At 37.3% G+C, this 288,358-nt stretch overlaps 1 protein-coding gene and 1 non-coding gene across 3 annotated transcripts; one reads left to right on the forward strand and one right to left on the reverse strand.

Annotated features, from left to right (window-relative positions):
* The first annotated feature begins 467 nt into the window (after window positions 1-467).
* On the forward strand, window positions 468-126,466 carry GRB14 (growth factor receptor bound protein 14). 2 transcript variants are annotated; one of them, XM_030852583.3, is made up of 14 exons: window positions 468-807; window positions 2,062-2,194; window positions 75,955-76,111; window positions 98,468-98,589; window positions 100,463-100,537; window positions 104,456-104,593; window positions 109,584-109,694; window positions 109,886-109,981; window positions 115,977-116,057; window positions 121,170-121,286; window positions 121,378-121,450; window positions 121,598-121,685; window positions 123,879-123,972; window positions 125,275-126,466. In XM_030852583.3, the coding sequence occupies exons 1-14, from the start codon at window positions 617-619 to the stop codon at window positions 125,419-125,421; spliced, it is 1,623 nt and encodes a 540-aa protein (XP_030708443.1). In that variant the 5' UTR covers window positions 468-616; the 3' UTR covers window positions 125,422-126,466. The 2 variants fall into 2 exon arrangements, with proteins under 2 accessions (XP_030708443.1, XP_030708453.1); XM_030852593.3 differs by lacking the exons at window positions 468-807; window positions 2,062-2,194 and adding an exon at window positions 56,669-56,810.
* Window positions 126,467-174,539: 48,073 nt separating this feature from the next.
* On the reverse strand, window positions 174,540-174,668 carry LOC115851132 (small nucleolar RNA SNORA25). The gene has a single exon (XR_004038630.1). It is a non-coding gene; the product is annotated as a small nucleolar RNA SNORA25 (small nucleolar RNA).
* Between the last annotated feature and the right edge of the window lie 113,690 nt (window positions 174,669-288,358).

Here is a 288,358-nt window from a genome sequence, read left to right on the forward strand (position 1 = left end):
GGTGGGGCCTGTCATGGCGGCCCAGCGACAGCTTAGGTGATCTCACACAGCAGAGCAGGAAGAATGAAAGAGTCTGGGGGTCAGGGCTGCCCAGACCCCTGCCCCGCCCGCGGTCGGCCAGGCCGGCCCTGCGCGAGCGCCGGCTCACACGGGTCCCACCTCCCGCGGCGCGGGCCCGCCCCGACCTCGGGCTCAGCCTCGCGCTCGGGCACCCACCTGGGGAGGCGGCGGCCCGGACCTCGGGCGCCGGTAGCCAGGGCCCCGCGCGGGTGGCGCGGGCTCCGAGCCAGCGCCCCCCAGCGCCCCAGACCCCGAGCGGGGCCCGCCCGGCGCCCTCCCCGCCCCCACTGCGCCTCGCCCCGCCGCCCGCGGCCCCCACCCACCGGCCGCTCCTCCCCTCTCCCCACCCTCCTCCTCCGCCCCCTCCCCTCCCCCGCCGCCTCGCCTACCGCCCGGCCGAGCGTCTGAGCCGCCCCGGCCCGGAGCGCAGGCGGCGAGGCCACCGCACCTGCAGCGTGCTCGGGCTGCCGAGCCGGCACCTCGCCTCCCGCCGCCCGACCTCCTTCTCCCCACGCGCCGGGTCTCCCATGACGCCCGAGCTTCCCGGCCGGCGACAATGACCACTTCCCTGCAAGATGGGCAGAGCGCCGCGGGTCGGGCGGCTGCCCGGGACTCGCCGCTGGCCGCCCAGGTGTGCGGCGCTGCCCAGGGGAGGGGCGACGCCCGCGACCTGGTGCCGGCACCCTGGCTGCACGCGCGGGCGCTCCTGCCCCCTCCGGACGGGACCCGCGGCTGTGCTGCAGACAGGTAGGCAGCCCTCGGAGGGCGCGGGGGAGTGTCCTGGGTTGGCAGCCGGCGAAGGGGTGAGGAGGCGGTCCTAGGGGGCGAGCCATGTGCCCAGAGCGGGGCCAAGTTTGTGAAACTCTCTGAAGACAATTGCCTTTGAGCTGGCTCCTACCGGATCAGCAGGACATTGCGATCTCTCGGCGCCTTATAAATAGCATCACCGTTTCATTGAGAGCTTCGGATCTCTCTCGCCTCTGCCCGTCGGTGTGAACTAGGAGGCCGAGCCCCAGGCTGGCCAGCCCCCTTCCTTCTTGCTTCGTGGTCCTGCATTAAAAAAAAAATCCTTTTCTTTCATATATTTAAAAAATCATAGAATAAATGAGTTCACCTCCCACATAGAGTCTTACAGCGACCCTGGAGAGGCAAAGCACGGATTGACATTTGAGCAGTCTCGCTGTTCAGCAGGAAAGAATAGAGGCTTTAAAAGGTTTCCCAGTCTCCATAGCATTCAGCACTAAGTGCCTGTAGAGTTCACAATTTCGCACATACTTCAGGAAAGAAAAAGGATGCAACAATACAAAAATCTGTAGTCCTTTATATTCATACATTTAAGTGGTGCTTTTTTTTTTCTTCTTCAGATTTTCAAAGTGCTTCAACTTCACTGAAGTTAAAATTACTCCGCAGTGGACTAGAGTACATTAACACTAGCAAGTTCTATTCACTTAACCTTCACAAAAACACTGCCTTGCAGTTTAGTATCTATAAGCACTTGAAAAATCAACAGACTGTGTGTGGGCAACATTGTGAATGAAATTTGAAGTGCAATGAACCACCGCTATAATTAATAAACCATAACTTCCAAAAGTGATTAGTAAAATAGCATAGGGATGAATTCAGTAAATGTTTATAGACTTTGTCAATTTAGTGGATGCAAAACAATGTCTAGCTCCTCAGGATGATTTTTGCATCAATCATTCTGTAGTCTGTATTTCAGCTTCAGGAAAATTATCAGAAGTGCTGGAAATGGGGTTTCCAGGCCTGGTGATTTTTTTTTAAAGGCCCCCAAAAAAGGAATACAAAAGAAGATTGATTTATATCAATTAACTAACTTATTTTGACCCATAGAAAGTACACCACAAACCTTTGCCATATACTTTATATAATACTAGTGTTGTCACAGAGTGGTGCATGCTGGCCTTAACTTTTTAATCCTGACAGCAATTATATTTTACATTCTGTTTTATGTAAATTACATTCTATGTTCTCTTGGTGTAGGAGAAAAAAGAAAGATCTTGATGTTCTGGAAATGCCATCTATTCCAAACCCTTTTCCTGAGCTATGCTGCTCTCCATTTACATCTGTGTTGTCAGCAGGCCTGTTTCCCAAAGCAAATTCAAGGAAAAAACAGGTATGCATTTAAAAGTGTTCTAATTCAAAAATCTTAGGAATTCTACATCCATTTAGTCTTTAAGATACTCTTACACTATTAACAAAGTATTAGCATTGCCTATTTTAAATAACTATTGACTGATATAGTTCGTAGCCATTAGTTTCCTTCAGGGTCTCAGTTTTCACATCTGTATAATGGGAACTTTAAAACTTACATGTCAGGCTTTTGGGATGCGTTAAATGAAAGAATATATGTAAAGTACAGAGCCTGGGAGCTATTATTATTCACATTGTAGGTGGGAGAGTTATATATGATAACAGCTGAACGATTTTAAGTCAGAAATTGGAAGGGCTGGCAGTGGTGTTGGGGTGAGAGGGGATTGACTGGTTCTTTTAATACCTTCTTTAATCTTTCACCTTTTCAACCCAAGCCAATGTTATTTACTAAAGGAAAGTGATAATGGTGAACTGTGGTGAAAGGTAATAGGAGTTTTGGACTCCGCAGGTTTTCTTTCATTTCAGCGAATTCCTCAGTTTGGAGGCTACTGGCTGCAGAAGGCAGATGACTTATAAGTGATGATTAGCTTATGAACTTAATTTTTATGATTTTCTTTCTTTTCAAGTTTCTATTTTGGGACTGGCTTGAGCAAATTAAACATCAAGGACCAAGCAACTATGGGGAGATCCAAAACAATTATACATTTTTTGAAAAAAAAATTAGTGTATCCTAGGATAATCCCATCTCTTTTGAATATGCTTTCTCCCAATTTTCAATCAACAAAACAAAGAGAAGCTTCACTGTGTAAAATGTACCTTGTTCTTGCAAGGGTAGAAACAATAAATTTAAATAGTCAGATGCTTGCAACAAGGAGAGGGATAATGAACAGAGAGGAGAAGACAGTCCATTATTTTCCCCCATCTGTTGTTCTCTTTTGTTTTTTCAGCACTTTTACTACCTGTGGTGGGTTCAATAATGTGTGTTTATAGTTTTAGGAATGAAGGAAATGCCCCAGGAAATAGATGAATTCTGATAACATACAGTAATAATAGAGACAGTAGAGAAGCATTCCATGGGATGTTGTATTTTGATGGATGTCTGGTATAATAAGGCTTATATACTTGTTTTTTTGGGGGGAGGGAGGGGGTTGCAGTTTAATTGGTACATGTGCTTTTTGGATAAGGATTGGAGAAAGTGGGAGTAAATATTCCCGGAGCAGAGGTATGTTCTGAATTAGAGTCTTTGATGGGGGAGGCAAGTCCTTCAGTATGTGGGACTGAGACTTTTGATGGGGAGATGATCAAGGAGGAGACTCTTTCAAGAGCTGTAAAGACAGAGCCCAAGGAAAAAACAGCCCTGCTGAAATGTCTGGGCCTTTTAAGAGCTTGGCTTTGGGGTTAAGATATAAGATGGGAATGTAGATGATAGATTTGTCTGTGCGTCATGGTGGTGGAAAAGATCGATTCTGGACTGTCCCTATGATCCAGAATGGGAAAAGGAAATATCTGATGATGGCGTAATAGGCATTTGGGGAATTTAATACATTGTTTCCCTATTTATGGAGGGCCTGCTATGTTCCTTGCACCATCCTAGGCACTGAGGCACTGAGCTGGGCAAAAATGCCATTCGAAGGGTGTTTATCAAGGTGTGACTTTGATTCGGGGTTGGGTTAAGACTTAGGAGTTGAACAGAGGAAGGAGAGAGGACGGGGTCTACTCTGACTTTAATTTTGTGAATGAGCACTGGGAGAATGCCTCATCTACCAGATGTGTCCAAGGGGCAGCGTTTGTTTTGAATAGGGAGAGAATGTTTTATGCTTAAGTTAATAGAGGGAGAAAGACGAGAAAGAGAGTGGGTGTGAGTGTCAGGGTCAAGTAAAGGTTGTGGCCTAAGTATGGGTAGTCATCAGCCTAGAGTAAGCCGTCTGATCTTGGGGAATAACATTTCTTCAGATCAGGTTTAGCAAATCGGCAACATGGGAAAAGGGTGCTATGCTACCCTTGACTCTGACCAGTTTCCTGCTTCGGCCTTGTGTCCTGTTTCCACGGTGACCTTTTCAGAGAGCACTGCGCCCACACAGACAGCTGTGCTGTTGCAGGAGCAGAGTTCTGGCCTGACTCCTGGAGACCAGTCCCAAAGGGGTGTTTCCACCTGAGAAGTGCCTTTCCTGCTCCCTCTGTCTTCCTTGGCCCAAAGGTTGGGGGTCCCCATGAAGAGAAGTTTATCCCAGAGTTGGGGAAGAAGAAGGTTCCTTTTTGCATTCTTTTATGTTCCCTTTTCCCCACCTGGACTTTGCATTTAGAACTGATCCTTTATTTTTATTCCTTTGTATATGCTCAGTTCTTTGGAATGAGGGAGGTTTTGGGAACAGATGACTCTGTCAGTAATTCTCCCAAGCTCAGTGTCTTTGTGACACAGATTACCCTTTTACAAGATGATATTTCAGGCCCAATTATCTCTGACCTTTGGTTGAGATGAGGTAAATGAGTATATGTGCTAGGTTTCTATTGACTATTATTTATGACTGAAACATTATAGGAGATGATGTCTCTTTTCTTTATAGTCTCTCTTTCATTTGTTTTGTTTAACCATTCCAGTCATTTTAGCAATTCTTTTCTCCCCATAGAAAAAGTGAAGAATTGCACTTGTTACTTATAAATAAATGACCAGAAAGTTTGAAAGAATCCAGACTGGAAACGTTAAATTTCATGTGGCCTTTCAAAACCACAGTCAAAAATCATTTTACAGGCCATAAATATTTTTTTTTTTTTTACAATTTGAGATGTCTCCATAATGCATGAGTGGTAAAATGCATTGAGGCTGCAAATAGGATATGCTTTATCTCTTTTTGCAAATAAAATGTCTCAAAGTATACAATACTGTATGCTTGCAGTATTTTTATTTTAAAATAAGAACTAGATTGAGCTAAAATCTGGATTCTTTATTCCCTCTCCCCACTTTTTTTTAATAGTACTGGCCAGATATATTTTTAAAGCATATTTCTTTGTGTTTATCAATGAAGCAGATTTAAAGTGTATGCTCCATATACATGGTTCAGAAAAGTTACCTGCAATTTAAACTTTATATGAAAAGTGACTTAACCTATGAATTTAGGTGTCTTACTTTTTTTTCTATTTCTGATTGAAATTTACCAGGAAATCATGCTTTAGCACTTATTATTTGAAGAAGGGGAAAGAATAAGATATATTTACCCCTTGCAAAAGAATTAGTTCTTTTCTCGAGTTTGTCTCCCCCCAGGTTATTTTTGTGCTTGGACTCAGTTTGTGTAGTAGCTCTGCTTAATTGCTTTCCAGGATTTATGTAGGATAACTAATTCAAAATAAAGCTACTGAAGATTTTAAAGATAAAAAATCACCTGTGAAAAACTGTGTCATGGAATGTTCAAGCTGGAAGGGATCTTTGAGATGATCTAGGTGAAGCACTCTTCTTTTACAGATGAGTAAGTTGAGGCTAAGAAATGCTATGTGGCTGATGGTGTCACAGCTAGGACCTGAAAATCAGATTTCTTTTTTTTTTTAATTTTTAAAATTTCTATTAAAATTATTTTTAAATTGAGATATATAAAGTGAGATATAACATTATATTAATTTCAGGTGTACAAGATAATGATTTGATATTTGTATATATTCTGAAATGATCACAGTAAGTCTAGTTAACATCTATCCATACATAGTTACAAATTTTTTTTTCTGGTGATGAGAACTTTTAAGATCTACTCTTTTAGCAACTTTCAAATATACAATATAGTATTATTAACTATAGTCACCATGCTGTTCATTACATCCCCATGACTTATTTTTAACATCTTTACTGGAGTATAATTGCTTTACAATGTTGTGTTAGTTTCTGCTGTATAACAAAGTGAATCAGCTATATGTATACATATATTCCCATATCTCCTCCCTCTTGCGTCTCCCTCCTACCCTCCCTATCCCACCCCTCTAGGTGGTCACAAAGCCCCGAGCTGATCTCCCTATGCTATGCGGCTGCTTCCCACTAGCTATCTGTTTTACATTTGTTAGTGTATATATGTCCATGCCACTCTCTCACTTTGTCCCAGCTTACCCTTCCCCCTCCCCATGTCCTCAAGTCCATTCTCTACATCTGTGTCTTTATTCCTGTCCTGCCCCTAGTTTCTTCAGAACCATTTTTTTTTTTTTTAGATTACATATATATGTGTTAGCATACGGTATTTGTTTTTCTCTTTCTAACTTACTTCACTCTGTATGACAGACTCTAGGTCCATCCACCTCACTACAAATAACTCAGTTTCGTTTCTTTTTATGGCTGAGTAATATTCCATTATATATATATGCCACATCTTCTTTATCCATTCATCTGTCGATGGACACTTAGGTTGCTTCCATGTCCTGGCTATTGTAAATAGAGCTGCAATGAACATTGTGGTACTTGACTCTTTTTGAATTATGGTTTTCTTAGGGTATATGCCCAGTAGTGGGATTGCTGGGTTGTATGGTATTTCTATTATTAGCTTGTTAAGGAACCTCCATACTGTTCTCCATAGTGGCTGTATCAATTTACATTCCCACCAACAGTGCAACAGGGTTCCCTTTTCTCCACACCCTCTCCAGCATTTATTGTTTGTAGATTTTTCGATGATGGCCATTCTGACTAGTGTGAGGTGGTACCTCATTGTAGTTTTTTTTTTTTTTTTTTTTTTTTCGCTGTACGCGGGCCTCTCACTGCTGTGGCCTCTCCCACTGCGGAGCACAGGGTCCGGACGCGCAGGCTTAGTGGCCATGGCTCACGGGCCCAGCTGCTCCGCGGCATGTGGGATCCTCCCGGACTGGGGCACGAACCCGTGTCCCCTGCATCGGCAGGCAGACTCTCAACCACTGAGCCACCAGGGAAGCCCCCTCATTGTAGTTTTGATTTGCATTTCTCTAATGATTAGTAATGTTGAGCATCCTTTCATGTGTTTGTTGGCAATCTGTGTATCTTCTTTGGAGAAATGTCTCTTTAGGTCTTCTGCCCATTTTTGGATTGGGTTGTTTGTTGTTTTGATTACAAGCTGCATGAGCTGCTTGTACATTTTGGAGATTAATCCTTTGTCAGTTGCTTCATTTGCAAATATTTTCTCCCATTCTGAGGGTTGTCTTTTCATATTGTTTATGGTTTCCTTTGCTGTGCAAAAGCTTTTAAGTTTCATTACGTCCCATTTGTTTATTTTTGTTTTATTTCCATTTCTCTAGGAGGTGGGTCAAAAAGGATCTTGCTGTGACTTATGTCTTATGCCTATGTTTTCCTCTCAGAGTTTGATAGTGTCTGGTCTTACATTTAGGTCTTTAATCCATTTTGAGTTTATTTTTGTGTATGGTGTTAGGGAGTGTTCTAATTTCATTCTTTTACATGTAGCTGTCCAGTTTTCCCAGCACCACTTATTGAAAAGGCTGTCTTTTCTCCATTGTGTAATCTTGCCTCCTTTATCGAAAATAAGGTGACCATATCTGTGTGGGTTTATCTCTGGGCTTTCTATCCTGTTCCATTGATCAATATTTCTGTTTTTGGGCCAGTACCATACTGTCTTGAATACTGTAGCTTTGTAGTATAGTCTGAAGTCCAGGAGCCTGATTCCTGCAGCGCTATTTTTCTTACTCAAGATTTCTTTGGCTATTCGGGGTCTTTTGTGTTTCCATACAAATTGTGAAATTTTTTGCTCTAGTTCTGTGAAAAATGCCATTGGTAGTTTGATAGGGATTGCATTGAATCTGTAGATTGCTTTGGGTAGTATAGTTACTTTCACAATGTTGATTCTTCCAATCCAAGAACATGGTGTATCTCTCCATCTGTTTGTATCATCTTTAATTTCTTTCATCAGTGTCTTATAGTTTTCTGCATATAGGTCTTTTGTCTCCTTAGGTAGGTTTATTCCTAGGTATTTATTCTTTTTGTTGCAGTGGTAAATGGTAGTGTTTCCTTAATTTCTCTTTCAGTGTTTTCATCATTAGTGTATAGGAATGCAAGAGATATCTGTGCGTTAATTTTGTATCCTGCTACTTTACCAAATTCATAGATTAGCTCTAGTAGTTTTCTGGTAGCATCTTTAGGATTCTCTATGTATAGTATCATGTCATCTGCAAACAGTGACAGCTTTACTTCTTTTCCAATTTGGATTCCTTTTATTTCTTTTTCTTCTTTGATTGCTGGGGCTAAAACTTCTAAAACTATGTTGAATAATAGTGGTGAGAGCGCACAGCCTTGTCATGTTCCTGATCTTAGAGGAAATGGTTTCAGTTTTTCACCATTGAGAATGATGTTGGTTGTGGGTTTGTCATATATGGCCTTTATTTTGTTGAGGTATGAAAATCGGATTTCTTGAGGCTTTGATGGCCCTTTCTTAGGAAGGTACAATTTCCACAGAAATTGAGAACCATAAGAGTAGCACAGTAATAAACCTATATCAATTGTTGTTAGTTACAACTCTGCCCATAATACAAAAGCAGAGGCAACAAATGCCGTTTGATAATTTCCACCTAAGGACCTGGATTCCTGTTTTTTTTTTTTCCTTCCTCAAATATAACTGTCTCTTTGTGTTTTTTTCCTCTAGCTTTCTTCCTTCTTCTCCCTAAAATTGATATGGAAAATCTATCAAATAATTGATCTATCAACAAGTAAGGTTTATTAGTTTTATTAATAACCAGATTTTGTGTGTAGTTTACAGTCCACAGTCACACTAAAGCCAGGAAGTGGGTCTGTCATCCACATTTTAAGATTTTTTTTTTTAAGTACATAAACAGGAAGTGATTTGCCCATGCTTCCACAGTTTAGACAAAGGAAGATAAAAAAGAATGTCATTTCCGAATGTGTTTGCCCCTCACCACACTGGTTTTGGTTTATTCCGTATTGAGTTAAACCTTTTTGTATATCTCAGGAAAGTAAAAACTATCTTCCAAATAATTAAGAAATTATTTTCCACATGCTCTGCCTTTGATTTCATTTTCATCTCACATGTCAGGTACTATCAAAAAATAAGTTCATCTCTGTCCCCAAATTAAACGGCCTCTGATGTCATTCCTTCATGATGTCAGTAACGATCTTAATTTGTACCGTGCGAAACTTGTATGTGTGGTTCTTGTGTGGCTGCTGCATTATCCAAACTCAAATACTCATTTCTCCAATATACACAGAAGTAGAAAGCAATGAACTATGCCCTCATATTCTCATTTTCCAGATTCAGCATTTATCAAGATTTTGTCTCATTTACTTCATCTATTCCTTTTTGAAATTTTTATTGTATTTGTTGAAGTACAATAAATAAATTACTTAAAAAAAAGTAAAACCTGGACATCCTGTCACTGAATCCCTACCTAGTTTTGTATGCATTGCTGAAAAGTACATTTTTTCATTTAACCAACATGCCATTATTCCCTAACAAAAATAAAAATTCCTTGGTATCATTTAAAATCATTCATAATCAAATTGTCTTAGTTGGAATGATACGTGAAATCCTCAAATTACAAGCTGGTTATGTTTCAAAATCTTTTTAAATTAGGTCTTTGGCAATTTAAATTTATGTAAACAGCATATCAATTGTATTTAGGTCCCCTTGGCCATTTTACAAAATCCTATATAATGTAAAATGAAACGTAAATTTCATATATTTGCAGAAAATATAAGACACTTTCTCCACTGTCTCTCTTTTGTTTTCCCATAAAAACAGCACATAGTCTCTGCTTCTTTCTCTAAATCCATTTCATCCTCTGACATTTCTCTACAGTCTTGCTTGTCTTGATTGCATATCACTGCCTGTGGCCCCCAGTGGCCACCCCGATTGGAATAAATATCTCCTCCTATTACTGGTTTAGCATGTGGTAACTGACTGGAATCTGTCTTTGGAGAGAGCTGTTAGCCCCGTGTGTTCCGCTCTTATTCAGTCAGCTTTGGCCAAGGGGACACAGGGACCTGGACCGATGCTCACTCAGCAAGCGTTATGGAACAAATTCTGTGAGTAGGAAGTGCGAGTTCAGTAGGTATGATGTATGGAGGTGGGGAGGAAACAATGGACAACTAGTAGCCTAGGGAAAAAAAGCTGAAGCAAAAAACAGTTGACATATAAACAAATTCTTATAATATATGAATGATACATGGTAACCCACTGATTAATTTGGCTGACTTAGCCTCCACAGTTCACAGTATCCAACTCCTTTGCCTCAAAGCATTTAATTCACGTGAAGGGCATTTATTTGACAGTGGTTTCAGTTGATGCCACCCTACAGTGATGGTCATCTTCCTTGGTCCTTGTCCTGAGCCTGCATCTTATTGAGGTCCCTTAGCCTCTGATGACAGGAGCTATCAACTCAGGATCCTCCCTACTTCATGCTAGTTACCTTTGTCTGTAACAGAGACAGCTGTCTCTTCCTATTTTAAAACTTAAATCGCCTAGCAGATCTTCTGCTCATCAAGGTTTTACTTCCAGTTTGAAGGTTGCCTCTAATTTTTAGTTAATTTGCAGGATACACTTGCAGTCCAACCTTTATCTGCAACATAACTTATTTTCTACTTCTTTGAAAGCTCAGCTTCTGGTTGGTTTTTCCCTAGGGGCATATATTATGTTCTATCAGGAGAAGGAAAATTGGAGTCATTCATGGTTCAATATAAATGTGGATCTTAATATAAAAAAGCTTTCTGCAGTTTTATGGTTGTTGCTTTGAATCATGTCAGCTTATATGGCACAGTAATAAACTCCATTGTATAAGTATACACTGATTTGAGTAAGGATAAGCAGACTTGGGAATTGTCCTTTTGGTACTCTAGGTAAGGGATGGCTCAATGGAGAACCTAGGAAATGGCCACAAGTCTTTGCCAATGAAAGGGAGCGGAAGGGAGGCTTCCAGAATCAGTTTAGAAGACAAATGGGTGAGCTGACATAGGGAGAGCATCTTTTACTTCTTGTCCTCCCCTTTGCTTCCACTCATTGAGTAGTTTTCAAAGCCACAGAGAAAATAAACACAAACGGGAGGATTAACATTCTTAACTAGTTTACAAACGCTTCTGTCTATTCCAAAAGATCCTTTTTAAGTTGGTTGTTGACTCACATGTATTTTTCCATAGATGTAATGTTAGATGTGGTGGTTAGGTTGTTAGGGCAGGCAGTAAAAGTTTTTTTTAACCCACGATAGCTCCCCCAGATGGTAGATTTACAACATCCTGTGTGCTAGTTTTTTAATACAGTTTCTATGGAAAGATGTGGGGCCATATGATGTAATTGAAAGATATTGGACTAGGAATCCACAAACTTAGTTTTTAATTTGGTCCTGCCGCTGCTGAGTGATGTGATATGAGCCTATTAACCACACTTTCTGGGCCTGAGAGTGCTACAATTTTATTCTATTCCTAAAGCAAGTGATTCTAATGACTCTTGAAGTACTAATGATTCCGTAGTAGACGGGAGGCTTTTTTGGTCCCATTGGCCCCAGCAGTTCCCTCTCAGTCTTTGTTCAGATCTTCTCACGTGGTTACCACACCTCCATTGATGAAGAGAACATTTGGGTGCCATGGGGCAAGGTGCACAGGAGCCACCTTTATGGAGATGATGTGGGCAGGAAGGGGCTAGTTAAACTCGAAATTGTGCATCGAAGTCTAGGTCCAAATAATAGAGAGTCAGAAAAAGTATTGTATCTGGGAGGGGCCAGGTTGGGTGGTGAAACTGTATTTAAACTTAGAAATAAGGGTATGAGATTAGATATGAACATCGGAGGCTGGCATAGGTTCAGTATGCACCTGGTTGTGCTTGGCTTACAGGGTTTGAGGTAGTTATAGCTTCTAAGTCCTTCTCTAAAAAACTCTTGCTCAAGTCATCCATTTGATGGCTCAAGTCACCCACTTGATCACTCAAGCCAAAAACCAAGGAGTCCTCTTTCTGGCCTTCTGTCAAGTACTGCTACATCTTTCATCACAATATACTTGAATCCATAAACTTCTCTCTGTCTCCACTGCTACCATCCCAACTTGAGCTACTGTCTTCTGACATTTAGGCACCTTATAAATGGCCTCCTTGCTTCTATTGACACTTTAGCTTATTTTGGTTCATTTTCCATACACTTGCTAGAAATGCACTTTTAGAAATGTTGATCACATTATCTCACTCCCTAGTTGAAAACTTTTTGATAGCTTAGGATAAAATTCAAAATTCTACCTTGGCCTACAGGATTCTATGTGGTTTGGCTTCTGTCTGTGTGTTAAACTGTACTTGCATTCTACTCTTTATTCGTTATACTCCAGCCACAGTAGAGGGACAGTCCTACCTGAATGTGAACTTGGCAAGCTTTTTTCTACCTCAGAGCCTTGAGCTTGGCTGTTTCCTCCATCTGGAACCTTTTTTCCTGGTTCTTTACAAAGCTGACTCTTCTTTATTCTTTAGATATCAGCATAAGATCATCTCATCAAGGAGGCCTTTTTTGACTAAAGTATCCCTCTACACAGTTTTTTTTTTTTTTCCATCCTATCACATTTCCTAGTATATTTCCTTGGTTGTACTTACCATAATCTGAATTGTCTCATTTATTTATTTGCTCTAATTACTGTTTTTCTTTCCAAATAAAATACTTTGGTTTTGTTGTTCTTGGGTTCTTTCCTTAAAAGAATTAATGAGTAAATGGATTAATGAAGATAAGTAGTTAAAACCAGTTTAACAAATTATACTTTGACATATTTATTCTAATCATGATTAATCATCTTCCTCCTCTTCATCAAATTTTAAAACATATTTCTAATTTTGTGAAAAGATTCTATTAACAAAAACAAAGTTATATACTAGGCTCCTGGACCAGTGAGATTTTAGCAGTATATGTCTTTTGCTTCCGTTACACGCATAGGAAATTTTGATCATGTGCAATGACATTAACGGATATATTTCTGATTTTAATCATTATTCTTATCTAATGGAATTGTAAGTGAAAAGAGCATGGTGAATTGTTATACTTCCAGCGTATAGTGTTAAAAATCCACACAGTTAGAAAAAATTAAGTGGAATATCAATTGTGTTTATAATACGGGGTCTCTTAGAGCAAGGAGTAGATGTTAGCAAATGTTTTAATTGTTACCTGTTAATGTCATTGGTAAATGATTTAGGCCAGTGCTCATGCTGTAGAAATGGGGAGACATATACACCATGGATATACATGAAGCTTTCCAAGAGATTTACAAACTCAAAGATTTAAGATAACCAGTTTTCAGATCCTCATCTTCCTTTTGTACTTTGTCCTAAAACCCACCTGTGTTCATAGTAACCTTCTCACTTGGTGCGTTACCCCGGGGCATGTAAACCTCTAGGGCATCACACACAGGGAAGGCTTCCTTTAATGATTAATCAAAGTACCATGAATCAGAAGGGGTTCCTGTCTTTTTATGCCTTATATTTCTGTTAAGGGAAGACGTAGTTAGAAATAAGGATTTTGGCTAGTGCTGAAACATTCTGAATTCAGATATATGATGATGTGATGGGAGTAATGACAATTTTCATTTTTCATTTTTCAATTTTCATTTACTGACTTCAGTTCTTCCCTCTACTGACTGTTGTCAAACATATGTAGCCTTTGAGGGAGAGTTTCCTAAGAACAAAGCAAGTAGCGCACCAGTGGGAAACACTGAATGCTGAAAATGGCCTTTTGTGATGTATTTTCCACTCTTCTCACCACTTGAGACACATCCACAGCTGAAAAAAAAGTGCGCCTACAAACATCTGATGTTATATATAGGTTAGTGCTGTGGGTGAGGGAAGTTCTCTGGGAAGCTGACTTGGAGCCTAGGTTTGCCTGCAGGAAGTTTACTGGGGCTCAGAGCCCTTGCAAACAATGCCTACGGGATGGACACAGGGACAAGTTGGGCTGCAGTGCAGCCACAAGAGCCATCAGCTGATCCCCTAGGAGCTCAAGCTGGGATGGCCTTACAGAATTGTTCAGAATTAGGGCACAGAGGCTGGGCTGCCCTGCAAGGACCTGATCTTGGGCATGGTGGCTCTCTTCAGCTGAGAGCAATGGCAGGCAGGGAGGACTTAGCTGGGTCTTAGTGACTGACACACTAAAAGCTGGGAGAATTAGTGCTTCACTCCTGAAGGGGGCAGGCTTGGACGGTGTGCTGCAGCATCTACAATAGTAGTTTGGATTATTTTAAATGTAACAGAAATCCTGTTTGAGACTACCAAATTTTTGAAGATAAATTGGATAAAACTCAAGGATATAATTTGTACATAGTTTCTTTCAGATCTTGTGTCTTAATATTGTCCTGTTTTATCAAATCATATAATGAAATATGAATTCCAGTCAGTTCCCATCCTATTTTATCATAAAATATATTAATATTTTCCACTTTCTATTAATAAAATATACTAGCTGCTAGACTAATTTTTAAAAGTATATACCATTTGCTTTCATTAAAACCATAAGAAAATTTTATCATGATGAATACTACAATTAATGAAGCTGTTTCTAATTTTATACTTAATTGTTAAAAATTATATCCAAAAGCTGAAAATCAAGGTAGAAATGTACACTTACACAATTGCCAAAGGAACTCTATGGCCTTCCTAGCACTTTGTCATACTCCTCAGAACTCTTAATTCTGTATTATTTTAATTTTGAGAGCTTTCAGCTCTTTCTTTTAAAAGATATATTCCATAATGAATTTTTAGTGGTCTTCAAAATATTTTTTCTCAGAATGCTTATTGATAACTCTGTTTGAATTGAAAAGTAAAGTTGGACTCTATTTGATAGAACATTAATCTGATTTGGCTGATTGATTTGAGAGTGAGGACTAACTTTTCCAATTATATGGTTGACATTTTTCTTAAACTGAATGAACTAAATTTACAGTCCTAAACTTTTTTTTTAATGTTTAACTTAGAAGGATTACAAAAATATTTTTATTGAAGTATAGTTGATTTACAATGTTGTGTTAGTTTCTGGTGTACAGCAAAGTGATTCAGTTTTATATATATGTATATATTTTTTCATATCCTTTTCCACTATGGCTTATTACAGGTTACTGAGTATATAGTAGTTTGTACCTGCTAATCCCAAACTCCTAATTTATCCCTCCCCTATTCCCTTTTCCCTTTGGTAACTATAAGTTTGTTTCTATGTCTGTGAGTCTGTTTCTGTTTTGTGGATAAGTTCATTTGTATCGTATTTTAGATTCCACATATAAGTGATATCATATGATATTTGTCTTTCTGTATCTGGCGTACTTCACTTAGTATGATAATCTCTAGGTCCGCCCATGTTGCTGCAAATGGCATTATTTCATTCTTTTTATGGCTGAGTAATATTCCATTTCTATATACATATCACATCTTCTTTATCCATTCATCTGTTGGTTGCTTCCATGTCTTGGGTACTGTAGATAGTATACATCCCTAAACTTTTGATGAAAATGCATTTAAAGCACATTATAAGACAAAAGCATTTTATTAAGAAAATTGGAAATAATGCAAAACCCTCATCAGTATGTTGGTTTAGCCAAAGTGTGTTAAAATTAACACTTTTCCCTCATATTTTTCTGAGTGTTTTACTTTGAACAAAGTATATTTAAGTGAAAGAGTACCATATTGTTAATGGTAAAGCCTTGTTGATAAATTATCCAGAAATTGAGAAAATGAATGAATACGATTGGGTAACAAATCTTTTCCAAGTCAGGTGGTTTACATTCATTGTTTTCAGTTACATTGTAAGAAACCTTAGTTGATTTACTGGTTGATGGGTCATTAGAAACTATTTTTAGCTCAGATGGAGTTCAAAGATTGTCATTGCCTTCTGCTACCTCTGCACTCTTTTCTCCCTGACTCAGCTTAGTTTTTCTCTCTAGCACTTACTGTAATCTGGCCTATTACATGTTCACACATGTATCTGTTTATTCTTCCATTGCCTTTTCCCACGAGAACATGAGCCCTGTGAGGGCAGGGACTTTGTTTTATATACTACTCAGTCTCCAGCAGATAGAGCAACCTGGCATTTAATAGGCCCTCAGTAAATTATACTGAATGAAAGAATAAATGAATGAATTAATGCATGGGGAAGGAGCAGAGGAAGTAGTTATTATTAAGGGAAGGAATGAGGGAATATTTGAGAATGTACTGATAGTTTAATATAAATGATAAAGAGTTGGAAGGAAACTTGGGAATGTGAATTTAGTTTAGTTACTGGGAGAAGTCTGACATTGCTAGATGTTAAAAGAGATCCTCATCAGGATAAACATTTGAGTATTGATTTACCACTATTAGCACATTCTGAATTTGGATAACCCCTGCTTAGAATAAATACTGTTCTTTGCCTCTTTGGTCTCCTTATAAGCGTTTTCAGTCTTACCAGCCCAGGAGTGCCAGTTAAAAAGCATGTATGCTTTATGGAACTAAGCCCAGTAAAAGCTTTTCAATAAACCCACATTCACAGTGGAAGATTACTTTCATTCTTGGGAAGGATGACACATGCGTGTGAAGCCAGTATTCAGATGAAAGGGGTACTTTCATATTATTTAACTGTGTATTGGCAAGACTCGGGCCAGTATCTAGTTTCTCTTTAGAGACATTTTGCATTATATTACAGTACTCTTACTGTGCTGTGCCAGGGAAATTAAGATCAGCTGGAACACTCTGTAGGTCATTGGCTTAGACTCTTAGGGCACTGGGAACTTGATGTTTTGTTTTCATGACCTCATTTAGGCTGAACCTGTCTTTGTCTCAAAGGCATAAGGGCCCCTTTACCAAACCATGTCTGTACCTTGGGAAATGTATGGGAAAGGTTTAGAGAAAAGTGATTTGAAAGTATTGGGTCAACCTCCATGTAAAGAGTACTTGATAAATTAGGACTTTTTAGTCAAGAAAGATGAGGAGGTGGTATAATTAAAGTCCCCTCAACATGGATGTAGCCATCCAGTTCCATGAAATGTGAAAGATACTTTGAAGGTTAAAGAAGATAGTTTTAAGAAAAATGAAAGGAAGAAATGTTTACAGGTCATGTTGCAGTTCACGGGCCTTATGCTCTGGCAGATGCTTTCTGCAGAGATTTCCAGAGGACGTCACTCTTGTGGAATGAAGCACCTCCTCCATGTTTCTCAAAGTGGGAGTATATGGCGTGTATATGCATATGGGGTGTGTGAGGATTGTGGGAGGGCCATATGGGAAGTTGCACAATAAACACGGAACACTTTTCTAGAACAATCATTTTAATTGAAAATAGGAGAAAACAGTTTTATATTAAAATAAGCATTCCTGTTTTTATGAATAGAATGCATAATTTACATGGATTTTTAAGGACAAATTATATACCTTAGAGTTATTGCCTACCCTGAGATGGCAAGGGCTGTGTAATGACTTTCTTTTGCATTTTTGGTAGATGGAAAAATTTGAGAAACACTAGTGTGGTTTTCAGGTCTGTGGGAAGTGGCTTTTTGTAATCCTCAGGAGGATAGGTTATCATCTCTCATTTCTGTCTCAGTTCTTCTTTCTTGCTAAAGCTTCTCTGATTTTATTGGTACCTATATCATTAATATCGAGGATATTGGGTTATTAAACAGTTGAAGAGTTTTTCCTACTCGGCTTTCCTGCAGCTTGGCTGGAAATTGCTCTCACTAAAATCTCTAAAGACCACCATATTCCTGAAGACCTACTTCAGTGCTTGATATCTCAGCAGTTTGGGGCATTTTTAACTACTCTTTCCTTCTTGAAACATTCCCTTGGCTTCTACTTCTTATAGGTCTCTGTTGGAGGATCTTAGTGTTGGTGTTCCTTAGGGTTTTATGCTACAGCTTTTTGTTTTCATTTTATTTTCATTTTACTGCCAGAATGATCTCATCTAATCCCATGGCCTCAATTACAGTCTACATATAAGTCTAGACTAGGTTATCCTGGGCTGCTTGCAAAATATCTTCATTTGTACAGTCCATAGACATCGCACGCTCAGCATATTCCAAACCGAATTAATACTTTTCCTCTAAAACTTACTTCGTCTCCTGTGTTGCCCTTCATTGGGAACGGCATGCTCTCTAATTACACTAGAAAATCAGAAACCTTGGTTCTCTTTTGGCTGCTCTCTATTCCTCTGTCTCCTCATTCAATTGGTTACAAAGTCCTCTTGGAAAAACAACTGTTGAATGTATCCATTTTTTACAACCTCTCTGCCATTGTCAGAGTTCAGACTGAATCATCTCATAATTACTTTGAGAGTCTCCTCACTGATTACTCTGTTTTTAGTCTTGTTCTACTCCTAGAAGTGTAACATGCTTAAAACAATTTTTTTTTAATTGAGGAGCTAACATTCATGTAACATAAAATTAATCATTTTAAAGCATACAATTCAGTGGCATTTAGTACTTTTACAGTTACTTTTACAGTGTTGTGCAACAGTTACCTTTATTTAATTCCATCACCCCAAATAGAAAGCCTGTATCCATTAGTCACTCCCTACCCCTGCCTTCCCCCAGCCCCTGGCAACCATTAATTTGCTTCCTGTCTCTATGCATTTAGCTAATTCTAGATATTTCATAGAAATGGAATCATATAATACATAACCTTTTGTGTCTGGTTTCTTTCACTTAGCATGTTTTCGAAGTTCACCCATGTTGTAGCATGTAATAATATGCTTTCAACCGTGGAATAATTCCAAACATGTAGAGAATTTCATATTTTTTCTTTTGAAGAAACAGGAGGTTGCTCATACATGGTAGCGCCCCTCTTTGTTCCTTTGTTCTCAAGCTTGTTTTGTCTCTCCTTTCCCCCTGCTATGAGGGAACCACTGTTCTGAGGTTGGTGAGTATCCTTTCCTTCCATGTTTTTATACTTTTGCAATATATAGCACCGTACTGTGTTTTAGTGATTTATGTAAAAATGTATATTGAATGTATATCTCTGCAACTTGCTGTTTCATTCAACAATTTTGATTAATCCATGTCAGTAAACGTAGATCTAGTTTATTTTATTTCATTGTAAGTATATATTACAATTTATTTATCCTTTCCCCATGGAAGAAAATCGAGAATCTTATTAATTTCTATCATTAAAAAACACACCAAAGTGTAAGGGCTTCTCTACTGTGTGTATTTATAAGTGGGATTATTTGCCTTTAGAGCAGGTACACGACCAGTTTTACTAGATATTGCCAAATTGTTCTCCAAGTGGTTGTACCCACCAGCACTACATGTGTCTCCATTTCCACACTTTCTCATCAACAGCACTTTCAGATTTTAAAGTTTTTGCCAATGTGATGAGTGTAATGAAATTTAATTATGGCATTAATTTGCTTTAGCTTGACTACTCGTAAGGTTGAGCATCTTTTCGCTTGCTTCTGGCCATTCATATTTCTTCTTTGTGAATTATCTATATTTTTCTATTGTGTTTGGCTTTCTTATTAATTTGTAAGAGTCCTTTACATAGTATGGATACTAATCTTTTTGTAATTAGAAACATTACAGTAATCTTTTCTCAGTAATTGTGGCTTGTCTTAACTTTGTTTACACTGTCTTGTGAAATAAAATATTTTTGTCTTAATTTAGTTAAATCTAGTTTTGTACTTGTGTCCATCTTACTTAATAAATTTTTCCTCCTTCTGTGTCATGAACATATTTTCATCTAGTCATTTTAACATTTTACTTCTCATACTTGAGTCTTTAATACAGCATGACTTGTTTTTATGAATGATAGGATTCTAATTTTTTTCCAAATGGGTATCTACTCAAACAAATACCATTTATTAACCACCTCTGACTTCCCAAAGCATTTTAGCATTTCTTTGATCATGTATCAAGTTCTCTTTTTTATAGTGAAGTGATGGTTTTAAAGGGCAAATCAGATAATTTCATTCTTCTCTTAAACCATTCCTCAGATCTCCATCATTCTTCGCATACTGATTTTAATAGGGCTCTTGGGGTACTACATAGCTGGACCACCTTTCTAATCCTGTCACCAGCCCTTTCCTCCTTATACTCTGTGCTTTAGCCACAGTGAACTCCTTTTAGTTTTCTAGTATATCATTCTTTTGCGTATCTGACCCAGTGAGGATCAGGTCTTTATGTAAGATGTTCGATCTTCCTGCATCCCTTTTCTCCTTAATCTTTAAAAAGCTAACTTCCAATACCTCTCTTCGAACACTTAGCTGAGTGGGTCTTCTCTTCCTCTCCCAGATCTGTGGTAGGTGCCCTGCTACTAGGTCAGTTATGTTGCATCATCCGTCTGTTGACATAAGGGTGTTCCACTATCCGGGAAGCTCTCTGGGGACAGCAGGAACCAAGTTTGCCTTAGACATCAATGCATTTCCAGACCCTAGCATTGTGCCTGGCACATTGTAGGCCCTCTATAAACACTTACTGAATTGAACAGATGGTGCAGATAACATTTTTTACCTAAAGTAGCATTTGTCTTTGAAATATCTGATAGATGATCTATATAGTCTCCTTAAACATTTTCAGTGATGAACTTAATTTTCTTGTGACCAGTAGAACCCTAATAAAAATGCTTTCTTATGAACTGCATGTAAACCAAGATTGTGTATAATTTTTAGAAAATAATTTAATTACAATGTTTTGTAGGATTTTACCTTTCCCTATTTAAATTTGAATTTTGATCTATTCTTCCAGGATATTATTGAGTTGCATTCTTTCTTTACAGTAATTGGCCCTCTCAGTTTTGCTTCATATGCATATAGGTATAGATGACATTAATGTCTTCATTCAAGAGTGAAAAACAGGGCTTCCCTGGTGGCGCAGTGGTTGAGAGTCTGCCTGCCGATGCAGGGGGCAGGGGTTCGTGCCCCGGTCCGGGAAGATCCCACATGCCGTGGAGCAGCTGGGCCCGTGAGCCATGGCTGCTGAGCCTGCGCGTCCGGAGCCTGTGCTCTGCAACGGGAGAGGCCACAACAGTGAGAGGCCTGCATACCGCAAAAAAAAAAAAAAAAAAAAAAAGAGTGAAAAACAAAGCTTGCTACTCTAGCCTGCTTCAAAGGTGATGCTAATGGAGTAGCCAACACTATTTTTCTCAACATGTTGCTAATCCATTCAACCAATATTTATTGTGTCTGCTTTGTACTGGTCATTGTGTTTGGTATATGTATAATTGTGTCATCATTCTGGTCTTATTCCTGTTTGGTCTATCAGGAGTGTCATGAGATATTCCTCAATTATTCTTTAGAAATTAAGATATTTTAGTCCTGGATAGTTCTTTGACCTATCAGTCTAGAGGCTTATTTAAAGATAATAACTTAGCAGTTATTACTGTTATCAGTAATATTTATTCAGTCCTTACAATGCACCAGGTGTTGTGCTAAGAAGATAAGTTTTATAACATCTACTTTTCCCAATACCTCAGTGAAGTAGATGCTGTCATCATATCCATCGTATAGGAAAGGATGTTTAAAAAAGATTGTATTGTTTGATCACAATTTTACACAGACGGGAAGCGACAGGGGCAGGATCTGAACTCAGACTCCCCTGTATTAGTGACATTTGCAGACTCCTGATGACCCTTCCTTTCTTCCTCCCTTCCTCCATTCTTTTTTTTTTCCCCTTAAAATTTTTTTAAAAACAAAAAGGAATGTTTTAAATAGACCAGCCCCCTACTATGAATAGTTTTGCAAGGTAGAATTCTAGAGGTGGGCGTTGCTGAGACATCTCTCATACATGGTGTAACCAGTGTGCCCGATGGAACAGAGCCAGTTTTAGATTTACCCAGAGGTTCCTTTCACTCAACATTAGCTTGAACTTGATTAGTTTATCTCTAGATATATGAAATTTAGTAATTGTACAGAGTTTAAATATTAAAATGCTTTTTGCTTCTTTGAGAAGAATGACTTTTCAAAACTATTAAGATTGACTCCTAGATTGTGGAGGTCCAAGCAGTTTAGAGCAGCGTGACTTCTCTTCTGCTGGTTCCTAAGGGTACATAGAGCCTCCTGCTTCTGTGTTAGTGACAATACAGTTTCCAAGGTACTTTCAAATATGTTATCATTTTTATCCTTTTAACATCTGAATGTTGTCAGTAGGAGAGTTAGTGTTATCTCAGTTTTACAGATGGAAAGAAGCAGGGTCAAAGATCAAGGGTTAAATCCTATAATATTGCATAGCAAGGACTTGAACCCATATTTTCAGATTTCAATGCCAGCCCCGAGTGCCTAACACAAAATTGATAGGTGGCATTCTACTTAAAAACTACATATAAACTTCCTCCTTTGTGCTTTCAATATCACCAGTGTTTATGTAGTAGGACACAGATTGTGACAGTCATAAAGAGTTGTCCTTTAAATTTCACGTGAAACCCAACCTTACTATATTCTGATCTCCTTCTACCTCCAGTGCTTTTAATTTTTATGGTATTGGTATATTGCTTTCAGTAAATATTAAAAAAATCCTTTTTATTGTGGTTTCAGGAAGTGTTAGAAGTCCTTATTATTTTTTAAAGTAGGATTTTGGATGACTTTTTGGAAACTACCAGGGACATTGGGTCATTCTCAAATCAGGATGTATTCTGACTGAGAGAGCTTAGCTGTGCTCTGGGGTGTTAAATTAATTTTTCATTGACAACCTTTGCCTGGGATTTAACTGAGGTTTAAGTTAGTAAAAATCCTGCCCTGTGACCTAGAGAACAATTGGATGAAGTAGATGAAGTGGAGAACAGTGTACTTTCTCACTCTTTTTGTTGCATTGGACAGAACCCAGGTCATCTGCAGAGATAGTAGAGATTTGGTACGGACCTGTCCTGCCACTACATCGTCACCTTTAGCAAGTCAAATACCCATTATTAGACTAAATGTAGGGCTGTAAATATCAGTGCAGAGAATACTGGTCTTTAAAGCATGGGATCAAAAATGATATGAGTGTTCAGAGAGCGAATTAAATTCCATTAAAAAGAGAAGTTAGGGCTTCCCTGGTGGCGCAGTGGTTGAGAGTCCGCCTGCCGATGCAGGGGACGCGGGTTCGTGCCCCGGTCTGGGAAGATCCCACGTGCCGCGGAGCCTGGGTCCGTGAGCCATGGCCGCTGAGCCTGCGCGTCCGGAGCCTGTGCTCCGCAACGGGAGAGGCCACAGCAGTGAGAGGCCCACGTACCGCAAAAAAAAAAAAAAGAGAAGTTAGTATCCTTCATTTATTAATATGATTACCCTCCAATCCCAGAAAAGTTGTTTTATATGTGTAATGCATTAGGGTGGCTATTCTCAAAGCTCATCAGGCATGTCACATACCTAGAGTGTTTGATATAAGTGAAGATTCCTGGGTCATATCCCTGGGGAGTCTATTTCCATAGGTCTGGAGTGGGGCTGAGGTATTAGAACTTCTTTTTTTTTTTTTTTTGTGGTACGTGGGCCTCTGACTGTTGTGGCCTCTCCCGTTGCGGAGCACAGGCTCTGGACGCGCAGGCTCAGCGGCCATGGCTCACGGGCCCAGCCGCTCCGCGGCATGTGGGATCTTCCGGGACGGGGGCACGAACCCGCGTCCCCTGCATCGGCAGGCGGACTCTCAACCACTGTGCCACCAGGGAAGCCCTGTAGACCACTTTTGAGGAAACCTTGGGATCATCTGATTGAATCAAGTGTTGAAAGAATGGCGTTTTCCTTACAGAGGAGGAATTAGGCAATCCGCCATTAGTATGGAAGTGTTACTCCATGTGTACATCCACATGCTTTAGATGCATTTGTGGTTCTGTAATATAATTTCTAGAGGATGACACTTGTCTAAATATTTTTACTTCCTCTCCAAGCTGATTTGAAATCACATTACCTTTAAAAGTAAGGTGTATTTGTGGTTTAATAAAGAACTTCTATGGCCATGGGAATTGGCACAGCTCTGTGACTGGTGAAGAGGTTGCTGAAATAGATCACACAGGAGGGTGCTGTTGAGATATGGTTTTGTCTGTAATTAGTTCCGAAAACAGACAGCAGAGGGGGCATGCTTTAAATGACCCAGAGAACCTGTGACTGGATTATCTTAATATGAATTATTCTAGATTGCATCATTAATTCATTTCATTTCGACCATTAGAAAAGTATCATTTTTGAAACAAATGGTCTATTTAAAGAAAGACCATGTGATCAGACATTTTTATCAGTTACTTATTTGAGGAAATATATTTTATATGTATATTTAAGTAATTCTGGTTTCTTTTCACTTATGTTGTGAACAATGGTTCTTGCTAGCATCTCTTACAGCTAGGGTTTTTTTTTTTTTTTTAGTTGTAAGAATTAAGAGTCTGATAAGTGGCTAGTTGATTATAAAATTAGAATTGACAGATACCTCCTACAGATTATTTGTTGAATAAAGTTTTGTAGGGTTTGCCTAGGAATTGAAGATACATATCCTTCAGACTATATAATATCATTAAAAAATTGGAAATGAATCCCATATCCTAAAACCTTTTTCTTTCCTTCCAGACTTAGTGCATATGTAGACTCTTTGTTCATAACTTGGTGTTTTTTTTTTTTAATGTGGCATTTTCCAATACATGCTTTTATCAGTTATTAATTAATGTTCTATTATTAACAATAGAATAAATCAACTTGAGTTAGGTTACTAAGCAGAAAAGGAATGCTTCCTTTGCCATTCTTTTTGTCATATTGTGACCTTTTCGAACCCAGGGACTGTTTGTTCCTTTTTATCTTTTTAGTTTCTACTATGAAACATTGGACAGAGTAATGAGTGTCACTGTTGGTGTTAATTCCTAGATACAGGCTATGCTGGATTAAAAATGCCTATCGATTCTTTGCTACAGCCCCCATTGAGAGGTGGTATCTGTATCTTGTCCTCTAGAATCTTTGAGGGATCTGATTATTTGGCCAGTGTAATACAGTGGAAGTGATACTGTGACAGTTTTGGGTCCAAGGCTCTGAGAAACTGGTAGCTTCCATTTACTGTTTCTTGGAATACTCTCTTTGGGAGCCCCCAGCATTCTTATCTGAGACCAGTCTGACTATATTGAGATCACCATGTTGGAGAGGCTCCAACATGCTTCTCTGATTGATAGTCTCAGCTAAGGCCAGCTTTTCAGGCATCCCTGCCAAGGTGCTAGACACGAGAGTGAAGCAATCTTGAATGCTCCTGACCCACCCATCCTCCAGCTGATTACCTGTGACCTCTATTGACATCATATAGAACTGAAGAATTGCTTAGCCAAGTCCTGTCCTGATCCACAAAATCATGAGATATGATAAAAGCATTCTTGTTTTAAGTCACTGTGTCTTGGGACAGCTTGTTATGCAGCAAGAGGATGACCAGAACACAAGCAAAGTTCCTGAGAGAGGAATAGATGGTGGTAAGTGGAAGGAACTTTGGAGAACATCTTATCTAACCATTCCCTTTTGTAGGGAAAAACTGCATTCCAGAGACATGAAGTGACACGTTCCTTTCAAGTCATGCAGACAGTCATGGTCACGGTCAAACTCTCATCTGACTTTGTTTCATTTGCTGCTGGAAGACCCTAGATCATTAATTTTGCACTTTAAAACTGGTAAGCGAAGACACATGGATATAGCCTAGAGACACCTAAAAAAATAGTAACATGAGAGAAAGAACTTTTGCAACCTTGAAAAGGATCCCCAAACAGTCTCTGTTCCAGGAATACCCAGGCCAGCCATTTTGTATGACTTAACTACTATTAAAAAAAGTTACATTCCAGTGTAAATGGATGTTTCACTTACTATTCAAAGATAGTAAGTAGGGCTTCCCTGGTGGTGCAGTGGTTGAGAGTCCGCCTGCCGATGCAGGGGACACGGGTTCGTGCCCCGGTCCGGGAAGATCCCACATGCCGCGGAGCAACTAAGCCCGTGAGCCATGGCCGCTGGGCCTGCGCGTCCGGAGCTTGTGCTCCGCAACGGGAGAGGCCGCAACAGTGAGAGGCCCGCATACCGCAAAAAAAAAAAAAAAAAATAGTAAGTAATGTTAGAAAAATAAGCATGCACACAAATAATGGCTGCTGATTTCCTATATAAGCAATCTCAACATTTATGCAATTTGTATTCCAGAAACTCCTTGGTAAATTTGGAAACTTTGAATGCATTTTTCCATGGAAACAATGATAATCAAATTTCAATTTAACATATAATATGCCTAATGTATAGTACTTTAAATAATCACCGTATTTATTAATTTTCTATGGGAAGATGCTTTTCAAATTCCAGCTTGGTATCTGTGAACCCGTAAGTCCAACCTCCCCTTTATTTGACTTTGACAGAGGAACTGGGCTCCACTCTTCCCATTAGCAGTGGGAGTGAGCACCTTACCTTGCTCTTAGCATCAGCGGGTGGCAGATGTCTTCTTATGCTTAAGGAGGAAGAGTTCTGGGGGCTCTATGCAGGTGGGGAGTGTGCTCTACTTGGTGATAAGGAGAAGAACGGGAGCAACAGCATAGCTCAGGACTTCTTGCTGTTTAAATTTCTTAGTTCAGATCAGCTCCTAGTGCTTTTCCTCCCCTCTTTCTTCTAAGAATCCTAGAGACTGATTTACTTGCTTTCTATTCCATCATTCCCGATAGCTTCCAGTGCTGGAGAGGGTGTGGAGAAAAGGGAACCCTCCTACGCTATTGGTCGGAATGTAAATTGGTACAGCTACTATCGAGAACAGTATGGAAGTTCCTTAAAAAACTAAAAAGGATATGATCCAGCTGTCCCACTCCGGGTCATGTATCTGGAGAAAACCATAATTTGAAATGATGCATGCACCCCAATGTTCATTGTAACACTGCTTACAATAGCCAGGACATGGAAGCAACCTAAATGTCCGTCAACAGAGGAATGGATACAGAAGATGTGGTACATACTACACACAATAGAATATTACTCAGCCATAAAAAGAAACAAAATAATGCCATTTGCAAGCAACATGGATGGACCTAGAGATTGTCATACAGAGTGAAGTAAGTCAGAAAGAGAAAGACAAATATAGTATAATATCATTTATATGTGGAATCTAGAAAAATGGTACAGATAAACTTATTTGCAAAGCAGAAATAGAGTCACAGATGTAGAAAACAAACTTTTGGTTACCAAGGGGGGGTGGGACGAATTGGGAGATTGGGATTGACATATATATACTACTGATACTATGTATAAAATAGATAACTGATGAGAACCTATTGTATAGCACAGGGAACTCTACTCAGTGCTCTGTGGTGACCTAAATGGGAAGGGAATCTAAAAAAGAGTGGATATATGTATATGTATAACCGATTCACTTTGCTGTACAGCAGAAACTAACACAACATTGTAAAGCAACTATACTGCAATAAAAATTAATTTAAAAAAACAAGGTATCAATTCTTAAACTCACTAGAGACGGGATGAAGTCTTTCCATTTTTCTATACTTTTCTATTTCTAAAGGTAGGACAGTGATTTTTCTATTCTTCCCTTCCTTTCCCTTCCCTTCCCTTCTCCTTTCCCCTCCCCTTCCCCCCCTCTTCTCTTCTCTCTCCTCTCTCTCTTCTTTCCCTCCACTCCCTCCTGCCTCCCTCCCTTCCTTCCTTCCTTCCTTCCTCTCCACTTATTGTCTTATTTCTCTTAAAATCAACCTAATTTCTTCTATGCCCTGGGAATTGTTATCTGATATAGTTAATTAAATACTTCAGTTTATTTTTAGATTTAGGGAAGGTGAGTGGCACCTTTACTGCTTATATAACTAAGACAAATTATAGGTGCTTCTACTAAGTTATAAGCCCTTGATAGGAGGGACTACATCTGATTTTTCTCAGTAATCCCTTTTCACACAATATTGAAATACTCATCAATATTTACTATGTAAATGAATAAAGATTAAAGATCACAGTTCTGACCTCTCTATGGTTATATATCTGTGCAGTCAAAGAGGGTGAAATGCCCTGAAACTTATTTTAAAAATCCCATGAATGCTTGTATATTGCCCACATTCCTAGCCTGCGTATTTAATGCAAGTGTATGTGAAGATTTAAAGTCAAATTTTGCCTTTGGTTTTCTCTTTTACCTTTATTACTGCTTGACTTTCTTGTTACGATATCATCAAACAGTGGAACCATGTAAAGCCATAAGTGAGGTGTGGTTAATTTAGTAATAATAAGGGCAATATCTGACATTAAATCCTTCTATTCCTTAGAGTAAGATTAAATAAATGAAGGTTTTATACATTAGTTCAAGGATTATAGACTACAACTAGGAATCATGTATATTTTTTTCAGCTGGTTTTTTGACAGGTGAACTATAGTTCTTTACTCAGAACAGAATAATTTGCACTATGTCAGTTCTAGCTTTCCTCAAGGATAAGACAGAAATTGTGCAGAAAAGTTCAAGGTAATTTTTTTGTTTTATGTTTCCTTGAGCCTGGTTTGAAGTGTAAAAATAAGATGCCAGGAAGCCCCAAATTGAAGAACATATTATTCTACAAAATGTTATCTTCAGGTATTTATCAGTTTTTGGCCCTAGCCATTCTAAACTATTTGCTATTTTTTTATCTTCTTAGACCAAATGTCCTTTAAATAATTCTTCACGTTATCGAAAACACAACTGTGAGAGAATCCTAAATAGTAATTTTGAGAGAAAGTTAGAATAATATGTAAGGAAACATTTTATTAAAGATGTTGGTTAATTCTTAGTCCTTTTTCTTTTTTTTTAAAGAAAGCTGGCATTTTAATGACTTGAATGGTATTAATTATCTACTTCTTATGTTACAGTTCAGGATTCTTTAAACATCCATTAGGGCACAAATTATTTAGACACTCAGTATTTCAAAAGAGGAACTTAGCACTATTTGCTTTATTAAAACTCGACTCATTTTTGTCATAGATTTTATAAAAATTCTTGTGTCCCTTCTATCACTGTTGAATCAGTTATGTTTGGGAAAAATTTATTTGTAATTGTGCTTGGAGTGGAATACCTATAGTACAGGTTCCCAGGTACTAATTCCCAAATACTAGTGCCCAAGTTGGAAGTTTATATGTAGGTACCAAATATAGAATGCAGCTTTTGCCTGCCTTTTCCCTGAGCATATTTTAATTAGACTCGTGACCTTATTCTGCACTATGGCAATAGTCCCTAAATGCCATCTAGTAGTCTCCCAGACCATACCTTTCTCTCTTTTGTTGCTAATGCTAGAGTACTCTTTCTAAGAACCTAAATCTGAACGTGACATTCTTCTACGTTTATCCTTGAATGAATCTCCATTGGTGGAGATTGTTATTGAGAGTTCCAGTTCATTCAAAATTTCAGTCCTTTGTGACCTGTTTGTTCCTCTTGGGAGGCCTTTAGGATAGTCTCTTTATCACAGATGTTCTAGAATTTCATGATGAAGTGTCATGATGTGGGATTTATTAAAAGAAAATCATTGCGTAGGGCACTTTGTAATCTGGAGATTCGTCCTTCTGTTCTCCATTTTTTTTCTGTAATATTACTGTGTTATATTCCTACTCCCTGTTTTCTCTATTTTAGAATTAAACAAGTCTTGAGTTTGTTCACTTTATTTTGTTCATGTATATTTTCTATTTTCTGAAATAATATATATTTTCCCTTTAAAAGTGGGAATGCATTTAGAAATATCATCTCTCAAGTAAAAAAAAAAAAAAATTCTACCAACATATTATTTTTGTGTATCTGTATCTTAAATGTCCCATAAAATGACTTCATATTCTAAAACAAAAAGCCTATTTAAGTGATCTAATTTTTAAATCATTTCTTCCCTCTCATCCTTCTTTTGGTCTTTTTTGTTCTACTTTCTGGGTGATTTTCTCAATTTATGTTTCCATTTTGAAATAACCATTTTTTTAGTAATTATATCTTTAATGTCTAAGAATCCTTTTCTAAGTATTCCTTTTTAATTTTTGTAGTATCTTGATGCAATTTCTGCCATCTCTGGATATTATTCTTAGCTTCTTTGAAGTTATCGTCTGTCTCAGTCATTGTGTCTGATTTTTTTCTTTGTTTACTTGTTGTGCTCCTTTCTTCTGTGCTGGAGATACTTATCAAATGTCTGTTGACTTTTGGCTGCCCATTCATATTTAAAAATGAGGTTATAAAATGATTATTGAAAACTCTGTTTGTTGGCTAGTAGTTTTCATGGTAGAGCAGTATTAATCAAACTTACTGGGAAATACACATGACTGTGTACGTCTTATATCTGAGGCCATTTAGTTCATCCAGACAGGGATTCTCCAATATTTTTGCTTGGGGATATAAGCGTGGCAGGCAGTGTAGGAGATAGGTGAGGATAGAGTGCTTGGAGAGTGGATGTCCTACTATTTGGGATATAGATTTTCACCCCCAGCCTTCTCTGACCCTGGAGCCAATTCCATTTCTCTTAAGACTATATCTCCCTTGGGGCTTGGTAGAAGTAGTGGCCTGACTCTGCAGCGTGCAGAGGGAGGATGTAGGAGTGTAAAGGTGCTTTATACAAAATTTCAGGCCATGACCTTTTTTTAAATGTCTAATAACAGCACCTCTTCTGTACATGCCTTATATATTTAGTTTCTGAACATATCAGGGGTTTGCAGGACATAATAGATTGCTTTTCGTTGCTTCTGCTCTCAGGTTTGACCTCCCTCCGTTCTCCTAAGTCATGTACTATTCTTTCAGCCATTTTGTGTTTTCATATTTTAAAGTTTGTAGTTAAATCTTATCCTTGATCTCTTTGTAGCCAGAGTATGTTTGTTTATTGTGCTTGTTTGGGGGAATTTGCAAAGGAGGAGAAAATGCATTACACTACAGTCTTGAAACTTTAAATCCATTGAAAATGCATTCATGCATTTATTCATTTAGTTTTTAATTTTATTCTCTTGAGTAGCTTTAACATACATATAATTCACGATATAAAAATATATTAAAATTATTCATCGAGAAGTCTTGCTCTCGTTCTTGAATCCATTGGTTTAGGACATCTCCCCCAAGCCCTACAGGGATTCACTTTTATTAATATCTTTTATATATCCCCTGTATTTATTTATGTAAATATTAATAACTATAAATATATATTTATTTGTAGGCATACCCTATTTACTTTGCCTTTTGGCTTAACAGTTTCTCTGGATATCTTTACCTGAAAACACTTTAAAAGGTACAAACCACTATATATCATAAAGTGATTTGTATTAATTTAGAGTTTAGAATTAGTTCTTAAACACTTGCAATCACATTTTTATGAAATTCAAGGATTATCCTAGGGATTGTGCAGAAGATTGGGGAATAAAAGATCAAAGAGGCAGGGGCATGGAGGCAGAGTTGAGATGCCACGAGAGAAGCAGCACAGTGTTGAAATGAGGAAAATAGAGGTGGGTATTTAGGCCGACTTTCATAAACTGAGGAGTATTTCCACACATGGAAAAATTAGTCTAGGTAGTATAGTGTTCACGAAACACATACAAAGTAAGCAAAGTAAGTATATGCTGAGTTTTACCATATGCTTCCCGAAATATCTAGTAAATAGCAAAGTTTGCAGCAGAAAGTCTTAGCACTTCTAAAAGAGAACACACATCTGTACACGTCTTGAAAAGTTTTGATAGCCTCAAGACCATTAAAGGATTTCTGTGGCTTTTATGTAATACATGTATATTCAGCAATAAATATTCATTCAGTGATTCAAAATGAGGATGATGCCTTCAAGGAATTTATTTTCTGAACATCTATATCAACATTATACAAAAACAATTACTCAAAGACTTTGCTGGTTGTAATTCAGTTAGTAATGCTGAGTAAATAGTTCCATCATGCTTCATGTATGTGTAAATGAGAAAGCTCTACTAAAACAGCTTCCTGGTCTACACAACAGAAAAAACAACGCAAAAAATATTTGGTGATTTGGAAAAATCCTGCCTGACTGATCTTAAACATCAGTCTTTAGTTGGGAAGTAATATAACTTTATTTTATATTTTAAAGTGAAAAGAAGTATTTAAATTTAAGTAATTTATTTAAATTATTAAATATTGTGGAAGACTATAATCTCTATACAAACAAAAGATAAAATTAAAACCACTGAACAAAAATAAAAGTACAATCCCATTGCTTAGAAATAACTCGTGCTAAAATCTTGGGTACCTTATCTCTTTCTACCTCATTAATGCATCTAAACATACTTTAAAGTTTTTCAGTCAAATACTGTATATTGATCTAGAGTCATAAGCTTTTAGCAGGAGGGGTCCCATTAATAATTTTTTTTCTTATTTTACAAATGTACCGACTGAGACCCAAGTGAATTAAATTACTCTCCAGGACTGGGCTCTGATCCTTTATCAAGTGAAGTGGAGGCAAGAGGAGACCTCAGGTTTTCTGATGATCTTTCTGCAGTGTCACTAAACTGCGAGTCACACTATTCCTTTAATTTTTCAGATTGTTAGCAGGTTGCCATGCACACGAATGCCAGACAGTGAAGAGTCAGGCTGCTTGAACACAGTGTGCCGATGCCAGCCACCTGCCTCCCAGCCTGGTGGTGCCAAAAGGCAGGGCCTCCAGGTCAGAGCTGGCCTGTTCAGGGTTGGGTCCCAAAGGCCTCACTGAGATCAGTAGCCTACGAAGGCTATGAAGTGGCCTATGAGGAGCAGAGGCCCTGAGCCAAGCTTTTACCAAGCGTGTCCGCTCAGCCGCCCAGAACAATGGATAGTGCTTTGGAGAAGGCAGTGGGATCAGGAAATAGTTTCTGAGGATTAGTGGGGAATGATAGGGAGTAACCTGCCCTAAGGCCTTTGGAAACCTCTGGTTTCCAGACCAACAGCCCAGAGGGCTGGAGGAAACCAGGCCTTCCTGTGTCTGTCCTCTAATTCTCTGAAAATTAGCAAAATAACAGCATGGTATTTCAGGACTCATTTGGACTTGGGCAGAATAGCCTTTTCTTTTTCCCTTTTTTATTGAAGAATGTAAGTACAATGAAGGCACTCAGGACCTAAGCCTCTACTGAAGGTATTAGCGATGTGGGGTGGGGGGGTGGGTAGGTGGGGAAAGGAAAAGGAAGGGAAGGAGGAAAAGGTGGTGGTTGTTTCTTTTTAAACTTTTGAAACATTCTAAGACTTTTGCCACTCAGTAGACACTTTCAATGCAATGTTTTGGTCAAAACTGCTTACTTTATGGTCTGGGGTGGAAGGCACCTTAGTGAGATACTGACAATAGAAGTGAATGCTAGTATAATCTTCCCCTGTACTCTTTTTCCATCTCTAGTCTTGGAAAGTCTACGTTCTACACAGAAGACTGATGTGGAAGAGTATTTTTAAGTGCCAGTTTATCCCAGCAACTGCTGGGTTTTAGAGGAACTCTCAATTAAATACATAGAAATTTCTATGTATTATTTCTCATCAGCTTAATATTAGAACTGAAAGCAATTTTCTAGGGCTGATAGAAATTCATTAGGCCAAATAATTGTACTGCGTTAACAAACTGCATAATTGATATAGGATTATAGCCAAGTATTGTCGTGTTATTACATACGTGTTGTAGCTGTTTACAGAATAAATCAAGTGGCAGTTTTACAAATATGGATTAGAATAGAACCAGTGCAGTTGTACATTTAGAGCACTTGTAATGCCAAAATAATGGATTGGATATTTTCTTTTCATATATTGCAGAATATGATTATGTCTTGTTTGTTTAAAAAAAGTGAAACGACTTCTACAAAGCACTATAAAAGTAGTTTCAGCCATAGGTTCAGATGAAATAATACTCTAGAAAAGACATGTATAGTCTTGTAGGATTCATCCAATGCCTGGGTGCTAGGTACTACATATAGAGCATAAATTAAGTGTCAATTTGCATTAGATTATAATCTAAATAATAGATTTGTTGTTTTGTCCCCCTCCAAACTATTGGATTTATCTCCAATTGAGTGTGGCTTAAGGTCATGCAATTTATTTATTTTATTCTGGAATTGATACATCCGAATGAGTGTAGTCTCATTCAAGATAAACACTGACGTGTCTTGAATGAGATGACATTGATTCTCGTGATGGTGTTACTGCTCAAAAGTTTGTAACAACTGACTTGCTTTTAGAGCTTTATAACAATCTTTTAACCATTCCCACTGGTGACTGATCTTAATTCCTCTAGACTGTTTGATTTTGAGAACTAGCAAAAAGCTGTTTTGAATCAATTCTGGAGAATGATGTGACCACTCAAACTAGGAAATACATAAAGAAGTTAATGAGGCTCTGAGTTTCTTGCTTGACCTGAACACCTTGGTATTTCTTAGGAAGAATGTAAAAATTGCTTGTGAAAAAAAACATTGTTAGAATAAGGGTATAGGATGTCTAAAACTTCTTCTGTGACATTTTCTTTGGAATTGCAAAGTAGAATATTTTAACTAGGATAGCATTTTTTTTCCAAGGGCAGGGTATTATTATAGTTGTAATTTGAACTAAATACATCCTAGTAGGACAGTATTGTGAAAGTAAAAACACAATAACCATAAATCACTATAAATAGCAGTGGAATACAGTGACTATAAAATGTACACACTGAATCCAGCAAAGACCCTCTATGTGCTGTGATGTATACATTCAACCTACCCAAAGGGCAATTCTACCTCATCAATTTTGTCATGCAACTAATATGTACCATTAAATGAATGCTATTCAGAGAAAATTTTTGGAATGATTTATCTGAATTGGGAATTTTAATAAACATGTCTGGGAGGTTTAAACAGAAACCATCTTCTTCTCAAAATAGCTTTCCCAGCAGCAAACTGAACATTCAAAACTACCGCATTGACTTTAGAACCATGTTACTTAAAATAGCTTACAACTCCTCCCCATTTATGCCAGAAAATAATGGTCCCTTCTCAATAAACTGTTTCGTGGATAAAGGCGGCTGAAAATAAAAATATAGGTTTATTTTAGACAATTTAGAATGAAACTCCACGTGATGAGATCTACCTGAATAACTTGTGAGGATTTCACTCATTTGCCGCATCTATATGTTCTGGTGTATTTGTTAAATCAGGATCATTATCACATAGTCACACCTCATAAATATTTGAACTTGCAGTCAAGAGAATGCATATTCTCTCACAATTATTTAAAAGTTAAGAATCCTTTTCTCTCTCCACCTACATACAACTCTATAATGATGTCCACATTTGCTTTCTCAAAGTTTCTGCTGTGACCACTGGCAGAAACAGCATAGCAGACCAGATGGTCTGTTGATTTGAGTCGAGAAATTCTTTGGCCCTTATTTAATTCAGTAGTTCTACTCAATCTGCTCAGGAGAGTTGACTGAGAGAACATAAGGATGCTGCTGTTAAGATGAGGTACGTTGGCAACGTTTCTGCATTTCTTTCCTACCCTTGGCTGGGCATTGTCGTTAGTTCTCTTATCTTTGTAAACCGTTAAATGAATCATTTAAATAATAAAATCGTTTCTCCATGTGGCATAATATTTTAAAAGATGGCTCTATGATTAAATCCTGTTACCTACAGAAAGTTTGTGAAGATCGGAAACAGATTTATCTGTTAACAACTGATGAGAAGTTGACCATTTCATTTGGCTTCTGAAATATTTAGGTGACCCCTGTGGATCTAATGTGGAAGGGTTGGAATCAGTAGGAGCAAAGTCCTAAACAAATGCACGGACTGTCTTTGGAACTGGATGTTGATATCAGAAGTTGCCGTGACAAACACCATCTCTGAAGAGCTCCTTCGTGAGCTCACCTCCTTCTGGTGTTGCCTGCAGCAATTCCATGGTACCCCCATTTTGTATGAGAAAACTTTTATATCAGGTACAGTTTTCTTCACAGTCAGTCCTGATATCTAGAATGAAACTTGGAAGATAATCCTAAATAGAGTTTCTCTTCGGTAAGGTTAGCAGACTCTGAATTGGAGAAAATAAAAATGAGTAAAGATATTTGCCTTGAATTATTTGTTGGAATTTCAACTTACTGACTCCCTGGGTCTCCTTCCTTTTCTTTATTGTCATTAGTTATTTGTTATTTGTCTGTCTGTGGTATGAGAGTTGGTACATATAAACAATATTACATTATTGTGTCAATCCCGGTATTAAAAAATACCTCATTTATAGAAATATTGGAGTTAAGCCTGTTTGGAGAATGCGGTGTTCTAATAAACTGAAATTTTTTATTTACTGTAAGAAAACTCTTTAATGTAGAAAAACTGTCTTGGACAGAGTAGTTCACCTGAAATAATGAATGCCTGGCGCCACACCTGAAACAGAAAGGGTATTCATCTATAATTAATAGCGAAAGGGGCCTTATTTTTAAGGATGTCTTCATTTGATCCTCACTCTTGTTTAACAATTTGGCTAGGTATAGAATTCTAAGTTCAAAATAATTTTACTCTCAGAACTTTGAATATATTAATCTATTGTGGTAGAGTAGTGGTATATTCAAAGCATGGACTATTTCTCTTATTGTTGGGGTTATGATATTTCACTAAAATATGTTTAAAAATTGTCTTAAAAACCCCACTATTCCTGCTCTGTACTTGGTAGGTTCGTTTAATCTCAAGTTCACCGTGTTTTCTTCAGCTAAGAGAACATTACATGTTTCATTATTTTCTCTCTTCTGTTTTTCCCTTCTGGGCCCAAATTTTGCCAAGCATTATGTCAGCCTTGTGGTTTTGGGCTAGTTAACCTCTAACATCTTTGATCATCAATTGCATTATTATAAAGTGGAAATTATAATCCCCAGGAGGCTAGTACCCAAAATGGTAATTATTTTTTCTCCTGCAGATACCTTGTTCCTCTGAGCTTATCGTTTTGATCAAGGCACTTGAATCTAAATATAGACTTCTGGCTCTTAAAGTGATGTCTGGGCTGTTTTTAGCATGAAGGTTATTGGACATGACTCTGGTCTTCCTCAAGGTAGCACTGGCTCATTTCTGAAGGCTTCTTTGGATACCGTAGCTGTGTTATAAGGCAAATACAGAGAAAAGAGTCAAAGTATATGTTGAAATGGGAGATAGAATGTTAAATAACAAGGCGACCCCATTTGTTATAAGGTAGAAGTCTATACAAGAAAGCTGTGGGATCTATAGTATTTCTGTATGGATTCAGCTGATGAATGCCTGCCAGATTAATCTTCCCAGAAGAAGAGCTCTGGTCATGTCACCGCTTCTTAAAAATCTTCATTGGATCCCCATTGCCTACAAAGTTAACATCGAGTTCTTAAACTTAATTTTCAAGTTGTCCAAAACACTGGCTCCAGTGAAACTTTCCAATCTTATATCCTACTATTCTCTACATACTCATTCTAATTAAAATACATTATTCTGTTTCCCAAATCTATCCCATGCTGTTCCCTTTGCCTAGAATTCTCCCTGCCTCCTATTTATTCTAGTGAAATCCTTCTCCTTTACGGTCCAACTCCAGAGCTTCTTCCTTTGCAAAGCCTCTGGCAATCTCTGCACAGAATTTGAACATCTCTTATAGCACCTAACATACTGCAGTGAAGAGACTTTAGGTAGAAACTACGTCATATTCATCTGTGATTTACTAAGGTCTAACGATGCCTCTTTTGTAACCTGTGTTTGGTAAATATGGTTGAATGATTAAAAGAATGGATGCATTATAGTAATGCTGTGTTGTAATGTTTTACATGGAGGAAAATAGATTTGGAGATTGTTTTGTTTTGTTTTGTTTTTTGATGGAGCTGACTGGTGACCAAAATTGTGCCTTGTTGACTATTTTGATTAGAGATTTTTAAAAAAATCGTTTATATGATCACTTCTTGATTTTTATAAATAGCTATATGCACTTGCTAATGAGACAGGAATACGGTCAGATATTGGGGAAATATTTACTCAGCTTTTAATCCTTCTCCTTTTAAGAGTCTTTATGAAGAAAAATGAAAATCAGATATAATACTGCTTGTGACTGAAAATATTTTGCATTTTAATGAAATTTCTTATACCATCTAACTTGTTTTGCCTGTGGACATAGTTTGGAACGAAACTGACTTGTTGCTTGGGATTGACCATAATAAATCTGCTGAGAGTTGAGTTCTATTTCAAAATGCATCCTCTCTTCTAACTTCTTTTCCACTGATGAAATTGAAGATATGAAATATCTTATTCTTTAAGTTGTAGCATTCCCTGTAACTAAGTATGTAACTTTTATAAATGCACTAGCAGTTTCTTGATGGCCGTGAAGAAGCGGAGTAGAGCAAGACATTACATGGTAATTTGTTATGTGTGACTTATAATATTTGGGGAAAGAGCAGCTATAATTTTGTGTCTTCGGTCAGCAGGGTGGCCTTGATTTGTGGCAAGTCAACATATTCCTCTGAATTTTTGCGATGATGACAGTATTTAAGAGGAAAACACTTAAGTCTTCTGGAAAGAACTTTTAAATTGTAGGGACTTACATCTAATCACCCCTCTGATATCATACAAATATTTTTGTTTCTTTCAGGAAATGAGTGTGTTTTCAAGTTTATGTTAGTTTTTTCCCCCTTGTAAATGGAAAAATACTTAAAGACCATTTTGTACAACTACCTCACTTTGCAGAGAAGGATAGATGCTCTGAGAGTTGGTAGAGGACCTGGGACCAAAACTCAAGTCTTCCAACTTAATGATAACAGTATTAACAACAACACATAATAGCAGCTAATATGTATAATATTTTCATATGCTCTTATTATAAGGAAACTGAGGCACCGAGAAATAGCTTGCTCGAGATCACACCATCAGGGCTTCCCTGGTGGCGCAGTGGTTGAGAATCTGCCTGCCAATGCAGGGGACACGGGTTCGAGCCTTGGTCGGAAGATCCCACGTGCTGCGGAGCAACTAAGCCCGAGCGCCACAACTACTGAACCTGCGTTTTAGAGCCGCGAGCCACAACTACTGAAGCCCACGCACCTAGAGACGGTGCTCCACAGCAAGAGAAGCCACCGCAATGAGAAGCCCGTGCACCACAACAAAGAGTAGCCCCTGTTCACTGCGACTAGAGAAAACCTGCGCACAGCAACGAAGACCCAACGCAGCCAAAAATAAATAAATAAATAAATTTACTAAAAAAAAAAAAAAAAAATGATAACCTGTGACTTGAAGAAAAAACAAAAGGTCACTATCAAGTGGTAGAGTTGGGGTTCAAAAATAGGTTGTCTTCCTTTGAGTCTCTCAGTATAACCCAGAGATGTGGTAATATGTGGTTTCACTTTTTAAAGGAAGCTTTTGAGTGCATTTAAGTGCCCTAAGAAAATTAGGATTAACTTTAAACCTAATATCACAACATGAGTATTAGTAATAGTTTTGTAAATGTCAGTTCATCTCATTGCAGAGCATACCTAAGTTACAATTCATAGATAGAAAAAAATTCTATTATTGGGCTGAATAAAAATTTCTTATTTAAAATAAAAATATGATGGAAATTGAAATTGGGTTAAACCTTTAATAGTTTATAAATTGAATTCAATGTAATTCATTTCAAACTCTGGGTACTAATATAGAATTGATTATAATGCATAAGTACATATGAGGTCACCTAATCATGTATATTCACAGGGAGGCAAAACAAGTATGATTTTCAGCACCAGTAAAGAAGGAAACTCCCTCAAATAAGAAAAGCTCCACTTTATTGAATTTATCTAGAATGTTTACAGTCAGAAAATCTATTAAGAAATTGTCAATTTTAATGTTTTTTAATTTACATTTTACTATTTGTCCCACCTATTTTATGTTCCTTATTTTTTGGTTTCCTGCCTTCTTTTGGACTAATGAAGTATTTTTAAATTATTTAACTATTTCACTCTATTAGCTTGTAGGTTTACACTATTTTACTATTCCTTTTGTGATTATCCTAGACTTTGTAACATGCATCCTTGACTCCTTGAAGTGGTACTGTTATCACTACTCAGACCAGTTGACTCTATTATTGCCCTTCCATCCTTTGTGTTAATGTTGTCATATATTTTAATTCTACACATATTTTAAACTTCATAAGGCATTAATATGTTTATTCAAAATTCATTTTGAATTACCAGTATATTTACCTTTTTCATTGCTCTTCCTTGCATTTAAAAAAAAATCTGGAATCAATTTTCTTTTGCCTGAAGAATTCCCTCTTGTATTTATTTTAAAGCTGTTCTGCTAGTGAGAGATTATCTCTGGTTTTCTTTCTGTGTCTCTGTTTTGAAGGGTATTTTCACTGCGTGTAACATGCTAGGTTGGCTTTACTTTCTATTAACATTTTACAGTTGTCTTTTCATTGTATTCTGACTTCTATCATTTCTGTTAAACCATTATCTGTCAATCTTATTACTGATTTTTCAAAGATAGTTTGCTCTCTCAGGCTGCTTCTAAGATTTTCCTTTGTCTTTAGGTGAGCCTAGTTATTATTTTAAAATATTTATCTGCTTGGCATGCGTAGTGCTTCTTAATTCTTTGACTTAATGGCGTTCCTCAGTTTTGGAGTATCTTGACCATATGAAGAAAGGTATTTAAATATTGTTTTTTCCCAGTTCTTTCTCTGCTGACCTCATGATCTTTTTTCTTTGCCTCATATATACCTTTTGCTCTTTTTTCCTCTCTTTGCTCTTCTTATATCAATCTGAATGTTTTTACTGTGATATTCCAGTTCACTAATCTTCTCTTTGGCTATATCCAACCTGCTATTAAAGCCATATTTTGAGGTTTTTGTTTTATTATTGTACTTTTCACTTCTAGAATATCTATTTTATTTATTTTTATAGATCTGAGTTCTTTTGTGAATTCTCCATTTTGTCATTTATTTTCTTGAACACATTAGTTACAATTATTTTGAAGTCCATATCTGATCCAATATCTAGATCTTTTTGTATGGTCTTTCCTCCCCTCTCCCTCTGCCCTGTTTTTTTTTTTTGTATGCCAGTTGATTTTTTAAATCAAATGTTGGACATTGCGTACAAAAATTGAAGAAGTTTTAAAGAAGTCACCTTCTTCCTGAGGCTGTTCACTCTAGTCTCTGATTGGATGGATAACCTCAATCCATTCATGAGAGTATCTGAGATGACCAAAGACAACTGCCACAAGGAGGAATAATGGGTGGTATAGTTTAATGGTAGAAGATTTAAAGCTAGGAAAATTTAGAAAAGAGGAAGGAAGATATATCTAAAAATAGCAATGAGGGTCAAGAAGAACCTCTGCCCACCTCTGGGCCATGAGAAGTGTGGAACAGTGATCTTCAGTGATAGTGAGAGTTCAGTTAGAATGAAGGCAAAGTTGAGAGAAGAGATTAAATTTTGTGGGATTTTGTTCATGATTAATTGTGAGATCCAGAGGCATAGTAAAATGATTTCAGCAGTTGGGAAAGTGTGGGGTGACAAGGAGGTGATGTACTGATCCAGAGAATATGGGGCCTGAGGATGGATGACCTGGGAGTTCTGGGCTTGGAGTAGCTGACCTAAACAGGGAAAAGTGCATAAAGAGATTATTTTGAGGGACTCTCAGACAGATACTCATGGTGAAACTGTAAGGAGGGAGAATCTTTCTACCAGGACACAAATTTCTGTATTCTCCTATTAGCTATTCTGATAACAGTGTGGAAGAGGTGTGTGAAGATCTGAAGCTTCCGCTTAATTCCTAGAATGAACTATAAGAGAAGAAAATAAGTGGATTGATTTTGGAGATATTTGCGAAGTAAAATTAGCAAGACTTGGTGATAGAATGGATATGAGGTGTGAACAATGAGGCATGTCCAAAATTATGCCCAAATTTCTGGCTGTTGCAGCTGAATAGATGGATGGTAGTGCCATTCACTGAGCTAGAAACACTAGAAGAAGACCAGATTTTGGTGTCAGATGGTGACATTGTGAGTTTGATTTGGACTTTTTGAGTTTAAGGTGCATTTGAGTCATCCAAATGGGGATATCAATATCCAATTAAATACATGTGTCTGTTGCTTCACAGAGATATCTGACCAGGAGATGTGAGTTTGTCAGCATCTGCTTATACGGTGGTAATTGAAGTTTTTGGACAGAGTGAGCTGGCCAAATGAGAGTCAACAGAGAGAAGCTAGCCAAGAATGTTCACATATGCTGAAGGGCAAATAGAAGGGAGGATGAAAATGTTCATTTTACTTAGCTTCAAGGAGATCTTTGGTAAGAGGGTTGGATTAAGTCCTTCAGAGTAGAAGCCTTAGATTATAGTTGGAGAAGTTTGTTGTTAAAAGAAAAAATGATATTTTAGCTGGAGAGAAATTTTAGTATCTTTTATTTTTAAATCTAGGGGCTTCAGTATGTTTAAAAGCCAGTGAGAGAAATCTGGTTGAAGAAAGATTAAATATACAGAAGAAAGAAAAGAGCTCCTAGGAAACTGAAGAGAAAGGGGGATGTATTAGTTTCCTATTGTTGCTGTAACAAACTACAACAAAAATTAGTAGATCAAAACAAGACACATTTATTAACTTACAGTTTTGGAAATCTGAAACCAGGTCATTGGGCTAAAATCAAGGTGTCAGCCTTTTTCCTTCTGGAGACTCCATCTACTTGCCTTTTCTAGCATCTGGCTCTTGGTCCCACATCACTGACCCCTGCTTCTGTTTTTACATCTCTTTATTTCTGTTTCCGTTGGCACATCACTTTTTCTGATGCTGACCCTCCCTGCCTTCGCCTTGTAAGAACCCTTGTGAATATCTTGAGACCACCTGTGTAATTCAGGATAATCTTCGGTTATCAAGATCTTTAACTTAATCACATCTGCAAAGCCCTTTTTATCATGTAAGCTAATATATACAGAGCCACAGATTCCGGGGATTAGGATGTGGACTTTTTTTTTTTTTCATGGAGGGTAGCATTATTCAGCCTGCCAAGGATAGAAAGGAGCATTTTCTAATTTAATTGGAAACGAGGAAGGTAGAACATGTGCAAGACATGGGTATGTCTGTAAAAATATATTTTGGGGCTCATATTACATATTTTCTCTTTAAAATGGAGTTGTTGCACTTGCTTGAGGGGAGAGGCAGACAGGAAATTCAGGGAAGAAAGTTCTAACTTAACAACTAGAGCACTCCTTCATTTAGCCAGTAGTTAACAAGAACCTGCTGGGAACCTGATGGGTACAGGGGTACAAAGTCATAAACACACAGCAGTTATTATCTTTCTATACACAGTTAGAGGTTTTCAAGGTGTGCTAAATGACCATTTGACCAGAGGCGTTTAAAAAGGATTCCTGGGTACTAAATTACAGATGACCTCACAGATAATTCTAATATTTACTGATTGTTATCAGTAATGTGTACTTCCTAAATACAATATATTTTAAAGAAATGGGTAACATATCATAGAATGCATTAAATGCTAATACCAGAGATAATTGCTCAGAAGTAAGGAGTGTAGTAAGTATTAAGGAGTCCTTGTCAATATTTGAGCAGTCAGAGCTCATGACACTCTACTTTTGCTAAGTACTTGAACTTTAACTTGAATAATCTTATAGTTCTTTGCATTTTAAGTTTTACATGAATAGTACATGAACTATAAATATTATAAAAAAATAAATACATTAAAAATAACCACTTCGTGATCACAGGTCTCCTCAATCTCACTTTCTTCCCTAAAGATCAAGATTGTTAAAAATTTGGCATGGATTCTTTTAGGGTTTTTTTTTTCTTATGGGTTTACTGACACACGTGTATATATGAAACTATAGGTATTTTCTTTGATTTTTACACAAATGGGGTCATACTAAATTATTGCTCTATAGTTAAAAAAATTCAACATTATGTTTTTGCAATCTTTTTTTGTTAATCTGTATGTTAGTTCTGTCAGTTGCTACCTACTAGTCCATAGACTGAATGCATTATATTTTATTAATATGTAAGCATTTTCAATACATCAATTGTTTCCAAATTTTTCTCTTGTAAGCAATGATACAGTGAACATTCTTCCAGATGCCTTTCTAATGTTTATGCTAGTTAGTCTAGAGAATCAGGAAAGGAGTAGTTATATCAAAAGGCATGGCTTCTCAAGGTTTTTATAGATGCTGCCAGATTTCATTCCTTAAAGTCTGTTCCCATTTATTCTACTTTCTTTTATGTCTGACAGTACCACTTTCTTCCTAACACTTGTGCCAGCATTTGACATTATCAATATTTAAAAGTTTTTCCAGTAGTGAAAGTGCCTTATTTTAATGTATGTTTCTTTTGTTACTAGTGAGACTGAATATTTTTTTCAAGTTTTTATATTCAGTGGTGTAATATGTTTGTTCATATGTATGTGAATTGTGTGTTCATATCTGCCTTTTGGTTCATTTTTATTTTGAGAGGTATTTATTTTTTCTGTTAATTTTTAGGAACTCTTTATATATTCTGAGTATTAGTCCTCTCTTAAATATGTTGTACACATATTCTCTCAATCTGTGCCTGGTGTTCGAATTTTATGTATGGGATCTATCATACTATAAACATTAAAATATTTATAAGTTTAATTTGTTGAATTTTTTTATGGCTTCTAGGTCTAGATTATTAAAATTCTTTGGTTATTTTTTCTAACGTATGTAAATTAGTTAAATTAGTTAAATTTTGGGAATTTCTTTTTAGTTTTCTAATTTTGGAGTCCATTTTAGTATCAGGTTAAAGAATATCCTTTGTGTACTCAAACGAGTAGAGTCAGTCTTTTTTGAGTATCTCATCCTTTCTCCCTTGATTTTCGGTACCAACTGTTGCATATACACATGGATCTGTAGGTAACTTTTTAAAAATTGGATGACTGCCTTTTTATATTATGTTAGGTATGTCAGGTATAGAAAGACACTCCTCATTGATCTTGTTCTTCTAACTTTCTTGGCTATAATTACACATTTTCTTTACTCTGAAACAGTTTGAAAAGCAGAGACATCATCTGTTCCTTAAAGAGTATGTAGAATTTCTCTGTAAAACAAACTATCTGTACTGGCCCACCTTTTTGGGGAATAGCTCTTTGACAACTTGCTCTCTTTTTCTATCGTAATTAATGTCTTTGAATTTTCTGTTTGCTGGATTCAATATGGATAACTTATATTGTCCTACAGAATTATCAATTTCATCCAGATTTTATTTACATAAAATTGTGGGAAGTATTTTCTTAATATTCTTTTAATTGTTTCTTCATTTCTCTAGTATTATTTCTTATATTATATATTGTTACTTTCCCTTTTTTCGCCCTTGATTTGTTTCACAATTTATCTATTTTATTTTTTTCCCCCAAACATCAGATCTTGGATTTATTTATTAGTTCTACATTTTGCTTTTTTTCCAAGTTTTAATTTCTACTTTTATTTTTACTAAATTTCTTCTTTATGCTTTCCTCAGATTTTACTTAATGATATTTTCTAAATTTTGGATACTAATGAATTTATTTTCATTCTTGTTTATTAATAGATATGTGTTTAAGGCTATGAATTATAGCGTGAGAACTGTTAGCTGTAAAAGATGTGATGTGTAGTGTTTTCATTAAATTCATTATTCTTATTTGTAGTAGTATTATTATGTAGATATTCTGCAATTTCAACTTTTATTTTTTTCTTTGGAGAGTTATATAAAGAGTCTTAAATTTTTTCCTAACCCCAGATTTTATTAGTAAGTTTTCATTTTATTGTACTGTGATCAGAAACTGTTGTCTGCATTCTTTCCACTATTAGAATTTATTGGGATTTTATCTGTGACTTAAAATGTGACCAAGTTTTTTTTTTAACCTTTTAATTAAAAAAAAAATTATTTATTTTATTTTTGGCTGCATCGGGTCTTCGTTGCTGCTCATGGACTTTTCTCTAGTTGCAGCGAGCAGGAGCTACTTTTCATTGTGTTGTGCGGGCTTCTCATTGCAGTGACTTCTCTTGTGCGGAGCACAGGCTCTAGGCACGTGGGCTTCAGTAGTTTGTAGCACACGGGCTCAGTAGCTGTGGCTCGCGGGCTCTAGAGCGCAGGCTCAGTAGTTGTGGTGCACGGGCTTAGTTGCTCCGCGGCATGTGGGATCTTCCCAGACCAGGGCTCGAATCCGTGTCCGCTGCATTGGCAGGCAGATTCTTAACCACTGCGCCACCAGGGAAGCCCTAAGCATTTTCTTAAAGAGAAGTTATATTCTCTGACTTAACATTAGAATTCGAAATGTAACAGTTAAATCTATTTTGTTGTTTATATTAGCCTATTTATATTTTTCATATTTATATCTACTTTTTAATACACCTGTTCATCATGGTTTGAGAGGGTTGGATAGTAGTCTATTAATAGTGTGTCTATATCCGATTTTCCTTATATTTCCTATACCTATGTGTATTGTATGACACCTAGACATTCATAACCAATATATTTTTTATTGTGAATCACATCTTTTAGCATTAAAGTTTTCTTCATTGCTTGTTTAGTGCTTTTCTGTCCTGAGTTCAGTCTTGCATGATATTGACCACTGTATTCTTTCCTTCCCTCCTTCCCTCTGTTCTTTCTCCGTCCCTCCTTCCCTCCTTTCTTTTTTTTCTTTCTCGCCCACCCCCGCCCCCGCCTTGCCCCCACCACATTCTTTGTTTTCAAACTTTCTCAGTCACTGGGTTATAGGAGTCTCTTTCCCACCGAATAGAGTGGAATCTGCTTTATGATTCATACGGAAAGTTTGTTTTCTTTCAGTAGGTAAGTTTGGCTCTCTAACATTTATTGAGATGACATAAAAGTTTGGTGTTAATATTGTTATACTATTTTATATTATGTTTTAAAATTTATAGGTTTTGAAGAAAATTTACAAGGTGTTCTGCCTTCTTAGCATTGTGTTCTTTTAATTAGAAAGGTTTATATTTCTGTTACCATTATGGCTATAACTACATGGAAACCCTTAAACCTCTTATTTCTTTAAACATTATCTGTTAATCCTCTCTAAGGAGCAATAATAAAATTAATATTTTTCTTCTTCCTCCTCCATTTTCTACCAGCTGATTTTAGCATTACAAAATAATTTAAATTCTCCTGTGATTTATCAGTTTTAAAATAATATCTTTTGATCTCAGTAACATTCCATGTTTTTCCTCCTTCAGCTTTTATCTTCCCATGTTTCTTTTATCATTTCTGCATGTTAAGGCTTATATTACTTATATTTTATTATAGCAGCATAATTACATAGGGATTTAGTCCCATAATTAGTTTTGGTATTTATTATAGTCCTTTTACTTTGAATTTTCCAGCTGGCTCTCGGATGATTGCAATTTATCTCCTAGTAAATTCCTCAAGAAGGTTCCATGGGAACAAGATTTTATGTGCTTTCATATGTTCAAAACTTTTGAATATTGTCTGTTACCTTTACAGTCAATGAGTTTTGCTAGATTTAAATATCTCATTTCTATTTTCTTTCCCCAAGGATTTCATGAGCATTACTCCATCCAGTGGAGTAACTAAAAGACAGTGGGGTCCACTGAAACTTGTTGAATGTTATTGTGGAGAAATACTGCAACAGATTGATTTCTCCCTTATGAGCTACTGGGGATTTTTTGCCTTGATGTCCAACGCATTCTGTAAATTTCAAGTCCAGTGAAGTTGGGCATTTTACTGTTGACTATTAAAATGAGTTTCTCTGGGGACGTGTGCCCTTCAATATGTATTTTATTTTATTTTTTAAGCATTAAAATAGTGTTTCAGATTTATTAGTAGTAAATTTGGAATAGGGAAATCAATATAGACCATAAGGAAAACTTGAACTTTCTATTCGTTTCCCAGCTACCCACTCACTTTTCATACAAAACAGACCTTGACTCCCACATCTGAGTGAAATGGGTCTGCAGAATCTTTCGGGGAATGATAGGGTACCAGTGGCCAGCCTCAAACCTTGTCAGGTCTGAAAATAAGATTACAAGAAGGAAATAACATTTCAGTCTTGTCTTGAGAGACATAACCTAGGTTCAGTTACGACTACGTTTGCCATGTGAGGGTAAAGAGCTCAATGTCCATTTATTGGTCAGTGTGGCAAAAAAGATATGCAAGATGGAGCCAATTGTTTGAGCTAAATTAATACAGTTTTTTTTTTAACTCATTGTTACCTATTTTGTAACTTACTCATTCTTCTGTAGGGGAAAGAAAGACTATAGAAGAGTATGAAGAGATTAACTGAGTATAGTAAAATATGGATCCCTCAATAGAAATATAAGGAATGGAATGATAATTGTCACCTTTTTCCTAAAATCTTGTTTGAAATTTCCCTACTGTTACACTACAACTGAAGCTTTCACACCACTCTATACGGACTTCTACATTCTGTATTTTATAGCTAGAAATACACTAATAAATTTTTACAAAATATCACATATGCTTACTATTGTTCCTAGTGTATTGCTAAATACGTATTAAGCTATGGACAAATTATCAATGAACATTACACAAGTTAGCTTAATTCTCCATGTTGGGATTATAGACCAACCCACTGCACAACTCTATTCTTATTTTCAGACAGTGGAACTCTTATATTTCTTTTCCCTAAAGTATACGGACGTGTTTTATCTTAGTCGTAATCATATCTACACAGAAAGTATGAAGATGTCCTTCTCAACAGAGTATGAAACACGCCTTTAGTGGAATGTTGAACCCTCATTTCAGAGCAAAATAATATATGGCTATCAGAGCCTATTAAGAGGAAAATACTTAAATTCTTTTAGAAGTAAACTTTGTATGGAATGAGTTTCTGATGTGCCCCTCTAATCTTTTTTTTTTTTTTTAATTGAGGTATAGTTGATTCACAATGTTGTGTAAGTTTCAGGTGTACAGCAAAGTGATTTCAGTTATACATATATATCTATTTCAGATTTCAGTAGGTATTTTATTATAAAAAGTTTTCTTATATTTTATTTTTATATATTTATTCCTTTCCATTATTTTGATTTTCTTCTGGGGAGATTCCAGTTACACATGTATAGATCTCCTTTACTTGTCTTTAGTTCTCTGTTTCTAATACTTCTTAAATTTGAAACAGTTTTCTTCTCTCTTTGGTTGCCTTTTTTGTATCTGTCATCTATTACCTCGACTTTGATAGATTTCAATACATAGCATTTAAATCTCTGGAGCTCTGCTAGCTAATGTTTCATCTCCTCTTACTGTCTTGGTGTTTCTTCTCTATCCTTTTAATTGTCTGCTTTGTGTGTGAACAGATACGATTTTGCTTCATTAATTATTTTTTGTTCTTGGTTTAATGTATGGTCTTAAATTTTATCTGTTCTTTGGCATTACTTTTCTTGCAAGTAGTCCTCATCTGCCATTTGTTTTTCCTGTGTCTTTTCTCCTTTCTTCCCATTCATAGTATGTTTGTACAGATTTCGATGATGGTTCTGTTTTGTTATTCATCTTCAAAGCAGTGGGTTTTTCTTGGAACATATTTATGGGAGATTCATGAGGAAGACAGTCACAGTTTAAGTACTAAGTTAAAAAGACTTTTCCTTTTTTGTGTTTGAATTTTGTTTTCAGCCTTTAATTCTTCTAAGCTAAGGGATATGGGAAGGTGTGAAATTTTTCTTAATATAATGACTTCCCACTGCTACAGAGGTATGGTGTTCCTGCAAAAATGGATTTCTGACCTCCTTTTGTTTCCGTTATTTTTAAAGGATTTTTGTACCTATGTTCATGGGGGATATTGAGAAACTGGATAATATTTTGTTGCCAGTCTGATTCTCATACCTTGCAGGTAAACGATAATTCCTCTCTCAGGAAGTGTTAGGAATTTTATCTTTTCTCTTTGAATTTGTCACATTTCCCACTATTTGTCTAACGTGACTACTTTTTTGTTCAAATTAGCCATTGGGGGGCACTTTTAGTTTAAAATTTGTAACTTTATTCAGCTCAGGGAACTTCTGTCTTTTCTTTCTTTTTCCTTGTGCTTTCTTTTTTTTAGTCTTTCTGTAACTCATATTCTATGTGTGTTGATCTTTTTAGATTGTTCCTCCATGGTTTCTTTTTCATTTCATTTCTTTGACTTTTCCCTTCACATTGTGAGAGACATTTTCTCAGCTTTATCTTCTATACTGTTTATTAGTTGTTAGCTTTGTTTATTACAGTAATGTTTGGAAGTTCTGGGTTGCCTCATCCTCTACATTCCTTTTCTCTTAAGTATTTATATAGTATTTAAGATGACCTTATATTTTCTCTAAATATACTCTAAACCTAAGTTCTCTGGATCTGTCTTCACCATCTTTTCTCTTATACACAAATTCTGGCTATAATTTCTTGTGCTCTTATCAGTCTAATGCCAGTGATTTCTAGCTTCTAGAAATTCTTTTAATTTATGGTATACTGAAGGTACCTTTCTTATATCCCAGCATGGCAAAAAAAAAAAAATTATTTCTTCTTTCTTAGCAAGGAAATTATCTCTTTATTTTCTTTCTCTTCCTCCTTCTTCTCCTTCTTGTCATTTAAAGGTTTGGGGGGCATGAAGAAAGTTAGGTGCTTGTTTTTTGTCTGCTTTCTTGATCTATTTTTCTTAAGAGAACCTTAAAGTATATGAAATTTGAAGAGTGTAGATAAGACATTTATCTTTTTATAGCCTATACTTTTGTTAATTATAATTTATGTTGGAAGCTCAAATACAGGGAAAAGTTATAATTTTATTTATATTTGTTAATGTATTTGACCACTTGAACCTGTGTTTCTACTTCCTTGTCATCTTTGAAATCTTGACTTCCTTCTAATTTGGTAATTTCCATTTCTCTCTAAGACTCATTTCTCTGTTTCTGTTTTCCTTCCTTCTAGTCACTATTCCATAGTTTGTCTTTCACACTGAGGTAAAATTCACATCTTATCAAATATCACTACCCTTGAGGATGAGAGTCAAATTTCTGAGTATGACATAGAAGGACCATTCTTGTCTGGAAGCTCCTTCCATGTTTTTCATCTTTGTATATATTTCCATTACTTGGAATTACCTTCATTCTTGGATCTTTTGTCCACTTAGGGAACTTGTCTGCTATTTCATGGTGAAATTAAGCTCTTTCTTTTTTATGGTTCCAGAACTTTATTTATACTCAGTTAAAGAACTTAACATATAGTTGTAGTTATTTTTAAGTGTCCATCTGCCCTCCTGTAGACAGTACAATACATTATGCCTCCTTGATAGGCAGCCATAATGCTCCTAGAAAACTATGTCAGGTGAAGAATACACCTTTTAAAATACTTGACTGAACTGTAGATTGGTTATATTTATCATGACTAAGGCTTATAAGTCATTCAGTAATTTCTTTAAAAGAAGAAACTTTCTATCAGAGTTTAAATCAGTAAGAAATCCTAGGGGACTTCCCTGGTGGCACAGTGGTTAAGACTCCACACTCCCAATGCAGAGGGCCCGGGTTCAATCCCTGGTCAGGGAACTAGATCCCACATGCATGCCCCAACTAAAAGTTTGCATGCCGCAACTAAGGAGCCCTCGAGCCACAGCTAAGGAGCTCACCTGCCGCAACTAAGACCTAGTGCAACCAAATAAATAAATAAAATAAATAAATATGAAAAAAAAGAAATCCTAGACATTTTTGATGGAAGGAAGGAACTGTCAGAGTAGAGGGGGAGAAATAGGATAGAGGAAGGTCAGATCAGGCCCATCAAGTGTAAAGAATGATGCCCTGTCGTATACCTAGAGAAGCAAAAGGTCTTTGAGTAATATGAGCTGATAGAACTAGAGGTACTGAGTTTGTGTCTAAAGATCTAGACTGTTTATTGCTATTAAATGCTATAACCAAATATTTTAAGATTTTTCTAAAACGGGTGTTCTTAGGACAACAGTTAAATTTAGTGTCGACACTACTGACCACTAACAGAACTATGTCAGATGGCAAAAGAATATCCAAATGATCCTGTGAAGAAGACTGTGTGCTTTTGTTCAGAATAAATCATAAGGCTAGCAACTGTTAAGACAAGAAAGGGGGCTTGTCCACCATGTAACCGGAGTGACTAGTCTTTCCACATTGATTGTGAGTGAACGTGATGCCTACTGTGTACAGAGAGCATCCTGCTAGGTATTCTGGGAGCAGCACAGGAGATGAAATCCTGGGTCCCACACTTAAGGATTATAGTCTCCTTAGACAAACAACTGGGGCCTATGAAAGGATTTATTAGTTATCAAAGCAGTGTATTAGTGTGTGCAGAGAAAGGTATGAGGAATGGAAAAGTTTAAGTCCTAAAAAAAAAGTACAAAACAAGGAATGATATAATTTAGATGGAGGAATGACTTCTTGGAGGGGTCAATTTTGATCTTTATCTTTGGGGGAGTTAATGAATATGGAGGGGCAATGAGCTACCCCAAATTGGTAGCACAATAGCACAATATACAGGAGGAAAATGGAGGGGCAAACCAAGTTGTGTTTTGTGTAAAGCAGGAGACTGGTTGATTGGTTGGCTGAAGAAGTATTTTTAGGAATTAGTAATCAAGAAGCATTCTTGTGCCTTATAGCATTTCCCCCCCCCATGTATAAAGCCACTTGGGGTGACAGAGTGATGGTTAAAGGGAAATTACACATGTCCCTACTTTCAGGGAGCCTACATTCTAAATGATATAAGGTGCTCACACATAGAAAACAGTAGCTGAAGCTTGACTAAACTGGTATATGATGAAGGGTAAAGAGATAGTCTGGAAAAAATAGATATGGTTTGAATCTGTAAAATGGGAACAAATGATGCCTGCTATACAGGTTTGTTAGAATAAAATGAAATACCATATGTAAAGTGCCTAACACTTGACAGGCACTCTGTGTTTGTTGTCACTCCCTCCTTTTCTACCTCTCAGTTCTAAGGTAGTATGTGCAAAGAAAAAAGAGGAGAGATGCTTGAAGGATGAGAGATCAGTGAAACTTTCAGAAGAGGTGGGACTGGTCTTGGACCTTAAAAGATTTGTGGGTTTTAGAGAGTGAACGTTACAAAAAAAGAGGTGGAACTCGAACGTGCTTCAGGGAGCTCCAAGGAGCTTCTGTTCATGTTGAGTGGGAGAAGAGGTCTGAAAGGCAGGCTTGGAACCTAGACGTTGGCTGGTGCTTAGGTTGCATTCTTCTGCCCAGATTCCACCTTGTGCACTGCTTCGACCAAGTGTTGACATGTTGCCATGTGTCAGCTCCTCTGATATGCAGGAGTTATCAACTTGGAATTCCCCATAGCAAATAGCATAGTACTTTACACATAGTAAGGCACTCTATGCATATTTATTAGGTGAGTTAGTAAAACAAATGCTTAGGAACATCAGAAACAAGGGTGGTATGAAGATGACATTTTATGCTAATACTACATCAAATTATATAGTACAATGTGGGAGAGAATATTGTAGAGTAGAATAGTAGCGTATCTTGGAGAGGGCCAGATGTGGTTTTCACCTTGGCTGATTGACTTATGTACTTCGTGGATTTGGATAAGTTTTTGCAATATATTCTTGTATCTGAGACCATTTTTAGCCTTCTGCTCTTCTGGCGTCAGTTTCCTCATCTATTGAATAGCTAGTACCTGCTTCATAGAGTTGTCATGAGGATTCAATGAAAACTAGCTCAATTCCTGGCCCATACTGGGTGCTCACTTAAATATTATTAATTATCATCATAATACTTATTATTTATTATTTTTGTGTTATTCTTAATTCACATTGAAACTTTGATATGCATATTTTGAGCGACAAAATTCACTCTTGTTCTATCAGTGTTGAGCAAAGAACAAAATAATGTACAGTGCTATTCTATAGTATTTCATTGTTGACCTTGCTATATTGTTTGCAACCCTGTTATATCAAAATTTAATTTGTAGGGCTTTCCTGGTGGCGCAATGGTTGGGGGTCCGTCTGCCGGTGCAGGGGACGTGGGTTCGTGCCCCGGTCCGGGAAGATCCCACATGCTGCGGAGCGGCTGGGCCCGTGAGCCATGGCCGCTGAGCCTGTGCGCCCGGATCCTGTGCTCCGCAACGGGAGAGGCCACAACAGTGAGAGGCCTGCATACTGAAAAAAAAAAAAAAAAATTAATTTTGTAAATAATGATCTGTGATACAGTCTAAGGAGAATGCATCTTAGGCCCAGTCCTCTGCAGGAGCAGTTCACGGAGTATTTTTCATCACCTGCCTTGGGCTCTTCCAGACCATACACAAAACTGATATCCTTGATCCTCATAGCAATCCCCAAATTGTTGACCATAGCTTTTTATCCCCATTTAGCAGCAGCTGAAGAAATTAAGGCTCAGGTGGCAAGGTTAGTGAGTGGTGCAAGCCATTTATAATAATGGTTAAAAAAAAAAAAAAGCATGGGCTCAAGTTAAATTTTGAATCAGTGTCTACAATAACTAGGAAGTGAGATAAAGCAGTCACTAGGAACACGTGGAAAAGATCGCTGAAAAATGAGACTCTGCCTGTTATTAAGTGTGAGTGTTGTCTCATTAGTCTTTCAGCCTGCTGACTGTGAAAAGTGTATTTGAGTTTTTTTCAAAGACCTTTTTGGCAACATAGAGTCACAAAATGCCACATTTCGCTCTTCATGGTTTTCACTGAAAATTTATGAACTTCAGCTTTTCAAGAGTTCCAAAGAGATGACCTATCATACTTCAGCAGTTCATTGTCTGTAGAATAGTTTTTAAAGACAGGTATGTTGCACTGTAATGAATATAGAGCCTGGACATTGTTTTGACTTGAAGGATGCATTTTGGTGTTTAAAAAGCTCTATCATGTGATGTAAAACAGCATCTCTGACTCCCCATTCGCCTAGACTTCAAAACTTGCAGTCGGCTTTGAGAACCTCACTCTGTATCTCCATCAGTTATCAAGTTCTGCATAGTCTTTTCTCTTACTCACTTTTCAAAGCAAATGTCGTTTCCTCCTTGAAGCCTGCCGTGATCTCACCTCTGATGTGTAGTTTCTTCTAACTTGGTGCACCCCTGGTACTTGGCATTTAATCACAGTGAGACTCAGCCCTTTACTGAATGTGATTTTTAATTTAAAAATGAGTATCTCTATTCCACTATGAAGCAGTGACCATATCTTACTCATTAGCATGTACTTATCACCTAACACACTGCCTGGCACATAGTGGGTTCTTTGCCTTATGATTTAGTGGAATGAATTGCTTTGATTATGGTGGAACCCTTTCTGAGACCAGAGATAACACTTCTTTGTAATATTCAAAGCCTAAATTGAGAAAAGAAGAAAGAAAAATTGTAGATAATAAACTTGAAATTATGTAGTAACCATGGGCTTTGTTATTGTGTGCCTGCCAAAAAAGTGACTCAAGGTTAAACCAAAATCTTTTCCTTCACAAATGGTGACTCCCCTCCCAGTATTAGTAGATTTTTGTTGGTAGTTTTATTTTAAAAGACCATGATAAACCTAGTAGGATAAGAATAAAATGAATGCCCACAAATTAGATCTGCCTGTGACTTTTTTACTAAGTGAATTCCCCCCCAGCTGCCATTGTGAGCGAGCTGTGTAGGTTTTGAAATTCAAAGTAGGGAACCCTAGAGTTTGTAGTGTCTCTTTTCTTCTTTTGAGGAATATGAGATCACCGTGCATATAAAACACACCCAAATGAACTCTGCCCAGTAGCAGTCTAGATAATGAAATGGAAAGTTTGTATCTGAGTTGCCGAGAATCTCGCATTTTGCCCTGTTACTACGACAACCACTTTGTGATCTAGAAGTGACAGGGAGCTTCCCTCAAGCTGAACGCAGCATGTCATTCTCTGTGTCCTGGTTGAAGAGCACTGAGTAGGTGCTTGTTAAGGAATCGGTCCAAAGGGAGTTTATAATATAAAAACTCAGATTAGTTTTAATATTGCAATAGTTTTTGTCATTTTTGTGTTTCTCTTACTCTTTATTTAGACATTATTGAAAATTTTCTCATTAACCAGAAATGGACCCTTCTCCAACCCTCGAAAATACTGGAATACAATTTTTAGTTATTGTAAGAAAAAAAGGCAAAATGGTTGTTAAACTTTTGAGAATGCTTTGAGCATGCTTATTTAAATGCTTTGAATTGAATGAAATGTGCTCAATTACACAGATCTGTGCTTTTAAAAAACATTAGCATTTGCAATTCATACGTTGTAGTTTAATGCCCCATTTATATTTAACAGTATTATTTAGGTTGATTGTTAAGGTAATATTTAACAGGAATAGTTAAGTGTGTAGCTTCAAGGACAGCTAAAAGGTCCATAATACAGAAATTTTAGCTGTTTAGGAGACGAAGTACATAAATATATATTAAAATCCTTTTATTATGACTTGTAAAGTTTAACACCTTTGGACCAATTCTAACTTCAGGATTATTTTTTGTGCCTCATATAATATGTTTCAATCTACCCATTTATCACTTTTATGAGTAGCATAAGTAAATTTAGTGCATCTGCATATTTATACACTTTAAATAGACCAATGTAAACAGTTTCTTATCTGCCATATGTTGAAATGTTTCAGTAAAGACATAACTGCCTAGTCAACAAAGAATGGCATTGAATTGCACTGTTTTGGAAAAAAAAGTTAAGTGAACTAGATGGCTGTTAATCTGGTTCTTTAAATATCATAAACAAAAGTATCAGAATGTGTTTCCAAGGACAAAGGCGGAGTTTTCTGGGCTTTGATTGGTTGCTGCCTTGTCCTGTCCCACAGCCATCCTTAATTGGCTTTGGTAGATTGGAATCACATAAGCAGAGTGACATTTATTACTTTCCTAGTTGTTTCTTTCCACTGAGCCCCGAGATTCCCAAGGAGTAACTGTAAAAGATTTCTTTCATTTCGTCCATGATCTACGGGAGGGGATCACTCTAAGAAGAGCAGGCATGAGTTTGAGTGCAAGAAGAGTCACTCTGCCTGCAATAACGCCCATAGTTCTACAGAAAAGGGTATGTGACTTCTGCCTTTTTTCTTTTCTTTTTCTTGCTGTTTTTTAATTTCCTGTTACTGTGTTTATTAATGTGTTGGAAACTTTCGTTACATATCCTGAGAGAGGCTATAATTCATTGAGGCTATAGGTGATTAAAGGATAGATTATTGAAATTAGACTATTAAAAAAAAAGCTGGGCCAGAACATCTCTGTAGTATGAAAAGCTCCATGTGAAAGTAGTTTGGTCTCGATTTCAGGGCGTTGTGATAGAGACTGTATTGAAGATTTTTCTTTCTTTTTTTTTTCCCCTTCTACTGTAACTTCAGGCCTCTTTGCCTTTAGTTCAATAGGCAATCTGCTAGCTATTATGTTTTATATTTGTTTACTAAGGAGCAGATTCTTTGTTTCACTATAATTCGTGATACATCCATCTTCATTGTTGAATGGACGATATAATTGTTTTACTGTTTAAAACATATGGCACCAGTTTCTTTTCCTCTGGTTTTCTACCCATTTCTGTTGAGTTTCTGCTTACTTGCTTAAGAAAAACTTTCCATTAAGTTCCCTTGTGAAAAGGCTTTCTGTTAATTATTAATGCAGTCAATCCTGTGTGTGAAATATTTTGTCTGTTAGTTTTTTGTAAAGTTTATTTCTGTGTCTTACTTGCCACATCGTATTTTATAAGGTAATAAATACACCATGTGATGTAGCATTTAAGTAAAGCTGAATATACTAAACTTCTCTTGTAAATATACCAAATAAGAACCGTGTATTGAAATCCTTAAAGAATCAAATCTGTTGTATAGCAAAGAAAAAGCACCAAAACACACTTTGACACTGTGCTTTCTGAATGGTTTTGGTGACACTAGAAACTGTAATGTTTATTTCCGTACCTGACTTTTAATGGTTAACTATTAGTGTATTTCATTAAGTCAAAGGTCATGGTTTAATTTATTTGAAAATGACAAATCTTACAATTAGGGTGTCTTTTAAAAGAAGTGTCTCTTTTCATTGTTTTTAAGTTTTAGGTTTTTAATATTTTTTTAATCCAGTTGACTACTTATTCACCAGGGACATTTTACTTGGCAGTAAAACAGTATATGATAATTTTGCCAACATTTGTTCTTATCTTTCTTGATCTCTTTCTTTCATCTTAAGCAAATTTAATTAAAAATATTTTGCATTGAGCTGGAGTCTTTATTTTGATGTAGACTTAGTAGTACATTAATAACGACCATATAGATTACCTGAGTCACTGGCAATGTGAAAAGGTATAATAGCGTATATCAAATCTATATCCTTGTGTTTGGATTCTTCTTTATCCAGTTAATACTTTATCCAGTTAATAATTCTTCTTTATCCAGTTAATTAATAATAATTTCTTTGGATTAACCAAGAAATTTTCATCATGTGGTTCTTTTGCACAACATATTGGTGTGGTGGAAAGCATGCCACCTGGATTCTCCATTTCCTAGCTGTGTGATCTTGGGCAAGTCATTTAAACTCTCTGAGTCACTACTTTCTCACCTATAATATAATAGTGGAGAGATTTTCATTAAATGCTCTCTTCAGTCTTATTTGTGTCTATAATTCTGTGACTCAAATAATATATTTTGAATTTTCATAAGTATAATAAAATATTTAAACCATTTCTTATTAGAGTATAAAACATTAGAAGAAGATGCTATCATTTTCAAGGATTTGGAGCAGTTAGTCTAGGGGAAATTTGTATGAGTAAATTTGTATGAGTAAAACTTAGCTAGAAAATAACACCCAGCACTGGTTGGTAAGTAGCAAAACAGGATTACTCTGGAAAGCTGTGATTATAAGTGATGTTAGGTCTGAGCTGCCAATGGATACATCGTTGTGATTTCTCTTGGTTCTTTTATAATAAGCTTCTAGTCAGGTTTCTATTATAATAATTAACATAAGTCAAAATTCCCTAAGCCCAAGTCCATGTTATTGCTTTCCAGTTGGTACACATATTAAATGTTCATATAATTTAGCGCATCATTTGCTGAAAATACTTAATGCTATTTCTTTCTCCCAACAGTTTAATCCCCAGAGGACCCATTGTTGATAAGACTGTTCTGAAAATCTTAGTATCTCTTATTTTAGAAACTGGGTGTTTTTCTGACTAAAAAATATCCATCTGCTCTGGTCACACCATGCCTTTGTTTTCTAAGATAGGAAATTATTCCACACTTGTAATTAACTTGTTTTCTATATGCACCATAGTTTAAGATGATACAAATTAATACAAGCATTTCTCAGTATTTTGGGGCAGCTTCTCATTTTCCAAAGAACCTAGGTGCCTTTTCCACAGGTTTGGTATAGAGTTGGCTCATCCTGAACGAGTGGTTCTTGCAAAATAATTTGTCAACTGGAATCCTAATCATTTGAAAGGCTGAGGGTATTTCTGAAAATGCTTAATAGTTTTAGGGAGTAATTTTCTTATCAGCAAGCATATCTGATCTAAGTGGGCATAAGATCTCCTGAGATTGGTTGGGAACTTGAACTTTAAACACGGCTCTTAACATGGTATGGGTCTTTTTCGTAGCACATTAAATATACTTTCATCTTTGAGGAACAGACTAGTTCAGTGGACTCTCTGTCAAGTAAATTGGAAATAAATTTTTGACTTTTTCTAATTCTATCAGGATCCGATTTCCTTGATTCTAGTTAATCAAGGTTCCAGTGAAGAAAGTTTCATCATCTCTCTCAGAAATGATCGCATCCTCATCAAGTGTTCTGAATGAGCTCTTCACCTCATAGCATTTTTCTCAGATAACTAGGTTATGCCTTTTTTTTTTCAAATGAGAAGACTGAGTCTCTTGGATGTTGAGTGACTTATGCAAGATCACCCAGAAGGTCAATGGCAAAGCTAGAAATAGAATCTAGGTCTTGTGACTTCCACTGTGTTTCTCTTATTAGATATGTGTTACCTCCTGAAATTAATATGTTAATGAAATTGCCTTATGGTGTGTATAACTGCCATTCAACTTCTAGTCTGGAATTAGCTTAGGCAAATCTTTTCATCTTCCTCTGCACCTCCACCAACTCCCATATGCTCTAGTGTAGAAAACATTTTATTCAGACAGCAATTGTAAGCAACAAAGTGTGTGTGTGTGTGTGTGTGTGTGTGTGTGTGTGTGTGTGAGAGAGAGAGAGCGAGAGAGCGAGAGAGAGAGAGAGAGAGAGAGAGAGAGAGAGAGAGAGAGTATGAGAGAGAGAGAGAGATGGAAAGACAGTTTTACCCAGCGTTCATTACATCAAGAAACAATTTTAAGGTCCCAGAGAGTTAACAAAAACTCAAGCATTGTAAGGCTTATACTAAGTGCAATATAAAATTCACATTCTTTTTATATAAAGGTTGGAAGGTCTGAAGGCCAGATGCCCATATTCTGATTCTGTGGGTAGGAAGATTTCTACCTCTGTCAGATTAAAATTGTTCTGCAAATTGTTTCCAAGCATTTCTACATTCTTTAGCCATACTACAATTATGAGAGACTTTCATAGGCACACAGAATTCTAACGTGTCTTCCAGAATCTCAGAGAAAAAAGGAATACTTTTTAGAATATATTTTTTATAAGATTCAAATCATTTGAAAATCCAAAATTCATGAGTATAATATGGAGCAATGCCATTTATCAAAAGATCCAATTCCCCATCTATACAAGAGAATAGTTTGTTATATTCATTTCCCTCCTCATACAATTAGAATTATTGCTGTGAATTTCTAAAAACAATTTTGTAAAGAATGAAAGAATATAGATCATCATCATATCACTATTTTGCCCAGAAGCTTTTAAATACATACAAAATCAGTCCAAGTGAATGTAGCATTCACTGTGCTTTGCGGCCTTTGAAACCTTTGGGGGTTTCCTCAGCTTCATATGAAGCCTCCACTCCAGCACATCGTTTTTCTCCTTGTGCTCCAAACAGGGTTTGGTGCTTGTCCCACTGTACTTCTGCACGCAGTTTTGTGCTCCATGACCTGTAGACAACTCCAGGATCCTGTTACTGTCTGTGTCCCAGCTCAGGCTGTGGTACCATCCTGAAACCTTCTAAGACTGTTTCTTATTACATCTGTCTTAATGGTGTCTTGACTCGAGTGTCCATGGATCCACCTTTATGACTCATTTCTCAATGCAGTAACTACTGCCATGTGACATCAATTTTGTTATTACCTTTTATGATATTTAAGTCTTATTAGCTCTCCTTAGGTGTGTATCTTAAGCTTTCTGGCTTTTCATATTTGACTTTTAGTTTTTTCTATGGACCTTGTGTATGTTTTATATATCTTGTATTATTTGGTTTTCAAAATTTGTTTTTACATTTTTAAGGGAAAGACCCTTTAAATAAAGTGCTTTGTCAGTTACAGGCTGAATTTAATTTCATGTAACCGGAAAACTCAAATGACAGCATATTAAACAGGGGAGAGATTTATTTTTCTTTCACTTTACGAGAAGAATTGGTCCCAGGCTAATCTAGCCGTCCAGCAATGTCCTCAGGCAACCAAGCTCCTTCCTGCTTTCTATTGTATCTTCCTTAGTGTGGGTCCCTTTTCCTTTTATGGAAAGATAAATGCAGATCGCTAGCCATCCGGCTCACATTCCTGGCATACAAAATGGGAAGAACCAAGGGCATACAGGCTAGTTCTGCCAGTTATTAACGTGCCACTGGGGAATAACTGGGAGCTTCTGATCATATCTTACTGGCTAGGATTGTGTCACGTGGTCTGGATCCAAGGGAAGCCAGGAAATGTAGGCCTTGACCTGCACGCACTGCCCTTCTCACCAGAATTAGGAAATGGGGAGGATGGCTTTTGGTGGGGAACTAGCTGTCTCCACTGTCAGTGACTCCTGTGTATTACGCATGCAGAAAATATTTGTCCCTTGGATTTTTATTATTGTCTTGCCAGGTATAGAATATAGTTATGCTTTTTGAACAAATGTATTCTATCGCTTGATTGGAGATAGTAGAAGGTGTAGTAAGTGGGGAGAGAGCAGATTTCCTGTGTAGGGGAGGGTAATGGAATGCATAGATGGTGACCTGAGTTTAGATGGCTGGCTTGCTTGGAAAGTGGTTGTGAAGTGGGAGTGAGTACTATTATTGCTGTTTACCTGGAGCTCTCATTCTCCCTAAACCTTGATCTTTCTTCTGCCCTTTTAATTTTTATACAGGGTAACATAGTTGCATATTCACCCAGGAAGGGTACCATATAGATGAATGGATTTTGTGTTTTCACAAAATGTTTCCTTTCCCTAAAAGTGAGTTTTTACGTAGTGTGCTGTAGTGGAGATTGTTTGTGTGTTTTAGCTAGGAAACCCTGAGTTTGAGCTCAGCTCTGTCACTGATCAGTGTTATGACTTTAGGTGTCTTCTTTTAAACCTTTCAAAAATTCAGTTTCTCTGTTTTGCGGATAATGATGCTTCCTCACAGAACAGTTGCAAGGATTAAATAGGATAAATATTTAGAAGACTTGACACGTAGTAGAAGCTCAACAAATGTGAATTTCTTTTTTTCCCCCTCATCTGGGGAATGGCGTGTGTTACTAGTTTCATAAATGGTTTAAAATCTCCCTATTACTGTGATTTAAATTTTTTGGGGGGGTGGGGGCTCTATCCTATTAAGTATTGATAGCTATTCAAAAGTTTTCTTGTAGCAAATGAATCAAACAAAAAGTAGTTGTCCTTGATACAGTGCAGCCAGGGAACGAAAGACAGTATGCCTCTCAAATTCTTTTTCCCTCTGCTTACTTTCTGTATACAGACTCTAATTTGAATTAAAAAAAAATTAATCCATTTATATGCTGATTAATCCATTTATATGCTGATAAATATTTTTTTAAAAAATTTGGGAATGTAGATTTAAATAGAATAAGATAGGTGGTTAGATTACTTCTTTCACTCTCCTAGGGAATATCAGGCAGGGACTTCTGGCTTACATATTTGCAAGAGGTACAGTTGTACCTAGTGTTAAGACATTGTTTCAGTAGAGAGAGGTGACATTACTGGAATGTGAGCTATATGATGGTAGGGGCTGTGTCATCTTTGATCATCATTAGACTCAAGTGCCCAGCACAGGGAATGTACAAAGTTGGGATATAATTACTATTCATTGAATAAACACAATTTTTGAAAAAACAAAATTGGGCTTTTTTGATACTGACCTGTCATTGGCATTTCCATCTCTGCATTTGTGTCTCTGTGGCGTTCATTTCCTTTTTCCTGGATTGCATACCTTGTGGTAAGAAGCTGTGCACTCAGGGCCCACCTCAGCTGGCCCACCTTGCTTTTTCATGAGCTCTGTCTCCACCCGCTCCCTCCCTCCCAGCTCGTTCCTGTGAGTAATTTTGAGCACTCCCTGCCCTCCACACCAGTAGAAATAAAAACAGCTATACTATGTTCAGCGCTGATTACACTCTCTTTAATCCTCATAAGAACCCTACAAGACTGGTGGACAAACCCAGGCTGGGATGAGAAAAGTGAGCCCTGGAGAAGTTAAGTGTCTTACCCAAAGCACAGTACTACAAGTCAGGACTGAGCCCAGGTGGGCCCCGCCCTGCACAGGGGCTGCCTGTCAGAATTGATGGGCACACATGTGACGCAGAGCTGCGCTCCATTGCGCGGCTGCAGTGCCCTTGCCTTTCACCTATAGTCTACTCATCAGACAAATCTCACCTTTTTTTTTTTTTACCTGTCTGTCTGTTGCCCTCCTAGCTATTGTTTCCTCGTTGTACACTCCAGTCTTACCTCACCTCAAAGATATAGTGAGTAAACCATATGTCAGAGCTCCTTGGAGCTCAATAGGAATCTCTTGGGACTTACTAATTGTGCTTTAAAAAATTTATAATAATAGTCACTATTATGAATTGAGTGCTATCAGTTTGCCATCATTTTGCCCATTTTACAGGATGAGGAATCTGAGACTCCTCATTGATAAGCTCATGGTGTAGGATCTGATCCCAGAGCAGATTCCGGAGTGCACCATCGCCACAAGCACCTGGACTGAACCTCCATGAGAATGAGGGCCATGTCTCGTATTAGTTTGCAAACTACAGTGTCTGGTCCACGTTTGGCAATGAAGGCAGATTAAAAATAGCTGGGCTGATTAACAGTCTAAGACTCTTGCTTGGGGGGAGCAGTCGTAGGGCTGGCTCGCCTTGGCGGTACCCCAGCACCCAAAGCCAAATCTAGAGAATAAGAATCTCTTTTGGCAGAAAAAAGAAGTAAGTCTTTTGGTTATTTCAGATATTTCGGGTATTAAGCCCTCTGAAAGATAAAGATTTTCTACCCCTGTGTGATATTACAAGTGCTTTCTCTTAAGACAGTTGCAAAAGAGCAATTAAAAACCCATTTTGGCTAAACAGCATTGCCCTATATGCTTGACAGCCTCCTAATTGAGCCTGCGTATTTGGGCATATACATTCAGTTGTATTTGTGAAATACCAGGAATATTATTTTATAGTTTCAGAAGTCAAATGAGTTTGGGTGGTTCTATCAGGATTTGAAGACGATTTTGACATCACCATTCTAAATGCCAAGGAGGCTCTCCAGCTTGAGTTGCAGGAAAGGGAACTTCATATTATATACCACCTGAAGTGACTATATATATGCCACTCCAACCCATCCCCAACCCTTCTTATTAAAGATGTAGACATAATTTATATTAAAAATTCAAATAGTTAAGAATGTTTAAAAATATATTTAATTTTTTTAGAAGCTTGCAACTATTTTAAGCAGTACCTCTATGCACGTTAAAGTTGTAATTTTCAAAGCATTGTTTTCTTTCTCTATTTGCACCAAGAAATAAAGACTCCCTCTGCTGGCTGTTTCTATATATGCAATTTTTCTGGCAAGTTGTGCTAAAAAAAGTGAAACACAAAGAATAACCTTTTTTGACATTCAAAAAGCTGGGTGCTTTGGGACATACGTGCAACTTTATATTTGGGTTTTTAGTTATCTAATGCTTTTATGCAAGATGTTGTGTCGAAGCAGCAGCTTAAAGCTGCATGAAAATTAGGTAAGCAGAGTGGAAAGAACAGGATGAGGTAGGAGCCCAGAGATTGGGGTTCCCAGGCTGGTTCTGCCAGTGACCAGCTGGAGATCCCCCGGCAAGTCAGATCCTCTTCAGTCTCAGCTTCTTCACTTGTAGAATGAGAAGGTTTCAGGAGATGTTTTCTAAGAGTCCTAACCTTTAGGATTTTATGATTCTAACAGTATTGATTCCATTTCTTTTACAGGAATATACATGTTTTACACTGATGCACATGCTTTGCACTGATATAAAATAAATATTTAGAAACGTGAGGGAAAGGTAAAATGACAAACATGGATATAAATCAGTTATTCCTCGTGCTATCACAGTATGGGAATGTTAGATCTAGAAAGTGATAGTTTGCATGGTAAGTTCATAAAATAATACCCCCCAGATGTACCAGAAAGACTGAATATAGCATATTTCATTGATTCTATGGCACCTTAAATTACAAGAAGCATCATTATCTTATATGCTTCCAATTAAATTATGACATACCGTTGATGGTAAGTTACATCTAAGTTACAGAGAAGTTAAATGTGAGAAGGTGTGCTTTTAAAAATCAGTGAAACAAGGTAGTTCCTAAAAGTGCTTCAGTTGATGCCAGACAGCTCAAGAATTAACAGTAAAAAGTCTGATGTGTCCTGGACTCTGATAAATATTCTCTTTCCTCTCCTCGTGTTTTCCCCTCTCTTCTAAACACTTCTCCCTTCACCCCTCCCCAACTTGTCCTTCTTTCTCACTGTGTGAAACAGTTATTAACTTTTTCACTTAGGCATGTCTTATGGTTATTCTGGGAACAAACGACTGCTGAAAAACTGAAATGAGATACTGGAATAACATTGTGTCCAACATAAGCATGACCAGTGGTTTTCTGCTTTGAATATGAATAAGCATTAGCACTTGTGAAGGGTTTTTTAAACTTCAAAGGTGAATTAGTCAGCACTGGCATCTTCACAGGAATTACATGAGTTTTAAAAACACTGAGGCTTCAGAGAACGCTCCTTTGATGAAGTCACTGGAAATGTTAGAGTGGGATTTGTGATCTGACCCTCTTTATTATTCGTATTGGATTTAGGTCCTAAAATAACATGAATATATACATATGTATATGTGTGCGTCCATGGTTTGGGATATTTTTAGGCTTAGTTTTTAATGTTTGCTTTCTTTTATAATGAAGTTAGAGCTGTTTCTTTTGCCTTTTTTTTTTTTTTTACCATGTAAGAGCACACTGAAAGGGCTTCTGATTTCTTGCTTTATAAAATTGAACATCCGCTTGAGTTAGGGTCTTTCTTGCTATCCTCTAGGGAGAAAGAAAGCCCAAGGAAGGCGCAGGCTGCCTGGCTCTTGGCCTGAGACGGAGAGCAGAGAGGGTCAAGAACAGAGTAGAGCACAGGGGCTTGAAGGAGAGACTTTCTGGGCCCCCCTTTGCCTGCAGACCGGCTTTCTTCTCTTGGTTGGAAGCCTAGACGTGGCATGATTTGGCAGTGTCATTGATCTAGACAGTCAGGTGGGACAGTGCTAAATCCCCTGCCGTGCCAGGTTTGGGGCATTTCCAGTAGCAAGGCCACACTGGGCCTCGTGGGCCTGATGCTGGATGGGAAGTGAATTCATACAGCATAGAGCTTCACCTTTGCATTTTGAATTCATACAGAACTTGCAGAAGATCTGTATGGATCCCCAGCCACACAGGTCCTTTAACTCTGAATTAGTTAATCTCTTTATCCCCGCATGCCCTCTAATGTTACTGCTGAAATGTAATGACCTACAAATGTGTACAAGTCCAGAGTTTTTACAGAGGTGGTGTGGGGATGATTCATTCTTGTGACCTTGAGGATTGTGGAAAGAGCCTGGATCCGTGGTCATTTGATGGAACTTGCCTCACCAGACCCTGAGCTATCCTCCTCTGGTTTCAAATGTGAGAAAAAAAAACCAAACCTTTAATTTGATTAAGAAGCCATTGTTGGGTAGATTTTTCTATTACTTAGAGCCGCATTTGTTCCTAAATGATTAGCTCACCATGTAGTTACTTATCATTATTTTCTTATCACTTTGTAATCTTATTCTGGTAAAACTGTCTTTTTAAAATTGAATTCTTTACTTCCAACCATTGAAAAAAGCTACTTTATCATTTGTGTATCTTAAAAAGGATCCCCTCTTGAGGTGGCCTCCTTGCTAGTTTGCACCGATAGAAACCAGTGTCTAGCAGTGCTGGGCAAAGACGCTTCTCCACAGACCTTCCAGCACCTGTGCACCTGTGCTTCCTCACCTCTTCCTCATAACTCAGTCCCTATGATCTCAGGACAGTGGTCTGTGTGCTGTTCCATGTGTATTTTTTGCCTCTTCAGTCCTTGGTATCTTTGCTCATGATACTTGTTCCACACAGATGTTCTTTTTTTTTTTTTTTTAATTCTCAGAGTTCCAGACTTAAAATGGGCCAGAGAATTCACCTTATCTACCTTTGTTCAGTCCGCAGATTTCTTGAAAACTTGCCTATGTTTTCTCTTTGGTCCCATGTGTGTCCTTTCTTCCCTAGAGGTTTTTAAACTCTGTGAGGTTTCCAAGCTACTGTTTTGGAATCCCTAATATTGTCTCCTATAAGGCCATTCATGACGGTGTCAGTCGTCCCTAAAGGGATATTTACACTGTGCCAGGCCCCATGCTGACTGCTGGGGACACAATGGGAAGCACATATTGACATTATTCCTGGTGTCATGCAGCATGCTGAGTAGTAGAAGCTTATGGATAATAATTATGTAGTTGCACATATGCATACGTGAAACAAAGGGCCTGGACCTAAACTGGGAGTAGCGTTGAAAACTTCCCCACAGAATGAATGGTTTATCTGAAGGATGAGAAACAGGAGGTGGGTGGACAGTATTCTAGGCAGCAGTAGTAGATGCAAAGGCCCTGTGTCAGGAAGGAGCATAGCTATTTCAAGAAACTGAGAAAATACATGGTCAGAGTTAGAGAATAAGGAAAGGATTATAGGGAATAAAGTTGAAAGGGGCCACATGGATGTGAAATGGACCTGTTTATGTCAATCAATTCCTGTAATTCTGATATTGGTGACAATATCTATTTTGAGTTAATGAACATGTACTGCTCATGCTCAAATATGTAGTTGAATATCTCTTTCAATGGAGATAATTTGATTCCCTATGACCTGATTTCTCTAAACTATGTACTGTTTTGCTCTTAATAAATATTTGACAGCTAGCAAAATAATGAAGGATAGCAATATGGAAGCGACAGCTTTTCTTGAGCTGTTGGGATCTTTGGGAACAGTCTTTGTTTTTAAATATAACATTTTGTTAGAGGTTTCGAATAAGTAATAATGAATGTATTATTTGCCGTTTCCCTTCAGGGGAACATATTGAGTTGCTTAATTCAAAACATCTAAGACTGTCTCCTCTTATCTTAGGATACTACATTCCTTATTTAGAAGAACATAAAAATCCAGGGCTGCTCTGACCTCTATATAAAAATATTTCACTGATTTAGGTACATTGCCTATCTGTTAAAAATAATGGAGAAAAAAATCTGAAACATTAAAAGATAGCTTTATAATCTTACTGTACTTGGATGATAAAATTTTAAAGAGTGGGAGAAATAAGCTTTACTTTGGGACCTAGTTGAAATCAAATTTCTATGGGCCTTGTTTCTTATTTTCTATTAATTATATATAAACAATATATATAATTAAGAGATATAATAAATGCATTTATTTTTCTGTTGAAAAGTTGTATACTTTTCATTGTGGTAAGATCTTGGTATTTAAATAATGGTGTTTAAATTATTTTAAATTAAATATTAATAAGAATTAATATTTAATTAAATATTAAATGTGGTATTTAAATGTAGTTAATCTAAAAATCAAATTTAAATTCTCCCCAAATAGAAACTTTGACACCCAAGATAACCATGCCCAACCGTCTTTTTCCTTCCCTTTTGCTCTTTCTTCTTTTTCTAAAAAAAAGTCTCTCACTTCATCCTGTGGATTCTTGCTCATATAGTTATGTTTAATCTGTGCTCGTTTTTTACCTGCTGAATAATTATCCCATTTTGCCTCCTTTCTTCTCTGAAGAAACAAAGGATAAGTGATTAAGTAGCTAGTTACTTACCAATGGGTCCAATGCCCCTTTCTGCTCTGTGGCATTGCCAAATGACCAGATGAGAACCCTGAGTTTTTTTTACACATATTCTAGGATGAATCCAGTTTGGAAAGGAATGAGGCATCCCATTCCATCACTTTCTTGGGTCTGCAGGAAGGAGGAGAAAGGCTGACCGCTTAGCCTCTGCCCAGTGCTTTCCTGAAGCTTTCCACATAATCTGTTCTGAGAATCAGAATTTCCGGGGATTATAGCAGATGACTACTATGTGTGCTTTGGGGAGAAAGCAATACATATTGAATTGATTTTCAAATTCAAGCTCTGTGTTTTCAGAAATGGCCTTTGTCTTATATTTTAAATAGTTCATCTCTTTTAGTCCCTTGGCTTTAGGGGCCTCAAACTTCTTTTCTGAAAAGTTAACCATTTCTTGCTCTGTGTATTTCAACATTGTTGTGTCTTCTGCTTTGAAAATGAGTTATGTTAATTTTTTAATCTCTTGCCTCCACTTTTCATGGAGGGCAGCCTAGGGGACTTGAGGTATAAAGTATATAAACTGCCTTGATAAGGATGTCAGCCAAAACAGAGATCTGCTCCACCCACATTCCAGCATATTCTCTGCAGGGGCTACTGTGTCTTTATATTACATTTTCACTGCTAGATGCCATATGCTCCCGGCACAGTTTTTGAAGCTGTAAACCACTCTGAAGGCCAAGGTTGCTCCGATTGTCAGGATTACAGTGACACTGAGGGCTTCCTCAACACAGCCTGTGTGTACACTGTTGGCTGTCCTTGGGAGCTCTCTCTGTTCCTGCTGGTGGGATGTTATAGACAGATCTTATCAATGCATGTTTTTCTTACTAATCAAGTGTGTCTGCTCATTGATGAGACAAAGAAAGTTCCTGTTCTTCTTTAGGGTCCAGGCAGGATTTCTTCCTGCTGGCATGCAATTGCAAATGATCTCGTGGATCAATTGTTATGAATTCTTCTTACCCTATTTTTTACTTTATATAGCAAGGTGGGGATTTGGGCCACTGAACTGGGAATGTATAATATCCCTTTATTAAATAGCATGATTATATGGCCTTCAGATGTCTTTTTACCTTTCAGTATGTAGAGGAAACAGGATACCACTATTTTACTCCAATGATTCTTAAGAGCAGCCCTGCCATTTGGTTTTTACATGGTCACAAAAGTTTGTACCTGGGCTTCCCTGGTGGCGCAGTGGTTGAGAGTCCGCCTGCCGATGCAGGGGACACGGGTTCGTGCCCCGGTCTGGGAAGATCCCACATGCCGCGGAGCGGCTGGGCCCGTGAGCCATGGCCGCTGAGCCTGCGCATCCGGAGCCTGTGCTCCACAACGGGAGAGACCACAACAGTGAGAGGCCTGCGTACCGCAAAAAAAAAAAAAAAAAAAAAAAAAAGTTTGTACCTTAGTTTTAATCCCTACTAGTCTTATATCAATATCTTTACTTATGACTTGACTTTTTTTCTTAAACAGGAGGGTTTAGTATACTAATATTTTTGGCATATTCAACTCTACTAGAGAGTTAAGGCTTAGATTATCTTTCCCTTTTTCATATATTTCAAGGAGAAATAAATAGAAATAAAAATGAGATTTTTTTAACAAAGGCTCCCCATCAGTAGTATAAGGAATTTTTCATAAGTACTGAATAAATCTGAGAGATGACAGGGACTTACTGCTGTGGAAGATCAACCAAAATAAATTTTTATCGTTCGTAGATGAATGTGTATTTTGGACAAATGTCAGCATTAAATGGGATTATTTTTTTAAGAAGAAGAGTTTGAAATGGAGCTCAAACAAAAGTATTGTTTTTTCCTAACAGGTGTTATTAATTTAAAAAATGAGTACATGCACTTATTCCAGAAATTTAAGTTAGCCTCGTCCTTCTAAGTTTATGTGTCTCAGTTCTTGGCAACTTATTTCTTTCCAATTTGCAGCAAAATCAACTGAAGAGATTAATGGCATTTCTAATTGGTTAGGTATCTTTTTCATTTTCCCCAACTTTACCTCTTACTCTATTCTTGCCCTCTTCTTGAATTTGGCTTAGACTTCAGAATGTCTCCAGATTTTCATTTGTTAATTCCTCTGATATAAAAACTAGAGCATGAAAAATAAGAGGCATGCTTCTGTTACCCCAGGTGATGGGCATTTATTGTAAGAAAGCATGGGGTAGTCGGGAAGTCTCAGGAACCTGTCCCGTGGCCACTAGGTCATCCCCAACCCCCTGTTTCCTGGCATGGAATGAGCAGTGGCCTCTGAGGGCACTGAAATGGCAGCTCATCATTGCTCCACATGAAGGAGCAGCCCCAGGTTCGGATCTTCTTTTCCTCTCAGGACTGGTTGTCTTCATGTTGCTTTTGGCAAGAGCACCCACCAGTGTTTGACCCAGTCAGTGTTAACCACAGCCGCCTGGTGGACGGCATTTCTTAGCATCTCAGCAATTGTCTGGCACTGAGATTTGTCTGAAGGCACAAACTTAAAAACAATAGCCTATCCAGATGCAATCATGGGAAACACTGAGATTCCAAAGAGATCTTGGGATCTTCATGAACCACATGTGTTAACCGAAAAATGGAGGAATTGAAGTGAGAGCTCAGACACTTGCACCTGATTTTGGCAGTGTATTTTCATAGCCTTTTTCATATGACTTCACAGCTGCCTCAATGACTTCAAAACTCAGAACTGCCTGCTAATGGCAATATTAAGCCAGTTCTTACCTAGGATTATTTATAAGAAAAATTGTATATCTGTTGCTCTTTGAGAAGAATTTTAATTTCCTGAGGATTAAAATTTAATCAATCATATACTTCGTGACAGAAAAGATTTTTAAATTAAAATTTACAAATATGTATTGAGTACCTGTTATGTGCAAAACATTTTGGTAGGCTTTGCAGGGGCACAAAGTTCATTGTTCCAAAGATCTTTATTAAGCCATACATTGGCTTGGACTAGGTCCCTGGGATATCATGTCAAATGGTGAGTAAATGTAGATTTTCCTTAAGGGAGCTTGCTAGTGCAGTTGAGGAGAAAGATATTCAAGTAGAAAATTACAAAGTAAGAGCTCTAAGAGGGGCACATTATAAAGCCATGGGCAGTCAGGGGAGACTTTCTGGAGGAAGTGCTGTGGGAACTGGGGCCAAATGATAAGTAGGAATTTGCCAAATAAAGCATATTGTTGGTGGCTGGGGCAAAGATTTCAGGTAGATGATACCTCATGAGCAAATAGAAAGAAGAGGTTGCAAATGTTTATCATATCTGGCTAAGGTCAGAGTGACCTGTTCCATAGGCTGATTTGCTGGGGAGTGTGCATGCTGTGTGCGTGCTGAAGAGTTTGGACTTTATTCCATGGGGTCCCACTTCCCTGGTTCTCTATCTCTCTTTATCTTTCAGACTTTCTTGCCTCTAACTCACCATTAAATATTGCAATTTCTCAGGGTTCAGCCCTAGATTCTTCTTTTTCTCATGCTTCTTCCTTTTCTCCCTTGTCAGATATATCCATATCCACAAGTTTACCACCTATAAGCTCAATGATTCTTAAGTCAATTCTGAGCTGAGGATCTTGCATCCCTGTTACTACGGTCATGCTTACCACCTCATCTCCCTCAGGGCCATGCTCCCTGCTTGCTGCACTTGCTGTTCCTGACGCCTTTTTTTGTTTTGTTTTGTTTTGTTTTGTTTGCAGTACGCGGGCCTCTCACTGCTGTGGCCTTTCCCGTAGCAGAGCACAGGCTCCGGACGCGCATGCTCAGCGGCCATGGCTCACGGGCCCAGCTGCTCCGTGGCATGTGGGATCCTCCCGGCATGGGGCACGAACCCACGTCCCCTGCATCGGCAGGCAGACTCTCAACCACTGCGCCACCAGGGAAGCCCCCTGACTCCTCTTAATCCTTAGAATCTGCCAAGTTCCTTCTTGCCCCACGGACTTTGCATGGCTTCGGTTCCCTTAGCTTGAAATGCTCTTACCCTCTCTTTGCCTAGCTACTGCCCACTCCTTCTTCAGGTCTTGGCCTGAATATCACTTTTTCATGGATATCTTTCAGGTATCTCCTAACCCCCATTATATGATTTAGTAACATACTGAATTTTTATGTCCTACTTTGTGACTATTGTTTTTAATACTGCTTTCCCCACTATGCTTTAGCTCTCTGAGGGCAACAGCCAACTCTATGACACCCTTATATATATATATATATATATATATATATATATGGTTTTTTTTTTAAAAAGGGAACTTTATTTTTATTTATTATTTATTTATTTTTGGCTGCGTTGGGTCTTCGTTGCTGCGAGCGGGCTTTCTTTAGTTGTGGCGAGTGGGGGCTACTCTTTGTTGCGGTGCGCGGGCTTCTCATTGCGGCGGCTTCTCTTGTTGCAGAGCAGGGGCTCTAGGCACGCGGGCTTCAGTAGTTGCGGCACGTGGGCTCAGTAGTTGTGGCTCGCGGGCTCTAGAGCACAGACTCTGTAGTTGTGGCGCACAGGCTTAGTTGCTCCGCGGCATGTGGGATCTTCCTAGACTAGGGCTCGAACCCGTGTCCCCTGCATTGGCAGGCGGGTTCTTAACCACTGTGCTGCCAGGGAAGCCCAATGACAGCGTTATACTAAAACACTTAGCAAAGGATGTATGCTTTGCATGGGGTCTTAATAAACACAATGAGCTGCTTGAGTTAGGACAACAAGGAGCCATTGAAGAATTTTAGAAGAATGACCTGATGTGATTGGCTATTAGAAAGTTTATTCCCCTAGCAGTATGGAGAAAGAGTTGGAGAAGGTCTTTGGCTAGAACAAGAGATATAAGTAGGTGAATATTACCACTAGAAACTTACAGCTTCATGGCACACATATGATTAAAAAACACAATTCAAGTATTCCCTGGTCCAGGGGCCCAATGATATTCTCAGCACCCTTTTCATCTCTTGGCATGGTTTACTCCATGTGGGCCCCATTTTCCCAGTCTTTCTCTTCATGAACAGTAGCAGCTTCACCCTACACCTGCCCAGTGGAAAACAGGGCTCACTTTATGGTTATGTGAACGGATGTCTAGATTGGCCCTGACTGACTCTGATTAGGTCATGTGCCCATCTCTGAAATAGTCACTGTCGCCAAAGGGATTCTGAGTGTTGATTGATCAATCTGGATAACAACTATGTGAAGCGGAGGCAGTCATGCACTGGTAAACTGGCTATAAAAACATATATATTTTTAAAAAGGCCTTATTTGTAGCATTTGCCAGTTTCTTTGGTGTACTCCCACCATGGCTGATTTCAAGATGCCTGGCTTGCAGAGTTCCTGAATGTTTAACAATCACCTCTTGCAAGCCAGTTCCAGCAGCTCCACTGTAGCATCACTGAGCTGAAAGTAGAGCTGCCAGAATCACAAAGACTAATGGTGAGGGAGGGAGTGGGTCTCTAAAAGACAATCAGAATGCTCTTAGAAGAGGGATAGGTGCCTGGTTGCCAGTCCAACAAATAAGCCTGCACTCTCCTGCGTAACTTATACTTTGGTGTCGTGATCTCATTTTACTTACGAATTTTTTTTAAAGTTCTTATTTCCTTGAATAACATTTTTAAGTACCTTATAATATTCCATTTTGTGAAAGTACTATAGTTTACCATTCTTTTGTTGTTGTATATTTAGGTTGATAGAATTATACATAATGCTTTGCTGGATAAGTCTACGCCTAAAGCTATTTTCCACATTTATGACAGATTTATTGAGATAGTTTGCCTAAGGGAGATTACTGAGTCAAAGGAATGGACCTTTTAATGCTTTCGATAAATACTTTCCAACAGGTGTACAAAATAGTTTTACCAATTTATATCACTCCTGTCATTGTAAGAGAGCAACTATTTTATTCCACTGTCATTACACATAATTAGAAAAATAATCGATAGAGAATTGACACATCATTTTAATTTTCATTTGTTTGAATTACTGAAAATGTTTAAATGTCTATATTTTTATAAGGTGTATTTCTTATATTGAATTTTCTTACAATTTCCTACTTCTGTGTGTGTTGATCTTACTATACTATTTTCATAGGTATTTAACTTATTATAATTAATTTAATTTATATATGACATATCACAGTTAGTAGTGGAAATTCTAGCACATAGCATAACTTGGTAAATGTTGAGGGGAGTGTTGTATATGAAACTCTCTACTTCTGTATGATTTGGGGTGACATTAGCTGCTGTAATAGATAAAAAATCACAGTGATTTAACAGACTAAAAGTTTATTTCTTGCTCATGTCAAAGTTACATGTGGGCATTCCTAGTTGGGCACCTTCCATGTGGTCATTCAGAGACAAAGCCTCCTTCTGTCCCATGGCTCTGCTCTCCTCTTTAGGTCTTTGTCATCATTTCCATTCAGTGAGAGGCTGGCGTAAGAGAATGGATGACAGTATATGGGAAATTTTTATGGATTAGGTCTGGAGGTGCAACACTGCATGTGCTTACATCTCATTGACTAAAATTCAATCCCATGGACACAACTAATTGCAAGGGAGAAAAGAAAAAGGATTTGGTGAACATCTAGCCAGTCTTTGCCAAAATTTCTATAACCTGAAATAGAGAAATCTTTATATTCTGTTTACTGCTGTTACAACATGTATATCTGGGAATAAATCACCCATGTTACTTGGATTGTTTAAAGATTTAAATATGGAGTGGAAAATTTAAAATATTGATAAGAGATATGTAGCTTTTTAGTAGATCAGAGTGGTGGGAAATGACATTGAATGGTCATTGAATGGCCTCCAGTTTAGACACTGAAGAGAAGAGATTGGAAGTTGTCAGACAGAGTGACTTTGACACATATTATAAACAAGTCTTGGATGGGCAACATTTACTCCATGTACAAGAAAATTAGATGTAAAACAAACTGTATAAGGAATTTGTAATTAGCTCAACTGATAAGTTTGATGACTTACTAGAATGATATTTTTAATAGACTATTTTAGCTCATTTTTTAATTTCTACCTACACAGGTAATTAAAGTATACAGTGAAGATGAAACCAGCAGGGCTTTAGAGGTACCCAGTGACATAACTGCCCGAGATGTTTGCCAGCTGTTGATCCTGAAGAATCATTACATTGATGACCACAGCTGGACCCTTTTTGAGCACCTGCCTCACATAGGTCTAGGTAAGGATACAAAATCATAGTCATATCATTGCTTTTCTGTCCCTTATAGTTTGATCATATGGCAAAGATTTTCTTCACTTGTAGAAAAATAGAGGACAATTATGAATAGTCCTTTTCTTTGTTTTTTATTTTTGGGTTGGTAGTTGAGAGAAAAATAAAGTAGCACAAAATGGAAATAAGAATAGAAATATTAAAAATTTACCGCCCTTCATGGTTTAAATAATGATGTGTGGAAATTTGGGAGCTAAACCATAGAGTCTAAAGTGATGGAAAGATACATCTCATAATAAACTTTAGTAGCACAATTAACGTTTTTTGAGAGGTCAATAAAATATGCTGTTATTTGGACTACTTTTTTTTTTTATAAATTTATTTATTTATTTATATTTGGCTGTGTTGGGTCTTCGTTTCTGTGCGAGGGCTTTCTCTAGTTGTGGCAAGCGGGGGCCACTCTTCATCGCAGTGCGCGGGCCTCTCACTGTCGCGGTGTCTCTCGTTGCGGAGCACAGACTCCAGGCGCGCAGGCTCAGTAGTTGCAGCTCATGGGCCTAGCCGCTCCGCGGCATGTGGGATCTTCCCGGACCAGGGCTCGAACCCGTGTCCCCTGCATCGGCAGGCAGATTCTCAACCACTGCGCCACCAGGGAAGCCCTGGACTACTTTTTGAATTGATTGTAGTGCAGACATGGGAAATATCCACAGTGGTAGTCTCTTTATGGGACTGTATACCCTAAATTTTTCTTGAAGAATGAGTAATCCTTCACATTTTAAAGTCATAAACATAAAAAATAATCGTATTTATTTGCAGTTGGAAATATATCTCTGTATTGTGAACTGTAGAGGCTTTCCCCCTCATATCTTTTAATAAGTTATAAAGAATTTTCATTCTTCTGCTAGTATGGGACAGAATGGGGTGACAATTTTGTCTCCCCTTTCTTATTTTTACAAATACTGCTGTTAAAAAACATGTCCCCATAATAGGTAGATGAGAAAGGAAGGAGTTTGTTATGGCAGTGCCATTTGATTCTTTGAATTTTGTATTAGTTTCCCTTGGCTGCTGTAACAAATTAGCATAATCTCAGTGGCTTAAAACAACCATAGTTTATTCCGTTACATTTCTGGAGGCCAGAAGTCTGAAATCAGTATCAATGGATGAAAATCAAGGTATCTTCAGGGATGAGCTTCCTCTGGAGGTTCAAGGAGAGAATCCATTTCCTGCCTCTTCTAGCTTCTTGTGGCTGCTGGCATGCCGTGGCTATGGCTACATCACTCTAATCTCTACCTCCACGGTCACACTGTGTTCTCTTCTGTCTGTGTGCAGTCTCCCTCTCCCTCTCTCTTAGAAGATAGTAGCATTTAGGCTTTATCCAGAATAATCCAGGATAATCACTTCATTTCAAGATCCCTAAATCAATGACACCTGCAAAGTTTTGTTTTGTTTTTATTTTTTTACCATGTAAGGTAACAGTCACAGGTTTCAGGGATTAAGATGTAGCTATCTTTAGGGGGCTATTATTTAGCCTACCATCAACTCCTTTGCATTGTAAGTCAAACAACTTTTAGTAATAAACAACTTATTCAAAATTATTTTAAATAAGTTGTCAATGACAGGACAATTTGTCCCTTCAATTTGTTTAAAGAATTGAGAATTTTATACCTAGGCATGAGAGTCATTCACTTTCTTGCATAGCTAGCTACCAATATATAAAAATTTTCCTTCGTTTGATACATAGAGGGTTTGCACCTCAGAGCAGCGTACCAAAGTAAGGTTCAGTTCGGATGAGAAGTTTGCCTTTGTCTTATGAAATGCAATAAAGATGATGTTGGCAGAAAAGGTATGTTCTTAGGAGGATCCGTTTTTAAAAGATTCTGGAAAATGGTTCATTTAAAGTCCCTTGCATTCCCTGAACCATTCAGGAAGTGTCTATATTACTTCCAATTTGAAGACTGCTGTCCAAGGATATGTCAGGACCTGAGGAAGAGGACAGAGGGAAGCCTGTGGAAAAGAAGTTTGGATAGTTCGACAGTCTCCACAGGGATTCTGAACCTTAACCCACCCTCCCACCCCCTGTTTGATAGTTGATGAGCGACAACATGTCAGCTGATCTTCACAGCTGAGCATGTACCTTCCAAGAAAACTTGAATTCTGAAGGTATGCTATACTGGTCCGTGTGACTTGCTGTCTCACCCTCGTAGGGCAGAGAAAGTTCAACATATATTTTCTTCATTGCCATTTGTGACTAATTTAACTTCTATTCATGATCATTACTCTCAGAAATATGGTGTTAACTCTCAACAGATACCTGCCGTAATTCCAAACTATTTTGTTTGCTTATGCTTCTAGAAATATAGCTCTCAATTAGTATAATGTATAATTACAGTATTCTATACTCTTAAATTTTTCTTTTAGAGAGAGTTTAAAAGTCATTAAACATCTTTTGCAGTTATAGTCACTACAATTTATCCCTAACAAAGAGCTTGAAGTTCAGTAATAAAATCTACTTTATACATCAAGAAGCAGTTTTCACAAGAGACCGCGGCAAGTCATGTGAGGAATAAAAAGATTTGTGCAAGTCTTTTAATGTAGAAGCTTAAAATGGAACGTTGAGAATTAACTTGAGCTACATACTAAATTTAAACTTTTAGGCATTGAATAGAAATGTATTTCTCCATTACTGTATTTTCTGGAAACTGCTGAAATAAAATCAAAGATGTGAGAATATTGTCTCATGGCTTCATTAACCATGCATTAGACCAAAGCTTATGAGAAAGAAATTTAGTTCCAGAGCTTTTTTTGTGTTCTTTTTTTTCTCTTTGTTTTTACTCAGATAAAAACTTTATACAGTAGAAAAATTGCAGACACTAATGCTACCCAAATACTAATGTATATTAGATTTGCCACCTTCCATTCCTTTTTAAAAAAAATCTGCTGCTTTATTTCTGTAAGGATACACTGAGATGTTAGATGATAAGAGTTAATGAATATCCAACTAAACTCTTGAGAAACAGTTTTTATTCTTTTTCTTTCTTCTACTTCTTTAACAATATAACAAGGGAATAACAACTCTTAAGAGGCTGTGGTCTTCCTCAGCATCAAATGTAAAACCAGTGTGTCTCTGAATTTTATTTGTGTGTGTGTAGCTTATAAATACTCTTGTAGGAGCTATTCAACCTAAGAGTAGTATTCAGGAACATTTTTGCTATTTGTATATTAAAATGAACTAAAAGAACTAGAGTGGGGTGTTTCTGCCCCTTAAACATGCTGCACAGCTGCCGATGCCCTTTGTCAATAGAATGCAGCACTGACATATTCAACTGCAAATCTTCTTTTAGTGGTGATGACGTAAAGAACCAAAGGACACATCATTTGCCAAAACTTTGGTGACCAGCTAGTGAGCTCTGCATGTTGTTCAGGAGACATTCTTGACCTCTCTTTGATTAAAATGATTAGTTTTCAATGAATAGAATTCTAAAAGTGAAGAGGTGGTCTATTATTTTAAAAAAATATTTTTAATACAAAAATAATTCAGCTCACTGTAAATAACAGAAATAAAGATGTCAGGAATTAAACAATACTATCCATTATTTCACAATGCTGAGATAACTTTTTTAGTTTCTCTATTTTAACATAATCTCTAGCCTGTGAGTTCACTTGTGTAGATTACCTTCTTTTATATATGTGTGCATCTTTAAAAAATACTGATTATTTTTAGTTTTTTTTTTTTTTTCTTTCCACCTTACAGATTCCACAAAAGCTAGGAACTAACTCCCCCTGCCTTTCCTGTTGCTTTCCTATAGTTTAATGTGTTAATATTTTAACAAATACCTGTTGACTCTTTTGCACCAAGCCTGTTTTGTGTGTGGATCCCAGGGGTACAGTATGAACACAATAGACAAAAAGCAATGCCCTCATGAGTTTGCATTCTAGTGGGAAGAGAAAGACAAGAGATACATGACTAAAATGTGCAATCTTTTAGGTGGTGATTAGCACTGGGGAGAAAAGGAAGGCCGGGAAAGGGATAGGGAGTCCAGGGCTGGTTGGGAGATGCACTTTAAGTAGATCAGGGAAGGTGTCCCTGACAGTGTGATGTTTGAGTAGAGGTCTGAAGCAGACAGGAGCAGGTCTTGCACTTAAATAGAAGATTGTTCTAGAAGGAGGGAATAGCAAGCGGGAAGGCCTGGACATGGCAATGTGCTTGTGTTCAGGAAACAGGACTTAAGGAGTCAGTAAGGTGGAAAGTAATGGAAAGGGACTGCACAGAGCTACCACAGAGCCAGCTCATGCAGGGTCTCCCAGGCCATAGAGGGGACTGGACTTTTACCCTGAGTGAGGGAAAAAGTAACTGTAGGTCTCTTCGTCAGAGAGCAGTATGGTCTGACTTAGTTTTAAAGTCTACTACTCAGAAGACCCGAACGCAAGTTTTGACCATTTGGAGGCTAAGCAACTTCGTTTTGCTTTTACATCAAACTATCTGTGGCTTCCGGGCTTGATCCTTGCCCATCTCTCATTTCTGCCAGTCGCGCATGCCACATTGTACCATCTTCATGTCATGGTCTGCACATGTACAAGGCTTAGTGTTTGTGAGATCCTGAAGCCTTGTAGGCAAGAATATTGTGACTTAGGAGATAGATGAGAGTGGGGAGTTTTCTGCCTCTAGTTCACTTTAATATCCCAGATAAGCTTAGGAAAGTTTCAGAGACATATTACGTGGTTAATAGATGTGCTACTGTTGTGTGTGAACCATTAAAACACACCACAAATTACTAAAGTCAGAAGGGGGAGCACATGGCATTCAAAATATGGTTATGGAATTCAAAGTCTGTTTTCAGAATGACACTTTGTGTGGCAAAAAACCCTCCAATTTTATTGGTATTTTTAATATGAATGCATATGTGTGATAGCTACTATTAACGTGCATCTTATGTGTGCAGGGCCCCTACGTAGAGGTTTCACATTCATCTTGATAGACACTCTCAATATTTAGCCTCATAGCAACCCCGCAATGTACATTTATTTCATCTCCATTTTACACATAAGAATACAAAGAATCAGTGATAAAAAGTACCTGGCCCAGAGTCAACCTTGCACAAATCTAGGTACCTGTCAGATTCTCAAGTGTATGCATTTTCTGTGGAAGCAAGTTTGTTATTTCCTCACTTCACTAGGTCAGGCCAGTGTTTTCGGGATTCTGTGGTTGGTTTGTCTCTCTCACTTTCCGTCTGCATCTCTCATGCAGGCTATAAATACAAATTTAAATTCTGAAACCTCAAGAACATTTTCAGACAAACCTAGGTAGTACTGAAATTATTGGAATCAAACTGAGCCAGCCTGGTCCACGTTAGAGCAGAGCCAGCTATCTATCTTGGCGGAGAAGAGGATCACTTTGGAAATGGGCTGTTGTTGAATTTATATACATTGTGAATGGTAATAGGACAGTTGGAGCTTTGAATATGATATCAATATTTCATATCCTCTGTCCATAGTTATTAATATGCTACCAAGAATTTTCATAGGTAGAGTAAATCATGGAAGGCAGCTAAATATCCTGATTCTGTTACAAATTGCTGATTGGCCTGATTTTGGGTCGTGTTATTATGAGTTTCTAGTACTACATACAGCTTTATAGACATTGGATTTAAAATACCAGTATATCACCAAATATTTCCCCTTCTCTAGTGATATAACAACCCGTTTTGTAACCGGTGTGTTTTACTTCACAGCCACTGGATGTCACTATAGTTCCCCAGATGGAGTCCCCTGCCTTTACAATTATTGTAAGAGGATGGTGGGTGGGTGGGGGGAAACTTCAGTTTTAAGTCTTCTAGAACTTAATGGGATCCATGTTTGCTTTGCTCCCATTTTGATTCCTAATTGAAGCCATGGTATGAAGCAGCGGCAATTAACACAATACCTCAAGCGCATACCTATAGATTCCTCGGGAAGTGGAATTAATTGTATTTTAGTGTCATTGCTAGGGACCGCTGAGATTTCTATTGTGAGTATCATTGTGGAGTGGCTTTAATAAGCAAAATGAATGACTGCAGGCTTTTAATGAAACCATTTTTATATGTGCAGCTAAACCCACATGATCTCTTTAAGACTGAAGCAATGCACAGCAGCGGTGAGGGAACACTTCACAGCCTCCTGCTTTGAAGCTGCTCCTTCACTTTTTTCTTCTTTGCAAAAGAAACAGAAGTGTTTTTTCTGTTGTCTGGCACTGATACTGATATGTAGTTGTACTTTCTGTGCTATTTGGAACCTACCAGCCATCAGAGTTGTGACCACCCTCATCACCAGTGGAAATAATTGTGAAACCCTTAGGACATGTGTGCCTCCTTCTCTATCGAGACTTATGTAGCCCTGATCTGAGGGTTAAGGCGACATGTGCTCTGGTAGCACACTAAGGCTGGAGATGGGAAATGTGAAGCCAGCAAAGAGTGCTCATAACTAAATCTGCCTTGTGGTCCAGCTGATTTTTCCTTTTCAGTATTCTCATAGCCTGAGTTCAGCTCTCATCATCTCTCTTCTCAGGAATTCCTTTAGCCTTACAGTTGGTCCTTCCTCTTGCCTCTGGTCATACCGAAGTGATTCATCTGAGTGCAGACCTTGATTCACCTTGCCTTAGGGTCCAAGGTCCTTTGCAGACCTTGTAGTACCTGTGACCTGACTACCCTTCCTACCTCAAGCCTTGTGTCTTACACCTCCCTCCTCTAAGTTTATACATTAGAGAACTGCCTGTAGTCGCCTGCATTTCTACTCCTTGGGTTCCTTGCTCATGCTGTTAAGATTCTCAGGAAGCCCTTTCTCACCCATCTTTACCTGGCTAACTGCTATGCATCTTCCAAGGCTTACTTGGAATGTTAGTTAAAAATAGCAGTAAAGTATAACTGTATAATAACTGCTAGCCATTTCCTAAAAATTCCTATGAAAACAAAGATGGAACCCCTCAGCTGTCCAAGCTGACTGACAGCTAACCTAGTGCCACGGTCTGGGGAGAGGAGAGATAGAAGAGCCGTTGGAGGCATCCCATGCTCAGTCTTATGAAGTAGAGTCACCCTTTCCATTTGAGAGCAGGTAGGGAGACACACCTGCCCCTCTCATATGCCTGGGTACAGACTTTGGCTGCTCAGAAGCTACTTGTTTTTTGAGGCAATTGGCATACTTGCTGGCACTACCTTTTCTCATACATCCATTAGGAAATTACAACCTCCCCCCAACACCCCTCCCCCCAAAAAAGAGTGGTGCAGGAAGCACTAGGAGTGATAGAGGTAAATTGTGTCCTGGGAGGTGATTCTCCCACAAGTACACACTATAGGTGGGTGTGGAGAACAAGCAAATCTGGATAAGAAGCAGATTTAAGGCTGTTCAAGCAGGATTATTTACAGTATCAATTAATGAGAAAAATAAAACCTAATGCTATTATAATAGGGGAATGTTATAAATTACAGTATATTAATAGGATGTAAGTTATGCTGCTTTGAATCATGTTTTTGGAGCTTTTCCTTTGAAAACTGATGTGGACAAGTGTAAGATTGTAACAGTGATTGAATAAAGTATATATTTTTCACAGCATTTAGGAAACATTGTATATATGTTTATATGTGTACAGTGTTTTCTAAATGCTGTGAAAAATATATACACATAAACTCACATAGTCCCAAAGAAAAAGACAATAATGTAATGTTAAGTGCTTATTCCTGACTGACAGTTTTAAAGATGGATTGTGATTGTCGGCTCTGTTTTTCAAATTTTCTGTAATGGAAATGTATTATTTTAGTAATCAGGGAAAAAAAGAAATAAACGCAATTTTTAAAACTTATTAAGAGATTTTTAAAGACTTAGTTCAGACAACTTCTTGAAGCCCCAAGTTGGATCAAGTACCCATCTTCTACACTGCTATAACATTTTCTGCAACTGTCTTAATAGTGATCATATTATTAAAACTAGTCCATAATTCCATAAGCAGTGGAACTCTCTGTATATGTACATCTTTGTAACTCAGGGTCTAGGACAAATAAATGGCTTTTGAACTAAGGTATACTAAACTATAAGTTGTTATATCAAGTAGTTCAAAGGATGGATTACAAAGTACATAGAAGGAAGAGACTTGAAAAAGAAGCCAAAGAAATCACATGCCATGCCCAGATGGAAATTTACTCTGAGTCCTTAAAGGGTTCATTGGATAACTTAGAATTCATGGAAGCTGTTTCTAAGCTCTTCAGGTATTAACAGTCAGCTTGAGATAATATATATGCAAACATTTTGTGGAAAAATAAGGCTTTCTCTGAATACAAGTTGTGATCATTGAGTCTGAGTTAATATGAGGACTGTTTCACTCTGTTGAAGAATGATCCACAAGGCCTTTATACCCATCAGCTTTCATGTCAAGATTTTCCTATTATTGCACTTGGGAAGCTGAATCTGGCAGTGGCAATTTTCCAGGGAATCTTGCTGGTATTAAGCAGTTTTCTTAGGTTAAGGAAACTTTTAGAAATTGAGCCTTGCTTTATTCTTTGCTTCTCCAGTTTTTGTTTTGCTTGGTCAGAGACTGTTCATTTTTATCTGAAAATAAGATTGACAAAATGTATGTAGTTTCTACCTAGCACAGAGAAGTACAAGGACCATTTGTCTCCTGGAGTTTCCTGTAACAAAGGTATACAAAGAATTGTTTTCTGGGTGAATTAGAGCTAAAAGCCACTTTTGTTTCTTCTCTTATCAAGTGATGGGAAGAGTAGGGACTCCAGTTTCTATTTGATCCTCACTCTGTACTTTCAGTAGATTCAGTGAAGAAATCCAGGTAGAAGGTCACAGGTGAACACTTTCCATTCTGGGAGGATTGAGGTTTTTTAAAAGACTTTGAAGTTAAATCAACAGTTTCAGAAGAAACTTCTCTCTTCTATTTTTTTTTAAAAGAAAAAGTTTTGTGAAAATTAAATAGAAAACAGAATTATGTGTAGTTATCACTGTTCGGTAGTATTTCATTCTATTAACGTAAGACTTCACTGATCTATCAGAAACAAAAATAAAACTTAAAGCGATATGAAGCTTTTGTTGTTGTTTTAAGAAAGCTTTTTTTTCACTCTTTTTGAAGGCTTTTTTTCTTTTTTTCCTCCGTTTTGGTTGCTGTCTTGAAGTGACTTAAGACAGCTTCTCTCCTATTTTTCTACCTACGTAAGAGTGATATTTGATCATTGTAATAATTCACTTTACAATCCCTGAAAAATTCTTCAGAAAGCTTTTTAAATAGACTTGTATCTGTTAAATTTTAATAATACATCTTAATATAGTATTTTAGATGAATTTATGAAGTTTTAAAAGTAAGGTTTTTTAAAGAAAAATCACGTTGAATTTATTTGAATTTTACCAGGGGTCATTTCTCAAATGGTAGCTCAAAAAGTCTCTGAGTTCATTCTGGGTGACAGCTCCTAATATTGTTTCTTCAAACATTACAGCAAAAAGCCCCTAAATATAGAATTAATAATTTTTTTTGATAATTAAAAAATATAAGTTACTTAGTAGAATTACTGAGTTGGTTAAAGTCTGCTTGGTTGTAGAATGGGGCTATAGAGGAAGAGTCAAGAGAAAGTTATGGGAAGCCATCTAGACAAGGGTTTTGTTTTGGTTTTCCTTTCTTGGGTGTTGGTGATGATGTCTTATACTACGCTTAGTCCTTGGCAAAACAAAGCTGGTCTTCAGCCACTTTTCACCTCCCTTTTAAGCATTTTTCTTTTCCTCTCAAAGTAATCCATCTAGGCATCTTATATCCTCTTGTTGAACTTTCTCCCTGTTAAGGTCTGTATTTAGTTCAATATCTGCACTTTAAAAAAACACAAATTTTGGGACTTCCCTGGTGGTGCAGTGGTTAAGAATCTGCCTGCCAATGCAGGGGACACGGGTTCGAGCCCTAGTCTGGGAAGATCCCACATGCCACGGAACAACTAAGCCCATGCGCCACAACTACAGAGCCTGTGCTCTAGAGCCCGTGAGCCACAACTACTGAAGCCCGTGCGCCTAGAGCCCGTGCTCCGCAACAAAGAGAAGCCACCACAATGAGGAGCCCACGCACCGCAATGAGGAGTAGCCCCCACTCACTGCAACTAGAGAAAGCCTGCGTGCAGCAACGAAGACCCAATGCAGCCAAAAATAAATTTAAAAATAAGCTAATTTTTAAAAAACCACAAATTTTCTGTAAGATGTGAATAGCTGATAATCAGGCCTCTTAGGGTTCTTTCGGTTATTTATTTATTTATTTTTAAATTTTATTTTATTTATCTTTTTATACAGCAGGTTCTTATTAGTTATCCATTTTATACATATTAGAGTATACATGTCAATCCCAATCTCCCAATTCATCAAACCACCACCACCCCCTGCCACTCTCCCCACCTTGGTGTCCATATATTTGTTTTCTACATCTGTGTCTCAATTTCTGCCCTGCAAACCAATTCATCTGTACCATTTTTCTAGGTTCCACATATATGCATTAATATACGATATTTGTTTTTCTCTTTCTGACTTACATCACTCTGTATGACAGTCTCTAGATTCATCCACGTCTCTACAAATCACCCAATTTTGTTCCTTTTTATGGCTGAGTAATAGTCCATTGTATATATGTACCACATCTCCTTTATCCATTCGTCTGTCGATAGGCATTTAGGTTGCTTCCATAACCTGGCTGTTGTAAATAGTGCTGCAATGAACATTGGGGTGCATGTGTCTTTTTGAATTATGGTTTTCTCTGGGTATATGCCCATTAGTGGGATTGTTGGGTCATATGGTAATTCTGTTTTTAGTTTTTTAAGGAACCTCCATACTGTTCTCCATAGAAGCTGTATCAATTTACATTCCCATCGACAGTGCAAGAGGGTTCCCTTTTCTCCACAGCCTCTCCAGCATTTGTTGTTTGTAGATTTTCTGATGATGCCCACTCTAGCTAGTGTGAGCTGATACCTCATTTTAGTTTTGATTTGCATTTCTGTAATAACTAGTGATGTTGAGCAGCTTTTCATGTGCTTCTTGGCCACCTGTATGTCTTTTTTGGAGAAATGTCTATTTAGGTCTTCTGCCTATATTTGGATTGGGTTGTTTGTTTTTTTGATATTGAGCTGCATGAGCTGTTTATATATTTTGGAGATTAATCCTTTGTCAGTTGATTCACTTGCAAATATTTTCTCCCATTCTGAGAGTTGTCTTTTCATCTTGTTTGTAGTTTCCTTTGCTTTGCAAAAGCTTTGAAATTTCATTAGGTCCCATTTGTTTATTTTTGTTTTTATTTCCATTACTCTAGGAGGTGGATCAAAACAGATCTTGCTGTGATTTATGTCAAAGAGTGTTCTTCCTATGTTTTCTTCTAAGAGTTTTATAGTGTCCGGTCTTACATTTAGGTCTCTAATCCATTTTGAGTTTATTTTTGTGTATGGTGTTAGGGATTGTTCTAATTTCATTCTTTTACATGTACCTGTCCAATTTTCCCAGCACCACTTATTGAAGAGACTGTCTTTTCTCCATTGTATATCCTTGCCTCCTTTGTCATAGATTAGTTGACCATAGGTGCGTGGGTTTATCTCTGGCCTTTCTATCCTGTTCCTTTGACCTATATTTCTGTTTTTGTGCCAGTACCATAGTGTCTTGATTACTGTAGCTTTGTAGTATAGTCTGAAGTCAGGGAGTCTGATTCCTCCAGCTCCATTTTTTTTCCTCAAGACTGCTTTGGCTATTTGGGGTCTTTTGTGTCTCCATACAAATTTTAAGATTTTTTGTCCTAGTTCTGTAAAAAATGCCATTGGTAATTTGATAGGGATTGCATTGAATCTGTAGATTGCTTTGGGTAATATAGTCATTTTCACAATATTGATTCTTCCAATCCAAGAACATGGTATATCTCTCCATCTGTTGTATCATCTTTAACCTCTTTCAACAGTGTCTTATAGTTTTCTGCATACATGTCTTTTGTGTCCTTAGGTAGGTTTATTCCTAGGTATTTTTTTCTTTTTGTTGCAGTGGTAAATGGGCGTGTTTCCTTAATTTCTCTTTCAGGTTTTTCATCACTAGTGTATAGGAATGAAAGAGATTTCTGTGCATTAATTTTGTAGCCTGCAACTTTACCAAATTCATTGATTAGTTCTAGTAAGTTTCCTGGTGGCATCTTTAGGATTCTCTATGTATAGTATCATGTCATCTGCAAACAGTGACAGTTTTACTTCTTCTTTTCCATTTGTATTCCTTTTATTTCTTTTTATTCTCTGATTGCCATGGCTAGGACTTCCAAAACTATGTTGAATAATAGTGGTGAGAGTGGACATCCTTGTCTCTTTCCTGATCTTAGAGGAAATGCTTTCAGTTTTTCACCATTGAGAATGATGTTTGCTGTGGATTTGTCATATATGGCCTTTATTATGTTGAGGTAGGTTCCCTCTATGCCCACATTCTGGAGAGTTTTTATCATAAATGGGTGTTGAATTTTGTCAAAAGCTTTTTCTGCATCTATTGAGATGATCATATGGTTTTTATTCTTCAATTTGTTAATATGGTGTATCACATTGATTGATTTGCATATACCGAAGAATCCTTGTATCCCTGGGATAAATCCCACTTGATCATGGTGGATGATCCTTTTTTTTTTTTTCGGTACTCGGGCTTCTCACTGTTGTGGCCTCTCCCATTGCGGAGCACAGGCTCTGGACGCGCAGGCTCAGCAGCCATGGCTCACAGGCCCAGCCGCTCCGCAGCATGTGGGATCTTCCCGGACCGGGGCACGAACCCGTGTCCCCTGCATCGGCAGGTGGACTCTCAACCACTGCGCCACCAGGGAAGCCCAATGATCCTTTTAATGCGTTGTTGGATTCTGTTTGCTAGTATTTTGTTGAGGATATTTGCATCTATATTCATCAGTGATATTGGTCTGTTATTTTATTTCTTTGTTGTATCTTTGTCTGGTTTTGGTATCAGGGTGATGGTGGCCTATAGAATGAGTTTGGGAATGTCCTTCCTCTGCAATTTTTTGGAAGAGTTTGGGAAGGATGGGTGTTAGTTCTTCTCTAAATGTTTCATAGAATTCACCTGTGAAGTCATCTGTCCTGGACTTTTGTTTGTTGGAAGATTTTTAATCACAGTTTCAATTTCATTAATTGTGATTGGTCTGTTCATATTTTCTATTCCTGGTTCAGTCTTGGAAGGTTATACCTTTCTAAGAATTTGTCCATTTCTTCCAGGTTGTCCATTTTATTGGCATAGACTTTCTTGTAGTAGTCTCTTAGAATGCTTTGTATTTTTGCTGTGTCTGTTTTAACTTCTTTTTCATTTCTAATTTTATTGATTTGAGTTCTCTCCCTCTTTTTCTTGATAAGTCTGCCTAATGGTTTATCGATTTTGATTATCTTCTCAAAGAACCAGCTTTTAGTTTTATTGATTTTTGCTATTGTTTTCTTTGTTTCTATTTCATTTATTTCCTCTCTGATCTTTATGATTTCTTTCCTTCTACTACCTTTGGGTTTTGTTTGTTCTTCTTTCTCTAGTTCCTTTAGGTGTAAGGTTAGATTGTTTGAGATTTTTCTTGTTTCTTGAGGTAGGCTTGTATTGCCATAAACTTTCCTCTTAGAACTGCTTTTGTTGCACCACATAGGTTTTGGATCATTGTGTTTTCATTGTCATTTGTCTCTAGGTATTTTTTGATTTCCTCTTTGATTTGTTCAGTGATCTCTTGGTTATTTAGTAAAGTACTGTTTAGCCTCTGTGTGTTTGTGTTTTTTACGTTTTTTCCCTGTAATTGATTTCTAATCTCATAGCATTGTGGTCAGAAAAGATGCTTGATATGATTTCAGTTTTCTTAAATTTACTGAGCTTGATTTGTGACCCAAGATGTGATCTATACTGGAGAATGTTCCATGCACACTTGAGAAGAAAGTGTAATCTGCAGTTTTTGCATGGAATGTCCTAAAAATATCAATTAAATCTATCTAGTCTATTGTGTCATTTAAAACTTGTGTTTCCTTAGTAATTTTCTGTTTGGATGATCTGTCCATTGGTGTAAATGAGGTGTTAAAATCCTCCACTATTATTGCGTTACTGTCGATTTCCTCTTTTATACCTGTTAGCAGTTGCCTTATGTATTGAGGTGCTCCTATGTTGGGTGCATATATATTTATAATTGTTATATCTTCTTGGATTGATCCCTTGATCATTATGTAGTGTCCTTCCTTGTCTCTTGTAACATTAAAAGTCTATTTTATCTGATATGAGTATTACTACTCCAGCTTTCTTTTGATTTCCATTTGCATAGAATATCTTTTTCCATCCCCTCACTTTCAGTCTGTATGTGTCCCTCAATCTGAAGTGGGTTTCTTGTAGACAGCATATATATGGGTCTTGTTTTTGTATCCATTCAGCAAGCCTGTGTCTTTTGGTTGGAGCATTTAATTCATTCATGTTTAAGGTAATTATCGATATGTATGTTCCTATGACCATTTTCTTAATTGTTTGGGGTTTGTTTTTGTAGGTCCTTTTTTTCTCTTGTGTTTCCCACTTAGAGAAGTTCCTGTAGCATTTGTTGTAGAGCTGGTTTGGTGGTGCTGAATTCTCTTAGCTTTTGCTTGTCTGTAAAGCTTTTGATTTCTCCATTGAGTCTGAATGAGATCATTGCTGGGTAGAGTAATCTTTGTTGTAGGTTCTTCCCTTTCATCACTTTAAATATGTCATGCCACTCCCTTCTGGGTTGCAGAGTTTCTGCTGAGAAATCAGCTGGTAATCTTATGGGAGTTCCCTTGTATGTTATTTGTCATTTTTCCCTTGCTGCTTTTGATAATTTTTCTTTGTCTTTAATTTTTGGCAATTTGATTACTATGTGTCTTGGCATGTTTCTCCTTGGGTTTATCCTGCCTGGGACTCTCTGTGCTTCCTGGACTTGGGTGGCTATTTCCTTTCCCATGTTAGGGAAGTTTTCGACTATAATCTCTTCAGATATTTTCTTGGGTCCTTTCTCTCTCTCTTCTCCTTCTGGGACCCCTGTTGTGCGAATATTGGTGTGTTTAATGTTGCCCCAGAGGTCTCTTAGGCTGTCTTCATTTCTTTTCATTCTTTTTTCTTTATTCTGTTCCGCAGCAGTGAATTCTACCATTCTGTCTTCCAGGTCACTTATCCATTCTTCTGCCTCAGTTATTCTGCGTTGATTCCTTCTACTGTATTTTTCATTTCAGTTATTGTATTGTTCATCTCTGTTTGTTTGTTCTTTAGTTCTTCTAGGTCTTTGTTAAACATATCTTGCATCTTCTTGATCTTTGCCTCCATTCTTTTTCTGAGGTCCTGGATCATCTTCACTATCATTATTCTTAATTCTTTTTCTGGAAAGTTGCCTATCTCCACTTCATTTAGTTGTTTTTCTGGTGTTGTATCTTGTTCCTTCATCTGGTACATAGCCCTCTGCCTTTTCATCTTGTCTATCTTTCTGTGAATGTGGTTTTTGTTCCACAGGCTGCAGGATTGTAGTTCTTCTTCCTTCTGCTGTCTGCCCTCTGGTGGATGAGGCTATATGTAAGAGGCTTGTGCCGGTTTCCTGATGGTGGTGGGTAGAGCTGGCTGTTGCTGTGGTGGGCAGAGCTCACTAAAATTTTAATCCGCTTGTCTGCTGATGGGTGGGGCTGGGTTCCCTCCCTTTGGTTTGTTTGGCCTGAGGCGACCCAACACTGGAGCCTACCTGGGATCTTTGGTGGGGCTAATGGCGGACTCTGGGAGGGCTCACGCCAAGGAGTACTTCCCAGAACTTCTGCTGCGAGTGTCCTTGTCCCCACGGTGAGACACAGCCACCCCCGCTTCTACAGGAGACCCTCCAACACTAGCAGGTAGGTCTGGTTCACTCTCCTGTTGGGTCACTGCTCTTTCCCCTGGGTCCCGATGTGCACACTACTTTGTGTGTGCCCTCCAAGAGTGGAGTCTCTGTTTCCCCCAGTCCTGTTGAAGTTCTGCAATCAAATCCCGCTAGCCTTCAGAGTCTGATTCTCTAGGAATTCCTCCTCCTGTTGCCGGATCCCCAGGTTGGGAAGCCTGACATGGGACTCAGAACCTTCACTCTAGTGGGGGGACTTCTGTGGTATAAGTGCTCTCCAGTTTGTGAGTCACCACCCAGCAGTTATGGGATTTTTATTTTATTGGGATTGCGCCCCTCCTCCCATCTTATTGTGGCTTCTCCTTTGTCTTTGGATATGGGGTATCTTTTCTGGTGAGTTCCAGTGTCTTCCTGTTGATGATTGTTCAGCAGTTAGTTGTGATTCCGGTGCTCTCTCAAGAGGGAGTGAGAGCACATCCTTGTACTCTGCCATCTTGAACCAGTCTCTCTTTGGGTTATTGTAGCATTAATCCTTTAACATAATGAGACTTGGTTGGGGGATGGTATTTATGACAGAACATCTAAATGGGGATGGTGATATATAAATGTAAAAAAATTATTTAATATTTTCAAAAGCCAGATTCTATAATAGGTAAGTTGTATCTCCATTACGAGATGAGTATAAGAGGTGAAAACCTGTAGCTGCATTTGATCCTCTGGATTTTGATTTTTACATGTTTTCTGAATTTTCAACAGAATAGTGCCAGAAATCTTCTTTGAAGGAATGGGAAATATGTCTTTTGCTTTCCCACTTACTCTAGTTTTAGCCAGCTTTATTTGAAGACATTTTTCTGCTTAAGATTACCAGGCTATTTTCCTGATGCTAGTAATTGCATTATTGAAATATTTGGTGTTATAGTTCTATGAAATTTTCTGCAAATATTGTATCCCTTATTTTTTCATTGTAGATTGGTATGCTGGGCTTTATTTGTGTGTAGCCAACAAAACCCCAACTAGACTGCTGCTTTTTTTTGTGACTACACATATTACACTAGTTTTTTTGTGACACATTTGTCATAGCTGGTCAAATGCAGCTTGGTTTTTCCATTCTTTGTTTTATTTTCTTTTTTGATGTAATCCAAATTCAAATGATTTATGTTACTTTCATGTGAGGTTAAGATTGATAATAATTTGAAATATTGCCTGTTAAATTCTTTCCCCTTACACTCAAACTGTGGTGGTTTGTTTTCAATTAATTAGCAAATAGTTATCGAACACATTTCAAGATAAAAGAATTTGAGGCAATCAAATTTTGAGAACTGAGGAATGTGAAAGAGATGTGAGCTGATACAGAAAGAATGAGTAGGATATACACAGGGGATGCCCTTCCAGTGGGAACTGTAGTGAAGGCAGAGGCAGTGCTGTGCAGAGGAAGGAGCAGAGACTTGGGGTCAGACATGTGGCAGGCATTCAAACCCTGAGACGTTTGCTATCTGTAAAATGGAAATCGAATTTGCTCTTTAGGTTATCCTCTTAGTTTCCTAAGGCTGCTGTAACAAATTACTGCTAGCTTAAACCAATAGAAATGTCATCTTTTAACAGTTCTGGAGGTGAGAAGTCCAAAATTAATCTCACTGGGCTGAAATCAAGGTGTTGGCAGGGCCACACTCCTTCCAGGGGCTTTATGGGGAGGCTGTTCCTTTCCTCTTTCAGCTTCTGGTGGCTGCCATTATTCCTTGGCTTGTGGTTACATCACTTGAGTCTCTGCCTCTGTGGTCACATTGCCCTTTCCTCTTATTTCTCTGTCAGATCTCCTTCTGTCTCCTAAAAGCATACTTGTGTTTGGATTTAGGGCCAACCTTTGTAATCCTGGATAATCTCCTCATCTTAATATCTTTCAGTTAATGACACCTGGAAATGCTTTGCCATATAAGGTAACATTTAGATTCCAGAGATTAGGACCTGATGTCTTTGGGGCCATATTCAGCTTACTTCAGATACTATAAGAATTAAATACAGTAATGAAAAAGGTCTCAGATTGAGATATGCAGAGATGTAACTTCCTTTATTTTTATAACTTGAATTAATTTCTAACTCTGAGTCTCCTTGACCTCTTAATGGCAGACAGTTTAATCTTCTGTTACTGGTTTGCTTTATGGATTGTTATAGTCTTGTTGGGGTAAATAATCAATTCAGGTTATATAAATGAGTTACATACAGGTTTAAGATACACTCAGTTGAAGGTTAAGACCTAGTTTCACTCTTCCAACACTCTGGTGGGGCATTTAAGTCCCAGGAAGGGTATTTGTCTAACTTCTATCCAACTCTTCTCTTCGTGTTCTAGAAACTCTTATTTCTCTCAAGCTTATTGCCTGTATCATAAAGCCCCCTAAATTCATGGTCTTATTTTAGCCCTTCCACACTTCTTCTGGAGAACTTGGTTCTGCAGTGCTCTTTCCTCATACTTGGATGCTATGGACTCATCTTCCTCAGCATTGCACTTAGCTGTTGCTTTTCCGCCATGTTAGATGCAAGGCTTCTACTTGAGGGTAGAAGCCTCCTAAGGCTACTCTTCGGTGTGAACCACACACCACCATTAAACTTACCTGCGATTTTATTAGCAACAACTGCTCATCCTGAAAGGGTCCTAGTTCCAGAAGGGGCAGGATATAGGGTCACTGTGACCTAAACCATCCAGTTACTATCTAGCCTCCTCTCAGGCTCCACTCCACCCTTTCCTCCACTAACCCCTTAATTGCAGATCCTTTCCCAGAGGACAGAGGGTACATCCCTGTATGAGTCAGTGGAGGACTGGCTGGCCATTATTCTCCCCAAGTGATCATATTTGTCAAAGATTGATAAAGTCTAATTTGATGCTCAAAAGTAAAGAAAGTGCATCTCTGTCATTTTTTCCTCTCTGTATAGTTTATCTTCAGGGCAGAACATGTGCTGTTTCCTTAGTGGTAGAGATGGGTGATGGGTACAGTGAAACACAGGTTGGTAAAACAAATAAGCAGACATATTGCTTAATACCTTGCAATTTTCTCCCACTGTGGTTGCAATAAATACAGATACAGTACGTAGCACATAGTATATTTAATAATGTGAACCTATGCTTCATAAGGTTGAAAATATCAGTTGGGGTTGTGTGAGAAGTAAACAAAAGTAAGGATAATGAAGATTGTTAGGGATGCAACTTCCCACTTGATATCTCGGTGACTGCTGGATCTCCCTGCAAACTGCTTCTCTTACAGTCTTCTTAGCTCATTAATGGCAGTAGTCCTTCCAAATGCTTAAGCCAGGAATCTTGGTGTCTTCCTTCACTGCCCCCTGTCTTTCACTCCACATCCAATTTGTCAACAAATCCTGTTGGCTCTACCTTCAGAATACATACACACAGATTCTGTCTACTTCTTACATGCTGCCACTCTCATCCAGGCCACATCATCTCCCCTTGTTAATTGCAATATTCTGCTAGATGGTCTTCCTGTTTCTACCCTTAAGCCTTTTGAAATCAATTATCCACTCAGCATCCAGTGTGATCCAATGAAAACATAAGTCAGCTCATAGTAGTCTTATGTTCAAAATGGATTCCTTTCCCTTGTGCCCTCCTTTTTCCCTCCTCCCTGATCCATTTTTCTCTGTAGTGTTTATTGCCACCTTTTAAGATTTACATGATTTATTGTCCCTGTCTTCCCATTAGAATTGAAGCTCCATGAGGCAATGACTTCTGTCTTGTTCACTACAAAATTCCAAGCCCCACAATGACTGTCTGACACATGGTAGGCCTTCAATAAATATTTGTCGAATGGACAGATGAATGAGTAAGTTAAAACTGCCAGACTATATGGATTTATCTCATAACAAGTAGGAAGTGGACAAGTGTTTGAGTGGGGGTCACATTGATACAAATGTTTTATGAGGTTTCCTGTGATATCAGGATCCAGGTTGGATTGGAAGAATGAGAAAGACAGAGGTTTGGAGATTATTTAGGAAAAAGTGAAGGTCTAAATGGGAATGGTGATAGTGGGAGTGGGTTGGGGGTTGTTGGGTGTGTGAGAGACACTCAGACAAAGAGTCTGATATCTGGGGTAACAACTGGAGGATATTGGAGTGGACATAGAGAAAGTTGTAATGGACATTGGAAAATTTAGGAAAAAGCAGTTTGAGAGAGAAAAAGGAAGATACTTTGTTTCATTTTTTTACATTTTTTACAAATTTTGGTAGAATGCATGTAACATAAAATTTACCATTTCATTCATTTTAAGGGTAAAGCTCACTGGCATTATGTACATTTATTTATATTTATATTGTTGTACAACCATCACCCCCATCCACCTCTAGAACATTTTTATCTTCTCATACTGAAACCCTGAACCCATTAAACAATAACTCCTCATTCTTCCCACACCCTGGTCCTTGACAACCACCATTCTACTTTGTGTCTCTGTGAATTTGTCTGCTCTAGGTACCTCATGTAAATGGAATCATATAATGTTTTTTCTTTTGTGTCTGTCTTATTTTACATAGTGTAATATCTTTAAGGTTCATCCATGTTGTAACATGTGTCAGAATATCATTCCTTTTTAAGGCTAAATATTCCACTGATGTCTTTACTACATTTTGTTTATCCATTCATTTGTTGATGGACATTAGGATGTTTTTACTTTCTGGCTATTGTGAATGATGCTACAATGGACATTGATGTACAAGTATCTGTTCCAGTGCCTGCTTTCACTTCTTTTGGTTATGAACTCAGAAGTGGAATTGCTGGAATTGTTTAATATTTGGAGGGACCACCATACTGAACTTTGGTTTTAGACAGATTATGTTTGAAGTGGTGGAAAGTCTAGCAGTTAGGATTGGAGTGCTAGTGAAAGCAACTGTAGCTGGAGATTTCACTTCAGGGAACTTGACAGACATAATGGCTGAGGAGGGGAGAGTTAATTAGTTGAGAGAAGAGAAAAAAAAAGAGTCCAGCCAAGGACTGCATCTTAGGTGGGAGAAGGAGCTACCAGAGCTAGTCAATGAGACCGAAAAAGAGCAATCTGAATTAGGAACAGAACCCGGGAGTGCTGATACACACTTAGCTCCAACTCATTCTTATTCATATATTCATTCAGCACTCTTACAAGAACTCCCTTTCAGATGAATAAGCTTCTATTTAAGTGTGACATTACTTTCAAGGGTTTGGGTGCTGCAGGTCACAGATTACTCCTGAGTGTTGAATTTCTGAGACATAGGTACTTTTCAAAAAGGTCCTAGAAGCACCTAAAAAAGCAGGGGATTTCTATATTTCTTGTTTGGCTGTTCTCCATTTCTTATTTTGCATTAATAATTTCACAGTCACTTTTCTTTAACCTTTTATTGAAGTATGACATACCTTAACATAAGTGAACAAAGGTGGACAACTTGGTGAATTCTCAGATATTGTTTCTACCTGAGTATCCAACACCCAGATTAAAAAACAGAATATTTCTCACCCCCAGTGGTTCCCTCATGCCCCTGCTCAGTCACCCACTATCCCTATTATCTTGATTTCTAACACCATAGATTTATTGTATCTGTGTTGAACTTATATAAGTGGAATCATGTAGTATGTACTCTTTGTGTCTGACTTCTTTCATTTAGTATTATGTTTGTGGAATTCATCCATGAAGTTGTGTTTTACTGTAGTATATATTCCATTGTGTCCTTTACACAGTTTATATATTCATTCTCACGTTGATAGGCATTTGGGTAGTTTCCAGTTTGGGGCTATTATGAATAGTACCGCTATGAACATCACAGTTTCTTACTAAAATAGGAAATCTGCGTGGTATGTTCACCTCTTTAAAGTTGCCATTGCTTTTTTCATTTAAGTGCCTTTCCTCCTAAGTGCCTTCCCACCCTGCCTAATTATCTTCATTGGTAATACAAACTACATTTGCCTGAACACTAGTTTTGAAAGTAAAAAGTGCCACAAGAAATCAGGTTTCTTAAAAAATTGTATGTCCTTGCATTAAAATTTTCTTTTTAAAGCATTTATTTCAGTTTTTCTCAACTATCCAGATTATGTGTCTTAAACGCATAGTGAACCTGTCAGATTTTTTCAGCTTTTAATGGGATGAATTGTTCAACCTTGAGGCAAATATTTTAATTTTGGCACCATGATGAGTCGGAGAAAAAGAATCGTTCCCATATTCTTAATGCAGTTTTGTTATCAAACTTATAATTTACATAGCAATAAAAGGAGACTGAGAATTAGTAAAAAGTGCATTGTGATATTTTATGTCATTTTTCTCTTCGGGTTACAATCTGCTTTGGTATAAAAATCAACATTACTAATTCAACATTAATGAAAATTTTATCAATCTGATTATTCCAGAATTGAGTTGAAATTTTCTATGTTTAATAAAGATACGTACATAATATATTTTATATATTTGTATGGATATATACGTCCCTATGTTTATTTGTCTACCTACCTGTCTATCTTTCTATCCATCCATCCATCCATCTATCTGTTGACATGCTCACTGGAACATTCTTTACAGAAAGAACAATAGAAGACCACGAGCTGGTGATTGAAGTGCTATCTAACTGGGGAATGGAAGAAGAAAATAAGCTATACTTTAGAAAAAATTATGCCAAATATGAATTCTTTAAAAACCCAATGGTAAGTGAAATCCCTATTAATAGTTATAGAAAATGAATGAGTTTAGTTAAATTTTATTTTATTTTATGTGAAGAAAAATATCACTATGGATAAAATACAAGTCCCTATTTGGTAAACTGTAGGTAAGAATTCTGGCCCTTTAAAATTATAGTCACACTTCTTCTTACTCTAACAATGATTAGCCAACATCATCACAGAAGTTCATATACATGGTTTTGGGGAACTACTGCTTCTTTTCTTGCTTTTTAAGAAAAAAAACTACATTTGATTTGGAGAATTATTAGATATCTCCAAGCAGGTTCCAAAATATTATGGTTTAACTCTTTTCACAAAATTTAGGAAATTAAATAAGAAAAATTCTAAAGGAAAAACAGATTGATGTTTGTTGGGAGTGTTGAAACTTAGCCAGAAGTTTAGATTGACATGCATCTTGCTGTTCCAAACTATTTTGTTTTCAGTGCAATAATTGAGCTAAGTAGAAATGAGATAAAGACGAGTGCATTATCTAGTAACTAGTAAATACTACTTTCATTGTAGTTCTTTTTAAAAGAAAGTAAATGTATGTCACATTCTAATGAAGACTAGTGATCTAGAGAAGTCAGAATAGCCTCTGGGCTCATTATTTTAAATTGTTTTTGACTCTGCAGCTGTAGCATATTTTTACACTAAGTTTTGGATAATTGGATTGAAATGATACTTTATGAAAAATATCTGATACACACCATAATAGAATATTTTCAAACCCTGAAAGACCTCTTACGCTCTCTTTTATTTGAACTTATTAATAGAAACATAGTGGGATCATCTTTGATAAAGAAAATACGAGTCCTAATAAAAATTAAATAGAATTAGAATTAGAAAGGAAACTGTTTTCTTATTATGAATCTTTATTAAAAGCAAGAATTTAAAAGTCATAGTTAAAGACATAGGGTTTAGTGCTCATTTTTAGTTGTTTTTTTTTTTAAATTTATACAAGGCTATAGATTCATTTTGTAGACTTAGAGTAGTGGTTCTCAACTGGGGGGTGATGTGGTAATGTCTGGAGACATTTTTGGTTGTCATACTGGGGGGATGGGGGTGCTGCTAGTGGGTGGAGGCCAGGAATGCTCTAAACGTCCTGCAATGCACAGGACAGTCCCCCCAACACAGCATTATTAGACCAACATTAATAGAACTACGCTTCAAAAGCCCTGTCCTAAAGGAAGTATAGTGGCATACATTTTCCTAAACTTGCCTGATCATAAAAACTCCCTGGGGAAGGGGATAGTGGTTGTTAAAAATACAGGATCCAGGTCCTACCCTGACCTACTGAATCAGACACTCCAGGAAAGAGGCCTCGGAATTCCTATTTTTAAGCAGCTTTCCTGGTGAATTTTATGATTAAACAGGTTTGGAAAGATAGTGGGTGGACAAGACTGTCATTTTAGCTCCCTGGCCCTCTAGTTTAACTCCTTGTTCCTCTACTCTATGGGCTGTGACCTTGGGTATATATATATCCTTTACTTCTATGAGCCTTGACTTTATAAAACGGAGCTGATAGTCCTTCAGTACCTGCTAGAGTGGTTGCAGGACTCAGGGAAGACGTATGGGAGCTAGCACACTGTCAGCCTGAGGGCAGTGTTTGTAACTGGAGGTACATGGATCTCTGTGTATCAGCACCATCTGAGGGTGTTTGGCTAGTCTTCGGGCCCTGCTCCTACCTTCTCATTAAGATACCTGCGGGTAGAGTCAGGGACTGGCATTTTTAAAAGTGCTTTGGGTGAATTTTCAACACACTGATTTAAAGAGCTTTTGCTTTAGATGACTGTGTTGGTCATAGTTCAATCTTTTCTGGCATGGCTTTGGGATAATATAACATGTATCTTTTCGTCAGTATTTTTTTCCAGAGCATATGGTGTCTTTTGCAACTGAAACCAATGGTGAAATATCCCCCACACAGATTTTGCAGGTAAAATATACATTTTCATTAAAATATGTAAGTACTAAATAATGAAGGGAAACTGTAAGGTCCTTATTTACTTATTTATTTATTTTTCTAATTTTATAAGTAGATATACTCACTTATCTTGCATTTCCATGCCTTTTTTTTTTTTTACTTCATGAGAGTTGACAATATTCTTTTTTTAAATTGAAGTATAGTTGATTTACAATGTTGTGTTAGTTTCAGGTGTACTGCAAAGTGATAAAGTTATACACACATATAGAGTTATTTTTTTTTCAGATTCTTTTCCCTTATAGGTTATTACAAAATATTGAGTATAGTTGTCTTAGCTATACAGTAGGTCCTTGTTGGTTATCTATTTTATATACAGTAGTATGTATATATTAATCCCAAACTCTTAATTTATCCTCCCCCTTCCCCTCTGGTAACTATAAGTTTGTTTTCTATGTCTGTGGGTCTATTTCTGTTTTGTATATAAGTTCATTTGTATTTTTTTTTCCTTAGATTCTAATATAAGCGATATCATATGATATTTGTCTTTCTCTGTCTGGCTTACTTCACTTAGTAGGATAATCTCTAGGTCCATCCATGTTGCTGAAAATGGCATTATTTCATTCATTTTTTATGGCTAAATAATATTCCATTGTATAAATATACTACATCTTCTTTATCCATTCATCTGTCAGTGGACATTTAGGTTGCTTCCATGTCTTGGCTATTGTAAATAGTGCCGCAATGAACACTGGGGCGCATGTGTCTTTTCCAGTTATGTTTTTCTCCGGATATATGCCCAGGAATGGGATTGCAGGATCATATGGTAGCTCTATTTTTAGTTTTCTGAGGAACCTCCATACTGTTCTCTATAGTGGCTGCACCAATTTACATTCCCACCAACAGTGTAGGAGGGTTCCTTTTTCTCCACACCCTCTCCAGCATTTATTATTTGTAGACTTTTTGATGATGGCCATTCTAACCAGTGTGAGGTGATACCTCATTGTAGCTTTGATTTTCATTTCTCTAATAATTAGTGATGTTGATTGAGCATCTTTTCATGTGCCATCTGTATGTCTTCTTTGGAGAAATGTCTATTTAGTGAGGTCCATATTTATACATGTTCAGATTTTGGATGGTATGCCTTGAGTGGTTAATTTTTGCTGGAGATAAGGTTGGAAAAGAGAAGAAGAGGAAAGAAAAGAAAAGAGCACAATCTAGATAAAGAATTCTGTAAATCAATAAAGACCCCTAACTATATTATTCTTCCCAGTTTTGAACAACTGTCAAAGGATTTTAAGCGTTTAAAAAATGTGTATCATGAAAGGAAACTGGCAGAATTTTGCTCTGTGATGTATTTAAAGATTGTTAGTCTTCGAAAAAATCAAAATTTCCAGTAAATTATAGACATTTTACCAACATATATTTAGTGTTAACTTTTATAATAAATGCTCTCAATCCTATTTATGATAAAATATTTAGCAATTAAATGAAATATTATCTATGATGGAAACACTTGATTGAAACATGAAATAGCTGAATTAAGAATACTAGTTATGGGCTTCCCTGGTGGTGCAGTGGTTGGGAGTCCGCCTACCGATGCAGGGGACACGGGTTCGTGCCCCGGTCTGGGAGGATCCCACATGCCACGGAGCGGCTGGGCGCGTGAGCCATGGCCGCTGAGCCTGCGCGTCCGGAGCCTGTGCTCTGCAACGGGAGAGGCCACAACAGTGAGAGGCCCGCGTACCGCAAAAAAAAACTAGTTATTTAATTTAAAACTTCCTTAGTTTTGCATCTATTGAGCTCATTTCTTACAAACTGGCAATGGCTGTAGGCTGTAATTTTCTTAAGACATTTTCATTACAATAAAAATTTTCAGTTATTTTATTTTTGATACTATACTTGTTAACAGGTTAATGGTGAGCAATGTCTTTATAATGGTTGCTGTTTGGTCTAAACCCCAGGCCTCCCCGAACCCACTCAATAGTCTCTGATCTTTAATGAAGAAAACTTTTAATAGTTCCAGTATAGATATTACTTTAAATATGTTGGTATTTGAATATACTGGTAAATATATTGGGTATCACAAATTTGTTTTCTATGGGCTTTTTATTTGTAATAGGTTATATTTCATTTTTTGCTTCAGAATATTTTAGAACTATGATTAGCCTCAGGATTTCTCTAAAAGCTACTTATATGCTACTAGGCTGTCACAGACACCCTGTAGAATGTTAGGGTGAATGGCAGCAGCGGCAGTGCCCCAGCACCCCTAGCTCTCACGCCTGTTTATATGACAGGGCGGTGGATTGGAGTTTTTCTTCTGCCTCCTTTCCCAAATTCTCCTATAATTTAGTTATATTACTTTAATGTTAAATTATAAAAACAAGAAAAGTCATAGCTTTGGAATCAGATAGTCCTGCACGTGCCCCTGACCTCTTCTCTCCACTGAGGCAATGTTTCCACTTTTTAAAACGTTCCTTCTTTTTCTAGTGTGACCTCTATGACTCCCTTTTTAAAATTTAATTGGTTTGGTTTAATAACTTGGAAAGCACTCAAACTAAAAAACCTACTTGCCTGCTTTGCATGTCAATTAATTAATATCTGTGGCTCATTAAATTAAAAGTTTTTTTATTAATTTACTTAAAAAACATTATCTACTCTCAGCATTTCCCCGAATAGCCTTTTAAAACTATGTTACGCTGTTTTAGCTAATATTTTCTCTTAGTTTCAGTTTTAACATTTTGCATTCGTTTATTCATAGGGATTTCCATTTCCTTCTTTTAGTGAGACACTAATGCGTTTCCACTGTCTTATTAAGGATGCTGAGCACAGCCACTCAGAGCTATTCCTTTTCATTCTCAATTTCCTGACCAACACATGCCTGCTGTCTCAGTTAATTATCACTGGGTAACAAACTATTCGAAATCTTAATGGCTTAAGTACCCACTCATATTTTGTCAACAGTTTTGTAGGTTGGTATTTGGGAAGGGTTTAGCTGGATGGGTCTCTGAGGCAGATTGACTCCCAAAGGGATTGTGGATCCGCTTCTTCTGAGATAGCTTTTCACTACATGTGTCTGGTACTCCTTGGCCCCTCTCTCTCTCTCTCCACATGGTGTGTCATTTTCCAAGACTTTTCCAGTTGCGTTGTGCTTCTCACCACATAGCCATCTCAGGGTAGTCACGTTTCTTATATGAAAGTTAGCTTCCAAGAGTTAAGGACTGGAAGCCATCAGGCTAGTTAAGGGACTACAGTTAGAACGGCAGCCTGTTCCTCCCGCCATATCCTATTGGTCAGAGCAGTCACAAGCCTTGCCCAGATTCAAAGGGCTGGAGAAACTTCACCTCTTGGTTCAGTGGCAGGATCACATTTGCAGAAGAGCATGTGGAATGAAAGATATTGTTGCAGTTCTCTTTGGAAAACACAACCTGCCCATACCCACCCACAACTGAGAACCATAGAGGACAAAGACATTGTTTACTTTACCTTCATCGAGGAGGTGAACTTGGCTCAATTTCTTTAATAATTGAATAATGGAAGTCCAGATCATGGTCTTACATATACCATAATGAAGTTGAAGTTGATAGGTCAATCTATAATCTCAAGGAAAATCATAGACAGGGATGAAAAGTATCAGGACTTAACTCTGTAGACAAAGTTCAGCTTTTCAAATGGACATTCAAATAGCTTGTAATTTTGGTGTTTGACTAAGTACTGATCACTTAGAATATATATTTCGTGAGCATATTTTCATTTGGAACTTGCCTCAGGTTTTCACAAGACTGATTTATTTTCTGTTATATATATCGCTATTTCTGTAATGGTGTATAAGTGGTATCAATGCTGTTTGATTTTGCACGTTTCTATTTGAAATATAAAACTACAATATCATTGATTCAGAAACTCTATGAAAGTATCTGATTTTTCTTCCAGATGTTTCTGAGTTCAAGCACATATCCTGAAATCCATGGCTTCTTACATGCAAAAGAACAGGGAAAGAAGTCCTGGAAAAAGATTTACTTCCTTTTAAGAAGATCCGGTTTATATTTTTCTACTAAAGGGACATCAAAGGTAAATTGGAATATCAGTGATGTGCTATGAATTATATGGAAGTTGTAAGTTAAAATGGGTTTTACTTTGTTTTATTCATTATCTTATTGCATGATGTCAATAGTTGGTAATTTTTTTTAGATTCCAAACATTTGCCATAATCTATTTAAAAACTAATTATTCAGCTTTATTTCCCACTAGTTTCAATACACATCCTTTGATACCGTCTGGATGCTCTTGTTTCAGTACCACATTCCTTGCCCATTTCTCCCCCACTCTGAATCTACCCCCATTCTCCTTATCAAGGCTGGGATTTTGAAGCCCAACAGAGTTCACATCTTTTCTTTTTACCCAGGTCATACTACTGACCTTGCCCACCTCTGAACTTCTGTTGATGCAGTTAGTAACACTCAGCTGAGTCTGTAACTGCTTATTAGTTCCTTTGTGTGTGTTAGTTTTGTCTCCTCACCTAGATGATGAATTCCTAGAGGAAGTTATCATGTTATGATCAGCGGTGGATGTATGTGTGTGCTTGCTTATGTATACCTATGTATACAGTTACGTAGACATTCCTGTGCAGATGTTCATACACACATACATAATCACTTATGAATGTGATTCCCTTAGCACTAGCACGATGTAATCTGTTTCTATGTAGTCTAGTTGTTGCCTACTATGCCATATGCCTGTGTTTTATGTCTTGACATTTTATGCAATGCATTGATTCCCTTCAAGTAAAACTACTTTTGAGAGTGTTCATGAGAGTTTAATTCTATGTTCATGCATCTGTTCTGTCAGTGACAACACTGTTGCTTCTTTATGGGTAATCTGTCATTTTTCTTTGGCTCTTTTTCAAATTTTATTATCATCATTGGCATTTAGTCATTTTCCTGCCATATTTCTAGGTATGTTCAAATATATTCTGCTATACATACCTTGCTTGATTCTTAACATGCACATTCAATCTTCAAATTCATATTTTTCTTTTATGCTGAAAATGTTCATTATTTATCTCTCATTCTCAATATTTGATCCTTTAAATTTTTAGTAGGATTTTCTGTCTTGGCTAGTCATGGCCCTAGGTGTCCCTTTGCTTGTGGCTGCCTAACTCCAGTCTCTGCCTGTGTCTTCACACAGCCTTCTCCTTTCTCTGTGTGTCTCTGATAAGGACACTTGTCATGGATTTAGAGCCCACCCAGATAATCTAGGAAGATGTCATCTCTAGATCCTTAGCTTAATTACATCTGCAAAGGCCCCTTTGCAAAACAGATCACATTCACAGTTTCTTCAGGTTAGGACATGGACAGATCTTTTAATTTTGAGTGAGAGAGTGAAATGATCATGTTGTAAGATGAACATGGCCACAGGGAGCTTAAAAAATCAACTAGAGAGACAGAGAAACAGAGAGGGGAAGGGAGCAAGGGAGGCAGGGGGAAAGGGATAAGTGGGCAGGAAGGGAGAGAGATTGATTGATTGAGTTGAGGCACAGATGCTAATTAGTGCTAACTAGATGATCATTTCAGTAAGCAAGGGTGGAGGCAATGGGATCTAACCTAGGATGAGCAGTGGAGAGAGAAGGGGATGGATGTAAGATTAAATGACAAATGGTCAGATTTTGTTAACTGGTTGATATGAAAGAAGAGGAAGCACTTAATGTTCTTAGAGAAAGACTTAAGGAAAATAAAGAAATAGAAAATGATAGGATAGGGCTTCCCTGGTGGCACAGTGGTTGAGAGACCTCCTGTCGATGCAGGGGACACGGGTTCGTGCCCCGGTCTGGGAAGATCCCACATGCCGCAGAGCGGCTGGGCCCATGAGCCATGGCCGCTGAGCCTGCGTGTCCGGAGCCTGTGCTCCACAATGGGAGAGGCCACAACAGTGAGAGGCCCATGTACCGCAAAAAAAAAAAAAAAAAAAAAAAAAAAAAAAGATAGAATAAACAGGAATAGGAGATTTGAAGAAATCAAATCTTAGAAGAAAGATACTGATCTTAGTTCTAGATATATTGTGTTGATGGTGAAGTATCCAAATGGAAATGCCCAGAACACAGCTAATGATAGAGACTAGATATTTGGGCAGTGGTATGGAGATATGGAGTTGCAAAGGAGTGATACTTCCCATATTTTCCCCAACTGTTCTTACATAGTTTCCTCCCTTCCCTGATACACAGTTTTCCTTTGCTGCTATTCACATGTGTGTGCACACACATGTGCAAGTGTGTGTATGTGTGTTTTAGGTTTAAGTGGTGGAATACTTCATGGAAAAGGCCTCTACTTATTTAGTAATCCATTCCTTTACAGAAATCTTTTATTTTTAAGTATATATAGTTTGACTGCTAGTGTTCTATCATATAGAAGCATTTAATTTTTCTTGAGGATTTAAACCTAGTTTTCAAATTGTTATATTACAGATAATGTTAGGATGAATAATTACCCATTTTTGTAATTAAGGTTTTAGACTTTTTCTTAACCTTTGTGATGAAGTTTCTCTTTTCCCAGTTTTCCTCATGTATGAAGTAATATACGAAGGTGGTTTTAAACAAATGTGTGCTGGATCATCTTTTTACTTTTAGCATCAGAGAAAAGTGGCTTCTAAATCCAGTAATCACATTTCTTTGACTGTCTTCCCAGTGATTCTTCACTGGAAGATATGACAATATCGCCTTAATTCCTGATTTCCTAATTCTTTAACAGGTTTCGCATGAAAATCCACAGCCCATTGTCTTTTTACTTCACCCTCCACCTCCTTTCCTTTCCCACCTATTATATAACAAAACAGCTCCTATTCCATCTACTGAAGCGATACTCTTATCCTTGCAGTAGTCCCCCCTTGGCTGGGCAACATTATAGGCATCAAACCTCTGTTCTCAGGTCATACCTCAGCTCTCCTCAACATGGTGTCTAACTTTGCTGTGCATCGTACATAATAGTGTTCTCTCTAGCCTGTGCTGAATGAGCATGTGTTCCATAGTCTATATATATGAAAATGATTATACGTTCCCCCTTAAAAACGAAATTCAAGATATTAGATAAACTCAAGGATTATGACCTCTATAAAAATCATATAGGTTATCTAATGTCTAATATGACATTTCTACCTGGCAAAGTGACCATTTCCTGCCCTTTTTCTATGAGAAGTGTCTTGATTTATTTTACTTTCTAAAGATGTAGGCTGCATGGGAGTTAGATAAACACTTACACAAGCCTTGGAGGTGTGGCTATGACTTACAGAGAAACATCTAAGTACCCTGCTCTCCAACTTCCCCCTTATATACACGTTTGCATGCTTACCTTTCGCTAACCGTGCCAGCTCAGCCTTAGTCTTGTACTGTCATAAGCTTTGATGTGTCTGCAGTAATGGAACAAAAATTAGTCAAGAGAAGAAACTCATCATGTCTCTTATGTCCTTCCAGTATTTCTTAAGCTGCCTTTTTCTCACGTCCAAATGACTCAGCTACATTGACTTCTACAGTATCAGTGGGCAGGGATGGTTTTATTCCATCTTCATAGAAATCAGACATTTTTACTAGCAAATCAGTTTCTATCAAGGAATAAAGTTTTAAAGGCCTTGCCAACAAGAGTACTTTTCTCCCTTCTCCTCCCTTGTTCCAAGGGCCCTAGGCTGGGTCTCTTTTTTTTTTTTTTGCGGTATGCGGGCCTCTCTCTGTTGCGGCTGACTCCGGACGCGCAGGCCCAACGGCCATGGCTCACAGGCCCAGCCGCTCCGCGGCACGTGGGATCCTCCCGGACTGGGGCACGAACCCGTGTCCCCTGCATTGGCAGGCGGACTCTCAACCACTGTGCCACCAGGGAAGCCCTGGGTCTCTTAACAATTTTCTTTTCTGCCTCATTCTCCCATGGAGTTGGGAGCTTTAGTCATCCATTGGATCAAAATGCCTAAAGAACAGTGACACACAGAGAAACAGTTGCATACACAGAAGCTCTTGCTCTACTAATCATCACTGATGGAATAGCCAGCCTACTGGCCAATGACTGAAATTTTTTTGGATTTGGATTTGAATGGGTTGCTCAAATTGCTGAATGTTCTGCTTTATCTTTTTGTTTTAAGAGCACTGCTTCTCAGATTTCAGTGCATGTGCATAACCTGGGTTCTTGTTAAAATGCAGATTTTGATTTTGAATCAGCAGATCTGGAGTGGGCCCTGAGATTTTGCATTTCTAATAAGCTCCCAGGTGATGCTGATACTGCTGGTCTGGGACCACACGACTAGTAGCAAGGTTTTAAAGAACCAATGCGTTGTGGTCAGTTTTGATTACACATTCAACCCCAGAATTAAGCATTTCTCCAAGTTATTAACCTATCACAGAATAATATGACCCAGTGATTTCCCATGACCAGCTCTAAATCTTATGGGTTTCCCAGAGAAGAAATAGCCCTTCATGATTCCACCTTGCCTTGAAAATCAGACACATTCCATTGCCAGGTAATTTCCCTGAATTTATCTGTACAGGCTTCCTTCCTTTTGTAAAGGAAGGTGGTCATGCCGCCTGTTTCATTGCTTGCTGTGGTATGTGAGGCAGTACACAAACATGAGGGACGATCATTTCTCAATGAAGCAGGAATCATCATCTGTTTTTTTTTTTTTTTCCTTTAGCTGCTATAGAAGCTCAAACCAACCTTCTTCCCTTTGTGGAACTACCATTATTTAAAACCCAAATAAGAAAACATTTTCAAAAGCCATGCTTTGCTCTCTTCTCTCCCTCAGATTCCTTGAAGTGGTGGTTAAAGCAACTAATCTTAAAATAGGAAGATATATTTTTTTGTATATTGGAAGTTAAATTATAAACAAATCACTACTTCTCAAATTAAATAATCTCATATCCAGCTCCTGGTTATTTAAGGATATAGTGACTTAGTTTTCCTTTCCTTTTGTATCTGTGACATTATTTGGAATAATTTTTGCCAAGGTATAAGTTATGTAACATAATAGAAATACAAACGGTAGTGTAAAAATATGTATCCATTTCAACATACATATATATTTTTTTAAGGAACCACGGCATTTGCAGTTTTTCAGCGAATTTGGCAATAGTGATATTTATGTGTCACTGGCAGGCAAAAAAAAACATGGAGCACCGACTAACTATGGATTCTGCTTTAAGGTACAGGCTTAATATTTTGCTAGATGAATAAAGCAAGCCTCAGCCTTTTAGGTAAGCTTGAGTTTCTTTTAATTTCTTTTAAAAAGAGACAGCTTTCTCTTATATATAGGAGAATTTTAGTGGCTTTTATTTCAACAGGTGTTACCTTCAAGATATGCATTAACGATAAACAATGTGCTGTGGCCTTCTAGCCTAACAAAGCAGGAGGGCCTCGAGACCTGAAAATGCTCTGTGCAGAAGAAGAGCAGAGTAGGACGTGCTGGGTGACCGCGATTAGATTGTTTAAGGTAATCTCACTGCAGGTGTGAATTTCTATTAAACATTGGGAATACCATCAAAGTTTGAAAATACCTGTATTTCAAAATTCAGAAGACTCACTATGAATGCACGTGGGTATGTGGGGAAGAAGAAAAATAACTACCACCAAATGCGTGTATTTTATTTTTTATCTGAAAGATAAACATTTCCAGAGTAGAGTGCAATAACCTAATACATTTATCTTGTGTGTGTGGAGTATTCCATTTTTAAAAATGTTCTGCTTTTTATTTTTTTGTAAGAGTATTACATATATAGCAAGTATAACTGATTGAAATTTCTCCTGTCCATGACTTAGTCTGCATTTTAAAAACATTGCCATCAATCCGATGTGAAGTATATTTTAAAATGTGCCCACCTGGATATGTTTAGTGCAGTTGTTTTATGTTTTATTTAAGTGTTGTGTGAATTGCTTTCTAGTTTAATGCAAATTATTTTATAAATTTTACTACAGCTGTATTATTCAAACATTTACCTTTGTGCTAAGTAAAAATTACCGCTTCTATAAGCAAAATTTATTGGTAAGCATCTTGACAAAGAGTAAGAATGTTCTAAAAGTAGGTAGGGGGAAAGAGACACAGAACTGATTTCTTCCAGGATGTATAGAAAACACGTTTATTTTTAAAACTTGTATGCTAGCAAATTTAGCACAACTTTAAATTTATAATTATAAAACTTATCGACCATTTCCTTTTAAGAAGGGCAGAATAATCAGAATCAGAATTACTCATTGTCATACCAGGTTTGCAAGAAAGTTTTATTTTCTTTTACTTTTTTTTTAATTGAGGTGAAATTCACATAACATAAAATTAACCAAATTAACTTTTTTTTTTTTTTTTTGGTACGCGGGCCTCTCACTGCTGTGGCCTCTCCCATTGCGGAGCACAGGCTCCGGACGCGCAGGCTCAGCGGCCATGGCTCACAGGCCTAGCCGCTCCACGGCACGTGGGATCTTCCCGGACCGGGGCACGAACCCGTGTCCCCTGCATCGGCAGGCGGACTCTCAACCACTGCGCCACCAGGGAAGCCCCAAATTAACTATTTTTAATGTGAACAATTCAGAGGCATTGAGTACATTCAAAATGTTGTGCAATTGCCACCTCTGTCTAGTTCCAAAACATTTTTTTCACCTCAAAAGGAGACTCCATACCCATTAAGCAGTTACTCCCAGCCCCTGGCAACCACTAATCCATGTTCTGTCTCTATGGATTTACCAATTTGGATATTTCATAGAAATGGAATCATACAATATGTGACATTTTGGGTCTGGCTTCTTCACTTAGCATAATGATTTGTGGTTCATCCATGTTGTAGCAGCATGTATCAGTACTTCATTCCTTTTTATGGCTGAATAATATTCCATTGTATGTGTGTTGGTTAACATATATATATGTTAAATAAACAATTTTGTTTATCCACTGTTGGGTATCTGGATTGTTTCTACCTTTTTACTATTGTGAATAGTGCTGCTATGAATATGTCTATACACGTATTTGTCTGAGTAACAGCTTTCAGTTTTTTTGATATATACCTAAAAATGGAATTGCTGGTCATGTGGTAATTCTATGTTGAACTTTTTGATGAATTGCCAAAATGTTTTCCACAGAGGCTAAACCATTTTACATTCCCACCAGCAATGTGTAAGAATTCCAGTTTCTCCATATCCTCACCAACACTTGTAATTTTCCACTTTTTAAAAAAATACTCATCCTAGTGGGTGTGAAGTGGTAGGAAGAAAGTTTTTTAAAGTAATTTAAAGGAAGCTTTTGGATTAACTGTGAAATTTTCTTCCTTTAGCTGTTATGGCAGAAAGTCACTATGGTTACCTTTTTATTAGAGATTTGTTTCTCAAATAGTCTACTGTCAAAATGGCTGTCATGATTTTGGTTTCAGCAAATCTTAGAAATCTTGATTCTTTGAAACCCTCATGTTAAGTAGTCACTTGTTTGCTCTCATTGTCGTAAAATGTAAAACAAACAAACAAAATGAAGAAGAGAAGAGTACTTTAGAGGGTCTTGGAAACCAACCAGTCAAAGCAGTAGTAACTAGGTAACTAGGGATATGCATTGGAATCACCTGAGGTGCTTTCTGAAGCTCCATGTGCCCAGCCCCATCCTGGGGGATCCCGAGTTAGTGACTTGAACTCCAGGTGTCGGCCTGATTAAGAAACGCTGAGTTCATCCAGCGCTGTCCTTTTATAGATAAAGAAGCTGGCACTCTTTGGTAGACTTTACTCCATCACAGTTATGGTAGAGAAAATATCTTGAGGTCTCAGGTTTTCTCTCCCCTTCCATCAGAACCCTGTAAGTCCAGCTATGCTGGTGGAAGAGATACTTTCCAACCTTGTTAGCCAAGTCTTTCTCCCTTCTAAGGGCCTCAAATTCAAACACCCAACACAGAAGCAGGTGGTAAACCCACTTCCTTTAATCAGTCTTTCAGTGACTCTGACATGCCATTGATTTTACTAGGATGTTCTATTATTTTTTGTGTAATTAGATGAGAATTATGCCAATAAAATTGTGATATGATGTTTCATATCACTTATAATTTTTATTTTCATTTGAATATTTAGATTTATTTAGGCCTATAGTCCTGATTTTCATCATTTTTGTTGATGTTATCAATTTTGTGTATACACACAGATATATATGTATGTGTATAGATATACATATATATGAAATAAGTTAGTTGAGGTATTCTTAAAACTTCTTCATATTCTCAATCTGGTTTTTCTGAATCATTTTCATCTCAGAGTCATGGATACTCATATTTTCCACAGATTAACCAGCTCTGTGGTTCAAGAGCTTTTGGGAGGCATCATCTCTCAGATGAGTGCTCTGCCATGGTCCATGGGGTTGTCTTTCTAGCTACTGGCATTCCTTTTGCAAGGTTTTCATGCTAATGACTTCTTAATCCCATATCAGTTTCAGGCAATGGCAAGTCAATTCATCCACAGTGAATATGAGATGCCATAGATTATAATACAGATTGTTAGTTTGAAAACAAATGTGTGTCTAAGAAATGATGAAATGTACTAAAAGCTTTCTTTGTTCTTTCTATATCCAGAATGCTCAGTTTCTGGAAGACTGTCTCCTTCTTACCTTTTTTTTCCTCTCGTTTGACTCTTCTCAAAGCCTCTTTCAAGTCACAGATGCCCAGTTTAAAGATGCTCTGTTGTATTAGTTTTCTATAGCCGCTGTAACACATTACCACCAACCTAGTGGCTTAAAACACAAATTTATTATCCTATACCTCTGTCATTCAGAAGTCTGAAATGGGTCTTATTGGCCTAAAAGCAAGGTGTCAACAGGGCTCCGTTCTCTTTTGCAGTCTCTAGGGGGAAATCCATTTTCTTGCCCTTTCCAGCCTTTAGAGGCTGCTCATGGCAACTTCCTCCACCCTTAAAGCCAGCAATATCCAGCTGAGTCCTTTCCATGCTGCCATTTTTCTGGTTCTCTCTTCTGGTTCTGGATAAGGACCCTTGTGATTACATTGGATCTACCAGGATCATCCAAGATAATCACGTCATTTCAAAGTCAGCTGATTAGGGACTTCCCTGGTGGTCCGGTGGCTAAGAATGCACTTCCACTGCAGGGGGCACAGGTTTGATCCATGGTGGGGGAACTAAGATCCCTCATGCCACGTGGTGCGGCCAGAAAATAAATAAATGAAAATAAATGTAAAAAAAAAAAAAGTCAGCTGATTAGCACCCTTAATTGTATCTGCAACCTTATTTCCCCTTTGCCAGGTAGCCTAATATATTCACAGGTTCTAGGGATTAGGGTGTGGACATATATGGGGACCATTATTCTGCTACCACATCTGTGTTCCCTGTTTATTTCAGTTATGGCAAAGTGTTTCCAGATGAGGCTGGAAATAGAGGCCAGCATCAGTGAGGTCCTTTATCACGGAGCCGATGAGAAACCACCACGGTTTCAAATAGGAAAGTGATATGATCTGTTTTACACTTTAAAATAATCAGTTACAGGAAGGCTTGGCCTGCCAGCACAGACACATTTGAGGCTCTCTAATAGGGGACTGGCAGCTTGTTGTCAGTGGGGCACTGGTTTGATCCCCCTGGCTGGTGCAGCTGGGCTCACCTGGTGTTAGAGGTAGCTTTTGCTCATCTCCTTTGGTTGTCTATCGTGTTATTTCCAGAGTTTATCGTTGTACCTAGTATCAAGGAGCAGGGAAAGACTAGTCTATGTTATGTTGGCTGGACCAGAAGTGTCCTTCTTCTTTTCATTATGTGTTATTTATTGGATATAGCCTCCCCCAAGAATTTGGCCCCTTGTTTTATTTTCCTTTCTTTTTTATATACACATGTAAACTCTTCGTGTAGCATCAGATAGAGATATTCCCATTCTCTTTGGAGAAATTCCAGTTACATATAGAATCAGAAAAATCAGAAGACTTAGAAAAGGGGAGATTTGCTCATGTACAGTGTCCTAGTTACATGTTGTCTTTTCCCCTTCCCTTCAGTTAGAACTCTGCTAGTTTCTCTCTAACACATTTTGGTCCCTTATCTGCCCCTCCATAGGACAGGGAAATGTTAAGGTGACCCATGCCCTACCCCTTAGCCAGAGTTAACTTTCAACAGCACAGAAGCAACTTCCTAACACCACAGGTACCAGGGACAATACATCTTTGAAGGAAACAGTCTTATTAGTAGGTAGCAGGCTTTTCACTGCAGGTAAATAAAAGGTGTCCAAGCAGCATGTCCTTGTGAAAGTGTGGTTGCAGGCTATTGTATATTCTCCAAATGAACTTGACTAGGAATTAAGCTCCTCTGTCTTCTTTTTAAAGTTACTGTAGGCTTAGAGTTGATTTAAAATAAATTTCATTAGGTCCTATTAATGTCAATCAAACCTTAAATTAAAAAATAATTTTTATAAGTTGGGAAATAATTGGATAAAGAAGTCAACACAGAGAATTTTAAATGACTGTATTCATGTTAAAAGCAAAATCTTGAAAACAGTGACTCCCCTCACCTCCCTCTGATTTTCTGCCTAATTACCAAATATATCCACTTTGCTGCAATTGCTTTTAAGAAAATAGTTTTTAGTAGAGAAACAGCTCTGTTAGAATGTTTAAATGGAATTCATCCTAAGGGTAAGATTGGTTTCCATGGTGTCTCTTCAATCTCTTCTATATCAGACCTACTTTTAAGTTCATAATGGCTCCATGAAATGGAGAGAATTATAGAGGGCAATGGCAGTTGGCGTTCTTAATGTTTCTCAAACTAACAATCCAATTATACTCTAGACCCACTTTCCAATTGTAGCCTAGCAGTCCAGTTCTTATGATGCTACCTCTTGAAAGTAAAGCCTCTGTAGTTCTTATCTACTGCTCTTCACACTGTATGCCATGACTCTTTGTCTGAAATTAGCCTGATTCCCCACCATTTTAACTTCCCTGAATTTAAAGCCAAAAATTAAACAATGCCCTAAGAGTACTGTTACCAGAGGGTGATACAGTGCCAAGAATCTTCAAAATAGGATCAAGTTTATGGATTACAAAAGACAATGTAATTCATCAATCAGTCATTGAAGAATTATGGTAAATTTTACCCAGTTCTGCTTAGGATGTGTGTCAGATCCTCAGAGTCTTTGTACCATAAAGTCGGGCACCCTTCCCAAGTGAGCTTTCTTAGTGCTAAGCTCCAAATGGTTTTGGTGCTATTGACACTAAGAATAATGAGTAGGAGTGTCAGTTCCAGATCTTTATATTGTGAGCTAGAACTTACGTGTGGGTCCAAATAAAAGACACTGTCTTTTAAACTGTACTATTTAGGACACTAAAAGTTTACCATTCAAAAGTATGGCTGCTTTACTTGTTTTAAGGAAAGCTTATAATTTTCAGTTTTTATATTGATGATGTATAATTAATGAAAGTGTTGATATTCAAAAGTTGTAGTAAAACTCTGTGTAGTAAAAGTGGCGGGAATGTGTTTTTATTATTCTGCAGTATGGCATGCAGCTGTACCAGAATTACATGCACCCATATCAAGGTAGAAGTGGCTGCAGTTCTCAGAGTATATCACCCATGGTAAGCACCAAGTTTTTGAACCTACATTTTATTTTATATTTACATTAATTTGCAATCACATTACATTATAAATGTACATTTCCATTCTTTCCTTTTGGTCAAGTAAAGTAACTTTTTGGCACCATCCTACTATCATGTTATATTGAACTATTTTTTTTTTGGATTTTATATGATTGCAGCCTATGTGATAAAATCACAATAATCGAGCACACATGAAGTATTCAGTTACAATCATGTTTTATGTTATAGAGAAACTTTAAATATTTGAAAGAATTATGCGAGTGATTCTTTATCATTACATTTGAGGATTAGATTTTAATAAGATAATTTATAGAACATTGTCCTTGAGATTGTAGATCTTTCTTCAAATTATTGATTTGATGGTGGGTTTATTTATTTATTTAAATATTCATTCTGGGATTATCATAGCCTGTGAGCTCTTTTGCATTCTGACTTTCTAACAATTAAATTTTTGAAGTTCCAGGTCCTTGAAAAGCATACTGCTCTCCAGGAAACCCAAAAGATGCAAGCCAAAATACAGGTCGTGCATTGCGTTAAGACTAGCACCGCTTCACAGATTTATACTAAATGCCACTTGGATATTTACAGGCAGATACATTTTTTCCCCTTTTTGGGACCTAATTTTAATTTCCTGTGCATTAACACAAGAAATTTATTTCTGAACTCCAAGTTTATGTTCTGCTATTTTTGCTTGTGCTCCTTAATATTGAGTGTATTAGGAATTCAGAAGTATGAGCCCATATTACAGTCAGCTAACATGCTACATTTCCACTTAGGTTAAAACATGTGTTTCATGCCTGTGACCAAAGAAGGTGCATTTCCCTACATGTAACGTAGCATATAAATGCTCAGCTCTAGGAATGAAGCATGAAATAATGTTGATTATGAAGTCCGATAGACTAATATGGAAAAAGAACTCCAATGCTGTAGTTACGTTGCTTTACGTTATGGAAGAGTAACTTTTCATCTTTGTATCACATTACTTTTTAGCCCTAAAATAAGAAACTAAGGAATGTAATGAGTTTTTATAAAAGCAATAGCTTTAAGGTGAGAATTTTTACAATTTGTCAGCATACTGTAATCTTTTAATTCATATATGTATATATGAATAATGAATTTTATTATCTTAATCCTTTCCTAAATCCTTCTAAATTTCTTTTAAAGTCATTAGGATGAGCATGTTAATAGCAGCCATGATTTGGAGGTAGTTATTATTTGGTGTCCTCTTAATCATAGAAAAAAATGTTATAAAGTAAGTACTTTCTAGTCTCATCACTGTCATTAGTGTACAAGTATGGTATTATTCTTGCTTCTTTCCGTTGCAAGTGATCCTACTGTTGATCAGTACGTCTATGGCATTTTGGATAATGTAGCTTTACTTGTTCAGCACCTTGTATGAGAAGACATTCCTTGAATGAATTGGCTGTAAATAGGGATAGAAGGACAAGAGGTTTAAGTCTCTGTGTGGTGAGGAAGATGACCTGTCCTGTATGGCAGTTGACATGATCAGGGAGAATAGCATCAAGAATTCTATCTCTACTCTTCTTAATTTTCATGAAGGAAACTAAGAAGGTTGGGGAGGTATTTGCGTTTATTTTGGTGTCTATACAGAATCCCAGGATAATTTCTACATTATCATGAAAGAATCAGTGACCTATATCCTGGATGCCAGTGTCTCTCACCTGCCTCTGCTGGTTTTCATTGAGGCCCCATGTTCAAGGAACAACAGGGAAAAGTTCACATACTTAGTTATAGTTTTAAAGGAACAATATTGTCTTCTTTTCCAGGGATTCATTTTGAGAAGGGAAATGAGAAAAAAATTATCATACCATAATGAACATCATAACTATATATAGCACATAATAGCCATCCCATCAGCCTTTGAAATGAGAATCATCAGCAGATATTTCAAGAAGCCAAATGTATTTGGTCCTTTTTAGGATAATAAAAGGGATTCATTTAAAGGAACATCTGTTAATATGGTCCTGGCCAGAACAAGGGGATGGGAAAAACAAGTCAACTGAAGTTCTTATTATTTTTCACATTTGACTCTGAGCTAGACATCCCAAACTGCACTTTCTTCCCTGTACCTCCCATTCTGTGGTACATGAAAGAACCTTAGATAGGGCCTGTTACTATCTTTACCGTAAGCGTGACCTTGATTGAGTCACTGCCGTCCTACAGTATAAAATAAGGGGGACAGTTGCGTGATCTCTAGAATCGATTACACCTCTGATGTCCGGTGGCTGTGTATGACACTGATGAGAGGACAGTGTCTGAGGAAATTCTGTGCCCTCTTACTAAGGCCTGTGCTACACGTTTATGTAGCTCTTTCAAATGGGGTGACAGGGAGTGAGTGACTACGAGTTGCTGCTTAGCTAAGCTACCTGAAAAACATTTCATGTTCCAACCTCACTAAAAGTGTTTGGATCTGATCTCGAGGTGTGGTCTGGATAATCCAGGATATACCCAAGCCTCTTCTTTCTTAAAAAGAGAGGCATGCCATTAAAATCATGGACCCTCTTTTAGGGCTTGCCCTATTTATCCCACCAGAAGGAAGAAGTAGAAAAAGGGACAAATATTTGAGAAATACACTGATTCTGAATGTTATCAACATCACTTTTCTATGTGAAAGAAATTGAGCTGAAAATGACCTTTTGGTTCAAGTCAGATTTTGCTTCACTTCCATTTCTTTGTCCATCAAAGGTAAACTATTAATTTTTCATCCACCACCTGCCATTCAGTAGAAAACATTTTCTATATTCCTGTGTTTTCCCCTAGTGTAATGTAGCAAATGAAAATACTTATTTGTATCGTAGACTCCCTACTTAGGTCAAGTAATTATGTAACATGGGATCTTATTTTACATTTCAGCCTGTCATATTATAGGAGAAAAATGAAAAAAAGAATAAGAACTGGTTATGTTTTTGTTTCCTAACGGTATTTTTATGTTATCAGAACCTTGTGATTACAGAGCCCATCTTGGCATGTGAAGGCAGAGATATTATAAGGATAAAGCTATCATTATGATTGAGATTAGTTACTCTCTGGCTTGGGCAGGTGGAAGCTTTTCATTAATGTCAGCAAAGCAAAAGTATATCCATCTGGTCCACAGCCCAGCACAGAAGATCACGGGGTGAGAAGGGCAAAGTAAGGTGTGACAGCAAATAGAGATTACAGAGACAGCATCTGTTTGGAAAGAGCAGCTGTCAGTTATGAAGCCTCCTATAACAAATGAAAGATTGCACGCCGAATCTCCAGAAATAAAGATGAACCGTAATAAGATTGTGGACCACTACAGCAAGGTTTCAAGAGGAAATAATAAATGCTAATAAAGTGGGATGTGTAATGCAGTGATAAATTATCCCCCCTCCCATTTTTGTATGAACCAGGTTTTGTTTCAAGCAGACTTTTGTTTGTTTGTTTGTTTGTTTGCGGTACGCGGGCCTCTCACTGTTGTGGCCTTTCCCGTCGTGGAGCACAGGCTCCGGACAGCGCAGGCTCAGCAGCCATGGCTCACAGGCCTAGCTGCTCCGCGGCATGTGGTATCCTCCCGGACCGGGGCACGAACCCGTGTCCCCTGCATCGGCAGGCGGACTCTCAACCACTGCGCCACCAGGGAAGCCCCTCAAGCAGACATTTGACTAGAGTCTGTTAGACCAAGCAGGGTATGGCTGAATCCATGTGGAGAGAGAGAAAATGGTCTTAAGCCAGGAGACTCCAGGTGTATCTTGGCTGATCCTTTACAATGAGAACTCCGGTTTTTGTGTTGCTCTTCTATTAATGACGAGTGGGGAAAAACTATTAAACATTGTTCATGCTGGTTTTGGATGTTTTGTCTTTTAAGAGTTTTAATTCTTATAAATTGAGTGACACTTTTTTTTAAAAAAAATCTTTATTGGAGTATAATAGCTTTACAATGGTGTGTTTCTGCTTTATAACAAAGTGAATCGGCTATACATTTACATGTATCCCCATATCCCCTCCTTCTTGCATCTCCCTCCCTCCCTATCCCACCCCTCTAGGTGGTCACAAAGCACTGAGCTGATCTCCCTATGCTATGCGGCTGCTTCCCACTAGCTATCTATTTTACATTTGGTAGTGTATATATGTCCATTCCACTCTCTCACTTCGTCCCAGCTTACCCTTTCCCCTCCCCATGCTGAGTGACACTCATAACTGAAGATTCTGACAACTGTTTTTTTTAGGATGCATGACTTGGGTTGGCACACATTTTAAAAGATGGTTACAAAGTAGAGCCCTAAACAAAGAAAAAAATAAAAATAAGGTCCAGGTTTTGGATGTTTTATTTTCACCTTCAGAGACTATGAATACAAAAAGTAATTCGCAAAAAAGATGACTTTATTACTTGTTTAAAATCATGTTTGTTTACAGAGTATGTCTTCCTTTTATATCAGTTCTTCTTTTGTCATTCAGACTTATTTTTGAAGTTCTCATTTTGCCATGTTCATGCTCACAAGATGAAAAAACATTCACGTATTAAATCATAGAAATTTTAGTATTATGGAGTTACCTGAATTATTTCACTAAATTTCATTTTCTAAGTTAGAGAAAAGTTGATGTGATAAACTTTTAAAATACATATTGTTGGTTATAAAATATGGGTACTATTTGTTTCTAAAGAAGTGATGTAAGTCAGTCTGTTACAGCTTTAGTGTATCTTGAATCTTAATAAGTAGATAGATTTGACAGTTAAATGATCATTGATGAATCTCAAAGCATAATAGAGAGGTGAGTTTCGAAGTGATGGATCTTCTTAGCCACAGGAAAGGTTATTCTTTTCTAAATATGAAGAGATAGGGTTGCTTTAGAAGAAAGACATGCTTACCTTGAAAGCTTTTAATCTCTTTATTCAACACTTAATTCAATGACCTTAACAAATAACTGTATAACTTATTTAACCAAAATATTTTATAGCACCATTTTCTGTTGAATATGTATTGTTAACTTTTTAATTTCCTGCCAGCCACCTTTGGAACCACATCCTAAAATGGAAACGTACTGCCAGCAAAGCACTGAAAGGTAACTTCAAAGATGTTTTCAAGGTAAAAAATGTGCTTTTTTTTCCAGAGAAGTATATCAGAGAATTCCCTGGTAGCAATGGACTTCTCAGGCCAGAAAAGCAGAGTTATAGAAAATCCCACTGAAGCCCTTTCAGTTGCAGTTGAAGAAGGACTAGCTTGGAGGGTACAAATTAGCTTCCTGTTCTTCAAAATATTTATGATTTGAATTTGTTTCTCCCCGAAAGTTAAAATTTGTTTCCCACTTCCTTGCACAGAAAAAAGGATGTTTACGCCTGGGCACTCATGGTAGCCCCACTGCGTCTTCACAGAGCTGTGCCACAAACATGGGTATGTCTCTGCATATTCAGTGTGACTAACTGGGTGGCAAGATGTGCATTTAGATGTAGTCATTGAGGGGTTAGGGTAGAAAGTACACATAATTAAATTGTGATCATTTCAAACAAATCTTTGTATTCCTCCACTTTATTTCTTCAGCTATCCACCGGTCCCAACCATGGTTTCACCACAAAACTTCTAGAGAGGAAGCTCAGCGACTGATCATTCAGCAAGGTCTAGTGGATGGGTAAGTTTGATTTTGAGTAGCACTGATTTTGATTTCTCCTATAATCAGTAATGACTTATTCAGCACACACAGAGAGTTTTGACTTCAGCTTATTAAAACAGAAGTGACTTTATTCTATAAGGATGGTTGTCATTGAATCCTAGCAATACCTATACAGTTCCTGTTACATAGTGTGTGCTTAGTATTTGCGCATAAGGAGAAGATAGCTGAACAGGATGCTCTGCTCTTAACCAGTGATCACTAATATTACCCATTCTGTGCATCTCAGGTATTAATTGATGGAGGGGGGGAACTGAACTTGTTTTGGCGTGTCAACATTTTGATTTGAACGAGTAATATGTTTGCAAAGTATGGTTTGTGTCATGACACTATCTTACGTATTATACATTTTTTTAGGTTTGATGCAGGGTGTGTTAAAGTAAAAAGCTGTTTCTTACATATTTAGACTATCTTATTTTTTTCTTTCTGTTTAAATCCCTATTTTCTTTTCTCTAAATTTTAACAGTTTAAAGGAATATAAACGTATGAAACCAGTACTTTTTGACTCTTCTCATGTTATCTTTTAGTGGGATAACACAGAAGAGACAGGAGAAACAGAAAATTTATTATGCAAGATTTATGATCTAAAGAATTTTCTTTTTCTCAGATTACTCAGTATTTCAGATATCAGTACTTCCTATAATACTAGCTGAATTCTCTTCCCAAATGCAATACAAGTTAAGGAGCTTGTATTGAGGTTTGGATGAGAAATAAAACCAGCATCAATTTAAACAAGTGGTAATGGGATCTTATATCTTCATGGGTTGGCTTAAGATGATGGCAAAATTTCAAGGTGATTTAATACTGACATTTGGATAAAAATGCACCTTCACATGGAAGATTATTAGTAGCAAGTCGGCATTTCAGTAGAATCTAAATAAGAAAAGATTTCAGTATACTTCTCTGCATGGAACACGGTCTTTTCAGATATAAATCTGAGCAATCAGCAGAATTATCATCTAAGACCAAGAAAAGAAATAAATCACAAAGAATTGTCAAAATGTTTTGGAGGATTATACTTTCCCTTATTTCTGAGCCCATTTTTTGTAAATTGAATGAAATAATTGCATAAAGAATGACAGTATCTTTATTTTTAAAAATTTTTAATTAAAAAATGGGTTATTTGGGGTATTCTTTTGGAAAGATGTGATGATGCCAGGCAATCCACTAGGTGGTAGTGGTGATCTACTCAGGAATGGGGAGAGAATTAAGCTTGATTGACCAGTGAAACTCCCTTTTGTCCCATCTCCTAGAGATGTAATGTCGGAATCTCACACAGCACAGATGAAATGGATAATCTCATCAGACATCTGTGATGGCTCAGATTTGGCTGTCTCTTTGCCCAGGCACAGTGAGATTAGTATTGGAGTCACCAGTGGGGACTGTTTGCACAGTCTGTTTGCCAACAATTAATATAAAGCTGGTTATGCACTGAATTGCCAGTTAATAAGAATCCACGCCTGGCAGCATTTTTCTCAGGCCATTAGGCCATGTCTTGTTTTTCTAGCCTGTTATAGAGGCTTTTCTACTGCATTCTTCAAGGTTAAAGTATATGTTGTTTGAGTGCTTCTTTTACTTAAAATATTTTGCTCAAACATTTAATAAATGATTTCAGGATTGATTTTTTAGAATATATTAATTTTTCACTTTCTGTTGTGTATGTAATAGTAGGAACCAGAATCAAAAGAAAGGATCCAGTGTAGAAGAGGGGGTTAAAAATTATTTCACTCTAAATAAATTTCTTTTTTTAGGGCCTAACATGACCCAGAAGTTAAAATAACAATATGCTAATAATGCCTTATTCCCTGTACCAAAGAGTTACATGTGAATACCCAGCTTTCCCAGTGGAAAAAGGACGTAGCACTAATTATTGATGCCACATAGCATTTTATTGGTTATTGTGAGCAAGCATTCTGACAAACGGCTGTGTATTTATCCTATTAAAATTAAATTAGCTCTGATGATAGTTTTATAGTATAAGGTTTATGCTATACCATATTGTTTACCATGTTGGATAATCCCATCATTGAATACATAGTAAAGGAAAATTCTGGCTACATTTATGAATATACTTCCTGGATTTGGTACAGGCTATATTTCTATGAAATCCATGAGTAAATGTAGAAAAATATTGAAATCCTTCTCTCTCTTTAGAGTTTTCTTGGTACGGGATAGTCAGAGCAACCCCAAAACTTTCGTACTGTCAATGAGTCATGGACAAAAAATAAAGCACTTTCAAATTATACCAGTAAGTAATTTGTGATTTCATATTCGTATATTAGAGATGATCTTAATGCATAAGCTTTTGGAAACTTTAGTTTTTTTTTGGTTCTTTTATTAAATATAATTTGGGAACTTGTGCTTTGACTAGAGTTAAGTTTGGCAGAAATGGTTTTATGAGCCTGAATTAATATAAGAAATACAGGAATTGCAAAAATTAAATTTCCCTTTTCCCATGAAATACGATTTGGTAATATTGTATAGACCCCGTGCCACCTATTGTTAAAAGGTTACTGAAAATTCCTTCTCCTGAATTCCTCTAGTGGTTCTTTAAAAATCATTATTTTCAAGCCCCTTCTCCTCTCTTGTCCCCACAATGCTTTTTTGGTGTTTTTTGTAGTTTTGTTTGTTTTTAATCATTATGGATAGGTACACAGGTGCTGTGGAACTGGAGATCATTATTTAAACTATTCTGAGCACATTTAAAATTTTTCTGTAATTCTGCTTTGATGTGGCACAACTTGGTTTGGGATTTTTTTGTTGCTTCTGCTGCTTTTGTGTGTGTGTGTGTGTGCGCGCGCGCATGTATGTATGCACGTGGTCTGTGTATTGGAACCAGATAGTGTGGAACAGAGATTCAGTCTACTTTCAAGAAGGTATTACATCAGATTGCTAAGTTGCTAGTGTTTTCTTTTTTTTGAATGACTTCTTTTTGGAACTATCCAAAGTCCACGTGAAGTATCTTCCCTACTTCATTGATTATGTGAGCGATGTCCCTGGCACGTGTGAATTGCTTAATGCCTGAGATCTCACTGCAGAAAACAAAAACAGAAAAACCCCAAAACGCTGTCATTCCACTAACACAGTATTTGATTGCTCCAGAATCAGTTTACTGATACAAATTATGGTGAATATTCATTTTTAATATGTTAAGTAAGGCTTTAGGTAGACAACAACTAGAAATGGAAATTAATTTCTGTAGGTGGGAGTATTAAAATTTTTTGTTTACTTTTACACTGAATAGTGCCGGTTTCTCACTGTGCACTGTATTGATTCAGAATAATCCTACTATTCTAACTACTGAACGTTAAGAGAATTTAGAGACAGAGAAAGTAGAGCCACACTGCTTACCTTAGGATCAGATGGTATTTCTTTTAAATGCAAGTGAAGTTACAAAGAAGAAGTGGACATGCCATAACATTCTTTTCACTGTCCTTTAGTATTATAAACACATCAATTTTGGCATTTAAAGATGCAGTATGCAATAGAATATGATTGTCTTTCTGGGTATTTTGCCCTTCTTACCAGTTTGTTGTTTTTCCTGTTGCAGGTGGAAGATGATGGTGAAATGTTCCACACCCTGGATGATGGGCACACAAGATTTACGGATCTAATCCAGCTGGTGGAGTTCTATCAACTCAATAAGGGCGTTCTTCCTTGCAAGCTGAAACATTATTGTGCTAGGATTGCACTTTAGCCAAACAAGAAGTGACTTGTTAAACTGCTGAAGAAAAAGGACTCAAGAAAAAGGAAGACCATAAATAAGGGTGAAAGCATTGCCATGGTGAAAAGAATCTATTTCTCTTACAAGTTACAAAAAATAGTTTGTGCATTACAAATAAGTAAAGATTTGGATTGACATTACCTTCATCATTTAAATATTAGTTAAAATTAAACCTCCAAAAAAAAAAATCTGGTGTGTTCTTGTGTGATTTTCCATTACTATAATATTTTCTTCAATTATGCACATTTTAAACATCTTTCTGTCCTTATTTACTATAGCAACATTAGAATTCTCAACCACAAAGTATGAAAAAAAGTTGGGGCTCAGAATGAATTATTTGTGGACTGAATTTCAATTAACTACTGTTTTTGTAACTTAAGAAGTATGATAAAAACCTGAGTTAACAATTAAAAGAAGCTACTCACAACCTGTTAATAAAACTAAAAACTATTTTGAATTGTATATTTTCTGAGTTTATTATAACCTTAAAATCAAATCATATTTTGAAATAGCAGCTTAAAATTATTTTGAAGTATTGATATATTGATTTTTTTCAGGATGACTTTTATTACATATTAAATTATTAATTATACTATAATATTTACACTGATACTGTACCTATTAGTGACACGTTATTCACTGCATTTTTTTCATTCACTTAAGGATTGACTGGAACTATCTACTTGTTTTTAAGGAAATGATTAAAATATAGAGGGGATTTATATAATTTGCACATGCTTTCTCATGGCATGTAATCTGTCACAGTGTAACATTTTTCACATTAATATTTCACATTTGCCCCACGCTGTAACTTTCAGAAGTTTCTTTAGATCCTTATACAACTAGATGATTAACCTGATCAAAATGTTAAAATCAAAGATGCAGAATCTATTAAGGTCCGAATAGGTAAATCCATGCTATTCTCTTTGCCTACTCCCTTTTCATCATCTTACCTTGGCAATGTCGGTATGGAAAAGGTTTTGGAAACATGAGGCACCCACCTCCCTTATCACCTCACTGAGACCATCTAGAAAGTTTTTGTTGGGATTTATAACTCTGTTTTTCCTACTTTTTGTGAGAAGGGTATTCATTGTTCTAAAAAAAGATGAGAAATAAAACATTAAATAAACGTTAAAATCATACAAAATATTGCTCATCCCCTTTGATCCTCGTAACAACATTTTGGGAAAGTTAAGAAGATTTTTTAAGAACAATATTTCAAAAATGCATACTGTAGTTTTAAATAAAAGCTATTCATTTTTGGTAATAGAGCATCTGAAAACATTCATACAATGCTAATAAAATCAATTATTACTGAAAAAGAATTACTGGCAGAATTTTAAAAATACTCAATTTGCTTTCAGCCAAAGCAAACCTAATTCTTAAAACACTGAAACTTAGAACATAAATCTGATGCTGTAAAATATCGATCTGGTGTCTACAAAGGCTTGAATGACACATAGGACCCTAAATAGAGGAGCAAGAGGTAAACACACTTGACCCTTTCAACCTTGTAGAGTATCTCTGATTATTTCTGACTTATTTCTGATTTATAAAAATATTTTGTGTTTTGAACTGATATGCATTTTCTTATTTTGCACCAGGGTCAAATTGACAATATCAGAAAATGCAATATTTTAAATGCTAGACTCTCATAAATTGGCCAATTTGTGCTTGTCTTTGTTATTTGTGCCTCTAACTTCATTCACAATCTAAATTTATTATTGTGGAGCCCAGATTTTGTACGTAATTGCTCATTTTGGTCTTAAAGCATGAGCCAAGAAAAATTACTGAGGAAGGGCTGACATTATCCTTCCTGATTCCTTCTGATAAAGGGTTTTGAACACGTGTGTATGTATGTAAATCTTATATGAAATTAAATCTGAGAGTGTCAGACACATCAAGAGTTAGTACAGTATTAAAATGGATTTCCAAGAAAAATGTGAATTACCTTTGGATTATTTTTCATTTTGGTTTAGCCAAGTTTTGCTATCTTGCACCATTTTAGAGTGGGATTAGGTCAGATTAGCTCTATGTTTTCTTCTTTTATTCTTTTCATATGTTGGAGTTAGTATACTTTATTCTCCTAGAAAGAAAAAAAAACCCAGCAGATCTGGTCCACATTGTTCTTTTTCGTTTTTTTAAATGGAAGAATTATTTATTTTGAAACATTCAGGAAAACTAGGTCAAACAAGATAAAAACTATGAGTGTTTCAATTCAGAATAATTACTTGTTTCACATGTATAATGGTGCAAAGACCTGACTGATTTGAGTATATTAGTTGGAAATTTTTATCTTAGCTCTATTTTAGGGTGGTGGTCAGCATCAGTTAATCAGAGGCCCATGGGGTCTCTAGCTTCTGATCACCAACAGTGCCAACTCTACATATGGTAGTTGTGTTACGGTAGGGATACCAGACTATCACCTGGATTATGATTTCTCTGAAGAGGAAAGATTATCATTGGTTATGGGTACAATTTGGTGCTTCAAGCTGGCTCCATATTTAGAAAGCTCTTCCCTCTATTGCCAGGCATTCTTAAGCTTTTCTGTGCCTTGGATCCATCTAGCAGCCTCGTGAAACTTATGGACCCTCTTCACAGAATGTCTTTAAATGCAGAAAATAAATAGAATTTCAAAGCACAGTAATTATAGAAACATAACTGTACAATTGTATATGTAGGTGGACCCCAGGTGGAAACGCTGCTGTAGCGTGGCCTGCTGTGTCTCCTGGCTGTGTTGACTGTTGCCCATATACAGCCTCTAGTTTTCTGTCTCACGTTCTGTAGGGAATACAGGAGCTGATTCTCAGTCAGTGTTAACCCACACCAGTGGGGCACAGAGTAGTTTGCTTGAGATGCAGGGTTCTTGTAACACTTATTGAACACTCAACCAAACCTTCATACCTGCCTCTTGTGGGATTATCACCTCCTGCCAGTGCTGGCTCCTACACTTTTACCATCTGTGACACTTAGGCATGCTCATAAGCAGGGCACTGCTTGTAATGTCTCTAACTGCATGTACCTCAGACCACAAATTATAGATGTGAACAAGAGAAAGGCAAGCCTTTGGACTGAGCACATAACTATACTGACCCAAAACGTCATTGCAGAGATCCCCCAATTTGAGAAAGGGATCTGAGTGAATTTTTAACCAGCATAAATACTTGTTTCTACAGTGGGGTATCAGGTGACTAGTCCTTTACCATGCTGGTTCGCTTTGTAATTATAAAAAATTCACCAGTTCCTAATTCGACCCCACGTGATACACAAGGCATTAGAAACTAGAATTAAGATTATAGCTCTGAGGTTAGACTTTGCGGATTTGGATTCCAGGCCATTACATAGTAGCTATGTAGCCTTGGTCAAATCACAGTTTCTTCTTTTCTGTAGAGGGTATTACAATCACCATCACCACCACTTCTTCAGTGGGGGAGGCGGGGGTGTGTGTGTGAAATGAAATCATTGATGTAAAGTGCTTAGCACATGGTGTAGAATCTTAATCGATGCATCTTTTATTATATTAGTGATTGTACATTTAGGTACTCCACCTCCCTGGGACACTGCCCATTCCACCACTGAGAATCTTTGCTATGCCACCACTTGTTTGCCCTTCCTGCCAAGAACGACATAATATACATCATACATCGTGCCTCTGCCCTGGTTTCAGTCCTTTGTATAAGACTGCTTTTGTGGAAGTAGCCACAGTTATAGTACAGTGGGGGGTACCCAGACCATCAGTAGGGACTCTGTGGACAGCTGTCCCTAACTGCACCGGATCCTACAGACTCCCGGGCTTCCTTCCACTTGCTGATTAATAAATATAAAGTGAGATTCGAGATTCTCATACCTTCCATCTCCCTCCCCCCAAATAACATTGATAGGATGGGAAGTATAGAAGATTGAAAACCTGCTCCAGAGACCCCCACCTAGGCAACACAGGAATTGAGCTAACACATGGCTGAGTGGAGGAAGAATAAAGGACTCCTAGGTGATGGTACATCTCTGGGAAATTAGTAAACTTTCACTGAATAAATGTGTCCCTGGTTGTACACTTAGAGTGGATTCTGTTCCCCTCAGAAGCTCTTGTAATGTTGGCAATCTGATTAGGAGCTGAAAACAACGCTGTCACCTTGTGTGCTTGTTAAGTTTACTTCAGCATGTACTGAGTGCCTGTTATGTGAAAGGCACTTTTAGAGATGCAGAATTGAATATTAGAGTATTGGATACACAAATATGTGTCCTAGAAGCCAAACTGGATAAGTGTTATAAATACAATGGGAGAGAGACATTGGTTACACTTGCTGAATGATGGGAAGAATGAGATGGGTCCTGGAAGGCCTGTAGGATTTACATTTACAAAACCTTGGAGAAAGAGCCGACAGTGTCGTCAAAGGGGGAGTGGAGGCAGCATGGAAAGTGCACAGATTGAATTTAAGAGTTTTTCAGCAAATGACAGCTTCACTGTAACTGAAGTATACAGGGCATGTGACAGAGGGGAAGGCCATGGCTAATAGGACTGGAAAGGCAAGCTTGGCAAAGTGGTTTACATTTTAGTTAAGGAAAGCCACAGCCAGGCGCCCCATTTCATTTTTACCTGGTTGAAATCAGGAATGGGCTTTCTTAGTCTTTTTATCTCTTTTAAACCAAAGAGCTCATCAAGAAGCCATTGCAATAATCTGGGCAAAAGTCAGGAGAGCCTGCTCTAGACCCATAGGCATGAAAAAATGATTTTATGGAGGCAGGAATCATCAGTGTTATCATCAGACACTGGAGAAGCAAAGGGAGGAGTTGAAAATTATTAGTAGGTTTAGGGTCAAGGAAACTAGGAAGATTGTGATAATTATGATGGTAACAAAGGTCCAATTTTAACAGATGTCACTGGAATTCTTTGAAAAAGAATTCTCTTTATTTAGAACCTCTTTATATAGGAAGGTGAGCCTGAAGGCTTGATGCTAAAAAAAATAGGTAAGTACAGAGAACTTCATTTTGCATTGGAAGATAATTTGGGCATGGAAGTAGACTGGGAGGCAGCAACAGAATGAATCAAGGGGCCTAATGAGATGGTGGGAGGCTGGAAGCTGAGGAGAAAGATGGCCATTGGCAAAGTCCTGAGACCAGGCGGTAAAAAAGACTCCTAAGAACATGGATATTGAGGACATATTTCTTGGAATGTTTGCTGTGTGGTTCTACAATTTAACAACCTTTCATTTTCCCAAACCTGATATGAAGTCTCCACACATACAAATGACTTGGAAGAGAGTTGTGGTAGAAAGTCCAGAGAAAGGACCATGCTCCACATCAAGGTTTAGGTGGAACGCAAGCAAATAAAATTTCAGCAGAAATAGGAAATTCAAACAACAGGAACAAATGTCAGAAATTTTGAGTTGGGCTTCGGCCTTCCAAGTAGATGTAGATTGTTTTACAAAAACCAAAAAGCAGTCTGCCCTCAGCTAAGATATAATTTTCACGTTCTGTAATCATTAAAAAAAATAAAATCACCCTTTGTTTGCCTTAGCAGCAACCCTAACTCATTCCCTGCCCTCCCCCTTTATAATGTACCTTCTTGCGCATCACCGTTTCTTCACTTGCTGTGACTCAATCACTGACATTCCCCCCACCTCCCTGAAACTGTGTGGCCACATAAAAGGAAAAAATTCAGACCTTTCTTACATGCTCTTTCAGCAACTTTGGTGCTGCTAACCACTCTCTCCTTGAACCATTCCCTTCTTTTGTTTTCCATGTCAACAAAATCCTTACATTCTTCCTATCCTGCTGGATGCCTCTTCTTGGTCTTCTTTACGAACTTGTTGCCCTTTTTGCTCATCCCTTAAATCTTGCTATGCTCAGCTATGTCCTAGGATTAATTTCCCTCCCTCCTTATTTTACTCCAACCCTGTAGACTCTTTCCTTTATTCTCATGGCTTCACATACTGTCTTAAGTGGCTTTAAAACTTGTGCCTCCTTTCTGAACTTTAGATCCATTTATTCGGCTACTTGTTCAACCTCTCCATTTGTATATCTTATAGTTACATCAAACTCTACATTTCTATGGATCTCTTTATCTTCCCTCAAGACCTGATCTCCTCCAGAGCTTCATAGCTCAGTAACCGTGCTACCACCAGCTTTCCAAACAACAACCTAGAAAGTATCAAGTGCTGTAAAACGTCAATTATATCTGTGTATTTCTCTCCACTTCCATTGCCATTGCACAAATCTGGGCCACTTCCTTTCCTAGACTACTATAGCAGATTCTTAGATGGTCTTTCTTTTTCTGATCTTTCTCTATACCCACCCTCCCTCCTCAAGTTCATTCTATACAGAGTGATCTCTCAAAAATACTTGATCATACTACTCACTCCCCTACTTAAAAACTTCAATGGCTTCCTATTGCCTTTGGATAAAGCCTTTTTAAAAGGGCTATGAGGCTTTCATGATTTGGCCTTTGTATTTCCAGCATTATCTTTAGCCACTCATCCTTGCATTCTATTTTCCAGCTAGACAATTCCCTGGAATAGACTCTATTCTGACATGTTTTCTTTGGCTTTGGCCCTTGCACATACTGGTCCCTTTATCTTGAACACATTTCTTTACTGTTCTCTCCAACCCAGGTAACCCTTTCCCCCTTCTGGGGCTTACGTAACATACTATTTCTTCAGGAAAATTTTCTTGACTATAGATTAGGTTAGGTTACCCAACAGTATGTTCCTCCCACTTTTCTGTTACAATGCTCGTCACACTCTATTGAATTAGTCATTAATTTTTGTTTTCTCTATTAAGTCTAAGTTCCTGGCAAGAAAGGAGTTTGTTCATGGCGGTAGCCTCAGAATTCAGCAGAGTATCTAAGGCAGATATTAAGTGCTCAGTAGAGATTTGTTGAATGAATCAATACAATGATGAGGAAGAACAGAATATAAGATCAGTTTTTGAACTCCTAAATCTGGAGTCCCTATGGAACATCCATGAGGAAATGGTTTCAGACATTATAAGATAAAAGTCAGAATTCAGGTATACCCTGTGATCATTTACCTAATCATGATAATGATATTTCAGTTTCCCTCCATCCTTATTCTTCTTCATTGAAAATTTATACTCATTAAAAATTGCTTTCACATTGAATCCAGTTGAAAACATCCAGAATTCCCATCGTGTTTTTCTGGGCTGGTGGCATGGTATCTCTCCTATTCTGCTTTTAAAAACTGCTGGAGGGCTTCCCTGGTGGCGCAGTGGTTGAGAGTCTGCCTGCCGATGCAAGGGACACGGGTTCGTACCCCGGTCCGGGAAGATCCCACATGCCGCGGAGCGGCTGGGCCCGTGAGCCATGGCCGCTGAGCCTGTGCGTCCGGAGCCTGTGCTCCGCAACGGGAGAGGCCACGACAGTGAGAGGCCCATGTACCGCAAAACAAACAAACAAACAAACAAACAAAACCAAACTGCTGGAGTCTCAGTACTCAGCAAACCTATAAATTCAATACAACCCTCATCAAGATCCTACTGGATTTTTTCCCATGGTGTAGTAATGATTCTAACTTTGTCCAGAAAAATAAACATATAAGAATAGCCAACAGTACTCAGAAAATGGGGGGGGGTTCTATAACATATTAAAACATACATAAAGTAAGAGTGATTAAAATAATTTATAAATCAACTAATGTGATTATTGTGTAACTGAAACTGAGCAACCTGTTTTTGGCTGTTGTTGCTGAGGACTCACAAGAGAAGAAAGCTACTATTTTTCCTATCCTTACTTCAGAAAGCAGAGACTAACATTGTGATTGTAAACATCTGAGCTACCCTCACACCTGAAAAGAGGTGATAAAACCTTGTCCTTTAGAAGTATTGAAGAGTACTAAAAGCTAGATTATCCAAAGAGGAGAAAAGATATTTATTTATATGTTGCAAGAAGTGGAAACGGCCTAACCAAAGGGGAGATAGAGTCTAGCTGAAATTGAGAAGCAGATGGTGGTTTGGGTTTTACTTTTGAGTAGCAGAAATCTGTGTCCCTCTTATCCACAGCTCTGTGGATGGGCAGATGATTGGAGAATGCCTGGGAGATGAGACTCTAAGTATTTTTTCTCAGAGAGCAGAGACAAGGGCTTCTGTGGCAGAACCTGGAGACAGGAGACTGCTCAGAGCGCCAAGGGTAACCTGATGGCAGAAGATCCATGTGACAGCAACATATTTTAGCAAAAGGATCAAATGGTGCTAATTGCCAAAGAGGAAGATCAAGCCACAGCCTTTGGTGCCTGGGACAGTGCCTTGGATTTCTATAAAGGTAAAGTTTGCTTCACTCAAGTGTCATTGAGCAAATTCACATTTCTTTAAAATGGAAAAGAGAAGCCAAAGAAAGAATAAAGAATATATATGGAATTAGAATCAATGAGGAAACAGTTGAGTTTTTTAGGTTTGATGGGACAACTAATATTTCACAACTCCCTACTTTACTCTTTATGCCATAATAAATTTCAGATAGTTCAAAAAACCTAAACATAAAATATGAAGTCATAAAGAACTGGAAAAATTATAGAGGAATATTTCTGTAAAACTGTGGTTGTATTTGATCATTAAAGCCAGAAATAAAAGAAGCACTGAAACATACAAAGTTAAAGTCTATACAAAAAACGAATACCACCACCATAAATAAGGCTTAATAACAAAAGAAAAATTTGATAAAATATTCATAACATTATTAACAAAAAATAAGATTAACATTGCTATTGTGCAAAATGCCTTTACGTATCAATAAACAAGACATGCATTCTAAGAGAAAAAAGGCAAAGAAATAACTAACAGCCAATTTAAAAAAATAGATTGCCAATTTACATATAAAAAGAAGTTCAGCCTTATTAGCATTCAGAAACTAAAATTTAAATTTTGATCAGTTATTTCTTTTTCAAATAGACTGGCATCAAGTATTGTCAAGGATGTGGAGGGAAAAATTAAACATCCCCACCATGTTATTGGTGGGAATTTCAAGTGCTCCATACTTCTGGTAGAATAGTCAGGCAATATTGTGTTTGCGATTTAAAAAACTGAGATATAACTGACATATAACATTTTATTAGTTTTAGGTATACTCAGATACACAATTTGTTATATGTATATATTGTGAAATGATTACCAAAATAAACTCATCCATCACTACCCAGAGTTACAATTTTTTTCTTGTGAAGAAAACGTTTAAGATCTACTCTCTTATCAACTTTTAAATATATAATACAGTATTGTTAACTATAGTCACCATACTATGAAAGTTTATGCCTTTTGAACACCTTCACCTCTTTCACCCAACCACCCCACACCTCCGGCAACCACTAATCTGTTCTCTGTATCTATGAATTCAGTTTTTTTTAGATTCCATCATTCAGTATTTGTCTTTTTCTGTCTGACTTACTTTGCTTAGTATAATGTCTTCAAGGACCATCCATATTGTTGAAAATGGCAGGATTTCCTTATTCTGTGGCTGAATAATATTTGGCAATATATACATAAAATAGAAAATGTGAATTCCACTTTATCAAGAAACGCTATTTCTAGAAATTTATTCTAAGGAGAAAATTGGTCAAATAGTGCATCTAAATGTACTCATCAATTCATCTGTTTACTTATTCATTCACACAACAGATATTTTGTTGGTGCCCACTGTATGCTCAACTATGAACAACTGATGTATATAAAAGACACAATCACTGATCTTGTGGAGCTTATTTTCTGGTTAAAGATACAGACAAAACAGAGAAAATAAATTAAAAATAGATTCAAATGACGTGTAAGGAACTACTAACAAGAATAAGAGAATAATGGATAATGTACATTCGATAAGATGGCCAGAGAAGACCTCTTTGGGGAAGTGTCATTTAGGGGGAGACAAATAATTAAATATATTTATAATATATAAACAATGTTTATATATTTTGTTCTATGGTTGAAGAGTTTTCCAAGCAGTGAAAAGAACACATGCAAAAGCCCAAGGTAAAACAAAACATTACGTACTTGAGGAACAGAACGGTTGGGCATGGTGTGGAAGGAGTGAGTAGCACAGATGATAGTAAAGACAGGTAACATTCAGATCACACAGGCCCTTTTAGGCCATGGAAAGGAATCTGGATTCTATTCTAAGGGGAATGGAAAGCCTTTGATGGCTTTTTCTTTTAATTGGAGTGAAATTGCTTTACAATGTTGTGTTAGTTTCTGCTGTACAATGAAGTGAATCAGCTATATGTATACCTATATCCCCTCCTTCTTGGACCTTCCTCCCACCTATCTAGGTTGTCACGGAGCACTGAGCTGAGCTCCATGTGCTATACAGCAGGTTCCCACTAGCTATCTATTTTACACATGGTAGTGTATTTATGTCAAACCTAATCTCCCAATTCATCCCACCCTCCCCTTCCACCAGTGTCCACATGTCTGTTTTCTATGTCTGTCTCTATTCCTACCCGACAAATAGGCTGATCTGTACCATTTTTCTAGATTCCACATATATGCGCTAATATATGATATTTGTTTTTCTCTTTCTGGCTTACTTCACTCTGTATGACAGACTCTAGGTCCATCCATATCTCTACAAATGACCCAGCTGCGTTCCTTTTTATGGCTGAGTAATATTCCATTGTATATATGTACCACATCTTCTTTATCCATTCATCTATTGTTGGACATTTACATTGTTTCCATGTCATGGCTACTGTAAATAGTGCTGCAATGAACACTGGGGTACATGTGTCCTTTTGATTTATGGTTTTCTCAGGGTATATACCCAGTAGTGGGATTGCTGGGTCATATGGTAGTTCTATTTTTAGTTTAGTTTTTCTTTTTAATTTATTTTTTTATACAGCAGGTTCTTACTAGTTATCTATTTTATAAATATTAGCGTATATATACCAATCCCAGTCCCCCAGTTCATCCCACCACACCCTGGCACATCCCCCCTTGGTGTCCATACGTTTGTTCTCTACATCTGTGTCTCTATTTCTGCCTTGCAAACCAGTTTACCTGTACAATTTTTCTAGATTCCAAATATACGTGTTCATATACGATATGCTTTTCTCTCTCTGACTTACTTCACTCTGTATGACAGTCTCTAGGTCCATCCACGTCTCTACAAACGACGCAGTTTCGCTCCTTTTTATGGCTGAGTAATGTTCCATTATACATATGTACCACATCTTCTTTATCCATTCATCTGTAGATGAGCATTTAGGTTGCTTCCATGACATGGCTACTGTAAATAGTGTTGCAATGAACATTGGGGTGCATGTGTCTTTTCGAATTATGGTTTTCTCTGGGTATATGCCCAGTAGTGGGATTGCTGGGTCATATGGTAATTCTATTTTTAGTTTTTTAAGGAACCTCCATACTATTCTCCATAGTGACCATATCAATTGACATTCCCACCAATGGTGCAAGACGGTTCCCTTTTCTACACACCCTCTCCAGCATTTGTTGTTTGTAGAATTTTGGATGATGGCCCTTCTAACCGGTGTGAGGTGATACCTCATTGTAGTTTTGATTTGCATTTCTCTAATAACTAGTGATGTTGAGCAGCTTTTCATGTGCCTCATGGCCATCTGTATGTCTTCTTTGCAGAAATGTCTATTTAGGTCTTCTGCCCACTTCTGGATTGGATTGTTTGTTTTATTGATATTGAGCCGCATGAGCTGTTTATATATTTTGGAGATTAATCCTTTGTCAGTTGATTCACTTGCAAATATTTTCTCCCATTCTGAGGGTTGTCTTTTCATCTTGTTTGTGGTTTCCTTTGCTGTGCAAAAGCTTTTAAGTTTTATGAGGTCCCATTTGTTTATTTTTATTTCCATTACTCTAGAAGGTGGGTCAAAAAAGATCTTCCTGTGATTTATGTCAAAGAGTGTTCTTCCTATGTTTTCCTCTAAGAGTTTTATAGTGTCTGGTCTTACATTTAGGTTTTAATCCATCTTGAGTTTGCTTTTTTGTATGGTGTTAGGGAGTGTTCTAATTTCATTCTTTTACATGTAGCTGTCCAGTTTTCCCAGCACCACTTATTGAAGAGACTGTCTTTTCTCCATTGTATATTCTTGCCTCCTCTGTCAGATTAGTTGACCATAGGTGCGTGGGTTCATCTCTGGGCTTTCTATCCTGTTCCATTGATCTATATTTCTGTTTTTGTGCCAGTACCATATTGTCTTGATTACTGTAGCTTTGTAGTGTAGTCTGAAGTCAGGGAGTCTGATTCCTCCAGCTCCGCTTTTTTCCCTTGAGATTGCTTTGGCTATTCGGGGTCTTTTGTGTCTCCATACAAATTTTAAGACTTTTTGTTCTAGTTCTGTAAAAAATGTCATTGGTAATTCGATAGGGATTGCATTGAACCTGTAGATTGCTTTGGGAAGTATAGTCATTTTCACAATATTGATTCTTCCAATACAAGAACATGGTATATGTCTCCATCTGTTTGTGTCATCTTTGATGTCTTTCATCAGTGTCTCATACTTTTCTGAGTACAGGTCTTTTACCTCCTTAGGGAGGTTTATTCCTAGGTATTTTATTCTTTTTGTTGCAGTGGTGAATGGGATTGTTTCCTTAATTCTCCTTTCTGATCTTTCATTATAAGTGTATAGGAATGCAAGAGATTTGTGTGCATTGATTTTGTATCCTTCAACTTTACCAAATTCATTGATTAGCTCTAGTAGTTGTCTGGTGGCATCTTTAGGATTATCTACTTATAGTATCATGTCATCTGCAAACAGTGATAGTTTTACTTCTTTTCCAATTTGTATTCCTTTTATTTCTTTTTCTTCTGTGACTGCCATGGCTAGGACTTCCAAGACTATGTCAAATAACAGCGATGAGAGTGGGCAACCTTGTCTTGTTCCTGATCTTAGAGGAAATGCTTTCGGTTTTTCATCATTGAGAATGATGTTTGCTGTGGGTTTCTTGCATACGGCCTTTATTATGTTGAGATAGATTCCTTCTATGCCCACTATCTGGAGTGTTTTTATCATAAATGGGTGTTGAATTTTGTCAGAAGCTTTTTCTGCATCTATTGAGATGATCATATGTTTTTTATTCTTCAATTGTTAATGTGGTGTATCACACTGATTGATTTGCGTATGTTGAAGAATCCTTGCATCCCTGGGATAAATCCCACTTGATCATGGTGTATGATCCTTTTAATGTGTTGTTGGATTTTGTTGAGGAGTTTTGCATCTATATTCATCACTGATATTGGTCTGTAATTTTCTTTTTTTGAGGTATCTCTGTCTGGTTTTGGTATCAGGGTAATGGTGGCCTCGTAGAATGTTTGAGAGTGTACCTTCCTCTGCAATTTTTGGGAATAATTTGGGTGTTAGCTCTTCTCTAAATGTTTTATAGAATTTACCTGTGAAGCCATCTGGACCAGGACTTTGTTTGTTGGAAGACTTTTAATCACAGTTTCAATTTCATTACCTGTGATTGGTCTGTTCATATTTTCTATTTCTTCCTGGTTCAGTCTTGGAAGGTTATACCTTTCTAAGAATTTGTCCATTTCTTCCAGGTTGTCCATTTTATTGGCATAGAGTTGCTTGTAGTAGTCTCTTAGGATACTTTGTATTTCTGTGGTGTCTGTTGTAACTTCTCCTTTTTCATTTCTAATTTTATTGATTTGAGTCCTCTCCCTCTTTTTCTTGATAAGTCAGGCTAAAGGTTTATCAATTCTGTTTACCTTCTCAAAGAACCAGCTTTTAGTTTTATTGATCTTTGCTATTGTTTTCTTTGTTTCTATTTCATTTATTTCTGCTCTGATCTTTATGATTTCTTTCCTTCTACTAACTTTGGGTTTTGTTTGTTCATCTTTCTCTAGTTCCTTTAGGTGTAAGGTTAGGTTGTTTGAGATTTTTCTTGTTTCTTGAGGTAGGATTCTATTGCTATGAACTTCCTTCTTAGAACTGCTTTTACCACATCCCATAGCTTTTGGATCGTCGTGTTTTCATTGTCATTAGTCTCTAGGTAGTTTTGATTTCCTCTTTGATTTCTTCAGTGATCTCTTGGGTATTTAGTAGCGTATTGTTTAGCCTCTATGTTTTTGTGTTTTTTACCTTTTTTTCCCTGTAATTGATTTGTAATCTCATAGCGTTGTGGTTGCAAAAGATGCTTGATATGATTTCAGTTTTCTTAAATTTACCGAGGCTTGATTTGTGACCCAAGATGTGATCTATCCTGGAGAATGTTCCGTGCGCACTTGAGAAGAAAGTGTAATCTGCTGTTTTCGGATGGAATTTCCTATAAATATCAATTAAATCTATCTGGTCTATTGTGTCATTTAAAGCTTGTGTTTCCTTATTAATTTTCTGTCTGGATGATCTGTCCATTGGTGTAAGTGAGGTGTTAAAGTCCCCCACTATTATTGCGTTACTGTCGGTTTCCTCTTTTATAGCTGTTAGCAGTTGCCTTATGTATTGAGGTGCTCCTATTTTGGGTGCATATATATTTATAAATGTTATATCTTCTTCTTGGATTGATCCCTTGAACATTATGTAGTGTCCTTCCTTGTCTCTTGTAACATTCTTTATTTTAAAGTCTACTTTATCTGATTTGAGTATTGCTACTCCAGCTTTCTTTTGATTTCCATTTTTATGGAATATTGTTTTCCATCCCCTCACTTTCAGTCTGTATGTGTCCCTAGGTCTGAAGTGGGTCTCTTGTAGGCAGCATATATATGGGTCTTGTTTTTGTATCCATTCAGCCAGCCTGTGTCTTTTGGTTGGAACATTTAATCCATTCACGTTTAAGGTAATTATTGATATATATGTTCCTGTGACCATTTTCTTAATTGCTTTGGGTTTTTTTTTGTAGGTCCTTTTCTTCTCTTGTGTTTCCCACTTACGAGAAGTTCCTTTAGCATTTGCTGTAGAGCTGGTTTGGTGGTGCTGAATTATCTTAGCTTTTGCTTGGTTGTAAGGGTTTTGATTTCTCCATCGAATCTGAATGAGATCCTTGCCAGGTAGAGTAATCTTTGTTGTAGGTTCTTTCCTTTCATCACTTTAAATATATTGTGCCACTCCCTTCTGGCTTGCAGAGTTTCTGCTGAGATATCGGCTGTTAACCTTATGGGAGTTCCCTTCTATGTTATTTGTCATTTTTTCCTTGTTGCTTTTAATAATTTTTCTTTGCCTTTAATTTTTGCCAATTTGATTGCTATGTGTCTCAGTGGGTTTCTCCTTGGGTTTATCCTGTATGGGACGCTCTGTGCTTCCTGGACTTGGGTGGCTATTTCCTTTCCCATGTTCGGGAAGTTTTTGACTACAATCTCTTCAAATATTTTCTCGGGTCCATCTCTCTCTCTCTTCTCCTTCTGGGACCCCTGTCATACTAATGTTGGTGTGTTTAATGTTGTCCCAGAGGTCTCTTAGGCTGTCTTCATTTCTTTTCATTACTTTTTCTTTATTCTGTTCTGTTGCAGTGATTTCTACCATTCTGTCTTCCAGGTCACTTATCCGTTCTTCTGCCTCAGTTATTCTGCTATTGATTCCTTCTAGTGTATTTTTCAATTCAGTTGTTGCATTGTTCATCTATGTTTGTTCTTTAATTCTTCTAGGTGTTTGTTCTTAATTCTTCTAGGTCTTTGTTAAACATTTCTTGCATATTCTCAATCTTGCTTCCATTCTTTTTCTGAGGTCCTGGATCATCTTCACTATCATTATTCTGAATTCTTTTTCTGTAAGGTTTTCTATCTCCTCTTCATTTAGTTGTTTTTCTGGGGTTTTATCTTGTTCCTTCATCTGGTACATAGCCCTCTGCCTTTTCATCTTGTCTATTTTTCTGTGAATGTGGTTTTTGTTCCACAGGCTGCAGGTATGTAGTTCTTCTTGCTTCTGTTGTCTGTTCTCTGGTGGATGAAGCTATCTAAGAGGCCTGTGCAAGATTCCTGATGGGAGGGACTGGTGGTGGGTAGAGCTGGGTGTTGCTCTGGTGGGCAGAGCTCAGTAAAACTTTACTCCACTTGTCTGCGGTTGGGTGGGGCTGGGTTCCCTCCCTGTTGGTTGGTTGGCCTGAGGTGACCCAGCACTGGAGCCTACCTGGCTCTTTGGTGGGGCTAATGGCAGACTATGGGAGGGCTCATGCCAAGGAGTACTTCCTAGATCTTCTACAGTGTTCTTTTCCTCACAGTGAGCCATAGCCACACCCTGCCTCTGTGGGAGACCCTCCAACACTAGAAGGTAGGTCTGGTTCAGTCTCCTATGGGGTCACTGCCCTTCCCCTGGGTCCTGATGCACACACCATTTGTGTGTGCCAAGCGTGGAGTCTCTGTTTCTCCAGTCCTGTTGAATTCCTGCAATCAAATCCCTCTAGCCTTCAAAGTCTGATTGTCTGGGAATTCCTCCTCCCACTGCCGGACCCCCAGGTTGGGAAGCCTGAAGTGGGGCTCAGAACCTTCACTCCAATGGGTGGACTTCTGTGGTATAAGTGTTCTCCAGTTTGTGAGTCAGCTACCTAGCAGTTATGGGATTTGATTTTATTGTGATTGTGCCCTTCCTACTCACTGCGGCTTCTCCTTTGTCCTTGGATGTGGGGTATCTTATTTGATGAGTTCCAGCATATTCCTGTTCATTATTGTTCAGCAGTTAGTTGTGATTCTGGTGCTCTCACAAGAGGGAGTGTATGCACGTCCTTCTAGTTCACAATCTTGAACCAATCTCCCTATTTTTAGTTTTTTAAGGAACCTCCATACTGTTCTCCATAGTGGCTGTACCAAGTTACATTCCCACCAACAGTGCAAAAGTGTTCCCTTTTCTCCACACCCTTCCCAGCATTTGTTGTTTGTAGATTTTTGGATAATTCTAACCAGTATGAGTTGACACCTCATTGTAGTTTTGATTTGCATTTCTCTAATAACTAGTGATGTTGAGCAGGTTTTCATGTGCCTCTTTGTGATTTTTATGTCTTTTATGTCTTTTTATGTCTTCTTCGGTGAAATGTCTATTTAGGTCTTCTGCCCATTTTTTGATTGGGTTGTTTGTTTTTTCGATATTCAGCTCCTTGTGCTGTTTGTATATTTTGGAGATTAACCCTCTGTCCCTTGCTTCATTTGCAAATATTTTCTCTCATTCTGAGGGCTGTCTTTTCATCTTGTTTATGGTTTCCTTTGCTGTGCAAAAAGCTTTTAAGTTTAATTAGGTCCCGTTTGTTTATTTATTTATTTTTGTTTTCATTACTCTAGGACGTGGGTCAAAAGAGATCTTGCTGAGGTTTATGTCAAAGAGTGTTTCTCCTATGTCTTCCTCTAAGAGTTTTATAGTGTCTGGTCTTAACATTTAGGTCTTTAATCCGTTTGTAGTTTATTTCTATATATGGTGTTAGGTAGTGTTCTAATTTCATTCTTTTACATGTAGCTGTCCAGTTTTCTCAGTACCACTTATTGAAGAGGCTATCTTTTTTCCATTGTATGTTCTTGCCTCCTTTGTCATAAATTAGGTTACCATACGTGCATGGGTTTATCTCTGGGCTTTCTATCCATTAAGGGTAATGGAAAGCCATTGATGGCTTTTAAACAAACAAATGAAAAATGATAAAATAGGATTTATATTTGGACAAGATCACTCTTGAAACTTTGTGGATAATGAATTGGAAGTGGGCAAGAGTAGATGTTTACTGCAGCATCATTTACAATTGTAAAAACCAGAAAATACCTAGGGGATTGGTCATAATCATCATAATGGATGCTCATATATCTAAATTCATTGATGGGAAAAAAATCACAATTTTTGAGAAAAATTGTATGTGTGAGTGCACATGGTAGAAGGATGTTTACAAAAATGAGAGTAGAATTAGCTCTGCCTATGCTCTGCCTATGATATAAAATTAGTGCTATTCTTTGGCTGACTTTATATTTGGCTTTATATTTTTTTCTTTATTGCTTTTGATGAATGGGTATATTTTGTATAATCAGAAAAATCAATCTCTTTTCATTTTAGAGAAAAAAAAAGACTAATCAACAATGGAGAAAAGTATTTAAGTGATTTTATACTCTCTACTTTTCTGTTTGCCTTTCTCAATTGTTTGTCATTTCTTAACATGAACTGGCATTCTTGTCTAGTAAAATATCCATGTGGATTATTGGGTGTCTTGTCCATCCGAACTAGTGTTTCGATCTGAGCATGTTACTCTTCTGCCAAAACATGTGGATTCCTTATTTCCCATTAATTCTCAATGGACAATGAACAGACATCTTGGCAGCTGCTTGACAATTCCTTAAGGAAAGAAGAAAAGTCTAAATTTAGGCTCTCTCCCCAGGCTGTAGTTTTGTAACTCAAAGGAACTAGAGAATTTTCATTAAGAGACCTGTTTTTATTTTCTGAGGCTAGGGAGCTTCCATCTTTTATAGTGATAGACTAGTAAAGATTACAATGTGGCTTCAAAGTGGCAGGGGGGTTGGTGGTGGTGGGATGAATTGGGAGATTGAGATTGACATATATACAGTAATATGTATAAAACAGATAACTAATAAGAACCTGCTGTATAAAAAATTTTAAAAAAATAGTTGCTTCACCACCAAACTCCTCAGTCCTCTTCCAGCAACATTATCCCAGACACACACAAACCCTACACAGGCTCTTGGGAGCCTGGAGGTGGCGTGAGCATGTTCTCTGAAAGGGCATTGCTTTTTTATTACTGTACTTTGTAATACTGTGACATTTTATTACAGTAAAAAGAAATAACCTACTTGGACTTGCAATCTACCTACTTAATTTTTAGTCCCTCCAAAATATTGAACATAGTTTTTCCCCCTCTAAGTTCTAGATGCTGTCCCTCCTGCCTTTACCATTTTATAACCCCATCTCTAGAACACCTTTTCCTTGGTTTATCATAGAAAATAGCTTAGCCTTTGTGCTTTCTTCCCCTTATGTCCTCTACCTTGTTGGTTCTTCTCAAAATTGTTTTTCACTCCAAGTCACAATTATTAATTTAAAGTTATTAAATTGTAGTTTCCAAGTAAATACCCAAACTCTCTGTGTAGTGATTCAGTTCTTAAAGGCACCCATGAATCTTCTGGTTGATTGAAGGCTCAGTTGTGGGATTTAGAATGATGTGGGAATGATGATAATAATGATGAGGATGACTGGTTAAATATTATCAAGACTGCTGAATGTACCATTGAGTCCTCCCTGCATCCATGGTTTCCCCAGAACCTGTAGGATATGTTTAGCTAAACTTTAAAAAATAACATAAATAGCACATCTTCATTGCAACAAAATCAGACAAAAGTAGCAAAAAAAATTCACCCATGATTTTACCACCCACAGATAACACAATACTGCTAAGACATTGATATATATAGTGAGTATAAATTACATATTGCCTTTGAGTGTTTCACACTCATTACTCTTGACCTATTTAATTTCATTTTCTTTCTGGGGATCTGATTTCTATTTATAAACAATCATAAATTATTTCTGTCTTATATGCACTGCCTGGAAGATTTGAAAAAAATTTTTAAATAATTTTTGAATGATATGATGATCAAATTACTGGAAGTGATAGAATACAAAAGTGATAGATATAATACAAAAAGAAAACATTTAAATAAGTTGTTCCACTTGTAAAGTTGAACCTCTCCCCCATGTTGCCCCCAGTAGGGCATCCAAAATAGTATGTGTTCTGCATTCTGCATGTAATTCCATGTTTGGAGCACTGAGGATAAGAAATTTTATTCTTAGGTCAGTATTCCTCAAAGCGTGGCTTGTGAGCCAAATGAATTAGAAAATTTTCTCAAAGATTCTGATGTAGCTCTGCAGTGAAGCCCCCAAATCTGCAACTGTAATAAGCAATCTACATGGTTCTAATGTTTACTAAACTTTGAGAGCCACTACCTTAGTGCACTTGACCATTGCTACCCAGTGCTAGTCCTTGTCAAAAGCTTCACTGTTTTCAAAATGACAGCGGCAAGGCATTTCACCAAATTCCCATTAGTATAACACTACAATACTGATTTTCACTACCGAAGTGAAGATGTTTTCTCTTCTCACTATGTTTCCGTTTGTCTTCTCTCAAACTTACAGTGGTCAGGAGCTTCACTGGAATCACTCTAACTCAGAATACACAGAATGATTCCCATCTATTATTGAATTTCAAGCTTTTAAAAACTGGACACATGATTCACTCAATGTAATGGATGTACAGGTTAATCCAACTAATGTTATCATTAAAGAAAGGCATAAATATGTAAGACCCAATGATTTTTTGTTTTTACAAGTCTTACACTAAAAATTCAAAGAATCTGAACAATGCCAAGGAACTGCCAGTGGATGTCAGCAGTGTGCCATAGATTTGTAGAACCAAGTACTGTTTTTGCTGCTACCTCTCAGAAATAACTATGGCTGGTGGTCTTATACCTTCGTAACAGCCAATATTTTTTTTCCTTACCTTATAAATTATTGACTAATTTTGTACCAATTAGTTCTACCGGTTGGTAGGTTTGTTATCATGTTAAGCTTCAAGACAAGAACCTGGACTCAAATGATTAAAAATTTAGAGGCAGTTGATTAAATATGCAGATAGTCTGTGAAGCCACTTCTTGAAACAATTATATTGCCTTTTAATACTAATGATTTGTATAATTAATAAAAAAACAAGCTTGAAAGTATTAAAAAAGAAGTGAGACATTAAAGGGGATTGGGCTAAACGTCAAGAAGTAAGAATATAATTTGATCTGGACACATTTACCCTCTAAGTCAGATCTAGCTGGGTTTTTTTTAAATAATATGGTTTCCTTTTTAGCAAAGACTATGTACTGAATTTTACAACTGCTTTGGAAATTATGTGTTGGATCAGTGAGTGGTCTGAGGGCTAATTAAATACATTTTGCAAATTGTATACTTTTTCTTCCAATTAAAAATCTTAATTACTCCAGTGCATTTTCCAATTTGAAGGTTTGTTGTGAAGTATAAGCAGTGAAGTGTAGATGTCCAGATCAAACTGGGACTGCTGTTGAGATCCCTTGGCTTACAATAAAGCTATTTTTAGTTAATTATAAAATTGTGAAATTGCCCTAGCAACTCTGACCTCCAAATATGTTTTTTAAAATGCTTTTTTCTCCAGATCACAGATTCTTCTCTGCTATGAACACAAATTTGGAGTCAGTCCAGGTCTTTCCATTGTGTGATAGAAGAAAAGACATTTAAACTCTTTATACTTCTGTTTTCTTAGCTGTGTTATAGGGCCAATCAAACAATACCAGGAGTAACTATTATTTTGGAGCTCTGCTAAGTTTCAGACACTATCATAGGCTCTTTACATGGTTTACCTCCTTTAACCATTGAAAAAAACCCAGATGGGAAGTTGTGCTATCCAGGTGTCACAGAAGAGAAAACAGAAAAGTAAAGTATTAGAGTTTGTTTTCAAATCATGAGTGCCTGACTCAAAGACCTAAGATCTTTTTCAAAAGATCTTTTCAGTAGATAATGCTGTTGTTATGTTTCCTAAGGCCCCAGTATTGTCCAGCCATGGCACTGAATATGTTCCATGGGTTGACTAAGGGGCTGGCAGTGTAAGTGCCAATGATGTCAAAGTACAATACTCCTGGACAGAAAGGTCTGCCAACCCTCTTCCAGTGTCCTTTGAAGGGGGCTCTGTCTGTGCCCTTCCATAGGATTGAATCTAGTTACTTACTCCTTGGAGACTATGTAGTCAGAGCCATTGTAGAACACTAATTTACTGTTTAAGTTTGGTGCCTTACTGTAAAAGACAGGAAACTGAAGAAGAGATTTTCAATCTTAATTTACAGATGGAAAAACCATGGTGAATACAAACAGTAGCCTCAAGGCCATCTCAAGAGTCTGGATTGAACTCTGGGATTGGCCAGGTCTTCTTACGTTGGACCCTGGACACCACCTGTTTGAGGCTGATTATGGAGATATTTTTCTGAAGATTACTTTTGTAACTCCAGTTCTCATTAGGTTATTATGAACTACGTGCTCTAACATTATCCCAAACTCAGCATGATACAAATATATCTGTGGGCAAACATTATGGGTGAATAAAATAGCAATTGTAAAATGATTTAAAATAGGTTCAGTGATTAAGAAACGAAGGTTCTGGATTTGTAGAAGCGTGTATGTACGTTTAAGGATGCTGATGGTATAATTTGTTTTTGATTTCTTCATACTTCTGGGTTTGTTTGTTTGTCCAAAATTTTGATAAAACTATTTTACAGTTGCTTTTGCGTGGTGCTTTTCAATTGCTATTTAATGGTCAAATCTCTATCACTATCTAGCTATGTAGCTATGTATTGGGTTTTTCTGTAAGATGTTATATATATCTCTTTTGTTATTTAAAAGGTCTTTGTGTAGAGGACCCGTCACTGGATGTGTTGGTTGGAGGCAACTTCGGGAGGCAGTATGTACATGGTGGGCAAGGGACAGGGAAAAAACAAAACAAAACATGTGTTTTTGTTATAGAAAGGCGGGGGTTCAAGTCCACTTAACAGCTCTGTGACTTTGGCACAAATAACTTCTCTGTACTTCACTTTCCTTTTACAAAAGGAATCACCACAAGGATTGAGATACTGTAGGTAAAACAGGAGGCCTCGGGCTTGGCACAAAATAACTCAATAAATGCTATCTTAAAAATCCTTTCCTTTCTCCTTTTTCTATGAGAACATAATAATTATTCAACAAATTTTGGTTAAGAGGATAAATGACTGCTACTGTATGCATAACTTTTAAGCCCATTGATTATTTCCATTCTTTATCATAATCTTTCAATCCCTACCTTCCAAATTGTTTTAGATGTGAGCCTGTTGTCTCCAAAATCTTTCTGGGTTCTACTTTTGCTCACCACTCCTTTTGTTTTGGGTAGGTTCTCATGCCCTCTTTTCATATCTACTTCCCTAAAAGTCGGCTTTTTTTCCTCATTCAAGGCCTCCTTCACTTATTCACAATCTTGCTGTACTCCAAAGCACAACTTGACATGTACCTTTTGATGAGATCTTCCAAGAGAAAAATAGTAGATTAACACAGCACGCTGTTCTCTCAAAATTTTACATTTCTGAGGGTGTGTTGATGTGGGCTTTGTAAAATCAGCATGTGTTTGAAACAGACTATATGGTCCTCATGAGTAGGAAATGCACTGCGTATATTAGTCTATCTTCTCGATGCTGCCTAGGCATTCAAAAGGAGGCACCCAAATATTTGCTGATTTGAATAACAGATACATATCCAACCAGACCACATCAGAAAGAAAGGGTATAAAATAATCATTCCTCAGAATTTTAGAAAAAATTTTGGCTACTTTTTTCTGCCTCCACCTTCACCAGTACCTCATTTTGTTTCTCCTTTTGAGGAATATGAAAATAATTTTAAGCCCATTTGCATGTAAGGAAATTTTCCAAGTTGGTTTTTGGTTATGATTATTTTCTCTACTTCCAATTAATCTATTTAACATTTATTGATCACCTCCTATGTCTTAGATACTGTTCTAGGTGCTAAAGAAATGAAACATAAAAGAAAACAAAACAAACAATAAAACAAGGTCCCTGGCCTCAAAGAACTCATGAAAACTGAGGACAAACCCAGTATAAAAATATGGTTGGTGCAGTGCTAGAACTCTGAAGTACAATGCGGGCACCCCAAATGGACAAGTTTAAGCTGCTTTTGGCTGCCATTCTTTGGGCATATTCTTGGGATATTCTTATCCCACAGCTTGCCCATGACGATTTTGATTTAGTGGGCCCATACCCTTTCTCTTATTACCACAGTGCTTTTTCCTATTGAATTGACTCCATAAAACCTTAACACTTTCATATTCCATGTTGGAAATTCTATCTATCTATCTATAATCTATTTATCTATCTATCCCATTCACAGGCTTTCTCCATGCTATGCATGAAATTACTCTCTAGATTTCCTCTTATGGCAATAGTGATAATATATAATATATTCCTATTCTTTTATTACATTACAGAATCATCAAGAATTTAGACAAGATCTTTCCTGACTGTCAACATCTGTAAAGATAATAGCATGTTATATTTCTATATCACTTGATACTTTTCAAGGCATTTTTATGGAGGTCTGAGCCTTGGGAGTAATGCTCGTCAGGATGTACCATATTTATAGCAGAGTATAATGGGCAGAATATTTGGCAAATGCCACATGTGGCAATTCTTCCCACACAAAGGCAGTCCAAAATGTTTAAGTAATTCTTGTCATGTCAGAAAGTGCAAATGTTCTTCAGGTATGGTTGGTTGATTTTATAAATGAGTTTTTCCACTTTCCATAGTTACGTCAACAGACATTTCATTTAATTATATTTAAAGGTTTGACAAGACAGTTCCTGTGGAAAGTACGTTAGCTTAAATTTCACCATCTTGTCACGTCACACTGTGACTGGTCTAAGTGTGGTAGAGCCTGAAAGGGTGGGCTTAATCAGCATGAACATTTGCAGAAAGTAATGAAATTTAATAATAAATAATTCCAAGAGGTCTCGTTAAGCTGGAACATTATTATCAAACTGAATATACATGTTGACAGCTATGCCAATAAATGTGAGAGCTGTGAACATTTACCACATAAAATAATGAAGGTCCTTTAAAAGGCTCTGCTGCTCTTATTCTAGGAAAAGGATTACTCCCTGACTTTGTTTTCTTTCTTTGTCAAAAAATGAAAAATGAAGGGGAAAAAATCTTCTCGGTTTGCTGTCAGAGACACGCCTGCAAGGAATGCAGTAGGTTTAAAAGAACTGTAAGAAAATAAATTCCTGAGGAAGTTATCATATTATCTCTGCTATCAAAATTAAGACTACAGATCTAGCTGACCACAGCAATTTCCTTGAGGTTTTACATCTTATCAAATTGATATAATGCTTTTGGAGTTTAGTTATGAATAGGAATATAAGAAGATTACTTAATCCCTAGATCTTGATTCTGAATGCAGAATTGAACACAAACTCATTACAGTTGCTGCACTGAATCTAATAAAATTATGAGCCAATAATTAAATACTATGCTTGAGAACAGATTATGTTATTTTTGCAACTACCAATAGTTTTTACAAAAGATAAAGGAAGCATACAAACTCTGTTAGATTTGTTTAGAATCTCTTGTTACAGAACACGGATACATTTTGGCATTAAATTGCCTTGGATGTAAAAATACCTAGTATGCAACTTCACCTAGAGACTTGCCAGCACAGATGATTACAATTTAGCTACAGCCGGAAGAGAATCAAATATATTGCAGAAGCTATCGTATAATAAACGAATTTGGTAAAGTGACTCATCCAAATGAGATTAATTTTAGGCATAATTGCACAAACCTTAACATCACTGAAGATATATAATCCCCTTAAAAGATTTTTTAAACAATCTGCACAAAGTGTTTCTGGGACTTTAACAAATTTTCATTTTCTTGTACTGGATCTCATAAACAGAAGTGAAAGAATGAGAATGAATGACGCTTCTTTGATTTTTGTGTTTTCCCATAAACACATTAAATTATGGAAGACATAGCACCTATTTTCCAATTGTAGTGCTCAGCAAAATAAAAGAGATCTGGCTTGAACTGTCTGAAAAAAAATTCTTGAAAATGCCTGTCCTGTGTTTCTGATTCAGAAGATCTTGTAACCATTTACATTGAAGTTCTATGCTAAAAGCAGCGGACTAAAACTATTTTCCCCCAATTTCTGTATGTCAATCAAATATTTGAATCTGAGGGTTATATTTAGGCAGGGGTTGGGAGGTCTGCTCCTTGTGTACCTTCTTAGCCTTCTTTTCAACCTTTCACTGACTCTCCTCTCCTGATGTCCTCTCTAGCTACCCACCTCCAACCCAGGTCTGCATTTTGGTAGATGTTACTAGCAGCCACCAACATTCCATATTCCTCCCTTTCAGGCACATGGAAGGCCAATTTCTGGGGTGAGTGGACCCTGTAACTTTTTCTGGCCAAAAGAGTATGTGGTGGTGAAGAGCTTGTGTGCCTTTCCCCCTTGCTCTTGAACCACAAATAGTATTGAGAAGGTTACATCTTCCAGATACCAAAGTTATGAGATGGTAAAGTTATGAGATGTGCAGTGTGCTTGACATTTCCCATGGTATCAATTTATTTTATTTATTTATTTTTTTTCACTAATGTTAGCACAAGTGCATTTAAGTAACTCTATCACCTGAGTTCCTTGGTGAAAAAGAGCTCTCCACCAATCTGCTTTGCACGTATAACATGACAAAGAAAGAAACATTTTTATGTTAAACCAATTAGAGTTTTGGAGTTGTTTTGGAGTTGTTCTATACTAAGCCAGTCCCAGCCCAACCTAATTGATAAATGCTCTGACACAGGTTATTTCCTACTCTTATTCTTCCTATCAGAAGTTTCTTCATCTTAGCTTGCTGTTTCATTAGATTAGAAAGGGGTTAAAAAATTCCATGTATGTGAAAATATTAATTGCTACTGATGGTTAGAAAGAAGGTAGTGAGTGACAGTAGGTAGGAAAGAAGACAAGGGTGATCAGATGTAACAATACTATTATCCAAGGAAATAACTGTTGGTAGAACATCAGAGCTCTAAGACTGACTAGTAGGAGAGGATACTTCAGAGGGAGGGCTTTTCCTTATTTCTGCCTGGGGTTCTAATAAAAATGCTAGTGCTGGGCTTCCCTGGTGGCACAGTGGTTGGGAGTCCACCTGCCAATGCAGGGGACACGGGTTCGTGCCCCGGTCCAGGAAGATCCCACATGCTGCGGAGCAGCTAGGCCCGTGAGCCATGGACGCTGAGCCTGCGCGTCTGGAGCCTGTGCTCCGCAACGGGAGAGGCCACAACAGTGAGAGGCCCACGTATCACAGAAAAAAAAAAAAAAAAAATGCTAGTGCTTCCTGGATACCTAAATCTTCCACACAAGTTTTTATGTCTGTGTAAGCTCAGGAGTCAGTTGCTTCTGAAATGGTAGATATTTTAAGTTGTTTAAAGTAAAATTTATTCAAGTATTAATGTGAAGAATAACCATAACTCAAGTTCAGGGAGGTAAAGCTTGTGAGAAATGAGATCTGACATTAACTCCTTGAGTGTGTAAGAAGCAGAAATATTTCATACCCTTTCTTTGCAGCTTTAATTTCCATGTCTGACAACAACGCCCCTACCCCTGGAATTAATAAATAACATTTTGTCATATTTGCTTCAGGCTATTTTTTAAAGAAATAAAACATTATAGTTTTCCCCTTTGTTGTCCTCAAAGGTAATCACATTCACAAATTTTATGTGCATTTTTTATACTTTTACTACATATGTAACTATCCATAAACAAGATATATTTTCTTCCCATGTGTTTGAAAAATTATGTAATGCTATCATCCTATACATACTGTTCCATAACTTGCTTTTAAAAAGTAAATAAACATTATATTTTGAGATCTATTCATATTGATCTACTTATTGTTCTTTCATTAGATCTAGTTGTGTGTGTGTATTTCATTTTTGCTGCTTTTTAAGATTATACCAAAATTTATCCATTTCTGTACATGTTATTTTTGGGGGATTGTTTCAAAGTTTTCATCATTACAAATAATGCTGCAAAAATATTCTAAGTTATGTCTTTTTATGAGGGTTTTATTTGTGTTGTTTATGTTCTTGTTAGAGTATATACCTAGGGATCGAATTGCTGGATTGAAGATTTTGTGCATCTTCTATATTACAAGGTACTTCAAAAATGCTTTCATAATTGGCCCTAATGATTTATACCCCTACCAGCAATGAACCAAAGCTACCTAATCCTCATCAACACTTAGTGTTACAATTTTTTTTGCCAGTCTGATTGGTGTGAAATAGTATTTTGAAAATATTAATGTATGTGAATAGCTTTCCATAGGATTGTGTTAATTGACAATTCAAGTTTCCTTTTCTGGTATTTGTTCAAATCCTTACCATATTTTACTATATTGTTGTGTTTTTATCACATATAAGAGGTTTTAAGATTTTCTTGCTTCAGTTTCCTTATGATATGTGTTTCAAGTGTCTTCTTCCAGTGTGTGGCTTGTCCTTATATTTTGTTTGTGATATCCTTAGTGCACAGAGATTTAAATTTTGATCTGGACAAATTAATTCATCTATTCCTTTATAACTCTTATTTCTTTGTCATCCTAAGGCCACAAATATTTCCTACTTTTATTTTTTGTATGTAAGTTTTAATACCCTTGGAATTTATATCTGTGTATATTGTTTGGCTAAGAGTCTGATTATATTTTTAATTATTATTGTTTAATATGTAAAGCTAATGTCCAAATGCTCTTTTTGGAATAGTTCATTCTTTGATAATGTGTTTTTAATATCCATTTTACAATTTAACAAGTTGATCTATATACACACCTCTGGTTCTGGGATTCCTATTCAGTTCTACTGATTAAACTGTCTTTTTCTACTCTAAAACCACACTGTATTCATTACCATGGTTTTATATAAAAATCTTTATTTCTGGTGGAGCAAGCCCTCTGTGTTTTCTGTGTTTTTTTTTTTTCCCAAACATATTTGGCTAGCTTTAGAGCTTTTATCCTCTATACGGATGAATCAGTTTATCAAGGTATAGGAAAAATCTTATTACACTTTTAATTGAAATTGCATTGAATTTATAATGCCCATGGAATTTTGATTTTGTCTACGTAATACTAACATATTCAAATAAAGAGTCAGTACATACTCCAGCCTCTTATGCCAAGACACAAATAGCATGTATATATCACTTCCAAATCTAACTCTCAAGAGATGTGAACCTGTGTTGGAGGTACTTTAGAAAGAAGAGCAGGTGGTTTTTAAAAATGGAAAAGAATTTGGAGACGATTCAATTTTAAAAACAGAAATAGGAAATGAGCAAAAAAATATAACCATGGCAGGGAATGAAATGACATCTTATCAGGTATGTGGATGGGGCCAAGGGGATATAAGCAGGGAGTCTCACAAGAATGCTAGTTGCAGTGTTTGATTCTTCAATGTCCTGAAATTGGAAGCTTTTCGAATGTGTTTCAAAGGGGTAACCATTTCCTGCAAATAACAAATAAATTAGTTTCAAAACCACTGCCAAGTTCAAGCTCTAGAATCTGTCAGTTTAAATGGTCTGTGCCAATGCATTCTTGTATACCCCACTCCCTTCTGCCAGCTTCATTGCTGATTGGATACTGATGGATGGCATTGCTCGGTTCCACAGCAGCACTTTATAAATAACAATGCTGTGTGATCTACAGCACAATGGCAATGCCTATTTTTGCAGCAATTGGACTGGCTGGAAACAAATGATTTCCCTAATAGCAGGCCTTTGAGTGGATACTGGGCTCTGGATCCATCTTTAATAAATGTGTTGACAAGGTATTAAAACAAGATGTATATGTTTTTATGAATGTGAACATTTTAGGCACAGAGCAAATTTACTACTTAAATGCACTTGTGCTAACATTAGTGAAAAAAAATAACTAAATAAAATAAATTGATACCGGGGAAATGTCAAGCACACTGCACATATTTGCTAGATAAACATTACCGTGTGATGTTAACTATTGTCAGTACTTTATGTCCCTAGCATTTCTCTTTATTATTATACCTGAAGAATATTTATATTTTTTAATAGACTTGTTTAAAAAAAGATACCATAACGAGATTAACAATATTTGGGTGAGAAAAGTTTAACTGTCAAAAATTTGACCAAAATATAAAAGTCACCAAAATTTTAAAATTGTCTATTTACAAGGATATGGTCACTACTAAACCATAGTGACCATATTAAATGTGACTTATATTAAGCGTAAGTCAAGAATTTACATCAGCTAATTAAGGATTCTGTAACAAGAATGCCAGGTGGCTAGCTAGATTAAAAAGACCCAAAAAATAAATTCCACCAGAACTTTATAATAGATATTGTAAAAATTGTAGACTATGGTAATTATTAGAGCTGCAAGGGGTTACATTACCATTTTGTCAAATTCTTCCAATTTACTAACAACACCACCAAGTACAAGTTATTCTTTAATTCAAAAATTATAGGCAAGATCATTTTAGTGTCATGGTGCATGACTCCCTCTCCTGTCATCAGTGAGACCTCCTTCCTGTACACATGGAGGCCCTAAACAACAAACTACAGAATACCTCAAAATGCTATGACTCTGTTGCACTCTCTTGCTTATAGGCTTTTGCAAATATCCCTTTACTTTAGAATGCCGTTTCCTCCACCACCTAATTCATGCTGATAACCTCCTACTTCTAGTTTGATAAAAATAGGAATTAGGTGGTCCAGTGGTTAAGAATCCGCCTTCCAATGCAGGGGATGTGGGTTCAATCCCTGGTCGGGGAACTAAGAGCCCACATGCCATGGGGCAACTAAGCCCATGCGCCACTGCTAGCCCACATGCCACAACTAGAGAGAAGCCCACGTGCTGCAACTAGAGAAGCCTGAATGCCGCAATGAAAGATCCCGAGTGCCGCAACTAAGACCGGACACAGCCAAATTAAAAAACAATAGTGTAAAAAAAAATAGGAATTAGTAACATTTATGACATGCTTACTATATGCCAAAGTTCTAAGCACATGACATCACTTTACTCATTAAACTCTCATATTGACCTAACAAAGCATATATTATCACCCCCGTTTGACAAATGGGAAAACTGAGACACTGAAAACTTAAATAACTTGAACAAGAACACAAAGTCAGATTATCAGATTAAAGCTCAGGCAATATACCTCCAGGGCAGGATATTATAATCTGTATGTTACACTGGCACCACAGATTCATCTCATACTTCACTTACTGTTTATACTCTTCTCCTGTCCAGGAAATCTCTTTTCTGAGCTCCCACAGAGACCACTATATATAGCATCTTCCATGGTACATATTCATAGATTTTGTTTTGGTTCTCCTACTGTGATCTTCTTGAAGGCAATGAGCAGCATTTTATAGTATTAAGAGTTTGGACCTGGCACTGGACAGACCTGGATTTGATCCCAGGTTTATCACTTAAAATGTGACCTTGGTAAATTCCTTAAACTATTGGAGCTCAGTTTTTATCATCTATAAATTGGGGATAATAATAGTTGATTCATCATAATGTTATATTAGAAGGATTAAGCACATTAAGCACATTGTTGCTCAATATATATTAGCTGTTATAAAAATTATTACTTGTAGCCTCTAAGTTTATCATAATTGTAGATGCATATTTGTTGCATAAATAGGGCTGTGAGGGACACAAATGAACCAGATTATATTCTGAATTTACCAACTAGTGACACCCTTGTTTCATGAACTGTGGAGCTTAACCTTCAACATAGAGAAGTATCCCTCCCTTAGCTATGCTTTCTTCAGCTTAGGGTCCTCCTGGTAATGCACTTGTCATTTTAGTTGATATATCAACTCAGACCACCTAGGATATTATTTAGGTCACAGGGAATGTATATGTTTTTTTAATGCACTGATGTTTTCTGAACTGAAGGAAGGCTGGACCTAGAGAGAACTGAGTCCTTTAAATAGCTCATTGAAGCAGGGGGAAGGACCTATTGTAGAGGGGCGATCTGAGCCACTGAGTTGCTACATGACCTTCAAGGTATTATTCTACTTTTGCCCTAGAAAAAAGGAAAACAAAACTACAAAACTTTTGCTTCCCTTCATCCATCGCCCCTAGTGTGACTGTATGTGTGTCTGTGTGTTCTGAGATGTGGCCACGCATCACCTTTGTCAATAAGGTTTGGGAGAGCTGGCTTAGTACTGCGGTGGGAGGTAACAGTCATAGTTCTGAAGTTTTTGCCTTTAAAAATATGACCTTTCAGTGATAAAACTGTAACTTATATGAACAAACAAACATGTGAGAAAGCAAGCCAAAAAGGAATGACCCTCTCTAAAAAGAATGACGCTGTTAATGAGAAAACACATGACGGATCCAGTGTCAAAGCACAAGGTACTCACCAGTATCCTCAGCATCAGTGCCCCAGTGTACTCTGAAGCTGTGATGAACACCATGGTGTGATCAGATACCCAGAAAAGTGAGGAACCCCCAGTGGGGTTTTCTGAGTGTATTGGATGAGGTCCGGCACTTATAAGTCTCCATGACCCATCTATAGTAGTCCCCCATTATCCGTGGTTTTGCTTTCCAAGGTTTCAGTTACCCAGGATCAATCCTGGTCCAAAAATATTAAACGTTAAATTCTAGAAATAAATAATTCATACGTTTCAAACCGAGCGGCGCTCTGAGGAGCTTGCGTGATGAAATCTCGCGATGTTCCTGCTAGGTCCCGCCCCAGACGTGAATCTTCCTTTTGTCCGGCGTATCCGGCACGTCAGTCCCTCAGTGACGCAGCTCGTTATCATATCGACCGTGGGGGTGTTACAGTGCTTGGTTTAAGTAACTCTTATTTTACCTAGTCATGGCCCCAAAGCACAAGAGTAGTGACGCTGGTAATTCGGATATGCCGAAGACAAGCCGTAAAGTGAAAAGGAGCAAGTTCTCGACTTAATAAGAAAAGAAAAAAATTGTATGCTGAGGTTGCTAAGACCTACGGTAAGAACGCTGGTAATTCGGATATGCCGAAGACAAGCCGTAAAGTGAAAAGGAGCAAGTTCTCGACTTAATAAGGAAAGAAAAAAATTGTATGCTGAGGTTGCCAAGACCTACGGTAAGAACGAATCTTCTGTCTATGAAATTATGAAAAAGGAAAGAGAAATTCATGTAGTTTTACTCTTTCACCTTAAACTGCAAAAGTTACAGCCACAGTGTGTGAGTGCTTCGTTAAGATGAAAAAAGGCATTACATTTGTACAATAAGATATTTTGAGAGAGAGAGACCACATTCACATAACTTTTATTACAGTATATTGTTGTAATTGTTCTATTTTATTATTTGTTAATCTTTTACTGTGCCTAATTTACAAAATAAGCTTTATCATAGGTATGTATATACAGGAAAAAAAATCCAGTATATGTAGGGTTCGGTACTATCTGCAGTTTCAGGCATCCACTGAGGGTCTTGGAATATATCCCCTGTGGTTAAAGGGGACTACTGATTCTCCACACAGCCCCCAGAATAATCTTTTTAAAATGGGTATATAGCCTATAACGCTTCTGTTTGAATCTCTTCAATGGCTTTCCATTGTTTCTTGCACTATGAATGCACTAGAAGTCATGCTATGATGCACGAGGTCTTCTGTGATCCAGACCATGCTTCCCTTTGCAATGTCATTCACTCCGCTTCTAAGTATGCTCCCAGACCCAGGGTCCTCTTTAAGTTACTCAGTGCACCCCGACTTTTCCTAAGTCAGGGTTGCAACACAAGCTGTTCCCTCCTCTCTTGAAGGTATCCATTTAAATGGTATCTCAGAGAGGCCTTCCCCAGCCACCTTAAACCCTGACTACAGCCTATTCTGTATCATTAGCCCAATTCATATCTTTATAAAACTCTTCATAATTTGAATTATGGGATTTTGTTAGTTTGTCTATACTTGGGTATGGTATTTCTTCTCTATTAGACTATAAGCTCCAAGAGGGACCTTAATCTGCCTTGTTTATCGCTGTATAACCAACACTTAGCTTAGTGTTTAGAACACAGTGCGTAGGTAGGTGTTCAGTAGCATTTGTTGAGTGAAGAATGAGTGAATGATTAGTTCTAGTCTAGTCTCATAGAGATCTGTTAGGCGATCGCCTTTTTCTCCTTGCTCTGGCAAGTGCCTGAAGCCAGTTTTGAGAAGGACTCCAAATGGCAGTATGTCTGAATTCTGGTGAAGGTGGAGACTAATTGAATGGCTAATGTATATTTATTTGCAAGGCACTCTGCGGGATGCAAAGTTGAGCTAGATGTGATGTCTTTCCTGTCACATGTTACAATTTAGGGTGTGGGAGTGTTTCTCTAAATAGATAAGTCTAGTGTGAGTGTGGCAGACAGGTCAGCACCATGTGTTAAATACAGTTGTGCTACTGTGTTCTAAGGGCTGTGAGGGAATATAGGTAATACTTGGATTTTTAAAATAGCACTCTGAAGGCAGTGAGTCTATAGGCTTTTTAATTTAAACTGTTCTCTGTATGCAATGGGCTTTATGCATCTTTAGGCTTACATGCCATTACAAAACTCTAGAGTGGGACTGGTAAATTTATCTGTCTGCCATTCCCTTATTAAGTCAGAAAATATTCTTTGATCTCCAGCAGAGGAACAGGCACTGTGCCTAGTGCTCTAGGCACCAGGGATATTGCTGTGAATGAGAGACTAGCTCCCTGCTCTCACAATGCCCTTACATTTGTGAGAGAAAGACAGACGTTAGATAAGAACTATAATGTCAGATTTGGAAAGTATAATGACAGGAGAGTGATGAGATGCAGAACCACCGTGGGGACTGGGGGTGGGTCACTTTAGGTAGGCTGATGAGGAGAAGCCTACTTAAACATGTGACATTTGACCTGAGGCTTGGGGGATGACCAGGAGCTGCTCATAGGAGAGCTTAGAGGAAGAGCCTTCCATTCAGAGAGGGGCAAAAGTAAGACCCCTGAGGTAGGACAGGGCTGTGTGTGTGAAAGACAGGGAAACAAGTCTAGTTGAGCCTAGTGGGGATGAGAGTGAGAGGAGGTCACAAAGATAGATCACGTAGGGTCTTATGGGCTGTGCATAAGAGTTTGAATTTGACTCTTAGCAAGAGTAAAGGGAAGTTATTGAAGTGTAAGTACACGATTGACAGAACCTGATTTCTATTTTCAAAGGGTTATTGCCGTAAAAAGAGGTTGTAAAGGGAGCATGAGTAAAATAAAGGACTTGATCTTTGAGATCACTGTTAGACATGTATGTCCATTTATGATAACACAATTTAGCAGATGTGTGTTGAGTAACCTCTGTGTGCCAAGCACTGTGCAGGAAGAAGAAGTTGCTGCTGCTGGATTTCATCAACAATATGACTGGGTTTTTCTCTAGGGACATGACTGCCATATTTTTCAAAACTGATTTCTTCATTTTCAATTTCCTTTCCATGATTAGCTAAATCGAAAGCAAATGTTTGGGGTCCTTTTAACCTCCTCACCTCAAACCCTCTTTCTCTTTCTGAACAGGCCTGTAATTTCCCAAAGTGGTGCATGGCTGTGGCATATAGTACTTATCCTGAAGAAGCAGGTTCTGCTGGGGCTTCATGCTCGAGTCCATTTTTCTTATCTTTCTCAAATGGCCAAAGTTAACTGATTTGAAAGGGCCTCATTTTAAATTACATTCATTCAGTGAAAACAGAAATTAACACTTAGAGACATCTATATGCTAATGATTGTAGCTCAGGGAATTCACTTTTAACCTTTTCAAAAGGCACTGGTAAAGAGCCATTTCACTTGAAAGCAACTTAGTAAAACTGGTAGATTAATTAAATACCATAAAATTTCTTTAAAAATCTTTATTTCACTTATGATTTATGCTATTATTTTTTTCTTTTTTATGTGAGTTACCTTGGCTCGGGTCGTGCCTTCTAGGATGTATTATTTAGCAGATTATTTGACATGAATAATGCAAAATCCAAGAGCGTTAATGTAATGTCATGAGTTTGGAAGATAGTCAAAGAACAAAAGACAAACAAAGGAAATCTGTTCATCAGGGCCACTGCTAGCTCACATCACAGCTTTGAGCAAATGTTTTTTTAAAGTGCCCTTTCTTTTGTCAGTGAAGCCCTGAGTGAGGGCACAAGCCCAGGCTTGGTGGATGAAGTCTGGGTGCAAAGCTTCACTTGCCCCTTCGGTTACATGCACTTGTACAGTGAACAGATTGCACAGAAGTATATTACATCCTTTAGTGGCTCTGTGTCTCATCTCTGTATCTTACATATTTGTATTTACTTACCTTCGTCCATGATTCAAGGTCTTTAAATTATATTATCAGAGAGAGACAGGCTTTTCCCTAGTCTCCCTGTACCCTGAAGAGTAAAATCTACTCAGGATTATGGAGTATGATGCATTTTGTTGAACTGCATGAAAGGAGATCATGTACTTAAGCAGGAAGTCCCTTCAAGGGGATAGATTAATTAAGTCAAAAGGACGTGGTGTTATTTTTCCACTCAGCATATTCTTTCTTTCTTCTGAATAAGTAGCAGTAGTTTAGGGCATGAGGTTTTACAGTCAGATTTGCTTGTGAATCTGAGTTCTGCCTGACATTTACTGGTTGTATAACTTTGAGCATGTTATTTAACTCTTGGAGACCCAGTTTTTCTCATCTGTAAAATGGGTACAACAATACCTACTGGGAGAATTAAATGAGGAAATGCATGTAAAGTGCTTGGTAAGATGCTAGGCACAGAGTAAGTACTCAGTAGAGGGTAGTGCTTGAAGTGCTGAGGATAAATTAAAAAAAGAAACAATTGGAAATATTGCTGCTTTCAGAAGCTGTACTCTAGAAGATGATTTCCAAATTAAGTTGAAATAAGGGCACTCAAATACCTAAGCTGGCAATGTTGTATGGCTCTTTTGCTAAGTACTGTATTCCTTAGTCATGCTTACCTCATACTTTATTTCTCCTTGACCCATGTCCTCAAAAGTAGCATTCTATAATCATCAAAAGGAATCATATCAATAAATTAAGCCCATGGTATATTTATTTTTATTACTCCTACAATCTTATACAACTGTAAAATTGGATAAGTTTTGACCTGTATTTACACCCATGAAACCTTCACCACAAATTAATAAACATAATAAACACCCCCCAAAGTTTCTTCGTGCATTTTTGCAGTCCCTCCTTTTATCCTCCCATCCTCACCCGCAGCAAACCCCCTTCCCATCCCTAGAAAACCACTGATATGCTTTCTTTCACCATAGATTAGTTTGCATTTTCTAATTTTATATAAATGGATTCATACAGTATATACTCTTTATTTTTTGCTGTCGTTTTGATCTGGCTTCTTTTGCTCAGCGTAATTATCTCGAATTTTATTTTCAGGGTAAATATTTTGACCTCAGCGAAGGCATCTTTTCTGTATAAGCAGCATCCATGTTGTGTGTATTAACAATTTATTCCATTTTCTTGCTGAGTAGTATTTCGTTCTATAAATATTTCACGATTTATTTATCCATTCAGTAATAAATGTTGATAAACATTTGGACTGTTTCCAGGTTTCAGATATTACAAATTTGCTGTGAATATTCAAGTATCAAAACAAGTCTCAGTATGGATATATGCTTTCATTTCTCTTGGGGAAATATATAGAAGTGGAATGACTAGATAAGTCATATAAGTCAATAAGTGTATATTTCATTTTTGTTGAACTGTTTGCCAAAGAGGTTGTGCCATTTCATATTCTCTCTATTGGTGTATGAGAGTTCTAGTTGCTCCATAGCTTCACCAACACCGAGTAAGCTTGGCCTTTTTAATTTTAGCCATGAGTGATATAGTGGCATCTTATTGTGATTTTAATTTACCTAATGACTGTCATGTGCTTCTTTGACATCCTTATATCCTCTTTGGTGAAGTGACTATGCAGATATTTTGCTCCCCTCTTATATTGGATTGTTTTCTTATTATTGAATTTTGAGAATTATATATACACACACACACACACACACACACACACACACACACACACTTTGGATACAAATCCTGTAACAGAAATGTGATTTGCAAATATTTTCTCCCTGCTGTGGCTGCTTTTTTATTCTCTTGGTGATGTCTTTGAAGGAATATTCTCAATTTTGATGAAGTCCAGTTTATCAGTTTTACCGTTCATGGTTCATGGATTTTTGCCTAGGTCAAGGCTACAGAATTTTTCCTATGCTTCCTTCTGGAAGATTTTTGGGTTTAGGTTTTACATTTAGGTCCATGATCCATTTTGAGTAAAAATATTTATACGGTGAAAGATCTGGATCAATGCTCATCTTTTTGGATATGAATATTCAGTTGTCTCAGTACTTTTGTTGAGAACACTATTCTTTCTGCACCAGATTGCCTTTGCACCTTTTTCAAAAATCAATTGTTCATATATATACATGGATCTATTTCTGGACTGTCCATCTATTGATATTTTTAAAGCTGTGTTATATTTTGTAACCTTTTAATTCTCAAAGCAGTTTGCTGAGCGCCATTCCATCAGTCTCCTCCTTCCCTGTAGCTCAAGTAGACAATTCAGTTTAATTTTCTCTTTCAGTGAAATTTAGCCAAGGTGAATTTAGCCAGTGATTTAAAATGGATCTAATGCCTCTCTCTACCCTTTGATAGTTTTGTTTCCTATTTTTAATTTTTATTTGGTTTGTGCTTTTTTTGGGTGGGGGGGCGGTGTGTGTGTGAGATGAAAATACCTTGACAGACTGTTTTCTGTTGCGTACAAACCTATCGAAATTGGCACAAATCATCAAATTGCTCATGGTGGGGTGGGGAGTGGCAGTGGAAGAATCAAAGGAAGAACCTAAAATAAACACAAACCCTTTCTAAAGGATTCCTGCTAATGAATGTGTCCATTCCTAAATTATAGCTAATATTTCTCCATCCTCTGCCATATCACAGAAGGAAAATGTTCACTTTTGCTTTAGACATTCTTGAAAGCAGAGGCAGGCCAGAAATCCCAGGACAAGATCCAACTGAGCCTGCTTGAGAACAGGGCTTTCTCAGGTAGGATTCCACTTGTAAATCCCAGCTGTCAAACTGTGACAGACAGTCTCAGAAGAGGAAAGAGCCGTTCTAAGGGAGGAGAGTGTGTGGCTAAGTGTGAGGCAGGGAAGGTGGTTATCAGCCCTTTAATAGGTCCAAGCTGATTGGTGAGCTCCTTGTTGATGCTAATGAGGCTATTTTTATACTGATAGCTATATTATTCCCAGCAATTGTCATGGTTACACGGACAAAAGGAGAAGGCGAATGATAAACTTTCTGAATAAAGGAGGTGGCATGAAATTGGAATCATTTAATCATTTATTCTAACAACAAAAACAGGTCCTTTCTAAGATGAGTTAATGAACTCTGTTTTACCCCTGAGACTATAATCCTCTACTGATATCAGTCTCCTCATCTGTTAAAATGAGGGGGTTGGACTAGATGATCTCTAAGGTCCCTTCCAGCGCTGAAAATTCTGTGATTCTATGATTACTTAATCTATTTCTCAGTGACTAGAGGTTTTGCATTTACTATATGTAGAAACAAAGGGGACTTTTAACTTGGAATATTTGATTTTTATTTGCATCACAAGCTGTATTTCAGCATAGAGAAGGAATGGAGATGTATGAGTTAAAGAAATGGGTCTCTAATATATTTTAGACCATGTATAGTAACCTGTCTATTTAGTGATGCATTGTGGGAGTAGGGCATGGAAGCATTAAAAAATCCTGCTAGTCCTGGTTAAAAGTGCAATTTCATATTCACGATAGGTAAGTTCTTCTCTCAAGAATAGCATGATATCTGTGTTAACTCTACTTCTCTTTCAAAATGATTCTCACAGTTTGGCTGCATGCATCGAACTAAGAGGTAGATGTGTTCTTTACTTGCCATTTGTCACACTGTGCTGGACCAAACCAGGATGCTTCTCTCCCAAATTGAGCAGATCCTGTGAAGACACTAAAAGAATGTGTCAGAATGCTCCCAGACAGGAATCTGCAAGCATATTATTAAGGTTGTTATGTATCTGGACCAAAAATGGGCAGGACTTCATTTTATTCCATCATGTTTTCATATCATAGAATCTATAGAGAACGATCATAATGCTGAAATCAGCTACCTGAAAGTGTTAGCTCATTAATCCCCTATTTTCATTCATAAAATACCTATATTTCTTCCAGTCTATACGAACTATTTTAGGAGAAAAGCCAAAAAGTTTAGAGTCTATGTATACAGTTTTAGTTTTAGCATAGAGAACCTCTGTAGCCCTGTCCTCAAGGAACTTACAGTTTTCTTGGAGAGAGAAGACCTGATTAGTGGTGCATGATAATGAGTGCCCTTGGGGGGCAGGGATGGGGAAGGAGAGAGGACTTTGTGTAATGTGTAATGTTCACACTTTAGGTGCTTAATGCCACCCTATGTCAGGTACTGGGCATGGCACACACTGAAAAAAGATCGTATCATTTCTATTCTATGGATTAAAACACTGAGTCTCAGGGGATTAAAAAAAGAAACACAAAAGCCATGGTTACACATCTAATAAACTTTTGATCTAGGGTTTGAATCCTGGTTCATCTGATGCCAAGGCTTGTCCTGTTTCCTCAGCACCAGGCATGGCAAACAGGTTTCATCTCACCTGCTCGTGCTAAGCAAGTGATGGGACTAAGTGGAGTGTTGATTGAGAAAGTTTCTGAGTGTGCATCTGGGATCAGAGGGAAGTGCCTTGGTCTTTTGTGATGTAGCATGGATTCTCGAAATTTCCCATACTTGCCCTGGCACCTGCTGGCCAAATGAGTGGCACACACCTCAAATACTGAAGAATGAAAAGAGAAGAAAAGAAAAGAAAGCTCAGCAGAGTCTGCATGTTCAGGGAAATTTTCTTAGAAAAGCTGGGAGATAAGCCAGCCTTGATAAATGGGTAGAATTTGGACAAGTGGTCAGAAAGCAAACGAGCACTCCAGAAAGTGTTTGAGAAGTGGAGTAACAAGTGAGCAGACCTTTAAGGCAAAGATTTTGTCATTTTTACGAAGCTGAGACACTTGCCTGCATGCCTGTGTTTACCGCGGGGCAATGGAATACAAGCAGATTGTTTAAACGGGTTCAAAGCCTTTTCACATTTACACTGCTTGAACAGTCTTTCTGTGTTTCATTAGTTGCCAGTAAGTTATCCCTTTGTTTCTGTGTTTGGTTTTATGGATTCTATTGTTGTAATGATGAGAGCACAGGGAAACCATGTAATGACAGGGGGAAGCACTCGCTGGAGGAAAGAAAAACCACTTTGAATCAGTGGGGCTCCCTGGCTACATCTGGGCACAATGCCAGCTTTTCTCTAGCTGAGGAACTTACCACAGAAACAGCTGGCAGTGGCTATTTCACCTGTAATAAAGACAACTCAGCACACTAATCAATGATTTAATAATTATATCAGTGAAACAGACTATTTGAATGGTTTCGGGGGATTCAAGCCCCCCTCTGCAGTAGATGCTGGCTTTCAGAATGGCCTCGCCTTCTTCAACGGACTCAGAGCTTTCCCTCCAGTACTTTTATTTTAAGACTCTCCTGGTTACAACTTTTATACCAAAATATATTGGAACAGCATATACCCCTTAGACTTGTGTTTATAGACGCTTACGGAAGCGCCAGGAAATTCCAGTGAGTGAATAGAGCCTTTCCCTACTCTGTCTATCTAGGTTTGTAGAATCTGTCCCTGATGGCAGTACTGTCCCATTGGGGGTCGCAGAACATCTTTTCTTCAAACGAGCTGCTGTTTCCCGGGGTGCGTCACAGTTTGGTCTGGCTGGGGGTTTTGTCAGAGAGAGTATATATTAGGTTCCATTGCATTTTGGGTTTTCTTTACTCTCTCCTTCTTTCTCTTGTGAGGTGTTCTCAAACTCAGTCAAGGTTTTATCCAGTCATGAGTAGGGTTTCCTATAGAGGATCTGGATGACTTTTTCCTCCCCATTTACCACTGGTCAAATGAACAGATGCAATAAAATATAGGGACACTCAGTCTTGGCTCGTCCTGGCATGCATAGTAGACTACTGGCATGCAGGGTAGTGTGGGATGGCTCGTGGTCTCAGATGTTCTCATGATCACATTGCTGCCAGTCCCTCCTCAGGGAGTTTTCATAGCACTTTTTCTACCTTTTCTTTTTCGTGTCATACAAAGTGATTTAATTATCTGTCATCTAATCTCTCACATGTTAGTTCAACCTTGTAGATTTTAGGAATCTAAGCATTAATTATATTAGGTCCATTAGAATGAGGTCTTCCTGGGTGGTAAGCCTATCATGACATTTGGCTTTGATGAGGAAAAACAATAAGGGGTATACATCATTGTGTACCCAGCCCTACTTGTAGGTAGGTATCCAGGATCTCAGACAGGGACTCAGATATATTCAAAACATAATTAGGACCTTCCCCCCACCGGCAAGTATAAACAGGCTTAGAATTTTATAAGGAATCTGCTCTGGGTCCCCTTCCCAAAGCCAGGTTCCAGTGATTTGTTAAAGATACCAAACTCCTGCAGTGCTGGGAGCAGGCTGCCTGGCCCCAATTGCTGGTGATTCCCTTTACAGTTTGAGCATTTTTTGTTTGTTATATTCAATTGTGGACCCTAATGCCCAAATAGAAATTTCCCACTCAACATTCTGATATGTATAATGGCCCCAGGCAAATTTTCATATCTGGAAGTATATTTGTGTTGTATTATTTAAAAAACACCCCTCTACTATCATTCTCCTCATCCCTGGTTTATCCTGGGTCCCATTAATTAAGGGCCTAATCTGTGAGAAGATTGTGTCACTTTTTAAAGTATATGCATTTTAATAGGCTTGCTTAAGGCCTGAAAAAGATTCAAGATGCAAAGGATTGAGTTGATAATGGTGGGATTTCAGGCAGTATGACAGGTATTGAGAGATATACTTTTGGCCAGAGGCCCTCCCTCACTCCATTCAAATTTCACAAAATAGACAGTTGTATACTCCATAAGCAAATGGGCGATACCTTTTTCTTCTTTTTTCCCTTCATAATTTTGACATAAGCTAGGCAGTGGAAAGCAGGTACTAGCTGGTAGTATCCATTATGTATGGGGGCCAATTTTATTAAGGATCTAGGAAATCCCTCCCTTGGTGGCATATTTAGAAAGTACTATTGGCATCCCGTCCCTCCGTGTTACCAGTGAATGACATGTCAATGTCTTGATGCCTGATCTTAATTATTCACTCTCTGCCATTTCCAGAGCCCTGAGATGGCTTTCGTCTGTGCTGACACATGGAATATAGCAAAGAGCATTAGTGGATTCCAAATATGACTACAAAAATAAAAATAGAAATTACATGTATATATTTATAAAAAACATACATACATACACACCTCTCTACATATATATATGTATACAAATATATATATATGTAATTTTAACCTTTATATATATGTATAGGTTGATCATAAAACCAGTTTAGTGGCATCTAGCATATGTAGTAGGAGCATCTTCTTATTCATACATGTAAGAAGCCACAGTGACTTCTCTTTCCTGACCATCTTCCAGAGAGCACACTGGAGTATTTAAATGTTATCTATTCATATTTATGCAATGTTTTCTATTACATAATTTGTAGAGCATTCTTTTGAGGATAAAATGAGGTGATAGATTTGATTGAAGATTATAAGTTGTAAACTGAAAAGTATATGTCATCATAAATTCAACTATGATGATTTTCATGTTATCCATTTGGTCTCAAGTTTTGGATTACAGCTTCCTAGGCATTAGGGCTAATGTTAGTTGGATTTTCACTGTGAGTGCCAGAATGGCACCATAATGAAAAAAGCTCAAACACAGTGAAGAGGAGGGAACAGTGAATGCCAAAGAGCTTGAGTTTTATTCCCAGCTCTCTGGTAACAGATCTCATGCCTTGGGCAAATCATTTAATCTCACTAGGTCTTTGTATCCTTATCTTTAAAGTGAAGGGGTGGATCAGCCACTATTCCATCCAGATCAAATTTTCAGGGATCCTTGGAAAAACTTTTTTTTATTATTATTATTTACTATATGAAGCCAATCAGGCAAAATTGCTACTACAAATTCTTCAACCACAAAAATTAGCCTTGGTCCAGGTCCCATAATATGATAGGTTGTAAAAATTTAACAAAACTGAAATGTTTTCCAGAAATTGTTTTAATGCCAAGAGGCTATTATCAGTTGAATTGCTGCCAGGATATTATTATGTATGGGAAGAACCAGTATAAAATAAGAACACAAACAAAAACAAAAGCTTGGAGGGAAATCTTTTGCTGCTCAGTGAATTTTTGTTGTCAGTCTGACTTGTCTGACTATAAAGCAGTAGTAAATAAAAGTTTTTTTTCTTTCTTTAAATTTTTCCTTTCCCTTCCTACCTTCCTTCCGGAGCCCTATTCCTGATAGGAAAATGGGGTCAATAGAATCAATGTTCAAAGGTAATTTGGAGTGGTAGATATCTTTTCAGTTAGTTGTCAGAAGCCTTCTGAGAACCCTTTTTAGGCATTCTCAGCATTTGTGGAAGTTGAAAAGAATGTGACAGAAAGAAACTAGAGTGGGAAATGCATTTTAAACAGTCTCCTCCTAGGAAGCCATAGTTTTTTTACACTGCCCATATCATACACCTAAACTATGTCAACGTTCGGATTTTTCTCTGATAGGGTGATATTCTGTAAACAATTTACAACTTTTGTGATTTCTCCATTTTAAAACTGCCTTGATAAATTAACTGGATGAAACTAGTTGTAGAATAAACAGATGTATACATTTCCGAAGGTCTTAATAGTAAGGTGATATTTGAACAGTGAACTGAAGAAAGTAGGGAGCAAACCTCTCCTCCCATCTATGTTGGTGAAGAGCGGTCTAAGCTGAGAGGAGAGCATGTGCAAAGGCCAAGAGGCATTTCCTGAGGCATGAGAATGCCTGGTTGGAGGAAGAGCAAGGAGGCCAGAATGCCTGGTGACAATGAGGGAGGGATGGGGTAGCAGAGGATGATGTGAAAGATGAGAAGGGGCAGGCAGATCTTGTAGGACTTGATAGGCCATTGTAATGCATTTGGGACGTACTGGAGGATTTGGGCAGAGGAATGCCTTGAACCAAGAGATGCTGTAATGGAATACTTCTGGCAGTAAACAGAGAGGGACCTTAGGAGGTGATTAGAATAATCTAGGGGGTAGATGATGGTACTTTGGAACAAGCTGTTAGTAGTGGAGGTGGTGAGAAATGGTCTGGATCTATTTTGACAGAGAGCAGACAAAATCAGTTGGTGGGTAGGATAAGGGGTTTAAGAGAAAGAGGCACAGCCAAGATGACTCAGAGATCATGGCCTGAGATACTGAAACTGGGAAATTTTCATCAACTGAGATGGGAAGATCAGGAATTTGTGGGTATAAGTTTTTAATCCCCATACGGGAAAGAAATGTTTTGTAAACAGTTAATCAGTACACTTGTATTGGGTAGCTATTTTCCTTCAATTTAAATTTAAGAAAGGAGATTGAGAAATGGAAAAAAATCCAGCACTAGCCCATTCTATTGATTTTATCCATTCATTCATTCAGTTAATATGTACTATAATCCCTTACGCATTTAAAACTAGATTCTAGGTGCTGTGAGACATAGAAAAGTGTCCAAATGTGAATTATGCTATCAGAATGCATGTGATTTAATAGTGGTACCTGATAGAGGGTGAAAATGTGTGTCATTAGTACAAGTAAGGTGTCATGGTGTTTGGGTAGGCAAGAGTGATTATGAGGGGGTAACATGTGAGATTGCCTTGTAAATTGGTTGGTACTTTATATTCTAGGAGGAAAGTTGTTACATCACCAAAGCCAGAAAGGCTATGGAAGAGGGAAAGGATTTTTGAAAATTTATTAATGACTTTATGAGATTGTTGAAGGTAATCTGAAAGAACAATCTAGATCAGCCTTTCTCAAGAAGTTTCGAGTATTACGCCCTAATGTTCATTACAAGTAATGAATTTACTAGAATACAACTAGCCACGTACCATCCTTGGGAGAATTGAGAAAATTGTTCTGTGGTTGAAGAAAGCTGAGCGAGTCTGTATGGGTCCTAAATTCAAGGTTATATTTAATTAGTATGGAACATCTCAGCTTCTTGTCAAACTTTCATATCTAACCCAGAAAGCAAATAAGATGGGTGGTAGACCTGATGTCTGGCTGAGTTTGATATCAGGTAAGGGGCTACGCAGGTAAGTGAAAATAGCAAAAGAAATAAAAGAAATTTCTCTTACTCTTGAGAATTATATAATCTAACTGGGAGGATAAATACAAGGACAAGTAAATGAGAATAGCTTTACAGCACCATCTTAATATTGCCCAGTGATATCATAGTCTGACTGTGGACAAAGGGTAGGATAGTAATTTGCAGTAAAGAATAATCAAGGTTGGCTGGGTTGAAGCAGAGAGGACATCCTTGAGGGTCTGAATCTTAAGAAAATATTGACAAGTCATTGATTAGTCCATTTTTAAAAATCAGCATTTGAGTGGGGATTTTATGAGCTAAACAATTGAGACTTTATAGGAATGCTGATATTCAGATCGCTTTCCTTGATTTTCAGAATATATCTTCAGGCACAAAAATCTTTGCTTCACTCACATTTGTGCTTCTCAAGTCTGCTGGATTTTCCTCTCCCAAAGGCTGACATCTGTCTAATACTTGAGTTGTGAAAAATGTCCCCTTTGTTAGGCTCTTTTCATTGACAGTTATAAAATTTCCTTTTGGAGATCACTGAGTGCTGCCTTCACAAAAGGAACACTCTAATATGATGAAAACATTGAAGGAAATGCAAGCTCCCATCAAGACAAATTCCCCACCCCTAGTATGTGGATAAATGACTGATAACGCTTTTTCTCTTGGGATGGGGGACTTCGCAAGGGATTTTGAGGTACCACTGTTTGGACTTAGCAGGGTGCTTAAGCCTTAGAGCTCTCCATGCCAGTCTGGACACATCCTAAACACATCCAGAGGGCAGGAAATCACACTGTATTTTTCCAATACCCCTTTGTGTAATAAGTTACCCAAACCAACGATTTATAATGGTAACATCTCGAGGTGAAATGTGAAAGGGCAGGCGCTGGTACAGGTGGAAGAGGAAAGGTTGTGATACTCTCTGAAGGCACGTTGAAGGAGGCTGGACTGACGTGACAGTGCCCATGTTACCTGAGTACAGCACACTGAAATATCCCATAAGTGATGCAGAGCATTTAATGAGTTGGGACTGAAAACTTTAATTAGCTTGTAGGGCTTTTATTATTTTATTTTTTGTTCATTATATTTTCTGCTCAGTCTCTGTGAATGTTCTGCATTTTCATCATCAAATGACTGGCTGGTTGTTTTTGTCAAACAAGAAGCCTGAAACCATCAAGTCTGAGTGCAGAGACAGTCTGCCTGCTCTGTCAACAGGATGAAAGTGAGTCTCGGGCTTTTTTAATTACAAGGATAACATGTTCGCTCATCTAATAATGAAGACGGTTAGCAATTTTAAATTTTAATAATCAATTACTGAAAGTAATTCTCCATTAAACCACAAGAGAGCCATTATATCTCAAAAGATGGAACATGCTGTATGTAACAGTAGCAAATCTTCTATTTTTAAATATCATTAGGGAATATCTGATTGTTTCATTTCTCTGCATTTCTTTTACCTTTTTCCTCATGCAGACCATCTCATTTTCCGCAGGAAGACAGCACATGATCTTATAAATAATAAAAGAAAACCCTTGCAAGACTTGATCCAGGGGTGTGAAATATGTGCTAAGAATGTAATTTATTTCAGTCTGGCATATTTTGACTGAATAATAAGGAAGGTGACTAATTAATATTATACTATGCTGTGGGCAAGGCAGCACAGTGGGCTAATCCATGCTCCTTTCACCTCTGGAGACCCACATCCAAGCCTTAGAGGAGTCACAACTGCTGAACATGGTTTGGGGGAGGGGAGGGGAAGGCATCAGATGTCTTTTCCTGACTGTGGAGACCCCTGTCCATATTCTAAAACCACCCTGAGCATCAGATTCTGCTCTGAGGAGATGAGGGAAAAGACAAATGATTGCTACTTGACTATGGCAATTTGGCTGACTTATATGTCAAGGGGAGATAGCTCCGTGACAGCTCCAGCTGTCCTGCTCAAGCCTGGTTTAGCCAGCTCACATCCCGCTTAAATATTTGGAAATACATGGAGCGAAAGAAAAGGAGTGTGTGTGTGTGTGTGTGTGTGTGTGTGTGTGTGTGTGTGTGTGAATGTTTTCAGGTAGGAGACTGGATAAGGGTGGGAGCACAATAACGAGATGACCAGAAAACAGTGAATTATTTAGAATCAGATTAGCCCTAGGGCTCCACTAGAAGCAGTTGATTCCATTTTTGCAGTATCTGAAGCTCAAAGAGTAGAAAGATACTGTGCTTTATTTCTAAAGCATTTGATTAGCTTTCAGACAATGGGAAGAGGCCGCTTTAAATCTAACCAGTGGCACTACACTGGGCACCACCCCGACCACATGGTCTGTGGGGTTGAGGGAACTTGACTGCCCTGAGTACCATAAGCACCAAGGCCAGAGATGAGGTTCTTGTCATCTTGATTGTTTTTCTGGTGGGAAATGTGCCTGTGTTTCTGAACTGCACTGGCCTTTCCAGGGAGCAGTCTCATGCTTCCCTCGGAAGGATTAAAGCAGAAACTCTTCCAAGCTAGGTAGGGCTGGGGTGGGTAACGGGGATTTCACGACACTGATACTTAAGCTGTAGTTCCTTTGTACTTGTTCACAGAAAACTTTAAGTTTCTGAATATTGGAGGGTTCCTGTTTCCCTCTCATTCTACTACTTGGACTTTACTCATCATTAGAGCCATTGCCAGAGAGAAGCTGGTTTGGTGGAGACAAGGGAATGTTGATTCTCAATTTAGGGAGTTCCCTGGGTAAAACTGAAAACTGATCCCAGTACATTGAAGAAAAAGGCTGACCGCTCCAGATTGGTAGGTGGTAGTTTCAATAAGCAAGGGAACTTACATATGAGTCTTGTCTTGAGTGGCTGCAAGATGAGTAGGTCTTGCACCCACCTGCCAGAGTCCTAAGAGTTTATAGAGAGGCCTTAATGGGGTTCAGTCAGGTAGATGGTCTCAGTAACATCTTATTTTCCCAAGGCTGCATCCTTGAAGTGGCTTTGAGTGCAGGAACGGTGGGCAGAATGTACATTCCAAGGATAAGGGAGGGAGTAAGGAGCTGTTACTTCAGTTGCTGGAGACCAGTTCTTGGGTCACCCTGTGGTCATATCCTCTTTATGACCTCCTCCAACAAGGATATATGATCCACATTGGATAATTTTGGTCTTTGTTAGTGCATCTAAGAGGTGACTTAGGAGGATAAGAAGAAACTATCTGTTGAAGTTCAGGTTCTAATGTAAATTCCAGTTATCTAGTTATGATGACTATTCCATGTTCTACCTATCTACTGTTACTGTGTGCAACTGGGTGTGAGAATGATATATTTTTAAAACTTTGAGACATTTATTTACTTTCCCAGATCACCAATCATGGATTATTATGAGTGAACTGTCATGATTATGAGTGGCTACATCTTATATCTCCTCATAAAAACTTAGCCCTTTTGAGTGACTATAGCATCCTGTGAAGAATTTCAAGCTTTGGTTGTAGAGTTAAGAGCTCCTGGTTTCATAGCCCCATGCGCCCTCTTTGAAATGGCCTATATATTTTTTAACTGGGGCAGAAAAACCCATCACCACTGTATGACATAGACAGGTTTCAAGAACCAGAAATACTTCTGGCAATGACATCTGTAAATACTGTGAAATGAAATCCACATTAGTGGGCTAAGTTCTGCTTGATATCTTAGTGCATTTTTGTGTGTTCTTCTGTATCCCATTTTCTGTGGAAACAAATCTTATCCTTCAAAAGAGTACATAATAGGAAGTATTGTTTCTTTTATTTTAAATCTATATCTAGAAACAAATCACAGCTCCTTATGCTGTGGGTTAGTAAAGCTGCTATTTTGGGAGCATGTGTGTTACTTCTGTAATGGGTATAAAAATAAGGTGACCCAGGGCATGGAGAATCTAGCCTCATGCTGTCTGCTAACTTTGTTTGGGTTGCTTTAGATTGGTCCCTGGGGTTCATGCAGGTAACTGAGCAACTTACATTGGGTTCTCGGCTATTTGGTTTGGAGGTCAGGCTGTGGATTCCCTCCCCTAGGAATCTTTACTTCTTCAAAGTGGGAGAGAGTCAACTCTTAGTGGGCTCCCTAAGGAATATCTGATACTCCATAGATAGTTGGAGGGAAAGGGCAGTGCCAAACACCCCTTACATCCCCAGTGGTATTTGGGTTGTTCTCTAGAGGTGGAAAAAGTCATCCATGGCATCACCGAAGGCAGAATTCTATTCCATGGAGAAGGTGGCAAAGTCAGCAGGGGGCCACTCCAGGGAATCCTCTACTGCTTGCTGTGAAGCAGAGAACAGAATAAGGTCAAAGCCTAAGGGAGGTCTACTCTAACACCCAGTGGAGGGATGCAGAGGCAATCAGGTAACCTTGCTAGAATGCTTGGGGCTAGAATCATAAAAAGTTAGGAGAAACGTTTAAGGAAGCTCTAGCTCTAGGCTCCCAGATTACTGATGAGAATTGGAATGACTCCTGAAGATCAAACAGGTAGTGAGCAGCCCTACTTACACCAAATCCTAGGACCTCTGATTCAAAGCAGTAGGTTTGCTGCATTACAAGATTGTGTACAATGAGGTAAATGATTTTTCAGTGAGGTGCAATGCAGCTAGAACCTGAAGTAGAGAGGGTGTGGGCTTTGGAGTCAATGTAGAGTTTGAGTCCTACCTCAACCACTTATTAGTTCTGTTACCTTGAGCAGTTTATTTAACCTCTTTAAGACTAATTTTTCTCACCTGTTAAATGAAGATAAAAGTAGGGGAAGGTTTTTCAACCTCTGCACTATTGGCATGTTGGACTGGATAATTCTTTGTTGCACAAGGTGTCACGTGCAGTGAAGGATGTTTAGTTAGCAACCCTGGCCTCTGCCCCTTATATGCCAATGGCACAACCCCTCTGCTGTGTATTCTGACAACCAAAAATGATTCCGGACATTGCAAAATGTCCCATGGGGTCAAAATGGTCCCAGTTGAGAAACACTGCAATAGTGTACTATTGAGAATAATGAAGTTCTATGCAAAGGACTTGCCATGGTATCTGACATGTAATTATCTTCCAGTAGATATTAGGTATTATTTTTACCCATTAATAAAAATGTGAGCAGTATTTTTATCAAATATCAAATAATGCCAGTTATTAGGGGAAACATTCACTCTCAGGCCATGTGTGAATATACTTAGTCTAGAGTTTCAACTGGCCCTGTTGTCTTTTACTTTGAACAAGGGAAAGCAGGTTAAAAAAAAAAAAAACTTTTTTTCTGTGTTCATATTCATGTACTCTATGCAAATATAGTCACAGCTTACCTGATAGACAGTTTGCAGAACAGTAGCTGCATGATTACTTGATTAAACACTGCAGTGTTCATAGCATATTCTGGGAGAACAGTTACAAATTTCCCAATGTAATACATGTCTTGACATTGAGTAGCTGCCCACAATATTCTTATTTGGAAAGGCATTCATGACAGTTATATGTGGGCTTCCATTAAAAATGTGTTTATATTGCTTTCGAACTACAAAATATTCACTTGTTTTATTGATATAATCTAAAGAGGAAGGAAGGTACTTATTTCTGTTTGTCATGCACATTAATGTCCCATCTTGTTTGGTTACTATTTGATAGCGTATACAATCATACAGTCATTCAAAATGCAGTTTTAGCTTCTTGAATTTAGTGATTAAAAACAAGCCATACAGCATGATTCACTTAGTCTTGGCTTCACATCAAACTCCTACCACTTCTGCAGCAAAAGCAAACTTCAGGCCGTTAATTAGAATGGGCATGACTAACCAAGGTAATTTCTTCCTGCATTAATCTTAAACTCTTTAAGAGTCATCAAGGTTTTATTTCTTTAACTCCAGATTAAACTGCTGAATTTTGCAGAAAGCATTAAAAGTTACACAAGTGAGATTAAAGTAAAACAAAAGACACAATTGTCATTAAGACAACATTAAAGCAACGTGGAAGAAAATCTAAAGTATATAAATACGTATTTTTCTAAACGAAAACTTTGGGCTAAGAAGAACCACCTTTCAACTTGCATTGGAAATGTTTGGGTTTGGTTCTCTCAATTTGTTTAGAGTGAAACTCATGGGCTAACTTATGGAACACTGATTTAATAGATTCTTTAGGCAAACCCTTTGGGCCAACAGTATATTAGAATTAGGATTTTTGTCTTCCAGATTGCAAAAGCAATTTGAAGAAGCAAGTCAAAGCAAGGTGTTTTTTTTTTCTCATTTAATCTGTGTTGTGTGATCTTTGAGGCTGTCAATTGCCCTACCTCAACTTCCCAGCTCTTATTTCTTCTACAACTTTATTAGCCCCAAATATACATTCTCATGCTTTCCTACCTTTTCCCTTTGGATGTCCGTCTTCATCACTTCCTTGATATTCTGGGTCAAAACCCATCCTTTACCTCTCTTTTCTAGCTGTACCTGTGCAGCTAGCTATTTAGGTGAATTTCTTTTACTATATTATTTTGCACTGGTCTGTATATTGCTTAGTAATTGTGTGCTTGTTACATGTGTTTTGTATCTTTCCAAGTAGATTGATATATCATGAAAAGCATAGAATGTCTTCGACATTTTTTTTTCCTCGAAGTACCCACCAAGGTGTTTTGAATGTATAACAAGTATTATGTTGGATGAATTAATGAATATTATATCGAAATATTTTAAAGTGAGTTTTTATGAAGGGCCCCTCATTTATTATATGATGAATTTATATAATAACTAATAACAGTATCAGAAGTACCGCTTTAAATGGTGCACTAGTGTAACCTAATCTAATTCTCATTTTGCAGATGGAAAAACTACATAGATAAATGACTCACTTGGTAAAAACTCAGTGATCAGCCCAGATGGATAAGTGGATATTCCCACTCAAAGCCCCCAGTTTTCACCTCTTAGTGCCAAGTCCCCCATTAGTTAAATATTGCCGATGAAAAGATCACTGATCTAAAGTAAATATGAGGATATCAGGTCACCTTGATAGGCAGTTTAGAGCATGCTGGAGTTAAGGAGGGGCAGTATAGAGCATGCTGGAGTTAAGCTTATGTTTTAGAGGCACACAGATTGGAGATCAAGGGCTGACTTTGCCACTCCTTAGCCTGGAGAACTCAGATGAGCAACCTTAACTCCACACTTTGTTTGTTCATCTGTAAAACGGGACTAATAATTGTACTTATCTCAAAGTACCTAAAACATATATTTTGTGTGGCATATAGAAAGCTGTTAGTTAACGTTACCTATACTTCTTAGCACTTCAGGGCTTTACAGTTCAACAAAAATTTTTAATCACATTAATCCAATGTATTTTATAGGTACTAAATATGGATTCAATATCCATATACTTTAAGAAATGTATACCTTTATACTCTACTTTGTCAGTGTCCCTAGGAAAATTTCTTTTAAAAATAGTTTTTTTCTGAATTAGGTAGAGAAAAAAATTCTTCTTTGGAATTTTCCATTTAGATAATTTTGATGTTATAGAGACTTCTATTTTCATTTTCAGGAGAACTTTCCTGATCCTCATTTTAAAAATAGCTGTCAACATGTTTAAAAATTACTTTATAGTTTTAGTCATGTATCTCTTTGAAGAACTGCCTTTTTCTTTCAAAAAGTGAAGTGATGAAAAATAATACTGAGATAAATTGCTTATTTTATTCTTATGCAGCAGAATATTTTATAGTTACTTCTTTTTTTTTTTTTTTGCGGTACGTGGGCCTCTCACTGTTGTGGCCTCTCCTGTTGCAGAGCACAGGCTCCGGACGCACAGGCTCAGTGGCCATGGCCCACGGGCCCAGCCACTGTGCGGCATGTGGGATCTTCCTGGACCGGGGCACGAACCTGTGTCCCCTGCATCGGCAGGCGGACTCTCAACCACTGAGCCACCAAGGAAGCCCTATAGTTACTTCTTTTGAAATCATAGGTTGAATATAAAATTCACACGAGGACAATACTGTAGATTTCCTTGATTAAATTCACATCTTCAGTGTTTTAATTTCAACCCACACCTCTTTTCTTAGGTGAATGGAAAAAATAACTTTCTGGGAAGTGAGTTACATAATATTAATTTTTTTAAACATTTGCTATTATCTAAGATCAAACTAGCACAAATGCCTTTTCTTGGTCACAAGCAGGTTTGAAGTATGGCTGTACCAGGGCAAACTCCAAGTACCTACTCTACATAAATTAATCTCCGAAATGAAAATGCATTATGCTTATAATTGAAGTTATCATTTCTAATACCACCATTAATTCTGATTGAATCTTAAATTTGTGTTGCGATCATTTATTTGAAGACACTATATCTCTTAAAAATTCATGTCAAGTGCACCCTATAAAGGTTAATCTCTAGTCTTGAAGCTATTTCTTAGGCTTTGGCAATCTGGAGAAGGTCAGATTATGAATCTATGCAAAAATGAGAGCCTTTTTTTTTTAAATGGGTTGAGAGCAATATCTATTTTACAGAAAGTTAGGGATTGGCAATTTAGCTTAAGGATTTTATTTTTTAAATATAAAGAGTTGATCTATTCACAATATCATCCATTTTTTTTTAATTAGAATTTTGATTTTAAGCCATTTCCTATACTCTTGGAATAGTGAGTTCTGGAAATAAGTAACCTCCTTCAGTCAGTCCATTTCTTTGTCTCTTTCTTCCTGTTTCTTTCACTCATTTTCCTACATAGATGGGTGCTATCACTATCTACCTAGGTGCTGTATTCGGGAATTTTGGGGGAGGGTCCCTCTTGATGCCTCCTTTTCTCTCTCTTTGCCATATCCAATCAATCTTTAAGTGCTATCTGTGTCTTCTCAAAAATAGCTACAGAAGATATGGAAAGCATCTATATATTTCTATTCTCCCTATCATTCCTTTAGTGCAAGCAACAGCTGCCTAACTAGTAGGCTGAACCATATGAAATTGTCATTTTTGTTAGACAAAATATTCATATATCCACAATTCAACCTAAATACTTTTTCTTTCTTCTTTTCCTAATCCATTTGTTTCATATTGCAGTAAAAGAAATATTTCAGAAATACAAACCTGATCATATTTCATCCTTGTTAACCCCCTTCAATGGTTTTCCATTGTCTCATGATAAGGTCTGAATTCCTTTCCATGACCAACAAGGTGCTACATGAGCTGGATTTCTTTAGCATCATTTTTTGAAACTTCACAACTTTGCAGTTTTGTTCATTTTATCTCTGGTCTTTTGAATGTATCTTCTACATGGTCTGTCTTCACTGCCTCTACTTTGCTGAATCCAATTCACCTTTTAGATTTCAGTGTATCTAACACTTTCTCTAATTCCTCAGGTCTGAGTTAGAAGCTTTCTTAGGTGCTCCTGTAGCAACCATCACACTGTATTTAATTTCATATTTACTTTTTTATCTCCTTTACTCAGTATGTTCCATGAAGAAAAGGGCCATGTCTTCTGGTTGAGCCCTGGGGTTCTAGTGCTAATGCATTACAGATACCCAATACATTATTCAGCAAGTTACTTAATCTCTCAAGTTAACCTCAGTTTCCACATATCAAGGATGGGGAAAACTTCGTAGAGAGATGGTGAAGATTGAATAATAAGACATTTTGGCAGGCTATTCTTTTTTAAAAAAAAATTTATTGGAGTATAGTTCCTTTACAGTGTTGTGTTAGTTTCTACTGTACAGCAAAGTGAATCAGCTGTTGTATACATGTATCCCCTCTTTTTTGGATTTCCTTCCCATTTAGGTCACCACAGAGCACGGAGTAGAGTTCCTTGTGCTATACAGTAGGTTATCATTAGTTATCTATTTTATACATAGTATCAATACTCTATATATGTCAATCCCAATCTCCCAATTCATCCCAGCCTGCCCTTTCCCCCTTTGTATCCATATGTTTGTTCTCTACGTCTGTGTGTCTATTTCTGCTTTGTAAATAAGATCGTCTATACCAATTTTTTCAGATTCCACATATATGTGTTAATATATGATATTTGTTTTTCTCTTTCTGACTTACTTCGCTCTGTATGACAGCCTCTAGGTACATCCACGTCTCTACAGATGACCCAGTTTCATTCCTTTTTATGGCTGAGTAATATTCCATTGTATATATGTAGCACATCTTCTTTATCCATTCTTCTGTTGATGGACATTTACGTTGTTTCCATGTCCTGGCTATCGTAAATAGTGCTGCAGTGAACACTGGGGGGCATGTGTCTTTTTGAATTATGGTTTTCTCTGGGTAGATGCCCAGTAGTGTGATTTCTGGGTCACATGGTAGTTCTATTTTTAGTTTTTTAAGGAACTTCCATACTGTACTCCATAGTGGCTGTATCAATTGACATTCCCACTAGCAGTGCAAGAGGGTTCCCTTTTCTCCACACCCTCTCCAGTGTTTATTGTTTGTAGATTTTTTGATGATGGCCATTCTGACTGGCGTGAGATGATATCTCATTGTAGTTTTGATTTGCATTTCTCTAATAATTAGTGATGTTGAGCATTTTTTCATGTGTTTGTTGGCCGTCTGTATGTCTTCTTTGGAGAAATGTCTATTTAGGTCTTCTGTCCATTTTTTGATTGGGTTGCTTGTTTTTTTGATATTGAGCTACCTGAGCTGTTTGCAGATTTTGGAGATTAATCCTTTATCAGTTGCTTCGTTTGCAAATATTTTCTCCCATTCTGAGGGTTGTCTTTTGGTCTTGTTTATGGTTTCCTTTGCTGTGCAAAAGCTTTTAAGTTTCATTAGGTCCCATTTGTTTATTTTTTAAATTCTCATTACTGTAGGAGGTGGGTCAAATAAGATCTTGCTGCAATTTATGTCAGAGTGTTCTGCCTGTGTTTTCCTATAAGAGTTTTATAGTGTCTGGCCTTACACTTAGGTCTTCAATCCATTTTGAGTTTATTTTTGTGTATGGTGTTAGGGAATGTTCTAATTTCATTCTTTTACATGTAGCTGTCCAGTTTTCCCAGTACCACTTACTGAAGAGGCTGTCTTTGCTCCATTGTATACTCTGGCCTCCTTTGTAAATAGATTAGGTGACCATATGTGCGTGGGTTTATTTCTGGGCTTTCTGTCCTGTTCCATTGATATATATTTCTGTTTTTGTGCCAGTACCATGCTGTCTTGATTACTGTAGCCCTGTAGTATAGTCTGAAGTCAGGAAGCCTGATTCCTCCAGCTCCATGTTGTTGTTTCTTTTTTCCCTCAAGATTGCTTTTTCTATTCGAGGTTTTTTTGTTTCCATACAAATTGTAAAATTTTTTATTCTAGTTCTGTGAAAAATGCCATTGGTAGTTTGATAGGGATTGCACTGAATCTGTAGATAGCTTTGGGTAGTATAGTCATTTTTACAATATTGATTCTTCCAATCCAAGCATGTGGTATATCTCTCCATCTGTGTGTGTCATCTTTGATTTCTTTCATCAGTATCTTATAGTTTTCTGAGTACAGGTCTTTTGCCTCCTTAGGTAGATTTATTCCTAAGTGTTTTATTCTTTTTGTTCCAATGGTAAATGGGATTATTTCCTTAATTTCTCTTTCTGATCTTTCATTGTTAGTGTATAGGAATGCAAGAGATTTCTATGTAATAACTTTGTATCCTGCGACCTTACTAAATTCATTGATTAGCTCTAGTAGTTTCCTGGTGGCATCTTTAGGATTCTCTCTGTATAGTATCATGGCATCTTGACAGGCTATTCTTATTTTAGATTTTTGTACTTCCCTTTCCGATTTACTTCCGTAGTTTTTTTTTGTTTCCTTTCATTTGGGAGATTGATCTTCTCACTGGTAGAGATGATATTTGGTGCATTATGTAGGAAGGATAGAGGAGGATGGGAAACAAAATGTAGTCACTTTTCCATCCTGCTGGCAACTCACATCCCTGGAACTGGGTTTCAGCAACTATAGAGAGAGGCAGCAGGGGTGAGACTCTTCAGGGCTGCACTGTATTTAGGTGATAAAGTGGGCACAGAGTTTGGAAGGAAACCTTTGTGCCCTCTTGCATGGGGCCCAGTATTTTGTGACTCCCAGAGGATTGGGACCTTAAGTTTGCCAGGCTCAGGTTATAGGGATTTACTGTGAGACTATTCCTGACAGTAAGGAAGGCAGCATTTGTCTCATGGGAATAAAGAACAGTAAACATAACATGCCAGCCTTTCAGGGATAGAACGAGATTCAAGAGTCTCCAAAGGACTTTTGTGTTATTTATTTTCATTTTTGTGTTCTCCTGTTAATGGCCCTCCAAAACATCCCCAGGGTTGTTTTGGTTTTGTCTTCTCCCTTCTCCTCTTGCTGCTAGTTTTTTAATGCATCTTTTATTCTGTATGTCCTTTTATCTGTCTCAAAGCTTTAATCTAGTCAAAACGTCTATTCATAGCTGAAATTATCTTCATTATACCTTGGAAGACTAAATAGGAAGCCAACTCATCATTTGACTCTGAACTTAATTTCTGATTTTGTGCCTCTGCAAGCATTACTGTTTTTACTTATTCATTCGTTCAGTTAATTCATTCAACAGATATTCACTGAGTGCCTTCCTCACTTTTGGCACTCTTCTTGGTAGTAGTAATAATACCTGGATACTATACACATAAACATCCCTGCACTCAAGATACACACATTCTAGCAACATTCAAACTACTGGAAATGGAAAAGAGGCTGAGACTGGAGTAGAATTCTAGTAGTTACTAATATGATATTACTTTGAAAGTGATCAGCAAAGTAACAGATGAGAACATTGAGTCTGTTTTCAGGACTCCTTCAGACAGATCCGTGCTTTCACAGATTACTCATAGCCTGCTCTCTTGTCTTATTGCCCTCTAAGTACGCTAAACATACCTTATATGTTTTCTCCCGTCAGACTGCTCCCTCTTGTATCCCACTCATTTTCTCCAGGTCATGGGTAACTTATCTATGAAGATAATTTATGGCCTGGGGAGTGCTCATGGATTAATGCATATTATGTCCAGGTATTGTTCGTATTTCAGCAGGGAGTTTCCCTCATCTTAACTCCTCAGCTACAAAGCACCTCTGTGGATCATTTTAAAACTTTTTTTTCGGGCTAATAGGGAAGCAGTTTGGACTACAGACAAACTTTAATTGCTTCCCAAATCTCACCATCTATCTGGCTAATTGGTAAATACTCTCTTAAAAGCCCAACCAGACAAGAAATAAGGCAGAATCATTTCTGGTTTTCTGCCAACTGTTGCATATGTCCGACATTCTTTTCAGAAAGAAAACATTGTGAATCAAAATATTATGAGATTGTTTCCACATTATGCTCATTAACGATTTAAAATATAGGTCTTTCTTGTGTTTGACATTATAAAGAAGCAGTCCTGGGCCTTTAAGTGAGATTGGGATGAACCATCATCAGTGAATAGCTGTTTAAGTAGAGAGATGCAGCCCAGTTACAGTGCTACATTACTTATCATCAGGCTGTTACTACCATTCCCTTTAGCATTATTTTAACTTAAATATCAGTGTATTAGACCCCACGATTCACCACCCTGGGAGTTATTGCCTGCTTTGTGGGCAGAGCCAGCTTTCAAAAGCCTTAAATCTTAGTGTTTCCCAGCTGTCATTCTCTTGCCAAGGGCCTTTTTAAAAGGGTTTGGGGTTCTCCTTTACATTACATATGCATAACTTCCATTAGTGTTAATCATATGCTCCATTTTAGAGCTGTTTTGGCCCCTCTGGTTAAATGGGCGTTTAAGCAGTTTTTAATGCATTATATGTACTTATTTTTTAAACGAGTATTATATGCCCAATTGACTGGAATGAATACAAAGTCCATCAGGTGAATACAGATTTATAATTGTTTTTAAAGCATGTATTATTTACTCAACCGACCATGACAGCCCTTTTGGAGTCATTCCAGCTGAGAGGGGAACTACATGTATATGTCAATACTGAATAAGCCTTTATGAAATCTTTTAGTGAGGTTCTCTCAGTTAACCTTAAAACTTATCCAGCTAATTATTTCCTCTCAATTTCTCTCTCTCTTCACAAACAAATTCTCAAAATATTGTTCACTAGTTTTAGCCTACATCATCATCATCGGTGAACTAGATGAAATCTATGCCAAACCCCATTCAGTTCAAATAAACTCAACAAATTCAACAAGGTATATAGTGTCTACGTGGCATTAGGCCCTGATACCGAAAAAGAAAAGATGCTCAGTTCTCAACATCACATAAAATTGACTTACATAAATAGTAAAATTTAATAAATTATTCCATTTTAAAAATTATCCAATCTGTCTAAAAATTACTATAACTGAGCAGACTGAAAAGAAATTAAATATGTTCCTTGTTCTCTTCTCAGACATACAATTAAATTCTACTCCACTCTTCTTTTATAGCATTAAGTGTGTTATATATCCTTTTTTCCCTTACCTGAGTTTTAGTAAGATTATTCCAAAATTGTTTTCCAGATCTTTAACATTTTTAAAATTTTTGTAGCATCTTCACTTTTTACTGTAATAATAGATTGACTAATTAATAGGACACTGGAATTTATTTTTATTAGCTTTTAAAGCTCAAGACAGATACATCGTGCAATTTTAGGGAATGTATTCGGACCCTATGCCAAATGAAAGGTGATTGCTCTTGACCATATTGTAACTTTGTCTTACGGTTGGTAGAATTGAAATCCATATTAGTTGTGAGAAGGAAATGCATTGCTTGTTACCAGAAAAGAGCAGCACATAGAATTTCAATTTCTGACAATGATATTTGAGTTTAAAAATTCCAGTAGTACTTTAGGGACACCCTGAAATTTTTTTTTTTTTTTGGCTGTATGCAGGCCTCTCACTGCTGTGGCCTCTCCCGTTGCGGAGCACAGGCTCCGGACACGCAGACTCAGTGGCCATGGCCCACGGGCCCAGCCGCTCCGCGGCACGTGGGATCCTCCCGGACCGGGGCACGAACCCGTGTCCCTTGCATCGGCAGGCGGACTCTCAACCACTGCGCCACCAGGGAAGCCCCTGACATTCTTTGTAGTTCAAAAATTAATGCACAAGAAAGGCCGTATTCACTTAAGCTACCAAAAGTAATCCTTTCCTTACTGTATACATGTGAAGATTGTTCTTGGGGTGAGTGCTGTAGCCTCTGCTCCCAGAAACTGACCATATTTGCAACTTTCCCTCAGACTTGAGGTCAGTCTGAGACTCTTGCTAGTAGAGTCTTCCTAGGTAGCAAGGACTCTGAGCCCAAGTGTGCTGTTGGCTGCTGCTGTTGTCCAGCGGTTCCTAAGGGGACCATTTGTTGATGGTTCATAAGAATACCTTTGAGTGTTCTTGTGTGACTTTCCCAGAGGGAAGCTTAGTTATGACAACGTGGTTCAGAAACTAGGCAGCAATGGGTGGAATGTGTTCTCTTTATTTGAAAAAAAAAAGCCATAAACTCACCTCCACAAAATGTGTCCTTGAAGAATTATAATGAAATAAGGTAAGCTTACATAATAAAAAAATCATGTTGAAATAATAGATAAATAGTAAGGCCAGCAACCATATTTTATCTGTATGACTTAGAGATTAATGCTTTTCCCTGACTGATAGCAAAGGCTGTTTAACTTAATATTGTTAGATATTTTAAAGCATTCCTTTTCTTTTGGGTTTTCTTATTATTTAGCTTTCTTATTCAAGCCTGTCCATCTTTCCTTTTCCCCTTCCTTCCTTCCTTTCCATTTTCTTCTACACAAATACTGATTGTAAATTTGCTACGTGAATTAGGCTCTAAATGAAATATGGTTCAAGTCTTTAAATACTTCGTAGTTTAATAAGAGTATATACATACGGAAGAGATAATGACAATTAACGTGATAAATGTGTAAGTATAGTGTTAATTAAAAAAATACCCCTAGGATGATGTTACCTGGGATTCATTGGTGGCTTGAATATGTTTTTTATTTGTTTGATATGGGCTATTATATGTCAGTCAATTTTAGCGGTAGCAAGAGTCTTTCTTAAATTGAAAAAAGACATTTTTCCAGAAGGAGCAAAATGATTCTATTAAAAATTATTGAGAAGTTCCCCAAATGCCCTTCTGAGTGAGTATCTTGGTAAAGTATATGCATTTTCAAGAATATAAAATATGTAGCTGATAAATTCCATACATTAAAAGTATTATATGTAAAAGTAGTAGCTTGCAGAAAACTATAAGACACTCATGAAAGAAATTAAAGATGGTACAAATAGATGGAGAGATATACCATGTTCTTGGATTGGAAGAATCAACATTGTGAAAATGACTATACTACCCAAAGCAATCTACAGATTCAATGCAATCCCTATCAAACTACCACTGGCATTTTTCACAGAACTAGAACAAAAAATTTCACAATTTGTATGGAAACACAAAAGACCCCAAATAGCTAAAGCAATCTTGAGAAAGAAAAACAGAGCTGGAAGAATCAGGCTCCCTGACTTCAGACTATACTACCAAGACAGCAATCAAGACAGTATGGTACTGGCACAGAAACAGAAATACAGATCAATGGAACAGGATAGAAAGCCCAGAGATAAACCCACACACATATGGTCACCTTACTTTTGATAAAGGAGGCAAGAATATACAATGGAGAAAAGACAGCCTCTTCAGTAAGTGGTGCTGGGAAAACTGGACAGCTACATGTAAAAAAATGAAATTAGAACACTTCATAACACCATACACAAGAATAAACTTAAAATGGATTAAAGACCTAAGTGTAAGGCCAGACACTATAAAACTCTTAGAGGAAAACATAGGCAGAACACTCTATGACATAAATCACAGCAAGATCCTTTTTGACCCACCTCCTAGAAAAATGGAAATAAAAACAAAAATAAACAAATGGGACCTAATGAAACTTCAAAGCTTTTGCACAGCAAAGGAAACCATAAACAAGACCAAAAGACAACCCTCAGAATGGGAGAAAATATTTGCAAATGAAGCAACTGACAAAGGATTAATCTCCAAAATTTACAAGCCCCTCATGCAGCTCAATATCAAAAAAACAAACAACCCAATCCAAAAATGGGCCGAAGACCTAAATAGACATTTCTCCAAAGAAGATATACAGATTGCCAACAAACACATGGAAGAATGCTCAACATCATTAATCATTAGAGAAATGCAAATCAAAACTACAATGAGATATCATCTCACACTGGTCAGAATGGCCATCATCAAAAAATCTACAAACCGTAAATGCTGGAGAGGGTGTGGAGAAAAGGGACCCTCTTGCACTGTTGGTGGGAATGTAAATTGATACAGCCACTATGGAGAACAGTATGGAGTGTCCTTAAAAAACTAAAAATAGAACTACCATATGACCCAGCAATCCCACTACTGGGCATATACCCTGAGAAAACCATAATTCAAAAAGAGTCATGTACCGCAATGTTCATTGCAGCACTGTTTACAATAGCCAGGACGTGAAAGCAACCTAAGTGTCCATCGACACATGAATGGATAAAGAAGATGTGGCCCATATATACAATGGAATATTACTCAGCCATAAAAAGAAACGAAATTGAGCTATTTGTAGTGAGGTGGATGGACCTAGAGTCTGTCATGCAGAGTGCAGTAAGTCAGAAAGGGAAAAACAGATGCTGTATGCTAACACATGTATATGGAATCTAAAAAAAAAGAAAAAAAATGGTCATGAAGAACCTAGGGGCAGGACGGGAATAAAGACGCAGACCTACTAGAAAATGGACTTGAGGACATGGGGAGGGGGAAGGGTAAGCTGGGACGAAGCTAGAGAGTGGCATGGACATATATACACTCCAAACATAAAATAGATAGCTAGTGGGAAGCAGCCGCATAGCACAGGGAGATCAGCTCGGTGCTTTGTGACCACCTAGAGCGGTGGGATAGGGAGGGTGGGATAGGGAGGGTGGGAGGGAGGGAGATGCAAGGGGGAAGAGATATGGGGATATATGTATATGTATAGCTGATTCACTTTCTTATAAAGCAGAAACTAACACACCATTGTAAAGCAATTATACCTCAATAAAGATGTTAATAAGTAAATAAATAAATAAACCAAAAAAGTAATAGTTTGACCCCAAGCTGGGAAGTATTATCATTAGAAAACCTCACCCACCTAAAGTATAATTTACAAAAGAGTAAAATAAAACTTTACATGATGTTTTAAGAAGATTGTAAAAAATGTTTGCACTGTATTTCCTCGCCACCTAAAGAAAAAGCCTTTTGAAATTGGTCATAACTTAGGGGAAATATCTCTAGAGAAGAGAACTCTTTTTTTTAATCTCTCACATCATCAGTGTATTTTTTTTTCACTATTTTATAAGCAACCGACTTCCATCTCTGTGCCCTTGCTTCATAGTGCAAAGTCCTTTGTGAATGGGCCATATTCTCTCGCACATACAGGTCCCCACAGCATAATCACATAGATTAACTGAACTGGATCGTTTATTGTTACACTTGGAGACCTCTATAAACTTGAACAGGGAAGTGAGTAGTAATGTGACATTGGCCATAGAAATTGACATTTTCTTTTTTTGTTGTTTGCTTGCTTGTATTTTAAAATTGTTTTCTAGTCCCTGGTTATTTCTCACCTGAAAGCAATATTACTAAAATGTTTTATTAAAATAAACTACTTTCACATATAGTATTAGTTGGAATAGATTCAAGAATGTACCGAACTCATTTTAGCAAGGCAACAAAATGAGAGTTTCTTCCACAGGCCTTCTCTGCTGCCTTAAAGTAAAAATAGTTGAGTAAATAAAAGCATCCACATCAAAGCAGTGCTGCTGTTGCATTTCAGAGAAGGAATTTAGATGAAATTGTGATTTTTTTTGTTTATTGATATCAATACTTTGTACATTTCTTCCCTCTGTTATGCAGATGGTGGCTTCAGTGAAAGCTTTGCTGCAGACAGAACAGAACAAAACACATAAAACCTAACCAACCAAAAGTATATTTTACAAAAGAATAAAATAAAACTTTGCATGATATATGACTGTAAAAAATATTTCCACTTCATCTTCTTACCACTTTTTTTTCAAAGCCAGGTGTTAAAGTGTACACATTTCTATACATGTTTTTCTGAAAGCATATAACTTTGAATATCTTACTCTATTCTTAAACATTTGTCAAATTACTGAAAGCCTACTAAGCTAATGCGAACAAAAAGAAATCAGTTTGATGTGATAGATGTATCCTCAAAATGTCATTTCCCTGAGAAATAAGAAAACACTTGCAGGATTTGAGAGGACAGAACAGCAAATACATTTTAAGGAGATGAAATATTCTCTCTCTTTGTCTCTCTGTCTCTCTCTCTGTGTCTCTCACTCTGAAATCGACTCTGCAGCTGAGCTGATTTCATGTTAGAAAGCTGTCCTAAATACTTACTGACAGAGGGGCTGTGCGAATGAATGGAGAGCTATCTGCTCTCTCACACATGCCACCACACACACTCTCAGGTTCTGAATTGTTTAAGAACACTGTGCAAGGAGTCCTCAAGCTTATTCTTAAAATGCAGTCTAGTTAAGATGAATGTAGACTCCCACGCCTATATGCATGTATATCTTGAAGCTGAAAACAGTTTACCTGATATGTAGGTGATTCATATTAAAAAAATTATAGAATCACTACTAGCATCTTTGTTAGTTAAATAAACATTCTGGTGAATAATATGATTGATCCAGGAAAAAAAATATTAGTATAAAAAGGGAGCAGATGCTCTTTAACTTGGTATGGTTGGTTTGGAATGTGCTTTCTTAATTTCCTTGCATGGTACAACGAAGCACTGAGAAGAATTTGCAGTGATATAAAGAAATAGAATTCCTATATATCTTTATTGAATGTGACACAATATAATCAAAGAATGCACATAATTAAGTGCTTAAGCTCAAAGCATTTTTGAAGCAGGAATTCTGCTGATTTTTTATTTATGTGATTGTTTACAGATTAGTTCTGTATTTGCTCCTAAAGAATATACTTAAACAATCAATGAATAACCTACAGCAGTTTGTTGTAGATTCAATAATGGGGAATGGTGCATTGTACCAGGATAGTCAGATATACCCAAAGGGAGTGTCAGTGGTCAAAATGCTTCCATTGCCAGAAGGTAGTCTGAAAATGGTCTGGAAATTCAATACAGCATTGACCCTACATTGTATACATGATCCACAATCAGTTTCTCAAGTGTACTTGAAGTTTTAAAAAGAACCATTAAAAAAAAGCTGGAACTTAAAAAAAACCTATTTTAAGTGAGTTGGGTTTTTGTGAATAGTTGATTTAAAATGTATTTGTTCAAATGAGCTAAATGTAATCATTTTTACTTTAGGTTAAATATGTCTAAAATTATTTTATTTAAAAATAATTTAATAAAATATTTTAAAGTTTTAAAAATAACACATACCTTGTGATACCTGTCTGATTTCTATTAATTGTTTTCTTTATTTTATCAGTGGATTAGGAACAAGATAAGCGGAAAGATTTCTAACAAAACAGACTAGTCTTGCCCTTTTTTTCCACATTGACAGGTTTACCTTTTTCAACATGTAAGCTACTTCTTGAGGAAGTTGCATTAAATCTTATAGCTTATCAATTGATATAGTAGTTCATTAAGACCCCTTTACAAAATCTGTGTTTAAAAAAGTGCTATTTAACTAATTACAGATGGAGAAATAGTGGTATAATATGAGCTGATTATTCCACACACTGAAGGAAGAGTTAATTTTAATGATTCATTGGTTTTTCTATTTGACTTTTTTCTATTTTAAAATAAAAGGCTATCCTATAAAATGATTTTGCTGATCTTAATCTGCTTATGAAAGATGTGAATGTGGTAAAAATATGCCAAGTGCCTGGAGTTGGGCTAGACACATGGTTAGATATGTAACAAACACTAGTTCTCTTTCCCTGTTCTGCATTCTATATTCATCACCAGAATTCTAATGTTTTGTGCCTTTTTGTGAGGGAAGACTAGGTTTTGTAGTTTGGGCAAACCAACTGGGAAATTATAGTGTCCCCTGGAAATAACAAGCTATAGTACAAAATTTGCAGGAGGGTTAGGGGCTGAAAGTACCAGAAAAACTTCACTTTTACCTTGAGTCATAATCATAACTTGATAATAATGATCCTGAAGCTGGTTTTTCTAGTTTAAAATGAAATTACAGGCTCCAGGAGGGCAGGGATGTGAATTTGTCCTGTTTATGGTTGTTCATCCAGCTCCAAGCACACAGTAGGTACTTAGTAAATATTGGTTACGTGAACGAACAAAAAGCTATAATTTTTCTTTATTTCCATCTTTATAAAGTCGTGTAAATTAATTAAAATTGGTTTACTAATCTTGTGATATTTTAAAAATAATTAGCACATTCTATTTCAATACTGATTAATTTCTCCAATTACTGTTTTCCATAATATTGAAGCTAAACCTTCTATGATCATGATTCAGGCTCTTTATAGTAAGGAATCTCTAATCTGCATTTTGTATTTTCTGCTCACCCTACTGAATGGTATTATACCTAGCACAATATTCCTACCTCAATTACTGGACTTGTAAGAGCTTAATGATCTTAATTTATACATTATTATTTTTTAAGTAGCTCTTTTTTAAACAAAGACCTTTATCATCGTTTGCGGATGGGACTCTTCACGTACCTAGAAATTAGTGCATGCTCTACTTTCACTGATGCAAATATTTACTAAGAGGAGAGAGAAAGAAAATAACCTCTTGCCCTTTTTTTCCTTTTCTGAAACCTAAAAGCATTTTGTTTTCTAGAGCTCTATAAAAGTTCAATGCATAAAAGGTTAGGAGCCTGACTTTTTTCTGTCGTGTATATCTTTGAAAAATTGGTTTATGAAGAGTCATACATCATGTAGCCAGACATATGGGAATAGTTAAAGATTAAGGTAAATAGACAAATTGAACTGCTTTAAATCATTTTCCTCGTTTCAGTTTTATGAAAGAGCTTATGAACAAAAGCTGACGTTAAGCAATCACAATGGGCTCTTCTCTATGTTTTAGACAGTGGTAAAGACTTTAGTGTCAAAGAGTGTTGCATCACCAATAGTTACATCAATTTGATTGGTGTCCAGATTTCAAAAATGTTACCTTGTCAAACCATAACCTTTTCCAAGTCTTTCATTTGTCATGGTTTTGTAGATTATATCATTTGTTTTACATTACCTGTATCAGAAAGCATGGATCATGGATTACAAGATTTTTTTTATTATATATCCGTTGTTTTTGTTTTTAAATAAAATTAATACTGTAGGCATTTGTGTTCAAAAGGGACTAATCAAATATTTTGGAAGGAAGTTTGATTTCATGCAACAAACATTATAGTAACTCTGCCTAAGGAGACCTTTGGTTCCTTTTTACTTTAAAAAAAAAAAAGAAAAAAAAGTATTTTCAGAACCATTAGGTTAACATTTTTAATAAATTGAATAAGTATACTGAACTTTTCCAGGGTACCTAATACGCTAATATCCTGTGGAGAGAAGCTGACTGTTGGACTTTAAGGTAAGGCCCAGGAATCTGCCTAGTGGCATGGTGACAAGCCCCCACTCTTATGGAAAGTGCTGTGGCATCTTTAATGTCCACGCAGGAGAATAGGATTTAAGATTTTGTGGTCTCATTTGAAAGACCCCTACATAGTAAACTGCATGGAACTCAATTTATCTACCTAGAAAGGAAAGAAGGCTTTGTAACCCCTGTACTGATAAATCTAAGAAATGCTGTGAATATATGCCTTCATATTCATGCAGTACCAATCCCCTTCTTAAAGAATAATAAAAATAACAAGGTCTATGATCATGAGGTTGATATAGATAAAAATCCATTAACTTTTCCTCATTATCACAGCTCTTATATCAAAGTGCAGACATTCATAGGGCTAGCTCACCTCCCCTGGTAGCTGTGCAAAGAGACCATATGAAGATCTTTTACATACTTCTTTGTTGGTTTGCCTTTTATAGTGTATGTGCTCGATTTAGGAACTGCTGATGGTCAAAATGTAATTTAAGAAGACAACAAATATTTGCACAGGTATGTGAGCCCAGCTTATAAGACATCCAGCTAACAAGGTTTTTCATATTCTAAATAAAGTGAATGATAGGAAAAAGAGTAAGTTCTAGAAAATGTTGTCCAAGTTTATTGCAGAGCTTGATGTGATTGTGAGAAAACACAGATGTTTATGCCTAGCCTGGAGACTGATATATCTATTAGGCACTGCATAAATGTTAGGTTTTTTCTTTTGAAATATTCTAATTGCCACTAGAAATATATATAAGAAATAATCTTTTAAAGTTTGCTAAAATACCTCAGGATGTAAATGTATGAACAGTTTCTCAATAGGAAATGTGATGTAAAGGAGAAAAACACCATCATGTATATTTTGATAAAATTCTAGCAGTTTTGTGGTGGGGAATCTTTCTGGGATTGGGTACCTCCAGTAATTTTGTCCTTAGTCTCTCTTTATCATATCTCCAAGCACACACACACACAAACAGTTTTGATTCACTTAAAGGATGCAGTTTTTGTGTGTTTGCTTTTTAGGTCAGGTTAGCTAAGTAACTTGTTTATATGATTCAGTTTATGTCTGCATAAAATATTACTATAAATTCATGATTTCTACTTCCTTCACTACACATTCAGCTCATCAACCCAGAAAGATATATCTGTTATCTAAAATTGAGTACACATGTTTTCTCTGTAGCTGTTCTTTCTGACCATAAAATTCTATTTCAAAAAATAACTAAAACTGGTGTTCTGCATATATTCTTTCATCTTTCCAGCAGGCCCATTCTGGTCCAAAGTACTCATGACTATAATGGGATTTATTTGTGAAATGGGAGTTAAAACTAAGAGAAAACAAAAATGATTATTTAATCATTTGATGGGATCGTTATTGCTCACCTTTAAAATTAGCTGAAAGACAAATCAGATTCATCAAAATTTTGAATTCAGAGATAAAGTTTTTTTCTTCCCACTGTTAGTGAAAATGATGTTAAATTCCATATTTTATTGTACATTATGGCATTGAGCATGAAACAACCTTTCAAACTTTAAGGTGTTGTCATTAGTTAAGTTTTTCTCAACTATCCCAGCAATTTAAACAGTTAAAACCTATCCTGTAATACCCATAAAATTTGACAATGTACCACTGAAACAATAGTCTAATAAAGTTAGTGCACTGTTTTAACTTTAAAAATCTTAGATCATTGTACATTTCTTGGGTATGCTTGATCACAGAATGATATTAAAACATTTTTAAGTGTAAGAGCACATTTGGGTCACTTGTAATGATGAATATACTTTTTAAAGTTTCGTAATATTGGCTATAAAGGGAGTGTCAGTGAGCTTGAACTGCATACAAATGGCTTTTCCACCTTCCACAAGGTGCTTCAGAGCAGTGGGCACTAGAGGGTGCTGTTGGAGCTGATACTAACCTGAACTTATGCTTTCAAAATCAATGCTATCAAGATCCAAAAATGTTTCTCATGAAATAGTACATCATTATTACTTTTTAACATTGGGTTCTGTGAATGTCATCAGCACAGTTTCCTAAACAAATCACAAGGCAGTAATTAAAGCAAAGAGCTCCATAACTTGGCAATTATTTGTTGTTGAGAGGAAATCAAGATTCTCCTCTCCCACCTTTATAATACTCTCCCAGTTTTTCTTCAGGATGTATATATAGGTTGGTGATACATTTTCATAAATGTCAAGAAAAATGGGCTTGTCAGGCTATTAACATTTTCTCTGGACTTTAAACATGCATAGCCACAAAAGATTGTTTCTTAAAAGAAATGTGTCAAGAGGCTGCGGGTCTAACTTTTCTCCTGATGTTTGAGAAATTGTGGACATTCAAGGAAGCTTGCACATGAGGATAACCGTCCTTATGTCGAAAAATGTTGCTTTATATGATAATTGAAGAATTATCTACTCCCCCTGCCCCCACCCCCGGTAGTTATTTATAAGGGCATCACTGGTAGTTCCCTTTCTTAGACCTTCCCTGAAGGCATGATCAGACTCAAGCAGGCAGCTATTTCCCTTTAATTTTCCACAGCAAGCCAGTAATGCTTATGATTATTGTGAAGTCAGGAAAAGTTTAGTTTCATCAAGTGACATGTAGTGATACAATTAGTTACTTAAGTACTTCTCATAAAATGTTCCACCATGGAACCTAGTTTGTCAGATGCAGCTAAATATTAGCATCTCATATTAAACACAAGAGTAAAACTGCCTCGTGGAAAGCACAGCTGACAGCTCTCAACATGAGCTGAATGATCATTCTCAATTGTAATCGATTCTGTAAGTACTGAACACAAACCCCCAGGCAATTGAAGAAAATAGGATGATGAAGGACTGCAAACTAATATGTTACACATCTTCATTGATTAGACATTGATTAACCATTATTTTCCTGAATGACAAACAGCTAGTGGTAAAGTAACTGAGGCTTGTGATTTATTTACATCTTAGACAGAGATGACTTCTTTATTCAGCTGATTGTGAGCTAATGCTAAACCAGGAGACAGTGAGAGTTTCACGATCTGAGCTGCTGTTTTCTTCCTTTTTTCCTTTTTTCTTTCCTCCCTCCTCCCTCCCTCCCTCCCTCTCTCCCTTCCCTCTCTCTCTCTTTCTTCTTTCGTTCGTTCCTTCCTTCTTTTGTATTATCCTCTCTGGCGGTCTTCTTAGATTTCTGGCATGTTTCCATTTGAAACAAATTGAACTAGATTTAAAAATGATCATTGAATTCCAAAATACAGAACATATACCTGTGGTTTAACTACATTTAAAGAGATCATTTTATAGACTTGGTATTTACAAGCATATTGATCAGTGTTTATTGAATTTTTAATTTAATTCTCTCTTTTCTTCAGTGCCTTATTGGCAATTATACATGGTTTTAGAATGAGTAGGATGGGAGTTTGTTGGTTTCTGTTGCTTATTTTTCTTCTGTGAAGCATATTGCTTTAGAAGTATGTGATTCATTGTAAGGAGGCAAATATTTTACAGTTTAAATAATTTTTGGTTTACCTAAAACTGAGATATTATAGGCAATCTTGGATTTATGTAGCAAAATTCTGTGGCAGTGTAGTAAAAATTTTTAAATCTATTTCAATAGCTCTTAAACAATACACACAACGGAAAAATTTGCTCTTGAATTTTCAGGCCATCTCTTTTTTATTGCATTGAAGTAGAGAGAGCAAGATATTCATTGAAATGAACTGCATTATTACTAAGTTAAAACCAAATTATAATGAGACTAGCATTTTTTTCTTTTTTTGCTTTCTAGAGCATTCTTGTACATTTTGAAGATTTGTGGGAAACATTATTTATAAGCAGAAATAATTAAGATGTTCTGGCATTCTTCATCATAATGGTCATGATAAAGACTTTTGATGTTCAAGAAAGCATAATTTGCTTCTCCATTGGAATTTGATTGTAAATTAGCACTAATTAATGTTCACTTAAGTGTTACAGATGTGTGGTATATCTAGTTAGTTACCAAAGGGGTAACAGTAGAAAATTTGTTCTATGAAAGTATATGAATTTAGAGTAATGATTAGAGTGTCACTTTAAAAAAATAAGAGAAATTCATTACGATTTCTAGCATTAAGTCAATTTTAGCACTTATGTAACTTAGGGAAAAAGAAATTAGTAAACCATATCACTTCAATTAATATAGAGATGCATTTCAGCACCACCCTCATTAGTTATTGAATTATTAGACATGTAATTGTGGAATTTCACTGTCATTTGCCCTTTAATGTAATTCTAACTCCAGGTTAATAAATCAAATCTGTTCTTTATGGATATTGCCCTCTTTATCATAATAAATATGTGGATATGCTTTTCCCCAAGCAACTTCTGTTAGCCTCATCTAAGATATGGGGCCTTCATGTACAGGTATATTAACTCAAGGCTTTTAAAGATTTGTTTTATGGTTTCAGAATTTTAATCATGGGGTAGAGAGAAAAATCTGTGAACTTTGCATCTGTATCTTTAATGTTAACAATTGGAAGCCTAGTCTATTTGTTAAAGAAATCCAGCTGTACTTAAAGGGAAACAGCCTTAAGTTTTAAAAGAGGAAAACCATCCAGTTGGGATAACATGTAGTGCTTAAACTTTCACAAAGGAGACTAAGGATAAGCTTGACTCATCAGTGGACCCATGCTAATTATAAATCAACTCCTTAGTATTATTTTTGAGGGCTAAGTTCCCTTTTACCTTTTTACGGTGCTCAGAACATAGGGAAGGAAAAGTGTTGATTGGTTAGTGGAGCATGAAGAACAAATGAAAAACCATCCAACAGTAATATCCCAGAGGGAGCTCGGAACCCTAGAAAGAAGTCTAATAGTGTGTTGTTTCCTTGTCCATCTGTGTGCAGGTGAGAGCATCACTGCAGGGGTCTGTGTGTAGATGTAAAAATCAGAAACCTGGAATTTCATAGAAGCAACCACGATGTGATATTTGCACACACAGCAACTCCCTTTTGGAAAAATGAAAAGCACCTCCTTTGGTGTTAGCTGTCTTTTCTTGTGAGTGTGTGTGCCTGCACACACACACACAGAGGCTTATGTGGAGCTGAGTGTGCTTCAGTTTCTTCAAGCATATTTAATATCTTTAAAATTTTAAATGAAAATGTAGCTGTCAATTTTAAACTAATTTGGATGGACAGCAATAAAATGCAAACCTCACTTCAAATTAGAATTTTCAGTGAGGATTTCTAATGGAAAGTAATTGCTGACAATAGGAAATGACAAATTACTAATTACTTAGTTCAATTAGACTTTTGTGCCTTTGGTCCTAAGTGGCAAGCATACAGCAAATCTTGCACTTTTATAACAATTAATGACACTAAAACTATTTAAACTGCCAACAGATGTGAGTAAGAAGACATGAATTGAAACTTACTTAATTTACATTCTGTCCCTATTTTATGTCAAGTAAATGGTGTTTAATTTTTATGCTACAATTAAATATTACTGGTACAGTGCAATTTTCACAGAACTTCGCAGGGCAAAATATCACTGCCCAAAAGCAGGTCAGTGTTAATGCTTCCTTTTCTCTTATCACAGCAGTATTTCTCTTTAAAAATAGTCTTAGAGTATGAATTTCTATCTATATGGTATTCATGGCTGTACATCAGTGTTAATTAAATAGCAGCATGCCCACTTTTTGCTTTGCTTCACTTTATTTTTTTTGTCTATTCTGTTCATCTTTAATATCTTGATGATCTATTTAGAATCCATCTATTTTTCACTCACCATCTTCCCCCGAAGACTAACTCAGGTGTGATTTTGTGAAAGGATTTTGTTTAGAAGTTGAATTCCATTAACTGTCTCTCTGTACTGTTAACTTCTGATTGTAGCTTACAGGGAACTTAATTTGGTATTCCTGGTGCTGTCATTTTTGTTAATTTTGATTTTGCAAATATAGGATTTTTTTTAATGTTTCCAGTTATAATCAGGAAGATTTTTTCTCTGTAGGTCAGCAGCTCAGTAGACCTATTGCAGATGCATTTGGAGAGTTAAAAAAAAAAAAGGCAAGGGATCCAATTACATTTATAATGATCAATTTCCCTATTAAGACTTTAAATAAATTCTTTTTTCAAAGCATGTCTATAAAAGTATTTACTTGTGAAATGAAAATAAAAATGCTGATCAGTATTGAGGCAAATTCACCTAACATTTTGTGCCTACAGGGGAAGGGCAGTAATTTCAGGCAACTAAACTAGCCATAAAAATAAATATAACAGGATGTTATAGAAAAAGAAAAAATATAACAACACTGGTAAAATTAAAGACTTTAAAATCATTGCATGTCTAAGCAAAAAAGTGATTCAATTGTAGAAGTCCAAACTGGCTATTAAATTCCACAATTCTCCTCTGGGAATTTCTTTAGCCCATGAGATTCTCTGTATGTCACTAAGAGCTCAGACATCAGGTACTCGATTGCCTTCCCCAGTGTTCTGGGTAAAACTGCAAACATCCTATTCAAATTAAATATATTTTCTTACCCTTATCACTTACAGTTTAAGATTGGATGTATTCTGTGTCATATTATTATTGCACGTTCAGTTCATTAATTGGGTGAACAGAAGTTATTATGACCCAATTCTCCTGTAAATAAGGAGAAAATGTAAATATATCTTGTTTTATTATATGGATGCAGGGATGAGGCAAATTGGAGGGGCCTGACTTGAGAACAGACAGATGACAACAAGTGCTTTTCCAAGGCTTTTGCTTGATTTTTGCAGCTTTATTTTTTTTCTCCGAGATCCCTGCAATTAAGCTATTGTTTGGACGCAACACTGTAAACTAGATCCAAATAACTAAGGGTAGTTTTTGGACAAACCTCTGTTGTTTCACCACAGCTGTAGTTTTCTTTTCTCATGAGCCCTGTGAACTTTAAGGGCTAGAAATATAACAGAGAGCATAGTAGATAATAGAGGAAAAAGGAAAAGCTTAGGCAGGGGGTAGGAGGCCTGGGCAGGGACAGAGGAAAGAAAGACTTTCACAAATCATAAGAAAAATGGCACTGGCATTGTGCCTAAAAAAAGATAACTTGGAAAAGAGGCAAGAGCAGCGATAGACTTAGCAAGTATATTTAGAGCAAGAATGATAGGAAGAAAGAAGTGGCCTAATTAGAAGAGAGGGAAAGGGAGAGAGAGGGAGAGGGAGCAAGAGTGCAAAGGAAGTGTCAGAAAAAACCAGAAAGTAATGAACCTAGGGAAATTAGCAAAATACATGTGGAGCTTCAGGATGTATCCTCACTCATGCCACAATGCATCACGAGAATAGACTGTTTCAGTTGATTTAAACATCCAAGGAATGCACCGTTTCTTTCCTAGCTTCCGTCACCATTATTGAGACACAGACAACATACAAATGTCACTTTGGCAATCTAGATTCCTTTTATGGAGCTACCTGAGGAGTTGAAAGATATGGCACATCTACTTGTTATGTTTTATGAATTATATGAAATTGCCACATACTTCTGTATACTTTGTATTGTGTACAGATCATCTTAGACTTAATGTGGGGTTACATCCTGATAAACCCGTCGTAAGTAAAAAAGTCATAAGTTGAAAATGAATTTAATACACGTAACCTACTGAACATCATAGCTTAGCCTAGGCTCCCTTAAATGTACTCAGAGCACTTACATTAGCCTACAGTTCGGCAAAATCATCTAACACAAAGCCTATTTTATAATAAAGTGTTGAAAATCTCATGTAATTTATTGAATGCTGAACTGAAAATGAAAAACAGAATGTATGGGTACCGAATGCTTGTAAGTGTCATCGATTGTTTATCCTCCTGAGTGGCTGACTGGGAGCTGCTGCCCTGCCCAGCATCACGAGAGAGGATTGTACCACGTGTGACTAGCCTGGGAAAAGATCACAGTTCAAAATTCGAAGTACAGTTTCTACTGAATGTGTATCACTTTCCCACCATGGTAAGGTTGAAAAATCATAAATTGAACCAAGCTATGTAGGGGACAATCTGTACATGGTTCACACATATTCTGTGCTCAATGAAAATTTTGAGAAGGTTTTTAAGCCCCCAAACTTTTGAACTCTTAATTATTTTTTTAAACAGGGAAGTGTGTTGAATTTTTCAGAAGGTTTTGAGAGAACTGTATAGTTTTTCTAAGACTGATATTTTAATGAATAGATATTAATACATACGTAAGCTTACAGGAAGAAAACTTTCTTAAGTTGCATTTTCCTTATGAAAACCTTACGTGGGTAATTATGCTTTCTATTAATTATATTGTTAATTGTATTTTAGTTTAGGAATGCGAAAGCTGGATTCTGTTCAGTTGTATAATCTTTCTAGACAGGCACTCAGAAGTATGAGAAGATTGTTGCCATCATTTCCTCCCTCCTTTCTTCCACCCTGCCTTCCTTCTTTCCCTCCCTCCCTTCTCTCCTTTCTGGATGTACTGGGCCTATTTGCAAGACTTGCCCACTGAATGGATTGGATGTTATTCCAAATATGATTTTGTACCTTCATAGGATGGACGGATAAGGGCAAGATTTCTTTGTAATAATCTTTGGAGGTGCTATAGAATGTTTGGTAATTTGTATCATTAAAGCACTGTAGCCATGTAGATGCTGGTCAGCAGTAGATTTGTTCTTGATCGTCCCCTTCAGGTTCAGGATCAAGAAGTCTTTATTTGAACAGTTGGGATAATGTCTTGGCAATTTCTATAATATGCTCCAACTTGACTTGTCCCACGGTTGGCTGATTACATTTAGGAAACTGGCTGGGCACTTATTGCAGCTGGTGAATATCTTATTGGAAAGTTGCCCAATATGAGCCACTTTTTGATGTACATCTATTTCTCTCTCAGAGGCTGAGGGTTAACACAGCAAGGATTAAGATACTTACCAATTGGTTAAGTATCTTATCTACCATTTTTGTTTTCTTGGAAACTATAATTTGCCTTCTGTAGAGCTTTTCCTTTTTTTTTTTTTTTCGGGTATTATGTAGACTTAAAGGAAAAACTGAGAGGTATCATATATATGTCCTAGACAGTGCACAACTTTTACTGATGAGAATTTATATATGTGTGTTTGTGTGTATAGCTGTCTATTTATCTACCTATTCTTGCAAAATATATTTTCTAGTGTACTTCTATATATCCTTGCAAAATTATTGAGGCTATTTTAAATTTCCTATACTAATTTCCTCAATTGTTTATATACCCTGGAAGATTTTGATTAACTGAATGATAATATACACAGACTTCAGGTTCAGAATCCCAATTTTCACTGTCAACCATCGTTATTTCTACTGTGAGATTAACAAAAAATCTATTATTTGTGTCATGCAAATATTTTAGTAGGAAAATGTATGGGTTTATCATAAGTATAGAAAAAGGAATTTGAAATCATAAGAATTACTTTGAAGGAAGATTTTCTCAGTTTCTGCAGGTTCCTGGTCTTCAAAAGTGATCCCTCAGAGAAGACTTACTATGCTTTTAACTTATAGTCATAGCACATTTTTGTGAATTTCTTGCTAATACTGACTGATATACAGAGAGTAACTTGCCTTATTTTATATTAAAAGAAGACATCAAACTTTTGCATAATAAAGAGCAGAAAAAGACTTAGCCAGTAATTTATATGTGCTTTTTTGTAATTTAAATGATTTCAAATTATATCAAATTTCTTTAAAATCAAGAGCAGAAAAGGTCTCCTACCAGATGGGAATTCATATGTGAAGACAACATTCTGGAGATTAAGGTCAAGGTGTGAGAGCCTTGAAAGAAAAAAATGTTAGTGGGTTATTACTGCAATTCAAATACTAAATACTGTATTCTAAGAATCTATTCTGGTTTTTTGGATAAATAGTAAATTAAAAAATTTAATTTCAGTGAATATGAAGTATATTTTCTTTGCTTAACTTAGGAAAACAAAAGCAAACTGACCATTTCTTTCTTAAATAAATCAAAGGAAATTCTTAAGAATTCTCTCTCCATCAGTAGACTCTGGAAGTTAGATATGTAGGTTTGAAATGTCCTGAGCTCTGGGATAAAATCAGGAGAAAATCTACTTCTAAATCTGCCATGACTTGCTATGTGATCTTGGACAAGGCATTGAAACCTTTCTGTACTAGAACACTCATTATAGAATGAAGGTAACAGTTTCTGCTTTTTCTAGGTTTGGTATTGTTTTTATGATAAAGTAAGAAAATATAACTTTGTAAAATATGTTGTATGATAAAAGTATCAGTAGAAGCATAACTTTTATGTTTTTTGTAGTCACTAAGGTATTTTAAAATAAAGTTGTTACTCTTGAAAACAGTAACACAGTAATGATTAAGTACACCTTTTCTAAAAAATAAAATTTAGTATTAAATATATATGCTTCTAAATTCCAAGCATCTAATTTAGTACATCAAATTGTACTAAATTAGATAGAACAATATAGTATGCTAAAACCTCAAAGACTGCCACAAATTGCAAAAAAAGAAAAAAATCGGAGAATGATTTTCACTGATCAGAGAAGGATTTTTTTCAGGTCCTGAGGGCTCTTCTAGTCCAACTTCCCATGTGGTTCAAGAGTCTCTTTTATAAGAGTCCTTGTGCGTCGACCATCCAGGCTCTGCCCAAATGCACCCGGTAATGGGAGGCTCCCCCTCTCCTGTGCCTGTGTTTTTGGCACAATATTTGAGATCTACTTTTCATAATCTGGATAATGAATATCTACTAATGACAATTTTGGCTCACACTAAAGCTTTTGGAAAATTAGATCATTCTAGATTTAAAAAATATATAGATTCGATTACATTTGCAAATCAGTTGTATAACGTAGACATGGGGGTGTCAAATACAGCAAATCATGGACATGGATCTTAACATCCAGGAGCACATAGCTTATAAGGAGGAAGACTCAAAACAAATAATCACAACATGGTGTAATAGGGGCAATGATAGAAGTATGAACATACTACAGAGGTAGCACGGAAGAGGATTTAATAGATTTAAAGGAGGTGTCTTACAACAGGTGAGTTTTCATTGAGCAACTAACTGAGATGAATGGTGAGGGAGAAGGAAATGTAAGGTAGAAGAAAAAGCACATACAAAGGCACTGCAGTACAGATAACATAATATATGTGGGAAATTGCAAGAGAGTGGCCAAGTTAGGTCCCCCCTCCTTTATTTTTATAATTGATTTTCTTAACAGATTTATTGAAGTATATTTGGTACACAAAAAATTATACATATTTAATGTTTGCAATTTGATGAGTTTGGAAATATGTCTACACCTATGAAAACGTCACCACAATCAAGGCAATAAATATATCCATTGCCTCCAAAAGTTTCCTCATGTCCCTTTTTTCCCATTTTTGTTTTTGTGGTAAAAACACTTAACATGAGAGCTACTCTCTCAAATTATTTAAGTGTGTAACAGCATCGTTAGCTGTAGGCACTTTGTAGTTCAGTAGATCTCTAGAACTTTTTCCATCTTGTATAACTGAAATTTTATACCTATTGAACAACAATGGATTCCCCCATTTCCCCTCCCCGCCCAGCCCCTGGCAACCACCATTCTACTCTGCTTCAGTGAGTTTGACTGTTTTAGATACTGCATAATGGTGAAGTCATGCAGCATTTGTCCATCTGTGACTGGCGTATTTCACTTAGCGTGATGTGCTCCAGGTTCATTTATGCTTTTTGCATCTAAATGTAATGCATCTCTTTTTGTTAAATTCTGCCTTGTTGAATGATTTATTAATCCATCTTACAAATAAATATTGAGTATCATGCACGTTCCAGGCACTATTGTTAAGTGCTGAGCAGAGAGGAATGAACAAAACTGGCACATTTCTCTGCCTTTTTGAAGCTGGCATTCTAATAAACAGGATACCTAAGTTATATATATATATGTATGTGTATACATATTTATTTATAGTTAATGAGTAAATGCTAAAGAAAAAATGTAAAGGAAATGAGGATGGGAAATCTGAGGGAAGAAAAAAAGGTGTTACAAATTTAGATATGGTGGTCAAGTAAGTTTCACCAAGAATAGCGAGTCATTTGGTTCTGGGATTGGTCATTCCAGGTAGAAGGAATGGGAAAGCTCTGGAGGGGAAGGTGTGCATGGTGTGTCCAAGAAACAAGAGGAAGACAGTGTGGCTGAAGTGGAATTAGCAAAGAGGAGATTGGGATGAGATCAGAAAGAAAAGCTGGCTTTATATGTCACTGCAAGAAATTTGAGCTTTTAGTTTGGAAAACCCCTGGAGGATTTTGAGTGGAGGAATGACATGAGTGACTTTTACATTGTAATAGATCATTTTGGCTGCTGAATTGAGAATAGACCAGAGCTGGCCATGGGAAAAGGAAGGAGACCAGGTTTGTTTTGTTTTGAGGGAGGGGAGGTTGCTCTTGCAGGTATTTGTGGCTTGGATTAGAATGGTAGCAGTGGAAGTGGTGAAAATCAGTTCTCTTCTGGATAATTTTGAAGGTAGAATTAGCTGAAGGATTGGATGCACAATATGAAAGAAAGTCATAGAATACTTTATAACTTTTGGCTGAGCAGCTGAAAGAACAGAGTTGTCATTTACCTAAATGGAGAAGAGCAGCAGGTGAGAGACTAGATGACATGGCTGTGACTAGTTTAGCTGTAGTCATCTTTCAATTCAGGCGTAGGTTTAAATGTGGAGGGTGTAAATTCAGTCAGGAAAGCCAGGGAGAGGCGAGAGCTAAGAGCCTGTGCAAGAGAATGGTTGTAATGATTGAATCGTGGAATTTAAACTGGCTAAGGAGAGTAGTGAGGGCATCAGGGGGTGTAGGAGGGTCAGTGAAAGGTGGTGGGAACAGTGATTGTAGATCTCATTCTCAGAGCAATCAAAAGACATTAGACTGTGGTACTGTAGGAAGTGACCTGGAAAGATTATTCTGGTTATGTATTATATTAGTTATTCCTCCTAGTATGTGTCATCTAAATTCTATTGAATTATTCACATCTTTATTTTTTTTAAGTGCTTTGCTCAGGATAGTAGTATTTACTCCATTCTCTTAATGTCAGTGTGACATTATTAAAAAGACAAATCAACTCAGTTGTGCAAGTTATTTTTACAAAACTCATCTTGCTTTCTAATGATCATTATATGCTTTTCATTATATTAACAGTTCTTTTCAAGCGTTCACAAAATATCTCTTTTAAAATGTTCCTGATTATTGATATTAGCCTCATAGATCTGTTTGTAGAATTTACACCCTCCAGATCAGTGGCTTCCAAATGTTTTTGATAGTACGCCCTTTACAGTAAAATATTTCTATGAATTTGTATCCCAACATATGTTTGTGTATAAATTATGTTCTTAAAATATAATCAAATACAAATATGATAAATATAAATATATTATAAAACTTGGCCAATTATATAGTAACTGAAAAAGAATGAAGTTGAATGCAACATTGTTTATTTTTTTATTTTCAGCATGAACACTTTTCTCATTTAATTTAATAATTATAGTTAATAATTCTGATATTTTAGTAATAGTGACATGGTTGTATTAGACCTGATGAGATCATCATTGACTTTTAACTCATAAATGTTTGATAGGAAATTTGCCCAAAGGGGAAGAGGAATCTTAGCATTGCTGTTTTCTAATTGTTCAGTTGTACTTGTGTTAAGAGAATTGTCTTTGATCCATGGTTCCTTTGCAAGAGTCTTTTTTGAATTTCTTGTCGTTTTGTGAGGGTGAATTTCATTAAAACTGGACAATATAATCTGTAAATCTGCTTAACCTGTACTCTTAAATTGGAATAGTTTAAATAGGAGCAAAGGCCACCTGTCTTATTGAACTTCTACTGTTCCAGGGGATGTCTGCATAAACCAGTAGAGCACATGTAATGGTCCCATATTTGGGCTCAATAAGGACGGCCTTGGCAATCTGTATATTAGTACAGCTTCATATGTTATTTCTAGGCTAAAAAATACAAAGAAAAGAAAACTAATATTTCATTTCCAACCCTAATGAACTGTCTTATTTTCTCCTTGCCATAGAGACTACTGTCTTAGTCTGTCAAATGCATGAGAGAATAAACTATTTCTCTTTCACTGTTCTATTTGCCACATCTATCACAGGAATTAATATATATTATGTGCTCAATAAATATTTGGTGGATAAATTAATCCATGAACTACCTCTGATTTAAAACTTAGGAGCCTCCTTTTTTCCAGTATTTTGACACTTCTTTGCATTTTATGATTTCACATACATTTCTCACAGTAGTTATAAAATCACATTTGCTTGTCATCATCCTGAAATAGGATATGGTTATATCTCATACTATACAGAACTTATTTGAAAACTTATGGTCAAATCCCATTTTAAAATTGTCTCTTTTTGTGTGTGATGGGTGGCTACCCTTCTGTTGTTTGTTTATTCCCTCATATTATTCTAACATATTTTGCTTTTAATGTTTTTAAAGCAAAACATGTATATTATATATGTGAAGTAATCTAACCTAACATGTGACAAAAATCAAGTTCCATAGCTATAAATCCCTGTCAGTTTGCCCATGATGACTTCCAGGAACAAGGTTAGTTACCTTTTTCTTTACTGATTCCCCCAATCCCAGTGCCAACTCTGAGAAACTCTAGAGCTATCTGAAAAATGGGCATACATGAGCTGACATCCTTCTTGTGGGCACTACTTTTCTGCCATCATAGGAAAAAATTTAACTAACAGAGCATATGGAAAACACTTGTTCAGGGAATAGTATATGGAAGCTAAAATTCCTCATACCCCTAAAACTTCACTCATTATTTATTTATTTTTGCGGTACGCGGGCCTCGCCCTGTTGTGACCTCTCCCGTTGCAAAGCACAGGCTCCGGACCTGCAGGCTCAGTGGCCATGGCTCACGGGCCTAGCTGCTCCGCGGCATGTGGGATCTTCCTGGACCGGGGCATGAACCCGTGTCCCCTGCATCAGCAGGCGGACTCTCAACCACTGCACCACCAGGGAAGCCCTCTTTATTGATAGTATGTGTCCCTCACTTCATTCATTTTTGCTAAAGAGGTAAGGATTCTCTTGATATAACTCCCTTACTTGCTACACTGTGGTTGTCACCTCTACTCTTTTGATACCTACAGACATCTTTGAGGTCCTTTTTAAGAAATTATTGAGATGACATTGGTTTATAACAGTATGAAAGTTTTATGTATACAACATTATACTTCTGTACACACTACAGTATGCTCACCATGGGGTCAACTGTATGGAGATGAATGCAAAATAATATTTGGAGTCCTTTTGTAATTGAATGTGTTTGTTGTCTTAGATAACGTGAAATCTTTCTGTCAGTTATTAAAATCTTAAATAGAGAAGAAAGTAAATAAAACTGAGGATGTTTTTAGGTGATTCCACCTTTTTGTTTTTCGACATGCTGTTGTGTTTTTCTTTTTCTTCTGTTAAGAAAATGGCTTCTTATTCATTATTCCCTCACAATCACTGTATAACCCCTCTCAGAAGTATTTTCTCTGTCACATAGTGTCCCCATGTCCCCCACTGATGACAAGAGGCTTGTCTGTCAGCATATACAGGGCAAATGTAGCTAGTATTTTTCCCTTAACACTTTTGTTATGTTTGAGAAAAAATAAATTTCCCATTACTTTGGGAACTAGTTTAATCTGACAAAAATACAACTTAGATTTCAGAGGGAGTTTATATTTCAACATGTCACGTTATCTGACATTTCTTCTTTTCGTGTAACAGTTAAGTGATGAGGGAGAACTTGCAGTCCAGCTTTTTGAACAGATTCATTTGAGATTTCATTTGAGAGTTCATGTTCACGTGTGGTCAAACGTCTGGAAGTCTGGTTAGTTTAAAATGTATTTAAACTAATTCTCTACTGCCAAGCAAACATACTTGTTTAAAAGATTGTGACATATATTCTCTGTGAAGATGCAAGATAATTTTTTGGAAGAATGAGAATGATTTTTTAAAATGTGCTTTCATTTTAATTTATCGAGGTATCAGGATTGCCAAGGCCAAATCCAAAAAGAATTAGTAATAGAAAAATGGTCTGGCTATTCTAAAGATAAAATTTAGTGTTTTGTTTCTGATTATAAAAGTAATGCATGTTGACTATATTTGGGAAATATAGAAAAAAAGAGGAAAATCACCACCTATCACTAGGTAGACCTGACAGAATTGTTCTATGTTCTTGAAAAGTTGATATAACATGAGAAAGTTGAGTTTGATTTTTGACACATTTTCTTATTTCTTTAGGGGTTATTGGTTTATTCAGGCTTAATAGTTCTTGGATAGATTTTTAGTAAGTTTTTATCTTCTTAGGAACCCATCCTTTTAAGTTAAAATTTCATATTTTTATTTATTGCTGTAACTAATTAATTTATTTTCTGATTTATATTTGGATATTTTTCTTACATTTGCCTATTCCGTTGTGTGTGCAAGATCTTCAGTTTCAGGTTTTTTTTTTTTAAGTAGTTTAGTTTCTGCTTTATTACTTTCATTTGTTTATTATTAACATAAACCTCCCACCCCAAGCTATTGAATTAAATGCTAAGTTCATTGAGTTTTAGTCTTCCTTATTAAATAATGAGAACATTTTAGGATTATTAATTAACTCTAACCACAGATTTGACTGCATCCTTTAAGTTTCGTCCTGTAGCTTTTATCATGTTGTTATTTTGTATATAGTCTGTAACAGCAGCTGTGTTTTCTTCTGTTATCTGGACCAGATTTCCTTAGGAGCTTGGTTGCTAGTGTCTTAGAAGCTACCATACTGCTGACTGAAGTAGTTAGAACTACTGCACAGTCTCCTTATAAGGAGGGCCCATCTCCTTCTAAGACAGGGCTTCCCACGATTGGCATTGGCATCCCATTATGGCAAGCATGGACAATAGTAGTATGTGTACAGCCCAGTGAGGTAGACAGTTAAGGCTGCTTCCGGGTGAAATGCCTGGTTTAGGAGCTTTGGGGCACAGAGCCTGCTCACCCGCCCTCAGAGCTAAGAGACCATCATCCTGGTACCTATTCTTGACACGCCAGTTGGGAATTTCTACTTTGAGAGACTTTCAAGACCACATTCATCAGTGTCAGAGGTCCAGGTCTCCACATGTAACTGTTATCAACTAAGTTCTTTAAAAATTTATTAAGATTTACTATACATACAGTAAAAAGTCTCCCTTTCTAGCGTACAGTTTTATGAAATTTGACAAACACCTGCAGTCATGTAGCTACCACTACAATCAAGAATAGAACAACTCTATTACTCCAAGCATTTCCCTTGGGCCCTATTTCATCTATTCCTCTTTCACCCCCAGACCCTAAGCAACAACTGGTCTGTTTCATACCCTATGGTTTTGCCTTCCTAGAATACTACATACTTGGAATCAGACATTATGCATTCTTTTGAATCTGGTTTCTTTCATTTAGCATAATGCAGTTGAGATTCATCCATGTTTCTGTGTGTATCAGTAGTTTGTTTCTTCTTTTTTAAATAACTTTATTAATTTTTTATTTTTGGCTGCATTGGGTCTTTGTTTCTTCTCCCCTTGGAGAGAGGGGGCCTGGGGGGGCTACTTTACACTGCGGTTGTGCGGGCTTCTCATTGTGGTGGTTTCTCTTGTTGCAGAGCACGGGCTCTAGGCACGCGAGCTTCAGTAGTTGTGGCTCTTGGGCTCTAGAGCGCAGGCTCAGTAGTTGTGGCACCAGCTTAGTTGCTCCGCCGCATGTGGGATCTTCCCGGACCAGGGCTTGAACCTGTGTCCCCTGCACTGGCAGGCGGACTCCCAACCACTGCGCCACCAGGGAAGACCCAGTAGTTTGTTTCTTTCTCTTTTTGGTTGAGTAGTATTCCATTGAATGGATGTCTCTTTCAGTGACCAGCTGCAGGACATACGAATTGTTCCCAAGTTGTAGTAATCAGGATAAAGCTGCTGTCATGATTTGAATACAGTTTGTTTTTTGTTTTATTTTTTGAGTGAACATAGTTTCATTTCTCTTGGATAAATACAGAGAAGATAGTGCTGCTGCTCAATGAACAATGATTTATGTACAGCTATGAATATTGTATAAATATAAATGTATTATTAAATGGACTTTCACTATAGCACAGAAACTTATGATGTTCTAGAAGCTAACTTTCCAATTCTTTAAGCCTGCTAACTTCTCAAGACTAAAATTCAGGTTAAAACCTTACTTCTTCACTGAAAAAGTAGAAACAGATGCAAAATCTATCATATTTCCACCACAATCTAAAACCCTTCTTATCTCTGTGTCTGTTTCCTCCTCTTTCCTCCCTAATAAAAAGGAAAGTTCCCTTTCTTCACAAAACAGTGTATTACGAGGCTGTTTTAATTTCTCTAATACGTATTTACAATCCCCTCTACTTAAATTTGGTTTCCACTCTCACTACCCAATCAAAACTACTTTCAGCAAAGCCACCAGTATCCTTCATGTCGCTAAATTCAATGAATTTTTGTTCTGTTTTCATCTCTAATCTCTTGTGTATTTGTCATTGATTCCTTTTGTTCTATTTTAAAGCTTTTGTTTCTAAAGCTGGAATACTTAATAGAGTCAAATTTAATTATTTTGAGACATTTGGAGCAGTCCTAGAGTATAATGCAGTGTTTTTCTTTTTCAGTTACAATTTGACTTTATTATTATATTCTCCCACAAACTTAAATTTAAAACTTTCAAACCCACAGAAAACTTTTAAGAATAGTGAACAGAACACCCATATATCCTTCACTTTGATTCTTCAACTGTTAATATTTTGCCAAATTTGATCTGTCTCAATCTGTTTCTCTCTATAAAGAGAGATCAGTATTAATCTATACTTCTATACACACTTAAGCGAAACATTTTTCTGTATTACAGCTTATAATTTAATTTAATTTTGTATATTTAGGCCTATGATTTATTTCATGTTAATTTTTGTGTGAAGTGTGAAGTAGGGGTTGAGGTGGGTTTTTTTCTCACTAAGGTTTTGGTTTTTTAAAAAATAGAGTTTATTTTTAAAGAGCTGTTATAGGTTCATAGCAAAATTGAGAAGAAGGTACAAAGATTCCCCATATATACCCTGCTCCTATGCATGCATAGCCTCCCATATTATCAATATCCCTCACCAGAGTTGTACATTTGTTGTAATTGAGAATCTACACAGCTACATGACTGTCCCAAAGGCTGTAGTTTACATTGGGGTTTACTCTTGGTGTTGTATATTTGATGGATTTGGACAAATGTATAATGACATGTATCCACCATTATAGTATCATACAGAGTATTTTCACTACCCTAAAAATCCTCTGTGCTCTGCCTTTTCATCCCTCCTTCCCCTTTAAACCCTGGTACCCGCCGATCTTTTTACTGTATCTATAGTTTTGCCTTTTCCCCAAAATGTCATATATTTAGAATCGTAGAGTATGTGGCCTTTTCTGACTGGCTTCTTTTTTCTTGTAATATGCATTTAAGTTTCCTGCATGTTTTCCATGGCTTGATAACTCATTTCTTTTTAGTACTGAATAAAATTCCATTTTCCTGACGTACCAGAATTTATTTATTCATTTTCCTACTGAAGGAGACCTTAGTTCCTTCCAAGTTTTGGCAGTTATGAATAAAGCTGCTGTATACATCTGTGTGCACATTTTTGTGTTAAGATAAGTTTTCTCCTCCTTTGGGTAAATACTAAGGAATGTGACTGCTGGATCATATGGTGAGAATATGTTTAGTTTCGTAATAAACTACCCAATTATCTTCCAAAGTTGCTGTACCATTTTGTGTTCCTACCAGCAATGTATGAGAGTTCCTGTTATTCCACATCCTCACCAGCATTTGGTGGTGTCAGTGTTCTGGATTTCAGCCATTCTAATAGGTAGGTAATGGTATCTAATTGTTGTCTTAATTTGCATTTCCCTGATGACATACGATGTGGAGCATCTTTTCACATTCTTATTTGCCATCTGTATATCTTCTTTGGTGAGGTATCTGTTAAGGTCTTTGGCCCGTTTTCAAATGGAGTTTTTTTTTAGTGTTAAGATTTAAGAGTTCTGTATGTATTTAGGATAGCAGTCTTTTATCTGATGTGTCTTTTGCAAATATTTTCCCTGAGTCTGTGGCTCAGAGACACACAGTATTTTTATTCTCTTGACGTCTTTTGCACAGCAGAAAATTTTAATTTTAATGAAATCCAGTTTATCAAGTTTTTCTTTCATGGATAGTGCCTTTGGTATCCTATCTAAAAAGTGATCACTAAACCAAAAGTTATCTAGATTTTTTCCCCCTATCTTTTCTTCTAGGAGTTTTATAATTTTACGTTTCACAGTTAGGTCTGTGATCCATTTTTAATTAATTTTTGTGAAGGGTGTAAAGTTTGTGTGCCTCTCTCTCTCTCTCTCTCTCTCTTTCTCTCTCTCTCTCTCTCTCTATATATATATATATATATTTTTTTTTTTTTTTTTTTGCATGTGGATGTCATGTTATTCCAGCACCATTTGTTGAAAAGATTGTCTTTTCTTCATTGTGTTGCCTTTTACCCTTTGCCAAAGATCAGTTGACTACATTTATGTGAATCTATTGATATTTCTGGGCTGTCTATTCTGTACCATTGATCTATTTATTCTTTCACCAGTATCACACTGTCTTGATTACTGTAGCCCTGTAGTAAGTCTTGAAGTCAGGTAGTGTCAGTCCGCCAACTTTGTTCTTCTTTTTCAATATCATGTTGGCTATTCTGAGTCTTTTGCTTTTCCATATGAACTTTAAAATCAATTTGTTGATATCCAAAAAATAACTTCCTGTCTTTTTGACTGGAATTGTGTTGAATTTATAGATCAATTTGGAACTCGCATCTTGACAATATTGAGTCTTCCTATCCATAAATACCTCTCCTTTTATTTGGTTATTCTGTGATTTCATTCATCAAAATTTGTATTTTTCCTTATATAGATCTTGTACATATTTTGTTAGATACATACCTAAGTATTTCTTTCTTCCTTTTTCTGCTGCTATTAAAAATGAATTGTGATTTTAATTTCAGATTCCACTTTTTCATTACTGTCATATGGGAGAGTGACTGACTTTTGTATATTAATATTGTATTTTGCACCCTGGCTATAATCACTTATTAGTTTCAGGATTTTTTTGGTCTATTCTTTTGAATTTGCTACATAGGAGATCATGTCATCTATGAACAAAGTTTCCTTTTTCCTTCCAAATCTATATACCTTTTATTTCCCTTCCTTGTCTTATTGCATTAGCTGGAATTTCTAGTATATTATTGAAAAGGAGCGGTAAGAGGAGACATTCTTGCCTTGATCCTGATCTTAGTGGGAAATCTTTGAGTTTCTCATCGTTAAGTATAATGTTAGCTGTAGGGTTTTTGTAGATATTCTTTATCAGGTTGAGAAAGTTCCCCTCTATTCCTACTTTCCTGAGAGTTTTTATCATGAATGGGTGTTGGATTTTGTCAAATGCTTTTTCTGCATCTACTGATATGATCATGTGATTTTTCTTCTTTAGCTTATTATTGTGATATATTACACCAATTGATTTTTGAATGCTGAAGTAGCCTTGCATATCTGGAATAAATCCCACTTGGTTGTAGTGTGTAATCTTTTTATATATTGTTAGATTCAATTTGCTAATAACCTCGTTGAGGATTTTTGCATCAATGCTCATTACAGGTATAGTTTTATTTTTTTGTAATGTCTTTGTCTAGTTTAGGTATCAGGGTAATGCTGGCTTCATAGAGTTAGTTATGAAGTATTCCCTCTGCTTCTATCTGCTGAAAGAAACTAAAAATTTGGTGTAACTTCTTCCTTAAACGTTTGGTAGAATTCACCAGTGAGCCCATAGGCCCAATGCTTTCTCTTTTAATAGGTTATTAATTATTTACTCAATTTATTTTATAGCTGTAGGCCTATTCAGATTATGTTTTTCTTCTTGTGTGAATTTTGGCAGATTGTGTCGCAAAGAATTGGTCCACTTCATCTAGGTTATCAAATATGTTGGCGTTCAGATGTTCATAGTATTCATTTATTATCCTTTCAATGTCCATAACATCTGCAGTGATGTACCCTCTTTCGTTTATGATGTTAATAATTTGTGTCCTTTCTTTTTTTTCCTTAGCCTAGCTAGATGCTTACTGAGTTCATTAATCTTTTCAAAGAACCAGCCTTTTGTTTTCATTGATTTTCTCTACTGATTTCCTATTTTCATTTTATTGATTTCTGCTCTAATTTTTATTATATCTTTTCTTCTGCTTACTCTGGATTTACTTTGTTCTTTTTTTTCTAGTTTCCTGAATTGGAAGCTTAGATTATTAATTTTAGTTTTTCTTATTTTGTAATGTATGCATTCAGTGATATAAGTTTCATTCTAAGCACTGTTTTCATTGTATCACACTAATTTTGATTAGTTGTGCTTTCATTTTCATTGAGCTGAAAATATTTTCATATTTCTCCTGATTTATTCTTTGACTCATGTGTTCAAAGTTCACTTTTGTGCATGTGGATATCCAATTTTTCCATCACTATTTGTTGAAAGACTGTGTTTTTCTCACTGAATTTCCTTATCACCATTCTTAATAATCAGTTGGCCATATTAGTGAGAATATATTTGTGAACTCTCTTTTTTGTTTCATTGTTCTGTGTGTCTGTCTTAATGTATTGATTAATATACCTTTATAGTCTACATTATCTTCAATTTGAGTATTGTAAGTTTTCCAAACTTGCTCTTTTTTGAAATAAACTTCATTTTAAAGCAGTTTTAAATTTATACAATTTTTGAGAAGGTAGTATAGGGAGTTCCTATATATTCCACACTCAGTTTCTTCTATTATTAACATCTGAAAATAGTACGGTATTTTGTCACAATTAATGAAATAATATTGATACGTAATGTTTATACTTTATTCAGATTTCCTCAGTTTTAGTATCTTTTTTCTGTTGTTTTATAGAATCTCACCCAGGATACCACATTGCATTTAGTAGTCATGTATCCTTAGCCTCTTCTTGGCTATGACAGTTTCTCAGTGTTTTCTTTTTTTGATGACCTTGACAGTTTTGAGGATTGCTAGTTAGGTGTTTTTTAGGATATGCTTCTTGAGAATTGTCTGATGTTTTTCTCATGATTATATTGGGCTAATGTGTTTTTATTAAAAACGTTTTATTTTGTATTGGAGTATAGTTGATTAACAATGTTGTGTTAGTTTCAGGTGTACAGCAAAGTGATTCAGTTATACATACACATATATCTATTCTTTATCTGTCTATTCTCAATCCGCCTGGATTGAATTTTGCTCCCCTTTTGTAAGAACAGAGTATTTATATGAATTATGTGGAATTTTTCTACACAGGAGATTCTAATCCGTTTATTTATTTATGAAATCATTTATTTAATATCAGTATGAACTCATGGATATTTATTTTATACTTCGGATAATAATCAAATACTAATCTATTTTGTTGCTCAAATTGTTCCAGCTTTGGCCATCGTGAACACTTTTTGTTGGCTCTATACCTTTTGACATACCCCATTGTTGATTTTTTTTTTTTTTTGGAGCGCTTCCTTTCTTTCACTACAGGATGCTCCAGAATCATCTTAAATGTTTTCTGCTGTGTCCTAAAATCAGCCAGTTCTCTAAGGAACCCAGGTTTGTTTGTTTTTTTAAATTGGAGAATAGTATTGGAACTCAAGATCTGTGTGCCTAGTGTGCTTATTGCCATAATGGTGTTAGTGCTTTAGGGTCCTCTCAGCTAACAGGACAAGGAGATAATATCTATATACACATATCTATAAATATTTCTGTACTAACGTTCTGTATCTTTCTTAAGCTAAACATGAATTCATATGCTGATATCTCCAACTCTGATCCCTTAGCACACAATTTATTCTAGCCTCCTCTTCTTGCTATCTATCTGTAATCTTTTACTCCAACAGTGAGAAACCTAACTACCACTGTCTGCCATCCATTTACTTGTTTTTCAATTTCAGTATTAATGTATAGTAGTTTTAGAATTATTAACCTGTATCCCTAGGGAAACAACCTTTTCAGCTATAGTACAGTGCTTACCTACAGTTCCTTTTGCCTTTAGTCTTGCAGGCTCTACTCATTTCCAGAATTACTAAGGTTAGCACCTTTCAGTGAGGTTATTTCATACAAGTGTAATACAGTTAGATTGTTTTGTCACATTCTGCATTCCATCCTGGAGCCCTAAAACCTGAATTATTTTTTTAATGTGCATATGTTAAGCTTCACACTTTGTTTTAGAAAGCTCTGTTGGTTTTAACAAATGCATTGTATCAAATATCCATTATTACAGTGTCATACAGAATGGGTTCACTACCCTAAAAAAATCCCTGGACTTCACCCACCATACACACACACACCTAGTAAACTTAACAGTGAGTCAGTTTTCCAACACTATCACTTCTATCAGTTTTGTCTTTACTAGATGTCATATAGTTGGAATTATACAGTATACAGCCTTTTCAGTCTGGCTTCCTTAGCAATATACATTTAAGATTCATTTGTGTCTTTGTGTAACTTGAGAGCTTTTTATCATTGGATAACGTTCCATTGTATGGATGTCCCATAGTTGTTTATCCATTCACCTGTTGGAGGTCATCTTGATTGCTTTCAGTTTTGGGTGATTATAAATAAACCTGGTACAAATGTTCGCATGTATGTTTTTGTGTAGACATAGGTTTTCAGATCAGTCAGGTAAATATCTAGGAGTGTGATTACTGGATTATATGATATGGTAGGACTCTTTTCCACTCTGACTGTGCCATTTTGCATTTCTGTCATCAATGAATAAGAGTTCCTGTTGGTCTGTGTCCTAACCAGGAGTTGCTATTTTCAGATTTTTGGATTTTAACCATTCTGCAATATTAGGCATGTAGTGGTATTTGCATTTTCCTAAGGACAAATAATATTGAATATCTTTTCATATACTTATTTGTCATCTGTATAACTTCTTTGGTGAAATATCTGTTCATATCTCTTTTTGAATTTTATGAGTTCTTTGAATATTTTGATATAATTCCCTTATCAGATATGTGTTTTGCAAATATTTTCTCCCAGTCTGTGACTTGTCTCCTAACACTGTCTTTCTCAGAGCAGAAGTTTTAATTTTAATTATGCTTAATTTATCATTTTTTTCTTCTGTGGATCATAATTTTAATGTTGTATCTGTGAACTAGTCACCAAACCCAAGGTCACATAGATTTCCTCCTATGCTTTCTTCTAGTAGTTTGTTGTTGTTGCTGTTGTTAGTTTTTCATATTACACTTAAGTCTATAATCTATTATGAATTAATTCTAATTTAGTATAAGGTATAAGGTCTGTATCTAAATTTATTTTATTTGCATATGGATGTCTAATTTTTTTCAGCACCATTTGTTAAAAAGTCTATCATTTCTCATTGAATTGCCTTTGAAACTTTGTGAAAAATGAATTAACTATATTTGTGAGGGTCTATTTCTAGGTCCTATGCTCTGATATATTACTCTATTTTTTGCCAGTACCATGCTGTGTTAATTACTTTATCTTTATAATAAGTCTTTAAATAGATTTCTGGTTTTTGTTTTTTTTAAAATATTTTATTGACCATTCTAGGTCTTCTGCCTTTCCATATCAAATTTAGAATCAGTTCTTTGATATCAACAATATAGCTTCCTGGGCTTTTGACGAGGATTTCATTGAACCTATAGGTCAAGTTACAAAGACATCTTAACAATATTGAGTCTTCTAATCTATAAACATGCAATACCATTCCATTAAAAAAATCTTTTATTTCTTCCATCAGTGTTTTTTCTTTTCCACATACAAACCCTGTATATAGTTTTTTGATTTGTACCTAAGTATTGCATTTTTTATGCTATTGTAAATGGTACTATTTTATAACTTCAAATTCCACTTGTTCATTGTTGGTATATACGAATGTAATTGCTTTATATATCGACCTTGTATCCTATAAACTTGCTATACTTATTAGTTTCAGGTTTTTCTTTTTCTTTTTTTGGTTTTCTGCATAAATCATGCCATCAATTTACTTCTTCCTTTCCAGTCTATATACCTTTTGTTTCTTTTTTCTTGTCTTACTGCACTAGTTAGAATTTTCAGTATAATTTTGAATAGAAATAGTAAGATAGACATTGTTACTTTGTTCCTAATCTTAGAGAGCAAGTGTTTAGTCATTCACCATTAAGTATGATGCTAGCTGTAGGCTGGTAATGTGTTGTAAATGGTCTTTATTTATTTGAAAAAATTTACTGAGTTAAAATAGGGATAGTGTTACTTCTGCTGAATTATATAAATCAAAGTGATAATAGAGCGCACTTAATTCAAAGAGAAGAATGATAGGCTGACTCTTAATGAGAAGAGTTTCAAAGAATATACAGTCATCTTAAATTCACCATGGTCTGCCCTGATCTACAAATTGTTTATATTTCTTCCACATGGAAAGTAAACTCACTTTCTCTAAATCCCACAGATTCTTGCCCTATTGCAATGTTATCTCAGACTGTAAGACCTCATCTCTCTAAATCAAGCCCAAGTGTGTGTGCAGTTCTTCCTGTATGGTTTCTCTTCATCTTAACCTTTGGATAAGATGTGAGTTACCTATTTCCCACAGCAAACATACAATGATGAGATAGGCACAGGATACTAGCAATAGGCACTTTCAAAAAGGCACTCCTTCAGACAGAAGGCATATGGCAATCTCTGGTCCATAGCAATTCTGAAATCCAGTCAGTCATGTGTTGCCATTAAAAAAAAAAAAAAGAACCCAGAACTGCTCCATAGAAATGATTATCTGTGCCTATTGGCTTCTCCCTTTGAGCTCTTGGTTCTGACATTAGATTCACCCTTCCTTCCTATAAGAAATAACCTATGTTTACAGCTGAGTAGTTTTCTCAACCATCTTTTTGCCTGCTGGAAATTAGGGGTCCTAATACCTTTTTTCATTCTGTGATGTTTTTCCAGTCCAAGTGGTATAATTTTTTTAAAAGCTCTGTAGACTTCATGTGAATCAATTTACTGTCCATTTCAATAGACAACACCACACCCGTAAATATCTTCAGAGTAAGCTCTTCTATTTCTTGGACACTCTGCTAGGCTGAGACAATGCCCTCAAGATTCTTAGAAGCCCAGTATTTAAAAAGAGAGAGTCTATAGGACTTTCCCTAGAAAGCTTTTGTCCTTAAAAGGCATTTTGTCGCTGAAAGGGTCTACAAAACACCACCTTAAGTCTCTGTGAGGTCTTTAAAAAGGTTTTACACTTTCAACCTGACTTAATCTTTACTCTCAGACCATGCTTTACTAGGGACCTGAATTTGATCTTTTCTCTGAAGTTATTTCTTTTCTTAGTTTTTGTTTCTGTTTTGTTTTGGGGTTTTTTTTTTGCTTCGTTTGTTTGTTTGCTTTGGCTTGGAAAGAGTTTCCTGAGCTTTTAGTATATTCTGCAACTATGTTAGAAAACTTAAGGATTTCTTTCTTAGTTTGTCTCCCTCAGCTTTCGTTTTGTTATTGGTGGCTAGGAAAACTTTTGCCTGCAAATCTCTTTAGCGAGATTTCTGAAATCATTAGGTTGCTTTTCTGTTTTCCATATTGCTGCAGGCAACAGTTTTGCTAACTTTTCTGTCTGTATATAACTCAGCTGACCTTTTCACTGGACTCCAATAAGATTTTCCTCTCTGTCTTTGAAGCCCTAATGGTCTCCCAAGGCCATTCAAGCTTTTACCACTAGTTCCTACCAGCTCCTGCCCACCACCCTGTCCCAACCAATGCTACATGTTTTATGATTTTTTTGTTATCATAACACCATACTTCCAGGCACCAAATTCTGCCCCAGTTATCTATTGCTACATAACAAATCACCCCAAAACCTGGAAGCTTAAAGCAAGAAATGATTTATTATATCTCATGATTTTGAGAGTCAGTGATTTGGGCAGGGCTCAGCCAGCTCATAACTACTGCTCTCTACAGTGTTCAATGATACCACTTGGTAGTACTCAGCCAGTGGTTGGCATGGTATGGAGGGTCAAGACGACTTCACACACATTTCTGATGCCTAACCAGAGGAGGCAGGATGGCTAAACTCATCTGGAATTTTTTAAAACAGCACCTGTATCCGGCCTCTTTGGCATGGCAGTCTCAAGGGAGATGGACTATTTGCATACCAGGTCAAAGCTCACAGACAAAGTGTTCCAAGAGACAAGAAGTGCAAGATGTAGTCTTTTAAAACCCTGGAATAAATACTGACTTGGGTATATATTCGCTATATTCTATTAGTCAAAACAGTCACAGACCTCACTCAGATTTCTAAGTCAATGATCATAGAGTCACTTCTTCATGGGAGCAGTTGCAAAGAATTTTTGGTTGTTCCTAATCTGCCACCCCTCCTACTTCTGTTTTAAATGAACTATAACAAACTGTGATTCATGAGGTTTGGGCATATTTTACTTGTAGCACATGTTCGGAAAAATTGAAATTTGGTTGCCAATTAGTAAACATTTTATTAGGGAAAACCCCTCCTTTTAAGAATTAAAATACACCCTGAAAATGACCTAATTCTGTTCCTTTGAAGAACATGCCTTTAATATTGAAAAATCAGAGGCCTCCCATTAAATATCAGTCCTGTTATTTATTGGTTTTGCTGATATAATTCCAGCAGAGCATCTTCATTTTTTCAATTGTAAAATGAGGAAAGGAGTGTTATACCTATGGTATCCATATAATTTGACCTAAACTGGAACACTTTGGGAAATGCTAAAAATGAAGTGGCTACATCTGCTTGGTAAAAACCTAAAACTGAGGCTATGTTGGGTAAATGAAGACCAATTTGCCTTTCTGTTTCTCAAGGTTTTTGTGATGATCAAATGAGGCTATGTATATCAATGAACAGTCAAAATTATAAAATGTGTAATAGAGGCAAGATAGTGGTATTCAAATACTTTTGGGGATATTATTTATGTCCTCAATTTAGACACTTCTAAAACAGTTTCTAAATCTATTTGAATTACCTTCAGTATTGGATAATGCTAAATATATGCTGTTCTTCCTTAATTGTAGAACTGGCATGATATATTTGAAGATAATTTCTACTTATTATATTCCCAGGGAATTCTGATGAGAGTTGATCACTACTCACTTTTGCACAATAAGCTTCCCACCTATTGCAGCTACTCTTGTGTCTTTTTAGTTGATACAGTGACACTCTTGTGTCATTTTTAAGGCTAAGTAATATATCCTTTACGTTCCGTGTTTTATCTTAATACAGTTTGACATTCATTGTAGTAACTCCTCAGTAGTTTTAAATTATAAATCTCAGCGTAGTTTCCAAGCTGATTACCTATTGGGACTTCCCTGGTGGTCCAGTGGTTAAGACTCCATACTTCCACTGCAGGGGGAGTGGGTTCGATCCCTGGTGAAAAGAAACCTGATCACCTATTAAGTAAAGTTAACCTTTTACTTGAATATAATGAAAATCTTTAGCTTAGCACATACGAATAAAAACCATTCTAAAACACACTAATTCAGAGTGGTTTGTCTTATACAATATCAATATTCACTCTGATTTTCCAGGACCAAAATATTAAATCCAACTCTCTGGCTTTATGTCTCATGAATTCTTGCCTAACTCTAGATCTAGTTATAGGTTGCTGGTCTTGCTTTTTGATTCTTATAAAAAAGAAACAGCATTCAAGCAGCACTGTCCTTGGTAATTCTAGAGTAGCAGAAACCTGGAAGAAGAGCCCCGAACAAAGTCTGAAATAAAATTTTCTCCAAAATAAAACTGGTCTTCAAGGGCAGGAAATTTCTTCCTTGTGGGAATTGGAAATACCAGATAAGAGCCCAATCATTGGCTAGAACTCATTTATGGGAGACCTGAGGAACGAGGTCAGAACATTCCTGGCAACACTTTTGATTGAATCAGGCATTTAAGAAAGTGATGATTAATCCATAACTTTTTATACTCTTCTATCATAGGTCCAGAATCAGACCTTGGTTTGGATTTATAGAGAGCTTTATCACATGAAAAAAGGAGTTGCAGTCTCTGTGTTCAAAAGCTATACAGTATAATAGGAAGCATGGTCAGATTTGCCAAATGTGCAATAAAGAAAAATGAATACTTACAAAGTTCAGAACACTGAGGAGAAAGGGTGAGTTAGTAGGTTGGGAAGAGTTAGGTTCAAGTCTAGAGCAGGGAACATGTCTATCAGAGTGCTTAATGTTTGTACATGGATGGAGGAGTCTCACTGAGGTAGTATTAATGGAAGCTTGGGAAATGCTTTCATCTACAAGTACAAAATTTAGATGATACTAAAAAACTGCTTTAAGATATTTAAAAATCATAACATAAGCACCATCCTTTCAGGATTTGATGCACTCATGTCATTTTTAATTTAATGCTATGTTAGTTGAGCATCCTTTGGATTATGCTTGGAAATATAATTTTAGTGCATATTTCCCCTTCTTCTGTACTGGGCTTTTATATTGCTGTAGATCTTGAATGTTTTCTTGCAGATTATTACAAAGTATCAGTGGTGCTTGATTAAGTGACATCAGTCTGAATGGAAGAAGTGCCAGCCTTGCACATAGTAGACTTAATTATGCTGTGAATTGTGAGCTTCCAGTGTTGTATTAAGAATCAAAATTATAAGCACTCTCTTTTCCTCTCTTTTTTAAGTATTCCCCAAAGAAACAACAATTAAAGAAAACTTCACAGTGCATGGTTTCATGGCTGTATTCAGTAGAGAGACTTTTGTTTTGATAAATTCTTTACCAATGATTCTGAATACAAGAATCACTTATTTAAGCGTGATTGTAATAGTCACAAGACAGAATTCATTATTTTCATTTTGTAGAGGCTGCATTATGGGTAATGAAATAGACCTTTCTCTTTCTGAATTTCCTTGTCTTTAGATTATTTTATGTCTGTAATATAATTGTATGTAAATGTTTTTATTATATAAGCTATTCAAAGATGCTAAAAGAAAAATTCAAAGTCTTCAGAAGTTTTAAAAATAATACTTAAAAATTCTAGCTGTTGCTCTTTGACATTAAGAACACAATCCAAAACTATAGTATTTGTTGATACAATTCAACTGTGAGTTAAATATATTTTGTTCTGTAAACATAATGCCATTTAACATTTAGTCCTGAGACAATAAAGCAAATGTTATTGCAATAACAATCCTTTCCTTATTGAACTTATATATAATAGTTGAATTATTGCTAATTATAGGAGGCTTTGTGCTTTTTGCAAATTTTAAATTATTATAAGTAAAAATATTATTTTCTAACTACATTTGGACGCATCATGTCTTAACTTGACCAACTACTGTTCCAACTGCCTTTAGACCTGTTAGTCTTCCTTCTTGGTTTCTTTTTTTTTGTTATTTTTTTACATCTTTATTGGAGTATAATTGCTTTACAATGGTGTGTTAGTTTCTGCTTTATAACTAAGTGAATCAGTTATACATATACATATGTTCCCATATCTCTTCCCTTTTGCATCTCCCTCCCTCCCACCCTCCCTATCCCACCCCTCCAGGCGGTCACAAAGCACCGAGCTGATCTCCCTGTGCTATACGGCTGCTTCCCACTAGCTATCTACCTTACATTTGGTAGTGTATATATATCCATGCCTCTCTCTCACTTTGTCACAGCTTACCCTTCCCCCTCCCCATACCCTCAAGTCCATTCTCTAGTAGATCTGTGTTTTTATTCCTGTCTTACCCCTAGTTTCTTCATGACATTTTTTTTCTTAAATTCCATATATATGTGTTAGCATACGGTATTTGTCTTTCTCTTTCTGACTTACTTCACTCTGTATGACAGACTCTAGGTCTATCCACCTCATTACAAATAGCTCAATTTCGTTTCTTTTTATGGCTGAGTAATATTCCATTGTATATATGTACCACATCTTCTTTATCCATTCATCCGATGATGGACACTTAGGTTGTTTCCATGTCCTGGCTATTGTAAATAGAACTGCAATGAACATTTTGGAACATGACTCTTTTTGAATTATGGTTTTCTCAGGGTATATGCCCAGTAGTGGGATTGCTGGGTCATATGGTAGTTCTATTTGTAGTTTTTTAAGGAACCTCCATACTGTTCTCCATAGTGGCTGTACCAATTCACATTCCCACCAGCAGTGCAAGAGTGTTCCCTTTTCTCCACACCCTCTTCAGCATTTATTTCTAGATTTTTTGATGATGGCCATTCTGACTGGTGTGAGATGATATCTCATTGTAGTTTTGATTTGCATTTCCCTAATGATTAATGATGTTGAGCATTCTTTCATGTGTTTGTTGGCAGTATGTATATCTTCTTTGGAGAAATGTCTATTTAGGTCTTCTGCCCATTTTTGGATTGGGTTGTTTGGTTTTTTGTTATTGAGCTGCATGAGCTGCTTATAAATTTTGGAGATTAACCCTTTGTCAGTTGCTTCATTTGCAAATATTTTCTCCCATTCTGAGGGTTGTCTTTTGGTCTTGTTTATGGTTTCCTTTGCTGTGCAAGAGCTTTTAAGTTTCATTAGGTCCCATTTGTTTATTTTTGTTTTTATTTCCATTTCTCTAGGAGGTGGGTCAAAAAGGATCTCGCTGTGACTTATGTTATAGAGTGTTCTGCCTATGTTTTCCTCTAAGAGTTTGATAGTTTCTGGCCTTACATTTAGGTCTTTAATCCATTTTGAGCTTATTTTTGTGTATGGTGTTAGAGAGTGATCTAATCTCATACTTTTACATGTACCTGTCCAGTTTTCCCAGCACCACTTATTGAAGAGGCTGTACATTCCTGCCTCCTTTATCAAAGATAAGGTGACCGTATGTGTGTGGGTTTATCTCTGGGCTTTCTATCCTGTTCCATTGATCTGTATTTCTGTTTTTGTGCCAGTACCATACTGTCTTGATTACTGTAGCTTTGTAGTATAGTCTGAATTCAGGGAGCCTGATTCCTCCAGCTCCGTTTTTCGTCCTCAAGATTGCTTTGACCATTCGGGGTCTTTTGTGTTTCCATACAAATTGTGAACTTTTTTGTTCTAGTTCTGTGAAAAATGCCATTGGTAGTTTGATAGGGATTGCATTGAATCTGTAGATTGCTTTGGTTAGTGGAGTCATTTTCACAATGTTTATTCTTCCAATCCAAGAACATGGTATACCTCTCCATCTATTTGTATCATCTTTAATTTTTTTCATCAGTGTCTTATAATTTTCTGCATAGAGGTCTTTTGTCTCCTTAGGTAGGTTTATTCCTAGATACTTTATTCTTTTTGTTGCAGTGGTAAGTGGGAGTGTTTTCTTGATTTCACTTTCAGATTTTTCATCATTAGTGTATAGGAATGCCAGAGATTTCTGTGCATTAATTTTGTATCCTGCTACTTTACCAGATTCATTGATTAGCTCTAGTAGTTTTCTGGTAGCGTCTTTAGGATTCTCTATGTATCATGTCATGTATCATGTCATGTATCATGTCATCAGCAAACAGTGACAGCTTTACCTCTTCATTTCCGATTTGGATTCCTTTTATTTCCTTTTCTTCTCTGATTGCTGTGGCTAAGACTTCCAAAACTATGTTGACTAAAAGTGGTGAGAGTGGGCAACCTTGTCTTGTTCCCGATCTTAGTGGAAATGCTTCCAGTTTTTCACCATTGAGGACGATGTTGGCTGTGTGTTTGTCATATATGGCCTTTATTATGTTGAGGAAAGTTCCCTCTATGCCTACTTTCTGTAGGGGTTTTATTATAAATGGGTGTTGACTTTTGTCGAAAGCTTTTTCTGCATCTATTGAGATGATCATATGGTTTTTCTCCTTCAATTTCTTAATGTGGTTTATCACATTGATTGATTTGCGTATATTGAAGAATCCTTGCATTCCTGGAATAAACCCCACTTGATCATGGTGTATGATCCTTTTAATGTGCTGTTGGATTCTGTTTGCTAGTATTCTGTTGAGGATTTTTGCCTCTATGTTCATCAGTGATATTGGCCTGTAGTTTTCTTTGTTACAGCCTTGTCTGGTTTTGGTATCAAGGTGATGGTGGCCTCATAGAATGAGTTTGGGAGTGTTCCTCCCTCTGCTATATTTTGGAAGAGTTTGAGAAGGATAGATGTTCCTTCTTGGTTTCTTATCTTTCCTTGAAAATTTTCTTAAAATGCCTCAAAATAAGGAAGTCCTAACTTAGTTTTTAAAACATTTATACTATGGGTGAAAATGCTTTACATTTTAAGTACTGAATCATTCGTTACATTAATTTTAACTTTAATGATGTTAGTTATCATATATCTCAATAATATTTTAGATCAAATATTTGCTTTTTGTCCATACTTTGAATTTTGTCTACTCTTTGCTCTCCTTTGATGAACTTTATAGTCCATATTCTTATATAATATTTTTGCTTTTTATTTAACCAGTTTCTATTTAATTTTTTAAAATTATTATGACCTATATATCTTTAGTATGTTTTGATAAATGACGTGCTCAATTTTAATTTTGCCCATCACATCACTCACAAGGCAGAGTTAATGCTACTCTTTTATAATTTTTTTTAAAGATTATTCGTGCAAAACTAATGCTTAAACTAAGATGGCCATTGGGATTGTGTGGTCACAGTGTTATAAAAGTACACGGGAGACAAAGGACCATTTTTCTTCTCCACTACTGATAATAAATGGGGCTTTGGGCATTTTATTTGCTATGTCGTAGGTTCAGTGAACACATCTGTAAAATGGGAAAACTAATACTTATCTGTTTGAAAGCAGAAGACTCTCCTGAGCTACATTCTTGTTCTAAGATCTTAGATTCCCTGATCATTGATTTCCTTTTTGGTCTGGAGCATTTGGATTTTATTTATTTATTTATTTATTGTAGCATAATTGCTTTACAATGTTGTGTTAGTTTCTGCTGTGCAATGAAGTGAATCAGCTATATGTATACCTATATCCCCTACCTCTTGGACCTACATTTCCCCCCCCAATCCCACCCATCTAGGTTGTCACAGAGCACTGAGCTGAGCTTCCTGTGCTTTATAGCATGTTCCCACTAGCTATTTTATGCATGGTAGTGTATATATGTCAATCTTAATCTCCCAGTTTGTCCCACCCTCCCACATGTCCACATGTCCATTCTCTATGTCTACATCTCTATTGCTGCCCTGCATATAGGTTCATCTGTACCATTTTTCTAGATTGCATATTTATGCATTAGTATACGATATTTGTTTTTCTCTTTCTGGCTTACTTCACTCTGTATGACACTCTAGGTTCATCCACATCTCTACAAATGACCCAGTTTCGTTCCTTTTCATGGCTGAGTAATATTCCATTGTATATATGTTCCACATCTTCTTTATCCATTCATCTGTCATTGGACATTTAGGTTCCTTCTGTGGAGCATTTGAATTTTAAATGTTTATTGACAGACTCAGGATTATGCCTATAAGTCTCTTGGTAGCTGATTTCTAGAAAACTTCAGTCATTATCCTCTATGGATTTTTACCATACTTCATTGCACGTTTACGTAACATTTAATTGAAAATTGTTGGAATGTGGTCAGAACCACTTTGATAAAGGAACCAAGTGTGAGCAAGTGTGAGAGGATGGTCAAAGCATTCAAAGAGAAGAGTCTATGAGACACATATTGAATGAGGAGGTTTGAAAGCATGTTAGCTCTATGATTTGTCAGACAAAGAGTTATCTTAAATTGGGATCCACCTCTCATCCTTTACACTGTTTCCTTGAGTATTTTAGTGCCCTGTAAGTTCATAGTTAACCACTGATGGCACCGCTGTGACCTCCCACCAACTGTACTTTAGACTTGTGAAAATTTCAAGAGAGTCTCATGGACACCCATATAACCATCAATTTTTCTCTATTTTTTTTTTTTTTGGCTCAATGTTGCTTAACAAAAAATGACTGAGTATTGTTAAACGGTTCTAGCACTGATGTTTGGCATATTTTGGATAAATACATCAACTGTACTTTACATGTTATGTTTACATATAATATTTTGCCTAAATAAGAATTCTCAATAAAGTGCATATTGCGAGTGGACAACTATATTCAATAAAATTTTACAATACTTCGATTAGTTCCAACAAAAACAAAACCTTAGAATTGAGGTATTAGACATGGAGCACATCATATAAGAAGAAATTTAAATAAAATTATGTGAACTAATGAGGCTTATCAGGAAAATAAGAATGAGATGACATTCCAGGGAAGAAGGAATTGCATGTACAAAAGTTTGGAAATGAGAGAGCAGGGTGTGGTCAAGGTATATTGTGTTGTAAAGTTGGAGAGGCGGAAAAGGAGAAATCATGGGTTTAGAAATTAGCAACACTAGTTAGGAAATGTCAGTAATCCATCACTGTTTAGCCAATGTTTTAGAAAATATGAGGAGAATAAAATAGTGTATCTTGTCTTTAGTATAATCTTAGATATTAATTTATTTTTTATTTAAATTTCTTATCTAAATAGAAATTTAGATATTATATATTTAAATAATATATATAATTAGATATTATATATTTTACATTTAGATATCTAAAATGTAATTTATAGTCAATAAATATATAGTACATTTACTAATTATCAAATTTTATATGTGGTAAATAGAATTTTTTACAGGTGAATCTGTGGTTTATGCAGCCAACACTTGAATGAATTTGTGTTATATATGAGCCAAAGAAATTTTTTTTAAAATATGAATTCAGGGAAATTAGTATCACACCTCAGGGCAAATGTATCAATAGAAAGTGTGCATAATCCATTAAATGATAGCAACACTATGCACTGTTTTAATCTATTGGCTTTTAAGAAGTTAAAGTATTGGCTTTTCCAAATTTCACACATTTTTACTTATGAATTTATCTGTTGACTCATGAAAAAAAGGTGACCATTTTAAGCTAATTTGGTGCTTACATTTTTTAAAATGCCCTCAAATATTAGATTATTATTATTATTAGAATATTAGATTATTAAAATATTATTTTCACGCCCTCTTATAGTCCAAATGTAAATCAATTTATTGTCAAACACTTCTTCTCCCAATAAAGGATTTTTAATGATTTATAATCTAGTTCAATATTTATATGATGTTACTCAGTATGTCATAATTCTTGTAAGTTAATGGCTGCATCCTGTAGTCACATCTTTCCACAAAGCCTCTAAATCCATACAGATAAAGAGAATAAATAGCATTGCCCATAGCTCATGGCTAGTCATAACTAGGAGACAGAGATGACTTCAAACTACAATTCACAGTGAATAAGTACACATTCGTAATAAGCAGAAGCAAACTCTGAAACTTCCAAAGAAATAAAAAATCAACAAGATTAGAAGAGAAGAAAGAAGAGTGAGGAGGAATCCTATTGGGGACAAAATTCAGATCACATCAACTAGGGTTTAACCTTGGTAGAAGAGTCCTACTCCCAGTGGAGAAATATTGTGAAGAATTCTGATAACTGGTGGATTAGATTAAAAGAAGGGGCTTGGAAAGTGTATGAGACCAGAGAAGGTGGCAATCGTGGGAATATACTACATCTAAGAGCGAGGGCAGCAGTGTAGAAGAGGGATGTATCAATTAGAAGCTTGGTTATGGAAGAACAAAAAGCATTTGAAGATAAAGAGCTAATGAAAACAAGGAAATGCTTCAATATGAATTAGTCTGAATTGCAGATGTAAAAGAAAACTATGAAATTCAAAATAGATACATATCAAAATGATGTAATATAAGAGCTGACTGAATTAAAGAAATAGTCGAAGAAAAAGTCATTCCAGTAATAAAAATTAATCACAAGGGAAAGATATGTTTGATAATAGTAAAAGATACAGAAAATAAGAATGAAAAAAACCAAAAGAAGAAAAATAATAAAGATGGGTAAAGATCAAAGAGCCCAAGAAGATTGGAGCCCAAGAAGAACAAAAAACAATGAAATAGAACTAATCTTTAAAATGACAATCTGAGAAAACTTTTCTGAAATAAAAAAAGGCTTGGTTATACATATTGAAAAGGCCTTCTATGAGCTGGCAGAAATTTACTTTGAAATATATTCTAATAAAAATGCTGGGCTTTAAAGATAAAAAAAATTCCTTCAGGCTTTCAGATTGAAAAAAAAAGCAAGCCACTTACAAAAGAAACATAACTAACTTGGCATCAGAATTCTCAATGGCAACATATAAAGCAAGACCACAGTGGGGCAACGTTTTCAAGAAACTTAAGGATAGAATGACAAGGATTTTACATCCATTCAAGCTGTCTTGTAAGAATTAGATTAAAACAAAGCAGATTAACACTGTAAAACTGCAAGGAATATTATGCCCTCAAGCCCTTCTCAAGGAATCTAATATGGAGCAAATTTTATCCAACTTCTAAATGCTAGGGACTTTTTGGCAAATAGACTGACAATGAGGATTGGAAACATTTAGATGGGTATAAGTGTGGAAGACAGCATGTAATTTTGGTATGTGCTTGACAAAGTAGAAATAATGCAAATAAAAAGAAAATGAGGGGCTTCCCTGGTGGCGCAGTGGTTGAGAGTCCGCCTGCCGATGCAGGGGACGTGGGTTCGTGCCACGGTCCGAGAAGATCCCACATGCCGCGGAGCGGCTGGGCCCATGAGCCATGGCCTCTGGGCCTGCGCATCCGGAGCCCGTGCTCCGCAACGGGAGAGGCCACAACAGTGAGAGGCCCGCATACCGCAAAAAAAAAAAAAAAAACAAAAACAAAAAAAAATGAGAAGAGAGAAAGTGTCAAATAGGAAAAACCCATGAAATGTCAAGTAATTTTCATTTTGGGGTTCAAAATTATTATTTCAGGCTGAGAAACTGCATAGGACAAGCTTACGTAAGAAGGAAGACTATGAAGACTATACAGAAGTATTAGTATAAAAGTAATCGCTAAAAAAAATGCAAATCTTCCTATCAAAATATAAAAAGCAAGGAAAACAGAAAACATAGTGAAAAACACAATAAACGTATCATAATATAGTTAATTGTACATATATAAGTTGACCTATCTTATCTGACAGAGCTGAGACCAAATATATCAATTATATTAATGTATCTAAGTGAGATTAATCAGTTATTTAAAAAGAAGTTTTTCTGATTGGCTTACAAAGCAAAACCTAACTCTGCTACGTGCAAGTTACATACCGGAAACAAAGTGACCCGTAAAGACTAAAAATAAATAGTATTGGTAAAGCTATACCTTGTGTATTAGACACTTCTGTGCACCATTTCTAATCCTTTTAGGTCCTCTTCTAACTCCAGACACTGCTGGGGCTATTGGTTCCAAATAGGCTTTGCATCTGTGTGAACTTGATAGTGCCTTACTCTGAACCTATGCCATCTACCTCATTTCTGGCACAAGGAATTCTGTGATGTCATGGCAGGAAACACCTAAGACAACCTGCTCAGCAATCCTGTACAACCTAGAATTGTAGGGGAATTAACACCTGTGGAGCCACCCTTGAATAAGGGAGAGTGGGCAAGTACAGATAAATGATTCTGTCTTTTATCCCCTGGGTGAATGGTTATGAGATGCATTTCACAAGCCTCCTCAGTCCTGCAGTGTTGAGAACCAGGTATCTGAAACTGTAGCCAGTTTGATAAGCCAATATAATTTGATTGTGTTTGCTTTATTTCCTTTCTTATTTCACCCTCCCCATCCCTTGCTTTAGCCCTTTGGGAGTGTTTGCCCCAGGCTATGGTTTTGGTCTGAGCCACCAGTCAAATTCAAACCAAACCGAAGCAAAACAAAACAGGGATCACATTCTTTGTATTTGATAAGCTTGAGCTCAAGACTCAAAGTATTAAACAAGGCATGAAAGGAATTTGATAAAACTAGAAGTTACAATTCACAATACATATATAAACGTTATGAATATATATGTGCCAAATAACACAGCCCCTGCAGAAGATGCAAACAGGGACCCTTTAACAATATCAGTCTTTATATGTGACACTCACAGTCCATTTAAATGTAAAAAATACATAGGCCTATAGAAGGCTTAAAGTACAAAATTAATGTAGTTAATTTTATGAATATATGTTAAGGTTGAAAACCTGAAAATTGAGAAAACACCATTTTCCAAGTGCACAATAATCTTGATTACATATCAAGTCTAACTACATACCAATTGTTAAACAACGACAACAACTCACTGAATTCCACAAAAATAATATGAACACTGTTCTATGGTCAAATACAGTAAAATTAGACATTTAATGATAAAATTTTTTAAAAAGCCATTATTTAGAAATCTACAGAGCTTCTTATTAAACAATACTTGGTCAAAGGGGAAACACAAGCATCCAAAAATAATGATAATGGAAACAGTATGTAACAGATTCTCTATAATTGAAACAATGATCAGGTGAATTCTATAATTAGGCCAATAAAAATGAAAGTGTAGGACTTCTGGTTCCCTGTTTGCATGTAAGGAGCTTGAAAGTGGCTTCTCTGTCCTCAAAACAAATAAAAAGCTGTATAGACTGAAAAATCAGTAACTCTCTTTGGATCTGTAAGAGAAGGGAGGGCACAGGAACAACTGCTGCCCCCAAGTGGGAAAGACAGGTGAATACAGGGAGTCATGGATTACCGGAGTAGAGACTCGTGTGTGAAAGCCTACATAGCACCCAGGGCTGGGATAGGGAAACCTGAACTGTAATTGATAAATTGCTGGAGGGTCAGTGTGAACTCTGAGACTTAAAAACTCCAGGAGGACCCAGTCATTGGAGGAGTGGTGGGGGAGGGCATTGTGAAATTTACCTCCATTAGACTAAGTTCCCACAGTAAATATCAAGAGAAAACCCCCTTATACTTCAGGCAGGAGGGGAAAAAACCATTTTGAAATATAACAGAGCACTCTCTTCTTAACAAGACCTGCCCTCTGGGGAAACTAGTTAACTAGAGTCTAAACTTTGAGGGTATGATCAGAGCCTTACAGACTTGGAAAGAACCAACCAGAAGGGAAATAGCCAACTCTAGCCTCCTTTAGCCATCCTGTACCATCTAAAAGTTGGGGAGGGGAAGAGGAACTGAGAAACACATGAGAAGTTTACCATCCAGAGGCATAAGTCTCAGTGAAAGACTGAGACCTAATCTTAGGACTGTGGAATGCTTCCCCTCCCCCCATAAATCACCACTACATTACTAAAGTCCTATTTATACCAGTTCTTTTTACCCAGTACATCATGTCTGGCTGTGGAAAAAAATTACAAAGCTCAATTTAAAGAGACAGAGCAAGCATCAGAACCAGACATGGCAAGGATTTTGGAATTTTCTGACCTGGAATTTAAAACAGCCATGATTAATATGCTAAGGGCTCTAATGGATAAAGTAGACAGCATGTAAGAACCAAAAAGAAACGCTAGAGATAAACCCTAATAAAAATGAAGAATGCCTTTGATGGGCTTATTAGTAGACTGGACATGTCTGAGCAAAGAATCTTTGAGCTAGAGAGTATATCAATAGAATCCTCAAAAACCAAAAAGCAAAGAGAACAAAGGCTGAAAATCAATAACCAAGTTCTGCAAAAGGTGTAACATATACATAATGGGAATATTAGAAGGAGAAGAGTGAAAGGAACAGATAAAATATTTGAAACTGTAAGGACTGAGAATTTCCCCCGAATTAATATCAGACACCAAACCACAGATCTAGGAAGCTCAGAGAGCTCCAAGCAGGATAAATGTCAAAACAAAAACAAACAAAAAAATCAAACCAACCTAGCCATATCATTTTTAACTATAGAAAATCAGAGATAAAGAAAAAGTCCAGAGGAAAAGAATACCTTCCCTATGGAAGAACAAAGATAAGAATATCTGCCTTCTCAGAAACTGTACAAGCAAAAAGAATGGAGTGAAATATTAAAGTGTTGTGAGAAAATGCCCTACTAACCTAGAGTTCTGTACTTGCAAAATTATCCTTCAAAAGTGAATATGAAATAAAGACTTCCACAGACAAACAAAATTAAGAGAATCTGTTGCTAGTAGCCCTGCCTTGCAAGACATGTTAAAAGAAGTTAGAGAGAAGGAAAATAATATAGGTCAGAAACCTGGATATACATAAATAAGGAAGCACATGAAGAAGGAATAAGTGAAGGTAAAATACAAACTTTTAGTTTTCTTACTCTTAATATGTGCCTATGTATGCTTATGCATAAATGAAATGAGGGACAGCAAAAATACAAGGGACAGAAGGCAGGGATTAGGATTATCTTGTTATTATAAGGGACTCACACTACCTATGAAGTGGTATAGTGTTATTTGAAAGTGGACTCATGTATTACAAATTCTAGGGAAACCACTAAAAAAAGTAAAAAAGAAAAAAATATGACATACTAAGAAAAGAGAAAAAACCATATGAAAAGCTAAATTATTACAACAAAAGGCATAAAAAGTTGGAAGACAAAAATTGGAACAAAGAACAAGGGCAACAAATGTAGTAATAAATATGGTAGATAGTAATCCAAATATATCCTGTATACCAACAATGCACAAGTGGAATTTGAAATTAAAAACACAATACCATTTACATTAGCACCCACAGAAATGAAATACATAGGTATAAATCAAATATGTACAAGATCTATATGAGGAAAACTATAAGACTCTGATGAATGAAATCGCAGAATAACTAAATACACTGAGATATATTTCATATTCACGGAGAGGAAGACTCAATATTGTCAAGAGTTCTTCCCAACTTGATCTATAGATTCAATGCAATTCCAATTAAAATCCCAGCAAATTATTTTGCAGACATTGACAAACTTATTCTAAAGTTTGTGTGAAGAGGCAAAGACAGCGAATAGCCAATACACTATTGCAGAAGAAGAGCAAAGTTGGAGGACTAACACTTCAAGAATTCAAGTCATGGTAATTAAGTCAGTGTAGTATAGGTGAATGAATGAACAAATAGATCAGTGGTACAGAATAGAGAGCCCAGAAATAGACCCATGGGACTTCCCTGGTGGCACAGTGGTTAAGAATCTTCCTGCCAATACAGGAGACATGGGTTCAATCCCTGGTCCGAAAAGATCCCACATGCCGTGGAGCAACTTAGCCTGTGTGGCACAACTACTGAGCCTGCGCTCCAAAGCCTGTGAGCCACAACTGTGGAGCCCACGTGCCACAACTACTGAAGCCTGCACGCCCTAGAATACGTGCCCTGCAACAAAGGCAAGCCACTGCAATGAGAAGCCTGTGCACCACAACAAAGAGTAGCCCCCGCTCGCCACAACTAGAGATAGCCCACGTGCAGCAACGAAGACCCAATGATCCAACGCAGCCAAAAATAAATAAATAAAATATTTTTTAAAAAGAAAAATAGACCCACATAGATGAATCTAACTGATCTTTGAAAAGGAACAAAGGCAACATAATGGGGCAAAGATAATCTTTTAAACAAATAGTGCTGGGCCAGTGGGACATCCACGTGTGAATAACTGAATCTACAGACTTTACACCTTCACAAAAGTTGACTCCAAATATGTAAAATATGTAGGAAATACAAGTTAATAGCAAAAAACCAAATAACCTTATTTTAGAATGGATTAAAGACTTTAATAAGCATTTCTTTTAAAAAGACATACACATGAAAAAATGCTCAACATCTTTAATCCTCAGGGAAACGCAAATCAAAACCCAATGATATATCATCTCACATCTGTTAGGATGGGCATTATCAAAACAAAAACCAAACCAAAAAAAGTTAAGTGTTGGTGAGAATTTGGAGAAACTGGAACTTTTGTACACTGTTGGTGAGAATGTAAAATCATTCAGCCACTATGGAAAACAGTATGGAGATTCCTCAAAATATAAAAAATAGGACTACCATATGAGAGTAGTTTGACTTCTGAGTATCCAAAAGCTTTGTAGTCAGGATCTCAAAGAGATATTTGCACTCCCATGTTCATAGCAGCATTATTTACAATAGCCAAGATGCAGAAACAACCTAAATGTCCATCAGTGAATGAATGCATAAAGAAAATGTAGCATATATATATAATGGAATATAATTCAGCCTTAAAAAATGGATTTTGCTATATGTGAAAACTTGGATGAGTCAATCTTGAGGAAATTATGCTGAGTGAAATAAGCTAGTCACAGAAAAACAAGTACTGCATGATGCCACTTATATTACATATATAAAATAGTCAAATACTTAGAGAGTTGAATGATGATTGCCAGGGACTGTGGGGAAGGAGAAATAGGGATTTACTATTCAATGGGTATCATGCTTCAGTTATGCATGATGATTAAGTAAGTTCTAGGGATCTGCTGTACAGCATTGTGTCTATGGTTTATATTAGTTCATTGTACACTTAAAAATTCGTAAAGAGGGTAAATCTCATATTAAGTATTTTACCACAATAAAGAAAAAAAACGAGCATGAATCACCATTAAAACAAAAGGTACACTTTTGAAAGGGAGATAATGTTGCCCTATCCTATGTATATAAATTTGACAACCTTGGTAAAATGACTTATTTTCTAGGAAAATATAATTTACTAAAATTGACCCCATGGAGATAGGAAGTTTTAAAATAATGATTTCCATAAAAGAAACAGGTAATTTATCAATGAACCCCTCCACAGAAAAACATCAAGCTTATATATTTGTAAAACCTTCAAAGACAAGATAATCCCAGTTCTACTTAAATTGTTCCAGATCATAGAAAAGGAGAAAAACTTCCAAATTCTTTATGTGAAGCAAGTGTAACATTGATACTTATACCTGATAGAAAACTGTAAAAGAAAAAGAAACCAAAGACCAATATTACTTATGAATATTTATATAAATATCTTAAATAATAGCAAATAGTGTCCAAAAGTATATTTAAAATAATACATTGTAACTAATAAGATTTATTTCATAAATGTAAATCTGGATTTATATTAAGAAATCTATCAATATAGTTCAACATAGTAATAGAACCAAGCAGGACAAAAGTACGATCATCGGGGCTTCCCTGGTGGCGTAGTGGTTGAGAGTCCGCCTGCCGATGCAGGGGACAAGGGTTCGTGCCCCGGTCTGGGAAGATCCCACATGCCGCGGAGCGGCTGGGCCCGTGAGCCATGGCCGCTGAGCCTGCGCGTCCGGAGCCTGTGCTCCGCAACGGGAGAGGCCACAACAGTGAGAGGCCCGCGTACCACAAAAAAAAAATAAAATAACGATCATCTCCATATATGCTCGGACTCTTCCCACAAAATTTAATGATCAGGGAGACCTTCAAGATGGCGGAGGAGTAAGACGTGGAGGTCACCTTCCTCCCCACGAGTACATCAAAAATACATCTACATGTGGAACAGCTCCTACAGAACACCTCACACTTCCCAAAAGGCAAGAAAGTACCCACATACCTGGGTAGGGCAAAAGAAAAAAGAAAAAACAGAGATAAAAGAATAGGGACGGGACCTGCACCTCTGGGAGAGAGCTGTGAAGGAGGAAAGGTTTCCACACATTAGAAAATCCCATCACTGGCGGGGATGGGGTGTGGGCCAGGGGAACCTTTGGAGCCATGGAGGAGAGCACAGCAACAGGGGTGCGGAGGGCAAAGTAGAGAGATTCCCGCTCAGAGGATCAGTGCTGAGCAGCACTCACCAGCCCGAGAGGCTTGTCTGCTCACCTGCCGGGGCAGGTGGGGGCTGGGAGCTGAGGCTAGCGCTTCGGAGATCAGATCCCAGGGAGAGGACTGGGGTTGGCTGCGTGAACACAGCCTGAGGCGGCTAGTGCGCCACAGCTAGCCAGGAGGGAGTCCGGGAAAAAGTCTGGACCTGCCGAAGAGGCAAGAGACCATCGTTTCGGGGTGCGCGAGGAGAGGGTATTTCTTCCCTGTCTGCCCACAGAAGGCAGGCAACACCTAAATGAGCTCCAGAGACGGGCATGAGCTGTGGCTCTCAGCTCAGACCCCAGAGATGGGCATGAAATGCTAACGCTGCTGCTGCAGCCACCAAGGATCCTACGTGCAAACAGATCACTATCCACACCCCCCTGGGAGCCTGTGCAACTGCCACTGCCAGGGTCCTGTGATCCTGTGGTCCAGGGACAGCTTCCCCGGGAGAACACACTGCGCACCTCAGGCTGTTGCAACGTCATGCTGGCCTCTGCCGCTGCAGGCTCGCCCTGCATTCCAAGTATAACTACCGTACCCCTCCCTCCCTCCAGCCTGAGTGAGCCAAAGCCTCCTAATCAGCCACTGCTTTAACCCCGTCCTGTCTGGGCGGGAACAGATGCCTGAGGGTGACCTACATGCAGAGGCGGGGCCAAATCCAAATCTGAACCCCAGAGCTGTGCGAACAAAGAAGAGAAAGGGAAATTTCTCCCAGCAGCCTCAGGAGCAGCAAATTAAATCTCCACAATCAACCTGATGTACCCTGCATCTGTGGAATACCTTAGCAGACAACGAATTATCCCAAAATTGAAGCAGTGGACTTTGGGAGCAACTGTAGACTTGGGTTTTGCTGTCTGTGACTGACTTGTTTCTGATTTTTATGTTTATCTTACTGTAGTTTTTAGCTCTTGTTATCACTGGTGGATTTGTTTATTGGTTTGGTTGCTTTCTTCTTTTTTAATTTATTTTATTTTAATACTTTTAAAATTTATTATTATTTATTTTAAGTTTTTTTCTTTATTTATTTCTCCCTTGTGAGCCATGTGACTGACAGGGTCTTGGTGCTCCGGCCTGGTGTCAGGCCTGAGCCTCTGAGGTGGGAGAGCCGAGTTCAGGACATTGGACCACCAGAGACCTCCCAAGCTCATGTAATATCAATCGGCAGGAACTCTCCCAGAGATCTCTGTCTCAACGCTAAGACCCAGCTCCACCCAATGGCCAGCAAGGTCCAGTGCTGGATGCCCCATGAAAAACAACTAACAAGACAGGAATACAACCCCACCCATTAGGAGAGAGGCTGCCTCAAACCATACAAAGTTCACAGACACCCAAAAACACACCGCCAGACATGGCCCTGCCCACCAGAAAGACAAGACCCAGCCCCACCCACCAGAACACAGGCACCAGGCCCCTCCACTAGGAAGCCTACACAAGCCGTTGAACAAACCTCACTCACTGGGCGCAGAAACCAAAAGCAATGGGAACTATGAACCTGCAGCCTGTGAAAAGGAGACCTGAAACACAGTAAGTTAAACAAAATGAGAAGACAGAGAAATATGCAGCAGATGAAGGAGCAAGGTAAAAACCCACCAGACTAATTACAAGCACTGAAATTGAAACTGCGATTTAAAATCTTCCAACAAACAAAAGCCCAGGACCAGGTGGCTTCACAAGAGAATTCTAACAAACATTTAGAGAAGAGCTAACACCTATCATTCTCAAACTCTTCCAAAATATAGCAGAGTGAGGAACACTCCCAAACTCATTCTACAAGGGCACCACCACCCTGATACCAAAGCCAGGAAAAGATGTCACAAAACAAGAAAACTACAGGCCAATGTCACTGATGAGCATAGATGTGAAAATCCTCAACAAAATACTAGCAAACAGAATCCAACAGCACATTAAAAGGATCATACACCATGATCAAGTGGGGTTTATCCCAGGAATGCAAGAATTCTTCAATATACGCAAATCAATCAATGTGATATGCCATATTAACAAATCAAGGATAAAAACCATATAATAATCTCAGTAAATGCAGAAAAAGCTTTCGACAAAATTCAATACCCATTTATGATAAAAGCTCTCCAGGAAGTAGGCATAGAGAGAACCTACCTCAACATAATAAAGGCCATATATGACAAACCCATAGCCAACATCATTCTGAATGGTGAAAAAATGAAACCATTTCCTCTAAGTTCAGGAACAAGACAAGGTTGCCTACACTCACCGCTATTATTCAACATCGTTTTGGAAGTTTTAGCCACAGCAATCAGAGATGAAAAAGAAAAGTAATCCAAATCGGAAAAGAAGTAAAACTGTCACTGTTTGCAGATGACATGATACTATACAGAGAATTCTAAAGATGCTACCAGAAAACTACTAGAGCTAATCAATGAATTTGGCAAAGTAGCAGGATACAAAATCAATGCACAGAAATCTCTTGCATTCCTATACACTAATGATGAAAGATCTGAAAGAGAAATTAAGGAAACACTCCCACTTACCATTGCAACAAAAAGAATAAAATACCCAGGAATATACCTACCTAAGGAGGTAAAAGACCTGTACTCAGAAAACTATAAGACATTGATGAAAGAAATTAAAGGTGACACAGACAAATGGAGAGATATACCATTCTTGGATTGGAAGAATCAACATTGTGAAAACAACTATACTACCCAAAGAAATCTACAGATTCAGTGCAATCCCTATCAAACTACCAATGGCATTTTTCACAGAACTAGAACAAAACATTTCACAATTTGTATGGAAACACAAAAAACCCCGAATAGCCAAAGCAGTCTTGAGAAAGAAAAACAGCTGTAGGAATCAGGCTCCCTGACTTCAGACAATACTACAAAGGTACAGTAATCAAGACAGTGTGGCACTGGCACAAAAACAGACATATAGATCAATGGAACAGGATAGAAAGCCCAGAGGTAAACCCACATACATATGGTCACCTTATCTTTGGTAAAAGAGGCAAGAATATACAATGGAGAAAGACAGCCTCTTCAGTAAGTGGTGTTAGGAAAATTGGACAGCTACATGTAAAAGAATGAAATTAGAACACTCCCAAACACCGTATACAAAAGTAAACTCAAGATGGATTAAAGACCTAAATGTAAGGCCAGACACTATAAAACTCTTAGAGGAAAACATAGGTAGAACACTCTGTGGCATTCATCACAGCAAGATCCTTTTTGATCCACTTCCTAGAGAAATGGAAATAAAAAGAAAAATAAATGAATGGGATCTAATTAAACTTAAAAGTTTTTGCACAGCAAAGGAAACCATAGACAAGACGAAAAGACAACCCTCAGAATGGGAGAAAATATTTGCAAATGAAGCAACTGACAAAGGATTAATCTCCAAAATATGCAAGCAGCTCATGCAGCTCAATATCAAAAAAACAACCCAATCCAAAAATCGGCAGAAGACCTAAATAGACATTTCTCCAAAGAAGATATACAGATTGCCAACAAACACGTGAAAGAATGCTCAACATCATTAGTCATTAGAGAAATGCAAATCAAAACTACAATGAGATATCATCTCACACCAGTCAGAATGGCCATCATCAAAAAATCTAGAAACAATAAATGCTGGAGAGGGTGTGGAGAAAAGGGAATCCTCTTGCACTGTTGCTGGGAATGTAAATTGATACAGCCACTATGGAGAACAGTATGGAGGTTCCTTAAAAATCTAAAAATAGAACTACCATATAACCCAGCAGTCCCACTACTGAGCATATACTCTGAGAAAACCATAATCCACAAAGAGACATGTACTACCCATGTTCATTGCAGCACTATTTACAATAGCCAGGACATGGAAGCCACCTAAGTGTCCATCGACAGATGAATGGATAAAGAAGTTGTGGCACATATATACAATGGAATGTTGCTCAGCCATAAAAAGAAACAAAATTGAGTTACTTGTAGTGAGGTGGATGGACCTAGTCTGTCATACAGAGTGAAGTAAGTCAGAAAGTGAATAACAAATACCATATGCTAACACATATATATGGAATCTAAAAAAAAAATGGTCTGAAGAACCTAGGGGCAGGACAGGAATAAAGACACAGGTGTAGAGAATGGACTTGAGGACATGGGGAGGGGGAAAGGTAAGCTGGGATGAAGTGAGAGAGTAGCATTGACATATATACACTACTAAATGTAAAATAGATAGTGGGAAGCAGCTGCATCTCACAGAGAGGTCAACTCGGGGCTTTGTGACCGCCTAGAGGCATGGCACAGCGAGTGTGGGAGGTAGATGCAAGAGAGAAGGGTATGGGGATATATGTATACATATAGCTGATTCACTTTGTTATACAGCAGAAACTAACACAACATTGTAAAGCAATTATACTCCAATAAAGATATTTTAAAAATTTAATGATCCCTCATAAAAACATTTAATCCAATAGGCATCAATATTAGTTGTGTAAAGTAACCATTTTATTCTGCTCAAAGATCCTGTGAATCGAGATTCTGACCAGGCAGGCTGGGGATGTACTGCCTCTGTTCCTTGATGTCTGGGCCTCAGTTGAGGACTTCGATATATGGGGATGTGTCAGAGGCTGGGTACTGGAATCATCTTGTGGGTTTTCACTTAACATGCTTGGCATTTGGGTTGAGATGACTCAAAGCCTGGCTCACTTGTCTATTGATCAGAGTGGTTATGTATGGTCTCATCATTTGGTATGGACTCTCAGAGCTTGGTGGCTGGGTTGTGAGAGAGTATGTCCTGACAGACAGCATCTGGAGAACTAGCTTTCCAGGAGTCAGAAGGCTTCGTATGACCTAGGCTCAAACGAAGCTTCACTTTCGTCACATCCTGTTGGCTTCTGTTGCATCACTAAGGCTGACCCAAACTCAAAGAGAGGTGAATTCAACTTCATCCCTTGACGGGGAAGTGGCAAGTTCACATTGCATAAGGGCGTTTAGGATAGGAGGTAATATTGTGACAATTAGGGGAAAATATCATGTCACATTCAGCATCTTATTGAATGGGGAGTTATTAGAGGCATATATGCTAAAATCATAAATCAGACTACTCACCATCTTCACTACTGTTTAACAGTTTAGCATATATGCCTTGTATTGAGGTTTTTACCAATGTAATTAGAATAGAGAAACCAGTTAAAAGCAGCCTATGAATCGGTAAGGACGGTCTTGTGTGTGTGTGAGAGAGAGAAAGAGAGAGAGAGAGAGAGAGAGAGAGTGTTAAAACAAATATGGCACAAAATTAAAATGGAAGGCATACTGATGCTTTTAGGCTTATTGTTTATTAGGAACTCAAGAGATGGACAACATAGATGTACTAGCCATAGAGAGTGTGTATTAAAAATAGACAGGTTTTTGCCCTCTAGGTACCTATGAGGCAATAAAATATACAAACAGATCAAACATACCATCAACAAAGCAGTATCATTATAAATTCAAAGACTACCTCTCACGAGAAGTTGAAGCATGATTATGTTGGCAAATTAAGGATGGATAATCCTAATACAAAAAATTTCTGAGAAGAGGTAGATCATGAAGGAATTTGTGACAGCGTGTACAAGTGGCAAACAGGAAGCATGAGGACCAGCTTGGGCAAGATGTGGCTATTAGTGTCAAAAGCCCTGGGTTGCTGGGTTGGTAGCAGGAGCTCATGCACATATGAAATAACATTTTAAACAAGTCCACACACTTCAGCTTGGGGTGAGAGATTAAGGAAGGGAAAGGGGTGCATGTGGGATATCATTTCCCTCCATCTCAGTTGTTACACTGTTCAAGTCTACAGAGGTTTGTAATTGAAAGTGTACAATAACAGAAATACTAGTAATAATGGAGTTAACCTTTATAAGCCCTACTGTTTACTAAACATTGTGCTAAGTAAGAAATGCTAGCCTCAGCACCTCCAGTGTTCTTTCCTGCTGCATGGTTACTCTCTCAAAATTCATATGGGCTCTCTGCTGTCACAGAAGCCTGAGTGGAGAGCACTCAGGGGACTGTGATCTCCCTTCCAGTCAGTGATAAGTGGGGGGCACACTGTGGCCCACCTCCCATCTGTGTCTGAAGTCCAAAGAGAAACCGAGAGCTCAGGAGGTATTATTGTACATGCCCTTTTCATTAGCATTCAGTTTTGGTCTGTTGCTTATGATGAGATAGGACAAGCATTTTCAGGGTGCTCCATTAAATTTCTTCCTAACGCCTGAATCTCTTTATGATGGTGGGAAGATAAGATGTCCTTGTCCTCCATGTCCTTTTATTATTCACTCTAACCTGGTTCTCGCGTGTCTCCATTCACCCATTTTGAAGCCGCCTTTTCCTAATCTTCGTAGATTATTTCTCCATTTTTTGAAGACCGGGCAGTTGGCTCTTAAATGTTTCCTGTGGTCCTTTCATTTCACTGAATTTTAAATATTTCAGCCAATTTGAAGAGTTCATAATGATGAATAAGATTAAGCTTGGAGCTTAACCTTTTGAAACTGGGTGACGCGTTAACTCGGCTGGAACGGTGGTTAATTTAACAGCAGGAGTTGAATTAACTTGTCACAGCTCTGCCATTGTTAAATTTCCTGCTCAACATCCTTGTCCCAATCTCGCAGCACTCCGTTGTCCTGGGACCAGGGGATGAGTCAGGGTGAAGAAGAGAGTAGAAACGGGAGAGGAAAGATGCCATGCATTGTTAGGAGGGTAACAGGGTGACCAGAAATGGCCAGATGAAAAATCTGTTTTAGTTGGGGAAGACTAGAAAAGAACAAGGTGGTGGGGGGAGTTTGATAAATAAAAGGCAAAGCAAGGGGGTCATGGGGAAGGGGGAAGTGAGGAACAGAGACAGGATGAGACATGAAAGAGAGGAGTATATTAAGAGGAGGCAATGGGTGAAGTGACTTGAATTTCTTGGAAACGCGTTACTTTCAGCACATCAGAAGCTTTTAATAGTGGCAGTCTGGCACACAGAAATAAAATCACCTGCTTAAAAATACCCTGTGCATTAGGCAGAAATGAAAATGTTGAACCATAAGAATAATTTCAAAGTTGATCTCAACAAAGAGAGGGAAGTTACTTTAAATTTGGCTCAGCAAAAACATTTATTAGACATATTTGTAGATCCTTGTCAAACATTATGGTTCAGAGCAGTTTAGTAAGTTAGAAGGGAAGAGAGTAAAGGGGTGGGAGGAGTGGAGAAGGAAAGTAATTCAGGGACCAGGGAGTCCAAGGAGAGGCAGGGGGAGAGCACAGTGGTCTTTTCCGCGGCAGGAGGGGGAGCACATTTGTGGAGGTTGGGGACAGAAAGCAAAAAACAGAAGCAGCTGCAGCAGGTACATTTGCAGTTATCTTTCCCTTCAACGAGGTATCCAGCATTGCTGGGCTGGAATGCTCTGTGCATGTATTGCTTACCCTATGAGTAACTTTCATATGCGCATTGTCTCAGGTTTGCTATTCCTCTCAGACAGGAAGCTGTGTGCAGTAGAGTAAGTGGCTCGGCCTTCAGGGCAGAGGCCTTAATGACACCTGAAATGCAGGCAAAATAACCAGTCTGCTCCTAAGGCCCAGCTGCTTTGAGGCTCATCAATAGGGATCACCGAGAGCCTGTCTTCCTTTCAATTGTTTCAGCAGTGCCTTAACACTGAAAGGACATTTTCTTTTCTATTTGTATGATTTTGTCTGAGGGCTCACGTTATTCCACAGATGCTCTAACAGGTTTTCAATTTCCAAGGTAGTTGCCTGAAAAGACTGTTGGCTGCTCAGGAGCCTAACCAGCACTCAGTAGCTGGATCTGAAGCGGATTACTAAGGATTCCAGGGCCTTTTGCTTCTGTCCAAAATTACTTAAAGGTATAGCTATCAGATGGCTGTGCTGTGTCTGATGGATCAAGAGAATGAGGCAAGTGGAGAGAAGGTGAAAGGGATAAGTAGGAGATAGAGGACAAAAGGAAGGTAAAAAAAAAAAAAAGTACAAGAGAGTTAAAGAGTGAAGGATTTCTTATTTAGTTTCAGGATAGAAACTAAACTCAAGGCATTTTAAACTCACCAATTGATGTTAAAAGGCCCTAAGAAAGTTTTGAATCTGGGTAGCCAGGAAGCAATGCACTGAAAAGTAACCATAGTGAAAAAAGAGTTTTGATGAATTAGCTGGTAAGGTTGAACTTTCCTCCTATACCAAAGCAGTTTGCTGGATGCATGATTGTTTTGCTTCAGATAATCCAAGCAGAGATACCATTATTGGTGAAGTTTGGGCAGAATTTGAGGGTACAAATTTGCATAGTAGTGTTAACCACATGTTTCCTTTTTCAGTGGAGGAAAGTTAAATTTTTTTTCCCACCATCCAAAGTGTATATGTTTCCTAATAAAAACAACAGCTAGTGTGAGGTGCATTTGTCTTCTTCTCCAGCATAAGGACTTCATTTTTCAAGTTCTAAGGGATCTTTAAACTGGTGTCTAGATAATAAACTCCAAGGGCAGCACTATATAGAAACTCTAAATGCCTTCCTTGAACATAATGCTTCTCAATGTTACTTGGTACACCTGAGCTTGATTGGCCTTAGCATTTTTGTTAAATAATGAAAGTTAAGTAGGGGAAATTCAAATTGAAAAAAGAGGGGCATGAAAATTTCTACTCTCTCGGATGAATGAAACAATGATTTCCACTGTGTTTCATGGAACATTACATGGAATGGCACTCCATGAGAAAGGTATTTTCAATGAACTTATTTACAAAACAGAAATAGAGTCACAGATGTAAAAAAACTTATGGTTACCAAGGGGGGAAGGAGGGGGGCAGGGATAAATTGGGAGATTGGGATTGACATATATACACTACTATGTATAAAACAGATAACTGATAAGGACCTACTGTATAGCACAGGGAACTCTACTCAATACTCTGTAATGACCTATTTGGGAAAAGAATATAAAAAAGAGTGGATATATGTATACGTATAACTGATTCACTTTGCTGTACACCTGAAACTAACACAACATTGTAAATCAACTATACTCCAATAAAAATTTTAAAAAATAATAAATAAATAGGAAAAAGAAAAGACTTCATTATTGTACATCTCCAGGATGTGGTAAAGAACTTTCCAAACATGTTGACTAGGGAGTCATTTTCTTCACATAATACCAATCCTTACATTTTAGAACACAGCTATTTCTTCTTAAGAATAGTATAGTCACTGTTTCACCAAGTTTTCATGAACATTCTCAGAAATAACTGACCTACAGTCTATTCAGAGACAGGACAGAATTCTGCATTCCCAGTGCCACCAGTATGATTTGATGGTATTGGTTTGACACAAGGAGTATTTAGCTCTTTATGTCATGCTAGCTTGGGCAGCACCTTCAGCTTGCTGTGACTTCTATTTGTGCTGGACAGTAGTGCCCCAGTAACTTTAGGTGTACAAGTTAAAGAGGGGCCATGGAGCTGCTGCCAGGAAAACCAACCCTCAAGGTTTCAGGGTTTCAGTGAGCTGAGAGTGTGCATTTTGTAGCCACAGAGAGGGGGAGATGTGGGCTGCTCTGTTGCATCTGGACAGGACATCTGTACTCCTAGTCAAATGGCCATCCAGGCACCTCAGTGCTACTTTATGTGCCTGTAATTTCCATTATGACTTTAGACTGTCATCTTTCAGCATATTTTCATTTATTGTTTTTAGCTACAATCAGGGCAAGGAGAGCAATTCTAGGGAGTGAGTGCACAGATAAAATATGTAGACCCCGGCAACAGTGAGGTCTACTTAGCCACACCTCATATTTCAGTTCACAGAAATGTGTGTAGGGGTTGACATAAGTACTCCCTGTTGTGTTATTGCTTCTGGCTCAGTAGCCCTTTGAGAAGACCGGAGAATAAAGGACTGCAGAGAGCGGGTGCTATCGAAATGGCAGTGCTAGAGAGGGTGCCTGCAAGCACCCGAGAGAGTTTTATGTTTTTTAACAAATGTTTTCTTGATGTTACCCTTAAATCCCACCTGCGATTTCTTCTCTCGCCGTTGACATCAGTCGCCTCTCTGCTTTTCAGGCTTCTTTTTGAGGCATCAATGAACCTAAAGGAAACCAGCATGATGGGAATTTCACGACAACTTCCAGCACATTGTGCTTTCTTGGCAAGCAATGTCATTGAATGGCATTCAGACTCACACGGCAGGGCCACGGCTGATCAATAATTTCCAGGAGCCCCTTTTGATTGTGTCAGAAGCAAAACCCAAGGAATGTGACTAGACCAGTTAGAAATAGCACCCTGACAGGAAAATTCCAGGGCAGTCAAAGGATAAATTGTAACATTTGGTTATATTACTATGTGCTAAGGCTCTTTCTTGACAGGAGACATTTGGTTCCCATTTTAAGGCTGCAGAAGGCTTTAACTAAGCACAAAGATATGAGTGTCACAAAGGAGTGTTTCAAACAGCTACATTAAGAAGCTGAGGTTGTCAGACCTCCCCTTGTGATTTTAAGGATGAGAAATGATCATCTAGGTATGTACTAAAAGGTTCCATTAGAAAACTATTTTAAATGCTATTACCCTGGTAAAGCCTCCCCAATGAAATGGAAATAATGTTATGATTTCTAAACTATTTTTTTTTTACTTTTCTATCAGGAAAGTATATCATCTTGCAATATAGTACAGTTATATTTTTCTTAGCTTATTATTTAATTTAGTAGCAGTAATAGGTGTACTCATATAGACAGTTGTTGCATGATTAACCAGTAATTCCAACAGTTTATTAGCTTTTAAAATGCTTGTCCAGAATACTGCTAAATATGAGAGAACTTGGTAAGTATTTTTGGGTGATGAAGAACACAAAACCCACTCTCTTCCTTTGTATTATGCATGTAGAGAGCAGAAGACATCAACTTTTACAAACATCACCGTCATCAATGCCATTTATTGAGGCTGCATGTAGAATACAGTATGACTGGGAATAAGGAAAAGGAAACTCAATTCTTGGACTTCTTATCCTTCTTTTAGTCAATTAGCAAACTGGAGGTCAGACTAGCTCCTTAAGTAGTCCTGTAGGCCATAAATGGTCAAGGTAGAATTTGGAAGATCTCCCAGACTCCAAAGACCTTGTTCATTCTTTAATACAAGACTGTGTCATAGTCAATGACAAGAAAGTAGAGCTAACAGGTTATTTATTCTGTTTCACCTTCGGTTATTGATCTGTGAAATGGGAATACTGTTGTATTCATTCCATGCATTTCAAAACTATTGTAAATAAGAGAAAATTGATATGCAGAAATTAATATAGTAGGTTTCTAGTTAATGGTATTCTCCATCATCATCCTCAACCAAATTGCAAAGTTAGTTGTGATACTGACTCTTCTTAAAGGGATAAGATTAATATTTTTTAATTTTTTGGCTGTGTTGGGTCTTCATTGCTGGACGCGGGCTTTCTCTAGTTGCAGCGAGCGGGGGCTACTCTTAGTTGTGGTGTGCGGGCTTCTCACTGTGGTGGCTTCTCTTGTTGCAGAGCATGGGCTTTAGGCGCGCGGGCCTTGGTAGTTGTGGTGCATGGGCTTAGTTGCTCTGTGCATGTGGGATCTTCCAGGACCAGGGATTGAACCCATGTCCCCTGCACTGGCAGGCGGATTCTCAACCACTGCGCCACCAGGGAAGTCCCTGGAAGAGGTTAATATTGATCAGCACTTTGAAAGGGCCTGACTTGACAGAGAAGAGGAAAGGTCATTCACGTTTAGAGGGAATGTCTGTGCCATAACTTGGAAGTGAAATAATTTAAATTTAATTTTATAGAGAATCTTTTAAGCAGGACTCATTGGATAGGGTCGAGAGGAGTGGCATATGTGTGGCAAGGCAATGGTGGTGATGGCAATTAATAGAGTCTTCATTCATTTATTCAACAAACATTTAATGAGTACCACTTTATGCCAAGCAAAATACTAGCTCCTGGATTTGTAAGATATATAAACGATGATTTCTGCATTCGAGGAGTTCACTGTTCAATGAGCCATCAAATAATGAACCACTACTCTTTAGAGTGGAAAGTGTAAAATAGAGCTGTGTACCTGTACAGTGGTGGCAATGAGCAAGAGGAAGCTGGTTTTCTTGAGAAGACTGAGTAAGTTTTTCTAAAGGTTGATGCTTAAAATAGCACTTGCCTTTGGAATTGTAGTTTAAATTTCAGAAGATGCGTGGCCCAAGAGCTGACCAGAGAAGTGAACTAACATGATCAAAATGCGTGCCAAAGAAATTACTTTACCTATAGGATGGAGGGGAGACTGGGGATGCAGAAGTATCCGAAAAATGCTGTTTTGCATCATACAGGTAAAGCATAGGTCCCAACAGTGGATGGATTTGAAAGAATTAATGGATGATGAACTCTGTGTCAAAAGTAAAAGAAGAGACGTGGAAAATCTGATATTATATTTATAAGCTTGAATGTTGTCAGAGATAATCATGCCTTTGATATATACACAGAAAGATGAAGAGCCATACAAAATGTCAGCTTGAGTGGGAGTTAATTATTCCCAGCATGGAGAGAATTTGAAGAAGGTGTCAACCAATGGGACTGACTGGGAAAATTGAATCGCTTACAAGCATTTTCTGAATTAAGTCTATTTCATCTTTTTCTAGTGTCCACAAACCACTGCAACAGATGAATCTGAGAGATGATGAAACTGATTTTTTTCCCTTTTTGAGCTTGTCAAGAGTAGAGAAATAAAAATAAAAGTAGTCTAATACAGCATCCCTATATCAAAAAGGAAATATCCAAACACACTTATTTCAGAGCCCAAAGTGACTTTGGGATTATTCCTTTCTACTCTCCTGATTAGTATCAGTTAAGTGAACTAATCCTGTTTGTGGATGAGACCTTCAAAATAACATATTTCTTTGTTTCTTTAAGTAAGAACATATGAAAACAGGCTACAGCTGTTTTAATTATATAGAAAATACTTTAGTCATTCACCACAGTCACAGTTATTGTCACTCTAGTCCTGACAGTATAGATTTCATAGCTGTGGTCTGATATGTGCTTCTCTGCTAGGTTTAATCTGACTTTTGAATAAAGAGAAGCATGTCACATTTGCTTTTCTGTGTCATGCGGACTTTCTTAGGCTCTACATAGGGTAATTGTTAATATATCAACTTCTAAATTCCTTGTTACTTGGAAGAATAAATCTTCCTGAAATAACATGAAGTGAAAACCCAGGTAAGTAAACAAAGATCTGAAAATCTGCATTAATTTTTTCAGTGGAGGAATATGGCATGCACAGAAGATTATAACTTTCAATTTAATGCAAGCATGTCTCGGCAGTCTTGACTTCATGAGAGATATCAAAATGTAAAACTGTGGAGATCGAGTGTGCACTCCCAGGAATGTATAGGACATTTGGAAGACATAGGCCGATTGGGCATTATTTGGTGGGCATAATTGAGAAAAGTCAGAGTGCTGAAAGAGAACCCTGGGAAATGTACAAATTTGTTACTTGTACATTGAGATGATTCCAAATTCCATGAGGATATTTAGGACTGGTATAATTTACCGATTAAGAGCATGGGCTTATCATCCAACGGAACTAGATTCAAATTCTTTTTTCCCTTTAATTATGGAATTTTGTGCAGAGTTATTTATCTTCCCTGAATCTCAGTTCCCTCATCTAGGATGGTGAGGAGAACAAAAAGAGGATAAATAGATGATGTTTGCAAAGGGCTCAGCACAGTGCCTGACACAGTGAATGATCAATAAATGGTACTAGTTTTAGACTTTTATAGCTCTTTCTCTAGAGCTAGCTTTGAGAGTTAAAACCAAATGAGACACTTTCAGGTATTCATGGGCACAGAATTTAGTTGCTTCTCAACTCTCCTCTTTTGGTACACCACTAGAGAAGTATAGCAGAGTGAACATTTTCTGTGACAAGCTCAAATCACTTTTCTCCTGATCTTTACAAGCTGGTTTCAACTGCCCAGATGCCCAGTGCTCACTGAAGGCAGAGGCTGCTTAAATGAATGACTTCCTGTTGCCAGGGCTTTCCTATACATGTCTCCCTTGGCATCTGTGGGGATTGGTTTCAGGACTCCTGTGGATGCTCAAGTCCCTTATATAAAATGGTGTAGTATTTGCATATAACGTAAGCATATCCTCCCATATACTTTAAAGCATCTCTAGATTAGTTACAATACGCAGTACAATGTAAATGCTATGTAAATAGGTGCTGGTGCAGGGCATATTTAAGTTTTGCTTTTTGGAACTTTCTGAAATTAAAAAATATATATTTTCTCTCTGCGGTTGGTTATGTCCGTGGATGTGGAACCTGTGGATATGGAGGGCCAACTGTAGTTGTTGGGCATGCTAGCCTGAGGCCCTGGTCCTGTTGCCCTTACATGGGGGCCTTTGTCTGCCCTTTTAGCTTTCAGTCCTTTTTCCCTTTCTCTTCTATCTTAGCTCCTTGGGAAGTGGAGAACAAGAGTGAATTTACAGCTCTAATCCCCGAAATGGGGCTATTGACTTTGCCTTTCCATGGGTAAGTTGAAGAGTTTACTCATCCAAAAGAAGTTCTAAACAGTGCCTGTCAATTTCTTACCTCCAGTATGCTCCTTGCAGGGGACTGGTAGATCCTTCTTAGATTTAGGGCAACTGTTAGGTGAACACATTTCTTGTTTCACTTTAAAATTCCAACCATGCAGGAGAAGGGGAATTCCTTTTCCCCAGAACAAGCCTTACAGGGCAGCATTACCTGAGGCTATTTGATCACAGACAAATACCGATATGCACCTTGTATTGAAGCAACTGACATTAGTGACTGCTCCTCTCAGTGCTGTTGAGATCATTGCCATGTGGAACTAGCGATTCCTGTGACTTAGTCTCTCTCCCTTTGTGCTATAGAGGGATCAGTGCTCGTTTAACACAATGTCACCCCAGAACCTATCTACTCTGGATCCATGGACACAGAACACTCTAAATATGAAACAGATTTCTTGCAGAGAAATCCAAAAAAGTAGCAGGTTGCACAGACCTGATCTGAAAGGAATCACATTTTCAGAATCTTGGAATCAGCTTCTAGAACTGGTTTTTCAGAGATATTCATGGTCAGTTCAGGGTCTCCAAGTGGTTTACACCGGAAGAATGGGAAATAGCAGTCTGTTTCACTTGGAATTTTTAAATTTATGGTACTAAAGAGAGCCAATCTCAAAAAATGTTACCATAATGACAAAGTGAATTAACGTTGGTCTCGGAAATCATGAAACACTTAATGCTCTCTAAAAATTTGGCTCATTAAGAAAGAAAAACCACTTCTTGTTTTGTAACAATTTTTTAGATTTTACATTTCTTTTCTCCTTTGAGGAATGGAAAATGTGAAACTGATATGGCAGTCATTTGAAATTAATTTCGAAAGCCTACTCAGTTTACTATTTAAGATCAAAGTACGTTTTTCTGACATTCTTTTGTTACTAATTACCATTATAGCTTAATTGAGTTCCATTTGGGAAAGAATATATATATATATACACATACATATATGTATATATACATAAATATATAAAACATACGCACACACACACGCACATAACCATCCAATGCTGTTTTATAACCTACATGTGTGTATGTGTATATACATATACATGTATACACATGTATACATATATATCCATCAATGGTGAAATAAAAGCAATAACATAACTGGCTTTTAAACTCTAGAATTGACTTATAGAACATATTAAAGGTGTTTTACAAAGTAAAATATAATGGAAACCAAGCATGAAGGTGAGTTAAAGATTTTTGTGTAGGAAAAAATTCTATTCTAGCCATCTTACAACACTGTGTAAAACCTTTTTGAAATGTAGAAGCAGAAGCACAAACCATTCGCCCAGCTTCCTCTTTCTCTTTTTTCTTCACATTTTATAAAACTGCAGTTTTACTGCTAGATAATACGGTAAAAACGATTCATTGTAAGGGTTACCTAACAACGTTGGTGGTGTTGATGAATAGTTGCAATTAATAAATTCCCTTAATTAGTCTGATACCCAGAAGATGCACCTGGCAGGTCATTTTAATACTACAATTGATTTATAGCTGCTAGAAATGATTTTACCAGCTATCTTCAGAGAGTACAATTAGAGCAGATTTCATTTTTTTATGCATTTTCACTGAGGAATAAACATAAAAGGTCTATGTAATTCAGAACAAAGCAGCTATAATGTACTAATGGTTTATGGATTTTATTAATATTCAGCTAACATTAGAGGCAATTTTAGGGGAGAGCAACCTATTTTCTTTATGAAGTATTCAGTTTTTTAGTATCTGAGTGCTTTGTTTAAAAAATAAACCCTGATATTTTCTGATAATTTGCTTCTATTTCTTATAGCAAAAATGTTATGTTACAAAGTATGAAAAAAGAAAATAAGAATTTTACGTGCTATTTATTAATTGCATGCAGATACATTTATATACTGCATATTTCTTAAATACATGTAAATTTTAAAGTAAGTCATTAGGCATTCATGTGATTTAAATAGTGCTTCCATTAATATAATTGTTGAGCTAATGGATGAACTCTATTAGGAATGGAGGGAGTTGCACTTCGTGGTTGAACAGGTAACAGAATATTTTAAGAACCTGATTACATATCTGGCTTTTAATTCCCTGTTTATCTGGGATATTAATGTTGCTAATCGGGACTCTCTCTCCTTCTCTCTCATCATCCATAACATGGGACCAGTTTACTTGTTTAGTTTAAGATACTAGGACAATGAGAAATCAGTTCCACAGATAAAGCCAATAGTCCTGTGAAAAGTATTAATATTTAAATATACCATTTCCATGATTAAAATGAACGCTACCTAAAAAATGTCTTTACCAAAGGGTCAGCTCAAGGAAAATTTACATATAAAAAAATCCAAAATTACTTTAAAATATATTCTATGTCTAGTTAGTGAGGGTCTACTTCGTGCAAGGTACTGGGCTCAGGAAGTGCTGTGGATTCAAGAAGGAAAGAACAGAAGGTCTCTGTCAACATGGAATTACAGTCTAGTGGGGAAAGGCAGGAGGATTCAACTGATCCACAAGTAAAAAATCATAAGCTTCATCCCATGAAGAAAAAGCTGAGGAGCCTGTGAAAGGATATCACAGGGACGCCTGGTTGCTGCTGCATTTCTGTATTACAGATTCCAAGGGGGAGATTGATAGCCTGGTCCAAACCACAGAGAAATACATCTTAACACCCAAAATGTCCCATAATAATACTTCTCTTTCAAAAGTGAAAATTCTTCTGAACTTCCATCAGTAGGTGAGCTTGGTTTTTTTGTTTGGTTTTGTTTTTAGTAGTTAGTAATAGATTTGCAAAGTCATTCAATCTCTTGTCCAAATTTCCCTCTTAACTAGCTCTACAACTTACAAAGACAGCCGGCTAGGTTTAGCAGTAGAGTTCAGAATCAGCTATTCTAATTCTTTGGAATTCTGTCATCCACATAGAGGATAATTTATCAAATCTTACAACGTGTGTGTGTTCCTCCTTAAAAAATTTTTTTATTGAGGTATAGTTGATGTATAGTATTATATGTTTCAGGTGTGCAACATAGTGATTCACAATTTTAAAAGATTATATTCCATTCAGAGTTGTTATAAAATATTGGCTATATTTCCGTGTTGTACTATATATCCTCATAGCTTATATATTTTATACACAGCAGTTAGTACCTCTTAATCCCCTACCCCTATCGTGCCCTTCCCTCCCTCACTCTCCCCACTGGTAACACTAGTTTGTTTTCTATATCTGTGAATCTGTTTCTTCTTTGTTATATTTTAAAATATTTTGTTATTTTTTTTATATTTTTTGTTATATTCACTAGTTTTATATTTCAGATTCCATATATAAGTGATATCACACAGTATTTGTCTTTCTCCGTCTGACTTACTTCACTTAGTGTAATACCCTCCACGTCCATCTATGTTGTTGCAAGTGGCAAAATTTCATTCTTTTTTATTGCTGAGTAGTATTCCATGTGTGTGTGTGTGTGTGTGTGTGTGTGTGTGTGTGTGTGTGTATCACATCTTCTTTATCCATTCATCTGTGATGGACACTTAGGTTACTTCCATATCTTGGCAATTGTGAATAATGCTGCTATGAACATTGGGGTGCATGTATCTTTTCAACTTAGTGTTTTTGGGTTTTTTTGGATATATATCCAGGAGTGGGATTGGTGGATCATATGGTCGTTCTAGTTTTAGTTTTTCGAGAAACTTCCATACTGTTTTCCATAATGGCTACACCAATTTACAATCCCACCAACAGTATATGAGGGTTACTTTTTCTCCACATCTTTGCCAATATTTGTTATTTGTGGATTTGATGATAGCCATTCTGACAGGTGTGAAATGATATCTCATTGTGGTTTTAATTTGCATTTCTCTGATGATTAATGATCAGCATCTTTTCATGTTACAACATATATGTTTAAAATAATTTCTCAGCCAATATTATGCTGTGTAATTGAGGATTATTCAAAATTAATCTTAATTAAGATTAATAATAATTAATAATGTCTGGAATCATTAAGGCAAGATGATCTCTCAAGATGCTTTAAGGCCTTTGATTCTATACCTTTCCTGCAAAATCTACAAGTTGAAAAAATCTATGCTTGTTTACCAAACAATGTAGTTACCCATAAAGTTTCTGAGATTCTCTGGGGAATGTCCTAATGCCAGTAGGAAATTAAATGATGATTTCCACCAGGATTAGAGGGCCACAGGAATTTGGAAGTTTCCAGGTATTGGAAGCAAAGCTATTTTTCCCTGCTAACATTCTGGCATGTCTTAACAGAAGGTTAAAGTGTGTTGCCTTTTGGCTACCAGTGCCTGCTAACCCCTTTACCACCACTTCTGTGGTTATGCTGAAGGAGTCAGTAACCATCTCCTAAATTATAGGATTGGGACTTCAAGAGGTCATTTTACCCATCCCCCTGCTTCTGGGCAGGACAGTACTTAATTAGCTCGGCTCACAAATCTCTCTCTGAAACCAATTGATGCATAGAAGTAATCATTTGCCTCGGGGGAACACGATGCTATGTAGATAGATTGTTTTTGTTTGTGTTTTTGGCAAATGAACATTTAAAAGTGAAATTCTCTCCCACTTGATTTTGTTCACAATGTGGTCTAAGTTATATTCTGCTCTGGTTCTCATGCTGCAGGAGGTTTTTAATGCCAAACAGGATCACTGACAGCCATCTGTGCCTGGCCCCAGGCATGGACTCTCCTAGGATATGTCTATGCTCATCTGTCGGCACTGCAGGTTTAGGCTGCTAATATCATTTGAACACTTTGCATTGAAAGAAATAGGAATAAAAAGGTAGTTTTGTGTCCTGTGGGAGAGTCATTATTCTTACAACTTGCCGGGCAGCTCCTCCATTCCAACTTCTTCAAGGCTGGCTGTTGACATAACTCATGTTACATTACACTGTTTTTTAATTTTTATTTTTAAAGATGATCTAAAACTAACTTCTGATTTAAATACTTAAGAGTTAGTTGTCCCTGATACTTTTTCTCCTAATTTCCCACTAACATGCTTATGAAGACATAAGAGATAAAGCAAATCAAGACACAAAACCAATCTGTAGCTTGCAAATAATTTTTAAACAAGAAACAGAACAGTCTCAATCACCTGAAAGAAGGTGGGTGGATTCTTTCTTCTTTCAAAGTGCATCCCCTGACTCAGAAGCCTACCATCTATATCCAGCAGAGTAGGGGCCATCTCACCTCTGCATTGGTGAGTTGTAGGAGCTGGAGAGAGACTAGCCGCATCTCCATCCCCTGGGAGCTTGTGAGAAATGAGGGATCTCAGATCCTGCCCAGACCTACTCAATCAGAATCTGCATTTGAATGAGTTCTGCAGGTGATTTGTGTACTCGTCAAAGTTTGGGAAAGCACTGTTTCAAATGTTGAGACTCCCTCCCAATATGCAGTATTAAGAAATAAACATGTTGAGAAAGAAGATTATAGAAGTTGAGAATGAGAATTTTAACCAAATATGATGGTGTTCTATTTCAGCTCATGCTAACAATTTTCAAGTTAGGAAACCTGGTAAAAAATATCTTTTTTTCTCTTTACCCACAACAGAGTTGCATAGAACACTAAAATGGCTTCTTTTACTTTTTAAAATTTCCAGGGTAATTGAGTAATTAATTTATGCATATTTAAGCATTTTGAATGATGTGAGACATGACATTTTGCTGTAATTTGACAGAAACTGTGCAGTAGCAGATATCAGTCACTGATTCCATCTTAAATTCCTTTCTATCTGAGACCTCTGATTGTTAGTAGAGTTAAAAATCAGAACATACAAAATAATCTCAAATATTTAAAAATGCATAGGAGAGAAAAATATATATATATTAAAATATACCAATTGCTAATGATGATCTTCATTAGGATTCTGGATGCGTTTTTTCATTTGAATTTTCTGTATATCCCAATATTGCTATAATAAGTATGCATTACCCTACAGTCAAATTATATTACTTAAAACTTAATTCATGCAGTTTTGTTCATGCAAGAAATTGAAACTATGTAAAACCAGCAGAAAGTCTGGAAGTACACCAAAATACTATCTATACTTTTTTGTATTTTTAGTTTTTTATCAATATATGGAATATGTATTTCTTCTATAGTGTCTGCCACAACAGTTTCAATAAATGTCTATGAATGAATAAATATGGATGTACAATTTTGGATGAATAAATGCATGGATGTAGAATTTACTCCTTCACTAATGTTAACTGTGAAGTATTTGCATTATAAATTTTTAGATGGTATCACCCATAAGGATTGAATTATGATGGTTAATTTGTACATATACAGTCAAGTCAGATTAGTAATAGAAAAGTACAGTTTTCAATGCCCACTTCCTGTTTCTTTTCTCCCAAACATCATGGCATTTTGTAAATGAATGGCTTAACTAAACTTCCACAAACTTTAGAAACATACTGTTCGATATATAGTTCCTTAAAAATCATATACATTTAAATTAATTAGCAATTGCAGATCTCTTTAGCATGTGATATAGGTGGTAATGTTGATAGAGTCATTGAATTTTGGCCGGTAGGTATAGAGTACTGAATTCAGAGATTTTAAATATTTTTAGGTCTGGGATCCTTTATTCAATGTATTCTTAGTGGGAGCATGAAAATTAAATACAGAAGTTCTGGTTGTTTGGGGTAGGGGGAGTTCGAGTTCCTGTCTGACTCTTAATGAGGGTCCCTAGAAGCAGATTTGGGAAGTACAGTCTGAAAACCATGAACTTACAAAGCATTTGGATACTGGGTTAAAGTAGAATATTTTTTCCCCCAGGATAAAACGTGGTCCACTAAAATTTCATGTTTATTTACCATATCTATATCCATCATTTTTGTGATTTCTCTGTAGCACTGAGAGTTAGTTCCTCTTACTACTAGTGAAGAAGAAAGTTAGAGACATCCAGTGTACTGCCCAAGTTGACATTCCCCTTGAGCACCAAAGCCAGGCTTTGATCCCAAGCTGAAAGAATGCAAACCTCAAGTACTTTCAATGCAAGTCGGTGCTCTACTCATTAACATAAATAGCTGACAAGTTAGTAGTTATTGTTAACTAAAGAGGCAGTATAATGTGGTACCCAAAAGTTCAAGCTCTTAAATTTGACCCCTGGGCTCAAGTCCTGCCTCTGCTGCTCACTATGACCTTAGGCAGGTGACCAGATTTCTCTGTGCCCTTGTTTCCTTGTCTGTGAAATGTGGTCATCATAATGTTCTTCTTTTAGATTAGTTTGGCGTTTAAATAAATTTATATAAGAAAAGCACTCAGAACAAAGTCTACCAATAGTAAGTGCTCAATAAACTTTAGCTAATTAGAGTCCTTAGAGTAGCCAAGAATGACACTAGGCATTTTATATGTACTATTTATATTTAATCTTTACCACAAAGGAATGATATATGTTTTGTTTTAAATTGTAATTTTATGAAAGAAAAACCAAAAACTCAACAAGTATAAGAACTCTGTAAGGATAGGTCATGATTCTGGAATTTTGGTCCAAATCTCTCTAACTCGAAAACCAATGCTCTTAATTATTTAAAAAAAAAAATCAACGGTAACTGGCTTTTAAAATGATAAAAGTTTCATTGTATTATTTTCTCAGAAAAACAGTGAGTAACAATAATTCTTGGATTCAGTTAATCTTATTCCTCTAATGATTCTAAAGTATATGCTTCCATTTGTTTATATAATAGCCTTATAAGATATGGAATAGGTAAATATAATTCCCTACGACACCAAAAAGTTATTAAACACATGTTTATACAGAAAAGATTAGTAGTAATATCCATATTAATGCAGAGCAAAATATGTCAGAATGTAAACCTCAATGTAGAATGTGTTCTGTCTCCCTGACAATTTTTCTGCTTTGTATTTCATAGTCCTTATAGATATTCATATTTTCAGTTACTTCTTTTCTCCTGGTGCATTGCATAAAATACCTAGTAATATATAGAATAACCATTTCCCGTAATTGGTATTTCACGCCATATCATTGAAATTGATCATTATTTCCTTTTGATGACAAAGTTATCAGAATACCCCCTACAGAGTTCACTTATGCAAAGTGTTAATTTCTCGTCACTTTTTAATTTAAACAAGGGTGGAAGAAACAGTTCAGAAGGCAGTATGTATTCTTATGACCAGCAATTATGAAATTGAAATAAAATTTTTACAGCTTATTGTAATTGGAAATGGCAGACTGTTCCCTAATAATTAGCAGTTTGTCAACTTCAAAATAATTTAGTAGAACCATGAATATCCCATGAGTGACTGTTAAATGATCTATTATGAAATGTCAGTGAACTGAGTCTACTTTCAATTGACTAATGACAGATCTAACAAATACTAGATATTATCCCTATCTTCTCCTGAAACTTGCTACTACTTAGCAAAGTGGACCAAACTTTAATGGAGAAAACAACTGGTCTACTCTTTCACCAAAGAAGTTGTCCTTTTCGTTTGGGATTGAGGCATGTTTCCTTTATTGCAAAGGGCATTTCATATTGAGGCTGTCATTTATATTGATGTTCTTTTTTCAAAATGACACCTCCATGTAATTTTTTTCTGCAGAAAAATGAGACTTCAGTGTTCAGGGTCATTGGTAAGAGGTCTTTCAGTGATTCAAAATTCATTTAAAATTTTAGGAAGAAGGGGGGAAAAAAACAAAACAAAAACTCCCCAAGAGAAGTAATATGTACTTTACTTGGAAGACCTAGTGCATTTTAAATGGGCTTACCAAATAGAAGACAGTATTTTTCCTTTGCCAATTTAATAACAACACATGGGAATTTCTTTCTCTAGAATTTTGTGAAAACTTACAATTATCATAGGACTGAGTGGGGTTTGTTTGCTTCCCACAAAAGCAGAGATGATTTTTATTGACCAATCTTTGATCCGAGAGATTAAAGAAAGTACTGCATGAGCAGCGAGAAGGATAACACCACGGGGGTCAATAGGCTTTACTGCTATTGGAAATGAAAGTGAATCATTCCATTGGGAGATAGGGTAATTTAGCATTCTTACTGGGAACTCAAGACTCTTTTCTTTTTCTCCCTCTTCTGGAAAAAAAATATTCAACTTATGAATAGGTTTCTCCATGACTTAATACCACAGCCACACATGAGGTCATTTGGAGGGCACTAGATTCACCAACATAATTCTGCACAATGCTTTTTAGCCCAAATGGCCTGGCTGTCACATTCTCACACCCTTGATTGAAATGTCCCTAGTAGACTTTTGGAATGCAGTCTGAAGGCTTAGTGACTCAATATTTTCACAGTGAATACATTTCCAATCTCATAGAAAGTTGCCACTAACTATTGCAGAGGTTATGTCTCTTTCAGTTTTCCTCTGAAAGACTGTAAATGGAGTAAAATTCAAGTTTAGCTGAGTTTTGAGAAAACAGGATATCATAAATCTACACTGCCATTATTTACCATTATAATATAGTTCTCTTCAAGACAAAACTATCCAGCCTACCATCTTTGAACTGATAGTCTATAAAATAGTTTTTTCCTATTCCCATAAATAGAATGATTGTTTTTTTCCCTTTCTTTTTACTATGAACCAGGGAATAAGGATTGGAAGTATAACATCTGGTATGATTGTGACTGGTGATAATGTTGAAATACCATTGTTTATAGAATATTCACCAAGACTCCTGAGGCCTGAGAAAATGTTCACATTATGCTTCTTTGTTTCTTTGAAATATTGCCAAAGAAATTTCATTGAGTTATCTGGTTGTATTTCTCTTCCAATTTGCTAAAGATGTATTTAAGGCTCTGGGCAATTTATTTTAAATTTTGACTGATTGTTTTTAACAGAGTTCTCATTTAAAATGTCCATATTCTTCTCTCTATAAACGTTCTTGGATGTAAGACAGGTGTCTTGTAGTGATATCAGTAACTTGCCACCCAGAGCTATCCGATTCTGGTCCCTTTGGTTTCTAAAGCTGATTTAGCATTGGGGTTACATTGACAAAATTAAAATTTATGATCAAAACTACTCTGTTTCCTCTCATTTGAAGGCAGCTGTCGATTTTGCTTTTCTTAGCAAGAGTACAGAACTAAATTCTACATACTGTGCCTCTCCCTTATCAGATCATTCCATTCCAGTTTAAAATTTTGATTAACAGGAGTGTAATTCTCTTCTTCTTGGGGGGAAAATCACATTTATTAATATTAACAGGGACATACTGCTGTAAGTTTACATGATGGAATATGATTGCCCCTCAATTTTGCTAGCATGCCTTTTTATACTTATTCATCTAGAGTCTTCTCATAGTATTCAGAAAATTGCTCTTGGCCATACCAAATGGTGTCCAAGTGGATAGAAATAGTGCATACTTGTTTTCAAAGCATTCACTTTGGTTGTTAGTAAGAAGCTGTGCAATGACTAACTTACTAACTTACAAGATTCTTCATTAAATGTTATTAATGTATTGAATTTTGACCAATGCCTTAAAATTAATAGGAAATAATAAGTGATTCAGGAGACTGATGATTTTTTCTAAACTAAACATTGATTCATCTGTGACCTGAGGCAAATCAATCAATTTGAACCAGGTATATGTAAAGGAAGAACCTTTTATTTTGAAGAGAGACCTGAGTGATATTTTACTGGAAGTCACAAAAGATTTCTCATTCTTAAACTGGGCAACTTTTGATTCCACCATTAGTGTGGAAGAATGTCACTGTTAGTCTAAAGTACCTAGTAGCTCTGTCTAACTATGTGATCTGGGTTCAAATCAATTACTGTTGCATGCCTAATATAAGTGCCAAGGGTTAGTATGGAGTTAATTTTAGTGCTATAGATCCTGTTGAGTTCTGTATGCTAAAGTATAGTACTTATAATAATTAAAATTATAACAACAATGAGAATAGCTAAGATTTATTGATTCCATACTGTATATCAATCAGACTTTGTGCCTTACATGTACCATGTCATTTGATCCTGAAGATCAACATGTGGGATAGGTATTGCTATGGACTGAATATCTGTGATCCCCAAAATTCGTGTGTGGAAATCTAATCCCCAAAGTGATGGTGTTTGAGGCCGGGCTTTTAGGAGGTAATTAGGTCGTGAGGGTGGAGACCTCATGAATAGTATTAGTCCCCTTATATGAAGAGGCCAAGAAGCTAGTTTGCTCCCTTATCACCATACGAGGATACCAAGAAAAGCTGTCAGTCTGCAACCCAGAAGAAGGCCCTCACCAGAACCTGATTATGCTGGAACATGGACTTGAAGTCCCCAGATCAGTGAGAAATAAATATTTGTTGTTTAAGCCACCCAATCTATGGTTATTTGTTATAGCAGCCCAAACTCACTGAGACAGGTATAAATATCATTTCTATTTTATGGTTAAGGACACCATATAATACTAAACATGCTCAGAACTGGGATTTAAATTCTTATCTAAATGTCTCTAGATTCCACTTTAAAAACCATTCTGGGTTTCCATGCTGAACTCCTGGAGCCTCAGGACCCCAGGAGCTGCTCTCAGGGGGTCAGGGAGAGGCCAGCAGGTAAGAAGGTTCACGGTTCCCTCCTCTGCACCAATCAGAGCATCTCTCCTTTTACCTGGTTTACAAATGGGGCTGTGCATATGTTTTTGATGACAAGAATGATTTTGCTGCCAAAACATGTTGGGTAACCCCTGCTGACACATGCCTGGGGAGGCGGTGGGGGAGACCAGGAAAGCTGTCTACACCTGGGAAAGGGGGGACCTTGTGTACAGACACCCCCTTCCTGATTCTAAGGGCTCCGCATCCTCTCTCTGCCCTCACTGTCCCCTTCCCGAAATGCTGACTGGTCCTCTTCTGCAGAGTCTCTGATCCCCAAGTTGGCTCTGGCTTCCCACAGAGTGACTCAGGGGTGTCCGAGGCTGGGTGACTGAATGGGGTGAGGGCACAAACCCAGTCAGGATGGGCAGGGGTGCTTTCCACACCACATACCAGGTTTGGGGCTAAGAGTAAAAGATTTGGGGAGAGGCTGAGTCAAGATGGCGGTGTGGGAAGGTGCAGAGTTAGCATCTCCCTACAACTAGGGCACCTGCTGGCCACTGGTGGGGGACTCTGGTGCCCATAGAGATGGGAGGGACCCCAGAATGAACTGGTAGGATGTAGGGGGACTGAGGGTGGAAGAGAAGTGGAGACCAGACAGGATCAGCACCCCTGAGGCCGGGGAGATCAGGAGAGGCAGGTGGGAGGGGCCATCCAGGAGAAGGGGGAGAGGAGCGGAGGGCAATTTCCCTGACCACTGGGACCCAGGGAGCCTGCTGAGCTCCCAGGCCGATCCCCTGCCCTCCAAAGCCCCCTCCAGGTCACGTGGGTCCTTGTGGGGCATAGGAAGGAGGCCAAGGGGAGAACAGGAGAGGCAGGCAGGAGGGGAGCTCCGGGAGGAGCAGGAGAGGAATGGAGGGTGATTGCCCCACCCACTCATGCACCGGGAGCCTGCTGAGCTCCCAGGCCAATCCCCTGCCCTCCACACCCCCTTCAGGTTGCATGGATCCTTGGGGGCATAGGATGGAGGCCGAGGAGATGAGGAGAGGCAGGCAGGAGGGGCCCTCCCAGACCCCAAACCGGAGGAGCAGGAGAGGAGAGGAGAGCATTTGCCCTGCCCACTCGAGGCCAGGAAGCCTGCTGAGCTCCCAGATGAGGTCCCGTGCCCTCTGAGACCAGGGGTGGGGGGCATGCCTGGGCCCCTTCTGTCCCTTGAGCCTAAGCGCCACCCTCCACAGGCCACAGGGCATTTTCCAGCCCTGTGGGTCCTCAGCATTGGCCCTGCCCACCCCCCAAACCTCACCCTTGCTTAGGCCCAACTCTCCAGAGCCAAGGCCTCCCCACCATCTTGTTTTTTGTTCTTGTCCCTCCTCTTTTTTACTATTGTGGTACTGATACACCTTCTGCTTGTTGATTCATCTGTATTTTATTTTTACATTCTTTCTAACATATCTGTTAGTTGCCTAGTCTAATTTTATATTTATTTATTTATTTATTTATTTTTTTGCTACCCCATGCGGCTGGCAGGATCTTGCTTCGCAAGCCCAGGGTCGAGCAGAAGCTCCTGCAGTGGAAGCTCTGAGTCCGAACCACTGGACTAACAGAGAACTTCAGACCCCAGGGAATATTCATTGGAGTGAGACCTCACAGAGGTCCTCATCTCAGCACCAAGACCCAACTCTACCCAATAGCCTACAGACTCCAGTGTTGGAAACCTCAGGCCAAACAACCAGTAAAAAAGGAACACAAACCCACTCATAAAAAAAAAAAGAAAAATGAAACACCAAAAAAATATGTCACAGATGAAGGAGCAAGGTAAAAACCTACAACACCAAATAAATGAAGAGAAAATAGGCAATCTACCTGAAAAGGAATTCAGAGTAATGATAGTAAAGATGATCCAGAATCTTGGAAATAGAATGGAAGCATGGATTGAGAAAATACAAGAAATGTTTAACAAGATCTAGAAGAACTAAAGAACAAACAGACATGAGCAACACAATACCTGAAATGAAAAATACACTAGAAGGAATCAATAACAGAATAACTAAGGCAGAAGAACGAATAAGTGAGCTGGAAGAAAAAATGGTGGAAATAACTGCCAAGGAGCAGAATAAAGAAAAAAGAATGAAAAGAATTGAAGACAATCTCAGAGACTTCTGTACAACACTAAACGCACCAACATTCGAATTATAGGGGTCCCAGAAGGAGAGAAAAAGAAAGGGTCTGAGAAAATATTTTAAGAGGTTATAGTTGAAAATTTCCCTAACATGGGAAAGGAAATAGTCACCCAAGTCCAGGAAGCACAGAGAGTCCCATACAGGATAAACCCTAGGAAAAACTCACCAAGACACATATTAATCAAACTAACAAAAATTAAATTCAAAGAAAAAATATTAAAAGCAGCAAGGGAAAAAAAAAATAACATACAAAGGAATCCCCATAAAGTTATCAGCTGATTTTTCAGTGGGAACTCTGCAGGGCAGAAAGGAGTGGCAGGATATACTTAAAGTGATGAAAGAGAAAAACCTACAAACACGATAACCCTACCCAACAAGGATCTCATTCAGATTCGATGGAGAAGTCAAAAGCTTTACAGACAAGCAAAAGCTAAGAGAATTCAGCACCACCAAACCGGCTTTACAACAAATGCTAAAGAAACTTCTCTAAGCGGGAAACACAAGAGAAGAAAAAGACCCACAAAAACAAACCTAAAACAATTAAGAAAATGGTAATAGGAACATAAATATCAGTAATAACCTTGAATGTAAATGGATTAAATGCCCCAACCAAAAGACATAGACTGGCTGAATGGATACAAAAACAAAACCCATATATATGCTGTCTAAAAGAGACCCACTTCAGACCAAGGGACACATACAGACTGAAGGTGAGGGATGGAAAAAGATATTCCATGCAAATGGAAATCAAAAGAAAGCTGGAGTCGCAATACTTGTATGTGATAAAATAGACTTTAAAGACGAGACAAAGAAGGAAAGGAAAAGAAGAAAACAATAGCAAAGATCAATAAAACTAAAAGCTGGTTCTTTGAGAAGATAAACAAAATTGATAAACCCTTAGCCAGACTCATCAAGAAAAAAAGGCAGAGGACGCAAATCAATAAAATTAGAAATAAAAAGGAGAAATCACAACTGACACCACAGAAATACAAAGGATTATAAGAGACTACTACAAACAACTATATGTTTATAAAATGGACAACCACAAAGAAATGGACAAATTCCTGGAAAGGTACAATTTTCCAAGACTGAACCAGGAAGAATTAGAAAATATAAACAGACCTATCACAAGTAATGAAATTGAAACCATAATTAAAAATCTTCCAACAAACAGAAGTCCAGGACCAGATTTCACAGGCAAATTCTGTCAAACATTTAGAGAAGAGCTAACACCCATCCTTCTCAAACTATTCCAAAAAATTGCAGAGGAAGAAACACTCCCAAATTGATTCTATGAAGCCACCATCACCCTGATACCAAAACCAGAAAATGATATCACAAAAATAGAAGCTTATAGACCAATATCACTATTGAAGATAGATGCAAAAATCCTGAACAAAATACTAGCAAACAGACTCCAACGCACATTAAAAGGATCATACACCATGATCAAGTGGAATTTATCCCAAGGATGCAAGGATTCTTCAATGTACACAAATCAATCAGTGTGATATACCACATTAACAAATTAAGGAATAAAAACCATATGATCATCTCAATAGATGCAGAAAAAACTTTTGACAAAATTCAACACCCATTTTTGATAAAAACTCTTCAGAAAATGGGCATAGAAGGAACTGACCTCAACATAATAAAGGCCATATATGACAAACCCACAGCAAGCATCATGCTCACTGATGAAAAACTGAAAGCATTTCCACTAAGATCAGGAACAAGACAAGGATGTCCACTCTCGCCACTCTTAATTCAACATAGTTTTGGAAGTCCTAGCCACGGCAATCAGAGAGGAAAAAGAAAGAATCCAAATTGGAAAAGAAGAAGTAAACTGTCACTCGATGCTGATGACATGACACTACACACAGAAAATCCTAAAGATGCCACCAGAAAACTACTAGAACTAATCAATGAATTTGGTAAGTTTTCAGGATACAAAATTAATGCACAGAAATCTCTGGCATTCCTATACACCAACAACAAAAAATCAGAGAAGTTAAGGAAACACTCCCATTTGCCATTGCAACAAAAAGAATAAAATACCCAGGAGTAAACCTGCCTAAGGAGGAAAAGACTTGTACTCAGAAGACTATAAAACACTGATGAAAGAAATCAAAGGTGACGTAAACAGATGGAGAAATATACCATGTTCTTGGATTGGAAGAATCAATATTGTGAAAACGACTATACTACCCAAAGCAGTCTACAGATTCACAGTGCAATCTCTATCAAACTACCAATGGCATTCTTCACAGAGCTAGAACAAAAAATCTTACAATTCGTATGGAAACACAGAAGACCACGAATAGCCAAAGCAATCTTGAGAAAGAAAAATGGAGTTGGAGGAATCAGGCTTCCTGACTTCAAACTATACCACAAAGCTACAGTAATCAAGACAGTATGGTACTGGCACAAAAACAGAAATATAGATCAATGGTACAGGATAGAATGCCCAGAGATAAACCCACACACATATAGGCCCCTAATTTATGACAGAGGTGGCAAGAACATACAATGGAGAAAAGACAGCCTCTTCAATAAGTGGTGCTGGGAAAACTGGACAGCTACATGTAAAAGAATGAAATTAGAACACTCCCTAACACCATACACAGAAATAAACTCAAAAGGGATTCAGGACTTAAATGTAAGACCAGACACTATAAAACTTTTAGAGGAAAACATAGGAAAAACACTCCTTGACATAAACCACAGCAAGATACTTTTTGACCCACTTCCTTGAGTAACAGAAATAAAAACAAAAACAAATGGGACTTAATTAAACTTAAAAGCTTTTGCACAGCAAAGGAAACCATAAGCAAGACAAAAAGACAACCCTCAGAATGGGAGAAAATATTTGCAAATGAAACAACAGACAATGGATTAATCTCCAAAATATACAAACAGCTCACGGAGCTCAATATCAAAACAACAAACAATCCAGTTAACAAATGGGTGGCAGGGCTTCCCTGGTGGCGCAGTGGTTGAGGGTCCGCCTGCCGATGCAGGGGACATGGGTTCATGCCCCGGTCCGGGAGGATCCCACATGCCGCGGAGCGGCTGGGCCCATGAGCCATGGCCACTGAGCCTGCGCATCCGGGACCTGTGCTCCGCAACGGGAGAGGCCACAACAGTGAGAGGCCCGCATACCGCAAAAAAAAAAAAAAAAAAAAAAAAAAGGGTGGCAGACCTAAATAGACATTTCACCAAGGAAGACATACAGATGCCCAAGAGGCACATGAAAAAAGATGCTCAACATCACTAATTATTAGAGAATGCAAATCAGAACTACAGTGAGGTATCACCTCACACTGGTCAGAATGGCCATTATCAAAAAATCTAGAAACCGTAAATCCTGGAGAGGGTGTAGTGAAAAGGGAACCCTCCTACACTGTTGCTGGGAATGTAAATTGATACAACCACTATGGAAAACAGTATGGAGATTCCTTAAAAAACTAAAAATAGAACTACCATATGACCTAGCAATCCCACTACTGGGTATATACCCTGAGAAAACCATAATTTAAAAAGAGACATGCACCACAATGTTCATAGCAGCAATATTTACAATAGCCAGGACATGGAACCAACCTAAATGTCCATTGACAGATGAATGGATAAAGAAGATGTGGCACATATATACAATGGAATATTACTCAGCCATAAAAAGAAACGAAATTGAGATATTTGTAGTGAGGTGGATGGATCTAGAGTCTGTCATACAGAGTGAAGTAAGTCAGAAAGAGAAAAACATATACCGTATGCTAACACATATATATGAAACCTAAAAAAGAAAAAAAAAATGCTACTGATGACCCTCATTGCAGGGCAGGAATAAAGAGGTAGACTTAGAGAATGGACTTGATGACATGGGGTGGGAGGGTGATGCTGGGGCGAAGTGAGAGTAGCATCCACATATATACACTACGAAATATAAAATAGTTGTCTGGTGGGAATCAGCAGCATAGCACAGGTAGATCGGCTCAGTGCTTTGCGATGAACTTGAGGGGTGGGATAGGGAGGATGGGAGGGAGGCTCAAGAGGGAGGGGATATGGGGACGTGTATGCATATGGCCGATTTTCTTTGTTGTACAACAGAAACTAACACAGTCCTGTGAAGCAATTATACTCCAATAAAGATCTATTTAAAAAAAATTCTGCTTTGACTTTTATATATCTCTCCCCTTGACTTTTGTATATTCACATAGTCCGCAATTGTGTATAATCTCTATTGATTTCTCAAAACCACATTTTGGTCACCAAATTTCGTCGTGGTGGTGTTTGCCAGCCAATTATATCTGAAAGCTTATTAAGACCTCTACTAAATAATAATTGCCAAATGTCTATTTCCACTACTTTTCCCTCACAGGGCCATTCTTTTCTGTGTCTTGTAGTGAATAAGATTTGGGGCTTTAAAATACAGAGACCTAAGTTCAAATCCTTGCCCTACTACCTACTAGCTGCTAAGCCATTAATGCTAAGCAATCCTGAGCAAGTAGCGTAATATCTTTCCTCAATTACCGTGTTTGGAAATAGGACTAATGCTACTTGCCAAATAGAGCTATTATTAAGATTAAATGAAATATGGTATAAATATGCTTATCATACAGTTTTTGGCACTTAAATATCAATTGTTTTAATTTTTATTGTTATGAGATATAGAGATAAGACAAGGTCTTTGTCACAAAAATTGAGATGATGCGGTCAGTGAGCATGGTTTGCACTTCTAAAGACTCACAGAAGTCTTAAGTGAAAGGAGCAATAATTCTTCTCTGGCTACTGAAACTGCTAGGGGGAAGTCCTGGTCCTGTTCCCTTTTTACACTACAGAACCTGCCTTGCACCTTGGCTGTTAATGAGAATAGTGTTCTATTTCAGAGGACCCCAGCTCATTTCCAATTGTTCGGTTTCTTTGCATCACCATAGTAAAATGCGATAGTAGTTTATAGAGGACAGGGTGTTTTGAAGATTTGCTTGTTCCCTATTTTTACTCTATATAAAATAAACATTCCACATTATGAAATGAAAAATGGCGACTATATTGATTGATTCATTTCCCTTAGGGGTTTTTTCTAAGGATCAGAAACTTCAGCCTTGATCTCAGTATGCGTATCTACTATCTCTGTCATGTTATAATTTAATTCCATAATTGTGTTTTGAACTAGGTATTTCTCAACTTTGGCATTTTACAAAGCAAAAAAAAATAAAGTAATAAATTGAGGGGGGGGGTTGTGCTTTTTTTTTTAAAGGTGCACCTGTGGCATTTTCAAGAAAGGCAGGTGCGAAGAATTGCAGACTACCACTTCGGGCTTAAGCACAAAGCAAAGTTTGTGTAAAGCATAGTTACACTCTCAGAGAGAGAGAACGGGCTGTTTCTGCGAGGCGAAAGCAGCTTTCCTGTACAGGCTTAATGGTGTTTTTAAGGAGCATTGTGTGGGCAGGAGGGGTGAGTGACAGGGGATCATTATTTGATTGACAGTCCCGAGCTATGTAACAAGTTCACTATTGCGCATGCTTTCACCCTAGATTCGCTAAGAAACACCCACGGTGTGGGGGGGGGGGTCAAAACCACCTGTAGATTTTATTATAATGAGAGTATAATGAGTTTGGGTTTACTATAGGTTATACACCTGTCTGGTCTGGGCATGCGCAGCCCAGGGAAGTTCTATAGTGTTACTGTGTCCCCTCTTTACCAGGATTTTTGCCCACCACACGACCATAGTTTCGCCCGTTCTGGGTGGGGTCAGGGGATGTTCCCCAGATGGTTGGGGTGTAACGTGACTCCTTGCTGCTAACGTCAGGAGAGGGTCCCCAAGTGTTTGGGGTGTGATTTGATTATTCCCCTTTTGTCCTTTCACCACTGTCACCTTCTTGCTGCTAATGTCTGACTAAATACCTAACAATTATACTTTTATTATAAAGGACACAGGTCAGCCAAATGAAGAGATGCATAAGGAGATGTCTGGGAGAGTCTCAAATATGAAGCCTCTGTGTCCCCAGGGCCCTTCTAGTAAATCTATGGGTATCACTAGCCAGGAAGCTCACCTGAGCTTTAGTATCTAGAGTTTTTATTGGAATTTTATTAGGTAGGCATGACTGATTGAATCATTGGTCACTTGGTTGAATTCAATTTCCAGCCCCCATCCCCTCCCTGAGGCTGGGCTAATAATCATGTGGCTCAGTCCCAACCCTCTAAATCGCCTGGCTGATCATTTGGTATAGCCAACCCCCATCCAGAAACTGTCTAGGGGCCCACCTTGTGAGCCACCTCATTAGCATAAACTCAGGTGTCCTTTGAGATGCCTGCTGTGAATAACAAAGACCCTCCTATCAGTGGGAAATTTTAAAGATTGAGGAGCTCTCTCTCTCTCTTTCTCTCTCAGGTACAAGGGGACAAAGACCAGACAAATTCTTTATTATACAGTTATAAAGTTTTGGAGATTGTGAGGTTTTTTGTGTACTTAAATATGCAATATATATAACAAAATACATGTATGGCATCCTACTCTTGGGAACACTGTGAAGAATCTTAGTGGGGTAAATCAAATGTGGCTTGCTTAATTCCAAACAAGTAAACAAGCACATGGCACAAGATAATTTCAGATAGTGATGGGTGATGATATGACAAGAGACGAAGAATATGTGGGGCAGGAAGAATATGTAGCTTCAGTTTGGGTGATGTCCTCTGAAGATGTGATATATTGAGCAGAATGATATGAAGGAGTCAGTCATACAGTGACCTGGGGGCACAGTGCTCCAGGCAGAGGGAACAGTAGATGCAAAGGCTCTAAGACCAGACTGCACTCAGTGTAGCTGAGGAACAAAAAAGCACAGCGTAACTTTCAGAAAGTGAAGGGGAGACAAATGTTAAATGAAGTCACAGAAGAAGGTAGAAACCAGGGCCATGGTAAGGGATAGATTTTATTCTGATTTTACTATAAAATATAAAAACTACAGAAATATAAGAAAAAATAATCCATAGCCCAATAGAAACACTAACTGTGGACAAAATACCAACTCATTTCTCTTCAGTATTTTTTTACTGCATATATAGAAGTACACATAAAAAAAAGATCGGGGGTGAAGATATAGTTTTGTGACTTGCCTTTTTTTCACCAAATAATATGCTATGGGCACTTTTTCATGTCTGTACATACTGTTTTACAATGTGATGTTAATGGCAGCACATATTCTTTTATATGGATGTGCCATATTTATGTATTCAATCTACTATTTTTGAACATTCACTTTTTAAAAAAATATTTATTTATTTTTGGCTGCGTTGGGTCTTCGTTGCTGCGAGTGGGCTTTCTCTAGTTGCAGCGAGCGGGGGCTACTCTTTGTTGAGGTGCACGGGCTTCTTAATTGCGGTGGCTTCTCTTGTTGCGGAGCACAGGCTCTAGGCGCATGGTCTTCAGTAGTTGTGGCATGCCGCCTCAGTAGTTGTGGCTCGTGGGCTCTAGAGCGCAGGCTCAGTAGTTGTGGTGCATGGGCTTAGTTGCTCCGCGGCATGTGGGATCTTCCCAGATCAGGGCTCGAACCTGTGTCCCCTGCATTGGCAGGCGGATTCTTAACCACTGCGCCACCAGGGAAGTCCAGAGCACTCACTTTCTTATCTCTTTTTTCTCCCTTGCTTCAGGGATTATTCTTGTATTTAAAACATTTTACACATTTCTGATTATTCTTTCAGAATAAATTCATAACATGGAAATATTAGGTCAAATAGTATAAACACTTTTAGGGCTTCCAATGTGTAAATTTCCTCTAAAAATACACCAATTGGCACTCCCAGTCAGTGGTTGAAGTTTCTGACTCACTGTACCCTCACTTTAAAAAGCACTTCAACTTTAAGAGGTAAAAATCATATCTTGTAGTTTTTTACTGACTGTGTTTAATGAGATTAATACATTTTCCACTTATTGGCCTTTATATTTCTTTTTTGTATGAATTGAACTGGTACATTTTTCATAAAGCTTTTCTTGATTCACTAGGTGAAAGTTTTTCATCCTTTTCTGAACTTCCAGAGTATTTTATTTTTGCTTTATGGATTTATAGTCTTCCTTGTATTGTAGCATTGCATAATAAATTTCGTAGTTCTCATAGATGTGAGGTTGGAATCTTTGTCTCTTTTCCTGGATACTAGCACAACGTAACACATGAAGTGAGTACTTAAGATGTGTTAGTTGAGTCAATAACTGATCCTCATATTTAGTTTAGCAGATACTAGTGTAGAGCGACTTATGATTTGGGTGTTATTTTTATGCATATTCTTTAGGATAGTTTTCAAATAAAGTATCAGTTTTTGAAATGATGCTGCGTTGATGAGTTTAATTTGCTAAAATCCATTTTACTGCATCATGAATTATATATTGTCATATTTCTTCCTCATTTTCAATTATCATTGTACACTTGATTCTAGTCCAGTTACAGACTTTCATCAAATGCAATAGTACTTGAGCTATTAGCTTAGTTTAGTTAGACAGTTTAAACTTTACCATGTATAAGAATCATAAAGAGGACTTGTTCAAAGAGAGGAATAGTCTCTGCCCCCAGAGTTTCTGATTCTATAGGCCTGAGGTGGGGTCCAAGAATTTGCATTTCTCACATGTTTCCAGGTGGTACTGATGCTGCTGGCCTTCTGACCACATTTTGAGAACCACTAGACTAAATGATATTCAGCACACTTAGTGTCCCCTTGGAAAGAAAGAGCAGCTGCTTCTTTGCATAATTTTTCTTATGAAGTATGTCCTAGCAAAGGATGTAGAAACAAACTTTGAGTAGAAGAGAATTTTGCCTATAGCTTTGGCAAGCGAACTGCCTTAGTGCCTTGCATTTTCTCTTGCTGGGAAATCCTCCTGTTGAGAGGGCCACCACCGTTACCATTTTAGAACTTGTTCTACTTTAAAGAACCAAGTGAGTTCAGAAGAGGGAAGAGAGAACAATGAGAAAGGACACCTGTGATGAACACAGGAGGGGGGTGCAGGTTTGATCAAATGAGCTCCATCAAATCACCAACTCTCCCAACCCCCCAAATATAGAAGTTGACATGTTGGCTCTACCTAAGGCTGTCTCAGAAGGGAAATGTCATGAAAGTATAAACTGCTGCTTAGGGCAGCACAAGTCCCGTGGGGGCGTCAACTTCAACAAAATTGTTAAAACGTGTGCCAGCTTCAGGTTGGCAATTTCGAGTTCACTTCAGTAACGTCAATGACGCACCTTCACACAGTAAGCGCAATAGAGACAAAGAGGTGCCTTGCAACTGCCGGAGAGAGAAAAGAGTCCTCTGAGATGAAATGTTAACATAAGAAGTGGAAATGGTTTGTCATAGTTGCAAGCTGGCTCTTTGGGGTTCACTTTCCTATAGTGAGTGAACTGTAGTGTGGTACCCTAGCAAAGAGTCTCAATAAAATTAGAACAATCGTTTAAAAAGGGCAGAGAGAGAGAGAGGCTAGAGGGAGAAGGAGAGAGAGTTCTTTCTTTTGTGTGTATGTGATAAGAAGCTTAACAAAAGTGAAAAAACGCTTTATGTGGATGTGAGTTTTCATGGCAGTCTCAAGCCGACACTCAGTTGCCTTTATTATAGACTAAGCTACTTTAGCAAGCAAAGGATAATGGAGAGACAGAGAATGCAGGAAACAACAGTCAGGTGGGGAGGAGGCATGGAGAGACCTTTTGACAGGGAATGTTCTGTAACTAAAGAAACAATATACATTTTCTTTATGTTTTTCATATACTCTACTCCTTATAAGAAAGAAAAAGAATATGTGAGTTTCTCCCTGCCCTGAATCCTTGAAGTTATTTTGAAATGTGATTTAATAGCATGCTAATTTTTACTTATAATGTCATATTTCATGTTTAGGGCCAGGAAATTCTACATATAAGAGAAAAGAATAGCTGGAGTGTGTTGAAATAGGAGCCATTTTTAAAAGTTTGTTTCCAGTATATTACAGTGGAAAAATAACGGAAACATATTTATCAGAAAATGAAACAATCAAACAGGCTCCTTGCTCTTTTACTTGCTGAAATGTTCGTAGGGGTCAAACTAGTCCAAAATTGGTGGGAGGAATTGAGGGACTCCATTAAATAACTTGCCACCTTATTTACATTGTTAGCTTGAATTTTACTCAAACATTTAGGTTTGTTTTGTTTTTCTTCTACATACGTGAGATTCTAAGGAGTCATAGAAAGTGAGGTTTGGAAAAGACATTAAATATGACCTATTGGCAGATGCTTGAATCCATTGGACAATATCTCCAACGTGCTGTACTCCAGTTACTTCTTGAATGATGGTATTCTTATCAAGACAACTGGGTGCATGTTTGAAGGTCTTTGACTGTTAGACTGAATCAAAAATCTGTCTCCTTGTAATTACCATACCTTGTTCTTTCATTTAAGTCCATACTAAGCCAATCGTGTTCTTTCTCCCTGATATAGTAATATATCTAGACAACTATCACATCTTCAATTCTAAAGGTTAAAAATTCCCAGGACCTTCATCACTGATTATGGTGTTTCAGGTGGTCTGATAAGTATGGAGTAGAGAGGGCCATTATTTATACTGAAGCAATTTCAGATCAATCTGAAATTCAATGAACACCCTACAACATTGACTCCTGTTAAAATAATTAAGTATAACTCCACCAATCCTTTTTATTTTTATACGTGTTCCTCCTAAAAAGTTATACCTTTTTATATTCTACTTGTGCTGATGGTTCACTGGTTTCAAATTTTGGGCATGGTATTTATTTTTAATCAACCTCTTCTTATAATTATCTATGTCCTTTCCCATCTGTGGGGATCTTTTTGAATCTAAACTTTATCATTCAACATATTTTATATCACTCCAAGCTTTGTGTAACGCACAAATTATTTGTATATGTGGACATGTGTATTTGTGTGTTATTGTATGCACGTGTGTGTTTCTTCAGACTGGGGTAGTGATTGAGAGCTCCATCTCTGAAATGAAACAAATCTGATTCAAATTCTAGCTCTACCACTTACTACCTTGTGACCTTTGGCAAATGAGTTAACTTTGCCAAATCCTGTTTCCTCTTCAGCGAAATGATTCCTACCTTGATGTGTCATTATGGCAATTCAATATGATGATTTAATGTGTACAGAGCTTAGCATAGTTCCTGGCACATAGTAAGCTACTGGGGGGAAAATTTCTTAAGCTCACTAATTCTCAGTTTCCTGATTTGTAAAATAGAGGTAATAATAACATTTTTCTCATTGTGTTGTTGGGGGAAATTAAATGAGTTAATATATCTAAGGGGCTTAGAACAGTGTCTGGAATATAGAAATTACTGTAGGTTTGCTACTATCCCCATCAGTATTATTAATAGTTATTAGTGTTAGTCTAACTTAATTCATAGTAGGTGCTCAATATATGCTATTTGCTTGCTTTTTTGCGGCAAAATCATCCAGTTGTTTTCTATATTCATGATTAAAATTGCAAACATAAACTCATTCCAGTCTCTATAATTGTGGTTAATACATTCTCAATATTTTATTTAGAATATTTAGTTTTTTCAATTCATAGTTTATTCATTCTGATCATGAGTGCATTTTGTGTACAGAGCTAAATGCAAAATGCTTTGTTCTGAAGGGAGATTCCAATATTCTTGGTATCTTTGAGAAGAATTACTGATTTCCAAGGAAACTGAAAATGATTTTTTTTTCAAAGATTAAGGTCTTCTAAATAACGGTGAGCCTCTAATTTCCTTTTTATGGAAGATCATTATATATTTTTACATCATAACATCTTTCTCATTTTCTCCAATAACCTATTTGTTACTGAAATAACCATCACTGAGTACTTAACTTTGTGGGAAGTAATGTGTGGGATGTTTTCAAGGATACAGTTCCTCCCCCAGGAAGGCCTTACAAGGCAATGGGTAGGGATGTATGATCTTCTTTCAAGGTGATGACCTAAAAAATTAGGAACAATAAAATTCGGATAGTCATACAATCTATCAAAGTGATTATTATCTATCATGTGAACTATGTTATTGTGCTTCAGAACAATATTGTACTTTCTGCAGGTGAGAATGGGTTGATAAAACAGTTGAGGAGGAGAGAGCCTACTAAGCCAGGTTGTGGAGGAAAAAAAGTGGGTAGTGTACCTTTGGTTAGAGTAGGGGCTGTGGGCATGGGTAATAAATAATGAAGTTGGAAACCTGTTTGGACCCTCTGGACTGTTACAAACACATAAAGAATTTTTTTAAAAAAATTATATAATATGTAAAGCTACTATATATACTTTTATTTTATGCTTTTTCACTTTTTACAACTAGAAACTACTTAAAACCACCATGCTAATTTGGTTTATGCCTATATATTGCATAGTAGAATGTACTGAAAAAAATTATATGATAAACTTTGTATATTACGAGTTGCCTTATATAACAATGTTTAGCTAAAAATTTCAGTTTTTCTTTAAGATATACCAACATGGAAAGAGCTTCTGAGTAATTATTTGGTTTCAAAACAATAAGTTCATGTACTCTGTTTTTTTTTTGCGTTTTTTTTTTTTTTTTTTTTTGCGGTACGCGGGCCTCTCACTGTTCTGGCCCTTCCCGTTGTGGAGCACAGGCTCCGAACGCGCAGGCCCAGCGGCCATGGCCCACGGGCCTAGCCGCTCCGCAGCATGTGGGATCCTCCCGGACCGGGGCACGAACCCGTGTCCCCTGCATCGGCAGGCGGACTCTCAACCACTGCGCCACCAGGGAAGCCCCCCATGTACTCTGTTTTATATTTACTTATTTTTCATTTCATGAAAATTTTCTAGGTTTTTAAAAATTTTTCTCTCTATGTTGCAATTTGAAAATTTTACTTTTACATTTTCAGTTCAGAAAGAAAATGGGCTTTAGGAATATCACTATGAGTAAAAAATAATCCAGAAAAGTTTTATAAGACATGAGAATACTAGTAACAGCAAACATAATTGCAAATACTTTTGCACTTGCTTTATTTTCTAATAACCAGCTTATTTCCTAGCACATAGTAGGCAGTCGATAACATTTAACAAATAAGTAAATGAGACTAAAGTTGTGAGTCTAATTTTCAAAAATACTCAGAAGCATATTTCCCAGAAACATTCTATTTTCTAACCTTAGGCTGCTTTCCAATAAGCCATTTTGGAAATAGATGGTACTAATGCTAATGGATATTCATTAACAGTACATATAAGTCATGGCAAAGTAAAGTCTATTAAGTAACATCAACTTTATTTGGAAACTTAAGTCCAGTTTTACAATTTTTTGTTAACGATAATCACAAATTTAAAATAGACTGTAGAGATGGAAGGGATCTTAGAGACCGTCTCATCCGGTGGAGAAACTGAAGCTCATAGCAATTGATTCATTTGCAATTAATTAATGTCCATGAGTAGAAGCCACATTTCCTGACTCCCAGTTCTGTGTCCTCTTTCCCCTTATATCATTCCTATTGCCTTCCTCTTGCCAAGCTTTATATATAAATGATATAAAATCCTCATCCACAGATTTAGCAATTGTTTTCTAAAACTGTGTTATGAAACTATTGAATTTCCGTTGGACCCTGATGTTAATTAACAAAGCATATTGACTAATACTCTTTTGGCTACATTTGTTACATTTAAAGTAACTGAAATTGTGACTGTAGCCTCAGAATAAATATCATAAAGTTGAGGAATTATAGTCTATTTCCCCCTTTCCCGGCAAAACCATGTGTAAGAAATTTATCTTAACACTAGTACAATAAATAAAGAGTTGGCTAAAATATATGATATTCTTCAAGTCCTTAATCAAGGTGCCTCATATCACTTAATTTGTTTTTATTCCACCTACTGTCTTGTGTATTTTTTCTAGTATGAAACTAATACCCAAATTTTTGAATTCCCTACTTTTGATTCTGGGCACTCATTTACACTTACTCTCATCTCTTCTGCTAATATACAGACCTTTAAAACTGTTAATAGCTCTTCATGAAGGGGCTTATATATGAGCTGAGGTTTAAAGAATGAGTGAATGAATAAATGATTGAATAGTGATCATCATTGCCTTTGTTAGAGGAAGGTCATATTCATTTCATGGTATGTTGTCATGGTTTCAAGGGAGTGGAGACTCTTACTGTTAAAACGAACCCAGTTTCAGCTGGAGGCCCAACAGCAGCAGCTGTGTGACGCTTCTTCAGTTGCAGACTATTCAGAAGAGGACTTGGAGAAATGGTGGATCACAAGATGGAAAAAAGCCTTGGTCTCTTAACCACCATGTGGAAGCTTATCTCCTGACATTTAATGAAATAAAGTACAGCCAATCCAGTGTCAGTCTGAGACTATTCATCTCCTTAGCTCTAAGAGCTTGAGTTCAAAAAGGATATACTGAGCAGTGCTTCAACATGGCGGAAGAGTAAGACGTGGAGGTCACCTTCCTCCCCACAAATATGTCAAAAATACATCTACACGTGGAACAACTCCTGCAGAACATCTACTGAATGCTGGCAGAAGACCTCAGACTTCCCAAAAGGCAAGAAAATCCCCACGTACCTGGGTAGGGCAAAAGAAAAAAGAAAAAACAGAGACAAAAGAATAAGAATGGGACCTGCACCTCTGGGAGGGAGCCGTGAAGGAGGAAAGGTTTCCACACACTAGGAAGCCCCTTCGTGGGCGGAGACTGTGGGTGGTGGAGCGGGGAGCTTCGGAGCCACGGACGAGAGCGCAGCAGCAGGGGTGCAGAGGGCAAAGCAGAGAGATTCCCGCACAGAGGATCGGTGCCGACCAGCACTCACCAGCCCGAGAGGCTTGTCTGCTCACCCGCCGGGGCGGGCGGGGCTGGGAGATGAGGCTCAGGCTTCCGTCGGAGCGCAGGGAGAGGACTGGGGTTGGCGGCGTGAACACAGCCTGAAGGGGGCTAGTGTGCCACGGCTATCCGTGAGGGAGTCCGGGAAAAAGTCTGGACCTGCTGAAGCGGCAAGGGACCATTGTTTCAGGTGTGCAAGGAGAGAGGATTCAGAGCACCGCCTAAACAACCTTCAGAGACGGGTGCAAGCCATGGCTATCAGTGCAGACACCAGAGACAGGCATGAAACACTAAGGCTGCTGCTGCAGCCACCAAGAATCCTGTGTGCAAGCACAGGTCACTATCCACACCTCCTTGCCTGCCCCCTTCTGGGAGCCTGTGCAGCCTACCACTGCCAGGGTCCCATGATCCAGGGACAACTTCCCCGGGAGAACACATGGCACACCCCAGGCTGTTGCAATGTCACATCAGCCTCTGCCATCACAGGCTTGCCCTGAATTCAGTACCCCTCCCTCCCACCAGCCTGAGTGAGCCACAGCCCCCTAGTCAGCTGCTACCTTAATCCCCTCCTGTTGGGCAGGGAACAGACACCCTCAGGTGACCTACATGCAAGGGCAGGGCGAAATCCAAAGTTGAACCCCAGGAGCTGTGCTAACAAAGAAGAGAAAGGGAAATTTCTCCGTGCAGCCTCAGGAGCAGTGGATTAAATCCCCGCAGTTAACTTGATGTACCATACATCTGTGGAATACCTGAATAGACAACGAATCATCCCAAAATTGAGCTGGTGGACTTTGGAAGCAACTGTAGAACTGGGTTTTGCTATATGCGACTGACTTGTTTCTGATTTTTATGTTTATCTTACTATAGTTTTTAGCTCCTGATATCATTGGTGGATATGTTTACTGGTTTTGTTGCTCGCTTCTTTTATTTTAATTACTTTTTAAAAATTTTTTTATTTTAATAATTTTTAAAATTTTATTTACTTAAAATTCTTTCTTTCTTTCTTTTCTTTCTTTCTTTCTTTCTTTCTTTCTTCCTTCCTTTCTTCTTTCTTTTTTCTTTCTTTTTTTCTCCATCTTCTGAGCCATGTGGCTGACAGGGTTTTGGTGCTCCAACCTGGTGTTAGGCCTGAGCCTCTGAGGTAGGAGAGCCAAGTTCAGGACATGGGACCACCAGAGACCTCCCAGCCCCATGTTATATTAATCGGCGAGAGCTCTCGCAGAGATCTCCATTTCAACGATAAGACCCAGCTCCACTCAGTGGCTAGCATTCTCCAGTGCTGGACACACAACACTAAACAACTAGCAAGACAGGAACACAACCCCACCCATTAGCAGAGAGGCTGCCTCAAATCATACTAAGTTCATAGACAACCCAAAACACACCACCAGACATGGCCCTGCCCACCAGAAAGACATGATCCAGCCCCACCCACCAGAACACAGGCACCAGTCCCCTCTACCAGGAAGCCTACACAAGCCCCTGAACCAACCTTACCCACTAGGGGCAGACACCAAAAGCAATGGGAACTACGAACTTGCAGCCTGCGAAAACGAGACCTCAAACACAGTAAGTAAAACAAAATGAGAAGATAGAGAAATACACAGCAGATGAAGGAACAAGGTAAAAACCCACCAGACGAAACAAATGAAGAGGAAATGGGCAGCCTACCTGAAAAGGAGTTCAGAGTAATGTTAGTAAAGATGATCTAAAATCTTAGAAATAGAATGGAGAAAATACAAGAAACATTTAACAAGGACCTAGAAGAACTAAAGAGCAAACAAACAATGATGAACAACACAATAAATTAAATAAAAAATTCTCTGGAAGGAATCAATAGCAGAATAACTGAGGTAGAAGAACGGATATGTGATCTGAAAGATAGTGGAAATAACTACTGAAGAGTAGAATAAAGAAAAAAGAATGAGAAGAATTGAGGACAGTCTCAGAGACCTCTGGAACAACATTAAACACACCAACATTTGAAGTATAGGGGTCCCAGAAGAATAAGAGAAACAGAAAGGGTCTGAGAAAATATTTGAAGAGATTATACTTGAAAACTTCCCTAATATGGGAAAGGAAATGATCAATAAAGTCCAGGATGCGCAGTGAGTCCTGTACCAGATAAATCCAAGGAGAAATGTGCCAAGATATTAATCAAACTATCAAAATTTAAATACAAAGAAAAAATATTAATAGCAGCAAGGGAAAAGCAACAAATAACATACAAGGGAATCCCCATAAGGTTAACAGCCGATCTTTCAGCAGAAACTCTGCAAGCCAGAAGGGAGTGGAAGGACATATTTAAAGTGATGAAAGAGAAGAACCTACAACCAAGATTACTCTAGCCAGCAAGGATCTCATTTCAGATTCAACGGAGAAATTAAAACCTTTACAGACGAGCAAAAGCTAAGAGAATTCAGCACCACCAAACCAGCTTTACAACACATGCTAAAGGAACTTCTCTAGGCAGGAAACACAAGAGAAGGAAAAGACAATAACAAACCCAAAACAATTAAGAAAATGGTAATAGGAACATACATATCAATAATTACCCTAAATGTAAATGGAATAAATTCTCCAGCTAAAAGACATAGACTGGCTAAATGGATATGAAAACAAGATCCGTATATATGCTGTCTACAAGAGACCCACTTCAGACCTAGGGACATATACAGACTGAAAGTGAGGGAATGGAAAAAGATATTCCATGCAAATGGAAATCAAAAGAAAGCTGGAGTACCAATTCTTGTATCAGACAAAACAGACTTTAAAACAAAGACTATCCCAAGAGACAAGGAAGAACACTACATAATGATTAAGGGATCAATCCAAGAAGAAGATATAACAATTGTAAATATTTATGCATGCAATGCAGGAGCACCTCAATACATAAGGCAAATGCTAACAGCCATAAAAGGGGAAATCGACAGTAACACCATCGTAGTAGGGGACTTTATTTAACACCCCACTTTCACCAAAGGACAGATCATCCAAAATGAAAATAAAAAAGGAAATGCAAGATTTAAATGACACATTATAAAAGGTGGACTTGATTGATATATGTAGGACATTCCATCCAAAAACAACAGAATACACTTTTTTCTCAAGTGCTCATGGAACATTCTCAAGGATAGATCATATCTTGGGACACAAATCAAGCCTTGGTAAATTTAAGAAAATTGAAATCGTATCAGGTATCTTTACTGAACACAACGCTATAAAACTAGATATCAAGTACAGGAAAAAAACTGTAAAATATACAAACACGTGGAGGCTAAACAATACGTTACTAAATAACAAAGAGATCACTGAAGAAATCAAAGAGGACATCAAAAATTACCTAGAAACAAATGACACTGAAAACACAATGACACAAAACCTATGGGATGCAGCAGAAGCAGATCTAAGAGGGAATTTTATAGCAATACCTTCCTACCTCAAGAAACAAGAAAAATCTCAAATAAACAACCTAACCTTACACCTAAAGCAATTAGAGAAAGAAGAACAAAAACCCCCACAAAGTTAGCAGAAGGAAAGAAATCATAAAAATCAGATAAGAAATAAATGAAAAACAAATGAAGGAAACAGTAGCAAAGATCAGTGAAACTAAAAGCTGGTTCTTTGAGAAGGTAAACAAAATTGATAAACCATTAGCCAGACTCATCCAAAAAAAAAGAAAGTGGGGGAGAAGACTCAAATCAACAGAACTAGAAATGAAAAAGGAGAAGTAACAACTGACACTGCAGAAATACAAAGGATCATGAGAGATTACTACAAACAACTATATGCCAATAAAATGGACAACTTGGAAGAAATGGACAACTTCTTAGAAAAGCACAACCTTCTGAGATTGAACCAGGAAAAAATAGAAAGTATAAATTGACCAATCACAAGCACTGAAATGGAAACTGTGATTAAAAATCTTCTAAAAAACAAAAGCCCAGAATCAGATGGCTTCACAGGTGAATTCTATAAAACATTGAGAGAAGAGCAACACCTATCCTTCTCAAAATATTCTAAAATATAGCAGAGGGAGGACCCCTCTCAAACTCATTCTACGAGGCCACCATCACCCGGATACCAAAAGCAGGAAAAGATGTCAAAAAAAAAAAAACTACAGACCAATATCACTGATGAACATAGATGCAAAAATCCTCAACAAAATACTAGCAAACAGAATCCAACAGCACATTAAAAGTATCATACACCATGATCAAGTGGGGTTTATTCCAAGAATGCAAGGATTCTTCAATATATGCAAATAAATCAATGTGATACACCATATTAACAAATTGAACAGTAAAAACCATATGATAATCTCAATAGATGCAGAAAAAGATTTTGACAAGATTAAACATCCATTATTATAAAAACTCTCCAGAAAATAGGCATAGAGGGAACTTGCCTCAACATAATAAAGGCAATATATGACAAATCCACAGTCAACATCGTTCTCAATGGTGAAAACGTGAAACCATTTCCTCTAAGATCAGGAACAAGACAAAGTTGTCTGCTCTCACTGCTATTATTCAACATAATTTTGGAAGTTTTAGCCATAGCAGTCAGAGATGAAAAAGAAATAAAAGGAATCCAAATCGGGTAAGAAAAAGTAAAACTGTCACTGTTTGCAGATGACATCATACTATACATAGAGAATCCTAAAGATGCTACCAGAAAACTTCTAGAGCTAATTAATGAATCTGGTAAAGTAGCAGGATACAAAATTAATGCACAGAAATATCTTGCATTCCTATACACTAATGATGAAAAATCTGAAAGAGAAATTAAGGAAACGCTCCCATTTATCATTGCAACAAAAAGAATAAAATACCTAGGAATAAACCTACCTAAAGAGACAACAGACCTGTACTTAGAAAACTATAATACACTGATGAAAGAAAATAAAGATGATACAAACAGATGGTGAGATATACCATGTTCTTGCATTGGAAGAATCAATATTGTGAAAATGACTATACTACCCAAAGCAATCTACAGATTCAATGCAATCCCTATCAAACTACCCATGTTTTTTTCCACAGAACTAGAACAAAATGTTCACAATTTGTATGTATACACAAAAGACCCCGAATAGCTAAAGCAATCTTGAGAAAGAAAAACGGAGCTGGAAGAATCGGGCTCCCTGACTTCAGACTATACTACCAAGCTACAATAATCAAGGCAGTATGGTACCGGCACAGAAACAGAAATATTGATCAATGGAACAGGATAGAAAGCCCAGAGATAAACCCACAGACATACAGTCATCTTATCTTTGATAAAGTAGGCAAGAATATACAATGGAGAAAAGACTGACACTTCAGTAAGTGGTGCTGGAAAAACTGGACAGCTACATGTAAAAGAATGAAATTAGAATACTTCCTAACACCATACACAAAAATAAGCTCAAAATGGATTAAAGACCTAAATGTAAGGCCAGACACTCTAAAAGTCTTAGAGGAAATCATAGGGAGAATCTTCTATGACATAAATCACAGCAAGATCCTTTTTGACCCCCCTCCTAGAGAAATGGAAATAAAAACAAAAATAAACAAATGGGACCTAATGAAAGCTAAACGGTTTTGCACAGCAAAGGAAACCATAAACAAGATGAAAAGACAACCCTCAGAATAAGAGAAAATATTTCCAAACGAACCAACTGACAGAGGATTAATCTCTGAAATATACAAGCATCTCAATATCAAAAAAACAAACAACCCAATCCAAAAATGGGCAGAAGACCTAAATAGACATTTCTCCAAAAAGATATACACATTGCCAACAAAATCATGAAAGGATTCTCAGCATCACTAATCATTAGAGAAATGCAAATCAAAACTACAATGAGGTATCACCTCACACCTGTCAGAATGTCCATCGTGAAAAAATTTACAAACAATACATGCTGGAGAGGGTGTGGAGAAAACGGAACCCTCTTGCACGGTTGGTGGGAGTGTAAATTGATTGAGGTTCCTTACAAAACTAAAACTAGACTACCATATTACCCAGCAATCCCACTACTGTGCGTATACCCTGAGAAATCCATAATTCAAAAAGAGACATGTACCACCATGTTCATTGCAGTACTATTTACAATAGCCAGGACATGGAAGCAACCTAAGTGTCCATTTACAGAGGAATG

This window comes from Globicephala melas, chromosome 7, assembly GCF_963455315.2.
Source record: "Globicephala melas chromosome 7, mGloMel1.2, whole genome shotgun sequence".
Classification (NCBI taxonomy): domain Eukaryota; kingdom Metazoa; phylum Chordata; class Mammalia; order Artiodactyla; family Delphinidae; genus Globicephala; species Globicephala melas.

What these genes read in the sequence shown, in the direction of transcription:
- GRB14 (XM_030852583.3), top strand. Translation starts at nt 617, where the DNA reads ATGACCACTTCCCTGCAAGATGGGCAGAGCGCCGCGGGTCGGGCGGCT. An exon ending in AATTCTTTAAAAACCCAATG is followed by an intron (nt 98,590 to 100,462) that starts GTAAGTGAAATC and finishes TCTTTTCGTCAG; the next exon opens with TATTTTTTTCCAGAGCATAT. An exon ending in AAGAAGGACTAGCTTGGAGG is followed by an intron (nt 121,287 to 121,377) that starts GTACAAATTAGC and finishes TTCCTTGCACAG; the next exon opens with AAAAAAGGATGTTTACGCCT.